The following is a 288,358-nucleotide window of genomic DNA, read 5'->3' on the forward strand; positions in this document are numbered from 1 at the left end:
TGCATTTCATTACAATGCGGTTGTTACAACGATGCATTGTTACATTGTAAACTATTGCAACACAAGTCATTACAACAACTTTCTGTAGGAGGCAGAAGGTGTTTGATTTGAAATCCAACACCTCCCCTACTGTTGCAAAGACTAGAGTTGGAATAGTAAATTCTACTATTGCAACATCCAGCCCCCCCTACAGCAAGTTGTTGTAACAAGTCATCCTTTACATAGGCTAAGTCCTCAATGTGTATGAACTGGATGTAGCATTTGATATGTCTCTCATTGTATGCAGGCCTGGGCGTAGTTCATGTAGTTTTGCTACGCAGAACTCCGCGATGCAACAAAAAAGCTCTGTGAAGTTCTGCAAGTGGTGGAGTGCAGTGCGAACTGCTGTTCACGCTGGGTTTTCTGCCACTCGGGTAGAACTTCTTCCCGAGCTGCAGCTCGCACTCGCAAACTTACCATTCGCAAGCGCGACCAGGGAATAAACTCAGCTGCACTATGTGGTGTGGAGTTTTCTGCACTCCGCGAGCCCCGCGGAGTGTGGAGTGCAGAAAACTCTGCAAACTCCGCGAACAGACCGTAGTCCACTGCCCAGGCCTAATTGTATGCCACAGTGCTTGTGGCACACCACTGACATATGTTAGAACATTCCACCAGATGCAGAAAGACTGGATTGGAAAGAACTTGTGCTTAGAAACTGTAGTACTTCCATGTTTTGGTTTATTTTTTCTAGTGATGTGGGGTACCTTTTGTGAGGTTGTGGCTCCTGCTGATGACATGAACCAATTGTCAGTTGCCTCTCCTATTTAGCATTGTCAGATGTGTCTCCTCCTACCATGTTTTTAAAGTATGCACATGACACTTGTGGTCACTGACACAGATGTTTTTCTTGTGTTGCTCTTTTTTTACATCATGACAGACTAATGATTGGGACTATGAAATAAAGTTGCCAGGAAACTGTACACTTGTATGTCTGTCTTGTGGTGGTGTGGTTCGAGTGAGTGTGTAGCATATTGTTGATAATACACATGTACATAATGACCTAAGCGGCTTAGACTTTCATATGAGGGATCACATGGTAATTAATACATAGGTTACCAGTTGTAAATAATATGACATATGCTAGTGTTGTTGTGAAAAGTGAATTTATTGCAAGGCATATGGTGAGAACAAGAAATGAAGCAAAATGAGACATAAAATTAACTGAATGGAGAGTAGTTGCTAGTGTTTGTGGATGAATCCATTGATGTAAGAACCACATTGCCTGGAGTCCAAAGTCAAACACATTCCTCCCATCAGAAGGGAGAAAGTGTACAGGAATTTTCAACAAAGTGACAGATAGACAGAATTTCTTCACTCAGTTGATAAAACAACCATAAAAGCGTACAGCACATAAAAACAGATAAAATGCGTCCAATATTATAAATAACTCCACACACGATAAAATCCGAACTGATACCCTATATACATAGCGCAAATAAAGTGCACAGTGTTTTATGTTTGAAATGACAGCCCATAAAAATCATTGCAACGCCCCATCATTTAAATACTCTCCGAATTGCCACATGAGCGAATAGCAGCACGTATAAAACAGGCTATAACAATGTAGGTTTCTTCATCTAAAATAAATACATTGAAGAGACAAGTAGGCCGAGGCAGTGTCTCAAATTTCTGGATCTCAGAAATGGCACCAAGAAGCATTTAGTGTACTATGCAGAAGATTTGCATTAAAAAAGGAAATGAGGGCCATATGTATCAAGGCGAATTGCGATCGCTAATGCTGAAAATCGCAGAATTTCAGCGTTTGCGAGTGCAATTTGGCCTAGTGCTATGTATGAAAGCACAACCATCTCGCAAATTAAGGAATCGCAAAATTTGTGATTCCTTATTTTGCGAATGCAATTAAGGAATCACAAATTTCGATTCCTTAAATGCAATGTATGAAGCACCCAAGTTGTGCAAATATGGCGTAAGGAATCGCAAGTTACCACCAACTACAGGTTGGTGGTAATTTGTGATTTCTTTCAAAAATGCACATTTTTGCATTTTTCAAAGTGGCATATGGCGCACACACATGCCCTTAGGGCATGTATGTGCGCCACATGTGCACTCATGCTCATTTCAGGGGTGCAAAAGGGTGTACTTTTGACACCCTGGCACACTTGAAATTGCATTCTTAATTTGTGATTCTCTATTTGGGAATCGCAAATTGAGAATGTCTTCCCATTCATTCCTATGGGCCACTAGGCCCATAGGAATGAATGGGGAGGTATTCCTTAATTGCGAATCGCAATTTGTGATTCGCAATTAAGGAATATGTAGGATTCGCAAAATGTATTGCAAACCCTACATACATAGCGTTTTGCGATTCTCAAATAGCGATTCTCAAAAATTCGCTATTTGAGAATCGCAAAACCTGACATTGATACATATGGTCCTGAATCATGGATCGGTTAGCGCCACTATTACACGCACAAGCAATCGCATCTAGGTTCGGCTGATGCCCCAGAGGGAAACAAAGCAGGTACTTCACTGTGTCAGCTCTAATCCTGAATAACAAAGAACACCCCCAGGCCCTAATAGATTTCCACAAATAACTATTAGAGGCAGCCTCCACACTTAGAAGCAAATACTTTCCAATAGTCACTTTCTGTGACTCAACTTCGAACCTTTCATTGTGCAAACGAGCTAACAGAAAGAAATGCGAACGTCTGACAAGTTTGTTTACATATGACAACCAAGGAATTGACATGCGCTTGTCACAGGCCTGGCAGTTGGTGATTATAGGCCTTGTCAATGAGGCTTCATCGTTTCGCCAAAGAGAAAGCCACAACAGAGAGGGTCTAATTCGAATATGATCACACAAATAAGTGAGACCCAATTCACTGTGATAAAATAAAATGGGAGGAGGATACTGGAACAGCCACAGCTCTTTACAAAAACTGTTGTCCCCCCTCTGAAGTGCCATCCAGTCAGAAATACCCCAAGGCCCGCCCCGTAAGTGGATATTGGAGAGCATTCTGAGTTATAAATGTGTATAACGGAGCCAGAGGCCACCCCATAGGGAGGTGTGGAAACTGAGGAGTGAACCCGCTGATTTTGCCAATTTTGCCCTGATTTGCAAAACGTGCAGAACCCAGGAACCTCTTGAACTAAATGTTATACCTAAATATGAAAAAGATTTTGGGGCTTATTTACAAGCCCCTTGCGCCACTTTAGCGTCATTTTTAACATGGGAAAAATGATGCAAAAGTGGCGCAAGGGGCTTTTAAATCTGCCCCTTTGTACTTTCGAATGTATTTGAGCCAAGTGTAATTCTGAGGATCGGGTATCTTTTGGCACCACATGTCATTATAAAAGATTTAGAAAAATTGGTTAAAAGATCATGGTTTTTGATAAAAGACACAAAAGTGTGAACTAACGTTCTCAAGGCTTTATGTGTACGGGCCATTAAAACTACGTTGTCAGCATATAGGATTGCGGGAAGCAAAGTACCATTTATATTTAAGACGTCTGGGATACTAGCTGCCGATTGCATATTTAAGTTGTTAATATAAATAATAAATAATAAGGGAGCAAGTACATACCCATGCCACACTCCTCGGTGAGTCCCACTAATGCCTGAAGGTTCGCCTTTTTGTCGAGACCACACCCTTGCTGAGGTGTTAGAGTGGAGTGCAGCTAATATATGGATTAGAGCACCATCTACTAAAAAATCGAAAAGGTGTTGCCAGAACCTGTTTCGGTTTACACAATCGAAAGCCATTGATAAGTCTATGAATCCTAAATACAGAAGAGACTGTTTGGCTACAGTATACTTATCAATTACCAAGTTCAAGTTGAGGCACTGCTGCACAGTGCCAATAGCAGCCAGCAAACCATAATGGCATAGATCCAGGATATTCTTTTCATGAACCCAATCCTGAATCCTGTTGTAAAGAACTCGACCAAACATATTGGCCGGTATGTCAATCAAAGAGATTGGACGATAGCAGTGGGTCTTTGCATGGTAGAAGATGTCATACTATTAAAGCAGGGAAGCCCATACATCCAGAATACATTTAATTACATTGATGGGGTCTCCATCAGGGCCTGGAGTTTTGCCCCCACACTGTTGAATTGCTGCTATGACTTCATCAAGAGTAAGATTTAACATTTTGGAAGGGGTAGCAGCCTGTTTTGATAGAACTGAAGGATTCACGGCCTTATCTGAATATATGTGACCAAGTGCTTCGCCCATGCGTCAGCCTCTATGTGACAGCAAATACCAGTGGATGTCTGACCAAGGGGACGCCTGTTGGTCACAGCTTTCCAGAACGCAGTACTAGCCTTTGACTGTGCTTAATCAAGATCCTTCATCTGGCCAGTGATGACCTCATGACCACAACGTTGTATTCATTCCATGTACGAACCACTTCAGCATGATCTCTGGGATTTTTACTCAGGGTTCTAGTAATGAATGATTCGCATGCGAACACGCGTGGTCAGACCGCCATGGACACTGTGCCCTAGGTCTGTGGAGCATACTAAGCGTCCATTTAATCTTTTTGCAGAAACCCACAAAAGCGCTGACTATCCCCCATGCTCTGCTAAACATCCCAACGCTAAATCAGTGTTCTCGGAAATAACCTTTCTTAAAAATTGCATAGCAGCAGACAATTTCCCACATAAATGGTCAGCCAATGGGCATATTGAGCTGACAACAGTTAAATGATCAGCCAATGGGCATATTGAGCTGAGGACAGTTAAATGGTCAGCCAATGGGCATATTGAGCTGAAGACAGTTAAATGATCAGCCAATGGGCATATTGACAGTTAAATGGTCAGCCAATGGGCATATTGAGCTGAGGACAGTTGCAAGTTTAATCGTCCTGTTAATAAGATACCAAAATCTACTACAACATGATTGCAATCCCCGAATTGAGTGAGAATAGTGGTGCCATACATTAATAGATTTATCAGATTATGGGAGACAAATACGTAACCTATAACCGTAGAACAATTTCTCCATCTGAACATCGGCAACCCTGCATTATCATTGCCAACTATCTCTAAAGCATTATGCATGTTGGCTGAGTTAAGTAGTTCCTCCGACACTTTGCCAATTGTATCCCTTCATGCATTGCCCTTAAACATCTGGCCAATACTTTTACATGGGAGATTGCCTCTAAAGTCTCCCGCCAAGCAAACAAAAGAGTTGAAGGCCCACGTTTACACTTTTTACCAATAAAGAAGACATTTAATTTAATACAGCTGGAAAATTCTTATTGGGAACAATATAAAAGTCGTTCGTTATAGGAGTTCAACAAGTTTAACTCTAGGGCCCCACGAAACACTACTGCTTGGAGGTTGTTTTCTTGAACATCTAAGGCCTCTGCTCTACATCCAGGTAACAAATTAATCCAAATTGAAAGCTTCCCGGATGGCACTGCAGGTAGAGAAAAGCACCCAAAACCCTCAAAAATGATCAGGGCAATGTCCCATGTTTCCTAAAACAGCAGAATATCATATGATCTTATAAGCGTTTGCCTCTCAGGAAGTATGATTTTAGGGGCATATCAACAAGGGCTTTATCTCTGCTTTTTTGGCTTTAAAAGCCAAAAAAGCAGAGATAAAACTAGCGCCCTATCAGCAACAGGGTGCTAACACGCAAATTTGCATGTTAGCACCCTTTTACTCATCGCTTCCCCCTTGCATCTCTAATGAGATGCAAAGGGGGCGTTCCAGCGTAAAATAATAGGAGAAATGTCGCTAAGCGACATATCTCCTATTATCAAGGATATCGCTAACCTTATTAGAGATAAAAAAAAGTAGCGCTAACCACGGTTAACGCTGCTTTTTTACGTCTGGTATTTTTCTGACTTAGCCATGATATCCTATGTAAGGTGGATATCATGGCTAAGTATGTCTATCCCTATCAGCAAGCTCTTGCCAAACCTTGTGGGACTATCGCTGTATTTCCAGCTATAATCTCACAATTGGCAGCTTGCGCTCTGAATTTTATCGCTTTGGAGATAAGCGTTGCTGATAGCACGCTATCTCTGCGATAAAATTCAGAGTTGGCCGGCGATAATTATCCTCACGCTAAGAGCGCTGAGCGATAATTATCTCCGGCCCTTGCTGATATGCCCCTTAGAGCGTTTACCAGCGATATTCCAACTCAAGACTGGTAATGGGCATGGGTAACGGGGGCAGGTGCAACATTAACAATCTCCTCTAAGCAAGGTGGTATTAGTGTTGAGATGGGGTTGATGCAAACCAGTTCTGCCTGTGTTACAAGGTCAAGAGGAGCCAACATATCCACGATCCCAAGACATGCTTCCAAGAAACCAGCTTAGCTGACCTGGGCGCACACTGTCAGTCGATCTCATTACAATCAGCCAGTGGGGAATATCTGTTGCTCTTTGGCAGTGCCCATAAAAGATCCAAGTGATAATAATCTTGGGGCGGGATGCAAGATAACAATTTGGGAGGTTTATAAAACGCAACAATAGATTAATTAACTAGTGTTCTTAAAATTGTTTACACAGCAAGTTCCCCACAATACAGGGCTGTCAAAATTTGACTACGATGCAATCGCCAGGAATGTCTTTTGGGACAGTCCCAATCCAGCTTATACGTCAGACCACTAAAACGACATTCCAATCTCACAGTTGAAAGTTTCTGTTGGCCCCAAGCCAGTGTGCCACCTTGTTATGTGTTTGTTCCCATGTCTCTATTTGACCATTCTTCAATGGGGGCACTCAGGCCATTGCGACACCATTGGGGAGGTCTCTGGAGGAAGATTTAAGATGGTGGTAGAGGGTTTGGCTTCCATTACACCCAACTTTGGGTTGATGTGTGTCATTCTAGTGGGTTGACTGGATGCTGTAGCACAATTTCTGCTACCGAGATCATGCTCCTCTTTCCCTGAGGTAACTGTGCTGGCCACAGTGCCACTCGAAGCGTTGCGTGACTGCAATGATGAAACTGTCCTTGTAGATTTTATAGGTGCGATGGGGTTGCCAGATCACTTACCACTACTCAGAGTATTCTTTGAAATAGCTGTGGGCAGAGGAAGATTGAGTACGGGACATGCTGCAGGTGGGTATAGCTGGGGGCGTCAGCAACAATTACAAGCACTTTTCTATGCCTGATAGGAGCTCTTTTATAAGGGTTAAGTGCTTTTCCAGGGATTCAACGAGTAAGCCCGACAATCTATCATAAAATGAATCAGTCTGCTGTGGCAACTCCAATCCTCTGCTGCCTATACTTTCCGTTGAATGTACCTTGGAGCGAGTTCTGCAGTTTGGCATTCTCTTTCTCCTAACGGCTGGTTTGGGGGTTGGTAAAGGGCTACTGATATCCACAGTGCTAATGGCTCCTTCAGGACTAACATGGGAGCCATAATTCTCAGTTGATCCAGAGTTAGACAATATTTTTCCTTGCCCCCACAAGGACATCCTAAAATCAGCTTCAGAGTTGGGCACAATATGCATTCCCCCATGCCACTACCTTGACTGAGGGCGATTTGAGTGCTTACCATTCCTATAGCTCCCTCTAGAATAGTGTCAATGTTTGTGGGTATATGGAGTGCCACATCAACGTGCCCATACCTTTCCCTTTTCCACACTGTGCTAAACTGCTACAGGGTGGATAAATAGTGGGAAAATCCACCCAAACTTTTTAGAATTACAACCAACAATAGCTCAAGGCACTTACGTCAGATAGGTTGCCCAGCCCACCCTCTTCTGACCACTGACAGGCACAGACAGGTCCGATCTTGGTCCGGTCTTTGCCTGAGCAACTCACGGCTGTGACCCGTGTGTGTCCCGCATTGGATACACCCAGGCTGCTTATGTGATGCCTCCAGGCGCAAGCTGCTGGCATTGGTGACTTCCCAGCTTCATTGTATAATGGCACTTGAAGTCTGCCCCTGCTCTGAAGCTCCTTGGTCTCCCCATGCTGCAGGACATGCGGGCTGCTTATGATTGCGCCACCGGACATGAACTGCTGGCGTCAGCGGCTTCCCAGCTGCATTGCATATTGGGGCTTGAAGCCCGCACCTGCTCTGAAGCTACTCGATCTCCCTATGCTGCAGGACACTCATGATGCTCATGATGTCACCTTTGGGCTCAAACGGCTGGCGTTGGAGGCTTCCCAGTCACGTTTTGTAATTGGGATTGAAGTCCGCCCTTGCTCTGAAGCTACTTGGTTTTACAAAGTGAACGGATTACACACAAAGGAGGAAATCAGGGAGACTCTTTCTTACTGGCAGTGGTGGGTGCCTTGCCATGCGACCCTCCTGGACATTTTCTTGGACATCCCACCCTACGTCGGGTAGGGGGATCCACAACTGCAGAGTCCAGTGTGTCTGAGGAGTCTTCCCCAGACACGACCGTTGGCTACCACAGATGTCGAAGGGACAGGTGTAGATGTGCCACAGGGAGGGGTAGGTGTTTGTGGAAAGACCCTTTAGGGAGCTGTATTAATGCCCCACAGCTCCCCAATGACCTGGTCCATTCGGACAATATGTCTATCTATTTGTGGTCTAAAGACCTCTGCAGTTGCTTAATCTCCCGGAGTATCTGAATTACCTGGCCCATTGCTTCCTGGTATTCTCACCCATGACTAGGGCAAGGATGGCCTGGCCATTAGTGCAATCAGAAGCCTCGCAGTGTTGGCCTACAATAGCCCTCCCAACACGCTCGCTCCCGCACGCATGTACCCTGGGCCCTGCCAGCCCCCTTCCACTGGCTCCTCCATCCTCAATGAGTGTGTTTTTTCCCTCACCTCCTGGTTTGGGAGGGGTGCACAAGAGATGTTACTGTCCATGCTCGAGTCTCTGGTTGTTGGCGGAGGGGTCGGCTGCGATGTTGAAGCTGGGGCTGCTTTTTCAAAGACCACCTCCAACCAGAGGCTCCATACAGACAGTGTGAGAGATTCAACTGTATCCATGCTCCATCCCCCATTGGGTGCCCTCACACCTTACTCCCAAATCCCTGGCAGAAAATGGAATGCACTCATTGTTGTTGTCCTTGTAGCATTTACCCCCCCCCCCCGATATGAAATAGCCATACACAAAATACCAAATGTTAAATTTTGGCAAACGCACCCACAAACCCAGTTTCCTCTCTAAATCCTCCTCACCTGAGCAAGGAGGAGACTGTAGTCACTCTACCAATCGCTCTCAGTAATAAATGAATGCTCTCAACTCAGTCAAAGTACATCTACATAGTGGACCTGTGCTGGTGTAGGTGTGTTGAGGATGAAACATGAATTTGGGCTGAGACTCAGGACATACACTCCTCTCTGGGTGGCCCTGACCACATTAACCAGTAAAGAGGATACAGTCCTGGTAAGAAGTCATTGGGCTGAGCCACAACACAGAGAGTTGGAATAAATGAGGAAAGCTCAGAACAGCCAAAGAGATGACAAACTAAGGAGTACTCGCTGGTGTAAAGGTAACTAAAGGCAAACCAGGTACTCCTCCTGAATGATTTCTCACCCAGACATTCAGAAAAATAAGTTCAGTTTAGCAACTTAGGTGTTCCTCATTAGTCAGTTTGCATTCAATAATTGTTCCAAGTCCCCTGATACTAATGGTTAGTGAAAACCCACCCTTTCCAATAGGAGCTACACACACAAGCAGTGTCCTCCTCAGAACAAGTTTCAGTCATCAAGACAGTCGAGCGTGGTAATTCAAGGTTAGATAAGGTGTCACATGAGACATCTAAAACCAGATTTAATACCAGACAGGCCACAAAAAGTAGGTCGCACGTTGTACACTGATGTTAGGCGACCTGTCTCTGATTTTGTGATGCAACCTGTCTCTGATTTTGTGATGCAAGCTAAGTACTAATAGGTCACATCAGAAATGTCTAGTCACAGAAGGTTGCAGCATGCATATTTAATTATTAATAATTAAGCAGTACACTATTTGTGGCTCCTGATTGGCTGCAAGCACAGGGATGGTGGCCTGCAAAGAACAGCAATATTTGCAAAATAACCTTTTTGTTTAAAAAAGCCACTGCCCCTTATAGGAATCAGTGTTGCTTTTAAAAACTGTTTCTTGTTTGGAAAGCTTTTGGGATGAAGACAGTGGTCCATGAACCACTACCTTTTCCTTCCTGCGTCACAGATACCATTTATAAAGTTTATAATTATATTGCCATTCAAGTACCATCTTCTTTGAGGTGTCAGTAACTTATCAGTGGCTTGCGACTGCAATTACAGTTGAAAACCATTGATAGATGCTGTACCAGATCACAATCAGGAGGAGACACTCATTTCATGCCCTTTTCTAACTGTGATTAAGTATGGGTTGCTAACCCTATTTTGCAGGTCAGAAAGGCTTTTCCTACTCACAAAATGGGTTGAATACACACCTGAAAGCCATTTTGTGGTCGCAATCCCAGAGGTTTTATGATTTGTAGAAGTTGAGATTTATTGCACAATCGCTTTTTATACATCTGGCCCCTATTTCTCAGACAGTGTCCACTTTTTTTTTCTTGGAAGCATCTGTGATCGATTACAAGGTCATATTAGTTACCTTTGGTTAATTTTGTTAAAGGTGATCCAGTGTGAAGTGATTTCATTGTCATAAATCCACTGTTTTTTCTTTGGAAACCTTTGAGAGGAGCAAATAGTGGTCCAAAATAATATAAGGCCAAGAGACAAAATTATGGCAACTTTTCCATTGTATGCCTTGACCGCATTTATGTTTTCAGTGGCATATTGCTTTCTTGGTGAACATAGATGTGACAATATGTTCCATTTTTATGTATGGTCTCACTAGAAGAGACTACTGTGGAGAAGGTATTCGGCACGGACACTTTGAGATGACTGTGATATCTTGTTTTTCCTTTGACCATTCAGAGGCTGCACTTGTGCAAAATGCTCGCCATGATCATCAAGGTGTAGAGTCTAGATGACAGCATGTTCTTCTTCATCACCATCACATCCTTGCACCACTTTTAATTCTACTGCAACTGTATCAGCAACACCAGGTTTAAGAGGTGTTGTTCCCAATCTGATTGCAATTTGTTTTCAAATGGGTGAATAGGCTCCCCATACCAAGATATTTACCTGGCTTAGCATGACACACTAGTTTGTGGAAAAGTAAGCAGTCTACAAGGAGTTTCTATCGGTAGGTTATCCAAAACAGAGAAGAAGGTCGACTTTACAGTATCAAACCCAGAGCATGTTTGGAACTGGAACTATATTGGGGGTGGCAGAGGGGTGTGTGATTTAGAGAACATGGTGGTAGGTAGTGGTGATACAGATGCACACTGCATTGAGAGGGGATTTGCACTACCTCAGTGCCACTCTTAACACAACCAATGACGAGTTCATGCTTTAACTGTCGACTATGCTTCTTGTAATTGTTCTTAGGTCTCATCTCTATTAGCAGGCTACAGTAGTCCATTCCATGTCACCAACATTTGAAGGAGGTTCACAGAATGTATGGAAGATGGGCTTTTTCTTGGAGAAGATGCTGGTTTTGAAGATGATGATGAGAGAAAATGTTTAACATATTGCTGTGATGCAAGAAAAATGTTCTGCTTTATAGCTAGCACAACCTCCTCTCTACTCCAGTCCATGCAACCTCTGGAGCAGTGGACATTTGACCCTGTTCCATTTGATAAGAATATTCTCCTTGTTGGAACAATTCTGGTATAATTATAATTCCAACTCACTGACAGCATGTATAACTGCTTTCACTGCAACATTGAGAGTAAAGGTCTTTGATTTTGATAGTGTGACCATGGATCCAGGAGTGCTTCTAACATCTTTCTAACCAGAAATGGATGCAGGAGTTGTCCTGTGTTATGCATCTTTTTGAACAATGGAAGCAGGTTTGCTGGCTGACAGTTGTAGGATGGAATAACAAATGCCTTAACCATGCATGACTTTACAACGCAAGCGCTGCAACAACCCTACCACTACAACGCAAGTCTTTACCACGCATGTCTCAACCATGCATATACATAGGGATACATTGCACGTATCTTTACCATGCATACCATTACCATGCATACCTTTATTACGCATATTGTTACAATGCAAATACTCGAACATCGTACAAATGTAATGTTTCACACAAAAATGTATGATTATTTATTTTTTTAATAACAATTTTAAATCAATTTAGCAGTACATTAATATTGCCACCACCATATTTCAAAACTCAACATTAACATTTAATCTTGCCAAATACACATTTTATTACATATATGGGTTTCAAGGTATCCCCTTTCCAGACTAGTCCTCCCTTTATTTTCAGGAGACATTACATGTACTCCCACTTTAAAATGGCTGACGGTCTATGGGTGGAATGTGAATAAACATCATTTTTTAAACCGATTAAAATAAATACACGTTCCGTCACAATCAAACACTTGCTGTAAAATGCTGTCCTAAATATATTTTCGTCTAAACTATGGAACACCACAAAAAAAATATATATAAACAGACATCCACTATGTTGTAGTTAGTAGTGCACCGAGTTCCTTCGTGACCATGCACAATGTTAGGAGTTGAGAACGAACAGCCACAGCCAGTTGAAAATACCACCCTCTAGCTACCCAAGTAGTATATAATATGAAACACTGTTCAATATTAACGCTAGAAAAATACCAAAACATGTATATAGTCCGTTTAAAAAAAATATTTTGCAGGACTTAGAAACAAAATTACTACAGTGGACTACTCGGGTTCCCTTCATTATTCCACATCTCCAGAAGGTAAAAGAACAAAAAATATTACTATACTACTCAATTTTATTTTTTTGTCTGCAATTTTTAACAAAATGTGCCCCCACAAATTAGTATCTGAGCAGGACTGTTGCTGGTCATTATTTTAGAGTTAAACTAACAATTGCAAGACACCCTGCAAAATACCTCAGGGCAATTATTGCACGCTGTCTGGAAGAAAAATACTAATGCAAGAGGGTTTACCTCAGGACAGGTGCTGGACAGTAACTAGGGGTATAATTACTTTTCTAACTATGCTGGGTACCTACCTCAGGGCAGGTGATGGACAGTAACCAGGGGGTTAACATTACTATTCTAACTCCACAGGGTACTTTCCTCAGGGCAGGTGTTGGACAGTGACTGGGGGTGTAAAATTACTATTCTAACTCCGCTGGGTACTTACATTAGTCGTTACATAAAGGGTAGACCCAATGGTACTGAGACCTGGGTATTGTACAGCACAGTATGGGATGGTCCCAGTAAGCACTATTTACACAGAAAAATAATATGAAGAAAAACTAACAACACATCAAAAGACAATACATACAAAAATTTACCTGAGTAGTGTTATTTAATCACACCCTCATTTTCAAAATGTTAATGCAGAATACACTTATTATTATTAACAATGTGCCCAGAAAGGAAGGACAGGGGTAGGGGGAAATGATGAATTATGTGGGGATATAGTGTTGTGGAAGGAGAAAAGAATTGGTGAAATTGAATGATTCATATTCAATATACAGGGTGGGCTTATTATTGAGCCACTGTAGCATAAGAGTTTACATAGCTAACATTGGCCAAGCTGTTTAGTAAAACACAGTACAAAAATATCCATTGTTTTAGAGCTGGCGTAAAGAGAAGTGTCGATGTTTGCGACCCCAAAGACGTGTAGGTAAATGTCCACCTTACAGGGGGGTCTTCCTCAGGACTGTGAGGGGGGATTTGGGCACCCTTAAAGACCAAATCATGGAGAAAACAGGCACTAGAAAGAATCAGGAAATAAATATGCCGTATGCGGCCCGACCGCTAAAAAGTTGGCTGTTCACCGGAGAACGGTCCGGTCGCATACGACATATTTATTTCCTGATTCATTCCAGACCACGAGGAGCGATTGAGTGCCCTCGTGGGACACGCGTTTTTGGGAGTAGACCAGATGCAGTTACCATGCACTCCGTTCAATGAGCCACAGTGCCTGTTTTCTCCATGATTTGGTCTTTTAGGGTACCCAAATCCCCCCACACAGTCCTGAGGAAGACCCTCCTGTAAGGTGGACATTTACCTACACATATTTGGGGTTGAAACATCAACACTTCTCTTTACGCCAGCTCTAAAACAATGGATATTTCTGTACTGTGTTTTACTAAACAGCTTGGCCAATGTTAACTATGTAATCTCTTATGCTACAGTGGCTCAATAATAAGCCCATCCCTTACTGTAGGGTACTTACATTAGGGCTGGAGTTGGACAGTGACAATGGGCACAATTACTATTCTAAGTCCACTGGGTACCTACCTCAAGGCAGGTGTTGGACACTGACTGGGGGACCAGATTACTATTCTTAGTCCGCCAGGTACTACCGCAGGGGAGGTACTGGACAGTAACTGGGGGCAAAATTTCTATTCTAATTCTGCTGGATACTTACCTCAGGGCAGGTGCTGGACACTGACTGGAGGCAAAATTACTATTCAACCTCCACCAGGGAACTTACCTTAGGGCAGGTGCTCTACACTGACTGTGGGGAAAATTTACTAACGCTGCTGAGTACTTATCACGAGGCAGGTGCTGGACAATGGCTGAAATATAAACTTGCCTTTGTTACACCACCGGATACTTACTTTAGGACAGGTGTTGGAGAGAGACGGTAGTTTTAAAAACCATTATGAAACAATACAGAATCTAAACATTTTTTCTTTTTCCAAAACAGAGATCACCCTCAAAAACACAATTGGAAAAGCATAGGAGAACATAACAGATTACACAGGGAATTTTCAAATTCAATGTAAGTATAGCAAAAAAACAAAGAGAATGAAAACAAAACCACTTCATATTGTCATATATGTTTCACCAAATATAATTGCATTTTTCTTTTTTTCACAGAAGTAAAGACTATACAAAAGTGGCAGTTTCATCCCAAAAGCGACAAACAACTCAGAGAAAAAAACTAACACTGCGTTCCATTAACAAACCATAAACCATTTCATCCCCAGGTAATAAAATACACTTTAGATATTCAAAAGCGTAACCCAGAAGGTTAGAAAACCACCAAAGCAAACAACGCACCTTACAATTTTTGAGTCCAGCATGCTTTTTTAACTGTCCCCTTTCTCCTCTACACAGGCTACAGCAATTAAGAGAGTTTTCTCTCTCTCTTACCAGGCAAAACACCACAAGCCAGAAAGGCAGAAAAGTAAAAAAAATCGTATTCTTTTATATTTTTCTTTTTCCCTTATTCAACAGATCTACGAGACATGGCTTCAGCTTGGCAACCAACATTTGTAAAGTTGCTTAGAGAACACAGGGGGATATTATCAAGGACAGCGTTAAAATTATCGCCAGTTTAGTGGCAGAAAACTGCCGCTAAAGCGGCGATAATGGGCTTGAAAATATGCCCTTGAGAATTCCAACAGAAGCCCATGTTCACACCAGAACATGGACTTCTATTGGAATTCTCAAGGGCATATTATCAAGCCCATTATCGCCGCTTTAGCGGCAGTTTTCTGCCGCTGAACCGGCGATAATTTTTAACGCTGTCCTTGATAATATGCCCCACAGTCTTTTAAAGTATGGTGGCTATCTCTGCTGTAAAGAGAGGTTGACTGAGGCCTAGAGTCATTGAGGGTGCATGTAAATATTTCTCTTCCTATTGCACAGGCGGAGCTGTTACTCTGGAAGACACCGTTGTTAGGAAGACTGAGCATAACCACCCTGCATCTGCAATAGAAATTGAAGTAAGTGAAAATGTACAGCAAATTAAACTATTAGCATGCAGCTCCAATAAGCCTTTTTGCTCAGTTTTGAGGGAGGTAGCCCAAAACATTCCATACATGTTGCTAGTTGCACACCACCCATATCCAACCCAGACCCCCAGACCAATGGAGATATTAGCATTCCCCCTCTGAAGAACCTTTTCTTCTGCATGACAATGAAAACCCTCAGAAAAAGAATCTTAATTTTTAGCACAACCCAAAACCTAGTTACCCTGGAGAATAGTCAAATTTGGATGATGGATGGAACATTTAAGTCAACACCACATCCATTCACCCAAATACACACTATTCATGCCAACATCAATAGCACAACTGTTCTGTTAGTGTATAGCTTTTTCGCTGACAAGCAATCCTCAACTTACACTGAGTTTTTAACAGTGATCAAATTCAAAACATTGAATTATAGTCCTAGAAAAGTGATAATTAATTTTGAGTGGACAATGATTAATACAGTCACAAAACTGTACCTGATACCCAAGTTCATGGATGTTTTTTCACTTTTTACATTCATATTGTGGAAAAATTAAAAAAAATCCTTAGTTGAGGATTACACGACAAGCTGTAAACTACAGCATGAGTTGAGAAAATAAATTGCGTTATGCTTTGTACCACCTAACAGTGTAGATGAGTTCTACACTTCAATTACGGAATCAGATTTTTTTATACAAAACAAAGAAAAATTTGCACCATTACTAAATTACTGTGAAGATACATGGATTGGCCGTCTAAGCAGGTTGGGTTGCATGAGGTAGCCAAAGATTCCCATTGAATGGTGGAACTGCTACACAGCCAGTTTATAGGGTGGTGCAAAAATTAACAATGCCATACAGGGTTGGCACAATTCCTTCAACAAATCAATTGGTAGACATCGCACAAACCTATATAATTTCTTGGAAAATTTGAAGAAGGAACACCCTTGTGTATTCAAAAAAAGTAAAGAAATGTCCGAAAGGCTATTGGGTAAAATGCAACAATTTTTGTTGATGGTGACTTCAGACTACCTAGGCATTCTTGCATACATATCACATTTCTAACCCCTGCAAACAACTACCTACATTACTTGCCAGTGTTAAAAACTCTCTACAGTTCAATTGATATTTTTGCAATTTTTCTTATCTGAATTAAAGGAATTTTGAGGTTACTACCTGTAGCTGTCTTCTTTCTTTCAACCCTAGGTGACTTCTAAAATCCTCCTGTCACTAAGAGTCTCCTTTACAGGAAAAATACCAACCAACAAAAAAACAAATCCCCCAAAATATGGCTAAACCACTGCTGCCATCTTCCTAAAGAAATGCAAGTCCTAAAACCATAGAACCTCAAAAAGTCTACCAGTTTGTGAAGCCAGACACCCATTTAAAAAAAAATCCTAAAAAAAAAGAACAATTAATGTTATTGTCTTTCCATTGGAAAGTCTGCGTTTCCCATAAGAAAAATATGTAAATCCTTTAAAAAAAAATTAAACACCATTTCCCAAACTGAAAGAACTGTAGAGCTATTTAATGTGTTGTTCCTCCCAAAAATTATCCAGTTGAATATGGTGTGCTGTTTTCCATTTCTCCAAAGTAGCTACGTTGTCTTCCTTTTCCATATAAAACTGAATGCATTTTGTAAAAAAAGCGATTAAAAAAAGATGAAAATGTTACTTACATTTGAAATAGGTTTACAAAAGTGATATACATTTCTTTGCCCACTTTTTGAAACATATTTTTGAACAAAAGCAACTGTCTCGACATGGGCATGCAAACACAACCTGTATGGGAATGAAAATGTGGTAAACACAACACAGACATTGGTTTTCCTATTACCTATAATCTAACTACCTCTCTTCTCTAGCCTTATATTAGACATAGCCACCTATATACTTAAAATCTAAATTACATCGTTCTTACCTGACCACAGCCCTTCCTTGCTACTGACCTAACTGAAAAAAGAAAAAAAAGGAAGATTTTGACCATTGAAAAAAATGTAAAAGTGTGAGAAACAACTTTATGCAATTTTTTTCAACATTTTATTAATTGAATTAAAATCTTGTTCTATTTAAAAAAACAATGTATAATATCATTTTTCTTAAATGATTCTTTTTTTACTATTTGCAAATACATCTTAAAATTAAAAAACCTTGTGTTTTTATTTGTGTCATACAACTTACACTAAAATGAATTGTCTATCATGGTGGCGTGGCTTGCAGGGCCAAGATGGAAGACGTGCCTTAATGGTACTCGGCCACCCATCTCCAGTATACGTTATTTATTGGGCCTTAGTGGTGGCATCCATAATTTACAGAGACCCTGTCGAGCTACTTTGATGGCCCCTTCTTGTAGACTGTTGGCTCGGGCTGGGGGCAGCCTGTGTACAGTTGTGGCAGACCTGTGCCTCAGCGTGGGTTGCACAAGGAGGCAGGGGAATTGGACAGCAGGGCTGGAAGTCACCGGCCAGCGGAACTGCTGTGTGCCTGCCAATCTGAAGTAGGATGAGATATGCTGGAGGCAGCCCGATGCTCACAAAATACCGATGGGAGGAACCAGATCGAGAGACCCAGAGTTGGGTCTTCAGACCACATCTACATGGGACTGTGGCCCTTCGCAACCTGTGAGAGGGCTTGCGAGGCCTACCACAGGTACGTGCCACCTACCTGCCCTCCCATTGCCCTTGCTGTGCCGCACACGTTGCAACACCTTGGATACTCATCGGTCCATCACCTATGCCTGCCTCCCGCCTGTGGCACATCAGTCTGCGGTATCTGCCAGGGGGGCTTCCAGCACCCAGAGATTCACCACTGGAGGCCTGAAGGCTCGTGATGGGGCCTGCCACATGAGCTGGGGAGTGAGAGAATGGGCCTCCACTCCCTTTGAGTGACTGCATGGGTTTCTCTCTGGACCAGAAGAGTGCTGTACTGTTTGCACTTGCTCCACTATCGCTGTGCAGTACTTTTTCAAACATGGTTACCAACCTATGGGCAAGAGACATCTTAGTCTATCAGGGATATACTAATATTCTCACGCGAGGAGAATGCTTTATATGGATCTGGTTGCCTGTTGTCCCCACTCTGAGATACCCTGCCTGCTGTTTACCACTTCCTTGTGGCCCTCTTGCTATCAGTGCTGGGGGAAACTAAGCTCTTCTTCTGGCAATGTGGCTGCAGATCGCCACTGTATCTCACCACAAGAACATGTTCCACCCTTACACCCCGGGTGTTCACTCTCTAATATTGCTGCTGTGAGATGGCCCGTCCTGGGCTGTGTGTGCTACGTTGCCCCACAATTCACTGGTGGGTATCTGAAAGCGGGCTCGTGACCTCAAATATCATACCATCTTCCCTTGCATCAGTGCTTCAATATTGATCTCATACTTCACTGTAGAGGGATGTGAAAGAGAGACGAGCGGCCATTTATTGAGCCTGCTCTTTGAGCTGCCTGCGCTGTGATGTTGGGACTTAAAATTTTATGCCAGCAAGTGGGCCCTCCCCAGACCTTGACTGTCTCCAATGCGGCGGCTCCCCTGATGTCGAAGGCCGATGAGGTGGGTTGCATACATAATGCTAATTCCAGGACATCATTGTGTTCCTCACCAGGTGGGTCCCACAGACCAACCTTCTCCTCCTGAAGACAGCTTAGATGTGGTGTTGGCAGCTATAGAGGAAACCAGTGTTTCACTAGAATCTAAAATTGACAATGGGGTGACAGACCTTACACTGCTGCATGCAGACCACATGAAACTGGTTGACCGTGTAATGGCCAAGGAACAATCTCTCTTAGAGATTCATCCCACCACCAAGCAGTTGTAGCAGCAATTGCAGGAGTATGGCCCTAGGATTCAGAATTTAAAATCAAGGGTGGAAGATGCAGAGGGTTGCTCTAGGCGAAACAATGTCCAGCTTATTGGCCTCCCTTGAGGGAGTGGAGGGCCATGATGTGGTCACTGAACAATTTCTCAGTGACTACTGCTGAATGCTCCTTATCATCTTAATTGAGAGGGTGCACCAGGTCCTGACATGCAGGCCTGCCCCTGTCCCAGGCCCCAGACCATTTATTCTTAAAGTACTACACTACAGGGACAGAGACTCAATACTGCGTGAAAGTAGGAGATTGCAGGATGTCAAGTTGGAGAAATCACGCGTGATGTTCTTCCCAGACTACACCCGGGGAGTGCAGCACCAACACAGCACTTTCCTGGCAGTGAAGCAACAATTTCAGGCATTAGACAAAAAGTACTCCCTGTTTTTCCCTGCACGGCTGTGCATGTTTCTGCTAACATGCCACAGGATGCTTGGGACTGGCTGGAGGCCTCTGGATGTTTTCCAGTCCCCAGAGAGGGAAGGGAGCAGTGGACTATGGAGGACCAGTCCAGGTCACGTACCTGGCACAGGAACTGCCGTCTCCCTGGCCCAGTGGCTGTCTAGAACCTGAAGCAGATCATATCCAAAAAACAACGGGTTAGCCAAGAAGCTACATGGAAGAGTGACACCGTAAATGGCTCTTACCAGGAAGCGAAGGAGTTTGACTGCATGCACTCATTTTTATCATCTTTTTTTCTGAAGTTTTTATTCCATTTACGATTGGATTGCGCGCTTGCCCGAAAAACGTGGTTTGCCCTATGCCACGTAGGTAATGATATCTATCAGAGGGTCACAAATGAGCACAGGTGTTAAAACACAGATTCAGGAAAGCACGCAGTAGAGGGAGGTTGGTGTTCGAACTGAGAGACGCGCACGGAAGTTGAATCAGCAGGTAATAGCTTGGGGTGCTTTCGCTGGTAGGCAATAACTTGCTGTTGAAGGGGTGGTTTGTAACTAGATTGAGATACATTGAAGGGCTTGTATGTGAGCATAGGGGAGAAGGCAGTGGGCATCAATGTAGGGGTAACTTCAGGGTTACTGTCAGCGGGAAAACGTTAATGCATATGCGGTTAAAAGCAGTACAAGCTAACGTAGATTTTGATGTGATGTATTGATTTAAGATACGTTCTGACACCATGATTTTAAATTGTAGAGTACCCCTGACGAAGGGCCGAACGGAGGCCCGAAATGCATTGGGTTATGTGGATTAATGAATGGGCAATACTTATGTACCGCGCTACAAAATAACGCCTGGATTGGTATGTTTGCAGTCGTTAAGGATTATTATACATAAGATGTCTCTCATGTGACAAGATGTACCAAGGACGACAAGGTTTAAGTTTGAAGAAATTTGAATAAAATGTGAAAATGGATACTATGGCATCAAAGTTATGCTTTGTGTATGCTGTGCGTCCGGTCGGGGTGAGACGTCTTACCAGGAAGCGCCATCTGTGTCATCATCAGGAGACGATGAATCCTCTACAGTGTGCCCATCAGACCCTAACTTGACGATGCTACCTGTCATCACTCCACAGATGTCAGATGACATCATATGAACTCTTACCTGCTTTAGTTTGCATAATGTCTCCCACTGTTTTTTTACCTTTACTATCCTGAACGTTACAGATCCTCATATTGCTAATTCCTCATCACCTGATTTTGTCTGGTACTCCCATGAAAATTATGAATCTCTGATTTGTTGGAGCCAGGCTTAGTGGGGCGGACGGGAGGCCCCTCATCCTTCTGCGATGGTTTGCCTCTGGGGAGGTCAGAGCCAGTTCAGCGGCAGGTGCCCTTGAGGTCCGCCTTTACATTACGTTATGCAATGGAATGATATTCTAAATGCTATGTGAAGCTTCATACCTCCTACCTACGTCTTTTTGCGTTCATTCTTTTTGACATAGTTTGCGTCTCAGTTTGGGCAGCCTTCCCCAGAGGTCTGCTCTTCTGGTATTGATGAAAAGTCATGTTGGTACTTGGTTCATGTTTCATGTTGTATTGGTTCTGCTGATCCCAGCCCCGCCCCCGTATATAGATAGGTATACACTCCTAGGTCAAATCACCTTAAACACTTCCATCCAGCTATAATATGACAAACTTCAATATTGTTACCTGGAATGTGCGGGTATGCATTCCCTGTCCTGTCGCTATGCAGTATACTCATCCCTCAAACATCATGCTGCACACATAGCTGTACTACAGGAGTCACATTTAACATTACCTGAAGTGATTATGCTGCAGCGCAGATGGAGCGGGCAGGTTTTTGCCACAAATTTCTCCTTCTGTGCCTGAGGGGTACTAACCTGGGTCTACCCACGGAACTTCTTTCCAGGCGGAAGAAGATTAGATAGATGATGAGGGCTGGTACATTTTTATTAGGGCAAGCTCGATGACCGCCTTATCTTGTTAGGCAATATTTATGCACTGAACACTGACCAAGGCTCTTATCTACTGTCTCTTTCTCAGACACTCTCCAAATGGTGTGGCAACTTCAACAGAGTCTTGGACGTAAGCTTGTACCACTCCTTTCCTCCTCTGCAGTGTGTGGTGGCTTCCACCAATGCCTCAGCATTACAGGAATGGTTATATCAATGGCCCGAGTGTATTCCTTTTATTCCCATCCACATAACCTGTGATAGACCCAATGTTATACATGCCAAATATACTGCTCTCTATTATGATTATCTGGGGTGTAATCACTCCGATTTATCTCTTTCAAAAAATGCTAATTAAACTGTGATAACTCCAAACCCATTACTTAATTTTAGTGACACTATTAAAATTAAATGTATTACAACACCTAGTAATTGATACCCAGGAATTAAACATCATATATGGGTATTAATACACTTCCCCACCCATTAACCCTATATCCCTTGCATCCCGTTTCTAAAGGTGAATGTAACCGATTTTTTTGAAATATTTAATTTTACTGACAATATTAAATGCAAATGTATTACAACACCTAGTAATTAATACCCAGGTATTAACATTAATACCCAGGGTATGAATACACTTCCCCAACAATTACCCCTATATCCCTTGCATCCTGTCCCTAAAAGTGAGTGTTACATAATATTTACCAAATATTTAAATTTAGTGACAATAATACATTTGAATGTATTACAACACCTGTCAATTAATACCTGGGTATTTAAATTAATACCTGGGTATTAATAGAATTCCTCATCCATTACCTCCATATTCCTTGCATCCCATCCCTAAAGGTGAGCCTAGCAAAATAAAAGAAAATATTTAAGTTTAGTGATAACATTACATTTACATGTATTTATAAACCTAGAAATTAATACTCAGGCATTACAATTATTACCTGGTTATTAACACAATTTCCCACCAATACCCCATGTAACCCTCACATCCTCTCCTACAAACATGGTTATATTGTAATTTTGAAAAAGTTGTTAACATACATTAAAATAAATAAATTAAACAGCAAATAAAAAGAAAAACATATTAACATCGCTTCATATGCTGGCCAACTTACTTACCTAAATACTTACATGATATATATGTGTTGTAAAGGCATGCGTGGAAATGCTCTAAACCTAAAATGCGTGGTGATGACTACATGGTAAAGTCAGCAAGTGATTAGGACTTGCTAGTAAAGGTTGTTTCCCATGGCAGACAGTGCAATGTTGATGCTCTACATTGTGCTGTCAGACCTCTTCTCACAAGATGCCTTCTTATATTAGTATTGATTTCTTGGATGCTATTTTCTTCTTGACTTGTTACTGTAGTCCACAGATTTAGCAAATTCACCACAAGTGAAGAAAGTTCTTGCAACCATCTATTTTTCAACTCTTGTGAACCTGCAGGCAAAAAAAAGAAAGTGGACATGGACACTGTAGTGAATGCAATGCATGCCATAATAAAATATAGGGCCTTTTTACGACTTTGGCGATCTTACAGCGGACGCTGCAATGCACTGTCCGCTGAATGACCACCAAAGCCGTGGCTCTGCCGCACCCCAGATTAGGAGTTAAATCCTGGTCTGGTGGGTGGTGCTGCAGCGTGTTAAGGTGGTGGTCTGTGAGCCTGACATGCAGACCACTGTTCTTAGAGCACCAACTGCACCTTCCTGCACGGTGTGTCATGTATGAGGGTGCAAAACCAGGGGGCACTACATGTGTCCACCACCATGCACCCCAGAGCCCAGGAGAGGCAGTTGTTGCCTCTCCGCCACCCTTTTCAAGGTGGGCTCACCACCATTAATAGGGCAGTGGACAGGAAACTCCTAATTTGTTTTGCAGTGTCTCACTATCAAAGCCAGCATATTAGTGCTTCTGACTACTGTGTGACTGCCGCTGGTTCCTTGATCCCCGTGGGCGAGGTGATCCCCACACTCATAATACTGTGGGCGGGCCTTCAGTGCGGCGGTGGTCAGACCACCATCATCACCACAGGTTCAGCAATCCTATGGGCCGCCAATCTCATAATAAGGTCCTTAACCATAATACCATGTTTACCGTAAACTGGTTGTTTGACTGGGCCCTCGGTTTGACCCCAATCCTACGTAGAAATGTTGATGTTGCTTAAAATATTGTTTTGGTCAATTCTAGAAAACTACTTGCATTAAGAACAATTGTTCTGGGGACCCACCCCACCCTGCCCATTGAAGCCTATAGTAATGACAAAAATATGAGATAGCTCAGTACAAGATCCAGTATGAAATGTGTGAATTTTGACAAAATAAAGACTCTTTTTGGAGCATAGCAGAGTACATACAGGCATTTAAAAAGAATTTATAAATTATGAGGCAAAAAAATACTACAGACTTTAAGTAAAATGAGATATAATATTTGGGGCCGTATCACAGTAAGTGCCCCGGGGGTGCGCAAAGTGACTGCTACACTTTTCACTGCGGACTCACTGCTATGAAAAGTGTGGAGGACTGGAAAGTCATAATATGCTTGGTAGTGCAGCAGCGGCACCACCAACATATTGCGGCCCCAGGCCACTGAGCCACCACTGTTGGATTGTAAATCCCCGTAAGTTGTGGCAGTCACATGGAGGTTCAGCCACCAAAGTTGTAATATGGCAGTCAGACCGCTGATGCGACGGTAGCTGCACCGCAACTGCTGCGCCACTGTGAGTTTGACAGTCCACAGACCGCCAAACTCATAATCAGGCCCTAAGTGGCAGAGAGAGACACGTATAAATAAATAAATAACTACCAGCATTTGTAAAGCATTGGGGGCTGTCTGGAAGATTAAGGGAGCTATTGCCCACAGTCACAAGGTGCTGTGCTAACCTGCTGCGGCGATCGGAATGTGAGCCCCCTTATTCCGGAGGCAGCCGCCCTGGCCGCTGCACCACACCTCTTCCCATATATCACATCAGAGAAGGGCAAACAATTGCTATCGTTCATGGGAGACACATACAGCCAGGACAACACAACCATAGGGAATGTGAATTGGAAAACTGGTGTTGCAATTAACATCAGAGAATACAACCATCTACAAATTTAACAGCGATAGAAGTGAGGCAGGTACCTCACAATTTAAAAGAAATAAGCACTAGTTTGTTTGAGCCCACTGATAAAATGTTCAAAGACATACTCCCTAAAGTACCTGAGCACATTACAGGTCAGTAACCAGAAATCTATACTTTAAAATGACTAAATTCACACACTAATAAAGCTGCCAGGCAAACGCCTTTTGCCTCTAAAAGATAGCAAGACATTCCATTTCCCAAACACCTAACCACCAAACATAACAAAGAACCCTTCCTCCTACACAACAACTGGAATAATGCCAGATGATTATTCATATTTTCAACTGATAAAAAACCTCCTAAGTGTACGTCATTCTGAAATGTGGATGATGGATCTTTTAAAAGGTGTAATCCACCATTCACACAGATGAACACCAAATATGGGCAATATTATAACACTAACATACAACTCATTTATGAATGCTGCCTAACAAACAATTAACTTTTAAACCATATCAAAGTAAACACTAACAGCTATTTTCCACACAAAATGATAATAGTTTTTGAACAGGCAATGATACAAATACACGGAAAACAACCGCCCGCCAGCACCGTGGAAAAACCGGCGGCCAAATTAGGATCATCTGCCAAAAAACACTGACCACAGCGGAACAGGGCCAAGAAAAACCGCCCATAGCGGGCGGAGATGGCCAAAATACATCCGCGGCGGTGGGAGTCGCAGCGGAAAAACACGAACCTGCCGCAAGTATAGCGGAGACACCGCACGGGAAATTAGGATATCCCCGACGGTCCCACGGTACGTACCGCTGTCTCTGACCGCCACGGTCGCACAATGTGATGAATGGGATAGCCAGCAGAAGAGCTGAAGCACAGCCACCGCTGCGGACGATCCGTAAAAAATATGACGGACGAAGCAATAAACCCACAATAAGGCCAAAAAGTGCACACAGAAAACTAGCCATGCCCCCCCAAATACACAAAGCACACCCCAATGACACAACCACATGGCAAAAAGAAACATACAAATCCCAGGACAACACACCTGACAGCAATACCCCAATTGGACACAATTATTTGCAATACTCCATGAGAGAAGGGACACACACTCCAGGTGACAGGAGAGGCAAAGGACACAACATCACTAGCCAAACCACACACAGCACCACTTCCACACCTGCACAACTATCCCCCTGCACAACAACACCATACACATCACAACCACAACCACCACACACACTCCTGCACCCACAACCACTTTGCACACCATGGTCAGTCATGGTAGATGAGATAGTCAGAGTGGAACCACAGCTTTTTGGTAGCCTGGTTAAACAGACACCATTAACCACAAGGACACAAATGTGGGCAAGGATAGTCCAAAGGGTCAATGCATTAGGGACCAGCCCAAGATAAAAAAATGAGATCATGAAGCGGTGGCATGATCTGAAGAGGGTGGTCAAGGAGAGGAGGAGCAAGAACCGTGAGCTGGCTCAGAAGACTGGCGGTGGCCCTCCCATTCCACAAAAACCATTCACACCATGGGAGGAGAAGGTGCTTGCCATACTGCATCCAGAGAGTCTCACAGCAGTAGCCGCGGGAGTGGAGGCTGGTAAGTACAAACAAATGTCTACCACCACTCTGCTATGTACAGTCCCGCACAACTACGAAGCTACACCACCTAGGACAAATTCCATCCATCTGCACCACACACTCACCAAAACATGTCTCACAGATCCCACATTCACCCACTCAAAATTCACCCTAAACGTAGCTACCAACATTACCATGGGGGCATGTGTACAGGCAGACAGCACTACAACTCCCACCAGGCCCCCTTGTCCCACAGCATCAGCAAGATGGAGTCCTCCACCCACCAAGAAGCATGTGTCAGCCATTACATTACCCTCATCAAACTCACAGGTAGGTAGACATCTTCCCTGGGAGGGTGTTTGGGGGTGGGAGGCCTGCACTACCACTCCTACCATGCCCCCTGCCCCCCAACTCAGCAGGATGGAGCCCTCCCCCACCCCACCCAGAGACAGATGGAAGCCATTGCAGTACACCAAACAAACTTACATGTAGGTAGCCATCTTCACAATGAGGGTGTTTGTGGGTGGGAGACCTGCACTGTCACTCCCACCATGCCCCCTGGCCCCCACCTCAGCAGGATGGAGCACTCCCCCCACCCCACCCAGAAGCAGTTGGAAGCCATTACATCAAACTAACAGGTAGGTAGCCATCTTCACAGTGAGGGTGTCTGGGAGGCCTGTACCACTACTCCCACCATGCACCCTGGCCCACACCTCAGCAGGAGAGAGCCCTCCCCCACCCCACCCAGAAGCAGTTGGAAGCCATTACATCACCCTCATCAAACTAACAGGTAGGCAGCCATCTTCACAGTGAGGGTGTCTGGGTGTGGGAGGCCTGTACCACTACTCCCACCATGCCCCCTGGCCCCCACCTCAGCAGGATGGAGCCCTCCCCCCACCCAGAAGCAGTTGGAAGCCATTGCAGTACACCAAACAAACCTACAGGTTGGTAGTCATCTTCACAATGAGGGTGTTTGGGGGTGGGAGGCCTGCACTACCACTCCCACCATGCCCCCTGCCCCCACCTCAGCAGGATGGAGCCCTCCCCCCACCCAGAAGCAGTTGGAAGCCATTGCAGTACACAAAATAAATTTACAGGTAGGTAGACATATGATTCTATCCTGTGACCCCACTGAGCAGGATGTAAACTGCCACCATGCACACACACATGTGTGACATAACAAACCTAAATATGGGCACATTACAGGTAAGTAGCCAGTACGTGCACCCACCCATTCATCACAAATTAAATGGTGCCATAGGACAACACCAGCCCTCTCATTGCACAAATAGGCACACCTACCACATTGCTAAGCACAGTGTGCACACAGGTAAGGTAAGGAAACTGTCACAGCTACCAAAGTGTGACACACCAATGCACAAGTAGAAAAAAGTCAGGGCACAATCATGCACAGCACCTATTTACATGTGCATTGCCATGTGGCAAGTGCAACATGAACCATTCAAAATATACGAAAGCATGTGTGGTGGATCAAATCAAGATATGCACATGACATGACAATGGTGTGCAGGAGATGACAATTGCTAGTCCACGTCCAGATGTGACGCCTGCCATGTCTGACAAATCTACAATAATTCCTCAATTTAAAACATGTTGAGCCAGGCCCTAAATGGCAACAAGTCCCTGTAATCATTAATTGTGCACGGGTCCATGGAATGCCTTGACACCTTACACCATGGACAAGTAATGCATGTACCACTGCATCATGGCAGGAAGCACAGTAGTGCACATAGAAAACAATGTGATGATCTGTCAATTGTGCAGTGTACAAAAAGTGAATGACACACAGCTAACACAAACATTGCCGGGTGCACTACAATGACCATTTCCCATCTGACCCACAGGTGACCAAGAACTCACTGCAGAGGACAACACCAGCAACCTGCAGAGGCAGTTATCCCCTGGTACATGGACTCTCGGATGTTGACTCCCAGGATTCCATGGACGATGAGCTTGAAGCCAGCCCATCTGGTGTGCCGGGGAGCTACAGGTCCCAGGACCCATCGTCCCCCCACCACATCTGCGGCATCAACAACTTCACAGCAGACCCCTGCTGTCACGGCCTGTGCGCCCACCGCCAATACCACCACCACCACCAGTGCTGCCTGCAACACCCTCTCTGTCCCAGAGGATGACCAGCACACACCACCGACGGAGGAGGGCAGGGAGAGGATGTGGGTGCCCACATAGGTGAGGCAACAGGTCTGTGGCAGCAGGGCAGGTGGGAGGGGCAGGGTCACCCACGCACACCAGGAGGCTGGGACCCAATCCCTGGAACACATCACCAGAGTCCTGGGCGCATACGAACAGGCTCAGGGACAAACAGGCCAGTCGGACGAACTGTTGCACGAGCTCATCCTGCTGATGAGGTCCATCGACACCCGCATGGGACAAATCGTGGACCTCTTGGGCCAACAAGTGACGGTACTGAGGGACAGGCATGCGCCACAAACAACACCTCCACCTCCCTCTGGTGGGCCGCAGGATGACAGTTCACCATCCTCCCCTGCGGCCACAGAGAGGGGTGAGTCCTCAGACCCCACTGGCCCTGAAGCAGGCCCCCCCTGCCAAACGATGTAGGGGCGTCCTAAGAAGACCCTGGGAGTATCTGGAGGCAAATCACCTGCCAGACGCCAGTCATGGAGCCAGCCATGATGGCAACCCTCTCCACCACTGCATTGACTTTTTGGACTGTCCTTCCCCACACTGCCTTGTGAATAACATCTGTCTGTTGGACTGGGTCACCACATCAATGTGGTGACTACTCGATTGTCTCATCTGCCACAACTCTCAAATCACTGCTCCACCTCCCATGGAAATGTACACCCATCCTCGCATCTTATCATTGCAAATAAAATATCCTTACACACATGTTGTTGTGCCTGCTCCCTCTTTATTGCAGGATGTACAGCCTTCAACATGATCACAATGTACCAGGAGCATGTGCTGCATGTAGGTAAGGAGAAGGTGAAGGCACCTAGGGAAACACAACAGAACTGTATTCACTGTTCTGGGTGTGGCATCACAGACATCACACAACCCCTAACATCAGGATAACCCAACATGCACACGTCACTAGGGGCAACAAGTGTCAACATACACGTCCTGTAGATGTTCCCAAATGACCTGTCCCAGAAACATTGCCAAACACTGCTGAGTCTACAACTGGCTGCTGTCACAATTCTCACATACCCCTTCACGACAACAGCAATATTAGCAGACAATGGGTATGTTGCACATTGTCACCCACCTTCAAGTGAAGTAGCGTGTGATGAGCTGTTGACGCAGGTCAACACCTTCCTCCTCTCCACTGTCCTCATCACTGGACACGGGTTGGTTTGCAGACTGGGGCCTTGGGTCCACACCATCATCCAGGAGGAGGGGATCTCCTTGCGAATGGCTAGGTTGTGGAGCATGCAGCATGCCACTACAATCTGACACACCTTCCCGGGCGAGTATGCCAGTGCACCTCCAATCTTGTCCAGGCAGCGGAAACGTGACTTGAGCAGACCAAAAGTACTCTCCACCACACAACGCGTCCTCCCATGTGCCTGGTCACATGTAGTGGACGTCAGCTGGGGTCCTGGGATTCCTCAGTGGGCTCAGCAACCAGGGACGGTTGGGATATGCAGAGTCACCTAGGTATGACAAACACAAATAGACATTGCAATGTCGCTGAGGCTCAGGGCAGCAGCACCCAGCACGCAATACGACTAGGCATACTCACCCACAATCCATGCACGCTCGAGTAGCAGATTAACGATCAGCTGGGGTACAATGCTGTTCCACAGTATGTAGGAGTCATGGGCCGAGCCTGGGAATTTGGCACACATGTGGGAGATGTCATATCTGCCAGGCACATCACCTGCACATTTATGGAGTGGTAATGCTTGCAATTCCTGAAAAGTTGCTCACTTGCCTGTGGTGGCACAAGCCCGACATGGGTGCAATCAATGGCACCACCAACAACATTGGGGATGTGTCCAAGGGGATAGAAGTCTCCCTTCACAGCTGGCAATTTGGCACCCCTAGGGAAATGGATGTATCTGTCCTTGTATATCATCATGGTGGAAAGTACATCACGCAGCACCATGCTGAACATCGGTTGTGACATCCCACCTGCGCTGGCCACTATCTCTTGGAACGATCCAATGGCAAAAAATGCAGGGCCGCCATCACCTTATAAGTAGGGGTGAAAGCTGTTGGATATGTCCGGCAAGGCTGCAGGTGGGGCTCCAACAGATCACAAAGGGTTTTCAGGGTGGCATTTCCATATGATCGCAACATCCTCCATGTCCTCCATGTCCTCCAGCACCGTCAAGTGACAAATCAAATTTGGCCTCCTCCTATTTGAGATGATAGTGGACACATGTCAATGCAATACATCATGAGATGTGCACAATATATCACATTCTGGATGACACAACAACAACAAGAACTGACATAAATATTGACTAACAGACCAGCTTACATGTAGGGACACCTTCAGCTACACAAAGGGCACACCTGTCAACTTACACAAGACAAGTACCTCAAACACCACCTTGGTCAATGTGAATGCACATAGGGAGATGGCCACATTTCACATGGGCACGCCTTGGAGTATAGCATCCAGCATATGTGCAACAAATCAAACCCACTGTCTCATACCTAGCTGCTGTACATGTCACACCTTAATGCGTCATTTCAACTTGGCACACATCCACCACACAATGACCACCGTCGGCGCAGGAATGACGAATGTGTGCATGAGTATGGATGAGAGGCAATGCAAAATGGATCATCATTCATTAAGAAAAGAATTGCTGTGATTGTCACTGCACCTCAACACATTGACATGTGTACACATTGTAGAGTCCAGAAAAACACTATCCTTCCCACCCAACCATAAAATCCAAATTGATATGTGAGTGAGTGCAGGCCAATCTACGAAATCACACACACAAACATGGCATGTGGAGCCATCAGTGGAGTAAATGGAATATTGGCATTGTGTGCACAACGATGTGCCACTGACCATGTGGGCACTGTGCACTGTTGATGTTTGCCAGATGGCCATTGCAATTGTATGGCACCCATATCGCGGTAGCTACCGCCTGGCCCAGGCAGTGTGTCACCAGCACCCCCATTCACACATGTGCAGTAGTGATAGGCATGGAGACATGGGGAGATGGCGGTTGACATGCTCCGCCGCCTGAATGGCGGTGCCTCGTGTCAATGTATGGCACCCATATTGTGGTAGCTACTGCCTGGCCCCGGCGGTGTGTCACCAGCACCCCCATTCACACATGTGCGGTAGTGATAGGCATGGAGACATGGGGAGATGGCGGTTGGCATGCTCCACCACCCATATCGTGCTAACGCACACCGGGCCCCTGTGGTGTTTCACTGCCATGGAGCTTGCCCTAGAGCCAATGGGAAGCTCGATAGCGGTGCCATGATTCAATTTAGAAAATCACGGTAGGCTTGCTCCGCCACCGTGGGGGCAGTAATTGGATGTATTTGAAAGAGGCAGACCTGGACCACCAATTGCTGCAGCTTGGCACCTTTGAAACAACCCAAGGGGGCTATATATGTGTGGAATTGAGCTTCGCATTTCCACTGCTCCCAGAGCTTGCTGCCAGAGACCCCTCACCTGCTGCTGCCTCCAGGGACTGCTGTCTGAGACCCCTCACCTGCTGCTGCCTCCAGGGACTGTTGCCTGAGACCCCTCACCTGCTGCTGCTTCCAGGGATTGCTGCCGGAGACCCCCCATCTACTGCTGCCTCCAGGGACTGCTGCCTGAGACCCCTCATCTGCTGCTGCCTCCAGGGACTGCTGCTTGAGACCCCTCACCACCCAATTCCGCCGTTGTTGTCTCATGTCCACAGTGATGGCCAGGACAGAGAAGATCCGTGCCAGTCCCTTCACGACGAGGAGCTGGAGGTCCTGGTGGATGAGGTGCTCACACAGTACCCAAGGCTATATGGTGCCCCAAATGTCGTGGTAAGTCATCAACGGGGGGGGGAAGTCAGGGGGGGCAACACATGTAGTTGGACTGATGCAGTATGTGCCTGGGAGTGTGGGGTCGTGTCATGCACTGCATGACATGCAGCCTCCAGGGGGACTGTGTGTGTACCCAATGCCACAGGTTTCCCTGCCTGCACATGTATGCATGAGTGACCTGTGTTGTGTTGTCAGCCATACAGTGACACAGAAGGTTGTTAATGCTGTAGTCAGGACAGTGATTGCTTGGCTGGATGGCTGTGTGTTCTCCTGTAGTCTATCTCAGTGTGAGCCCAGCTGGGCAGCACGTCCCCGTCTACTAAGACATGGACATATCACTTCGCTTACAGAGTATGACATCAGTCTTTTCACATTGTACTCCAGCTATGGGCCATCTCAGCACTGTAGATTGCACACAACCGCCCTTGTGAACGGCATTTCGAAGTTGTGAGATCATGTCCCTCAATGTGACATCCACGACACAGTTATCTATTCACAGGGCAGGGACATTGGGACTGCACAGTCTTGGACACAGTGGGTCACCCCCCAAACACAGGTTGATATGTGATGTATGTGTTGCTCAAACCAACAGTGGACTGGAGATGTGGGCAGGCTACATAGGGGTTTCAGTATTGGCATCCTTCATGTGTGTGAAATGTGCAGGGACTCTGCTCCCCCTCAAACCTGTATGCATTCACATCAGCTTTTCTCATGTAGATGTACCATGTGAGATGTACTCTAGTCTCTGATAGACATATTGTTGGATATGTGATGAGTTTGTATCTTGCCGCTATACTGATAGATGTCGGTACATAACACTGTGTCACTGATCATTTCCCCCTCTTGTCTCCCATGCCTGCAGCTCAAGGTACATCAACGTAAGGCTGTGTGGAGGGCCATTGCAGCGAAGGTTCGAGCTCTGGGGGTCTCAACCTGATGGCGCACCCACTGCCACAAGAGGTGGGACGACATCAGCCGGCTGGCAAAGAACGTGGCGGAGATGACCTTGGGGCTGCTTCCTCACACTGGGCTTTTGGCACTGCGCAGCATGACACCACTAATGGGCCACATCTTGGCGGTGACACAGCCTGAGCTGGATGCACGTTTGAAGGAGCATCAGCAGCAAGTCAGGGGTGAGCATTTGGGGAGGGTGACTTTGGCTGGGAGTGGCTGCATGTGTACAGAGCCTGTGCCAGCGCTGGCCTATGTGATGTTGGTAGTGTGATGCTGTTGCATGTAAGTGGCTGCTGGGCTGGGTGCCGGTGTCATGCATTTGCCCTACCTGTACTGACAACGGTGATTTGGATGCTGTGCATTCATATTACATTCTGAGTTGTGCTCTTCAGGTTTCTTCTGCATTGGGGTAGTCTTGGGAATCCTATGGGAGGGAACGGCATTGTGCCCAATCTGACTGTGCCTTCATCAATGCGTCCATTGCATGCACCCAGATTGGGGAGGCCTACACATCTGATAGCAATGTGCACCATTCTATTGTCCCCCAGTACAACATGGTGGGTGGCATGGGCTAATGTCCATTGTGTACTGTCATGTTGTAGTCTGGGTCTGTGTTGTCCCCTCCTGTTCCATCCAGATCTGTCATTGGCAACAAGTAGTGTGCCCCCATCATGTCCCTAGGTGTGCTCAGAGCTAGTTGTGTGTTTGGTTGATGAGAGCCACACGCAGATTGTTGTGCTGTGTGGTCATCACATGGCTCACTCATGCCAGAGTTTCCAGCTTCCACACACTGCATGAGTCAATATAGTGAGTTGGCACAATGTGATTGCACAGGGTGGTGTGCAACATGTAGATGTGGTCATCTTTTGTAATGCATTTCTTGCATATGTTTGTTCTGTTGCTGTCACCTACATCTCTCTCTTTCATGCAGCATCTCCTGTGGGCACGGAGGGACAGGGGACGGACACCAGTGGGGGGGAAACCAGCACAACAGCTGCACAGGAGCCCAGTGACACAGATGTCACCAGCACCTCAGAGGGGGACAGGAGTCTGCTGTAGGAATCCCAGCCTGAGACGCAAAGCACCACATCATCTGATGTCAGCGGGGATGCATCCATGTTGGAGGGCACAGGGAACGGGGACTCTGCATCGTCTTCCACCACACAGCGGCCAGTGCCAACCCTCCCAGCCACTTCCTCTGGTGCTGCCCTTGTCCGCCTCAGTAAGAGGGGAAGAGTGTCCTTCACCCCTGTCACCACTGCCCCTGCCTCTGTCTCCCCTGCTGCCATCAGTGCTGAGTCTGTGGACCTTTTGCGCCAGCTGTGTGTAGGCCAGACAGCTCTCCTCAATGCCTTCATTGACCACGCCAAAAAATTGGCCCAGGTGGTTGCTTTCATGGAGGGCATACATTCAGACATGGGTGGGCTGCACCAGACAGTCCAGGCTTTGTCATCGACAGTGACGTCTGCCCTTCAACAGGCACATTCTCACAGTCCAGCTCCGGTCCCTTTGTCCACCCCCTGGCAGTGGCCACGTCTGTCGATAGTGACCATGGTCCACATACATCAAAGTCATGATACAGCTCACAAAGCACACAGCATCAGCAACCCAAGCGGTCCCGGCCGCAGACACCATCCCCACAGAAGACCAAAGCCACCCCAGAGCACAGGGAGAAAAGCCCGTCAGGTGACACCTGTGGACAAAAAGCAAAGCAGCAGGCCTCAGGCACTCATAATCCAGAGGCATCCCCATCCAAGGACTCTCCTGCCCCTAAAGCATTGCGCAAAGAGAAGCATACTGTGTCTGTGCCCACCAAGGAGGTGGTGCATGCCAAGGGTACACCTAGGAAGGGCTCCAAGGCAGATTCCCCCACCACCTCGACTCCCATTCCAAGCCCAGTGAAGCAGGGGTCAGAGTGCACTGTAGGGGTAACACCTAGTAAACAGGGAAAGGGGGGGCAGAGGCGAAGCCAGGCAAAGCATTCCGCTGGGTCAGCACATCACCAGAGGGGGTGCCAGCGCCTACACCTGATGCAGCTTTGGTGGTGAGTGTGCCTGTTGTGCCCACACCACTTCCCATTTTTCCAGTCATACAAGCCATTTAGCATCCCCAAGAGGTGGAAAGGCACCCCTCCACAATCTGCAAGCCACACCGTGTCTCCCGTCTGCATGACTCCACCTCCATGTGCCACTAAACCACCTGGTCCAAGGAGCCCTCCGGCTTGCCAAGCCACTGATAGCTCTACCTCAGCTGTTCCGCTCTCTCACTGTTCAGGTGCCTCGATAGTCCCCAAGACACAGCCAGCTCCCAGTCCGCCTGACAACCAAGTCTGAGGGTTAGTTAACCTCACACACCTTTCTGTCACACAGGTGGGCCTGTACTGCACATTGTTACCCCCTGACTGTGTTGCTGACCCTGGAAAGGTACAGTCGCACACATTCCCTGTGCAGCTTCTCATGGACTCAGTCTGCACCTTGGACTGGCCACTGGCCTTGTGTTTTACCCCCTGCCTGTGCAGCTTATCATGGACATGCTCTGCACTTTGTCCTGCCCACTGGCTTTGTTGTTTACTGCTGTGTGCCCCCTGCCTGTGCAGCTTCTCATGGACTCACTCTGCACCTTGGCCTTGGCCACTGGCCTTGTGTTTTGCCCCCTGCCTGTACAGCTTCTCATGGACATGCTCTGCACTTTGTCCTGCCCACTGGCCTTGACGTTCACTGCTGTGTGCCCCCTGCCTGTGCAGCTTCTCATGGACTCACTCTGCACCTTGGACTGGCCACTGGCCTTGTGTTTTGCCCCCTGCCTGTGCAGCTTCTAATGGACATGCTCTGCACTTTGTCCTGCCCACTGGTCTTGTCGTTCACTGCTGTGTGCCCCCTGCCTGTGCAGCTTCTCATGGACTCACTCTGCACCTTGTACTGGCCACTGGCCTTGTGTTTTACCCCCTGCCTGTGCAGCTTCTCATGGACATGCTCTGCACTTTGTCCTGCCCACTGGCCTTGTCGTTCACTGCTGTGTGCCCCCTGCCTGTGCAGCTTCTCATGGACATGCTCTGCACTTTGTCCTGCCCACTGGCCTTTTCGTTCACTGCTGTGTGCCCCCTGCCTGTGCAGCTTCTCATGGACATGCTCTGCACTTTGTCCTGCCCACTGGCCTTGTTGTTCACTGCTGTGTGCCCCCTGCCTGTGAAGCTTCTCATTAACATGCTCTGCATTTTGTGCCTTGCTCTTCTCTTGTCATGGTGCCTATCTGTGCAATATGTGAATAAAGAGAGTTGTTCCTGTTGTCTATTTTGTCAGTGTCCTTACTGAATAAAGTTCTTTTGCTGTGTGTATATGGTTTACTGTGCCACATGCTCTGCGTACCACTTCAACATGGGCAATGTTTGGGCTAACTTACAAATCAGTTTTCTGGGGTGACAGGGTCTTCAGTTCTTCCTGAACCAGATACTTGTGGGGGGTAATTGTGTAATTTTACAATGTGCAGCAGTTGTCATTTACTTGATTAGTTCATGTTGGCTATATTGTACACATGACAGGTTGGGGGGTACTGCTGGCACAGAGTGGGTTGCTGCACACAGTTTTGCAGGCAGGCTGTCCAGGGCCATCATGTATGTGTGTTCTTCTTTTATGTGTGCCCAGTGGTGTATGTGTGTGGTCATCTTGTGATGGCCAGTCATCCTAGTCCCATGGCTTACTTTCCATGTGTGCTCTTGGATGTTCTGGTGGTGTGCAGTGTGAAGGGGGTGAGTTTGTGGGGAGTGTTGATGTGTGCATGCCCCTGCATTGTGAACCACACACATGTGTCACCCAGGAGTTGTATGCCTGTTGTTTTGATTGTTCAGCCCTGTGGACGTGGTTGTATGTATATGTGTGAGTTGTATGTAGTGCACTGTGCAGTGTGTTGGTGTGTCCTTGCAGTTCTGTCTGACTCCTACTTGTTGTTTTTGTCAATTGTGAGTATGCAGAGTATGTGACTGGTGAGTCAGTGTTGTGTTTTGTTGCACATCCATGTGTCTTGTGGCTGTTTTGGGGACTATGCAGATCTGCTGTTCCACACTGCCATTGTGTTTGTGTTTTCTCATGCTGTGCTGTCAAATGGTGCCTTCTTGCCTCCAGTGTGGCATGTTGTGTGTGTTGCCATGCCATCCCCTATCTGTGCTTCAGATGCCTACCCATTATGAGTCTGCACTCCCTTTCTTTGTGTATGGTACACTCCTGCAATGTCCCCTACTGGCATGCAGTACACTTCACTTTGGCTTCAGCTGTCCCCTTGGTTTCCATGTGTGTGTGCCTCCCCATGACTTCATTTGTGTCACTGTGCTTTGTGGTGCAGTTCTTTGTCCAGGGTCAATGTGTCACTCAGGGCATTTCCCCAATGGGTTGTGATTTGCTGGTGCTGTTTGGCAGTCATGGTTGCTCCTCTGCAGTCCAAATGTGTGTGCTGCCCAGTCCTCTGCTCAAGTTGTTTCCACCTTTGTGTCCCAGACTTGTGCATCTATTGTGTGTTGTGTTGGATGTATGAGTGTTGTTTGTGTTATTGCTTCACTTCCTGGGTGTGCTGTTGTCTTTGTGCTGTGCTGTATGGTGTTGTGTGGGTTGCTGTTCTGTCACTGATGTCTGTGTGTGGCTGGTATGCCTGGTGTGCACACACTCCTTTTTGTGCATGCAGTGCTGTGTGTGTCTGTTGCCTTGTCATTGCCTGGTGTGCATTCCCTGATGTCCTGCTGTGTTTGCTGTGTGATGGTTGTGCTTGTGCGTCTGTTGTTTGTTTGATGTGGCTGTGTTTTTCTGTGATGGTGCACTTCTTGTGTGTGTTGTGGTATGTTGTCTGTGCATTGATCCTGAGTGATGATGTTGTGCCCTCCTGTTGTGTATGTGTTCCCATCGCCTTTCCCCAGTTTAGCTGCACAGGGCATGTCTGTTCTTGTTGTGGTTCAGTGTGTGTTTCTGTTGGGTTATGTGTGTGTGTGTGTTGTTTTTGTGCATACATTTGTTGTGGCATCCCTGTGTGTGTGTGATGTTTGTGGCTACCCCCAGGGTGTGTGATTGTTTGTGTGTGTGTTGACTGGCAAGTATTGCCAGCCTTCAGTGTGTTTGGCACTGGTGTTGTGTGCTGCTGGTGTGAGGGGGTATGTGTGTAGATTCCTAATGGTGTTTGTCAGTCATAGCGTGTGTCAATGGTCCCTGTGTATAGTGCTGCTGGTGTACTCCTGTGAAGTACTTGTATAGATGTGTGGCTGTTCACAGTTTGACTTCAGGGCCTTCCTTTCATCCTTGTGCCTCTACATGGTTTGCCTTGCTATCTCCCTGTGTTGTTGCACTGTGATGTCTGTGGTTTGACCTCACTGACTGTACCAACCATGTGTGCTTTGATGGTGTAAGGGTGTTGTTCTCTGTTCCTTGTCTTGCATGTGATGTTCACATACTTGTGTGTCTCCTTGGCCTTCCTTTTGTGTGCATCCCACTTTGGTTTTCCTATTTGTTGTGCCCCATTGCTGTTGTCACGTGGGGTGTGTATGTGTCTGTGTGTCAGTCTGTAGTATGTCTGTGTGACTATGCAGGCTGTGTGTCCATTTGGATGTTTGTTCCTTGTATGTGTTAATTTGGTGCTTGTCCTTATTTTAGTTTCCCTGTGTGTGGTGGTGTCGTGGTGTGTACATGGGGGTGCACAGGAGGGGCACATGGCATGTGCCTTCATGGGGTGTGCTAGTGTGTGGTGGGAGGGAGTGTGGCCCTGTGGTCTTGGTGCCCTGCCCATGCCTGACACTGGCCGTGCCTTCTGCATTTTGTGCATGTATTTCCTTGTGTTCACTGCTGCGATGACGTGACCAGGACATTGCTGCATGGTCACGGAAGATGTGTGTTCAGGATGCAGAGGGGTGACTTGGTGGTAGGTGGGTGATGTGTGGGTGCCCTTTTGGATGTGTCCCTGTTCCACCAGGGTGTCTGATGTGGATTTGGACCCTGTGTCAGCCCATGTGTTGTGTGTTGTGTTATTGCGTACCTGCGGCGGCATCCGCGGCAGTCCATGAGTTCCTGGTGATGTAGCAGGTACAGCACGGAAAGACGTGTAGAGCTGGGTCCATGGCGGCCGTGACCGGGTGATGTGGACCGGGACTCTGGTTTCGCGCTCCGCTGTCGTGCTTCCGCCGTCTCTGGTTGGGCGGTTTTTCCACTGTGGTGCGTCTGCTTGTTTGGGTCATCCTAATTTTGTGGAGCGGGGCGGACGTCATTCCGCACGGCGGAGAGTCTCCATTGGCTCCCACCGCCGCGGTGACAGGCGCACTTTGATGGCGTTGAGCGTCGCACCGCGGCGGTCGGGAAATGGACTATGTTTGGCCATACTAATATGTCGGGCGTGAGGACCGCTGCTCGCAGGTGGAATAAAGCATTTTTCCGCACTGCCGGCACCGCGGTGGTGTCACCGCCTGACATACTAATGGGCCCCTTAAACTGTACACACACACACACACACCCAAACACACAGACACACACACACATACAAAGATGCTGTTATCACTTCAACCAAAGCATTTATAAAATCAACAGTAAGTGTAAACTATGAAACAAACAGCCAATTTGCCTTTGGCATTAAAAAGTTAATAGTTCTATCATATGTACCCGTGAGACGTAGCTAACCACTACAACATGCTTATACAATCCCCATGTTATCAAAGAAATGAAAAACCTAAGTACACTAATGGACTTGTCAATGACACTTGCGTTTGCAGACTGCACCACTCTAGAAACAGATACCAACCAAAACCAAATTCTGTGGTAGAATGTTTACGACAGCACCATGGCTCTACAAGCCAAAATGAACAGTACAGTGGAAGGTTGGCACAATGACTTCCAAGCCACCCTATGAAGAAATGAACCAATACTCTACACACTAATCATATCCCTCCAAACAGAACAAAGCTACCAACAACTTAGAACAGCCAGTAAACCAAATCAAACGTATAATAACTAAAGAAACCAGGGAAATGTACGTAATGTTACAATTCAAGTCAGACTCTTCGTAAATAATAAAGGAACACACTACCCAGAAATGATAGCTAAATCCCTATAATAAACATCGGACTACCACATATACTCACAACTAAAATACATTGAAACCTAACACCACTAACAGTTTTACATAAATATTAGAACAATTTTTATAAATCCGACTATAACAACATTATATTAAAAAAGTAGAAAACAAGACTGATAAAAACAAATATTTTATTTTAATATTTAATTTAAAATATTTACCAGAAAAACAAACTGAATTATAATGAAAAATGTACCAAACTTCTCAAAAATTAAAATGCACACACACAAAAAACACTTTTTCAGTTTCAGTAAAAGCAAAACACATATACATATTACAATGTAACATTTCCCACCATTTAAAAATAATAAAAAATATCATACTTACAGATGCGTAGCAGAAGTTCTTGATCCACCACTATCTTCCAAAAGTCTAGTCCACAAAAAAGTGAAAAATCAAAATGTAAGAAACTCCAAAAATGTCTAAATTAAATCCACCAAAGTATGCACAAATCATTACAAAACATCAAAAAGTAAACCTTTGGATAGAAAATGCTCTAGGAAATCCATAAAATAAAATAAATAAAAATAAAGTTGATTTAAATGAAACCAAATTAATTTCCTTTTTAAAAAATCATTAAAAGTAGCTTCAAATATTCCACTCTAACTTTGAAACATCCCAAATAAAATACAAGCATAAAATTACAAGTGTACACAACTATATGGGCAATGCCATACTACTACCAAGCAGTAGTTAGGCCTAATGCATTATACTACATACCAATGCAACACAAACTGCCACTAAACAACTTTACCAAATAAAACTAATACTATAAACCACACTAACTAGACTACCCATAGCCGACTAACACCAAGGGCCTTTGATTATGACCCTGGCGGTTTGGGAACCGCCATTGCTTTCTGGCAGTCCAACTACCTGCATACCTGGTGGTCCAACCACTGGATTATGATGTGGATGGGGAGACCACATCCAGATAGCCTCCAGATTATTCTCACTCAATTTTAAAACATTTTGGGGAAGGTGTTAGAACTAAAAGATGTTAAATTTACTCTTCCCACTACAATTTAAACCATTTTGGAGATGGTGTTAGACACTAAAGGGGTTGGATGTACTATTCCCACTCCAATCTAAATTATTTAGGGAAATTGGACAATCCAGAGGTTACATTTATTATTCCCTCACGCACCTAACCCATTTTGGGGAATGCGTTGACACCACAAGGGTAATATTTAATATTCCCAGAAGACAATACATATATTTTTCTGAATCATGAGCAGCAATAACAATAAAATATATACAACTTCCAACACATATTTACAATTTACATACATATTCCAAGAAGCATGTATAAAACAATAAAAAAACAACATATTAAACAAACATTTAACAATCATATAATTACATGTAAAATACTAAAATATAAGTAGAATATTTATGACAACAACATTTTAATTCTCTACTTACAATATCATTATCATAAATATTACAAACGAATAACTTATAAACTGAATTCATATATGTATAAACAAAATAAATTATACATTTTTTAAACATGAATTCAATTTTAAAATATCATAATTTAAATGGAAATGTGCACAATAAATACATAAAACAAATACACATATAAACAACATTTTAATATAACTTTAATAAAGAAAACAAACATTTTAAAATGATGTAGCATATATAACATGTTATAATCAATTTAACCTTTTAAATACAATTTTAACAATTAAAAATGCAATTATTCAAAATGTGGTATTTTTTCCCAAAGTTACAAATAGAGTACTAAAAAGGTAAAACATTAAATCAAATATAAATTTCAGAACAAATACTACAAAAATCTCTTCATCCCCTTCCCATATAAACCCAACATCTTTTCAATAAAATATAAATTATTTTAGGCAAACATTAAAAAAATTAAAAACACATAAAATTAAATTTTTGCTAATATATAATAAAGCCAAATTTTTTATTAACAATATAAATGTAAATAAAAAGGTGCATTTGTACTTTAACCCTTTCAGTGCTCATGACGGAGCGGTTCCTAGAGTTGGAATGGTGGAGGATGTGGCTAGATTGAAAGATCACCACTTTCCTAATCACATTCCTCCCACACCCTCAAAAGACTTTCCCAGTAGGAGATGTAGAGTCTGTTGGCGAAGAGGTACGCAGAAGGAGACTCGTATGTACTGCCCCGAGTGTCCTTCTAACCCTGGGCTGTGTGTGCCTGCTTGTTTTAGAATGTACCACACACAAAATAATTTTTGGCAGCATCCATGAGTGGTAAAGTGAAATGCCTAGTCTCTATTGTTTTATATTTTTCGTTCAATTTCAAGGTTGGGATTTGTGCAATGTATTTAGTTTCAGATTTTGTGTTAGTAAATTTGTATCTATTTGCAATTTGTTTGTGTTTTCTTTTTTGTATAAAAAAATCCTAAATATGATGGTGGTTTGTTTAGGCTGGCACTTGTCTTGTGGTGTGCGTGGACTGGTGCTTGACTGGCGGTGTGTTTGGGCTGGCACTTGGCTGGCAGTGTGCGTGGACTGGTGCTTGGCTGGCGGTGTGCTTGGACTGGCGCTTGGCTGGCAGTGTGTGTGGACTGGTGCTTGGCTGGCGGTATGTGTGGACTGGCGCTTGGCTGGCGGTGTGGGTGGACATGCGCTTGGCTGGCGGTGTGGGTGGACTTGCGCTTGGCTGGCGGTGTGCGTGGAATGGTGCTTTTGCAGTCAGTGTACGTGGACTGGCGCTTGGCTGGCAGTGTGCGTGGACTGGTGCTTGACTGGTGGTGTGCATAGACTGGCGCTTGGCTGGCGGTGTGTGTGGACTGGTGCTTGACTGGTGGTGTGTGTGGACTGGCACTTGGCTGGCGGTGTGGGTGGACTTGTGCTTGGCTGGCAGTGTGCGTGGACTGGCCCTTGGCTGGCGGTGTGCGTGAACTGGCGCTTGGCTGGTGGTGTGTGAGTAGTGACTAGCTGCTAGTCACTACACACACTGCTAGATAAATGCCACTCCACACAATCTGTGAGCTGATGTGGTTGCTGTGTGAGGAATGTGGGCATGTGAAAGTGATGGGGCCTTGAATGGCGCTGTCTGCTGGTGTGAGTGATGTAATGTGCTGGGCCCACAGCTGGCGGTGTGAATGATTTTGTGTTGCGGGCGTGTGAAAGTGATGGGCCCTTGAATGGCGATGTCTGCTGGTGTGAGTGTTGTAATGTGCTGGGCCCGCAGCTGGCGGGGTGAATGATTTTGTAAATGTCACACGTATGAAAGGTGTATGAATGGCCTGTAAAGAGGTCGTGCCTTGTCATGGCTTTCAGCTCATGAGCTGTGAGTCAATGGTTCAGTTTCTCGTCCTTTCAATTATTAACAGTTCATTTCATTTTTGTGAAATCTCTTGTCAATACAACTGTATATACTGAACCATCACTCACCCTCATGCCAAATCCAACCGGTATGTATGTGTGTTTGAGGAATAGGTGGTTGTGCAGAAATATTTGTCTTTTCTGTCTTACTCAAGCAGGGTGTACCTTGTCCCTTTTTGTGAATGTTGTAATGTGTTGGTTTTGTGCCGGTGGTGTGAATGGACTTTTGTGTATCACATATGAAAGGTGTGTTAATGGCCTCTAAAGTGGTTGGGGCCTTAACGTGGCTTTACAGCTCACGAGCTGCGAGTCACTGGTTCAGCTTTTTGACCTTTCAATTATTGACAGTGCATTTCATTTTTGTGAAATCTCTTGTTAATAAAATTTTATATACTGAACCATCACTTGCCCTCGTGCCAAATCCAACCAGTAAGTGTGTGCTTGAGGAATAGATGATTGTGCATTAATATTTGTCTTTTTTGTCTCTCTGCCAAGGTGTACATTTATCTAAGAAAAACCTACCAACTGTAGATATTGTCATAAACTAAACACCCATGGGAGTACATGGTGATCCCAACAAGTTATCTTACCCACAATGTCTTGCAAACCTCAAATTGTGACTGTCACATTTTCTGTGCAGTATTGTGCCAAACTTTTCACGCTTCAGAAACAGACAACAAATTTCCTTCCCCCCCCATTATTTCCCCAAGTATCCGAATAGAAATTGTACCTCACTTGTGTGGGTGGGCCAAGTACCCGCGGCAGGGAAGGGCCCAAAACCTATTGAGGCAACATCAAAGTTACCTATCACAAACCAACTTGGTTTTGCAAGGGGTCCCATAAGTTTTTGCCCCCGGGTTCGGCGGTCATCTGGGGAAACCTACCAAACCCACACATTTCTGAAAACTAGACAACCGGGGCATTTGAGCGACGTATGGCTTGCGCGGATCCCCCAACGTTTTCCTACCCAGAATCCCCTGCAAACCTCAAATTTAGCTGAGAAAATCACTTTTCTCTCAAATTTCTGTTTGGGAAAGTTCTGGAATCGGCGTTGATCCAAAAATGTCCTACCACCCAGCATTCCCCCAGGTCTCCCGATAATAATGGTACCTCACTCGTGTGGGTGGGTCAAGTAACCGCGACAGACAAGGGCCCAAAACCTATTGATGCAACATCAAAATTACTTATCACAAAACAACCTGGTTTTGCAATGGGGGTCCCATGAGTTTTTGGCCCCGGACTCGGCAGCCATCTAGGGAAATCTGCCAAACCCACACATTTCTGAAAACTAGACACCCGGGGCATTCCAGCGAGGTATGGCTTGCGCGGGTCCACCAACGTTTTCCTACCCAGAATCCCCTGCAAACCTCAGATTTAGCTGAAAAAATAACTTTTTTCTTGAATTTCTGTGTGGGAAAGTTCTGGAATCTGTGTGGATCCACAAATTTCCTACCACCCAGCATTTCCCCAAGTGTCCTGATAATAATGGTACCTCACTTGAGTGGGTAGACATAGTGGCTGCAAAAGGAAATGGCCCAAATCGTACTGTGGAGATTTTAAAAATACCTATAACAAAACTACTTGGTTTTGGTGGGGCAACTAGGGTTTTGACCCCAGGCTCGCTGCCATTTAGGGACACCTACCAAACCCACACATTTCTGAAAACTAGACACCCTGGGAAGTCCAATGAGGTATGGCTTGCGTGGATCCCCCAAAGTTTCCCTACCCAGAATCCCCTGCAAACCTCAAATTAAGCTGAAAAAAACACATTTCCCACATATTTTTGTGTGGAATCACTGTGCCGGCACAAATGTTCTACCCCGCTGGGTCTGGAGTAAAATGATACCTCACTTGCGTGGGTGACTAATGCAGAGTTGGCTAAAAACTTATTTTTAAAAAAATGTAGCGCTTAGAAATCTCAGTGCTATACCCTCAATCCCTATTTTTTGGGCTCTTCCCAGTCACAGGCCCTTGCCCCACCCACACAAGTAAGGTATCATTTTACTCGGGAGACTGAGGGGAACGCTGTGGGGTAGGACATTTGTGCCGGCACAGTGATTTCACCCAAAAATATGTGGAAAAAGTGTTTTTTCAGCTAAATTTGAGGTACCATTTTTATGGCTTAGGGTAACACAGAATTGTAGAGCAACTGTTATTACCTATTGACTTTCGGTGCATTTCTGCCTTCTAAATGAAAGACAATGTGTAAAATAGAAGTCATTTTGAAAAATGACCTATAATTTTAATGCTAGTTTGGGTGCTCCCAATTTCGAAAAAAAAAACTGTTTCTCAACTCTATATTTTGTTTCCATTTCAGAAATACATAGGTGTCTTTCATACCGATTTTTCCATGTATACATTTTCCCAGAATAATTGATATATACCCGGTACATAATAAAAAACCATTGCAAGACACTGCTCAGTTATTGGCTCTGGGTTCGTCGGGTTCTTGGTGAACCTACAAGTCCTATATATCCCCACAACCAGAAAGGTCCAGCGGATGTAACGGTATATTGCTTTCAAACAGCTGTCATAATTAGAAGAAGTTACAGGTGAAAACGTTGACACAAATGGCTGTTTTTTCAACTAATTTTCAATTTTTCCTATATTTAACTGTTAGTTTCTATAAATAAACCCTGACAGATCTACACAAATGACCCCTTGCTAAATTCAGAATTTTGTCCACTTTTCAAAAATGTATAGCTTTCCAGGATCCATTATTGCTTTCATACCCATTTCTACCATTAACTGGAAGGAGGTTAAAGCAGAAAAAATAGCAAAAAAAGGCTATGTCCCAGAAAAATGCCAAAACTGTGTAAAAAATGTTGGTTTTCTGACAAAAGTCTGCTTGTCCCTGAAAGCAGGAAGATGGTGATTTATGCACCACAAACCCTTTGTTGATACCATTTGTAGGGAAAAAAACCAGACGCTTTTGACTGTAGCCCTTTTTTCCCTTTTTTTCCCCAAAAACTAAAATGTTGCTGTATTTTGGCTAATTTTTGGGTCCCCTCCAGGGGAATCCACAAACCCTGGGTACCTTTAGGATCCCCATGATGTTGGGAGAAAAGGACGCAAATTTGGCATGGATACCTTCTGTGGTCAAAAGGTTACAGGGGCTTAAGCGCAAACTATCCCAAATAGCCAAAAAAAGGCTTAGCACAGGGGGGAAAAGGCCTAGCAGCGAAGGGGTTAAAAATGACTGTATTTATAATTTAAAATAAAACTTTAATACATATTTAAATAATACATTCATACAGTTTTTTAATATTTTTCTTTTATTTATCAAAAATAAAACATGAAAAGAAAATTACATAAACGATAACTACATTTGAAAAAGTTTAGATGTAAAAAATAAAATAGCAAATATATACATTGAATTGAAATACAATTATTAGAATGACAACAGCATGAACAACAAAAAAGAATTATTGTACAGATATATTCAAAGATTTCACATTTCAAAGTTTTAAAATTACTAAATGCAAATGTAAAAAATTACTTACAAAAAATATTAACACAAACATTCTTTCAAAATCTCCCCATCCTTCCCCTTAATACAATAAACAGTCCAACGTTTACAATACATTTACATAATATCAAACTATTTTGAAATTAAATGCATAAAATAATTTTCATTATTTAACAAAATTATCATCAAAAAACACATTGGGGCTGATTACGATGTTGGTGATCGGAACATAAACCAGCCAGTCATTCCGACAAGGTTCCGACCAATTCTCGGAGACTTTTGGCTGGTCGGAACCGCACCATAATAAGGCTGTTGGAAAGCGACTTTGGGAGTCCCTTGCAGGGCCCACTTGCCTCCGTGGTCTACGGTTGGTGGTCGAGGGGGTACCTAGGGCACCCCTGTAAAACTCTGCACTGTGTGGCAGGCACCATGGGGTGCCTGCCACAGAGTGCAGAGGTTTACACACACACCCATTTCTCTACAAGAGACTGTATTATGGCCAGTTTACATCTGTAACACAAGCTCCCATAGAGTAAAGTGAGTGTTTGACCGAACAGTGTTTTGTCGCATCGTAATCAGGTGCTTATTACGATGTTGGTCGGATTTATCTCCGTCTCGAACTCTGGGCCGACCGACCTCGGGTCGGCGGTTCCACTGCCTGATTATGATGTGACCGAACATTGTTTGGGCACATACTCCCTTTTCTCTATGGGAGCTCGTGTTATGGCTGTAAACGCCTTGGAATGACCGACCGGTTTGTGTTCGGACCACTGACATCATAATCGGGTGGTCGGACCGCAAATCAACGTGTTGGTCAGAAAGCCTCCGACCGTGGTTGGAAAGCTTCCAACTAGCTTTCTGACTGACATTGTAATCGGCCCCATTATGTGCAACACTATTTAAGTGCATTATATATTTTACAACCCCATTAAAAAAAAATGAAAACAATATACTTAACTTTAATATTTGTGACCATGATATTTTTGACATCATGATATTACTACCCAATATTTTTGTATCATGGTGAACCTTCATCAGTTTTCTGTCTTAAGTATTGTTAAATGTCCCTATGCAACAAAAGGCGATGGCAGAATAAAAAACACACACATTCAGACACAGAGTCAATCGCCACGAGCACATGGATTTTGTTTTGTATTTTATTTTATTTGAGAATTTGCCCAGAGTAATTTAAAACATTTGCTATTTTGAAATGAAAATAAGAAACGATATGATATTTAAGCTTCAAGATGCTCCTCAAATATACATCAAACTATTAAAAAATAAATATTTAAAATGAAATTAATTGAAAACATTTTTTACTGATACATCACTATTTAATCCACATCTTTTGGATTTCTGGGCGAAAATGTGCCATACATTTAAAAAAAAAAAAAACATGTGAAAAGCCACTTCCGTTTTAGTCGCTTGTTTGGAACATTAGTAAAACCATGTGTCTCTGCTGGCCTTAGTTCTTTGCAATCAATCACTGTTTGACATCTTTTGCAGAAGGACTCCTGCACTGCAGGATGTTTCATTGGGTCTTAATATTTACTGTCTGTAACATCGGCTTTTTATGGTGCCAGCTTTAGCATCCGTTGCAGCAGGTTCATCTACAACACCAGCAATGAAATCAGCAGGAGCTCTTGATAAGAGTGGCAGGATCAAGCTGTGTGCAGGCAGGGCTGTGCCCCCATTGCCTCTTGCTATTATTATATCAATGCTCAGGATGAACTCAAGCACTATACATGCACTCACGCCCTTTTGAATTTAGCTTCTTTTACCATAGTGAAGTATGGTTACTCTATGACTTGGACAAAAAGGATCCAATTTTAAGAGCAAAAATGTTTTCGCTCCACTGTTGACCTCTGCGAGGACTTCCAAGTTGCAAAATAATATTTTTTATATGTTTTACTAAGGCACATTAGGGTAATGGACATTTTGAATACTCTTACACAAATAATAAAGAAAGAAAAAAAACAAATGTTACAAGCCTGGTTCATTTGGATTGTTAGCGGTTGACTCACACAGGTTAAAAATTTATTCACAATCCATATGAAACCTTTTTTTATTCTAAATATATATGTTGTTTAACATATATGTCAAACTCTAGAATGGTGCCCCAAATTGTAGCAGTTTGCATTTTGACTAAGGTTGACATGGTTTTGCTTTTCAAGGGGAATATAAAAAACGAGGCAATAGATAATTATCGCCACTTCTGCGGCCGTTTTCGGCCAAAAAGCGGTGATTAATTTATCTCCTAATTAGCAAGGTCACGCTAACGCATGAAACCTTGCTTTAGCGTACGAAATCTTAACGCCCAGCTTTGCATCTCTAATGAGATGCAAAGTGGGCGTTCCTGACCTGACATGACAGGAGAAATGTCGCTAAGCGACATTTTTCCTATCATCAAGCCCCACGCCATGAAGCATAGCGGCAGGAAAAGTAGCGATAACCCCTGTTATTGCTACTTTCCTTACGCCTGCTTCAGGACTGACTTAGCCATGATATCCTATGGAAGGAGGATATCATGGCTAAGTTTGTGAGTCTCTATCAACAAGCTAATGCCACATTTCGTGAGATTATCTCTGGATTTCCAGCGATAATCTCACGTTAGGTAGTTAGCGCTAGGACTTTTATCGCTTTTGAGATAAGCGTTGCTAATAGCATGCTATCTCAGCGATAAAAATCCACGCTAGCCGGCGATAATTATTCTAGAGCTATGTGCGCTTAGCGATAATTATCGCCGGTTGTTGTTGATATGCCCCCAAGTAGGGCTTCCCAAAAGAAGTTGCTTTTTTTCTTTCACAGAACTATTGCTGCTTTTAACAGTGAGGGCCCAATTTCGATGCCAGGTGGAAAGCCATCCGACAGCTAGTCAGAGGTTTTCAACCCCACATTGATGGTTTCACTCCGACTGCAGTATTACATTACCAGTGGAAGAAGGGAAACCCGTGGGGGATTCCGCTGTGCTTCTGACAGGCGGGGTGTCAAAATGAAACATAATGAGGCAGATCCAGCCTCTGGTCCGCCGTTGGGATTATGATGCCACTTTCAACCTGCCTTTTCATGGCGGTCCGCCCACCATGAAAAGGCAGGCAGAAAGTGACTTTGAGGGCCCCTGGCACAGCCCCCCTACCCCTCTGGTACTTTATCAGGAGGTTGTTAGGACAAATCTTAATTATTCATTAATGTTTGTGTAGAAAAATTCCATGAAGAACGGTCTTGAGTCAGTATAAATTCTGTTTAATTGCAGTTGCATAGGATACTGATAATTTCTCAAGGTTGGGCAACAGCAAAGTACAGCCAACACGTGTTTCGCCCCATTACATGGCCTGCTGGCCTGGGGCTTCCTCAGGGTGTAAGGAGTTGTAGAGGGGCTCTGATAGTCCCATAAATAATGAGTAAAAACATCCGTGATCTATTTGTCAGACATTGAAAGGTGCGTCGACTTGGGGCAGTATCTCCTCCAGTCGGTCTGGCACTTTGCTATGGGGCCCCCTAAACATCCCTGCAACATGTAGCAGGCACCGCATGTTTAAAAATATCCATTTCACAATTGTGGCTTATGCTGCAGGCCATTTCCACCCGCTGCACAAGCTACAATTGCACAAGCTACAATTGTAAACTGGATGTTTCTGACTGCCGATAGGGCGGTCACATCCAAATTCTCAGGCGGAACCGCCGACCTATGGGCCTCATTATGACTTTGGAACAGTTGCGCTGGCTCTCTGCCGGCACTGCTGTGCCAAAGCCACGCAAGGACCACCTGCCTTATTATGAGTTGAGCTTGTGTAAGGCGGGTGGTCCTTTGCCTTTCCCATGGCGGTGCCAGAAAAAGAGGCACAGCAATAGGAACAGCAAACACGTTCCAGCATGGCATGGGTGATGATGTCCATGCCGTGCTGGAACTGGGGGTGAAAGCATACAGGGAGCCACATGTTGTGCCCCCCTGAATGCATCCCATGGCAGGGAGGGCATGGGGGCACCCTGTGTTTCTGCATCGCAAGCCTTTTCATGGCGGGGCTCCCACCATAAAATGGCTGGTGGGGTAGGAACTCGCAATATGCTCAGCAGGACTGCAGCCGTCCCACTGAGCATGCTACATTGTGGCGCAGCTCTGCCACAGGCAGGAAATGACTGTTCTCTGGCACAGGCGGCAGCCCACCACCAGTACGATTTTGAAAGTCGTAATCTGGCAGACGGTGGTCTGCCACTCCTACGTCACCATGAGTGCGACGGTTGGAAGACCACCACACTTGTAATCAGGCACTATGGTCAGGTGGTTCTAGTCTGCAATGGTATCAGCTGGACGCAAGTCCGACCGATATAGTAATTAGGCCCTAAGTGGCAATCAAGCACATGTAAAATAGCACATAATTCTGTATGCCAAAAAAAAGAAAACATATTTCTGGAAAGGTGTTACTTAGTCAACAATTTCAAAAATAAAAACTATACAGCAATTGTTATCAAATTGTATTTGCATTAATTCAAAAATATCTAGCTCATCCTTTGATGAAATTATATAAAGATGTCCAGTTCTGCAAAACACCATCTGTCACATCTGTTATTTGTTAAGGTATCAGTCTTTTGTAATAAACTATTAATGCAGTTTAAAAGCGAATACTGCAAACATAATATTCTCTTCTTTTTTCATGTTAGGCAGGTTTTTGCTTTAATTATGAATGAGAGAGGAGACAGGTGCCAGATCACAAAGCATTTGCTGTGCTTTGGTGACCTATCTTTACCTTGGCCTCTTTACTTTTTCTGGCATTCACTATCCTGCAATTACTTCATAGCATTTTTTTTGTCTGCTTTTACTGAAGTACACCATCGTTATGCCCAAATCTATCAGGGGTCGTATCAAGAGCAATATGCCAGTGGCGGCACCCTATTAGGGTGAAGGAGCATCACCACCGTGCTGGGGCCTCTCCCACAACTGCTATTGGCATAAATAACTAACTATACAGTTCAAATTAATTAATTGGGCCTCATTTACTTGGCCCTAGCAGCACTTTTTTTGCTGCTGGAGTGCAACTTCTTTTACCCACCCTTGGCAGGATATTTACAAAGCCATGCAAAGCCACTTTATGTGGCTTTTCATGGCCTTGTAAATATGTGCCCCTTACATGCAGAACACTGCGGGAAAGGGGGGTTCCATGGGTGTTGCTGTGGGGATTCCCACGCAACACCCATGGAATCTAAAGCATTCCCAGATTTATGAGTAATCGTAAACCTGGGAATACGTCAGATTCTAACGCCACCCCAGGGAGACGTAACAAGGAGAAATATTGTTATTTCTTCTAGTTTTTACATCTTTCAATGTACACATAGGAGGAAATTGCCTCCATTGATTGATTTTGATTGATTTTGTGCAGAAAGGTATCACTTCCTGCACAGAATCACCTGCTACATGGCGCAAGGATGCCTGCATTGGACCTAGGCTGCTTTTTTTAACGCCGTTGTAGGGGTCTGTACAGGAAGGCACCGTATTCTTGTAAATACAGCACATTCTTGCACTTTTAGAATGACGCAGCAAGGCACTGCAAAATTTCTTGGGGCACCGTGCTGTGCCATTCTTTTGTAAATGAGACACATTGGGGCTTATTTACTGACCCCTTGCTCCACCGGTCTTGTTTATTTAGTAAAAATAACTCTATTTTTCTAACTTGGTGTGGGATCCGTTTTGTATTTTTCACTTTAATATTGTTTGAAGTGCTGCAAACGTACTCTCGACAGTGTCTCCAGATTAAGCCTGCCTGCTCTGTGCCAAGCTACCAGCGGGCAGAGTACAGGTTCCGTTTAGGGTTGGCCTGTGCATCGCCCTCACAAGGACTGTGGTTGCTTCTTGACTAGGGCTCACACCCCATTTAGCCAACAAACCCAATTTCTAACACAATGTCACCCGGGGTGGGGGGCACAGGGCAGGTGAGGGCTACTAGGCACAGGGAACCCATCTCTCCTTCACTTTCAGGGTAGCGACAAAAAGCAGATAAATGCTTCTCTGGGAAGAAGGCAGTGTTTAATGTGTAGAAAAAGTATAAGTGCCAGGGACTAAGACATTTCTCTGGAGGCTATTGCAGCTTACATCTTCTACTGTCCCTGCCAGCACCGCCAAATACCAGTACCAACACAACGTGCTGACCACTGCACTTCAACAAATGTAACAATTTGGGCAATGCCTTGAGACCCAAAGTTATAAGGGTGGTCCTGGTATTATTTTTTCTTACTATATATTGAGGGCAGGTTTATGATAGTATTCCGTTACCCTTGCATCACGCATGGTGTCACGAGGGCAATGCAATACTAAAGTCAGATTTACTGAGCAAGACAAGGCTACCTTGCCAGGGCCTGTGTTGCTTGATAAATTTGGAGTAACGCGAGGCAGCCCAATTCACGGGGAAGGCGTTTGAGGGGTGGAGCGTGGGTGTTCTCATGCATCCACCCATGGAGTTTGACGCATTTACAGATTTACAAAGACTTGTAAGCCTGGGAATCCATCAAAATGCTATGCCGGCCCATGGGCGGCACGACAAGGAGAAATATAATTTTGTGCAGCTCACTTAGGAAGAGGAAAATGCTGTAGAGGACTGATTTTGTGCAGGAATGTGTCCCTTTCTGCACAAAACAATCCTGCCTGCAATGCAGGCACCCTTGCATTTTGGCGCAAGGTTGCCTGCACAGGCCCTGTACAGCAATTGTGCGCCAGCGGAGGCAGAAAGCAGGAATGCATCATTTATTGATAAATATAGTGCAAGCCTGCCCTCTCCATTTCTTGCAGCCTCAACTCATCAAGTTGACTTACTCTGTTGCCTGAAAGATTGATAAACCTGGCCGTGAATTGTTATACATTCTGCTTCACACTCTTTATAAACGAATCTGACAGCCTCACCATGTGGTGGTGGATCGTCATAAATAAGTGCCGGTGTTACGAAAAAAGTGCTGATGCCAAGCAATGAAAAACATAGCACAAATTAAGCCCTTAAAGTATAGTGAGGATAAAGACTCATAATCTAAGCAGTGAAACAGCAGATACGCTAATTCATGGTCCAGCAAAATGCTGTTCTTAGTAATAAGAGTACATTAATTTCACAGAAAAAGGGAATACTACATACATTTATTTGTGATTCAGGTACAGGATTCTACATAACACCATTACGAGGCTCTAGCAGTTCTACCAGAATCTCACACCAGACTGTAGAATTGTAGCAGCAAATACAAAGTTTAAAGACAGGAATTAGGCATTTAAATCAGGCACAGGTGTGAGCTCACAAAAGCTCAGTTCTAATCGTATCTTGATTAAAAAGAGTTTTCAATGAATGACTGAATGAATAAAGGTACTTTTTAAGCACAAAACTTACACCAACAAGGCATCTTGGTGCCAAACGTGTGAGTAAAAGAGAAAGGGGAAAAAGAACATTAACAGCCGATTACATACAGACTAATCCTACTGGCCGAATAATAAACTAATTTAACCAAAAAGACGGGTTTTTTATTTCCTCCAGTAAATTCTGTGGTCATAGACGGCAGGCAAACCACAAGGTAGTTGATTCCAGGCTTACTAGAGCGAAGCAGTAAAGGATTTCCTTTCAGAGGGAGCTTTTCCACAATATGTAACAAATGCCATGACTTGCGAACAACGTTGAGCACATGCAGAAGTAGAGTTACGGATGTAAGTTATGAGTGCAGTGGTACCAGAATGACTTATCATTGTGTGGAGCAGGTACACAGCTTTGAAACGAACTCTCTGTTCCACTGGTAACTGGTGCAATTTATGCCTGGCCTCAGCGACATGTTCAAATTCTCAGTAGTGGCTCGCATTGGCCGTGCTGCGGGCGGTGGGGCGGGGGGGGGGGGGGGGTAGCAAACATGGACATATGACGGAACGGAGGAACGGTATAATTACTTTCCTCGGTGCCGTCCTATGTCCGTGTTTCCTACCCCCCACCCTGCCCCTCCCCTCCCCACCTCACCCCACCACACCGCCCCGCAGCACGCCATATGCGAGCCGCTACTGTCAAATTTGCTCCATTCAAAAGCAAGCATCATAGTTGTGTTCAATTACAATCCATGCCAAAGGAGCGAATGATTTAAATAAGGGTCATATGTAGATTTAATACATGATCAGGGCAATGACTGGCACTGAGGGACTCCCCCCCTTGTGTGATTTACTTTTGACTTTAATTGTATCAAGCAGGGGCAGTGCCTGAAAGCCTGTGTCATCCAAATGGTTGGTCATAGTAGAATTATTGACCGTATCAAATTATTGGATGTTGTTAATCGCTAACTTGCAGAATGTTCTTCCTGAGCCCCAGACAGTCTCATAGTTCTAAATTCAGAACGTGTGCTGCCTGCACACTGGGGTGGAGTCCAGAGCGAGAGGTGGAGGCGCACCCTGCAAGGTCACACAGCCAGTGGCCGCGGGATCATGAGCAGCAGATATACACGCTGGAGGCACAACAGTACTGCAGTTGTCTTTGGCAGTCATGACCTCCATGTCAGTAGGGATCCCCGGCTTTGGTGGTGTAGTTGGGCTTCACAGAATGCACAGCACATGAAAGATAATGGCAGGACAGTTCCCACATGTCAAGTCTTAGTGATGATTTAATCCTTCCTGTAGTTTGACACATAAACCACGCAGGGAGGCTGGGAGACCTCTCATAGCTTGGACCGATTCTTGTTACACTGCTGTTAGCAAGTCCGCTCTTCTGAGTTCCCCACACCCAAGAAAAATGGTGGAACATCTTCATAGCCTTTCCTTCTGAACGACCAAGCATGCTCCTTCCCTCTGGGAGCAGGCAGGCTTCTGGGTAGACCCAGAGCTCCTCAGCAAATTGTACAGACTTCAGGTGATGTCCTCTCTCCTCTAGGAGACTGACTTTTGGACAGACCTCAAACCTGACAGGTCATTTAGTACTCCACAGAGCACAGCCTTCATTGGTTAAGAAGAACTTAGAACTGGAACAAAATGGAATGGTTTAGGTCCCAAACGTATGCTGATTTTCCAGACAGGGGATATTGATGCTCTACCCAAAGTCCAGGAACCAATCAGAGCGGTTCCTTTTCAAGTTTCATTTCTGACTGCAGCTGCAGATCCAGTCTTTGGGAATGGTGATGGCTCTCACAGCAGGTAGTTATTATGCTGGCTCTAAGCAAGAGTGCCCAAAACTTGAGAACAACGAAGTCCAAAACCTCCGAACCAGGTTAACATCATCTTTTTATGATGTATTACTCATTGAGGCATAAAAGGGGCAGGGAGGAGAGAAAGGGGTAGAGGGAAAATCCCCTCTGTTTAGCAACAGCAACTACTGACTCACCTCAATACCACCTACAACAAACTAAGTAAAAGGACGCATGAGTTTCTAACGAGCAATCCCTGCTAAAAGGGCCTTATAGAATTTCTAAAAGCAGCCACGTCTCCATTATTCAGTCTGTGGAGCTCCTTTTTTGCCTCAAGTATGCACGCAATGCACATCCACTGTCTGGAGAAACTATACTTCATCCTCCATCTTGTGACATGTAAAACCAGTTGCAAGCCAAAATGGATTCTACAGGTCTCAGCAGCCATACACGTTCCAATCCTACTACCATCCTTACTTAATAGACATGAAATTGACATGCGCTCTGGATGTGCCACAAGGGTGTGGTTGTCACATGTGTGTGATCTTTTCTGAATGAGGCCTGTTTGCACCATGCTGCGCTGAACCAGAGAAAAGGGTCAGTTCAGTACTATAATCTAAATATGATGTGCTCTCTCTATTTTATGTCAACAACCCAGGACATGGAAAGTAGTCCCATGTACAGTTAGAGTGTATGCTTCGTGATCCACTCCAGGTGAAAGAAGAGGATCTAGAATTCAAAATCATCATGGACAGGTCTCAGCACACGTCAGATTACTGTATTGGCTACCCCCCAAAAAAGTCAGGATACCAGTTTCACATGCATTTGGTTTGGGTCACTCAGGTCAGGGCTACACACTAGTTTATCAAGCAGGTGGATTTTCCACCCCAAGAGGCATCAAAACACTTTTCTGCTTCAAACAATTTACACTAGGGGTCTCATTGGTGTAGCGTTTAGTAGACCCCTGCTGCACACAACAGGTTCACAGGAAGAATTGGCAAGCCCAAATCCCAAAATGTATATCAAAGCTAAGGTTTACGACCATGATCAAAGATGCTGAAAAGATTAATAGAACCTCTGACCTTTTGAGCTGACAGAGGGCTGAATGAATTATCTGAGAGCTTAAGTGTTATCCACAGTGGAGCAGTTCAAATAAAAACCCTATTCTCTTGGGGTGATGTTATTGCAATTTACGTAAGAGGGCAAATGATTTAGCAGGTACTTTACAGAAAAGTGTCTCACCACTTCCACCTAGGCTATGGGGCAATACCAAGCCTGGGCGTCCAACAGACCTGCTTTATTTAATATGAGTTATCAGACTCCCGTTCCAGGGTGGAGGAACTCGATTGTTTCTTATGCACAATTTGCAGTTTTCTTTTAGTTAGCACTGAAGGACCGAGAGGCTCATACGCCGGAGATCTTAAAGACACTTATTAACCATTCCACTAGAATCAATTATGAGCTTATTACAAAAAGAAAAGGCAATGGAGATTCCAGAGGATCTCCATGATGTTGGACTCTTGTGACTGATAAAAATCAGAAACATTAGTTGGCTTGTTTATAGAAGGAGTCAAGTGGGAATGTTCGTTCCCTAATGACTTTGCAATGGCACCACAAATACTACAGAAATCTCTTCAAAATGGTGCATCATTTAAGGCATCCAGATTTTTGAGTTGTTAATGATTTGCACGGTCCTTCCTGATTTGTTGGATTTGAGACTTCAACAACTATAAAGCATTTGTAAATCTTTTTACCTTGGTTATCACATAGATATTATGACTTCCAGCATGGACGATTAACGAGGTTTGCGGAGTCCTACTCTCAGCCTACTCTATACCCAATGTTTATAGATTTCACTCTATCTTATTTTATCCAAATTAAGACACTGCATTTTCCAGCAAAACTATTCGACTAGTACAGTGATGTTAGTGACTGACTCCATTTAAATCTCATCTGCAGCCACACTCCATAAGGTCCTTCTAGAGGTGGTGCCAGGTGGGCATTAATAGGAACAGCACTAATGTTTAGGCAAAGCAAAGTATGATCACTTTCTCTATATTGACGCAACACTACAGCAGAACAATGATTCCAGTGTGCGCAACAACAAAAACATAGAGCCAATATTAGTGGCAGCAAATCCCTTTAATTGTGTCAACTTTCCTTGAATATCTGCAGATAACTGCCAATTTCCAAAAACAAGATTTATCTTGTGTGTATGTTGCAAACATAATTTCTGCCTCATTTACATACATACATTGTGGAGTGGAACTCATCATGCAACGTTATCGCAAAATATTAACTCGGGGTAACATACGCATTCAAATCAGCTGCCAGTAGGTGAGAAATTGCCAGGGTAGTCTTCCATTATTCCCTCCAAAAATGTAAATATGTCTGGAACTACATTCAATCTAGGAGTATTTGTGGAGGTACTTACACATTGGGAAAAGTAACCTTCAACACCTTTCCCCCATATTAGCCAGGAAAGTAAAACTATCCAAAAAGGCTGTGAATCAATTGTCAATAAAGTAAAATTCCCTCTCAGCCGAGAGAAGGAAGGCCTGATCAATCAACCTTAGCACATCCCTCGGTGGTTGCAAGCACTGATAAGGAGAGCACCATAAAATCAGGAGTCAGGAGGAACCAATGTTTGAATGACTGCTATTAGCTAGACAATCTGTAGTGGATTTAAATATCCGTTCTCGGCAAACAGTGCAAATCCTGCTACATTCCAAACTGCATGGTGGGGCTAGGACAGAGCAGGTATAGTTTGAGCCGGGTTAGTTAAGACTGCATTTACCCAACTTCAGTTCCACCGAAGCATACTGTTCAGCAGAGCAAGACAGGAAAGTGGGGCATATTGACAAGGAACAGGGAAAATTAACGCTAAGAGTGCTTAGCGTTAATTTTTTTTAACGCCCGCTATCGATGGATAATATCGCCTGGTTATCGCGTTATTAACAATGCTAACCGCCTAGGCGATAAAAAATCCAGCGATAGCGGCATTTTGGGAGGTTATCGCTGGTAATGCAGCGATAAAACTACAAGGATATGGATATCCTTGTTGATGGCCCATGGTGGACTTAGCCATGTAATACACCGCCCATTGGATTACATGGCTAAGTCTGGAAATTAGCAGACGTAAAAAAGCTGCGTTAACCGTGGATAGCACTGCTTTTTTTGTCTCTAACAGGGTTAGCGTGAAGCTTGATAATAGGAAAAATGTCGCTTAGTGACATTTCTCCTATTATTTTGCTCTGAAACGCCCACTTTGCATCTCATTAGAGATGCAAAGGGAAGCATAGTGAAAAAGGGTGCTAACATGCAATTTTGCATGTTAGAACCCTGTTGTTGATAGGGCGATATTTTTATCTCCGCTTCTTTGGCTTTTAAAGCCAAAAAAGCGGAGATAAAGCCCTTGTTAATATGCCCCATAGTTTCCTGACGCCACTTCTTTTAAGTTTAAAGAGACTTTTATTTGGTCAATAATGCAGTACATAATACAATAGCACAGGTAATAGTCAATAAGCATGTAGGAAGAATTGTTAAGACATAAAGGAGATCCTGACGACACTTCTAACAGACCCATAATCCTGTTTGAATTTCAGCATAGCAGCCTACCATGTAAGGGGAAGAGATAAATGAACATGTGACTTGATAGGCCCTCCCATATTCTCCTGTTCACACTCTGACAGAGATACCAACACACATTCCATCTTAAAGTATAGAGACTTGCGGTGCTGTGCTATATTGCTACAAGATCTATTTGGTATCGCATCACAGTCCACAGCTCTTAACCAGCTGGCTTGGCTCTCTCTCCTATGGAACAGACTGTACATGATTTATAGGCAACCAATGCACCTAAAAGAACAAACACTGTTACCATACTCATCTTTTACAAATTCATCTATGGAAATGCCTTCTGAAGCAATCATTCTCCCAGTAGGAATCACATCTAAGTTACACACAAAACTAGCTCGACTCAAGGAGACATAGCAAAAATATGTGGGAATAGATCTATGATAGATTGAGTAAATATTTAAGACAGAGTACAACTGTGAACATTATTCAATGAATCTTTCAAGCCCTCAACAATGTTCTCTAACACATTAGTAGAGGCTTCTTGGGCAGTTGCCGACAGACCAACCAAGTATAGAATACGTTGATGTAGGAATGAATGATGCAACAATGGGATTTAGAGTAGAAACTTCAGGTCGTGGTAGGGAAAGACCTGCAGGCAACTTGTTTGATTCTGAAAATATTAATTTCTAGATTCCTTTCTTCCTGAATCATCAAACCATTTAGGGGCATATCAGCAACAACCGGCGATAATTATCGCTAAGCGCACTTAGCGCTAGGATAATTATCGCCGGCTAGCGTGGATTTTTATCGCTGAGATAGCGTGCTATTAGCAACGCTTATCTCAAAAGCGATAAAAATCCTTGCGCTAACTGTCTAACGTGAGATTATCGCTGGAAACCCAGCGATAATCTCACGAAATGTGGCGTTAGCTTGTTGATAGGGCCTCACAAACTTAGCCATGATATCCACCTTCCATAGGATATCATGGCTAAGTCAGTCCTGAAGCAGGCGTAAGGAATGTAGCGATAACAGGGGTTATCGCTACTTTTCTTGCCGCTATGCTTCATGGCGTGGGGCTTGATGATAGGAGAAATGTCGCTTAGCGACATTTCTCCTGTTATGTCAGGTCAGGAACGCCAACTTTGCATCTCATTAGAGATGCAAAGCTGGGCGTTAGGAATCCCTGCGCTAAGGCAAGGTTTCACGTGTTAGCATGAGCTTGCTAATTAGACGATTAAATTATCGCCGCTTTTCGGACGAAAACGGCCGCAAAAGCGGCGATAATTTTCTATCGCCCGTTGTAGATATGCCCCTTAATATTTATTTCCACCCATCCTATTCCTTAAAAAGTAAGGAAGAATCCTTTTATAGTTAGAGTTATCAGAGCTGGAAATTGGTGTTGGAGCAGATTATGTCATCTATCACCCCTTTTGCATACCTGCTTTTGAACCTTGATTAGTTTTACAAGCTACGTTTTCACTAAAATCTGCGGCTCCCTGCTCTATACATCCCTATCCTGCTTTGAGGGATATAGAAAAACAGTTTATGGGTCACCTCTTTGATACTTTCTTGAATCTATCATCCTTCCCCATGGAGAATAACATAGTAACCTCTGGTTCAGCAAATAACCAACTCAAAGACCAGCGGCTATGTCCTTTAATGAAGCCAAATGGGTACTTGAACTTTAACCCTCACACAGTAATTTGCACTGTGCACCAGGAGCTGATTTTTTGGTTCTTTGTAATTGGGTCTCCAGGAAGATACTTCCATGGTCCCTTCCAGTGGAGAAACAATTGATGGGGTCACGATGCTTGTGGCTGAAAACATGGCTGGCACAGTTAGGCTGGTCTGGTTAGCAATTGCAGGGCCATGTGATCAACTGCAGACCACGACCCTGCAGTCATTGAGTAAAGACAACTTGTTAATGTACACTAAAATGATCACAAGTTACTGTTTACTTTGATAAAAATATGATAAACCCCAACAAAATGTATGCATCTTTGACATATGTATGGAGAGCATTCACACTTCCAAAGGAGTGAAGTACATTTATCTCAGGACTGCCAGTTGATTCCCTCCATCCTGAAAAAGTGTGTATGTTTGAAAGTAGATTAATCTAGAAGTGACACTTTTTCTACCGTTCCACTCCCCTCCATAGTGCCATAGGATTTCATGTCAAGTCTCCGAGCTGACGTTAATTGCTATATGACCAGATCTGGCAAAGTGAAACCACACTATCAAGGACTCTGTGAGAGTATATGCAGATTTTAGTTAGAGAAGAGCATCCAGGCTGTGGCTCTAGAACCATCTAGAACTACTCTACACAGTACAGAGAACTTAGAAGCAAAATAATCAGGAATAGTTGACTGCTTCTTTTATATATTTTAATCTTTCATATTTCACTTGGCCAGCTCCAAAAGAATTATATGCTGCCTTGCATTTCTCACTAAAGAGTTGTATTGCATGCATTCTTCAAAATACCTCCTCATCCTGAGAGATCAAAACATTACTAGGTGCTCGTGCTCTCTTCCCTGGGCCTCTTTGGCTTGTCGGTGCTGACGCTTTGAACATTGCAGACACTACCACTCTGTACCTTTTCACCCTTCACCAGCTAACTAGGTATCTGCCTCACCAGGATCACACTTGCCTAAAGGGAAATCATGTCGTTCTTAATCCCTAGTTTAAATGGTACTCAAGGATGGAGGGGAACGCCCTAATTGCAAGCAGCAGTAACTCAGAATTCTAAATCCATCCACCATCCAATCAGGTCACAGTTTTTAGCTGTCACTCCCAGCTGGTCCTTGCCTGCACGGTTTCCAAGATGGCCTCAAGTTGTGCTCAATTCCTGGGTTAAACTTTAAAGTTCTCCAGTGTGAGCGTGCGAAGAGCTTCCCAACAAACAAAAGTTCCAATACCATGTCATACTATAAAGTTATCCCGTTGCCTCACACTCCAATTCAGTCTGTTTGTGACACTGGCTGCCTTCAACTGTGCTCCGGCCCATTTTAGTATCTCGCAATTATCTACTGGAACCCACTCTGGTCAGATGAACCTTTTTACTTGTCCAATAGCATGGAGGGAAAAACACAATTATCAAAATTTCTGTCCGCAATTTGCCATAATCAAGGACTCGAGACTTAATCGCTTGGCTCTCTGGTTTTTATTATCAGCATAAAGATTTGGAGATACAAAGTCCTCAATACGAGGCACAACAAGTACATAGGCACTAACACAAAAGCTACTCTACGGAGAATCCGCATACGGCTAAAAATAACTAAAAGTACAATCTCTAAAAGCATGAGGTAGAACACCACCAAGCAAATGTCGATACTAGGGACACTGAACCATACCATCTCTGTCCCTACTCTGCACTAGATGACTTCCCTACTTAGCAATCCCTTGAGACCCTCATCGAATAAAGGTGTCAGAGTGAAACTTCCTAAGAAGACTTCACTTAGAGAGCTTGGTCTAAGTTGCCCCCTCTATCCCTTCGCCTAGCCTTCCTCTGCTCTGGGCTGCTCTGAACTGCCTCCACCCTCGGGGCGCTGTCCCTAATACAGAACCCCAAATCCCAGAACACGCCCTTTGCGCCTCCTCTTCTGCGGGGTCGTCTTTCAGTAAATTTCCACAGAGCGCTGTCCAGTTCCATCGTCCATCGCTTGGCCTTGAGTCCCAGACGCCATCCGCACTAGGAGTTACGATTGGCACATTCCAATACACTCCCATGTCTGGCTTTTACTACATAAGTCAATTTGTGAACAAAGAGCTTCTCTACTAACGAGCAACTGTCCTTGCACCTGGGGTGAGATCATGCAAAGCAGACATTCTTCACATCTTTTAAGTTGCAATTTACTACAGCCTAAAACCTCTACTGGAATAAATCCCTTCTTGGCCTATTGCCCTTGGCCAACATAAGAAAATACCAGGCCTTTCGCCTCAACGATATATGCGAATTCTGGCCACTACTTCGGTTACACAAGCATGTTTAAATCACAATATTGACATTTACGTCTTTCTTTCATGTGTGGTCAAACTAAACAGTCTACAGACACGAAGTCTAAGATACACATTTCTAACACCACATTACTTTTCATGTAGGCTAAACTCTATACATTTCTCTAATACCTTTACAATGTGCTTGTACATAGCTGGCACTTCTATTAAAATCGATATAGGTTATACAATTCGTAATACATTGCACATAAAATACCTGAGCACACATTTGATTATATGCGGGTGCCAACTAACAGTGAGTATAATGCACCCCTACAATTTTCAAACTTTTAAGCGCTACATCAACTGTTAGATTCACTCCTGTACTAATTTCTACTACACTCCAACTACTTACAACTCTGAAGATCAGCCCCGTTCTCCCCTCTGCCAATTCCTCTATTATCTTTGCAAGTTTATGTTTCGGAGCCTTTCCTCCTAGGATGTGCAGTATAAACCATGCCTGACTTTAGGTACTAGGCCTTAGTTGCGACCTCAAATATAATCTTACCCATTTGGACATATGTCAATAAAGACTTTTCAGTTTGAGTTGCATTTCACAACATGTGGAGGAGATTATTCACGCTGCCCAGGAGAACAGACCCTCCTTCTATCTGAGATTGATTGTGTCTATAAAAAAAGCAACTAAAACCATATCTTGAGGCAGGTGTTAAGTGCCTCATTTGGTGCAGATAAAAGAAAGCTATCCCTCTTCCTGCCTACTAATGGCAAACTTCTAAATTTCCACAAGTCTTGGCCTGAGTAGCTCAGTCATATCAGGATTTTATTTTGCACACTGGGACTTGTAGACCTGTTTATCCTGTTATAAAATCAAGATTACAGATCCCAGGTAGAAAAGCCAAAAGGTTGGATTAGATCAGCTACTCATGCAGTGACCTGGTGAACTTGAAGGCTCCTCAATTTGTGCATTTAGATCCCTCTGAGGCTGCAGTCATAACATCCAGGGGGCTTATTTATGAGAGCCCTGCTTCACTTTTGTGCCACATAAAGTGGTACATGTGTGCAGCAGGCCTCTCATTCCTATCTATAAAGCTTTGCAAAGCCACCCTGCATGAATTTGAGTGGCCTCATAAATCATGAGTACAGTGACACAGCGCTATCACTGCGTCACCTTACTCTGAGCCCAGCAGGCATTTCATGGGCTTTGCGGTGTGTTTTCCCATGCAACACCCATTGAATTTGACGCTGCTCCAGATTTACAAAAACATGTACACCTTGGGAAGCGCCAAATCAGATGCCTAACAAGGAGAAAAGTGTTAATTTCTCATTCTTTTTCCTCGTTCTTTGTGTGCTGCATTCTGCAGCACACATAGAACAAGGAAAACGCATCTAAGGATTGTTTTTGAGGAGGAAGGTGCCCCTTCCTGCAGAAAAACTTTCAATTCAATGCAATGGAGGCCCCCTTGCACCATTATGCAAGGGTACCTTTGATGGTGCTAGCCTGCCAAAATAGCGCAAGCACAGGGAGAAAGGACAGAAATGCACTATATCACTTAAATAGGATGTATTTCTATCCTTTCACTTTGGCGTAGGGCAGTGCAACAAGGTGCCTTGCTGCGCTGCCCTATTCCAAAATCCCATCAATAAGCCCCCAAGGTTCTCAGGTCCATGTGCAATTATCTGTTTCACTGCAGGTTTTGCTTAACATTCTAGGACCTGTAGTGGTGGTTCTATAATGCGAGAAACAAAACTAGAAGTCCCACTATACAGAGAAAAGACCTGCAGCTTGTAAAACACAGACCTGGCAAACTTGACAAACATATGGAGTTCTGAGCTCTGTTTGCATGTGTAAATAATGTTATGATAAGCTGTGGTGGTTCACCCACGGCACTCTGGTACATCTCCGAGGAGCTCACTTACACTGGGTTTCTCTTTGCATCCAGAAAAACAGCAAGACACTTTATGGTCAACATTTGTATAGCTCCAAACACAGCAACTTATGTAAGTAGTGAATTATATTGATTTGTTAATGCATTTATATAGTGCTTACTACCCGAAGCATTGATGCACTTTATGCCAAGGAGCATGCTGCTCTAAATCCCAAGGTTAGTGGTTAGTCCAATGGTTGTTGGTCATTGGGATTAGTCTTGTGCTATTAAGGAAAAACATTTTATATATTTGCTATAATTTCTTAGTGGTAGATTAAATTAATAGGCACTAAATGTGACAATTAGTAAGGGCGTTATAGATCATGCAGATTATTGGTAGTATTTATAGATGACCTAGAGCAGGTTAATTATTCTTAGATTACTAGGGTATGATTTTCAAAGAATGAGAGGTTGTGACCAAGTTCCCACTCTTCCAAATCCTAATCCAATCTTCTCCCACACATTCTCCTCCGTCAAATCCATAATCTCCTTGTGAATGGTCGTGATGTTGTCTATGTACTTCCCTATCTCCTTCGTATTGTCTGGAATATATGTGCAGCATTCCTGAACCTTCAATAATTTGCAGACTCCGCCTTCTTTTGCTAATAATACGTCTAAAGCAAGGCGATTCTGCATAACCATATTCCGTATCGACAACATCTCTCCAGCCACCAACAACAAAGATCTCGCCGTGTTCATAGACAACTCATCAACCACAGTCGCCAACCTCCTGATCTTCACATCATTCAACACCACACCCATACTAGGTATCATTGCTCCGTATATGTCTCCAATCACTGCACCGGCGTTCGTAGCCCTACGTTTCCTAGACTGTCGCTTCGTCTCTAACAACTCCAAGTCCTCTGTGTGATAAATCTTCGGGAATATGATAGCCAAATAGCATATGCCATACCAATTCGCAGGTAGCCTGACATAAGCATTCTTCCCACATACATAATATACTGTCGGAATTACCTCTATTGGACCTACCATAAAATTCTTAGCAGAAGCTTCCACTGTGAAGGTCTGAGAACAAGTGCTATGTCCGACTGCGACCTTATCCGTATCGGATTGAGGCCTTCCAATACACAAATTCCCTCTCTGTACCTCATCTAACGCTATTGGTCCATAACTTCCCTTGGATCTGTGAGCCCTCTCCTCATCTGTCCAATCTACTGGACTATCTCCGGTGTGTCGTGTCTGGGTCAACTGTCTGTATCTGTCCTCTACCTGGTCTATGAATTTCTTCTCTATCTCAGATAACGCACATGTCAGGTTATTCCTGTGAGCATGCGCCGTATCCAACTTCATAGTCGGTCTAAAATACTTTAGGAGTCTGTCCTCTTTCTTGCTAGAATCATATTTGTTCAAATGCTTGATTGCTGGAACTTCAGGAAGTACCGTGTCAAAATTTGAAAAGAAATACTCGAACTGTCTCCTGTCATAAAATAAACTGAGTAATAAACTACAAGAAATCCCATATGTCAATGGGAGATGATGGTACTTGATACCCTCATCCACTGAAGCAGGCAACTGCATACACACATAGCAATCCTTCACATCCATCGCATCAACATACTCATACAGCAACCTTGCATACGCATTAAGCTTAAAATCACCCCTCGATAAATCCATGTGGAGTCTGCGATCATCCCTCAACTTCGATATTTCCTGTTCTCTGATACTGACACCTCTCTGCCCTGGGGTAATAGGTGTGGGTGCTCCCTGAACCTTCCTCTCTTGCCTGTGAGCCACCATGTATGAACTTATCACTACCGCAAATATGGTGATTATCACAACTCCTACCAATGTGCCTATTATCAATTTAGCCCTACGATGTGGGTTTGCAGGATCTGCCATCTTCGGAATGTACTCAGTGTCCAATACAGTCTCTGAAAGGGTAAGTCTCCTTCTCATTAGTGTCTCTTTCGTGAACTTAGGCAAACCTCCCTAACTTTTCTTCGTTCTATAACGGAAAAATCCCTAATTTTGTTCTTCTTCCGCTCGAATCTAGGTTATCTTCTTCTCTGCTCGCAACCTTCTCAAATCAATCTAACATGAGCGCTGGTCCCAACAGTTCCAAGACTCCCTGCAATATTTCGAGCTTAAGAATGATCAGTTCTTGTGGGTCTGGCACAGTCGTGAACGTCGGGAACTCTAAATTGTCCAAAATCATACCTCGAATGACACTCAGGAATGGCGGACTCGGAATATGAATCGTCAAAATTCCTTCGATCTCCAATCCCGGAACCTTCAGCAACACTTCCACCCTCTGGAGCGGGACACTGTTGACCAATGTCATCGACCTCAACCTTCCCGTGCTCGGTAACCCTGGCATCAGTCACTTGATATGCCCACTCTGGTGAAGCGTACTTCCGACTTGGCACTCGAGTTCTCTTGGACCTTCTCACACCACCTTGAGGATTCTCCTCGTCTCCTGATTCTTCTTCTGGTTCCTCCGAAACTGGTGCAAGATCTGTGTCCGGAGCCAACCTCAGGTTTACCCGGTTCTGTCTTGCGGGCCAAACCCTTTCTGCTTCGGTAGCACCTCCGGTCTTCCCTTCGATACCCGGTGCACTGACCTCCTCTTCTTCGGCAGAACTTGATTCTGTACTACCCACTGCACCTCTTGCTCCTTCGCCGGTTTCTGGGTCAGTACTTCTTTCACGTTCTTCCCCAACTCGATTCAGTGCATCATCAGCCGCTTCAGCAACCCTTACAGCTTGACTGGCCCTCTCAGGAGGCTCTGTCGGTTCACTGGGATCTTTGTTCTCGAGAGGGGCTGTATCTCCCAAGGGTGCTGGAACTCTACGGGTATGAGAAGCATGCACCCAGTTCGGTAAACCTCCACACTTGACGGCTGTGTTCGTGACAAGAATCACTTGGAACGGGCCGCGCCACCTAGCATCCAAACAACTCTTCCTCACGTGCTTTCGGACTAGGACCCAATCGCCTGGGTCCAAGTCGTGGCACCGGTCACTCGCAGCTGGAACCGTTGCTGTCTGCACCTGCTGAGACACAGAACGGACCACGTCAGCAAGGCCTTTACAATAGTCCAGGATCATATCATCAGTGATATTTATCAGAGCAGTAGCAGGTATCGCAGGCAAACGCATCGCTCTTCCCATGAGGATTTCATGGGGAGACAACCCAGTCCTTCTATCAGGCACACTTCGGAGGCTCATAAGGACCAAAGGTAATGCGTCAGGCCATTTCAGAGACGTAGACGAACACACTTTCGCCATCCGAGCCTTCAGAGTTCCATTCACCTGCTCCACTATCCCTGAAGCTTCTGGTCTATAGCTACAGTGTAACTTCTGATCTATATTCAAAGCAGCACAAAGCAACTTCATAACTTCGCTGTGGAAATGAGTTCCTCTGTCCGATTCAAAGGACGTCGGGAACCCGTACCTTGGAATGAGTTCTCTCAATAATAGTTTTGCTACTGTGAGTGTGTCACATCTGCGTGTAGGGTACGCCTCCACCCACCTGGAAAAGACACATACTATCACTAATATGTACCTCAACCCATTACACTTCGGCATTTCGACAAAATCCAACTGCATCCTATTGAAAGGTCCCCCTGACCTCCCTATGTGGCTCAACGTCACAGCGGTTCTTTTCCCCACATTCATCTGTTGACAAGTGACACACCTCTGGCACACAGTTTCAGCCACTGCACGAAACTTCGGGTTGTACCAAGTCTGACGAAACACTCTCATCATGGCATCCCTACCCAGATGTACAGCACCATGTATCAACCTCGCCATGGGATTCAACAAACTTTCCGGCAATACCGCTCGTCCATCATTCGAAACCCATATATCCACATCTCCCTTCTCACATCCAGCTCGTATCCAGCTGTCACGTTCCTGATCCGAGACCCCTTCCTGAAGCTGTTTCAGTTCCTCCCATGAGTCGGCCATTGCTAACATCTGACCGTACACCACCTCCTCCCCAGTTTCCTCGACGTGGGTCTCAGTGAAGTTGCATCCTTGTTCTGCACAAAATCGGGCTACTTCATCGGCATAGTTGTTTCCCAACGAGACGAAATCATTTCCCTTTGTGTGTGCAGCACATTTAACAACAGCAATTTCATCCGGACCTTGCAATGCTTTTAACAGTTTCCGTACATGTTCACCATTTCTTATAGGAGAACCTGAAGACGTCATAAACCCTCTCTGGGACCATAGCTGTCCGAAGTCATGAACCACACCAAACCCATACTGGCTGTCCGTGTAAATAGTTACACGGATCTTGTCGGCCGCCAAACAGGCACGAGTCAAGGCAATGAGCTCAGCCACCTGCGCGGAGTGTACTCCTTCTAGACAAGCGGCTTCAACCACACCCGTGATGGTGCATACAGCAAACGCTGCTCTCAGTCGACCGACACTGTTTCTTAAACATGAACCGTCCACAAAGAAAATCTCATCTGAGACTGGGAGCGGTTCATCGACAATGTCAGGTCTCGGTTTGGTGCATAGTTCAGTCACATCGAGACAATCATGGTCCTCACAATCTTCGTTATCATCTATAATTGGAATAGGTAACAATGTAGCAGGATTTAAAACAGCACACCTCTTCAATGTCACGTTATCGGCTGCAAGGATAACTTGCTCATAACGAGTCAGCCTATTATTCGTGAGGTGCTGTGTTTTAGTCCTAGTCATCAACAATTCAACAGAGTGCGGCACATGTACAGTAAGAGGATGACCCATCACAATGCTCTCACATCTCTCGATGCTGACACCTGTTGCCGCAACGGATCTGAGACATCCGGGCAACGCAGAAGCTACTGGATCTAAAGTAGCTGAGAAATAAGCAACTGGTCTACGGACACCTCCATGATTCTGGGTTAACACTGCTAATGCGCAACCTTCTCTTTCGCAGCAGAATAATGCAAATGCCTTGTTGTAATCCGGCATTCCCAACGCAGGAGCGCTACATAAGGCTTCTCTCAGCCTCAGAAATGATTTCAAACAGTCGTCGTCCCATGGTACCGGATCACTTACATCCTTTCGCGTCAGCCGCTGTAAAGGCTTCGCTTCAAAGGAAAAGTTTGGGATCCACTGGCGGCAATAGCCCACCATTCCCAAAAACATTCTAACTTCCCTCTGCGTTGAGGGAACTGGCATTCTCAGAATCGCATCAATGCGATCTGGAGACACCTTCCTTTTACCCTTTTCAATTCTGTGCCCCAAATACTGGACCTCAGGTAAACAGTATTGCAGCTTGTTTGGAGACACCTTGTGACCATTCTCTCCCAGGAAATTCAACAGCGCAATGGTATCAACCCTGCAAGCGTCTTCTGTCTCTGACGCGACAAGCAGGTCGTCAATGTATTGCACCAAAACAGAGTTTTTCGGCAACACAAGACCTTCAAGATTCTTCTTTAAGAGCTGATTAAAAATTGACGGGCTCTCCGTATACCCCTGTGGGATACGACACCATGTTAATATCCGATTCTCTAGCCTAAATGCAAAAAGAAATCTACTCTCTTCATGTAGGGGAATCGAAAAGAATGCCTGACATAAGTCAATCACTGTGAACCATCCAGCTTCGCATGGGATCTGGAACAGTATCACAGATGGATTCGGTACCACTGGACAACATGGAACAACTATGTCGTTTATTTTCCGCAGGTCTTGCACTATCCTGAACTTCCCACTTGGTTTCTGCAATCCCATAATGGGTGAGTTACATGGACTGCCCATGATCTCCACCAGTATTCCCTGCCTAATCATAGACTCGATCACAGGTTTAATCCCTGCAATTGTTTCAGGCGACAGTTTATACTGGGGTGTTCTCGGGAATTCCGCGTTCGGCTTAACCTGTATTCTCACTGGTTCCACTCCCCTGACTAAGCCGATCTCCTCTCCGCTTAGATCCCACACATCGGTCGATACAGACTCCCTCAAATCCGGTGGAAGCTCCTCCACTGTCAAAGCCGGGTACATTTCCACGCACACCCGCTGATTTGCAACCTTAAAGGTCGCGTCATCATCCCTCGTCTGTACCTCTACTCCCTTCGGGGTACAGTAGATTGTACAATTGAGCTTACACAGCAAATCTCTTCCCAGCAAACAAACAGGGCTAGAATCGCACACCACGAACTGATGTCGATCCCTAAAGTTGCCTATCCTGACTGGAATCGGTTCCGTTAAGGGGCTCACTAGCCTCTTGTTCGCCACTCCAACCACTTGTATGCATTCCCCCGAAAGGGCTACCCCCGGAATTACTGCTGATCTTATAGTTGACCTGGTAGCCCCCGTATCTACCAAAAAGGTAGTAGGGTGTCCATCGAGTTCTGCTTCCACAAAGGGTCCTCTCTGATCTACCTCTAGAATAGCCCTAAGTATGCAATCATCATCCTGACCTAAACTTAGCTGCGCCAGCAAATCTGCATCCCTCTCCTCTCCCACTTCGAACATGGGCATCTGCAAATAAGTCCGAGCTCCCTGCTGTATGTTCTGCATCCGGGGTGGCTGGGGAACCTGCACCTGCGAGACGCCGGTCCCCCCTTGCATCATTCTCGGTACAGTCACCGTCTGTACCTGTTCCGCCCCAGGGACCTGACCCATTCCTCCCTCCATCTGCGGCTGATTATAGGGGTTCAAGGGACACTCGCGCCTCCAATGTCCCACCTGGTGACACTGGTGACAAGCAGTCGTCTTCTTCAAGATCGCTACATCTATGCCTGTCCTAGGGTCAACGGGCCTCGGCCTTCCCTGACCCTGCGCGTTCTGATTCCCTGTCTGATAGTTTCCCTGTCTCCGCACCACCGGAACCCCATTCGGCGGTCCCTGAGCAGCTTGCATCTGAATGAGCAATAAGTTATCCTTCATCTTCTTGTGCTTGGACTCAATCTCATCCGTGCAGTACCTGGCGTACCGCAAGATCTCATCTACAGGCTTATTCTGCCAACAAATCAAATGCTGCTGTATCATGAGACTGACCTCGGGCTTCAAACCCAGCACGAACTTAGACACAAACTGTCCCATGTCCTTCGTTTCCAGCTCATCTAAACCACTGTACTGCTTAAAAGCCTTCAAAAGTCTCTCATAAAATTCATGTACTGTCTCCTTTGGCTCCTGCACCGTCCTGTCTATCTTCACCCAATCGATGTCTTGGGGTGAAACCTTCGATTTCAACCAGGTAATTACCTTATCGTACAGCCTCATTACCACTGGCGACGGACCATTTGTAACCATGTTCCTATCAGGCTCATAGTCCGGCCAATCAACAGCAATTTTACATGCGTTCCACAGATCTCCCGGAACCACGATATCGAATAAGGTGTTCAGATCTATCCACAACACCTTCGAAATTTTAACGAAACGCTCAACTTGCTTGTACCACTCTGCAGGCTTCTCCCTGAGCCTGGGAAAATCATTCGTAAATGATGCCAAATCCCCCCTGCTCCATGGTACATGCACATATCCTCCATTCGCCACCTCTCTCAAGGGAAGGATCTTTACCTCCTGCAAATCTCCTTCAGAGCTCCCTCCTTTCGCTCCCCTAGAATTCTTTTTCCTAACCCATTTCTCTTGCCATTTGTCAAGCATCAGCCATATTCTCATAGCTACAATCAGTTCCTTAGTATGTGACCTTAGACCAACAACTCTTTTCTCTTCCAATTCCCGCTCAGTACAATGCATCCTATGGTTCCCTTGTAATGCTCTAGTCTTGGACAGATCCACCCCATATTCTCTAGCCAAACCCGCCAGTTTCTCATGTGCCGCTCGTGCTTTACGAGTCACATCTTTTGCTACAAAAAGCAATTCATCTGGAGTATATGTCACTACTCTCTCAAGAGGTAGATTCCCATATATTATTTCATCCGCCTCTGCTTTAAGTCTTACTACATCTATCATTCCTGCCTTCAAGGCCCCTTTCAACACCTGACAACTTGCTCCACGTCCCTCATCATACTCGCATTCCGGTTCCTGCTCTCTCCTTTCTTCTGGTGGTTCTATGGGAGCAGAATGGCTCGTAAAGGCAACTGGGGTTGTCCCCGCTTTGCCCATATTCCAGCTCATTTGCTTCTTTGGCGGTACCCATGACCCTAAATCTGATCTCGACTCCATCAGAGTCCTCGGCCTCACCGGTCTCTCGTCCTCTTCGCCCCTAGATGTGTCTGACACCGCTGCTAATGGTGTACTCCATTGTACAGGGCTTGGAGGTCGGGCCGTTGCCCCTTCCAACTCACTTTCCCCGCTTTCTCTCCTCGTTCTTTCTGCCACTCGTTCTGACCTCTCTCTTTCTTCTGATTCCGGACTGTATATCGACACAATCGGTCCAATGGTGACCGGTACCCTTAAGGCATCCGGTAACCTCATCTGTCTTTCAATCCTCCCACTAGCCTCAGACTGACCCTGTGAACTCGCGGTTTCAAACGAAACCAACCCCTCCACTCGGGTCTCAGGCTGGATTGTTACCCTCCTAGTTTCTCCCCTCTCACCCCACCTATCATCCGCTTCATCTGGATTATAAGGGGGTGGTCTCTCGTCTAGCAATCTTTGCAATACCCCATCATCAGAATCACTATCCTCTTCCTGTGCTTTCCCATGCCTTATCCCCGTCTCCTCCATTAGCGCGGGATACAATTTCGCTTCCTCAATTGTCTGCACTCTCCATCTTTTCTCCGCTGCGTCCCACTTGGCATCCTGAAATGCCCTAATCGACTTCCTCATCCTCTCCTGACTTCTTCCCTTTTCCTTATCATGCGCTGCTCTAATCCACGCATGTAATGCTTCGAACTGTGCTGGTCTTGGCAAAGGTCTTAAGGACCCCATCACCGTCTTCAGTTGGTACAGCACCGCTAGTCTAAATGAGCCATACCTCGGGAAAGCTAGTTCCCCTTCGCCTTGTGTCATCTTGTGCCAATTCTCAATCCAAACTATAGTATGTAACCCACATTCTGTGCCATGTAATGTGCCGGGGTATCCTCGGGAGGGGCTTCTTCTCCCCCACGAACAACCACATGCTTATCGCCTCTACACAACTCTCGCAAAGCCCTAAGGCACTTCATAATGAGCAAATTCGATCTCGCGCTCTATTTACTTCTTGTTCTCGAATCCTCCAATAACAGCGCGACTCACACCAACCGGCCTATCACAGCGCGACACCCTCTGACGTCACCTTCCTTCGCTCGCAGCAGTTCCCTTCTCCAAACTCGTTTCACGCTTACTCACGTCCCATTCACACACTGAAATAACCAATTAAGTTACTTCTCTGGCTGTCCGTCCACAGCCTCTGACTGTTCGTCCACAGTCTCTCGACCTTGTTGACCTCAATTGGCGCCCGTCTGCCCCCGTCCGGCCAGACAGATCGCCTCTGATAGGTTACTAACACTCTGATCCGCACACTACAACCCACGACCAGCGTTAGGTTGCCATACACACACACGTTCACTCCCCCTATCTCGGTCCAGGTGATCGATGGTACATCACGATCTCCTTTGGGTGGTCAACAAAATCTATCTCAGGTGTCTTCTACACCACAATTCCCGGGCTGCGCGCGCTCACAGCCTGATCTCACAATCACACGACATACACAACAACTCCGCAAGACATCACACAACAAATCAACACCGCAATCTACAACATCGCATTATGTTCATACTCACTCCTGGAACTGCTGCTTTCTGCCGCACCGCTACTCGCCGTCGATGCTCATCTGCTGCCGTCTGCTGCTCGCCATCTGATGATTCAGCATCACTTATCGTCTCTTGGGCCTCAAGGGTCACTTATCCTTATCTAATCTTCCCTCGCTATCAGAAAGAAACCATCCTCGTTTGCTACCAACTGCTCCGGCCCATTTTAGTATCTCGCAATTATCTACTGGAACCCACTCTGGTCAGATGAACCTTTTTACTTGTCCAATAGCATGGAGGGAAAAACACAATTATCAAAATTTCTGTCCGCAATTTGCCATAATCAAGGAATCGAGACTTAATCTCTTGGCTCTCTGGTTTTTATTATCAGCATAAAGATTTGGAGATACAAAGTCCTCAATACGAGGCACAACAAGTACATAGGCACTAACACAAAAGCTACTCTACGGAGAATCCGCATACGGCTAAAAATAACTAAAAGTACAATCTCTAAAAGCATGAGGTAGAACACCACCAAGCAAATGTCGATACTAGGGACACTGAACCATACCATCTCTGTCCCTACTCTGCACTAGATGACTTCCCTACTTAGCAATCCCTTGAGACCCTCATCGAATAAAGGTGTCAGAGTGAAACTTCCTAAGAAGACTTCACTTAGAGAGCTTGGTCTAAGTTGCCCCCTCTATCCCTTCGCCTAGCCTTCCTCTGCTCTGGGCTGCTCTGAACTGCCTCCACCCTCGGGGCGCTGTCCCTAATACAGAACCCCAAATCCCAGAACACGCCCTTTGCGCCTCCTCTTCTGCGGGGTCGTCTTTCAGTAAATTTCCACAGAGCGCTGTCCAGTTCCATCGTCCATCGCTTGGCCTTGAGTCCCAGACGCCATCCGCACTAGGAGTTACGATTGGCACATTCCAATACACTCCCATGTCTGGCTTTTACTACATAAGTCAATTTGTGAACAAAGAGCTTCTCTACTAACGAGCAACTGTCCTTGCACCTGGGGTGAGATCATGCAAAGCAGACATTCTTCACATCTTTTAAGTTGCAATTTACTACAGCCTAAAACCTCTACTGGAATAAATCCCTTCTTGGCCTATTGCCCTTGGCCAACATAAGAAAATACCAGGCCTTTCGCCTCAACGATATATGCGAATTCTGGCCACTACTTCGGTTACACAAGCATGTTTAAATCACAGTATTGACATTTACGTCTTTCTTTCATGTGTGGTCTAACTAAACAGTCTACAGACACGAAGTCTAAGATACACATTTCTAACACCACATTACTTTTCATGTAGGCTAAACTCTATACATTTCTCTAATACCTTTACAATGTGCTTGTACATAGCTGGCACTTCTATTAAAATCGATATAGGTTATACAATTCGTAATACATTGCACATAAAATACCTGAGCACACATTTGATTATATGCGGGTGCCAACTAACAGTGAGTATAATGCACCCCTACAATTTTCAAACTTTTAAGCGCTACATCAACTGTTAGATTCACTCCTGTACTAATTTCTACTACACTCCAACTACTTACAACTCTGAAGATCAGCCCCGTTCTCCCCTCTGCCAATTCCTCTATTATCTTTGCAAGTTTATGTTTCGGAGCCTTTCCTCCTAGGATGTGCAGTATAAACCATGCCTGACTTTAGGTACTAGGCCTTAGTTGCGACCTCAAATATAATCTTACCCATTTGGACATATGTCAATAAAGACTTTTCAGTTTGAGTTGCATTTCACAACATGTGGAGGAGATTATTCACGCTGCCCAGGAGAACAGACCCTCCTTCTATCTGAGATTGATTGTGTCTATAAAAAAAGCAACTAAAACCATATCTTGAGGCAGGTGTTAAGTGCCTCATTTGGTGCAGATAAAAGAAAGCTATCCCTCTTCCTGCCTACTAATGGCAAACTTCTAAATTTCCACAAGTCTTGGCCTGAGTAGCTCAGTCATATCAGGATTTTATTTTGCACACTGGGACTTGTAGACCTGTTTATCCTGTTATAAAATCAAGATTACAGATCCCAGGTAGAAAAGCCAAAAGGTTGGATTAGATCAGCTACTCATGCAGTGACCTGGTGAACTTGAAGGCTCCTCAATTTGTGCATTTAGATCCCTCTGAGGCTGCAGTCATAACATCCAGGGGGCTTATTTATGAGAGCCCTGCTTCACTTTTGTGCCACATAAAGTGGTACATGTGTGCAGCAGGCCTCTCATTCCTATCTATAAAGCTGTGTAAAGCCACCCTGCATGAATTTGAGTGGCCTCATAAATCATGAGTACAGTGACACAGCGCTATCACTGCGTCACCTTACTCTGAGCCCAGCAGGCATTTCATGGGCTTTGCGGTGTGTTTTCCCATGCAACACCCATTGAATTTGACGCTGCTCCAGATTTACAAAAACATGTACACCTTGGGAAGCGCCAAATCAGATGCCTAACAAGGAGAAAAGTGTTAATTACTCATTCTTTTTCCTCGTTCTTTGTGTGCTGCATTCTGCAGCACACATAGAACAAGGAAAACGCATCTAAGGATTGTTTTTGAGGAGGAAGGTGCCCCTTCCTGCAGAAAAACTTTAAATTCAATGCAATGGAGGCCCCCTTGCACCATTATGCAAGGGTACCTTTGATGGTGCTAGCCTGCCAAAATAGCGCAAGCACAGGGAGAAAGGACAGAAATGCACTATATCACTTAAATAGGATGTATTTCTATCCTTTCACTTTGGCGTAGGGCAGTGCAACAAGGTGCCTTGCTGCGCTGCCCTATTCCAAAATCCCATCAATAAGTCCCCAAGGTTCTCAGGTCCATGTGCAATTATCTGTTTCACTGCAGGTTTTGCTTAACATTCTAGGACCTGTAGTGGTGGTTCTATAATGCGAGAAACAAAACTAGAAGTCCCACTATACAAAGAAAAGACCTGCAGCTTGTAAAACACAGACCTGGCAAACTTGACAAACATATGGAGTTCTGAGCTCTGTTTGCATGTGTAAATAATGTTATGATAAGCTGTGGTGGTTCACCCACGGCACTCTGGTACATCTCCGAGGAGCTCACTTACACTGGGTTTCTCTTTGCATCCAGAAAAACAGCAAGACACTTTATGGTCAACATTTGTATAGCTCCAAACACAGCAACTTATGTAAGTAGTGAATTATATTGATTTGTTAATGCATTTATATAGTGCTTACTACCCGAAGCATTGATGCACTTTATGCCAAGGAGCATGCTGCTCTAAATCCCAAGGTTAGTGGTTAGTCCAATGGTTGTTGGTCATTGGGATTAGTCTTGTGCTATTAAGGAAAAACATTTTATATATTTGCTATAATTTCTTAGTGGTAGATTAAATTAATAGGCACTAAATGTGACAATTAGTAAGGGCGTTATAGATCATGCAGATTATTGGTAGTATTTATAGATGACCTAGAGCAGGTTAATTATTCTTAGATTACTAGGGTATGATTTTCAAAGAATGAGAGGTTGTGACCTTTGTAATGACACAGCATCTAGCAAAGGAAGCTCCTACTGCATGAACCATAATACCATTCTTTCCTATAGAATTAGTACTAAAATACTTTCGAACTAATATGTGAAGGATTATCTGTCTGGAGACCTCATTGCAAGATCCTTGAATTCCTGATTGTGCCACTAACAAAGTTTCTGACGCTATAGGGAATTGCAAGGTATCTGGGAAGACTGCGGTCCCATCATATGTTACCTGGAAAATGTTGCTGCAGACAGCAAAAGCTATCTCTCGATGAAACATCTGGGGGAAATGAGGAATTAAAGGAGTAATCAGAACCAGAATGACCAATTCTCCAGTCAAATCCTTACCTCTAAGGGTATTCAGAGGTCTCAGAGCTGCCATCATTTCTACATTGCCAGAGTGAACACACCTCCACTGGTGTTTGGCATGACATCTCCCACCCTTGAGCACTTATAAAGAGGCCTTAGGAGAGCAAGTCCTTCCTGACAATTCTCAACCATGTAAGACAAGGCCAGCCACCATGTCAAAAAGATTTTTTTTCGTCATGGACTTGGTGAATCAATAATCTATACATTGTCTACCTGTTCCAACCATATTTTAATCATCGGTGCCTTGACTTGTTTTCAATTTCTCTGAGTTGAATTGTCTTTTGTCTATTTCTATATTCCTCCATAGATCTTCCCATATTCTAAAGCTACACAAAGTGGTTACCCCCCTTTCAATATATATGCATTTATTGTCCTAAAGGGTATTGTTGTGAATTTACATATTGTTATGTCAGCATACAGAGTCCCACATGTGCTTACCAAGGTCACAAGGATGTTATCTATCACGCTCATTATGTCCTGATTATGTCATGCAGGACCCAATGTTACCATACTCATCTTTTACAAATTCATCTATGGAAATGCCTTCTGAAGCAATCATTCTCCCAGTAGGAATCACATCTAAGTTACACACAAAACTAGCTCGACTCAAGGAGACATAGCAAAAATATGTGGGAATAGATCTATGATAGATTGAGTAAATATTTAAGACAGAGTACAACTGTGAACATTATTCAATGAATCTTTCAAGCCCTCAACAATGTTCTCTAACACATTAGTAGAGGCTTCTTGGGCAGTTGCCGACAGACCAACCAAGTATAGAATACGTTGATGTAGGAATGAATGATGCAACAATGGGATTTAGAGTAGAAACTTCAGGTCGTGGTAGGGAAAGACCTGCAGGCAACTTGTTTGATTCTGAAAATATTAATTTCTAGATTCCTTTCTTCTTGAATCATCAAACCATTTAGGGGCATATCAGCAACAACCGGCGATAATTATCGCTAAGCGCACTTAGCGCTAGGATAATTATCGCCGGCTAGCGTGGATTTTTATCGCTGAGATAGCGTGCTATTAGCAACGCTTATCTCAAAAGCGATAAAAATCCTTGCGCTAACTGTCTAACGTGAGATTATCGCTGGAAACCCAGCGATAATCTCACGAAATGTGGCGTTAGCTTGTTGATAGGGCCTCACAAACTTAGCCATGATATCCACCTTCCATAGGATATCATGGCTAAGTCAGTCCTGAAGCAGGCGTAAGGAATGTAGCGATAACAGGGGTTATCGCTACTTTTCTTGCCGCTATGCTTCATGGCGTGGGGCTTGATGATAGGAGAAATGTCGCTTAGCGACATTTCTCCTGTTATGTCAGGTCAGGAACGCCCACTTTGCATCTCATTAGAGATGCAAAGCTGGGCGTTAGGAATCCCTGCGCTAAGGCAAGGTTTCACGTGTTAGCATGAGCTTGCTAATTAGACGATTAAATTATCGCCGCTTTTCGGACGAAAACGGCCACAAAAGCGGCGATAATTTTCTATCGCCCGTTGTAGATATGCCCCTTAATATTTATTTCCACCCATCCTATTCCTTAAAAAGTAAGGAAGAATCCTTTTATAGTTAGAGTTATCAGAGCTGGAAATTGGTGTTGGAGCAGATTATGTCATCTATCACCCCTTTTGCATACCTGCTTTTGAACCTTGATTAGTTTTACAAGCTACGTTTTCACTAAAATCTGCGGCTCCCTGCTCTATACATCCCTATCCTGCTTTGAGGGATATAGAAAAACAGTTTATGGGTCACCTCTTTGATACTTTCTTGAATCTATCATCCTTCCCCATGGAGAATAACATAGTAACCTCTGGTTCAGCAAATAACCAACTCAAAGACCAGCGGCTATGTCCTTTAATGAAGCCAAATGGGTACTTGAACTTTAACCCTCACACAGTAATTTGCACTGTGCACCAGGAGCTGATTTTTTGGTTCTTTGTAATTGGGTCTCCAGGAAGATTCTTCCATGGTCCCTTCCAGTGGAGAAACAATTGATGGGGTCACGATGCTTGTGGCTGAAAACATGGCTGGCACAGTTAGGCTGGTCTGGTTAGCAATTGCAGGGCCATGTGATCAACTGCAGACCACGACCCTGCAGTCATTGAGTAAAGACAACTTGTTAATGTACACTAAAATGATCACAAGTTACTGTTTACTTTGATAAAAATATGATAAACCCCAACAAAATGTATGCATCTTTGACATATGTATGGAGAGCATTCACACTTCCAAAGGAGTGAAGTACATTTATCTCAGGACTGCCAGTTGATTCCCTCCATCCTGAAAAAGTGTGTATGTTTGAAAGTAGATTAATCTAGAAGTGACACTTTTTCTACCGTTCCACTCCCCTCCATAGTGCCATAGGATTTCATGTCAAGTCTCCGAGCTGACGTTAATTGCTATATGACCAGATCTGGCAAAGTGAAACCACACTATCAAGGACTCTGTGAGAGTATATGCAGATTTTAGTTAGAGAAGAGCATCCAGGCTGTGGCTCTAGAACCATCTAGAACTACTATACACAGTACAGAGAACTTAGAAGCAAAATAATCAGGAATAGTTGACTGCTTCTTTTATATATTTTAATCTTTCATATCTCACTTGGCCAGCTCCAAAAGAATTATATGCTGCCTTGCATTTCTCACTAAAGAGTTGTATTGCATGCATTCTTCAAAATACCTCCTCATCCTGAGAGATCAAAACATTACTAGGTGCTCGTGCTCTCTTCCCTGGGCCTCTTTGGCTTGTCGGTGCTGACGCTTTGAACATTGCAGACACTACCACTCTGTACCTTTTCACCCTTCACCAGCTAACTAGGTATCTGCCTCACCAGGATCACACTTGCCTAAAGGGAAATCATGTCGTTCTTAATCCCTAGTTTAAATGGTACTCAAGGATGGAGGGGAACGCCCTAATTGCAAGCAGCAGTAACTCAGAATTCTAAATCCATCCACCAGCCAATCAGGTCACAGTTTTTAGCTGTCACTCCCAGCTGGTCCTTGCCTGCACGGTTTCCAAGATGGCCTCAAGTTGTGCTCAATTCCTGGGTTAAACTTTAAAGTTCTCCAGTGTGAGCGTGCGAAGAGCTTCCCAACAAACAAAAGTTCCAATACCATGTCATACTATAAAGTTATCCCGTAGCCTCACACTCCAATTCAGTCTGTTTGTGACACTGGCTGCCTTCAACTGTTAGATTCACTCCTGTACTAATTTCTACTACACTCCAACTACTTAAAACTCTGAAGATCAGCCCCGTTCTCCCCTCTGCCAATTCCTCTATTATCTTTGCAAGTTTATGTTTCGGAGCCTTTCCTCCTAGGACAGAGGTCTTCAAACTTTTGGATGCCGAGACCCCCTTGTCAACATTTTCAGGTGTGAGGACCCCCTCCTGACAAAAATTTCTAAACCTGTAGGCAGGGCTAATGGAATTATGAGGTAGATGAGGACCACATTACACGACAGGTTTGACTAAATTGTGTGGGAAGAAAATGTAAATAATATTATGTTATGCAGCGTATTTTGGGATAGCATTGCTTCATTATTTTGACATTTTTTACACACAGTAACACTGAGAAAAGATTTCACCACATCAGTACCAGTTTATAACCAAAATACAGCAATTAACATCAGAAAGATGTCTAGTCAACATTTGTGAAGGGCCTTCCACTCTGCAGAAATACGTGCTGCCACATTAGAAGGTCACCTGGCCCTGGCCATGAGCAGCAGGGGTCCCTTAAAACCCTGGCGGTCTTGTGCAGAGTTAAGCAGTTTACCCATGCTGCTTTCCTCTCACCCCCTCCCTTCCATCCCTCTCTTCTCTCTCGTCTCCCAACCCAGGATCCCTCTCTCACTTTGCAGGCCATTTTCTTTCACCCCTTTTTACAACTTCTGAACTCTCCCCATGCAACCTCTCACTTCACCTTTAATCACCGCTTGCCTTTCTGTATTTTCACTGTCCTCATCTCTAACAGACTCCCGCATTATCTCATCGCCTCTTTGGCCCCATCACCTCTTGTGCCCCTCAGCACTTCTCATTCACCTCAAGTCTCTCCATTCAAATTTGTGTCTATTTGTATTTTACAACTCTCCAGTCCCCCCATTAATCTTTCACATCTCCCCTTTGTTCTTCCACACCTTCTTGAACCAACGTCCCTCTCCCCTGTTACCTCAGCACCAGTGCCTAATTTGAGCAGGTGGTTTCTGGTGCTCTGCACTGGCACCTAACTGTGCGCACTGGCACTATGACAGACTTCCACATGGTGGCTCGGTCTATGTAATTTAGAGATGAGCATAACAGCTGTTTATTAATTCAATACACATTAAAAACGATAATCTCCTGACACCCATGCCATTCTTATAGCTTTGGGGCTTGAAATAGTCTGAGTAGTCACACTTGTACTAGTGTTATGGTTGGTATTTGCATAGGTATGGTCATTGGCCATGCAGGTCAGGCAATGGGTGGGTGGTTAAAGTTGCAGTGACCTACTGGTGAGGGCCCTGAAACATGTTTTATTACAAATGAATCACTGCTCAGCACCCACCCCAGTACTCCCTCTCTTCTCCTATCGCTGCTGTCCCTCACCCATGTCGCATCAAATAATCTTTTTAGGTCACAGATCATCTCTCAGCTTACTTCTCTCAAAGTTTAACAGTAGCCCTCACCTTTTGCTCACACTCACTTCTTGCGTGTCCGCACTTCCCTTCGGCACTTCACATTTCTCCTCATCCCTGACGTCTTCAATCGAATTCTCTCACTCCTTTGCCGTCCTCTCTCATCCTCTCATCTCTCCTCACGGAGCATACGGGTCGGACCGGTATGCTCCTCTCGGCCTGTACCACTCTGCTTATTGTTCCCTAATTCAGGAAGGCATGAATTGTCTGTCTCACTGTTTTGGTGCAGGCCGCACAGTTATGGAACTTGCACCCTCCTTTGCTTTGCTCCACCAAGAATCTACAACTAAATCTGCATATTCATCAAACTCCAGCTCTGGTCCAGGCAGCACAACAAGTTTTGGTCCCAGAGCAGGAGTGGGCAAAAAGCCTGGATTCTTGGCTCTGCCAATGCCGTAGGTTAACAAACGGTTCCCTAAGCCTACATACTCAGGGGCAGATTTACAAGCCCCTTGCCTGACTTTTGCGCTGCAGTTGAGTCACTTTTTTGACGCAACAGTGACGCAAACAATGCGGCCTATTTACAACGTGACGCATCTAGGGAGATGCTTCACGTTGTAAAGCCCTGCGTCACATTATACCTGCACCAGGTATAATGTATGCAGGGTGGGTGTTCCCACGCAGGAAGGCCTCGTAAAAGTGGCTCAGTGAAATCTACAAGATTTCACTGCACCACTTTTAGGACGCCACTGCATCAAAACCTTACGCCTGCTTCAAGCAGGCGTAAGTAGTGACGCAGTGTAGTAAGAATTGGCCTCAGCACGCATTGCTGGAGTTGCATCGTGCTTGCGACACGACTCCATCAATGTGTGACTGTTCCGCCAACAGATGCGCCAGAATTTCTGACGCATCGGTCAATCCTTGCGCCATAGTGCACCGTATTGTAAATACGGAGCATTTATTGTGGCGCAAGGGTTTCTAAGGGTGGCGCAGGGAAAGTGACGCATCTGTACAGATGCATCACTTTCTTGTAAATCTGACCCTCAGTGCTTTAAATTTTTTACAGCTTCAGCACATCCACAGGACCAAATTCTCACGAGTTGGATTGCTGAGATGCAATGGGACTTGTACATAATGTTTTTATAAGATAAATTATTCTTATAATAGAAATTGGCAAAAGTGCAAAACACTTTGTGTACAGAAAAAAACCTTTTAAAATATATGAAGCCCTGGGAATTAGATGAAAGGCGGAATATTGGTGCTTTACAAATGCACAGATAAACTGTTTCATTAAGGGACAACTTGCTTATGTGCTGTTTTCAGACAAGCAGTATCAATAAACCCCATGTAAAATAAGTGTTACTGCACACGATCCCTGCTAAAACGGCCCTCTTTAATGACCTCAGATAAAGGAAAGTTTGTGCAATCCCTCCGTGATTTGCTCACGAGACTTGAAGTCTGTATGAACATTTATTCACTTATTTGTACAGCGCTATCCCACCCTTCTGTCACTTCTGAGCGCTAGAGCGTTAAATGATTTTTCTTCTTGGTTAATTTCATTTGTTGTTGAACTGTGACATTATTAACTTCCTGGAGTTTTATTCACAGCTGAGTTTCGTAGAACTGTTTAAATGTAAGGAATAGGCACAGTGGGGCCCAGGGGGTACTGGAACAAGAAAAAAAAATAAGCCTCAGTAAGCTGTTTGCAAAGGCATGTAAATATACAAATGGTCTTTAACGACCTGTCAAAAACTCGGGCGTGTCGGAGATAAGACTCCAGACACTGCCCAGCCGAGCTGCAGCAGCCCCGGCTGAGACACACGACGGGAGGAGGGGGGCTGAAGCCCTTGTAGTTCCATGGGCCTGGGCAGAAGTGTGACTGGGAATGCGCGACCCCCTTTGTATCACTTCACGCCCCCCCTGGGGGTCGCGCCCCACAGTTTGAAGACCCCTGTCCTAGGATGTGCAGTATAAACCATGCCTGACTTTAGGTACTAGGCCTTAGTTGCGACCTCAAATATAATCTTACCCATTTGGACATATGTCAATAAAGACTTTTCAGTTTGAGTTGCATTTCACAACATGTGGAGGAGATTATTCACGCTGCCCAGGAGAACAGACCCTCCTTCTATCTGAGATTGATTGTGTCTATAAAAAAAGCAACTAAAACCATATCTTGAGGCAGGTGTTAAGTGCCTCATTTGGTGCAGATCAAAGAAAGATATCCCTCTTCCTGCCTCCTAATGGCAAACTTCTAAATTTCCACAAGTCTTGGCCTGAGTAGCTCAGTCATACCAGGATTTTATTTTGCACACTGGGACTTGTAGACCTGTTTATCCTGTTATAAAATCAAGATTACAGATCCCAGGTAGAAAAGCCAAAAGGTTGGATTAGATCAGCTACTCATGCAGTGACCTGGTGAACTTGAAGGCTCCTCAATTTGTGCATTTAGATCCCTCTGAGGCTGCAGTCATAACATCCAGGGGGCTTATTTATGAGAGCCCTGCTTCACTTTTGTGCCACATAAAGTGGTACATGTGTGCAGCAGGCCTCTCATTCCTATCTATAAAGCTGTGCAAAGCCACCCTGCATGAATTTGAGTGGCCTCATAAATCATGAGTACAGTGACACAGCGCTATCACTTCGTCACCTTACTCTGAGCCCAGCAGGCATTTCATGGGCTTTGCGGTGTGTTTTCCCATGCAACACCCATTGAATTTGACGCTGCTCCAGATTTACAAAAACATGTACACCTTGGGAAGCGCCAAATCAGATGCCTAACAAGGAGAAAAGTGTTAATTTCTCATTCTTTTTCCTCGTTCTTTGTGTGCTTCATTCTGCAGCACACATAGAACAAGGAAAACGCATCTAAGGATTGTTTTTGAGGAGGAAGGTGCCCCTTCCTGCAGAAAAACTTTCAATTCAATGCAATGGAGGCCCCCTTGCACCATTATGCAAGGGTACCTTTGATGGTGCTAGCCTGCCAAAATAGCGCAAGCACAGGGAGAAAGGACAGAAATGCACTATATCACTTAAATAGGATGTATTTTTATCCTTTCACTTTGGCGTAGGGCAGTGCAACAAGGTGCCTTGCTGCGCTGCCCTATTCCAAAATCCCATCAATAAGCCCCCAAGGTTCTCAGGTCCATGTGCAATTATCTGTTTCACTGCAGGTTTTGCTTAACATTCTAGGACCTGTAGTGGTGTTCTATAATGCGAGAAACAAAACTAGAAGTCCCACTATACAAAGAAAAGACCTGCAGCTTGTAAAACACAGACCTGGCAAACTTGACAAACATATGGAGTTCTGAGCTCTGTTTACATGTGTAAATTATGTTATGATAAGCTGTGGTGGTTCACCCACGGCACTCTGGTACATCTCCGAGGAGCTCACTTACACTGGGTTTCTCTTTGCATCCAGAAAAACAGCAAGACACTTTATGGTCAACATTTGTATAGCTCCAAACACAGCAACTTATGTAAGTAGTGAATTATATTGATTTGTTAATGCATTTATATAGTGCTTACTACCCGAAGCATTGATGCACTTTATGCCAAGGAGCATGCTGCTCTAAATCCCAAGGTTAGTGGTTAGTCCAATGGTTGTTGGTCATTGGGATTAGTCTTGTGCTATTAAGGAAAAACATTTTATATATTTGCTATAATTTCTTAGTGGTAGATTAAATTAATAGGCACTAAATGTGACAATTAGTAAGGGTGTTATAGATCATGCAGATTATTGGTAGTATTTATAGATGACCGAGAGCAGGTTAATTATTCTTAGATTACTAGGGTATGATTTTCAAAGAATGAGAGGTTGTGACCTTTGTAATGACACAGCATCTAGCAAAGGAAGCTCCTACTGCATGAGCCATAATACCATTCTTTCCTATAGAATTAGCACTAAAATACTTTCGAACTAATATGTGAAGGATTATCTGTCTGGAGACCTCATTGCAAGATCCTTGAATTCCTGATTGTGCCACTAACAAAGTTTCTGACGCTATAGGGAATTGCAAGGTATCTGGGAAGACTGCGGTCCCATCATATGTTACCTGGAAAATGTTGCTGCAGACAGCAAAAGCTATCTCTCGATGAAACATCTGGGGGAAATGAGGAATTAAAGGAGTAATCAGAACCAGAATGACCAATTCTCCAGTCAAATCCTTACCTCTAAGGGTATTCAGAGGTCTCAGAGCTGCCATCATTTCTACATTGCCAGAGTGAACACACCTCCACTGGTGTTTGGCATGACATCTCCCACCCTTGGGCACTTATAAAGAGGCCTTAGGAGAGCAAGTCCTTCCTGACAATTCTCAACCATGTAAGACAAGGCCAGCCACCATGTCAAAAAGATTTTTTTTCGTCATGGACTTGGTGAATCAATAATCTATAGATTGTCTACCTGTTCCAACCATATTTTAATCATCGGTGCCTTGACTTGTTTTCAATTTCTCTGAGTTGAATTGTCTTTTGTCTATTTCTATGTTTCTCCATAGATCTTCCCATATTCTAAAGCTACACAAAGTGGTTACCCCCCTTTTTTCTATATTTGCATTTATTGTCCTAAAGGGTATTGTTGTGAATTTACATATTGTTATGTCAGCATACAGAGTCCCACATGTGCTTACCAAGGTCACAAGGATGTTATCTATCACGCTCATTATGTCCTGATTATGTCATGCAGGACCCAATGTTTAATCAATTGATATTGACACATTTTAGTCTTTGTGATCCACATATTTGTCTCATAGTCATCAGGAGATCCAATTTTTCCAATGCTTCATTTGCCTGGAGACAATTCTGGATGGGGTTAAGGGGAAAGGAACAATTGCACGAAGCCTGGTTCTTGATATCAAGTCTCAACTGTTTAGTAAAGTATTCATAGTTAAACTATGGGAAGTGTTTTGTGGACTATTTCTTCCAGGACACAACACAATGTCCCACCGTGAGCATCAAGCCAACTCCCAATCCATAAGGTGCTAGTGCTTACTATACTCAAGTGAGAAACATACCCTTTTTGTCCTTAGATGGGACACCATGTATTACTGCAGTAGTCCCATACTAACTTTACATCCCAGTACCCTGTTCCCAATGCCAGAAAACAGAATTGTGGTAGTATGAAGGGTGCAACAAGATAATTTCTCAATATGTATTGGCAGGGCTTGGAGGACATGGCTCAGTCTGGGATGTACATTCATTTTTAATGCTTTTTACCCATCTCATTCATGAAATGTATAGATGATCAACCTATTGTTATTGCTCTTAATATCTAGCCACAATGCTTCAACATTGACACTAGTTTGCTGATCCAGATCTTAATTTGAGCAGGTGATTGCAGATGGGACATACTGACACTCATTTTTAGAACCCAGTACTTATTTTTCTCTTATCAGACATTTAACCATCAAGAGCTTAAAAAACACACAAGGGAGAAAGAAGGAGGAAGACAAGGATGGAAAGACATTACAAATGTATAGCAAGAACCTGCAGGAGTGAGATAAAGGGCAGGGTGTATCTGCTAATGGATTAAACATCCCTGAGGTGGAATGAGGACTATGCAGCCTTGGTGTTCAAAACATTGACCTTCAATAGTGCGACCGTAGGCTTCTGAGCAAAACCTTGGGCCCCGACAATGTTCTTTCAAAAATTAAGCACTGCCGCTAATCCGTCTGCTCAAGTGTATCCTAAGATATTTTACAGATTTGGTATCCACTATGAACGGTTTTACTGCACTCCAAGTTGTGCAAACCACTGGTTTAAAGGAAAGGGGGTAAGGACTGACCAAACAACAGTTACTTTGTATCCCAACCCCACACCAGAAATGCTATAAATTCAAACTGCGGAGTTGCTGGCCCGAGATCCACAGGTCCACCAGCGACAGCCTGACGTCATCTGTGAACTAAAAGATGGAATGTGTTTTATCTGCAAATTAACACCATTTACAAAATCCACTGATTTAATTGTCATGATTAAAGGTTGTACACAATACAGTGGGGGCATAAGCACCCTTGTCTTATGACCCTAGAGAGCATAATTGAGGGAAAATAATTCCAATTCACCATCAATCTTGCATAGGGCATTCATTTTTAAATTGAGATTCAATCAAAAGTACATATAAAATGAGTGCACATGTGCATTTCTTCAATTTTTGGTGATCAAAAGTTGGGCAATAAACAAAGCATAAAGTAGCAATCCCCCTTGTCATGTATCCAAAAAGTTAGATGGGAGTAATGAATCCTTAAATATTGTGCCATCATTTTCTTATTCAATTGGTTTTTGCATAGAAAGCTTTGTGTGCTTCTCCTTTGCTTGTCAGATCTGCCTCCAAGATGGACAATAAAAAGACACACAATTGATGGACGGAATGCTGAACAAATCAAAATATTCACCCCCAGTCAAGAGATCTGGGTTAAATCCATCATTCTTTTGGTCACCATGCCACCCCAGTTTAGACCTGGCCATATGCAAATCAGTCCTGACCCTGTGCCTCATGGAAACAGTCCAGCCCGAACTGCCAAGCCAGGTCCTCCCTGGACCGGAAACAAGCATCCTAGGACAGGTTTCGGACTTTCAGCCCTCATCAGCCAGGATAGCTTTATTCCAGTGGCACAGTGAGCCCGGGACCCATGTCTGTGCATACCTGGTGCACTTTTAGGGACAGAAAGCAAAAGGCACACAATTGATGGACGGAATGCTGAATGACTGAATGCAGCAGAACCATTCTTTATACAGGAGCACTTTTGGGTATTTGAAATACTTCTCTAACTGTGCATTTCACCCCTAGTTTGTATTCTAGGTTAATAATTTGGGAGATTGTGGTTGCAAATAAATGTGTGAATTCTATTACATGTAATTTTCCTTTTCGCGTTGTTTTAATCGCAGAAATGTCATGCTCACAGCAGTGGATGAATGCTTTGTCTTTATCTGCCAGCGTTTCCACAATTCCTCCCATCAATACACTCATTGGTTTCTTAAACCTATTCAGCCAATTTTGAGATATGTTGTGCTGTAATGTAGTTCCATCAGCAACATATCTCACATTTGGTGGGGCCGATATGGTGTAAGCAACCTCTTCAGGATGAGGGGTAAAATATAAAGTCCTGGGGCTGGAACTTGTCAGCCCAGACTACAGATAGGTTGTCTGTACTCCTCATTTTATAATCTACACTCCAGAGAACGTAGTTGCTTAAATCTCTTGCCTAGTATGCAGTTGCAACAATATCCATATTTTCACACCAGAGTTATAACATATGTACATATTTAATATTTTGAATACTTTTTTATTTGTAAAGTATATATTGTTTGATGTTAGTGTTGAATGATGTTGACCTCTGCCTTGGATTCGCCACTCATGTTTCTTCTTTCAAAGTGTTATTGCATAATTATTTTACTGGTTCACCTGGGTCAAAGCAAAACACCTTATTTCCCAGTGGTGTCTTCACTGGATGGGTCTGTAAGAGGCCTGTTTGACACAAATAACCCCCGCCCCCAGCAACGCCTATAAATCACTGTATTTCATGAGTCTGCCAAAGATCGTGATGCTACATCTGACAATCCCTAACTCCTGTAGTCGAAATCTGCCCAGGTCTAATTAGAGCTTTCCAGCAGATGCACTATGACCAAACAGAAACTTGGATAATGATTCAAGCAACAGACACACTCAAGTATTGGTGCTGTCCACTGCCATTGCTGCTCAGCAGTGGCATAACACAGGCCTCTGCAGCCCAACGTGTGCAGGAAGGATCCTACCCCTACAAAGGGTCCCCAACTGTTTTTGGGGGGCCCATGCAGTTCAAGACCAATGAATATCTAAGAGAGATGCAAGACTCATTGGCAACCTCATCCCATTCTGTTGGTGGGTCTTGTCATTTTGAGTCACATCATTGCTGCTCGGGTGAGCAGAGGTTTGGGTTTGAAGGATGGGCGGCATAATGTGGCATCTTGTTTATGTGTTCTTAACACAAATTAGTGGTGACTTCAAAGAGGAGGGTAGTGCAGTGCAATGATTAATGGAAAGTGTTAATTAGGACTGTATTGAAAAGACAAGCCATAAAGGGATGGATGAGTATTTTGGAATGGGTCGTGTAAAATTTCTGATGATTATTTCAGTGAGGCAGAAGTCCTTTGGAAGAGGCCTGGTATGGGAGTTCATGTAGAAAGTTCTATTGGACGATGGAATGATGGAATGATGGGATGTCTTTGGTGATTGGCTAGACTTGAGGTTCTGTCACCAGGTAGCCTTCCCGGGTTTACCCTAAAGGTATTGCTCAACAAAGAGTACCTTCAAACAGATCACTAATATCAGATTTAAAGTATATATTTATTTTAGGTAAGGCTAAAAAAAATACTTTCCCACCCACTGACTACATACAACCTAAACCCAACAAAACACTTCCACAACACATTCACACCACCAAATATAACCACCTCTACATACATCCAACAAATGTCACAGTAACAACAGCCCTTCTAAGGAAAACACTACCCTCACCAAACAAAATATGCCCACCATGAAAAAAAAAGAAACTACATTTTCCACCCACTTAATACTCCTGATAGCCCTTCCCAAATAGTAACCAATAAAAGGACCAAAGAAGAATGAAAATAAATTGTCTAAATTGAAAATCTATTTTTAATGTCTTCCTGGCCATTCGATAGGATTTCAAGTACCTTTTAAACTCTTGAGAGGAGACAGTTCGAGTGTTATGGGGAGGAGGGATATAACTGGCTGCAGTGTGAGTGGAGCATAGGAGGCTGCGTCAACGCTGGCTGTGGCTACAGTGATCGGTACCCTGGTAATTCCTTTCCACTGTTAGCTGATGTCCACTGGAGGTGAAAGGTACTGCTGCTCCTACCACTTCATCCTCCTTCTCCAACTTGCCCTGTTTGTGGAAAAACAATTCAATGGCATCAAGCCAAAGCCATGAAGCTATATTCTAATGGCTTGGAGCATTAGGTCTCAGTTTTCAGGCCTTTAATTAGATCAATTAGTCGCGAGTTACTAATGGAAGAAAAAAGAGAATGAATTACAGTAGCAACAGTGAGCACAGATGTTTGTATAGTCACACAAGTAGCAGGTTTTTCTACTCAGGGTCAGTGATATTGTACAATGCTGCATACATGGCATTTTAGATCATAATATCTATTTACTGAACTTGCAGCAAATAACTATAAATTAATCCACCACCTCCTGCATGACCAACAAAAAGCAAGCTACTAAAAAAGAGACTCACATGGGTGACAAGCAGTGGTGGTCACTTTGCAAGAGTTAAGTGGTAGACATTCAGGTGCTGCTGTATTTAGGTGCTGTTCAACTATTACCAAAAGATGAGGTGAAACATTTCACCAAAAGCATCAAGCCATGTTAGAAATACTACATTTACGAGTTATGCTACTTATCCTGCACAATTTATTTCACTTAAAGCCACACAAATATTTGAGTTTATCCGGATGCATTATTATGGTCTGTAAGAAATTAGATTAGCAATTGGGGTGGGTGACTGGCCACCTCAAAGAATAATCACAACCCTTGTCAGGGTGAACCCTCAAAGTCACTAAATTAACCTATGTTCAATCCCCTCATAGCTATGGCACAATTTATGGATTTGTGTTAAGTATGTATGCAGTACCAAAACAGTAATAACGCTAAAATGCACACAATAAAAGTCCTTTGAATTAGAAACAAAGAGTGAAACATAATAAGCGAAATGATACCAAAATGACAAAAATCCAATCAGGGGAACCAGAGATGCTAATTTCTAAGGTTTAAGTAGGAATAGCACCAAGAAGCACAAAGTGCCAATAATAGTTACCTTTTGATTTAGCTATTTCCCTCCAGGAAAATGATGATCAATAAATCTAAAACCTTTATTATGGTTTGTGGGCCCAGGTATAAACAATGTAGAATCTTCTTTATTGAAAATACTCCCATTACTAAAGGATACTCATTTTGGTATCTGGGTGTTTTATTTATGAGCAACGGTTCATGGGTACAACAGATTTTAAATACTAAAGCTAAAATGAGCAGAGTCACACAAGGGATTTTTAGATTTTCGTCTAAAAACACATTAGGGGAATGATTGATATTTATAAGGGTAGAGGAGTGACCACTGCTACATATGGGACTGGCCTTTGTAGTTATGCCTCTAGCACTGCCTTGCAAGTGGAGGAAAATAGTTTTTAAAACAGTTATGTTTACCGGCTTCAGCTTCAACTGCGATTGTTCACCAGGATGTTGGCCTGCAGCATCTAGAATACATACGTTTGATCAGACCTTTATTTCTATGGTCTTCTTTATGGGTAAAAGAGGAAACTAGTTTTACTTGAACAATTATTTTAGATTGTATTACGATGGATCAGGGGGCATGTTTCCCTTGGTTAGTGTATACTAATTAATCTTTCAGAATGTTGTTTAAACTGCCCATATGGCCAGATCCTGCACAGGTATCATCACTAACAAAGATGACCATTACAGAAACCTTTTTTCAGTATAGATCTGACCAGTGAATGGCAGTCAACATATCAAAATCGTCAGGAGCCCTATATATGTCACCTGGTGGGTGGAAATAATAATTTATCCTGTGTGACAAACATCCAGCTCCATTTTGTCTTGGTAAGACTGAGATTTGGTATTGTGCACCACTTGTTGGCTTTTCCAAACATAAAGCCTTGTCCTTCAGATATGATCCCTTGCCCATTCAATGCTCGCAGTAAACAAAGCATGATGCACTTTCTGTTGTTTTGTAATTCTTAACAGAATCTTAGACGTTTTTATCTTAAACCTATTTTTCTGTACAAAATATTAGATCTCATAAAGCTGCTATGAAATATTTGATTGCACTAAGTGAACCCTCTGTGTGTTATAATGTTGCCCTTTATATTCTAAAAGCCATCAATGTGAGGAAAGTATTTTGTCTTAGTGGAATGCTGATTTTAAATCATATATTTTAAGTATATCATGTAATGGATATTGTAATGGGTTTTAGTTGGATTCTTATACTAAGATGTATTTATAAATATTTTATGCACTTTTATGGCTGTTCTAACTATCTCAATAAAGTGTACTTAACCGAATCGATTTAGCCATTTAAGTCTTAATTCATGACAGAAGCACTCATTTAACCCCCACCTACTAGGACCACAGGGGAGACACTTACAGGCGCACATTGTGGGTGTCAGGTAGAGGCAAACAGCAGGGTCCAGGCCACTGGTCAGCTTTACTGATGAAGGAACGGCCTCTTGTAGTGTATTGTATCATCATTGCTTGAACAAGAGGTAATCATTATTACCCTTGAAGTTCACTTTTAGGTCCTGGGTACAAGAGGAGCAATTCCAGTCCTCAAAGTCTCCTCCCAGGTCACAGAAAACAGGTCCAATCCTCTTCCATTCTTCCTCAGGTCCACAGTGTTCTGAAGAGGGGGCCAGATGTGCCACATTTATGCCTAGCATTAGATAGTAGATGGGAATGACTTCTGGATATGCCCTAACCAACAGGATAATGGTTCTCGGGGAGAATCCTACCTACTTTGGGCATTTTCAAGATGGTAAAAGTCTTCGGCCACATTAAGCTTGGTCTTTGGCAGCTGGGGGGTGTACGGGGAGTATACTATGGTATTCTTAAAATTCTCCTTCACCTAACACCAAACACCAGTTTCAGGCAGCTATAGTACCCACAATAAACTCAGAGGCGGAAGTCTGGTTTAACAAAGCAGGTATCATCAGCATCCAGACAGTAGATATACAAGAATTGTCTTGCCATTCTGTTTTGTCCCTTTCAAGTGTCTCACAGTCTTACATTTAAAACCCTGAGACAGATGTCTGGTAGGATAAAGCAGGGTTGTGCAGCACCCAGGCAGTGGGTACACATCAATTGTCTTACTCAGGTGATGCAAGTGCTCATCTCTTGGAGGTCCTTTCTCAGTTCCATACGTCTGTAGGATGCCGAGCAATAGAATTTTATGTAAGGCTACATTTGGATAATGGGATCTCTTAAAACATATTTGGAGAGACTAGCCTTTCAGTAGCTTAGTAAGTATGTTCCACAATGAAACGTTGGAATTAGTTGATGCACCTTAAATGTGGTCCAGATTTGCAAATATTTTGTGCTGGATTTGCATAACTTGTGTAACGAAAACCTGGAACAGAGTATTTTGATTGTGTTTATTTATAGGATTTGTGTTGAACAGTTGGTCAAAGTTAAGCAAAGTAGCACCACTTTGTATTTTTTGCGTCAAGAGGGTGTTACATGGGTTATACTTGGGCATTTCCCTGCAACTGCCCATGGGTTCTGATGCAAATCCCTATCTATGAGCATTGGTAGATAGAGATATTGCATCAAAAACATTCCCCTCTTTGAGGCAGGGACAAATGTGGAGCAAGTTTCAAAACTCCGTACATTTATCCAACTTTGCTTGTCTGCTTCACTGTACAGCACCCAAACATACTGTGAAACGTATTAAAGCATAGTTTTGCACAAAGCCTGTGTTTGACAGAATGCACATTCCTTTTCACACAATGCAGCAACTTTGGTTGCTTTGCTGCATTGTGTGAAAAGTTAGTAAATGTGCCCCTTAGTGTTGTGATGTAAACATCTCAAGACTTGAAGCTTAAACTTACATATGTATATATGCATTGTGCCACTAGCTGTTATATTATTGCTAGACGCGGTTCTCAGTTTTCTATGACTTGTTTCTTTTTTCTTTTGATGTATGCAAAATCCATATGCTTATTAATGCTTCTGAATGCAAAGAGAGATGGGTCACTATTATGAAAACAATTCCCTTGCAGATATTTTTCTGTGTGTGGAGAGAACTTGTAATTAGGTTTATTTACAATGTTTAGTGGAACTAAGCAATGCTTTATGGTGTCGTGTCTGAGTAATTCGAAATGAGTTACACCATTTGGCTCTGTTCCCAGAGCAGAATGCCTCTTATCATGTTCTACCAATCTCAATGCTGCTCACACATTAAAATAATTTTTTATCATAGATTTCCACTGAGGTGGCCAGTGGACTGTAACTATGTAATTGCTTGACCCCATTCCCCTGAAGCAAGATGAGCGAGAATAACAGCATCTCATAAAATATTTAGATGCAGTATCAGACATGCAAGACTTGGTTTTGTCTGACATGCTTGAGCCGTGTGTGAGACAAGCAGCAACATTAATTGGATTTTCTTTGCTACCAACTCAGAGGTGCATAAGACTGGGTATTTGTTATTTTTATGGTGTGTTGTCCATAATAAAACTGTTTACGTTCTTGGTATATTTTTAAAAGATAGATTTGCAGCCAAAGCAGTTTTCATCACTAGTTACATGTTAAAGTCATTTTAAAAAGTGGAAACATTCACACAAAGCATTTCCTAGGCAGGAATTTGCAGCATAGGGTGTCAAGGGAGCCTGTTTGTTTGTGAATACCAACACGTCTATGTTTTGCATATTCACAACCTGTACTTCAATTAATTCACACCCTGAAACATGTCAGAGATTTACACCTCCCAGGGACTGTCCTTTAGAAGATTTAGAAATTGGGTTTCTGTTTGGCAGACGTATGCACCTTGTCCAAGCACAAACCACAATCCTAGTCAGGGTAAGTCAAATCCACACTAAAAGATAACCTGTGCTCACCCTCTGATAGCTTGGCACAGAGGAGTCAGGTTTATCTAAAGCAGCAATGTGTAAAGTATGTGTGCAACACATACATACAGTAAGACAATGTGAACACCACAAAAAGACTTCACACTGGTCTGGAAAAAAAGACAATAATTTTATAAAAAATCAAGAACAAAATGAGAAAAATACAAAAAGTAGAAGTTATGAATTTTTAAGAATGAAAAGAATTCTAGTGCTTAGAAGCAATAAGTGCCAATAGGGGGTTCTCTGGTCGCGCAGGACCAGGGAAAAGTCAACAGTTCAGGATGACCACGAAGGAGTGCAGGCTGGGGGAAAGAGCCACGCTGGCCGTGTGAAGAGAGTACCTTGATCCTGGACGAAACAGCATGATGTGGAGTGCAGATGAGTGATGCATCGATGTTGATCCGCAGTCGAGGTGATGCATCAATTTTCCCACGCTGTTAAAGCAGTGATGCGCAGTTCTGATGCATCGGGCTCAGGAGGCGATGTGTTGGTTCTGAGTATCTGGGACCACTTCCATTGAACCAAGCACAGGAGCAGGTCTAGAGACTTTGATGGCCCTGAGTCTCAAACAACAGGAAGCAAGCCCTTGGAGATCACTTTTGTTGTAACACAGAGTCCAGCTCTCCCTCAGCAAGGTCAAAGAGCACTAGGCAGCAGGATAGGACAGCAGAAAACCAGGTTTTCCACATCAACAGTTCAGCAGAGTGTCAGTCCTTGATGCAGCACAGTAGTTCTTCTGACAGGGTTTAGTTGTAGGTCCAGAAGTGCCTGATTTGTTGGGCTCATAGCTCCAATACTTATACCCATTTGTGGGGATGACTTCAAAGAAGGTTTTTTCAAGTGTACAGAAGTACTTTTTCCCCAGCCCTGACTTGAGACTAAATGTGGGGGTAAACAGCCCTTTGAACCAGGGCATTGCCTATTCAGGTGTATGGTGCAGCTCCTCCCTCCCTTCCTGCCCAGGAAGAGCAATCAGAATGCAGATGAGTACTCAGACACACATAACGTTCCTGTGTTTAGCTGTCTAGAGGGCATGCTCAAAGTCTTGCTGTCACCCACCCCAGACAGGTTTTGGCCCACAGAGCTAAAAGAGCAGAGAAATGTCAACATTTTAAAAGTGGCGTTACTAAAACAGTAATGTTAAATCCAACTTTACCAGTAAAGAGGATTTATAGTTACCCCTCAAAGATATAAACATGACACAGCTACTCCTTTCTAATCAGGAATAACAGCGTAAACGTGTTCTAAGGAATTCCCAATGTTAACCTATGAAAGGAGTAGGTCTCACAGTAGTGAAAAATGAATTTATATTGCTTTTTCACTACCGGGACATGAAAAACATACAAGTACTTGTCCTACATTTTACTCGCTGCCCCATGGGCTACCTTGACCTACCCATAGGAGTGACTTATGTGTAATAAAAGGTGAGCTTATCGCTTGGCAAAAGATTTAAATGCCAAGTCGAAGTGGCAGTGAAACTTCACACACGGGCTCTGCAGTGGCAGGCCTGAGCCAGGCTTTAAAGGCTACCTGTGTGGGAGGCACAATCAGTGCTGAAGGTCCACTAGTAGCATTTAATTTACAGGCACTGGGTATATATGGTATACCACTTTACAAGGGACATATAAGTAAACTAAATATTGAAATCATGTATAAACGAATGTTACCATGTTTGGGGGAGAAGCACAGGAACTTTAGCACTGGTCAGCAGTGGTAAAGTGCTCAAAGTCTTAAAATCAGCAAAAAGAGGAGGTAAGCAGGCAAACAGTTCGGGTAAGAACACCCTAAGGCAAGGTGTTGCAAAAGAGAGGTAAAGAAAAAAACTTATCAATAGCCCATGTGTTCGTTCATTGTGGTTTCCTGACTTTTCATTTTGAAATCAACTCCTTTCTTTTTTACACTTAAGATATTGGTTCTACAATCTACGTCAGCAGCACATGATTAGGAACACTGCAATTCAATAAGACCAATTCCCAATCATATTTTCATTTACATTTGGCTTGTAGAGGAAATAGTCTTTTATTCACATTAAAGTTTTGATGATCGATTTGGTGGTTCTTGATGCTGTTCTTTGGTGTCCTGGGCTGTGTGTATTTGGGCAGTGCATTCCATGCCAGTTTGTCTTTCTTCTTTTGGACACTAGAATCCAGACAAAATGCACATTTTTTGCATTCCTTCATAAGTGTCTGAGTTTGAGGCAATTGGGAAGGTACACCCTTTAGTATTGCAATTCAACCTGTGCAAAGCGGGCAAGATTTGCATGTCAAGCAGTCTTAACAATCATGTTTAGCAGCTCTGCTGGGTAATTGTTTAAGTCAAGTTATTGCTCCTCAAGAAAAGCAGGAGAGATATGTAAATCTGGGATTAGACTCATTTGCATCAAATAAGGGCAATGCAACAAACTGGCCTCAGGTAAGCAAAGCTTTACTTCGATTGATCCTGTTAGTTTGTATACCTTCATACATGACTAGAGTTTTAATGACAGTGTAAAAGTAGCTATGAAATATTTTTGAGAAAGGGGTTCTCATTTCATCTATCCTTGACCTTCCCTTCCTTTGCCCAGCTCAGCTCAGCTCAGGAATTTCAAAGGTGAATTCCTGTCTGAAAGCCTTGTACTAAATTAATCACTCAAATTAATAGGCCAGTTCTTCAGGATATTTAGGGAGTACAAGCTTGGGGACAACTATAGTCTTCTGAGGTAATAGCCTGATCACTGAAGAATCAGGAAGCAGCTTGCTCGAAGAGTGATCAGAGTTGACTGGGGGTACGGAAATAGCAGGTAATCTATTAACAGTTATATGTAGATGGTTTTTATGCTGACGGTGGCTTACCTTGAATGGACATTTGCTTCTAAAGGGTGCAGAAGTGGTGCTATGGGGCAACCGATAGGCAGCTCAGGAGTCTGAAACTTGTCTTAGAAACATTGTGTCACTAAGGTGGCATCTTGTGAACCAGTTCTGGAGGAACAAAACTACAAGACTATAATATGAAAAGAATGTTCTGTATATATTTGCACTTTTTGACTATTTTCAGCTACTAAGAACTGGCAGCAGCTCTCTGTGGATCCCTGGTATATATCCTGAAGCACTGCCTGCCTTCCAGTGACTGTTATCAGAGAACAGATCTTGGTGGGTGTAGGTGACGGGACAAAAGTGGAAGACATCCCATCTGGTAAACCAGTGGTTTCATGGCACTATTTAGATTTGGGTAAGTGCAATTTTTCCAACAGCAGCACCACCGCTGAGGCAGCTGGCAAATCCCTTTGACTGATGGCCCATATAACACTGAGCCATTGGTTACTGTAAGTCAGAATGTCCACTCTAACTATGGTGGTCTTTCCACAGTGTATTATTTTTTTAGAAGCTGCAAACAAAAGTATTGTGATCCTTAAGAGGAAATCAAAGAATTGAACCCATATGCTGGAAGAGCACTCACAGCATGGCAGGGACAGTTACTTTTAGATTTTTAGTTATAAGCTCCCAGTCTGGTAATTTGGCTTTGAAAACAAAAAGGTTTGTTGAGCAGGCACATGCATAGTAAGGCTTCAGTATAATGAGCAGAGCTGCCGCAAGGGTGGCTCTGCTGAAGTATTAAAGATATCTTCGTCGGGTACATGTCGAATTACAGTTGTTGTCTTCCACCAAGTCAGTGGAGGACATCCTTCTGCTGATCCACTTTAAATGAAGCTGCCAGACTTGACTGAGTTGTTATTAACAAAGGACTACTAAATGCACAATGATTTTCTGTGTGGTGTATTTGATTTCTGTACACGCCAAAGCACTTTTTTCTAGGATTTCTTGACTCTTTGATGTAATATCCAAAGGTGCTGATAATTAAACCTGTTTACGTCTAAGGGCTAACCTGTTGGAAAGTGGGGTAGCTCAGTCCTTATATCAAGACTTTTTATTAAGGGTTTGTGTTGGCATGCAAAGTGATGCAAAGTGGTGCAAACCCTTGCAAAACTAGTTACTTTTCTGAGCACAAGGTTTTATGTACTAAAAAGGTGCCCTTTTTCAACACAAATAGTGCTTGGGTTGTTACTTGGGTGTGGGGATTTCAGTAAAGGCACCCATATTTTTAAAGCAAAGCCCAATCTACTAAAAAAAATTAAACCAGGCATTTTTTCAAAAAATAACAATCTCATAAAGCAGGGGCTAACATGGAGAATTACTTTGTATCCCTCCAAACATTCCACACTTTGCATGTGTGCTGCACTGCATAGCACACTACCAATGTGCTTATTATTTCACAACTTTTCTACAACTAGGATTTTGAACTAGAAGAGCAGCCATCCAGAACAAACCATATGCTAAACACAATGCACAGCACTCTACCCCATGTTGTAGAGGTTGTGCATGGTGTTAGGTAGCCTGTTCGTGCCCCAGAGCAGCAGATGCTAGCAGCAGCAGACAGTTTTAAAAATGTGGCTCTGCAGTTCTTTCTTCTCTTGTGCAATGCAGTGCAGCGGTTTTAGTTCTAGCAGCAAGTGTTCACACAGATCTTAGAATTTTCTGTAAGAAAAAGTGGCATTCTGTGATTTTGGAAAATTGTAGATCCTGAGTCTGTTGCTAGAGATCATTTAGGCTATTTAGGAGGAGCCTGGTAGTACGGTCCATAATTACACAGCTGTGGAGATTTGAGTATAAATTAAATATATTGAATCAAGAAGATTGTTTCAATAAGAGAGCCGACCCAAGCAATAACTTCAAAGCATCTGGGGAAGCTATTGTGATGTGATTAGGCAGGATAATATTTTGAAGGTCTGTTCAAGAAGTTCATTTACTAAATGTAGAGCCTCAGTGAATAATTGAAGCAACTGCATCAACATCTTAACTACTATTGTGTGTTAAGAGAGCCTTTTTACAGTGTTTAGGATATTTATTAATCATACCTGAATAATCACCTTACTGATTTGAAAATGCTTAATGGATGTCTAGTTAAGATGGATATTTTGAAATGCATGCCTCTTTTTATTATTATTCCTGAAAAAGAATGAGCTACTGCATTTTAAAGATGCAAAACAATGTAACAGTTCTATATTGAAGATACTAATTTTCGCAGCAACCAATGGACCTGAGCAGCAAGCAAGTGTGCATACTGAAGATAAAGAAGACATTGTAGCCCATTATTGACAGATTCCACAATCACCAATGTTATTACTAGCATAAGGAATTCATAGTTTTGCTACAATTCTTATTCTCCTGCACCTCTAAACTGTAAATTGCATGCTGTAGGAGTTATATTGAACCCAATTAGTGCGGGCGTTGGTCAATGGCCAATGCGAGCGCTACCAACCCAGTGAGTTCATCGCCCATTGGCTGACCCTGGTGAGGAATTAAAAGCACTCTCTGGTCCTTGGACCAGAGGATTCCTATTTTAAAGAAAGGGTGGGTGTGAAGCAGAATCGCTTCTGCTTCAGACCCAGTCCACCCTTCTACCCATAGGTGATGTCAGCATGCGGCGAGGTGTGCCTATGTCACAGTTTTTTACCATATTGGATGTGGAGGAACCGGGAGGGGAGTGCTCTCTTCCTCTCAATTAGGGGTTTTTGGGCCCCTGATGCCTCCCTAGGTATAAGGGAGGCATTATTGGAAAGGGGAGAGTCTCTTGTTTCCACATTGCCTTTTTTAAACGGTTCCCTGGTTGTGGATTGCTGTCGCGCAGTGATCCACAACCAGGAACCTCACTAAGTCACCAGGGACATGTGCATTTTAGGGGTCGTCGCAAACACAAGATGATGGATGGAGTGCTGAAACCTTTCAACCACTCACCCCCAGTCAAGAGATCTGGGTTTAATCCATCATTCAAGGGTGGCATAGCGAGCAAAAGAATGATAGATTCAACCCAGGTATCTTTACTGGGGGTGAGTGGTTGAAAATGTTCAGCACTCCGTCCAACATCTTGTTGTGTTTGTGTTTGAAGTGAGTGCTATTTGATTGAACGGACTGACGCCCCGGGGGGAGCAACATTAAAAAAATGTGGTTTTCCTCTGGTGAGCATGATCTTGCCCCCAGGGGAAATATCCAACAAAAAAAAAAGGCAAGAGGTTTTTTAAATGTTTACGTTTGGGGAGTTGCACTTGTGTTGGACAGGCCAATCCCCACTGGTGGCCCAAAAGAGATTTTTAAAAAGATGATTTTTCTCAGGGGATAAAAAAAGGAAAGAAATTTGTCAGGGGGTCATCCCTCCTGGTATATTGGCCGATGACTTTTGGCCCAAATTATTGTTATGTGTGTTCTTCCACTGGGTGGCAAATCATACCCTTCAGGGGAATACACACATTTAAAATAAACCTTTGGGGTTAAATATATATCTTTCTTAATGGGTGTTTTCCCCTGGGGGACTGATTGTGCCCTCCAGAGAAAAACACACATTTAAAAAAAATCAAGGTAGGTGGTTTGTACAGAGCCATCTTTTACCTTAGGCCTGTTGTACATTCACATTATTCTTCAACCCTGTGCAGCATGGAGCAAACGTAAGGCAATAATCTATCTTTAATCTCAGGAGGCACACAATCACGTATCAGCCCTTGGAGGTGTGTGTGTAGGTGTGCTCCCTGTGAAACCTTACACTGCTATCACTCACTGTAAATGTAGCCAACAGGAGAAGTAGCCATTACTTCTGTCATTGGCAAACTTCACTGTGAGTGATAGCCCTGTGAATTTTCATAAGGAGTACACCTGCGTAAAAAGAAAGAGTCTTCGGTTACAGAGACTAGTATGTGAATGTATTCTTCTTGAGATCAAAGGTAGATTTTACCTTCATAGGACCTCGTTAACTATAGCGCCAAGAAACCGCTGGTAGACGTGCGCTCTACAAGTAATTTTAAATTCAAATTCATACATTCATTTCATACTGGCAATGGCCAAGCAGCTCCCCCAGTGGTAAGGCTTTGCTTAAGCCATGACAAAAGTATGCTCTAGTATTGAGTATGTGGCAGGTGAAGTAATACTTTGTCTTTTTTGTCATTTCTTAGTGTATTTGGAGAACCTGCAGCTTCATCAAATAAGCTAAGTTTTTTTTTTTGCTTATTTGCTGCTGTCCATTACTTACAGATGCACACAGCCAGCAACTAATTTAGAGCCATACTTGTGGCTTCTATGTAGGACAGTGTATTAGAAGGAACATTTTAGAAAGTTAGCAGGAATGACATATTAATGTATGACTGCTGCCCAGGCCCTAACTTGAGTTATGGAGGACAGTTCTGAGGCAGGATCAAAGATTGAGACAGCATCTGAGGGAGAGGAAACTGGAGCAGAATCTGGAATCGTTTCTTCAGTCGGTGGAGTTCTATCTGATGACTTGTCTTCCTTTGATTCCAGGGAACATGGTCATGGTAGTTGTGATGTCCATTTCAAGCACAGTCTTTGTAACAGCAAGCTCAGAGGTAGTGCTTTCTTGGCAGACCCCCAATTTAGGGCAGCTCAAATTTCCTGAATGCTGAATGTAAAGTCGATACATCGATAAATCAGCAGCATGGGCCTGGCTAAAGACGCGTCCTTGATTGCTTTGAAGCAAGCACTGCAGATGTTTAACCAACACATGAAAGGCATCCAATTATAATACCTACAACAGTACGCATCTCCATTTCAGCCCTTTCAAAGGCTTTAAATAGGACTGAACCTACATCTTTCTTTGATGGGAATATTAATAAATGGCCTGACTAGGCCTTGTTTCATCATGTGCAAGGATTCTTGGCCCTATCCAAAGTGATTACCCCTCCATAACCCCGGCCACTCCATTTGAGATTCTTTTTAATTTCTTGGTCCTGGGAAAGGTGGTCTAAATAAAGATCCACCAAAACTATGTGTTGACCATTATTATATGTGGAGAGTCCTTCTAGAGACAGATACATCAGAGGAATCTGATGGGTGTTACCTGTATCACCAAGAATTAATTAGTCTGTCTTAGCTAGACTGTTTTTCTGGATCTCCCACATGACTGAATCTCTTTTATGTATGAGTGTTAGTGTGAATGAGCAGGTATAATAGGTGAGAGAGAAGTGCTGATGGTGAGAGTGGGGTTATTTTTGTTTTCAGCAATTACAGTCTTAGTGTTTACCTAGTTTGTATATAAGGAACAGATGAAGTAATTCAAGTGTCAATACATGATTCCAGTGTTGATACGAAATGTGACTATTGAACATTCAAATATTTGAGGCTTTATAGAAATCTAGGTAACTACTTGTTCTAATTGTTTTACTGTTACATGTGTGTGTAGAGAATGACGAACTTGTCTTTTTAAGTATTGTACAGCAGCACAATGAAAAATTAGATCAAAAAAGTATCAAATATTTTTTGCACAAAGAAAAAATATTAAAAATATATATTTTTGTGATTAATTTGTTGTATGACATTGATATTGGGGTTGTGGTATTTATGAGCCTTAGATGGTCACACAAAAAGCAATAAAGGTCAGTTTAGAGGTTCCCCTTGCCTGTAAAGTGAAGGTTCCCCTTCACTTGAGGAGTTGATGACATGTTTGGGCTTTATGCTCAAAGTAGGATAGTGCACAAACCAAGATTGCAGTCATACTAGTCTACTTGCACGGTTTGGGAATCCCGCAGGTATCTATTTTTTAAAAATGCACAAGTTTGCTTGGTTTCCCTAGTTGCTGGCTGAACTCGGGGCCAAAATCCTCACCAACTGACATTGCAAAAAAGGATCAGTTTTTATTGAAAACATTTGAAGTATCTATGTTGTATTGTGGGCCGTTTCCTGTCAAGTCACTAGGCCTACCCACACAGGTGAGATACCATTTTTATCAGGAGACTTGGGAAAATGCTAGGTGGTAGGAATTTAGTGACTGCTCACAGAATCCAGAACTTTCTATGACAGAAATGTAAAGGGTATGGGCCCGATTCACAGAACAAACTTAAGACTAAATCCTAAACTTAGTACCATTCTGGTATTCACAGAATGCACCTAGTACTTCTGGTATTCACAGAATGAACTTACTACTTTTGCTATTCACAGAATGAACTTGGTACTTTTGCTATTCACAGAATGGATTTACGACTACTAAACTTACGTCCGCACTCGGGCCGGAAATTCCGGCCCGGAGGCGGAGCTTCCGGCCCGGAGGTGGGGATTCCGGCCGATTTAGCTAAGGCCGAAATCTCCGCCTCCGGGCCGGAAACTCCGCCTCCGGGCCGGAAGCTCCGCCTCCGGGCCGGAATTTCCGGCCCGAGTGCGGACGTAAGTTTAGTAGTCGTAAATCAATTCTGTGAATAGCAAAAGTACTAAGTTCATTCTGTGAATAGCAAAAGTAGTAAGTTCATTCTGTGAATACCAGAAGTACTAGGTGCATTCTGTGAATACCAGAATGGTACTAAGTTTAGGATTTAGTCTTAAGTTTGTTCTGTGAATCGGGCCCTATGCGTTTTCTTAGTCAAAGTTTGTAGTTTGCAAGGGCTTCTGGGTAATAAAAGCTGGTGAGATCTATGTAAGTAACCCACCCTTAATTTCTCTTGGTATTTAGTTTTAAAAAATGTACAGGTTTGTCAGGTTTCCCTAGGTGCTGGTTGAGCTAGGGCTTGAAATCCACAGATTCGCATATTGCATAAAAAGGGTCCAATTTCAGTGGAAAAATGTGGCGTCCATTTTTCGTTTTGGGCTGTTTCCTGTCACAGGCCCTAGGTCTACCCACGCAAGTGAGAAGCCATTTTTATCAGGGGACTTGGGGGAAATCTAGGTGGTAGGACTGTTGTGGCTCCCCACAGTTTTCTGAGCTTTCCATCACAGAAATGTGAGAAAACTGAGTATTTTGTATACAATTTGAGGTTTGAAAGGAATTCTGGGTAGGAAACCTTGTGAGACCTATGCAAATCACCCCACCCTGGATTTCCCTAGGTGTAAGATTTTACAAAAGGCCCAGGTTTGCTAGGTTTCCTCAGGTACCAGCTGAGCTAGGACCCAAAATTCACAGCTATTCACTTTACAAAAAAGGGTCAGTTTTCAGTAGGAATATGTGGTGTCCATTTTGCACTTTGGGCTGTTTACTGCTGCGGGCAGTCGGCCTATCTACACAAGTGAGGTATCAATTTATTGGAATACTGGGTGGTAGGAACTTTGTGGCTCAATGCAGATCCAAGAAGTTTCGGAACATAATGAAAAACAATTTTAAGGTGCAGCACAGTTGGCTCTAGGTACCTCAGATTCTTGGTCAACCTACAAACCCTACATATCCCCACAACCAAAAGGGTTTAGCAGATTTTTTTTTTTAAATAACATTTTTATTGAAATCAAAATCTACAACAATTCAGCAGTCATGACACGTAATGAACCCCTACACAGGCGGAATACATATTTGGGCATTGGAGACGACAAGTAGTACATCACGGCAATAAGCGCCGAAACAATTCAAGCATTGAAACATTACAAGGTGGTTCACTGTACATTTGAGGACTCCTGAGTCCCATCCCACCCAGTCGTTGCTAGGTGGCCTTAAGAGTTCAGGTCACCGCGATTGCCCCCAGTTTGTCCAGCATAGCCTGTCTCTCCCGTCGTAGTTCCACCGTTGGAGAAATACAAATGTCCCCCCGATATTTATTCCAGCGTCCCCACTTGCGGTCCCACTTCCTAGGGCAACCTCGACTCTTATAGACCGTTTTCTCTGCCACCATAGCTAGATCCATATCATTGGCCCAGACACGCAGCTGCGGCACGGCGGCCACCCCCCACTTCTGGGCAATATTCCTTTTAGCGATGGCCCAACCCAACGCAGCCCACTCCTGCTCCGCTTGGGTGAGGTCCGTAGCTTCCCACACATTTAAAAGGCAGAGTTGAGGAGAGGGGGCGACTGGTTTCCCTATGGACCTCGCCATCTGTCGGGTGACTGCTGTCCAATACTGCTGTACCAGGGGACAAGCCCACAGAATATGTATAAATGTACCTATCTGATGAAAGATTCACAGGCAGAGCTCCTCTGGACTCCTTCCCAATTTACACAACAGGGGTGCATCAAAATACACACGGTGCAGCACTTTGAGCTGAACCAGGCGGAGTCGCATTGGTATTGCCACTTCCCTAGGGGAAGCTAGCGCGTCTCTCCAATCCTCGTCAGCCATGTCACCCACATCCATCTCCCACCTGGCACGTGTTTTCTGCATTGTGTCGGCACGATTATTAATTAACTTTTTATATGTTAAAGAGATAGCCCTGCGGTCCATTGGATCCAGCACCAGCCTGTCTTCCAAGGGAGAGTAGTCTGGAAGGGGCGCCCCCACAGGCAGGGCGCTGTCGATAGCATGGCTAATTTGTAGGTATCGATCATGTTCTGAGGGCGCGAGCTGGTATTTAAGTTGAAGCTCAGCGAAGGAAGCCATCCTGCCTTTAACCCACACATCCCCCACCGTAGAGATACCAATAAGGTCCCATTTATCGAAACCCGCGCAAGTGCTCAGTCGTCCCAGACAATCAGGTTCCCAGAGTGGGGTGGCATTAGTCAGCCGCCCATACCACCCCATGCGTCGCTGGAGCAGGTGCCAGATTTCCACCGTTCGGGCCGTAGGCCAGTCAAGACTAGTTTTTTCGGGTTTGAGTACAATGCCCTGCTATAACCTCCCTTCCCCAAAAGCCAGCGGTCCATTCGGAAGCTAGGGTCATCATGAGACCCGAGCACCCACTGGTTGACTGCGATCAGTTGTGCTGACTGGTAGTAAAGGCGTAAGTCCGGCAGTCCTATCCCACCGTCGTACCAGCCCATAGTCAGTTTTGCATTGCGATACGCGGCGGCCTGGTATCCCATAACAGTCCACGTAGTGTTGCCTCAATCTTCAAAAAATAGGCTTCTGGAATCGGAATGGGCGTATTCTGAAGGGCATAGAGAAAATGGGGGAGGGCTAGCATCTTAAAAAGGGCTGCCCGGCCCAGGAGTGTAAGGGGCAATGTCTTCCAATGGACCACGTCGGAGCTGAACCGCTGCAGTGGGCCCACTAGGTTTCGCTCATAGAATAGGGATGAGTCCGAGGTTATGAAAATGCAGAGATATTGGAAACCCTGTAATGCCACCGGAATATTATATCCCCTAGGACTATGCGGCGGGTCACCCCAAAGGGGATACATCTGGGACTTGGACCAGTTGATCTGGTACCCAGAGTGGGCCCCAAATATATGAAAAATATGCAGTACCCGACGGACCGAACGCGCCGGGGAGGCCAGATACAACAAAATATCGTCCGCATATAAAGAGATACGGTCTTCATGATCTGCTGTCCATTTAAGGCCCCTGAGCTCCGGGTCGCTTCGAATCCAGACCGCAAGCGGCTCAAGTGCCAGAGCAAAAAGGAGCGGCGACAGTGGACAGCCCTGTCAGGTGCCACGGCCGAGGGAGAAGGAATTCGAACGGTGGTTGTTGACTGATACATGAGCCGTGGGCAAGTTATATAGCAGTCGGATCCACCCTATCAGCCGCGGACCCAGCCCCACCCGGGCCAGGACAGCGAAGAGATACTCCCATGCCACCGTATCGAACGCCATTTTGGCATCAAGCGCGAGTAATAGCGCTTCCTCTTGGAGTGTGGCAGCACGGCCCAGGGCCCAATGGACGCGGCGCAAATTACGTGCGGTATTACGGCCTGACATAAAACCCGACTGGTCCGGGTGGATTAAGGCAGTGAGATATGGAAGCAGCCGATTGGCCAGTAGCTTTGCCAGGATTTTGGCTTCTACTGTGATCAGGGAGATGGGTCGGTACGATGCACACTCATCCGCTGGTTTGCCGGGTTTGCGGATAACCACTATGGTAGCGGATATCGGCTGGGAGGACGCCAGTCTCATAGCACTCCTTATATAAATTTAGTAGGTGTGGTGCCAGTGTCAGAGCCATAGATTTCATGAATTCTATCGGTATTCCGTTGGGGCCCATGGCCTTTCCGGAACGCATATCTCGGATAGCTTTTTGAATCTCCTCAATTGAGATATCTGCCTCCAAAGCCTCCTTATCTTGCTGGGAGACAGATCGCATTTCAATAGTGGCAAGGAGGTCCGCCGCCCAACTCGCCTGCGAGTTCTGTGGCGGAGTATATATTTGCTCATAATTCTTTGTAAACGTTTCGGCAATGTGTTGAGGGTCAGTCATCAGCACTCCGTCCGGCCCTTTGACAGCACCCACCCATCGTGCAACCAATTCCTTACGTTCCAGCCATGCCAGCAATTTACCGGTGCGCTCCCCCAGTTCATAAATTCTGTGCCGAGTAGCGAGAGCGCGTCGATTGGCCTCTTCAAAGAGCAGTTGCTTATAATCCTGTCTCTTAACCTCGAGCAGGTGTTGGGTCTCGGTGGTAGGGGCATGTGAGACCCCCTGCTCGAGCTGTAGTATCTCTGTCTCCAACTCACTAACCCATCACCTACGTTCAGTCTTGTGTCCCACAAGCAGTGACAACGCCCGTCCCTTGATGACTGCTCCGTAAGCACCCCATAGTATTATCGCCGACGCCACCGACCCCACGTTTTCCTCAAAATAGTAATCCGTATCTTGCCTCAGGGAGTCTCTAATGTGCGGGATGTTCAGCAACCAGGGCTGAATCAGGATGGGACCAGGTTGCCGTACTATATTGGCCCCAACGAAAGATCTTACCGGGGAGTGGTCAGAAATCCCCTGCGCTAAGGTCAAGGAATCAGTGAAGTGTTGGATATGTTGCGCCTGTGTGAACAGGTAATCAAGCCGCGAGTGACTGCCGTGCACCCCAGATTGAAAAGTATAGCTCACATCTCGGGGGTGTGACCATCTCCAGACATCCACCAGGCCGAACGCGTCCGCAAAATTGCGCAGTCGCGAGCCCCACAGATCGTCCCGTCGGGGAGGAGTGCGATCTACAGTCCCATCCATCGTCAGGTTAAAGTCACCGCCCAGAACCATGGCTCCCTCCGGCAAGGTCATTAAGATTGTCCCTACATCTGCCAGGGTCTGGTGCTGAAGGCCCGTCGGCGCATACACTGAGAGCATATTGAGGACTTTCCCCTCCCAGCTACCGGAGCAAGCAACGTACCTACCCTGCGGCTCAGTCCGGGTGGTGTGAATCACGTAGGGGCAGCCCTTCCGCAGGAGGATCCCCACCCCTCTGGATCCCGAGGTAAAGCCTGAGTGCGCTACCATACAATACCACTTCCGGTCTAGGGCCTGACACGAGTTACCTATGAGATGCGTTTCTTGTAGCAACACCACATCAACGCGGTGTCGATGAATATATTGTTGCACTATACCCCGTTTAATTTTGTCGCCCAGCCCATTGACGTTCCAGGTCATTAGGCTAAGTCCTTGAGCCATAGCCATAAGATCTTAATAGCAACATGTATGATTTGTCGGAGTAACCGTTGCAGAGAGGTCTGTAGCCCTCACCCCTGAAAACAGCACCAGCCGCCACCACGCCCTTCCTGAAGACTAAGGAGAGGAGACCAGGAACCTGCAGGTGAATACTCCGTGTCACATATCGATAAAGTATGCCGTGCAGGACTGCTGCAAGAAAACAATAAAAAACCACCCCCCCAACAAACTGAATCAAAATATTGCAACACCCATGAAAATACCCCCCCTCCCTGCCTCCCTGCGAAACGGGACTAGAACAGCCCGCCTCCCCCAACATGCAGAGTGCCTGTCGCCCCCCCCCATAACCACTTTGAGGTAACGTGCGCCGCCCCACTCCCATCATAGCACTTGACATCTCATAAGATCCGTCCCCCTCCCCCAACCCTATTCCCGCCAGGCCCAAGGAGTCTGTTTTAGCACTGCTGGATTGCCGGAGCCCCACCACGCCAGTCCCAACTTGCCAGAATGAGACCCCCTCGAAGTGGGTTTAGCAGATTTAATAGCACATTGCTTTTGCAAATCGGCCAAAGTGACAAACAGTTACAGATGAAAAAGTTATTACAAATGGTTGTTTTTTGTATTGATTTTCAAAATATCTTTATTTCAACAGCTGGTTTCTTTGGGAAGACCTTGAGGGAACTACAGATATGACCCCTTGCTGAATTCAGAATTATTTTCTACTTTTCAGAAATCTACATCTTTCTTAGATCACCCATGGGCTTCTTGCAAAATTCCAACACAAACTCGAAATGTATTTAAAACACAAAAAAATAGGAAAAATGGGCTACATATGGGAAACATGCCACAACTGTGGTTTTCTTGAATGCTGGGAAGATTGTGACTTTAGCACAGAAATCAAAACAAATACTTTTTTTTCAAGCTACTTTTTCCTATCCCCCCTCTCAAAAAAAGCTATATTTTGCCTATTTCTCCATCCCATTCCTGCGAATCCCCAAACCCTGGGTACCTTTGCAATCTCCAGGATGCTAGAAAAAAAAGATGCAAATTTGACGTGGATAGCTTATGTGGAATAACTTATGGATGCCTAAGTGCAAACTACTCCAAATAGTCAAAACAAGGCTCACCACTGGGGGGAAGCCTTAGGAATTAAAGGGTTACAGACCAGCACTGGTATTTACAAAATTAATTCTGAAAAATCTGGTCAGTATCTTCATCATCTAATGAGTAGTGTTATAGATTCAGTTCATCTGAATGCAATTTCTTTCAGGTCCTTTACTAAATGCTTGATGTGGTGTGTCTTATCTAGTAGTCCAAATGATGTAATTAAATGGTATTGAGGATGTTTCTGCTATCATTGCAAAGGGCCCAGAAAGACCCTGCACACTTTTGGTATTTATGGTTCAAATATGTTTATTGTATTTATATCAGAATTCAACACATAGAGCAAACAATATACATGCCAGTGACAAGTGTTTCAGGGCCAAAAGGCCTGTGCTTAAAATGAAAGATGAATTACTGACAGAAGAGCAGGTAATAAATTAACAGAAATAAACCCATCTGACCCCACCTTCACCCCCCTCCCCCGTACTCACTTGAGGTTAAGCAAGGGCAAAAGTAGATGTGACGCAGATGGAAGAAATAAGGCAAGGTCACATATAGCATCCTTTGGTAATGGTTTATGTGACCGCATGTGTTGCACCTGCAGTAGGTGAATGTGACTCTGGGAGCAAGCACAGGGTCCTCAGGTATTTCAGGCATGTGAGTTTGTTAAACTCCGTAAGGAGGAGAGAAATAAGGGAGGCTCAGAGTCTCTGATACTCGTCCCAGCTGTGCTCCACTGCTCAAATTAGTTTCTCCATTCCAAGGATCTACCACAATATGTGAAGACAAGTTGACTGTGTTGGGACCATGGTGGCACCCCAGTGAGAAAGAAGCACCTCATGTATAGCCCTAAGAGTTAGGCAGATCTGATGCTCCCTTCTGGATTTTAGTGGATGGGGGAGAGGGTCAGGAAGGTCCAGGATTGTACAGGCTGGGAAGGGAGGCAGTTGTGTGTCCATGTGGGCATCAGTGTCCGCCAAAACATATTCTCAAAAACGGGCTCATTTGGGCAGGACGATAAGAGATGTATCAATGTTCCCAAGTCACTGCCGCCTTGCCAACAAGTCCTGCTGCATGTGGGGTTTATGCTAAGGAGTATGGCAGGGGTAAGAGACCAATAAGGGATAATATTGGTGTCCATATCTATGCTGGCTATATTACGTGCTGTTCAATGTGCTTGGCAATCATTCGCGCTCCATTTTTTGGTTGTCAGGGACATCCAAGTCTCTGCTCCCATCTCTGCAGGGCAAAGGTCTTCTCCCCCACGTGGCCCTGTGCGAGAAGGATGTAAAATTCAGTTATGAGGTGCTTGTCTCTCTCCATTTCTCGAAGGCGGTACTTCACCCCCTTTGCGCCCCTGGTAGACTGAGGGCTGCAGAACCCAGTGGCAGACCTGGAGATAGCGGAGGGGTTCTTAGTCTGGGAAACCATAGTCCTCCTTCAGGCGATCAAATGTAATTATCCCACCCTCATCAAAAGAGCTGTCCTATCAAAATGCATCCCACCTGTAGTCATATGACGTAGGTTGAGGAATGGAGGCCCAGGGTGAAGTCAGGGTTACCCTGAAATGGGGGTCATTGACGAGGGAAGGGTTGACAGGTCCCCCACAATGTTACAAAGTCCCAGGTCACAAAGCCCTTGGATGGTTGAGGAGTAAAGCCCCAGACCCTATGTTTGCATGAAAGCTTGGGGGGAGTTCCAAATGTGCACCCCTACTATCGCACAGTCAATAAACACCAATGTTTCTCTGACTTGGATCACTGACAGAATATCGACGGATAGAATATCGAGTCTACAATATCGATGGACAGAATATCGACAGCCTACCTCTACAATGGTAAGTACAAAAATATCGAAACCAACATATCGTTGTTTAAAATATCGGTGTTTAAAATATCGTTTTTTTTTAAATGTCTTAAAAACAATATAAAAATCGTTAAATTATAAATATAATTAATAAAAACATAGTTAAAATTATATAAAAATGTTAAAAACTGATAAATGTTAAATGTAATATAAAAAAATTGAACATACATATTTAATTTTTTATCGATTTATCACTCCAAAGCGCTTCCAGGCACCAAGCAGAGAGACGTACAACTGTGTTTTGCTGTTATGCTTGCCGAGATGGCGTTTTAATTTTTCAATCAGTGCAAATTTTTATATATATATTAACTTAATAATATTAATAAATAATTATTTTATTTAATTATAAAATGTCAGAAACATAAGAAAAGGTATAAATACATACATATATACATACACCTGTAATATAAATATACAAATAATATAAATATATAATAAATTAAAATATTAAAATTGATATTTATTTTAAAAAACATTTTTTACACAACTTTAACTCGATGAAGAGTCAGTGAGCCTGTCTGTCACACAATGAACTGCATCAGCAGCCTTGTTCTCTACGGTGCCCATGGGTGATGCACCGCTGTCTCCTGGAGGCCCCACCACCACCCAAGAGGGGTCTCTCCACCAGCAGGTGGGTCAACATGCATGAGGGAGCCCCCAGCTGGGTTGCTGTGGTGGGCTTCCCCGTGACATGGGGGGCCCACTGACTCCCGGCATTGCCTGCTCCATCACTGTGCCCCCTGTCTCAGTCTCACCAGAATCACAACTGCTGCCTCCTCGCCAGCCTGAGGCACCCCATTTGGTTCCAGCTTTTTTGGGGGGGCACTTCTGCTGCATCGCTCCATGCCTGCACACCCGCACAGTTACTCCACTCTACGTCCTAGGTCTTGAGCGACCACCATTGGTGCTGGGTCCTTTAATTTTTGGGACACCCAGTGGCAACAACGATGATCTTGACATGATACTGCCCACCTAAAGGCCCTTATACCCTGTCTGTCTGTAGAAGTGCCCCTACCATGCAGCATGACATGGTGTACCAGTCTGGCCTTTACAACCCTAGGACCCCTGGCAAGGCCACTCTGACTTTAAGGGACTCTCTTGCAGTACAGGATGCCTCTTCACACTGACAACAAAATGGCAGTGGGCCAGGGAAAGGAACGATGGAAACCTTAAGGACATACTTACCTTCCACACTGGCAAGCCAGCTGACAACAGCCAGCCAGCAATACAGGGCTCTACCACATGGTCTAGCAACAATGAAGAGGCACCCTGAACACAATCGTTTATGGAATTCTTTTTTTTCTCCCTCTGAGACGACCTCCAGGTAGTGAAATAAGGCCTTTTACATGACATATGGGAGGTCAGGCAAGAGCTGGAGGTCCCGGGTGATGCAAGATTCGTGCACTGTTCACTACAGGGGGCACGAGCTAGCACTCTTTCAGGATCACTCTGCGCCAGCACTGCAGAAGTGCAGGCTCTTTGACCGGTCATGGAATTTCTTAGAAGGAAAGGCGCGACATACAACTGGGGCCACCCATTTTGCATAATTTTCTTCTGGGACGACAAGCTCCATCAGATCTTGACATTAGAGGAGGCACAGTGCTCCTGAACATTCCTGATCTAACCATGGGCGCCAGGAAACTGCTAAATGAATTAAATCAAACAGTTTTTCTATTGCAGAACATGTGGTGGGTGACATATGAATCTAAAACCAGGTAATATAAATTTCACATAGCATTTTGGGGGCAGTTGAAATGCTGTAAGTATTAATTGAATAGACATAGAGGTGGGGGGTGGGCACAGGGACTGGCTCCAGGCCAAGCCTGTTACCAGCCATGCTACACATGGCTGAAGGCTGTGCACAATGTGTGCTGGCTGAAGGCAGAAAATAGAGGCAGGACCTGGCCACAGGCCATGTCCCAAACCGTTTCCCCACTGCACTTTGTCAAAGCACAGTGAGTGGTTGGAAATTAAGTACATTAAAAAAGTACAAGGAAATTCACTGACAAAAACAGTTCAATAAACTTGTAGTGTGTATTACACTTACCCTGACTAGGATTGTGGTTCCTGTGTGGACAGGGGGTATACCTCTGCCAACCAGAAACCACATTTCTAACAGAAACTCTATTCCCAGTCACGATAATACTCAAACCAGGAAATCCACAGGCCCACTCTCTCAGCACCCAGCATGAATATTGATCAACACACCCCAACCGTCTCAAGTAAAATCAGAGGCTTCTTGAACAGTTTCAGAACCTTGTATGAGGGGGAAATCCAGAAATCCATTCAAGGGAGAAGCCTGCCCCACATTTTAACAATCCCATTCCTTCCCACCTTCTGAAAGAGATCCACCAATCCATCACTCCCTTATTGACAAAAATCATAAATGCATTTCTCCATCAAGGATCTCTCCAAGATTGCTTGAAGATCAGCCAAGTATCTCGTTATTTAACAAAAAAATCGTTACTGACCAGAAAGACTTAATAATTTCTGACCAGTTTCTAGTCTGCCTTTCCCGGCAAAATTGATAGAAAAATGCACCCATGATCAGCTATGCAAACACATCAAGAATCCTGACCTATTAGACAAACATCAATTAGATTTCAGTCCTTGTCACAATATCAATGTCACAAATCTAAACATGCTAGATGATCTACAAACATCATTAGACCAAAACATATCCTGTCTCCAAATACTTCTACATCTGTCAGCGGCGTCCGATTCTGTCAAGCCGCAAACGCCTCAGAGAAACTCTTGAAGTCAGAATGGGCCTATCAGAAGCCATCCTTAACTTGTTCACCTCCTTGAGGTAGCCGGTATCAGCAGGGGCATTGAAGAAGGATCTACAATTTCACCTATGCTCTTCAATCTATACATTGAACCACTCACTAAAATTCTTACGCAATCAAAAGTTTCATACCACGCGTGTGTTGTTGATACTCAGTCTACATCAAACTCTCCTCTCCAGAGGATATGCACAAACTGGATCACACCCTGAGGAAAACACAGGACTAACTGGCCCACAACCATCTAAAACTACATCTCCTGAAAACCAAATTGAGTCTTTTCGCCCCACCACTTAGATCCCAACAACTGCAACTTTACTCTTTTAACATCAACTCCCTGAACATCAAAGGGCTAAACTACACCCCAACTATTTGTAAATGTAAATGTAAATGTATTTGTACTTATATAGCGCACTTCTACCCAGGGGTCTCGTAGCGCTGTATTCATACCGCTGTTGAACCCTTCCTGGTTTTCCTGTGAGATGTCCACTCCTGAACACCCCTAAGGTGAAGCCAGGTATCCTAGCGCTGTGGGGGCCGTTGTGCAGATTAAGCAAGCTATTGCCCAGAGTTGCACAGTGGGATCCATGATTAGAATAGGCACCGAGGCGAGAATTATCAGGTCCGGGGAATTGAATCCAAGAGCCGCCGAGGCGGGAATTGAACCCTGGTCCCGGGCCAGACCTCAACTGTAACTCTGCAAAATCATTAGGCATCACACTAGACTCAAATCTTAACATGAAAACTCACATTAAAGCTGCAACCAGAAGTGCCTTCCTACATCTGCACCTTCTAAAGAAACTAAAACCCTTCAAACTGCTAGGGGACCTCATAACAGCAGTGGGACCTCTAATGCTCTCAAGACTGGACTATGGGAATGCCACACTCATAGGGCTACCTAAAGCCAGCCAGTCCCAATGAAAGCTACAATAAATGCAGCAGGAAGGCTTTTAACAGGCACACAGCATTATGATTACATCTCCCCTTCACCCAGAGCACTCAACTGGCACCCAGTTGAAGCTAAGTTGCAACTGAAGGTTGCACGCATAAAACACAAAACCCTACAAAATTCGGACCTAGTACATGGCGAATAAGATCAAGCTTGCAGGAGGTGGGAGGGGTTCTAGAAGTGCTAAATCCTTCATACTAGTACTACCCAGATTCAACAAAAGGAAAACTCACAGCCGCACTTTCACCAGTTCCGTGCCAAACATTTTGAACTCCCTACTACCCTCAACGAGAGCAATTACCTCACTCAGGCTTTACAAGAAGGAAGTAAAAGCCATAGTACTAGAACTTGTTTCTTGAGAGAACTATTCTGAAACTGTTATCTCACCATAATTGATATTGCATTTTATTGTGTTACCTTGCTCTTCGAATTCTATGTACAACGTAGCTTAAGTGACAGCTTTTTTTACTGTACTGCAAACCTCGTCAGCTCTTTCGTTGTACAACGCTCTGATACCTTGATGATCATTTTTGTGCTTTATAAAACATAATAAATAAATAAAATAATTAAGCAAATACAAATTCACATTCTCTTACCTCTGTTGTTGCCTCTGATGGTCATCTGCATGTGTTCTATTCTCTCCATCATCATTGTCCTCAAGTATTAGTATGCATCATGCTATGGAGTAGGTTTGGTATATATCACCTTCATGTGTTCTGTTCCCTCCATCCTCAGTGTACCCAGGTATGAATCAGAATCAAGTTATGGAGTATCCCACAACATTGCAGCAAAGCTTTTCAGTTGTGTAATGTAGTGCACCTCCAGTATGAAACAGGCATCTAAACTTCATTTTTAAGGGGTCTACTGCATTCACAATTGCATTATTGAGCCTGCTGTGTCCTTGGTTATAAGCTTTCTCATACACATTTTTGGTATGCCCCAGTGGTGTCATGAGCCACAGCATGAGGGGGTGTCCAGTGTCAGCTGTAGGGAAGAAATACACTGGTACTTTTTCTGCAAGTGAGTAAGCACTCACACTCAAGGGTTAGCACCTGATTTAGACTTTAACAGATGGGTATTTCATCTGAAACATGACGGCTATCCTGGCAACCTTATTACAAGTTCATTAGTATATAATGTATCTGCCAAACAATAAATCAAGTCCTTAGTTTGTTTAGCTAATCTTTTGTAAGTGAAGTGTCACCATTGTATGACCCAGTATGCAACGCAACACCCATTGATTTTGACTGTGCCTTATTTACAAGGGTGGCATAAATATGGGGCAGGCCCAAAATTAAGATCATAAAAAAATCTGATCTTAACATGTCGACACCAGGAGAAATGTTTAATTTCTCCTCTTTTTTGCTGATTCTATGTCTGCTGCACTATGCAGTGCACATAGAAACAGAAAATCGCCATGAATTAATGTTTATGTGCAGGAAGGTGTGCCTTCCTGCATATAAATAATCATTAAAAAAATGACAATTTGCAACTTCTATGAGTGCTGTACAATGCAGCATACATAGGAATTACAAATCACCATTCTGAACTGTTTATGTGCAGGAAGGGATGCCTTCCTGCACAGAAACAATCATTACCCCAACTTAGGCACCCTTGACTATGGTGCAGGGGGTTCCCGAGTTGGCGCTAGACAGTTTAATTTAGGTGGGGCAGTGGGGCCGTGTAAGGGGGGATTTTGAGGGACAATGCAGAGGGAAAATTAATTATTTATTTAATTTTCCCTCTGCATTGTCCCTCTAAATCCCCCCTTACACGGCACGGACCGCGGCTGATCATACTTGTAATTATTAATTTCTATTTATCACGTGCTGTACATACCACTATTGGTAAATTCTGCACATGGTTTTCATCCCATACAGACCCTTGACAATCGATATTTACCACATGCGGTGAATATCACATGCAAATTTCACCTGTAATCAGCTGGGACGGCAATTCCGTATGATAATTACCAATACACAGGGTATATACCACTGTCATAATTGTGCCTGATTTTTTGCAATAAGACGAGGTACATAGAATGTCAATGCATAAGAGGACAGACAGTTTTACCCCAAATTCAACCGAGTGAAGTAACGTCTGTTTTATGAAATCTCTCCGCAATCCGAAGGACCAATCAACTTTTAATCGGCCTAGCACACAGTATTGCAACTCTCATTGCAAAGTGGTTGATCACAGGTTATCTAGCTGCTTTTGCCTTGCTCTGCATAAGAGGCACAGTTCAATGGGCTCGGTGATAACTTACATTAATGCTTCATTTACGATCCATGAACAAAAGTGAAAAGAACATTCTCGGGAAAGCCTGCTGTGTTTTATTGCATAATTCTGCAAGTGGCTGATAACATTTTTGAGCCAATAAAATATTTAGATGTCCTTGTCAGTTTTGTGCAATGCTAAAGATTACTTAGACGGATGTAGGGAATTTTTGCTTCCTCTTTATTGGGTTTATTACCATGCTGTTTTTATCCTTATTAAATTGTGCCTCGGGGAAAAAGGTGCATGATCAAATGCGAAATGGTGTGTCATTGACTGTATCATTGCGAACAGACACATTCTTCTGCAGAGATGCTTCTCTGTGGGAAGGAGACAAAAAGCCCTCTTTTGCTCAACAAAATGTGTTTTGGAATATCATTTTTTGTTACTTATAGGCACTTATTTTAGGCGCCAAGATCTAGGGCGCAAGTTTGGGGTAAAACTAAACTTTAAGATTGTGTTGAACCAGGGATGTGCATATTTATAACATGGGGACATTGGAATGCGTACGTCATCTTACATGCTCTGTAGCATGTTGTTTGTGTTCTGAGATGAAGAGTGTGTTCTCAGTGAAAACTGACAATGAGGGGCTTTGACACATTATCAACTTTGCCAAAAAATCTATTCAGTGGTGTGACAAGTGTATCATGGCCCTAATGCAGGGATGTACAATAGTCCTCGCCATGGGATGAGCAATAGTTTCATTATTGTTAAAAAAAAAATACACAAGTAATTATAATTAAATTAACTATATTTTAAAAATAAATATTCTTACATCCATTTTTGTTAATTACAGTCGTGAGTCCCGTGCTCTCCATACCACTGGAATCAAGCTATCCTGGCTGAAACCGGTCCTAGGATGTTTGTTTCCAGTCCAGGGAGGACCTGGCTTGGCAGTTAAGGCTGGACTGTTCCCATGAGGCACAGGGTCAAGACTGATTTGCATATGGCTGGGTTCAAACTGGAACGGCATGGTGAGCAAAAAAACGATGGATATAGGCCCAGATCTCTGTACTGGGGTGAATGTATGACATTGTTCTGCATTCTGTCCATCAACTGTTGTTTTTGCATTTGTCACCCCGAGTGGGATGGGTATGCTCAGATGTGAGTCCCGTGCTCTCCATGCCACTGGAATCAAGATATCCTGGCTGAAGAGCTGTGAAACCCTGAAACCGGTCCTAGGATGCTTGTTTCCAGTCCAGGGATGACCTGGCTTGGCAGTTTGGGCTGGACTGTTCCCATGAGGCACAGGATCAAGACTGATTTGCATATGGCTGTGTTCAAACTGGAATGGCATGGTGAGCAAAAAGACAATGGATTTAGTCCCGGATCTCTGTACTGGGGTGAATGTATGACATTGCTCTGCATTGTGTCCATCAACTGTTGTTTTTGCACTTTGTAAATCCCTGCGCCACATTAAACCTGCACCAGGTATAATGTATGCAGGCTGGCTTTTGACTGGCTTTTTGACGCAAGTAAGCCTCGTAGAAGTGACACATAGAAATCTATGAGATTTCACTGCGTCACTTCTAGGATGGAAATGTATCAACCAGGCGTAAGACTGACGCAGACACATTTGAAATGGGACTTGCCCATGTGAAATGACACACTCCAACAATGCGTCATTTTTGCGCCTACAGATACGTCAGGAATACTGACGTATCTGTAACTCCTTGCGACATGATGCGCTATACTGTAAATATGACGCATCCAGCATGTCGCAAGGAGGGCGCAATGAAAAGTGACGCATTGATGTTTTCACGCAGGGATGTGTCACTTTTCATAAATGAGGCCCTGATTTGGGAGAGACACAGGTAGATGGCTGGAAAAAGGGGCACATCTACAACAAAAGGGGAGGTGACTAGGGAGGAGCAGGGGGGGGGTAAGCAAGGACATCATTACACATGGCACACCATTGGCACTGGAGGAGGTGACTACTGAGGAGTATTGAGGTGTTAGCGAGGCCATCACCACACATGGCCACTCATTGGCACTGCAACAGCCTCCCACAGAAAACAATGAAGCTAGGGAATTAATGGGCTGATTACGAGTTTGTCAGACAGGGTTCCTGTGTCACAAACGTGATGGATATCCATCCACCAGATTACAATTCCTATGGAACTTTATGCTTCAATCTAACCCCCCTGTGGGCAAAGCAGGTAGTGGGATGGAAATGCTGTTTGCTTTATGAACCTCTCTCTACCAATAGCTATCACTTTCCCTTATTGACTTTCTTATTTTCCTTTCCCAACATTTAAGACACCTGTAATGCACAGAGGGAGTACACCATATTTTCCACTGTTTCTTTGTTACCCTACTATCCTTTTTCGCTTTTCTTTTCCAGACTTGACATTCTTCTTTCGCATGATAATATATTTATTTTGTTTATTAATGTTGACTCTACACTCTGCACTACTTTCATGCCCCTCATTCCTCGTGCAGATCTTGGAAAGCTGCACCAGATTCTCTTCTTGGCAGATAGCTAGTTACTTTGAAGAAAAAGTGTTATTGGGTAATGTGTCATATCCTATTGTTTCGGAATAGTTAATGGTATCAATTTGGCCAGTATGTTTAAAATCTTTACTTGGGGACACACACCCTAAAACCATCTGAGAGTAGGTTAGACTTTCTTGCTACATTTGTTTGCTTTGCAAGTTATGAGGTTGTAATACAATCGTTTGCAGAAAGGCATTTAGATCCTAATGCAAAAAGTGTGAATGCATGACACTTAAAAATGCTTGTCACTATTATTATTATTATTATTATTAGTTATACTTCACTGGTGGTGCTAGACCCAGTGTAGTTATGGTTAAGTCAGAACTTCTAAAGGAAAGGCATTTTGCATGTTCTACATAACTTTGACACCATTCAGCAAATCTGTTTGAAGCAACAGGAAAAAAAAGTAAAACCTGCCTTGGGTCTTCCTGGCAGGTTTCATTCAGATAGTCAAGAGGGGTCCAAGAAACAAAGGGGCTCCAGATACCCAAACTAGAAGCTAATGATGACACCCCAGTAAATACCTCACCCCGGGGACATTGTATTTACCTGATATTGTATTAAACCAAGCCTATTCGGTACCGTCTCTAGCCAGTTGACTTTTGGAATATACTTTCCATTTAAACCATGTTTTCTGATTTATAGTTCTTTTTTCAAGGCTGGCAGTATCACTGTAATCCCAACGACACACATGGCTGAGTAATTTGGTAACATTTTCCAGGTATTGAATAACTTGGTCGCCAGACAAATGTAATTTATTTAAGTGTTTCTTGGATCATTGTGTCCTAAAGGGTGTGATTTGTGGAGAACTAAGCAAACAAATACAAAGCAAACTATGGAACAGGAATCACATCTCTTATCGTTTTGGAAACCTGATGACAAAATGCTTGACTGTGTTCTGAGAGATATGTCATGCAATAAAGTGTCTTAATAGAAATCACAAAATCCTATTACTGAGGCTTGGTCCACAAGAGAGACATAAGAAGTCCATAAGACATACAACCTGTGCCACCATAATTGTGGTGGCACAGGTTGGCTTGCAGTTACAATTCATCCTATGCCACCACCAATGTCAGCATCAAGAGCAAGCAAAGACATGACTGTAATATCACCTGCTAAATCTGTAGAAAAGAGTTAGTTAATGCTAGCCAGATCCTTCTCAGCACAGCAGGACCCTGCCTTAAGGAAAGAATATGCATGTGGTATTTCTTTCTGTGGAATGACCAGGAGAAATAAGTTGACATATCTACTCCTTTGTGAAACACTGTCCCCGTAGGAAACCTGAAAGCCAACAACATGGATGCTCCATCTAGGAGGGCCTGTGAACAGTGATATGAATGAGAGGAGTTGCTACATTACCCCCACCCAAGGTACTCCAGAAGTGCATTATGGACCAAATCCTACTAACGGGATAGTTGTAAAATATCCCTGGGTAGGCTTTACCACATATAACATACAAACATACAACTATTTAAAACATTACAGGGAGAAAAAGAAATCTAAACCAATTGCATAAACAACATGACATGATTTCTGAGGCAGATTTACAAGAAACTGATGCATCTCTGTGTTAAAGCAGAGATGCGTCAGTTTCCTAGTGCCGGGCAAAGAAAAACCTTGAGCACCATGGATGTGTTTCATATTTACCACACGGCGCACCATGGCATAAGGAGTAACAGATGTGCCAGAAATTCTGATGGCGCAAAAGTAATGCATTGCTTGAGTTCTGTCACAAGCACAACGCAACTCCAGCAGTGCATGGAGAGGCCCATACCTAATACACAGTGTCACTACTTACGCCTGCTCCAAGCCGGCGTAAGGTTTTGACGTAGTGGCATTCTAAAAATGGCGCAGTGAAATATTGCTATATTGATTTTACTGCACCACTTCTATAAAGCTTTCCTGCGTGGGAATGCCCACCCTGCATACATTATACCTGACGCAGGTATAATGTGACGCAGAGCTTTAAAATGAGACGCATCTCTTTAGATGCATCACATTTTAAATGGGCCGCAAGGTGGCACATTGTTTGTGCCACCGCTGCATCACAAAAAGTGACGCAGCAACGGAGCAAAAGTGTCACAAGGGGCTTGTAAATCCGCCCTCTGTCTTCATTTCATATATGTAGGTTCTGCAATGTGGGTTGAACAGCTTAGTGAAAGCCAATGGAACAAATACATCAGAAGGACAAAAAATGTGGCAATTTGCAGTTAAAACCTGACCTATAGTGCAGTGTCTATCTTGGTTGCCCAGATAATTATTGTACTCAAAGATGAGAATTCCTTGAGAGGCCAAGACCCTTACAGGGTGCAAGCAACTATATTTAGGGCAGGTATATTTCTCTGGGTTCCTGATTTCATAACTTGTTCAATCATTGCAGTGTGAAAGATCATATTCCAGATAACGGTAATGGGATCTGTGTTGTCCCATTATACAGGAAGGGAGACAAGTCAAATGTGTCTTACCTAAATGTGGCCACATTGCTTTGCTGGATGCAGCAAGAAAAATATATGAAAATGGCTTAAGTAACATTTCCTATAAGCTAATTTACACACCCGTGTTGGATTGTCTCTGTGCAATGTGTGTCTGGTGCAAAGTGCTCTGACATCCTTTACTGGTATGAGTGCCGCTATATAACTAATTCAATGCATCTGAGAGAGAATGGTTATGGAGACTTTGTCGTCGTTCAAGGGTGCGAGTGAGGGAATCCAAGGTGGAGTGGTCATTGGGGGGGCGCCAACTAACATTGTCGCACTGGGCGCCACCAGCTCTAAAGCCGGCCCTGTTGATCATGTTATGTTGTGCAGTAAAATACGGAAAATAAACATTGCTGACTTTCTACTAAAGTCCGAAAGAAAATCATATTCAGTTAATTGGATACAACTTGATTTAGTTTCTAGTCATGAATTTAAAGGTGAAGCATCTGTTTTGAATGTTCTTCAACAGGACTGTGTTTTAGCCCCATGCATATTTTTATTTATTACTGATTTAAAAAAAAATAATAATAATGCATTTACTCAGAAAACAGGTGAAGTTCATTTGTCCTTTTTAATGTGTGCAGATGTCTTGGTTTTATTAGAATTACTGCTATTGAGTTGCAAAGGCAGATAACAGCCGTAGCAAAATGTCGATGTGATTGTATTTTATGTATAAATGAAAGCAAAACATAGGTCATAATTGTAGAAGCAAAAAGTTTAAATTCTCGTTGTCAGTGGTAAATATGTATTAAACAATATGCACGACTATACATTTCATTATAACCAAAATCTATATTTCAATAGTTTGAAATAATACCAAGGCTTGTAGTAATGTAATAATTAAAAAAAATGTGTAAACGTGAAAAAATCTAATGAAAATATCAGTCAGTCAGTGATAACTTTATTTCGGTCAAACGACCATAAAAGTGCACATGCGTACATCAACAATTACAAAGACATGATAAAACAATAAATATACATATAAAGTTAAAAAAGTTAAAAAGAATTAAACTTGAAGTTATCATACAGAGATAGTTAAGTTAAGAAAGTTTGTCTCCTACGCCACATACTGTGCAAATAGCGGGATACAGCAAAGACGATGTTGGGATGAGTATCATAGATTAATGACCTGCAAGCCTGCTTAAAGTGGCGAAATCCCAAATTCCTACAAATAGGAGTCAACCAACATTTCCTGATTGCGTAATAGGCTGGACAAAAGAGTAGTACATGTGCAACAGACTCTGTTTTATAATTACAAGCAGGACAGCTTTCCTGGTTTTGAGTCTGCCACTTAGACGAAAAGGACCGAACCGGTAAAGTACCAAATCTTAGTTGGATATACAATTTTCGTGCCAATGGGGGTTCTATTTGATCCATGAATTCCTCTAGTTTGGAATCTTGCTTAACCATGAGGAATTCTAAGGACAACCTACCCAAAGCTGAAGAGCTCGAAAAAGAAGAAAAATTCTTCATGGATATCAGGGCAAGCAGCTTTTTCCTTGTTATCCCAGGGCAACTTGCTTCCGGGTTTGCCCACAGATCCGGAAGTCCTAATTGGATACAACCTTCATTAATATGTGTGAGCCAGGGGATCTCTTTATATTTAAGAACAGGCCAAATCACTGCAAATTCTGACCTATAGGAGGTCAGTTCAGGCACTGACCACAGCCTCTTCCAATACAAAATTGGTCTCGCACTGATGATCTCCTCTATTGGGACTAGCCCAAGATCAAGCCTAAGGGGGATCAGCGGAGTGCTAGAAGGAAGCCCTAAAAGGGATCTCAGGAAGGACTGCTCAACCTTGAGGAGAGACACTGTCTGCTTATGCCCCCAAAGTTCAGCCCCATAAATTACGGCCACTCTTGCCTGTCGACAATAAATTTCAAGGGCAGGGGAAACAGGTTTAAAAATTGATTTTTTAAAAACTTTATTTAAACCCCCTGTCAATTGGGCAAGTTTGAGCGTGGACTTAGCAATTTGGGAATTCCAGCTAAAGTTCTCCGTTAACGTAACGCCCAGATAAACAAAAGTTTTGACCCTTTCAAGGGGAATGTCAAATAAAACTGGGTTTGGGCGCACCCGCTTAGGGGGGTTAAAAATCATATATTTTGTTTTCCCCAGATTAATTTCAAGTCCTCTTAGCTCACAAAACCTCGCAAAACCATTCAATATGTTTTGTATGCCCGATGACGTTTTTGACAATAACAGAGTATCGTCTGCAAACATCAATGCGGGCACACGACCTGACACCAATTTAGGAGCGTCATTGTCTACCACACGGTTTAGGTGGTCAACAAGACCATTAATATAAAGGCTGAATAATGTCGGGGCCAGGACACACCCTTGGCGGACGCCTTTTTGAACGGGGAAACGTTCAGTGAGCTCACCATGCTTACCACACCTTACTTGGGCAAAATTGTTGTTATGGAGCCTAATTAGGACGGCCAATAAGTAAGGTGGAAGGCCCAGTTCTGCCAATACTTGCCACAATTTAGTTCGTGGGACTAGATCGAATGCCGCCCGCAGGTCCACAAACACCAGGTAGAGGCTGCCACCCTCAACCAAAGCTGTTTTCCAATACAAGACCTGCAGGCGAAAAATCTGATCTAGAGTAGAAGTACCAGCCCTGAAGCCTCCCTGGAGTGTGGAAAGAATCCCATTCTCCTCAATCCATCCCAAGACCCTGTCCAAAAGAACCCTCCCCATTAATTTTTGCGAGGTGTCGATAAGGCTGATAGGCCTATAATTGGAGGGGGTTAATGGACAGCCCTTTTTAAAAACGGGTACTATTTCGGCCCCAAGCCAGGTGTAAGGTACTTCACCCCCCTGTAGGATACGATTAAACAGGACAGTCAAGTACGGTGCCCATATCTTTGGTTGAGCCCTAAATAAGTCCCCTGGCAATTTATCCAAGCCTGGAGCCTTATTTGGGAGCATTTTTCCGATTGCTGTTTCCACCTCAACCAAAGTGAAGAGTTCAGATGGGGCATAGCACCCTGGGACTAGTAAAAGATCTGGGGTATCAATAGACAGACTATCAAGATTGCTCGCGCCATAAAGATCACTAAAATGACGTTCCCAAATTGAAGCAGCTATGTTAGGGGCAGGGGTGTGGGAATGGCCACCAACTCCAGTTGCAACAATGGTCCAAAAGGATTTTATGTCCTTACAGCTAAGCGCACGTCCCAACTCTTCCCACAGCATCCCCTTCCTTCTTCGCTTCACTGATTGCCTTTTTATACAAAGAACGATTTGCTCTAATTTTCTCCCTGTCCTTAATTTTTATTGCAATCAGCAAATCCTTTTTGGCCGTGCGGCAGGTTTTATTAAACCACCTAGCTGTTAAGGCCCGGGACTGTTTAACCCTTTTAACTGGGTACAGGGTGTCCTTTAATGCAATAACCAGATTACCATGGATATCTGTAGGGCTACCAAGAGGCCCAACTCTCCCCATCTCTTCTATAAATGGTATTATTATTCCATACAGCTCCGCCAGCTTACTAGTGGACATTTGAAGTTCTGGCCACTTTACTCTCCTTCTACAATTTGTGATTGTCAATGGGTCAATCACAAAGTGATCACCCGGAGCAGGATTTTTAAGTCCAAAACTTCCTGGTTTAAGGGTCAGGGCTAGAGCATTGTGGTCACTATCAGACCTCTCAATGACCACAAATTCATGGAGCCTGTCCCAATGTCTGGCTTCAATGAAAATGTAGTCAATTGTTGAGGTATGATTTGCTCTATTAAACGTTACATTACCAGGTCTATCTGGCATCACCCTTCCATTGCATGCTCGCAGTGATGTAGCTAGGGAGAGTGACTGCAATTGCAGAACAAGGGGGGTCCATACCTTGACCAAAGGGGCCAGTGGGTCAGGAATATTCCATAAAGCATCTACTTCATCACGATCTCCCGTATTTGGGTCCAGAAGAGGCTCAAAGTGGCAGTTAAAATCCCCGCCCAGGATTAGCACAGTAGAGGAGTCAAGTGACTGTAAGAGTTTGGACATTACAGTAATAGCCTTTGATTCAAGGCCCCTCTTAATAGGCCTTGAATAGACATTTATCAGGGCAATGCTTGGGCCGTTCACTACATCCAATAATACAAGTTGTACATCCCGAGAATCAGTTGGAATATCCTTCGCCTTGATCCCCAAATGGGAGCCAACCCATATAGACAGCCCCCCCCGATGGCCTTCCCCTACCACTCTTACATGCTAGAATATCAAATATTGCAAAACCCGGGGCCGCACTCTCTTTAAGCATCCAGGTTTCTTGCAGCATGCAGATGTCAAAGGAGGAGACAAATGTAACCCACTCAGGGTTGGGGAGTTTATTTTTAAGGCCTGCCACATTCCATGAGATTATTTTAATCCCTTCAACGTTGGGGGTTTGCTTAGTTATTTGAGGTTCCAATAAGTTGGTAGAATAGCTCAAGGGTAAGGTACCAGCATCCACCCTCTGTTTGGTTACGCATTCTAGAGGGGGGCATGGAGTAGAGGGAGGGACAGGTAGTTCTGGGGTCATGATCCTCTTCAACAGGCTTTGTCGTTCAATTTGTCCGGGATTACCATTTTGAAGCAGCCCGAGATGTACAAGTGGATCAGACTGGGTAGCAACAAGGGGAAGTTTGGTCGTATGTCTCATCTGTCAATCGCAATCATCAAGATTCGAAAGAACCTCATATCGATTCGAGACATCCAGTGGTGTAAGAGGGATCAAATAGTCCTGCCTCCCAATACGATTCCCATAGCTCCATGGTAGTACAGTGTCCCACCCTGGAATGCTATCAAGGAACATTGGTTTGGGATTAGTTTCAAACCTTTTATACTCTTTTTTATGAAATAAGCAAGAGTTAGTCAAAGAAACAGAAGGAACCCCAAGGTATCTTGTTCTGCTCCCTTGGTTTCTGGGGTAAAAAAAGGTTAACTCCAAGGGAGTAATAGAAGTACCAAATGTCTCTGCAGGCCAATTAAGGATATGTCTTACAGCCGCAGGGTCCCTAAAGTTAATGAGAATTAAATCCCCCTTAATATCCTTCTTCCTGCTTCCCAACCAATCCAGTCGGCGGACGTGAAGAATTTCGCCATTGATGATATGGGGGAGTGGACGATTTTGGCTCAGCCAATGTACAGTCTTATTTTTGAGCTGAGCAAATCCCTCCCTCTTACCATCAGGCAGTTTAGGAACTCTCGCCAACACTACCACATAGGGGACTGCTTCAGGAGGTAATTCAACCTGGGGCTCCCTGAAATTTTTTCCCCTAGCAACACTGGGACTCACGCGCTCATTAGAGCCCACATTTTTTCCATCTCGTTTATCCCCAACCCTCTGGGTTTCATTTTGGGCTTGTACGTCCAAATGTCTTACAGATTTAGGGGTTAATTAGGACAGCTCTTTAGCGCTAGTAATCGTTACACTAGCTCCAGCTGGACCTTCTCCTGCGACAGGACATGGAGGTAGTTTGGTTTCGACGGGAGAATGGTCCAACATTACTATATCTCTAGTCTGTCCTATTTTGTAGTTGATGGCCGATTCTATATTCCCCAGTCTTTCCTCAACTCTCTTTAACCTCTCAATAATAGGTAAAATGAAGGACCTTATAAGGTGCTCAATACTTTCCAGGGGGTCATTAAGTTGTATTTCCTTAGGAGGACAATGTTGGGGGGTGCCTACCTCCACCAGGTTTAAAACAGTGTTCGCGGCAACCTTTGTGGTTTGTACAGGCAACGTGGGAGCTTTAGGATAGTAACAACAGGTTTGGTGATAATCATATCACTTCTCCCAAAGTCAGTGTGGCTAATTTTAGGTCTACATGCATCTCCGCCCTTCTTTCTCCTTTTTTTGGGTGGTGGGCCGGGAACTTTAGACTGCACTAAAGGTCTAGTCTTCCTTTTAGTAGGCTCTTTATATGGCAGGGAAGAGATTGGTAACACTTCTGTTCCCGACAAAGAGTCACGCGAGCAAGAGATAGTTATTACATGTGTAGAATCCAGGGAATTAGGTGGGGAAGATGGGGGAGATAACTCCCGAAGAAGTGCAGGGACACCATCTAGTGAGGTCAAGTCATCGTTAGACGGGTTTACAACCGTCTGGGTATCTTGTTGTAAAAAATCAGTAGGGGGCCTTTTCTTCAGACATTCAATTGACTGGCGGCGCTCAGCCCTTCGCTCAGCTAGTATGTCCTCCCTCTCTAGGTCCGTAGTGACCTTACTGAAATATCGGTCCAAAGTGCCCTTAGCCAAACCACCAGGCTTTATAGATGACGAAAACTCTTGATTCTCAGCCATAGTGTCTTGAATAAGCAAGCGACCACTACAAAAGAAGGGGAAAGGAGTAAGCGACCCCAAGCAAGGAATGTCACACACAGTAAGAGTCCAGGTAACTCCCAATCAAAGTCACTGGCCTACGACAGGCCTATCTCCAACCCAAAATAATCCACAGAAAATGACAAAGTGTATCCTGATAATCAGGTGCTACTAATATAGCCAGTCAAGGTAGGTCCAATGATACAAAGTAGAAAGGCAATATACAGATGAGTAAAATGGCAGGGAAAGCCAACACTTTCAACACTTACAGATTAGTAGAGATGTCAGAGGGTATGCCCAGCCCGGCCTCGAGCGGTCCTTGACGGGCTAGGGCGGGCCCGCCCTTGGCCCGGGCTTCGCCCGGGCGCTGCCCGCGCGCGTCCCGCGCTGCGGGAGGCGCACCGGCCTTAAAAAGGCTAACCCGCCTCAGCTGGCGATGTGGGCGTGTCCAACCCAGAGGGTCGCTGGGTATGGTAGTTCGATGCAAAACACGCCGTTCCCCTCACGGCTTGCTGACAAAGTGGAGGTGAGTGTAACCAACAGGAACACAGCCGTTCCCCTCACGGCAGGATTCAAACTGCTCCAAGCGCGTCCCGCGCTGCGGGAGGCGCACCGGCCTTAAAAAGGCTAACCCGCCTCAGCTGGCGATGTGGGCGTGTCCAACCCAGAGGGTCGCTGGGTATGGTAGTTCGATGCAAAACACGCCGTTCCCCTCACGGCTTGCTGACAAAGTGGAGGTGAGTGTAACCAACAGGAACACAGCCGTTCCCCTCACGGCAGGATTCAAACTGCTCCAAGCGCGTCCCGCGCTGCGGGAGGCGCACCGGCCTTAAAAAGGCTAACCCGCCTCAGCTGGCGATGTGGGCGTGTCCAACCCAGAGGGTCGCTGGGTATGGTAGTTCGATGCAAAACACGCCGTTCCCCTCACGGCTTGCTGACAAAGTGGAGGTGAGTGTAACCAACAGGAACACAGCCGTTCCCCTCACGACAGGATTCAAACTGCTCCAAGCGCGTCCCGCGCTGCGGGAGGCGCACCGGCCTTAAAAAGGCTAACCCGCCTCAGCTCGCGATGTGGGCGTGTCCAACCCAGAGGGTCGCTGGGTATGGTAGTTCGATGCAAAACACGCCGTTCCCCTCACGGCTTGCTGACAAAGTGGAGGTGAGTGTAACCAACAGGAACACAGCCGTTCCCCTCACGGCAGGATTCAAACTGCTCCAAGCGCGTCCCGCGCTGCGGGAGGCGCACCGGCCTTAAAAAGGCTAACCCGCCTCAGCTGGCGATGTGGGCGTGTCCAACCCAGAGGGTCGCTGGGTATGGTAGTTCGATGCAAAACACGCCGTTCCCCTCACGGCTTGCTGACAAAGTGGAGGTGAGTGTAACCAACAGGAACACAGCCGTTCCCCTCACGGCAGGATTCAAACTGCTCCAAGCGCGTCCAAATATCATATACACTCTGCTCAGTGTTTAACAAAATGCATTCTATTTTAATTATAGATCAGAAAATAAATAATCTTCAAATATAGGGTCAGTTCCTAATTAAAAACATGCTCCTTGTTCACCAAAACAAAAGCCCAAATGTAGTCAAAAGAAATACACTTGAAATTATCCTTCAGATGTTGGCTAAACAATGGACAGTTAAAAAGAATGTTTCGGTGGACATTCTCAACTTTTGCACCACTTACCTCAGGGCTACATTCATTTAAATGAATTCAAATGGATGTATTCCACAACAATATAGTCCGTCTAAAGCTGTTACTGCAGTTTGGAAATGGAGCCTGCATGCAGGGTTATTTAAACATCTTACTGTACAGTTCCCTTGCCTATGCTTCGCAGTTTTTGATTGGTCTTGCTCCTCTCGATGCTTATGACGGAGCGGTTCCGTCATGCGCGTCGGTCGCGCTGTGCGCATGATGGAACCGCTCCATCACGGCCCCGCCCGAGCAAGAACCCTTCAGAACAGCACGGTAATCCGCGCCGCGCTGAAGGGGTTAAGAGAGTTTTCACATTAGCTCTGAGCCAATAATATTAACAACTGTTCAACCTCAAGGCTTGTGCTGGTGTTTACTAACAAGAACAGTTCGAAAAGGTAGAGGAGCCATAACATTAGGCGCAGATCCCAATGTGACAATTTTCCTTAAGTGGATGTGAAGGTCCAGTCAAGATAATGCAAACCAATGCAGGACAGGGTCAGTGAAGTTGATGTGAGTTTTCAGCGCTGGATGGTTGTGTGTGTCGAAGGCTGTACAGAGGTTGAGCAAGTTAAGGATGCATGAATCATTATTGTTGTTGAAGAGAAGGGCACATTCAACCATTTGGAGCATGGCTGTTTCATTTTATGGCGTGGTCTAAACCCAGACAGGTAGCAGTTTGTTCTTGTTGATGTATCCCTACAGCTGTTTGGTAAGTGCCTTCTTATTGATGGTCACAACAAATGAATTATAGGGCAGAGTTCAAGGTGTTAGCTCAGTCTAGAGCAAGGGAGAATCTGCCTGGTGTGAGTATGTCTGAGAAGGTACCTTGACTTAGCAAGACAGTTAGAATATCCTGTATTCAGGTTTTTTTGTGGATTTCACAGTTTTTTTCTCTGTGTTTTCCAAACCTTTAGAAATCAATACTTGTCAGTGTTTGTTCAACTGTGTTACCCTTAAAACAGACATACAACTGTGTTTTTCCAGTGTTTACAAAGCATGTTTTTGCAGTGATTATTATAAAGCACATCATTGATTTAAAGGAGAAGTAATATAGGGTAAGTAGCGCCTCCCCATATGCAGTGTGTCCAATGGACGCATTTTATGCTGTTTTCAGAATTAAAATTCTGTGTAGTACACTCTCACTCACATTCATATCTCATTACCCTCTCTTACATCGCATTACCTTCCACAATCACGCTGTCAGGTCTCTTGTCTGGTCTACAGGGCTATTGTTGCAGTAAAAAACTAAGGGGGATATTCAGAACAAACGGCGATAATTATCGCTAAGCTCGGTTAATGTGACTTTTTTTATCGCTGTGTAACACCGGAAATTATCGTCTTGTTAGCGGCATATTCAAAATACGCCGCTAGCAGGATATAGTTTCCTGTACCCGGTCAAAAGTCAAGCGATAAGATCAGTTTTATGGCGATGAATATTCTCACGCTAACGCGAAAAATGTGGCGATGGTCCAATAGCGCCAGGCTTGTGTTTCCCAAGGTTGGCGGGAAAAATTGCTACAAAACCCCCGCTAAGCAGCCCAAACACCAAAAAAAGCCATGGAGGAAGGTGGACCAAGCACAGAGGCCAACAACAACCCCACAAACACCCAGGAGGACCAGCCAGAGACCATGGGGAAGTCCAAGGAGAAGAGGAAGAGGAAGACACGGTTCAGTCAGCAGGAAAACCAGGTCCTGATTGCGGAGGTGACCGAACACCAACAAGAACTTTTTGTCACCTCCACTGTGTCATTGGTACCAAAAATGCAATATGGCAGTCCATCGTGTCCAAGGTGAATGCTGTCAAAGAGGTGAGGAAGGCAGTGGACGATTGCAAGAAGTGCTGGCATGATGTCAAGAGCAAAACCAAGTTGAAACTTGCAGCCAACCTGAAAGCAGCAATGCAGACTGGAGGTGGGAGTCCAGCACCACAAGAGGAGCTGGAACCGTTGGAGGAACAGGTGACTGCTGTCATCAGTGAGGAGACTGTGATTGGCGTTCCGAGACAGGATACTGCTGAACAGGAGCAGTCACAACAGCTACAGGGTTAGTACCAACCAGGGACTGGGGGGATGGGGGATATGGGTCCAATGGCACCCATGCACAATTAAATACATTGCAGTGCACACCCACAATGAATGCAGAACTTGTCACAGATCCCCTTGGCCAAGATGGCATAGACACATAACACACTACTTAATCAATAAATTCCAAGACACACATATTGGTGGGCTCACAGACCTTGAAATGTGCTCTGAAAAGTCAAACAAATATAGTCCCAAGTATAATTTCACACCACACAATAAGGCCTACGTGAAAGAGCAAAGGCACACATTTATTTGAGATACGGCAGGCTGTCAAAAAGGCCCTCTCACCTCAACACAATGCATATGCATGTTCCCGTATGTTGGAGATGTGTGCAAGATTGTGCATGTGACTCAAGGATGACACAACTGCACATACACAATCTTACACACAACCCAGAAACACGTGCACAATGCTGCATGTCTGCTGACATTGGTGGTGGCATGCCCACTCATGCACATGATCAGTCACACACACACTACATCCCCATGTTTAGTATCAGAGAGATGTGGCCTTGTGCAGACGATATGTATATGTGTGCTGATGAGGCAAGGGGGCCATGTAGACATCCTGCCACATCTCCAGTAAATGTGTCTGCCTGCTTGTCCTGGAGATGCAGTTCTGTGTACAAAGTGACGGCTCGCAGTGGAGTGCTGCGGGGCAGTGGTGCGGGCAGTGGTGCGGGGCGGGGAGGGGCAAGATGGGGGGTAGTGGAGTAGGACACACGACGGGCTTCAGTTAGGTAAGTCCATAAATAAATCCAACTAATTAGCTTGCACTTGCTGCATTACCAACTCGGCAAGGTAACTACTTAAAATCATTTATTCACTAACCTAATTCCAGCCCTCATATGTCCAAATCCACTGCGCCCGATCCTACCACTTCCCCTACCTGCACCACTGCACCGCACCAATGCCTTGCAGCACTCCCACCGTGAGCCTTCACTGTGTGTACACCACGTAAGAAACCATCTATTGAGTCTGCATACCAGAAACACATGCAATGTCATGATAAAATGAGCAAGCAGCCTACTGGCTAAAAGGTGCATGTCCCACAATGGACACAAACAGCAGACTACACACAAAGCAGGATGTAATACAATGAGCAGGGCGGCAATGCCTACAACACCACAGTGCAGGGACAATGCCGATCAGGAATGTGTCAACAAAATATGCACTGCATGACTTGTCTGTGTGCCAGACTCACACAACTACAATTTACCTGACAACCAAAGTATGACATCAAGCAGGGATAGCAAAGTTAAACTAATAATGACATCTTGCCAAATGGCACACTCACCCCTTAGGCCAATTTGCACACCTATACTCTCAAGTGTACACATATGCCATACAGAAAACACCATTCAACATCAGTCCAGGGATTAGTTGCACATCACAACATAATGTGCATGTAAACCTATCTGTTTGTTAAGTCAACTGAGTCAGTGAACAAATATGCAGTCATGGTTGTTATCAACCGCACGCAAAGCCATGCATTGCCTATTCTGAGCCAGGACAGCATGTATCATCCAGGTGAACAGCTGTGTGGCACATACACGAACACACATCACCCTGTCATTTGCAACAGTTGGTAGGCTGATGGTTACAATGTCTGAGCACCACAAATACGCAACAGGCAACCACATCCACAAATCCAGGCCCAGTTACACACTGCACGTGTTGTCACAGTTGAGGGCAATGTGTGTTGACACTGCCTGTCCATCCAGCAACAACAATAGAAACTCATACAGCACAATACTCACAAAGGGTAAGCCCTCAGGAGTGCAGTAAGCAATGCATGCAAGACAAATCACAATAGACAAAGCGACCTGGATGCACAGGTGTACAGCATAGTGCAGCACACATTTAAACACCAAATACTCCTTACTAGCTAATGCGCATAAACGGGGCCATCCTCACCCATAACTAATCTCGCTACTAACACATGCACATGTGCACCACCCAGCAAAGGTGCGGGTCTGTGAGCACACTCAAAAGGCAAGTGACAGTGCATGATGTTTAGCATGCCCGCCCCCCAAACAATAACTGCACAAGCGTCCCAGCTCTGTCAAAGACACATATATACCCCAGGTTGCTACATCTCAGCATTGTAAATGCACAGAAATGAAGGCTCACTGCCTGCAAGGGATAAGGGGTATTAAAAATTCTGCTGAAAGTGCGAGTATCTCACAATGTAGCGCACACACATCTAAATCGGAGCTCGTCAACATTGACTACAATGTGTGCCAAATTGCATCAGTTCCTTAACTGAACAGAGGACACAAATGGTGCTGGTTGTGTGTGTAAACTTACGAATAACATTTGTCATAGCTGTAAAATGTTCAATGACAATGTACTAGTACAAGCTCCATTCCGTGACCTAGTAGAAAAAGTCTACAACCCGTAAAAAAGAGGCATCTCCTCCCAAACACTCATTATGTACATTGTCATGCATTCTGTTTGTAAACACATCCAATGCATGATCACACATGAAACACACAGTTAAAATGCATCTCCACTTTACATTGCAGAGGAAGATACAGCACCTCCTGACCAACAGCCTGTCCCACTCTTCACTGATGAGGAGGAGGAATCGGAATTTGCCAATCAGTGTAGGTAAGTTCCAGTTCAGACGGAGGCGAGGATTATGCTATTATCTCTCTTCACTTTATTACAATTGAAACATCCAGCAGCCAGAAAGATAAAGCAAACATTATAATCAACAACAACAAAAACTACAACTCCCTACAACCAGGGAGGTACGTAAGTCCACAGTCCTTCCACTATTTCCAGTATCCAGTAATCATTGTCCCCTGTTTGTCTCCTCTCCTCCTCTTTCTTCGCGCAAGTCACACCATATTATTACTGGTCCTACTTCGACCCATCAGTTCCTGGAAGGAAAAAACAAAAATCAGGGTAGCGGAGACCTCAACGAGTTTAAAGCATCACAAAACAACTGCATAGAAAAGAACAACATCTTAGGCAAAGCAAGAAGCACCAAAAGTGGTTACTTACTACTGTACGGGCGGGTTCGCACCATCGTGCTCCGGGCGGGATAATCCTCGTCTCCGTGTCCTTAATAGAATTGGAACTTACCCTCACTCTGCTTGGCAAATTCCGATTCTATGGCAGGACCGGAGGCTTCGGTTTATGCTAGTTCAAAGCTTACTTACCACTAAGTGAGCCACATCCAGGACTGGTTTAAAATAAAACCTTTTAAACGTAGAGTCCGAAGACCAATTCGCCGCACACATCAGATCCTCAAAGCGTGCTCCCAAAGCAAACACCTTAGAAGCCATGGCTCCTCTGGCCGAATGAGCACCAAACTGTTTCATATCAATGCCTGCTTCTTGCATGACCCAACGCACCCATCTGGCAATTGTAGGTGAAGACCCAGCTTTATGTGGCTTCCTGAGTGCTATCAAGAGTTGTTGTTCACCCGGAGGGCGAAATTTTAGGGTCAAGTCCTCATATGCCTTGAGGTAGTTCACTACACACAACTTAGGGGTATCCCGAAACGCTGGATATGACACTGTTCGGGTGTGGGACTAGGTACAACCCCTTTGGAAAAACTACCCCTTCAGGAGAAAAAGTTCGTGCCGAGATATTCAAAGCCTGGATATCCAAAACTCTCCTGCATGAGAGCAAACAAAGTAGCATAGCCAATTTAGAAGACAGTTCTTTCAATGACAGATATTTATTGGGCTGCCAAGATAGAAAGAGATTAAGCACCAAGCTAACGTCCCAAAGGACCGAATACCGAGGTTCCGGAGGCAAAGACAGCCAGATTCCCCGCAAGAGTCTGCAAACCAAAGGATGCTCACCGAGTGACTTTCTATCCAATGGAATATGACCTGCAGAAATTGCCAATCGAATCCCATTTATCGAGCGATACGAGAGTCCATCGGACACTAAATCCGTCAGGAAATTCAAGACATGAATGACATCAACCACCACGGGATCTAAATCCCTTCGAAAACACCAACGAACCCTTCTAGTCCAGGCGGACCTGTAACGTTTCGTGGTGCCATCTGCCCAAGCCTTAGACAAGACGGTTGCAGTCGGTTTCGAAAGGCCTGGCAGCGACCAGCGTTGCCAGAAAGCCGCCACACCATGAGATGGAGCCGCTCCTGTGTGACCAAATGGTGTGGCATCCCGTCCGGACTCCGAAGCAGATGAGGACACAGGGGGAGTAGGATTGGAAAATCCCAAGAAAGTTCCAGAAGAACCAGAAACCAGACTTGAGATCTCCAACACGGTGTTACCATGATCACTTCCACCCATTTACGGCGGATCTGGGCCACAGTTCTTGTTATCGTCGAAAATGGAGGAAACGCATACCCGCTCTCCTTGGTCCAGTCTTGAAGGAAGGCATCCATGGCCGCCGCCATCGGATCCGGCCTCCAACTGAAGTAACGGGGAATCTGATTGTCCAGACGCGAGGCAAAGAGGTCCACCGAGAAGGGACCCCATAACGACTGGAGTCATTGAAAGTCCCGGGGGTTCATTTTCCAAAGACTGGAATCGTACAGGTTCCGAGAATGCCAGTCCGCGACCTGATTGGTCCGGCCCAGAAGATACTCCGCTGTGACCGAAATGTGATGATCCAGACAGAAACTCCAAAAATCTTTTGCCAAATTCGCCAGTGCCCGAGATCGAGAACCCCCTAAGCGATTGATGTAACGGACCGCAGAGACGTTGACCATTTTCAGAAGAACACAGGACTGCACTCTGTCCTTGGTCCAACATCGAACTGCAGAGGACCCTGCCAAGAGTTCTAGACAATTGATGTGGAGAGTCTGCTCGTCTGCAGACCACAACCCTCTGGTGGAAAAGTCCCCGCACCTCGCGCCCCAGCCTGACTTGCTGGCATCGGACTCTATGACCAGATCTGGAACCGAACCGAAAATAGCTCGCCCGTTCCAGGCCACCATGTGGGACAACCACCACGTTATCTCTTCCTTGGCTTCCTCCGAGACGAGAACCACATGGTCGTAAGATCTCCCCTTTCTCAAATGAAACGCCTTGAGGCGCTGGAGCGCCCGGTAATGTAGGGGCCACTGAAAGATCGCCTGAATCGACGAAGAAAGAAGGCCTACTACCCGTGCTAGTTTCCGTAAGGAAATGTGAGGTTTGGAAATTGTTTGGCTCAGCTCGTGACGAATGTTCGCCATTTTCCGAGAGGGGAGACTCAAGGTTGCTTGGACGGAATCTATCACAAAACCAAGAAAGGTCACCTTTTGGGAAGGTTGGAGAATGGACTTGTCTTCGTTGATCACAAATCCTAAGCCCTGCAAAAGAGATACCGCCTACGGAAGCTGCGAGGTGAGGACCCGTGGGCACTGCGCCATGAGTAGTAGATCGTCCAAGTACACGATCATGCGAATGCCCTGAGCGCAGAGGAACTCCACCGCTGGATGGAGCACCTTGGTGAAACACCATGGTGCGGAAGACAGACCGAACGGAAGGGCGGTGAACTCGTACACCATATCCCTCCAGCAGAACTGCAGAAACCGACGATGTGGAGGATGGATAGGAACCACCAAATAGGCATCCTTCAAGTCCAGGCGCACCATCCAATCGGATGGCAGAAGGACGTCTCGGAGAAGATGGATTCCCTCCATCTTGATATGCCGATAAACCAACCAACCGTTGAAGTCCTTGAGGTTGATCACCGTACGACGGCCACCGTCGGCCTTGTTCACCAGAAATATGTTGCTCAGGAACCCACGGGGACGTAGCTTTGATCGGCAAACAGCCCCCTTGTCGAGCAGTGCGGAGAGCTCTTCGTCGATCAACTGAGCATCTAGGGCGCCGAAAGAAATCGGGCAAGGCGTAGTCTCCTGCTGAGGTTCCCCCTGAAACTCTATATGAAAGCCTCAAATGGTCTGGAGAACCCAAGCATCTGAAGTTATGTCCGCCCAAGCATCCTGAAAGGCCGCTAGTCAACCTCCAATGCGAACCTGAGATGCCAGAAGTACACTTACGGGTGGAATTGGCATCAGAGTTGGTCTTGAAGCCTCCGCGTCCTCGGAAGAGTTGCCCTCTCATCGGGTAGAAGTTGTTAAAGTTTGCGGAGGTATTATGAAAGTTGCCACAAACTTACCAAGCTGTTTAACAAAGGGGTCTCCAAAGAGAGCACCTTGTGCTACAGCACCCGCCTCCGAGCAGGCCAAATCACCTAGTCTGCGGTCTAGTTTAATCAGAAGCAAGCGACGGTGCTTGGTAAATAGAGCACAATTAGCATTGCCCATAAATATGATGGCACGCTGGGCCCAATTAAAAAGGATGTCAGGAGAGATGGGAGACACCGAGACCTTCGCCTCTTCCACCATATCTAGTATTTTTGTCATGGGGTCGATGGCATCCAGCAACTTATCCTGACAGGAACGCCAGGACCTGTCGATGCCTTTCCACGAATCCTTCACAAACTTAGCTAAAAAGGTGGCCATCTTAGGATCCAGCTCCGGCGTGAAAGCTATTTTGTTTTCCAATGAGGGCCTTGGGCATTCTGCACGAAGGCAACCCTGAGCCTCCTTTTCCAGGGGCTTCCGGAGCCTACTAGCCACAAACCTAGCCACCTTATCCCCAGGGACCCAAGCCGCCGAACGGGGGTGCATAATTTCATTGGGGTTAAGCATGTCTGAGTCTTCCGGAACCGCAGAAGTGGAGGTGGAAGGGGTCGCCGACGGGAGCCACGGCCGTGAAGACCCCGCCTCGTCATCGGTATCCCCTTGCGTGTCATTGTTGTCCGTCTCAGGGGAGGGAGGCTCTAAGGGCTCCTGCGGGACGTCCGCCAGTAAAGGTGGAGGAACAGATGGCCCCGCCAAATTGCCAAAAGCTGATCTGAGGCGTTCGAACGTGCCCACGTCTACCCCTTCAGTACAGTGCTTTTTAGGAGGTGGAGGTTTCTCCCTGGGCTGTTGGGTAGAATCGGCAGGGGGATCAGATCGCTGTGCCGCCAATTTTGTGCACTCTTGGACAATTTTCTGAGAAAGAAGCTGCTCCATGGGCCCCACGACCTCATTGACGACTCTATAAATGGAGGTGTCTACCGCCTCAAAGAAATTATCATCCCAGGGTGAAAAACCCTGGACCTCCTCTTCATAGTATTCAGCCTGGTCAGCCATATCCATAACAATAACACACACACAATCAAAGATCGTGCTGGGGCTCAGGATAAGGGCCCTGACAGGAGGGAAGTAACCCAGAGTTGAAAACACCGCAAATTGCACAGGGGAGGGAAACCCCAACAAGAGTAAGGCAGGCTGGAAGACTGCACAAAGTTTGGGCAACCAAAGGTCACAGTAGGAGCAGCACAGACTCCCTATGCGCGTAGCCCTCAATAACCTGACCAGGCTTGCTGCCTCCCTACGTGCGTACCGCCAAATGCGTGAGGTTTAGCAGGTGCGTGATCACATGCTCTAGTACAAGCAGGACTTGTGCTTAATACAACGCTTGAATGAGCGCGTCAGAATCCCAGGTGGAAAATCTTATTAAGGACCGCCACCGGGGTGTACAAAGTCAGAATATGCGGGAAAATACAACCCGATTAGACGGGCGTCCAGGTGAGGCAGGCAGGGGCAAGGCGTACCGCTCGCGTCTCTCACAGCGCGACTCCTCTGTGAGGAGCGCCGCCGTGAGAGCAACGAGAGGGCTGAGTCCCTCTAGCGGGCTTTTCAAGCACCGCACTTGCAGGGGTTAAGCCACGTAAAGAGTGTAACGAAACGCTCCCGCGGCCAGAGGGGAATCTGCAATGAAACTGCAATGTCAGCCTATACACATTAAAGAAGCCCCCAATATATTAGTAAAACACCAAATTGTAGCCACAATAAAGAATAAGAACAGGAGAGAACTTAACTGGCTGCGAAGCAGCAAAGAAAGAGCAGGAGAGGAGACAAACAGGGGACTATGATTACTGGATACTGGAAATAGTGGAAGGACTATGGACTTGCTTACCTCCCTGGTTGTAGGGAGCTGCAGTTTTTTGTTGTTGTTGATGATAATGTTTTCTTTAACTTTCTGGATGCTGGATGTTTCAATTTTAATAAAGCGAAGAGAGATAATAGCATAATCCGAAGCCTCCGATCCTGCCATAGAATTCACCACCATCAACACGGACACCCTCCAACAGCTGCTAGACTCCATCAGCACCTCATCTCCAGGAGCAGGGCGACCCAACTGCATTGTGCAAACCCCATCCACTGCACAAACCACAGAGCAGCAAGCACTTACCACCACAGCTGTCTCCCAGGACCCACAGCTGGCATTCCAACGCCGTGTGTTAGAGGTCCAGCAGGAGATGGCTCATCAGGTGCGGGTGGAGTTTGACAGCCTGGCGGCCAAACTTGATTCCGTAAGTGGGTGTCTGAGTTCCATCCGGGATCACCTCAAATACATCACGGACACCCACAGTCCACTCCAAGCTCTCCAACACTCCGTGGCTGACATCACTGGAGTCTTGACTCAGAGACAGTAACGCCTGTCTAGTCATAGTGCCTCCAGCAATGGCAGCCAGGAGTTAGCCTGCATGCGGAAGATAATGGAGAACATGGAGCGGATGCAGGGGGAACAAATGGCTGTCACGGCTGCACACCAGCGAGATGTAGCTGGCATTTTTCATGCCCTGCAGATTATCATCACTGCATTGCTGCAGCAAGGTCTGGCGCAGATGAATGCTGCTGCTGCTGCTTCTACATCCACATCTCCGCCCCCTGACATGTTAGTGCCTCACAGTTCTGCAGCCAGTATACCACCACCCACATGTGAGGCACATGACACATCAGAGGATGAAGATGTGGAGGAATCAGAAATTTTGCTAAGAAGGAAGCGGTAGCATTCATCCATGCCAAATGGCCAGTTTCAACTTGGTTCTGGGCTCAGCATCATGCCCACTAATATCACCTTCTACTGTCCCCCGAAACACTCTGTGACACTCACCTTGGACCTCGACATGGACAACCATAATATTTTCTGGTTACCAATGACACAGCAATCAGCCTGCTGACTGAACTCTTCCTCATCCTTTGGACTTCTCAACCCTAAAGGACTCTGTTTGGCCTTCCAATGGGCATCAGTGTAATGCGGGGATTGCATGGCCAAGTACTGGTCCAGTCTCCAACCATGTTGACGGACATTTGAACAAATATTTCAAAGTCAAAAAGTTGTCTGTTTTCCATGACCAATTCTGTATAGCAGTCTGTCAAAATGTAGGAGCAGCGAATCCAACTGAAAGTACACCCAGGGAAATGACACAAAAGTACACTTTTCACTGTGATCCAGAACGGCAGTGAGATGAACGGGTATGTGTGAACTAGCTGTGCCCTCACTGCTTCAATACAACAATCTATCAAGATCCTAACTTAGGCCAACATCCATGGAGGCAATAGGAATGTGTGTAAATGATTACTAGTTCAAATAGAATATTCATTGGCATATCTGTTCACACTCTACAGGGTGAACAAAACCTGTTGTGATGGTGCACATTGCATGTCACATCCCAAGATGATGCACACCATATACACATTGATGAAGACAACTAAGGGCAAATGTCTACCACCCACTAATTGAACCACAATGTCTGACTCAGTGAAGTAGAGTTAGCTATAAGGACTCACACCAAAATGTAAGGCGTCAGTTAGCCCCTTACTGTGGATGTACAATGCTTACTGACTTTTGAACACTCACTTGCCGTGACCACTGTGAACGGATAGGGCAATGAGACAATGGATGTATGTTGTATTGCACTGAGCATACAGTCTGTCAGAAGCAGAGGAACATTTTCAAGGGTGGCATCACCATGAGCCCATGCCAAAAGGTAACAGCTGGTAGAAGTGGCCATAACACTGGCACTACAGGGAGCAATGCAACATTTCCCCACCTGTGTGCAGCTGAACAGTCTGCACGTACAAAACATTTCACAGTGACTAAATCATGACCTCATAATGTTTGATATTCCTCAAAGGCATTTATGAGAAGTTTAGTCAGTACATCTAACTGCAGTACTCCTCTATGCCAGTTGTGAATACTTGAAAATGCTAACTCATTACTTACTCGCAGATGACTTAATCGAATATGCCCACTGGACTGCCATATGCACTTTTTAATTGACCCACATAAATACTCATACTGGCATGTCCTTGAGGATCAGCCTCCATGCACAGGAACATGTGAATAAAATGAATCTGACACACTTGCACTACGCAGCTAGTGTGCAAAGGTCTGTGCAATGTAGATGGGCTCTGTGCAAGGAGCATGTGAGATGCTGGGCAATGACGCAGTCTGTGGTACCCTGCACATACATCCATCTCCAGGTAGATAACAGTAGCTATCGCAATCTCCTCTCAATGACATGCCCCAACGTTGTGTTGTAAAAGGGAAGCAATGTGCTGGCCAACTCCGTGAGTCACCCTTAAGATGTAGTACTTCACAAACGACTGCCCCTAGACTAGGCCGTAATTCCTACTTGCCCCACTGTTATCCAATGGTAGTTTACTGTGCTCACATCTAAGGTATCCTGTCACAAACAATCCTGCTAACTAACATGTCTTGAAAACACTTACACATTCAACGGAGAGTCCAGTGATGAGATTACATGCATACAATCCAAAAATTAACACTCAACCATATCACCACTGACTTAAGTGCAAGCAGAATTGCTAAATCGTGAACATTTATTGTAATATTAACAAAATCATCTCTACTAAACTATCTATATTCATAACTACTACTAAGATGAAAGAAACCTGCTAGAATGAAGAGAAAATTTACCTAAACTATCTACCCTAACTAATCCTAAACATGCAAGACATAACAAAAACATCAACCCCCCTCCCACCCTTAAGGCACATCACGAAACAGGACAAAGGCATCTAAGCTATACACAAACTAACTACACATTTAACCTACAAAAAGACATATATTTTTATATAATGTTTTAAAATATCTTTTAGAAAAACATCAACCCCCCACCTAAAGAAAAAGAAAACTTATCCCCAAATACTATACTATAATTAAATCTAAAACGATCTTAAAATGTAACACTAACTATACTTAACCTAAATCTACACTATCTAACACTTAAAATACTTACCTAACACTAAATAAACTAAGAGATAAAACTTTGGGGTAAGGGAGAAGAGGGGGATGGTGCACAACGTGGCCAGACACTATGGTATTCCCAGGTGTTTTTTAATGTCTGAGAGTTGCCGTGTCTGCTCTGCCATTTCCCTCCTCAACTCTGCCAGCATCACGTTATTGTCTATGGTCAGTTTTTTTTCACGGAGGGTAAATGGCATCACCTGATCCGCTGGTGCAGGTGGGATTGTCCCTTGTGTGGGGGTAGTAGTAGGGGGATGGGACACAGAGGGTACAGGCAGGGATCCACCACTGATGCCGGAGGGGCCTGGGTTGGCCTGTGTGCCACTGGGTTGGCCACGTATTGAGACCCTCAGACAACGCTTGCCATGTACCAGCCGCACGTTCTTCCTCGTACCTACGTGCCATGTCACGGTACCCTTACTTTCTTGATGTGTTGGTACCACTCCTTCCTCACCTGGATGCGTGTAACTCCGCTGGCGTCATGTTGTCTGTAAAATATGAACAATGTGAAATTGTGAGTCATTCCTACTATGTCAATGTTCTCCATTCAAATATATAATACAAGATCACTTCACCATGGATGCCTACACTCTAAAGTGACTATGTGAAGTCAAAGAGTGAGCATGACAACAAAAAGTGGGATCCTGGATCACTGACTACATGCTGGGGAGACTGCATGGCATGGGACATGTACTGTCACAACCAATTTAGACTGACATGGGTATATTCACTAGGAAGTGGCAGAGAGAGCCATCATGCTTCTTGGCTTAATACCTCTCTTGACTACTTTGTAAATGCAAGGCTGCACCATATTCACAAGGATGTGTTGCAGCTTTGTGTTTCCCCCTGTGATAGCTCTAAGTGTCACAACGTAGGCAACAATGCAGCCACCCAGAGGAAACACGTTGGGTGGCTGAACACTGACTTGTACATGAGGTGCTGTACCTCTCCCCACCACTAATTCACAATAGGTGACGCACTGATGTTTGAAAGTGTGAAACATCCTGTACTCTAACTTGTCAGTCATTCATGTCCTTGATCCGCTAATATCACACCGTATTAAATCAAAATACTCAGGCACTTACAACATAAACTGTTACAATGCAATCACCATAGTGACGGCACCCTGGAGTCATGAGGTTTATAGTGTTGTTATGTGTAAAGTTTTCTCTTACAGATAGCGTTCAAGAGGCATGAATTGTGCAAATGTAATGGCACTGCAATAATCGCAGATCTAAAGAGAAATGCATATGGAGTAATGTCAAACATTGGGACAGATGAGCTTGTACACCTGATCCAGAGTCTGACATGGAATGACCCCAAGGAGATAGCTTGACAACACCATTGCAGAGGCCAAACATGGCAATGAGATTCAAAGGGCCTTTTTAGCTAGGTGTTTGGTGAACATGCCATTGATATGCTTGGTGCAAAGAACTGCACTGCCACTTATGTGAATCTGTCATGCAGCATAGCTACTAAATCAGAGTGCAGACTTGTGTCTGAGCACGCTCGGACTGCAAACCACTGCTTACATGTGCATGATCGTGCACACTTGCACTGTCATCTCACTCAAGGATGTACATGCATTCCATGTCTGATGATACTCATCTGCAACACCACTTACATGTCTCCTCTCCTATCAGTGCGCTCTTTAATCCACATGCATGTGCTGTTGTGACCGAAACCATAGACCCAATCACCATATGTATCACCGACTGGGCATGTGCAAAGTTACACCTGGGAGAGAAATGCATTGCTTCACCTTCACTTACCGATTTGTACACACTTCTATCATCCACAATACATCATAATATGTGTATTTGTGAAGCACACGTTCACACCAAAGAGTTATCTTGGAAATGAATAACAGATGTTTATTGTTACCCAACTCAATGCTTCTCATTTTATCAACCTCAGATGGATGAAAGGCTGAGTGGACCCGCCGGGAATTTAACTTGTGACCATGAGGTCGAACATAGGCCCCAGCAGTGGATTCTTTTGTCCACTGACCCACCAGACACAGCACTGTAGTGATGGTACATGTGATATACACCCATACTGCAAACTATAACGTTGGTCATTTGACCCAGACAGTCATCACACAGCAGTGTAACAATGTATGAAGTACAAACTCACCAGTGGCGTGTGAATCCTTGAATCTGTCTATGTCCCCCAATGTGATGATCAGTCGTCCAGCTGGTAGACAACAAAAGTAAAATGTGTTGGTATCAGACGCTGAATCACACAGGTCATGTTCATCATACAAGTCATCAACATAACATAAAAAGCTACATTACTGTAGGGTTGTACTTCATGTTGGCTATATGATTGTGTCTACTTTGCATGCCATTCAAGACAATAATCTTAGCAAGCCTGCACATACTAGTTGTGTGACACATTCACAAGGCCTCATTTCTACACACAACATGATGTAATACATGCTCTGTGTACAAATGCATGGCTGCAGATCGCACACAGCAGTTTCACAGATGCTGGTGGTGTCTGACAGTCTGGAGATGTCTTATTTACTTAGAGCATGTGTTCCTATCTAAAACATTGTCGCACAGATACTATGTTCAAGGGCAGCGTAGGTAACGCACAACAGTTAATGATGACATCAATTTTACACTTCCTCCAGGCCAGCACACATGTCACAGAACAATGCCTTTGGATTGCTCATGTACAGTCACCCTTCCTGTGCACAGACAATATTAATCCTGCACGCGTTTTTAAACATGGATAACAGTGTGTCCCACACTGCATATAAGTTTATTTCTTACAATATTCATGTATAAATGTATACTTTTAACTTACCACACTGTAGGCCACCCATGATTCCCACGTAGTCCAACAGGTCACCCTCTCAGGGCCATGGTATCCTGCCAGCGGTGCTTCCACTGGCAAACAGTGCAGTCTACTCTATATACACCTACGCTCCCACCTCTGCTTGCGCACACTGATGGGGCATCCGGCCAGGATACGTCCTCCCCTCTCCACCATCAAGGGCAAGAAAAACATGATCATCCAGAGGAAGCCACCCAAAGCCTGATCGGACATCCTGCCCTCCCTGCTCACACCCACCATCTCCCTGCACACAGCTAACCCCACTTGAAAAAAATGTAAATGGCCCTGGTTTATATCCCCTAAAACTACAAATAAAGTTATCTACCCCAAAACAAACACCCGACAAGTTTGAGACAAAAGACAATAAAACACGTAAATACAGGGATACAACACTTCACAGGGACACAATCGACAGGACACAGCAACACTCTCCAACTCTCAAAATTGCAGCACACACCACCATACACCTCCAACACTCTCCACAATCACCAGCAATGTGCTCAAAAGTGAAACAGAAAGTGCCCAGCACTCCTCAATGAGACAGGAAGCATGCTGACATCACTTCCTGTGTATTTGCGGCCAATTTCTGACTTAGCGATTAAATTCTTCATGCAAATAGGATTTTGGGTGACATTCCGTATTACCAAAGTGTTTTGCGATGTATTTTCCATCCTTTGCATGATCAAAATTATTGCATTGTCACTAATGCGTGTAGGTTTGCACCCTAAGTGCACCTTCTTACACGGATGAATCTTATTTAATGTAATAACATTGATAATTACACAAATTCTAACATGTTAATTATAATTTGAGCCCAAATGACACGCTAATATTCATAATTTACCCCCAATTGACACCCTAATGTTCATATATACCCCAAATGACACCATACTGTTCATAACTTACCCTAAATGACACCCTAATATTCATAATTCACACCAAATGACACCCTAATATTCATAATTTACCCCAAATGACACCCTACTGATCATGTTTTACCCCAAATGGCAGCCTAATATTAATTTTATACCACTAATGACACCCTAAAATTAAGAATTTACACAAAAGGACACCCTGATGAGCATAGTTAACAACTATTCAGATTCTAGATGTAATTATTATCCACATGTGACACTTAGTACATTAGATTTTCAAAAGACATTTGACACCCTAGCATGTTTAGTTTATGACTTCTGGCACAATGATCAGCATATCTGTTCAAAGGTGACAGGTCCACCATCATTTTCTATTTGAATGTTGGATGTACTAATGCAGATGATAAACATGCACACAGGGTATGTGTGTAGTATTTTATTATTTATATATACTGTGCTTTGATTCAATTTGAGGAGATATATGGTTGGCAAGGACAGTCAGTTTGTGACGAGCTCATGTGAAGAAATTGGCTATGATTCGTCTTATTCGGGCTGTTCCTGCTGCAGTAGATGTGGGGTGTGCTCCACCTGCCTCATCTTCCTCATCATCCGGAGCATCGTACAGTGCATTTGGCCCTTGGATCCATGGGGCATTGGTGCTTACACATATATTGTGCAATACACAACATGCTATGATCATCTTGCAGACAATTTCTGGGCTGTACAACAGTTTTCCACCTGTGATGTCAAGGCAACCGAAACGTGACATTAGCACGCCAAATGTGCACTCAACAATGCCCCTGGTGCGTACATGGCCCAAATTATACTGTATCTGGGCCTGGGTGTTGGTGGCTCGGAGGGGTGTCATCACCCATGGGGTGAGTGCACATTGCCTTGATCACCTGTAACATGAAATGGAGAGATATGTCCATTAGTAGTCATGCATGCTGTGTGGCCACGGTTAATGTTTTTGTGTGTGTGATTGTTGCTAGTTTATGATTAATCTTTGCCCTGTGTGGCTTCTGGACAATTGAATAGCATCAATGCAAATTACCTTGCCTACCAGATGCTCTTACCTCCCCCCGAGCATATTCATTTATATGTGCTGCAATGTTGCATTACTGCCACTCCAACAGTGCACCAATGTCAGGCCTGTATGCACATGTCCACAAGACTGACACATGCACAAGCAGGCTCCCTGGCTCTCATACCATCAGGCGCTGCCACACATCCGCACTACTCACAGTCAACACCAGGAGAACATTTAGATACCAATAGGCCACAACAGACACGGCTCACATTCTGTTGAGCTGCTGCCGCTGCCACTATACATTCCACAATGCACAAAACATGCTTTTTTAGGTACAGACATGCCACTAGGCAATAGCCTGTCACACCTTCATCTGCAGGGCACACAGAGGGTGTGAACACTTAGCATTCACCATCAACGTCATCACACACAACGTCATCTACTCCATGGGCTAAGTACTCATCCATGTTCATAGACTCCACCTCACATACCACAAGTACGCAGAATCCATTTAGCTCTGCCAGATGCTTGCTAACATCGAACTGAGACAACTCTTCTCTATACTGATCCACAAGGCAGGGCAAACCTTTGACACCATCTACACATGTGGAAACTGCGTCCAGTTAATCAACTCCACTCAATGCCCATGTTGTGACCAGCACAGCGTACAGTTCCTTGTTATGTAACACCATGACACACAAACACACAGCAGGTTACATGCAGACTTACAGGAGCTGGGTCAACAAGGATCTGTTACTTTCCACCATCAACAGCAACACCACTGCAGGCAACACCAAGAGCGCAGTCAAGATTTTGTAATATGTATAGACTAATGCACATACACACTTGCCTCAATATACAACTCAAACATACAGCGTGCTATGAATGCCACATCGTTAACATACAACATCAATGTTGAAAGATGCATCTGCAGACGCCTGGAGTAGAACTTTAGCTACAGGAAGGACAACTTTGGACATCACCACCTACAAGGACACCTAGCTCATACTCTGCCTCAAAAAGAGACCCCCACACACCAGACTGGTGTCGCAGGGATTATTGCTGCAAGTTGCTACATGGATCTTCAACAAATGGTAGGTGCTCTACAAAGAGGGGAAATTAGTCCTCTTCCTCCTGTCCACACCATCAGCATGTGGCAACACCTGGTGGGCCACCGTCTATGCCAGGCAAACCCACAGAACTCTAGATATATAGGCATAATACTTGACTCTTCCCTCTTCATGTACAAACAGGTCTACGCAGTGGCCTGCAGATGCTTCAACAGGCTCTGCATCTTCCATGCTGCCTTTCCATGCTTCACACCCAATGTCAGGTAGGACAGTCAACAACGCTGTCTTTGCCATCAGGCTGGACAATGGGAACACAATATACTCCCACTTGGGCATGTCTGTACTCTGCACATTCAAGACTATCCAGCAGTCCACTGCCACACTTGGCCTTGTGCACATTATTTCTTTGTAGGTCGATTGCCTACATTGCACATACTTGGTTGCCACCTCTCTCCACATGTGCTGATGTGTGGCAGAAGGGCTATGCCTTTGGGGATGGTTTGGCTACATGGCTGGTCCCAGTTTCCACAGTTACTTGTGTTGTCGTGTCTGTTAGGTGGGCATATTGATTGGCATGTTTGTGTGAGTTTTATACGTGTGCATTCTCACAGTTATGTGTACTATGATTGTGTAGTTGAGGTGTGTGTTCAGTTAGTATTTACCAACAAAAAGTGCATTTCCATATGTGCCACCCTCAAAGCGCTTATTGATTATGGACTGGCGGAATATGTAGGAATCATGCACACCTGGGAACTTGGCTACAACATTGGTGAACATGCCCCGGTGATCCACTATTGCCTTAAAAATTGATGGAATGTATGTGCTTTCTGTTGCGGTAGATGTGTGCAGTGTCAGCAGGAGGCACAAGTAGGAGATGTGTGCAGTCGATTGCCCCAACACATGCGGGAAGCCAGCTATGGCGAAGAAACCTTGCTTGATCTTCAACTGTTCCTGCGCAGTATTGGGAAAGTGAAGGTGTTGTGGTATCAGGCTGTTGATGCCATCCAAAACAGTTGTGAGGAACTTTATGGCTGTGAGACTCCTCCGACTCTGGCAGCTGTTGGTTGGAATGTACAAGAGCCCAACAGGTGCAGCACAGCCAGCAGCTTTTTTTCAGAAGGGATGTTGGTTATCCGCTGTATTGGTGTCGTCATCCTGTGGGCTATCGGTGTCAGGATGCGGAGGATGGCTGACCCTTTGAGCCTGTAGTGGGCTCTGACATCCTCTGGCGTTGGATCTGTGAGGCTGATGCGTCTGCGATTGACACGCTGTCTTATTCTGCGCAGCCTTGGCGGTGGTCCGTATGGGGTGGCAGTGGCGGTGGTTGTTGTGGCCTTCTTGGTACTCCAATCTGCATGATTAGTACATCCATGGCATCAGTGGGTGTTCAAATGAGGCTCTGGGATAGTTTCCCTTATATACGGCTGATTTTCACCCATGTTAAAACCTGATTTTTTCTGGTCTTAACAGTTTTTTTATTGCATCGTTGGTCAGGACCCTCATTGTGAATAGGGCGATGTGGTGTTAGCATGACTTTTAGCAAGTGAACACTTACGCGAAAAATATGTTGCTAATGGCTGTTTTCGGCAGCTTTTGAATATTGTAATAAAAATGTCGCCTCTTTATCGGCAAAAAAGTGCTGCTAAAGCGGCGATATCGGCTTGTGAATATGCCCCTAAAAGTGCTGTATTCGATTGTCTGACTCACAGGAAATTGTTACCTCACCTTGAATGTTTAAAGCCTATGGTGTTTAGCAGGTGGCTTGCTCACTAACCATGCTGGCTTGCTAGAAAACGGGTCTGATGTATCAAATTGTTTCACCCATTCTGTGTCTGAGGTGAAATGTGATTGTAGATATTGGCCAAGATTGTAATTAGGCAGCCGTTTCACCAATCAGTAAAAGAATTAAACACTGCTAGAAGATCAAATATGATTTTAATGTTGCCAGATTCTCCACAATGTACAAAATAAATAGACTTCATCCAAAAACATGCTCCAAACCTTGCACCATGAATACAAACACAGGAAACTGGAGGAAACAAAAAGGAAGAAGGAACTATATTTCTGTTATATTCCTAAACAACAAAACTCAAGCAGAACAATCTTAGACCAGTCTTTCGTCTGCTATATTGTAAAACAAAGCTACATTGTGTTGATCCCTTCAGAAGAAAATAAATAAAAATGACTCATGATTTCTCATTGTCCTTTCTTTAAATGGCATTTATTTTACTTTGTTAGTGTGCAGGTGTTTATCAGTTTCTATATGCTTAAACTGATAAGGGCTGTTTCCCTTTCAGTGGAATTTTATCAGTTGTTATAGGTTAACACTTAAAACAGAATAGCCTAGAGATACTGCTGAACGACATCCAATGAGTTATATGACAACTAGAGATAAGTGATGGTGGCAATGTTGATAGTGTGCTACCAATGTTAGATTTGATGTTGTCAATTCTTTCTGCCAAGAAGTTGATAGTGCTGTATTTGAAGGTTGATGAAGGGATTGTGGGTTCAGGAATGGGGTTGGCATATATTGTATACCCGCTTTGAAGTGGAAATTGCTTTTGTTGTTTGCTCCATTTATAGTAGGTTGTTTTTACTGTGGTGATGATGGATTGGTGATTGGAGAGGAGTGGTTTGAGAAGAGTTAGATCCTCCTGGAGTTTAGATTTTCAAATGATTTTCTCCTGTCTCAAATGGCACACTTTGTTTGGTATGTGCTAGAGTGTGCCAGGGTTTTGAAGGCTTAGGCTTTCAGCGTCAAGATTGAGGAGGGGCATGGGATACTGCATGGTTTCTCATAGCAGTACGTAGATACTGATACTGACATCTGTGTGGGCTTGAGGTGTTTGGGCAAGTTTATTATCTAATCTTGGAGATTATCCAGTTCGATGTCTTTGAAGGAGCTGAAGTTTATTCTTTCTTTATCTGTTGGCCTTATAGTAGGGGAGCAGTGAGCATGATGGAAAAGGATAAGCTAGATGATCTGTCAAGACAAATATTCCTTTACTGAGATTATGTCCTTCAACTCTGGGGGTCTTCTAGTTCTATACTGGACCAACAAAGCCTGCTCTCCCTGATTTTTCCTTTTATTATATATGCTTTTAAAATTGGGGGCATGAATGAGCTTGCTCATGATGAACCTCTTAAGTGAAATAGCTAGAAGGTTTTGCTCATTTGTGATCAGTCCTAGGACAGACAGCCAACTAATCTTCTTAAAATCCTCCTTTTGACCAAACCATTGCCCCTATCATGCCTACTATCCCTTTATCTGTCTCTCTCCTCTGGAGCTCTGTCTTGGTTTGGTTTTACAGAAAAAAACACCTAAAAGAAGTTCCCACACTTAACCTCCTGAGACCAGAAAGACCTAGGCTACCTAAAGCAGCCTGCTTTCACAGTTATTTTCTTTTATTTGGCATACTGTAAATGTTGAGAGCAGGAATGGATCCTCCTGTGATGAGGCTCTTAAGTGTTATATTTGGAAAGCCTTGCTGTCATTGAGCCCAAGGAAAGGAAGGAGTCCAATGCTCCATGCAACCCAGGTGATTCTCCTCCCCCTTTTTTCGCCCATCAGCCTCTATCTTCAATGGAGTGCCATCTTAGCTTGGTTATTTCTCCCCATTCCTTGTTCACTTCAGTCATTAAGTAGCCTCTCACTTGGGCATCTAGTCTATGACTCAGGATAAATGACGGAGAGGCTAAGAGAATTTTTCTTTGGTGTCTTTCCGGTTTGGAATTGGTAGGGCTTGCAAAGGCCAAGGATTAGGGCCAAAACACCTGTTCTTGCATCACAACTCATATTCGCCCCTTTTAGCACCTACTCTCCACTTCATTGGAACTACTAATTTTATTACTTCAATAGCATTGCCCTACTACCTATTCTATTTCTCCTGAGAGAAGCAAACATCCTCTATACTGCTCTCACTTGGCTGCTAACAAACTGACTGACCATTTTAGGAACTTATTATGGCTGTCTATATCCAAGCCTCTATTTTTCTGCTGTGTAACCAGTGAATGTCATATGCATAATTACTGAGCTGGCCTCTCCGCCTCTATCCAGAGCACACCTAGGGGTTGATTGCCTGTCACTCTTTTGTATATTGTCTGTAGTGCAATAATTTATACAGACTGCCTGTTGCCAGTATGTAGCCTAGGGTGCTCCTCTGTCATTTTGAAGTGGACCTTAGAATATAAAATATAAAATCTTCCTAGCACCACTAGTCATTGATGATAAAGAGATTAAGGTTTTTTGTACAAGTACATTGTGCAAAATGAGATTTTTCCAGGTAGGGAAGAGAAGTATATTGCTTAACAATAAGTAAGTGCTCCGTCAATCACACCCTGAACTCATTTATGATAATTTAACATTCATTCCCTATATCCATTACCTTTACCATTTTATTAAGGGCACAGAGCACAGTGTAATGCATTGAGTGGTCACTATGTGTTGTGCGATTAAAGTCCTCATTGAAAAAATACATATTAAAAAATACGAAGTCACTTAAATTATACTAACATATTTTAGCAGAGCAAACCATAATTCATTTCAGAAGAGTTTGTTCAATGCATACATGGGAAGGTTATTAACTTGGATGGATGAAGAGTTCCTAAATTTCATTCTAGGAAACCTATTTCTCCATTTTAGTCTGAAATTTCAAATCATGCCTTTTGTGCTAAAGCTGGCCATTTGGCCAGGTCGTCTTTTATTTGTGACTCATAGCAATGGCTGTCTTCTTTGGTATACATTTTCTCCTGTGGGTTTGCACATCCAACTATTATTTTGGGTCCTGGATTTCTGTAACATGTGCATGTCTGACATATGTCTTTGTATCCCCACCAGGGCATATTCAAAGAACAATTACCATGGCTAAAAGTCAACAGTGCAGGCCTGAAGGTTGCTCTTCACACTCAAGAAGGGTTTCTTAAGATCATTTAAGACGGCTGCTTGCATCAAGTGCATGTTGTGAGCTGCCACCCTGCCACTCCTTCATGAACCCCTTAGGACCTTTACATTGGCTTCTGGCAACGAGTGGATGGCCACAAGTCTCACTGTCCTTGCTCCTTATTAGATGCAATTGACCCTGCTTCTTTACTATAGGATACCTGTGGGTATTCCACTCTTTCCCTTGGGCAGCTCCTAAAGAACATTTTCCATGGCTGCGTTTTTCCTGTGCTTTCATTTAAGTTAGTCCTTGTCACTCCCAGAAGGACTTCATGGCATTTACTGTGGCAGGTTGCATACAGTGCATGCCTATAGGTAACTCACCGTTAACTTGGGGGTTTTACAGGGAGGATGTGCCATGACTGCCTGCATTTAGTGTATCCTTAATCATTTGTAACAATCAAGTAGATATTGCCACATGAATCAAACATGGTGTAGGAAGCTGAGAAAATAAACTTATTAACATTTGGGAGAAAAGGAACATAGATAGAGAGAGAGAGAGAGAGAGAGAGAGAGTAAGAGGGGAGCATGACTGAGAGAGATAGAAAAATGTGAAACTAGAAATATAGTGGGAATGAAAAAGGTGGCATAGAAAAAGTAAGTAGGGGATGGCAGAAACATGGGTCAATAGGCAAAAGCTGAGAGAAGGAAGGTAGGAAAGAAGAATGAAAGAAAAAAGTGCAAAAAGGAAGGGTGAAATGAAAGACAGAATGGTAAAGAAATGGTGAAAGGAATCAAGGGATGGTGAAATGAAGGAAGCAATGCAAAAGTATTGATGGATGGAAAGGTGAAAATATGGATACCTGGGGGAACTGAAGCATGGTTAGATGGACATGTGTAGAAATTCCTGAGCCAAATGTGTGTTTCTGAGCAGTAGCTGTATGGTGTGAAACTGTGGTAATGCAAGATAGAAAGGTGGAAGTATAGATGATGGCAGGATGGATGGGAAGTTTGATGATTAGATGGATGAAAGGCTGGAAGAGATGGAGCGGTGAACAGATGGGTGTATACATAAACACATTGATGAATAAATGAAATGATAAGTGGGTGGTTAAAAGGCTAGATTATTGGAATTATCGATAGAATGATGAGTCAATAGATGGATGTGTAAATCAGCGAAAGCATGAAATGGAAGAGTGGATGTTTAAAATAGTAAAAAGATGGAGAAGTAAATGAAGTAATGGCAGAATGTGTAAAAGATCAATGGGTGTACCCGTGGATAGATTGGTCTATGGAATAAAATGTTAGTGATAAAAGGATAGATAGATAAATTGCAAAAAGGGTAGAAGGATGGACGAGTGGATGGATGGATGGATAGATGGATAGATGGATGGAAGGATGAATGGACTGATAGAATTATAAAATGAAGGATGGATGGGATAATGAAAGAATGGATGGGAAAATGGTAATGGATTGATGGATGGGTAAGTGGATGGAAGGCTACATGGATAGAGGGATAGATGAATTGGGGTCTGAACAGGATTAATCGTTGAAGGGTGTGGCATGCTCACTTTTTTGCATGCTCTGTCAATATTTGTTCTACTTGTGCATGCCAGCAGTGAATCGATGCAGAAGATTTAAAGTTGAAAATTGTTCAAATCATGTAATTCCAGTGTCCAACTGGTCCAGTCTATGGTATATAACATACATTTTTTTGATAGGAGCTCAGATTGATTGATTTTGGGCTCAGCATTCAATTTGATATAGGTATTGAGTGTTATTTCGCAAGAGTGTTCTTTTGTTGTATGTTATTTGTTGAAAGATGTGGGTATATGAAATATGCGGTGCTTCCAAGATTTCTTCTCTACTGCCAGAAGAAACATGCTAGCCAAACGTTGGCATGATACAGAGTGTAATTAAATGGATTCCTATTTGGGGTGGGCAATACCCCCCCCCCCCCTCCCAACTCAGGAATAATATCACTTTTTGTCAGGATAAAACCTTAAAGTCACTAGATAGATCCTTAAAGTCACAAGATTAATATGAGAAGGTGGCCTGATATATGCTGTCCACTAGTTCTAGTGGGCACCTTGTACCAGTCCAAACAACCCCTTACGGTGATAGGTTAAAGACAACCTTTATTGAAAGCTATCCTAGTGGCAGCTCTGGAGAGCAGCATTCAGGCTAAGTCTTCAAGGAATGTAAAGCAGCTTGTTTTACCAGTCTATAATCTCTTGAATGATCAAATGACAGGACATTAACCACAACAAATATATGTATTTATGATAAAAACACACCCCTCTAGTCTCTTTATGAGACTTGAGTTCGAAGTACTTAAGTTACAAGATAGCAATCATCAGTAATAGCACAAATGCACGTTTGGGCCCTAGGGGCATACCAAACCATATACCAAAAAAGTGGTATAAGAACCACAACTGAACTAGACCCAAGGCCTAGAGCCTGTAGAATCGCTGGGACCCCAAGGAACCACCCAAGGTAGTGACACAGGGGACCCACGGGGACTGTATGCAGTGTGAGAACACAACCGCGGGTTCCCGTTATCTTCTATGGGCAATGTCGAAGTTGGAAATTTAAAGATTAGGGACACTTCTAATCGAGTCAGGACCAAAGAAGTTCCAGGGCTAGCACCCACGAGAGCACCGGAGTACTCGAGTTACCTCACCCAGGGAAGACAGGTGCATAGGTATCTTTTGGGTTCGGGTCACGTTGTCGATTTCAATGGGAGCCTGCAAAGAACTGCTGCTGTCCTGAAGAGGAGAAGTGTTCCGGAGAGATCCAAGCCTGGATCTGGGATGGAAGGAACCTGAAAACAGAGGGGACAGAGTCTGGGTTACTAGCCAGTGACCTAGGGCAGGATGGACCAATGCCCACAGATGTCGGGTGCTTCAGGTGAGTGGATGGGTGTCTTGACTGTTCAGCCACGAGGTCCAGGAGGCATTGACGAAGTCCATGAGCCGGATTCGAGCTGTCCCACAAAGTCTGTCGAGTGCAGCAGTGTCGGCGACCAGAATGGACCCAACAAGCCTTGGCAACGGCAAGTCACTGGAATTCAGAGAAAGGACTGTGGTGCAGACCAGCAAGGTCAGACCCGGGTCCATTTTGTGATGCCATTCCAAAGTTAGCATTTACCATGAGGTTATAATGCACTTAAGAGTATATGGTATGGCTGTATCACAGAACAGCCATACGGAAGTATTTCCGAAAGCCGCAGAGGGGCTCAGCTCATACTTGGGCACCCTCTCACATAAAACCAAGCACTCTGCCTTCAGGATTTTCAAGGCCTGCCATAGGAGTGCATGTATATATGTGTGGATATAGGTAGCCTATACCAATGTAAGGGGTGCAAGCACACCCTTACCCAGGCTGCAGTAGCAGACCTGTGGTGCCATTTTGGAGTGCTTCCCAGGGGTGGCATAATACATGCTGCAGCCCCTGGTAGGCCTCTGAGGTACCTATACCCTAGGTACATAGTATACCATATACTAGGGGCTTATAAGGCGCTCCAGAATCCAATAAGATATGTACATGCAAACCATTTTAGAGAGGAAGCAGCTAGGCTGTGGTCCTGATTAGCAGGGCCACAGCCAGACTAAGGTAAAAAAAACAGTGAAACACCAGCAAAAAGTGGGGGTACCCATGTGAAGCAGATCCTACTCTCCTACACAACCCCCTCAAACGCAGGGACATTAAACTAACCTTGACCAGTTGAGTATTCATGTTCTACGTGGAAATACCTAGAGAGTCCATCTGCATTGGCATGGTTACTCCCAGGTCTATGTTCCACTGTAAAGTCCATCCCCTGTAGGGAAATGGACCACCGAAGCAGTTTGGGGTTTTCACCCTTCATTTGTTTTAGCCATAAGAGGGGCTTATGGTCTGTCTGAACAAGGAAGTGAGTACCAAACAAGTATGGCCTCAACTTCTTCAGAGCCCAAACCACAGCAAAGGCCTCCCTCTCAATGGCTGACCAACGTTTCTCTCTAGGGGTCAGCCTTCTGCTTATGAACGCTACTGTCTGATCCTGACCTTCATCATTCAATTGTAACAGTACAGCCCCTAAACCCCAATTCAGATGCATCTGTTTGGACAATGAACTTCTTGGAGTAGTCAGGACTCTGCAGAATGGGAGCAGTGCACATGGCCTGCTTCAGGTCATGAAATGCCTTTTGACAGCTAGCTGTCCACTGAACCTTTTTGGGCATCTTTTTAGAAGTTAAGGCATTCAAGGGTGTCACTATTGATCCATACCCTTTGCCAAATCTCCTATAGTACTTAGTCAGGTCTAAGAAGGCTCTCAGCAGAGTCTGGGTAAATGGAGCAATCCATTCCATTATGGTTTGGATTTTGCTCTGCAATGGTTGAAGCTGGCCTCCACCTACAAGGTGGCCCAGGTACACAACCTGGCTCTGCCCTATCTGGCACTTAGTAGCCTTGATAGTGAGGCCAGCCCTTTGCAGGGCCTCCAAAACATTCATCAGGTGGGCCAGATGATCCTCCCAGGTGGAGCTAAAGACAGTATATCATCAAGATATGCTGTACTAAAGTCGTCCAGGCCTGTAAGGACTTGATTCACCAACCTTTGGAAAGTGGTAGGTGCATTCTTCAAACCAAAGGGCATTACCACAAATCGATAGTGCCCACTAGGGGTAGAAAATGCTGTCTTTGGCTTTGCATCATCAGCTAGTCTGATCTACCAGTAGCCAGCTGTTATGTAAAATGTGCTTAGAAACTTGGCTGAAGCCAAAGTATCTATTAGCTCATCTGCCCTAGGGATGGGATGGGCATCAGTCCTAGTGACTGCATTGAGACCCCTGTAGTCTACACAAAACCTCATCTCTCTTTTCCACCAATGGTATGTGGTTTAGGTACCAGGACTACTGGGCTAGCCCAAGGGCTAATGGAGGGTTCAATCACACCCAGATCCATCATCTTTTGGACTTCTGTCCTTATACATTCCCTGACATGGTCAGGTTGCCTGTAGATCTTGTTCTTCACAGGCAGACTGTCCCCAGTGTCCACTTCATGAGTGCACCAGGTGGTCTGACTTGGAGTCAGTGAAAGCATATGTCTAAACTGGCTGATAAGGTTTCTGCAGTCAGTTTGTTACTGAGCAGTGAGGTTGCCTGCCAAGGCTACACCATCTACTGACCCATCATCAGGGTTCTGAGAAAGCAGGTCAGGGAGTGGGTCACTCTCTTCCTCCTGTCCTTCATCAGTAGCCATGAGCAAGCCCATGTCTGCCCTGTCAACATATGGTTTTAGTCTGTTGAAATGAAGTACCCTATGGGGACTCCTAGGGGTTCCAAGGTCTACCAAGTAGGTAGACTCCCCTTTCTGTTCAACAATAGTGTGGGGTCCACTCCACTTGTCCTGCAGAGCTGCTGGGGCCAGAGGCTCCAACACCCACACTTTCTGTCCTAGCTGGTAAACAGTCAGTTTAGCCTTTTGGTCATGCCAGGCTTTTTGCAGTTCCTGGCTAGCCTCAAGGTTTTTGTTTGCCTTTTTCATGTACTCAGCCATCCTGGAGCGGAGACCAAGTACATCGTCCACTATGTCTTGCTTTGGGGGCTTGAGAGGTAACTTCCATCCTTCCTTCACCAAACACAATGGACCCCTGACAGGGTGTCCAAACAAAGGTTCAAATGGGCTGTAGCCAACCCCCTTTTGAGGCACCTCCCTGTATGCAAATAAAATGCAGGGCAAGAGCAGGTCCCATTTTCGCCTAAGCTTCTCTGGGAGTCCTTTGATCATGCCCCTTAAGGTTTTGTTGAATCTCTCAACTAAACCATTGCGTTGTGGGTGATAGAGTGTGGTGAACTTGTAGTTTACTCCACACTCCTTCCACATAGCAGTTAAGTAATTAGACATGAAGTGTGAATCCCTGTCAGATACTACCTCCTTAGGAAAGCCTACTCTTGAGAACATACTCAAGAGAGCTCTTGCCACTACAGGTGCTGTAGTGGTCCTTAGGGGAATTGCTTCTGGGTACCTGGTGGCATGATCCACCACCACCAGTATAAATCTGTGCCCAGATGCTGTTTGGGGATCCATGGGACCAACGATGTCAATCCCTACCCTTTCAAAGGGCACCCCCACCACAGGTAGTGGTATCAGGGGGGCCTTTGTAGTGCCACCTGCTTTGCCACTGGCTTGGCAGGTTACACAGGAGCGACAAAACTCCTTTGTGTCTTCATACATGTGGGGCCAGTGAAAGTGAGGAACAATTCTGTCCCATGTCTTGTTCTGGCCTAAGTGTCCTGCTAGGGGAATATCATGGGCTAGTGTCAATAGGAGACCCCTGAACGTCAGAGGTATAACCAACCTCCTGGATGCACCAGGCTTGGGGTCTCTGAGTATAGGAGTCCATCATCCCAATAAACTTTATGGGTGCCACTAGAATTCCCAGCAGCCTCATCAGCAGCTTGCTGTCTGAGGGTTTCAAGAGAGGGGCAGGTTTTCGGCTCCCTACTCAGATCAGACCTGGAAGGGCCCCCTGTCCTCAATAACTCAACCTGGTCAGGTTCAAGCTCATCTGGGACAGTTCCTTCTTCAGGCTCAAGATCATCTCCCTGAGGAGACTGATCAGTATCCTGAGACAGGTGGGAAGGCTCTGCCTTAACCCTACTGCTCCTCCTCTTGTGAGGCACCTGGTCCATTATTCCAGAATCCAGGGCCTGTCCAGTTTTAGACATTTTGCCTGTGACCTGGTCACAGCAAAGACATGTGCAGGGATCCCTAACATTTCTACATGTGTCCTGAGCTCTACTTCAGCCCAAGCTGAAGTCTCTAGATCATTGCCAAGCAAGCACTGTACTGGTAGGTCTGCACTTACCACAACCTTCTTAAGGCCAGTTACCCCTCCCCAGGAGAAGTTAACAACTGCCAGAGAATGGTCTGTTCTGACATTGCTAGCATTGGTCACTTGGTACATTTCACCAAGTATAATCTGCCCAGGATCCACAAGATCTTTTGTCACCATTGTGACACTTGCTCCTGTGTCCCTGAATGCCCAAGCTTCAACTCATTTATCAAAGGCTGCTGTCTGTATTTGCCCCGGTTACTGGGACTCACACAAGGGGACATATCCATCCCCCTATCACAGTCAAGCACAGCCTGAGTTGGTACTCTGACTAGGCCAGAGTCCATCTCAGAACCCAGGGTCAACCCTACTACACCCTTATTCTGTGTATTCCCACCACCAATTGTAACTGCACTAGGGGGAACAGGTGCCTTAGGGGCATTGGTGGGGGCTGGAGTATTTTCTTTGGCCTTGGTGCAGTCACTAGTCCAGTGAGTTTTCTGTTTACAGATTTTGCACCAAGGTTTCTTTTGGCCTTTACCTTTTCCTGACTGTGAATCCCCACCGGAAGAAGAATTTTGGGGCCCTTGAGAAGACTTCTGGTCTTTACCCTTGTCCCCACCCTTGTCAGAGTTTTTGGAATCTTGCTTCTTTTGGTCACCACCATGGTTCTGTGCCTTCTGCCTCACCCTGGTTCTGACCCATTTGTCTGCCTTCTTTCCCAATTCTTGGAGAGAGGTCAGATCAGAGTCTACCAGGTTCTAGTGCAACAGCTGATTTTGACGGTTATTAAGAATCTGCTCCCTCATTATCATATTGTACAATCTTTTGAAGTCACACACTTTACTGCCCAATAACCATCCTTCCAAAGCCTTAGCAGCACAGTCAACAAAGTCAACCCAGTCCTGATTTTGTGCTTTTTGGGTGTCTCTGAACTTTAACCTGTATTGTTCAGTGGTTAGGCCAAACCCATCTATTAGTGCACTTTTCAAGACTTTGTAGTCATCAGCATCCTCTTCTCTTACAGTGAGGAGCTTGTCTCTACCTTTGTCTGCAAAGGAGAGCCATAAGATTGCTGTCCACTGACCTTGAGGGACCTTCTGTACTTTACAGGCCCTCTCCAAAGGCAGTTATACATTTGTGGATGTCATCCCCACTCTGGTAGGGAGGGAAAATCTTACTTAGGTTTCTATGGTCATAAGACTTCTCCCTATCTCTAGGGAAATTGCTGCCCCCAAGTGACTCTAGTCCCTCCTTTCTATTAGCTCTGTAGAGCTCTAGGGCTTCCCTATCTAAGGCCATCCGCTGCTTGAGGTTGAACTTGTCTTGCTCATACTTCAGCAGTCTCTCTCTCCTCTCCCTCTGTGAGAAGAGACGGAGGTCCCTATAGAGGAGTTAGACTGGATAGATCCCCTTGACAGAGATCTATCCCTTCTAGCCCTATTGTCAGGTCTACCTGGAGGAATAAAGGCAGGAGCATTATTGTCATCCTCCTCATCCTCATCCAGGAGATCTGTGTTCACCAGAGTCTGATCTTTGTCACCAGTCTGGTCTGCATTAGAGGTAGGGTCAGGGGAGTTTCCACCCCTAGACCCACCCTCAGGTGCTGCCCCACCCACACTGTCTACATCATCAGGCCCACTAGGCCCTTTGATATCATCCAGCTTAAGTATCTTTATGAGATGCTGGGTGGATGGACTTTTGCCTGTCTTCAGCTTCCTAATGGAACATAAGGCCCTACGCTGAGCAAAGGAGAGATCCTAATATTTATAGGGAAGGAGCTCACTGGTTCCTGGTAGGTACCCACTGGTTCCTGGCTGGTTAGACATTACTAATGTGGTTTGGTGTATTGCACTACCTATACTAGTGTGGCCTACTAAACTCTCTTGAGTTGTAGAAAGGGTGTGCTATCCCTAAACACACAACTCTAAGTTCAGTAGAACTTACTGTAGCTAAACTTGATATTATATGTACCTCAGGTACCTTTAGTGGTTTTCAGTTGATCAATTCAATTGAGATTATCTGGTAAAACAATAGCAAGCTGGAATTCCACACGCTGCACACCAATGTGAGAAGGTGGCCTGATATATGCTGTCCACTAATTCTAGTGGGCACCTTGTATCAGTCCAAACAACCCCTTATGGTGATAGGTTAAAGACAACCTTTATTGAAAGCTATCCTAGTGGTAGCTATGGAGAGCAGCCTTCAGGTTAAGTCTTGAAGGAATGTAAAGCAGCTTGTTTTGCCAGTCTATAATCTCTTGAATGATCACACCACACCAGGTATATATTTAAAATATATGTATTTATGATAAAACACACCCCTCTAGTCTCTTTATGAGACTGGAGTTCGAAGTACTTAAGTTATAAGATAGCAATCATCGGTAATAGCACAAATACACGTTTCGGCCCTAGGGGCGTACCAAACCATATACCAAAAAAGTGATATAAGAACCATGACTGAACTAGACCCAAGGCCTAGAGCCTGTAGAATCACTTGGGACCCCAAGGAACCACCCAAGGTAGTGACACAGGGGACCCACGGGGACTGTATGCAGTGGGAGAACACAACCGCGGGTTCCCGTTATCTTCTCTGTGCAATATCGCGGTTGGAAATTTAAAGATTAGGGACACGTATAATTGAGTCAGGACCAACCCTTTTGGACTTAAGAAGTTCTACGGCTAGCACCCACGAGAGCACCGGAGAACTCGAGTTACCTCACCCAGGGAAGCCGGGTGCATAGGTGTCTTTTGGTGTCGGGTTGGGTCGTCGATTTCAATGGGAGCCTGCATAGAACTGCTGCTGCCGTGAAGAGGAGAAGTGTTCCGGAGAGATCCAAGCCTGGATCTGGGATGGAAGGAACCTGAAAGCAGAGGGGACAGAGTCTGGGTCACTAGCAAGTGACCAAGGGCAGGATGGACCAATGCCCACAGATGTCGGGTGCTTCAGGTGAGTGGATAGGTGTCTTGACTCTTCAGCCACGAGGTCCAGGAGGTGTAGACGAAGTCCATGAGCCGGATTCGATCTGTCCCACAAAGTCTTTCGAGTGCTGCGGTGTCGGCGACCAGAATGGACCCACCAAGCCTTGGCAACGGCAAGTCACTGGAATTCAGAGAAAGGACTGCAGTGCAGACCAGCAAGGTCTGAGGGACTCACCCAGCAAGGGTAAGTCAGGTCACATCTGGAGAAACCAGGAAAGCCCAAGCAGAAAAGGAGTTGCCTTCGTGGGGACCTGCTAGCCAACGGGCTAGTGATCGCGAAGGAGCCTCGAGTGGTCGCACTTGAAGCTAGCCCACGGATCACTTGTGGAGTGGAGGCCAACTATCTTTGGTGCAGGAGGTGCTCAAGGCTAGGGCTACTCAGAGCCCAAAGCACAAATTCAAGGAGGTCCAGGAAGATAGGGTTTCTGCAAAAGATCACGGTGTCCAGGGGTCACGGTTCCACATCACCCACGATAGCCACGGGCCTCAGCTTTGCTGTGGTCTCAGGGTAGCCTCGGGGAAGTCTGGAAATCCACCTCTGGTGATGCAAAGACTTCTGCGTCCGGCGGGAGCTTCAGCGATGCAGACCGGTCAGGAGCTTCTTTGATGCCTGCCAAGCAGGGGAGTCACTCCTTGACCCCAAGGGAGATTTCGTCAGTCTTCTAGTCAGGATAGAACGTCGAAGGTCCAGGATATATGTTGCAGAGTTTCGTCCAGGGTAATCTAAAGTCCTAGGTACTGGATTCCTATACTTATAGTAAGTTTAGGGGATGGACTAACTCTAAGACCCCACCTATGGGTGGGCTTGGAAAGAGGGGTGGTTACACCCATTTCCTTTGTCCAGTTTTGCGCCAGAGCAGGGGCAGGTAGCCCCTGCAACCGGTTTGAACTGGGCTATGCACAGGGACAGCAAACGTGCCCCCAGTGCAGGACTTCAAAGCACCAGAGAGTGCTCCCGCCCAGCCCCAATTCTCATCTGCCTGTCTGGGAAGGTGGTGACACTTCCCCTCGACAGGAAACCTATTGTCCAGGCCTCCCCTGCCGGAGTTTTGGTCAGCAGCAGGAGGTCAGACTCGTGTCTGTGGCAGAGGCATCCATTTTGTGATGCCAGGGCTCAGGAAAGTCCTACCGGGTTTAGCCAGTGTGAACATGTCTCTCCCTCTAGAAGGGTGGAATGCTACCCCCGCGGCCAGAATTGATGGGGGTAGTATTCCAAAGCGCTTGACACCAAACACGACATGTTTTGATGCAGCCATTCCAAAGTTAACATTTACCGCGAGGTTATAATGCACTTAAGAGTGTATGGTCTGGCTGTATCACAGAACAGCCATAAGGAAGTATTTTTGAAAGCTGCAGAGGGGCTTAGCTCATGCTTGGGCACCCTCTCACATAAAACCAAGCACTCTGCCTTCAGTATTGTCAATGCCTGTCATAGGAGTGGCTTATAGGTTTATATGTGTCTGTATATATGTGTGGATATAGGTAGCCTATACCACTGTAAGGGGTGCAAGCACACGCTTACCCAGGCTGCAGTAGCAGGCCTGTGGTACCATTTTGGAGTGCTTCCAAGGGGTGGCATAATACATGCTGCAGCCCCTGGTAGGCCTCTGAGGTACCTATGCCCTAGGTACATAGTATACCATATACTAGGGGCTTATAAGGCACTCCAGAATCCAATTAGATATGTACCTAATGTACATGCAAACCATTTTAGAGAGGACGCAGCTAGGCTGTGGTCCTGATTAGCAGGGCCACAGCCAGACTAAGGTCGAAAAACAGTGAAACACCAGCAACAAGTGGGGGTACCCCTGTGAAGCAGATCCTACTATCCTACAATTAATATAAGCTCAACCCCTTGTAGCTATTGCACAGAGCAGACAGGCTTAACCTAGGGCAACAAATAGAGTATTCATGTTGCACCAAAGCAGCAATAAAGTAAAAACACCAAGAAATATAAATCTCAAACCAATTTTAAAAATATAGAGTAAAATGTAATAAACAAAATGACACCAAAATGGCAAAATGGCAATATTGAGAAAAGTTTTACAGTAGAAATGGCACAAAAAGAACTAAGTGCCAATGATAGCTTATGGAGGTGGTAGACCAAGTGCTGGGCTCAATTGGGCTGACTACAATGGAGCCTAAGTTGAATACTCCAATTGGAGCCCAACTTTACAGATGAAAGTCTGAAAGGAAAAAAGTTTGAAAAAATGTTCCTAGGTTTTACTTCAGAGAGATGCTTTGCCACTTTTCTTTAGGAATCGCGTTGAGATTTTTTTCTACGTCACAATGGTGAATTGTCACTTTTTGAGATGAAAACCCCTCCCAGTGTGGAGTGTCATGAAACTGTAGCTCACATCTTGGAAGAGAAGGCGGGATACCTCAATCAGGCTGATCCCGTTGGTGTTTTGGGCATTTCTCACAGAAAGGTTCCAATATAGAATGGGACTCTAGTGCAAACTGTTTCAGAGGTGCAGAGTTTTTTGAGCAGGACAAATCCGAAATCCATTCAAATGTTTCAAAACTGCTAGTTGTTTACTTTTTCCAGCAGGTCCAGCTGAAGCTCTGGAGCTCTATAGAAAACGTTTTCAAAAGTTCCTGCCGGTACCCATGCATTTCCCTGTGTCATGCTGTCCTTGCTCATTGGTGCATCGTAAAGATCCTACGTCTTTCCATTTGGAAACCTGTAATTGCGAAATTTGGGGAAACCATGATGGTAATTTCCTGCACAATGTTACAAAGGTTTGCTAAAAAAAGGGGCCTCTGCAAGCCTAGAGGACCCTTCTTGCAAGATCAAACAAGTTTGTGTTTTTCCAACGAGTACAATCACTTAGCAAATAAGACTGGAGATGAGATTCCATGACAATAGTTGCTCTACTCTTCAAAATTGAACAGTGGTTATTGCAAGTGTTGTGGGCTTTCTGAAAATCGAACACGTTTATCTAATCGGAAAGTGTGGTGTAAATTAATACTCTCATATTTAGCAGCTTGTGCTAAAGTGCCTTTCATGGAATAAATAAGTACAATGAGACCATTGCTACATAAGTGGAAGGGGACTACCAAGCACAGGTGGATCTTTTGAAAACACATTCTGACCAGGATCATACTATTAGTCTCATGTTGGTAAATTATATTTTAGCTTTTGGAGATCCTCACAGTGGTTTCCCTCCCAGTAAATAGATTTAAATTGTGGAAATTAGAGAGTAGGGACATTTTGTCAACCATTGAGCAATTGGGCAATATGAAAAAATAAGTGAAAAAATAATGACTCATTTTACTCAAGTATAATGTACACAACACAAGACATTAGAAAGAAAGTATAATTAATGCAGATTTTCTGATAGGTAGCCATATGCCCAAATGTTGAGGATTTTTTTTTTGTCAAAGTCAAAAAATATAAAGGTTTTGGTGGTTTCCATATGATGACAGACCAATGTTTTGGTGGGATAACAATAGAACTGACAAAGGACAAAGGCTTAGAGGCCCATTAGGATGTAGGGCGGAAAAACACCCAGACCGCCATGGAAGCGGAAAACAACCGCCCTCCGGCCCCGTGGGAAAACCGTCTGCCAAATTAGCATGAACCGCCCAAAAAATCCATCTGCGGTGGTACGAGGCCAAGAATAACTGCCTGTAGTGGGCGGGGATGGCCAAAATCCATCCGTGGCATTCGGAATCGCAGCGGAAAAACAACAACCCGCCGCAAGTATAGCGGAGACACCGCCCCGGAAATTAGTATATCCCCGATGGTCCCGCGGTACGTACCGCCATCTCCGACTGCCACGGTCACACAATGGGATGAATGGGAGAGCCAGTGGAAGAGCTGAAACACAGCCACCGCGGCGGACGAACCGTCAAAAAATATGTCGGACGAAGCTAAAACCCCACAAGAAGGCCAAAAAGTGCACACATAAAACTAGTCATGCCTCCCAAATACACAAAACACACCCCAATGACACAACCACATGGCAAAATGAAGAAAACGAATCCCAGGACAACACACCTGTCAGCAACACCCCAATTGGACACACCCACATAGCTGAGAATAAAACCAGCCCCTTCCCTGACCACAATCCCTTGCAAAACTACAGGAGAGAAGGGACACATACCCCAGCTGACAAGAGAGGCAAAGGACACAGCATCACCAGCCACACCACACACAGCACCACCACCACTTCCATACCTGCACAAATAACCCCCTGCACAACACACACCATACACAGCACAACCACCACTCACACTCCTGCACCCACAATCACTTTGCACACCACACACCATGGCCACACAGAAAATGCCCAAATTCACTGAGAGTGAGTTGAAGGTCGTGGTAGATGAGATAGTCAGAGTGGAACCACAGCTTATTGTTACCCTGGTCCAACAGACACCATTAGTCACAAGGACACAAATGTGGGCTAGGATAGTGCAAAGGGTCAATGCAGGAGGGACCACCCCAAGATCAAAAAAGGAGATCATGAAGCGTTGGCATGATCTGAAGAGGGTGGTCAAGGAGAGGAGGAACAAGAACGGTGAGCTGGCTCAGAGGACTGGTGGTGGCCCTCCCATTCCACCAAAACCATTCACACAATGGGAGGAGAAGGTGCTTGCCATACTGCATCCAGAGATTCTCACAGGAGTAGCCGGGGGAGTGGAGGCTGGTAAGTACAAACAAATGACTACAGACACTCTGCTATGTACTGTCTTGCACAAATACAAAGCTACACCACCTAAGACACATACCATCCATCTGCACCACACACTCACAAAAACATGGCTCATAGACCCAACATTCACCCACTCCCATTTAACCCAAACATAGCTAACAACATAACCATGGGGGCATGTGTACAGACAGGCAGCACTACAACAACCCCCAGGCCCCCTGGCCCACACCTGAGCAGGATGGACCCCTACCCCACCCCACCCAGGAGCATGTGTCAGCCATTACACAACCCTCATCAAACTTACAGGTAGGTAGCCATCTTCCCTGGGATGGTGTTTGTGTCTGGGAGGGCTGCACTACTACTCCCAACATTCCCTCTGTCCCACAATTCAGCAAGATGTAGCCCTCCCCCACCCCACCCAGGAGCAGTTGGAAGCCATTGCAGTACACCAAACAAACTTACATGTAGGTAGCCATCTTCACAATGAGGGTGTCTGCGGGTGGGGGGCCTGTACCACCACTCCCACCATGCCCCCTCTCCCACACCAGAGCAGAATGGAGCCCTCCCCCACCCCACCCAGGAGCATGTGTCAGTCATTACACAACCCTCATCAAACTTACAGGTAGGTAGCCATCTTCCCTGGGATGGTGTTTGTGTCTGGGAGGGCTGAACTACTACCCCCAACATGCCCCCTGTCCCACACCTCAGCAGGATGGAGCCCTCCCACACCCCACCTAGGAGCAGTTGGAAGACATTGCAGTACACCAAAAAAACTCACAGGTAGGTAGCCAGTACGTGCACCCATCCATTTTTCACAAATGAAATGGTGCCATATGACAACACCATCCCTCTTATTGTACAAAGGGGCATACCTACCCCATTGCCAAGCACAGTGTGCACCCAGGTAAGCTAAGGAAACTGTCACAACCACCAAAGTGTGACACACCAATGCACAAGTAGAAGAAAGCCTGGGCACATTCATGCACAGCAACTAGTTACATGTGCATCACCATGGGGCAAGTGCAACAAGGACCATTCTTAAAATATGAAAGCATGTGTGGTGGCACAAATCAAGATATGCACATGACAGGACAAAGGGATGCAGGAGATGACAATGGCCAGTACATGGCCAGATGTGACGTCTGATAGCTCAGACAAATAAACTATGAGTCCACAATTAAACACATGTTGTGCCAGGGCCTAGATGGCAACAAGTCCCTGTAAACCTCTATTGTGCACGCTTCACATGGTATGCCTTGACACCTCGCACCATGGACAAGTAATGCTTGCACCACTGTATCACGTCAGGAAGCACAGTACTGCACATAGTCAACAATGCGATGAGATGTCAATTGTGCAGTGTACTAAAAAGTGAATGACACACAGCTAACACAAAGCTTGCCGGGTGCACTGCAATGACTGTTTCACATCTGACCCACAGGTGACCAAGAACTCACTGCAGAGGACAACACCAGCAACCTGCAGAGCCAGTCCCCCCCGGTACATGTACTCTTGGATGTTGACATGTTGACTCCCAGGATTCCGTGTACGATGAGCTCGAGGCCGGCCCATCTAGTGTGCCAGGGAGCAACAGGTCCCAGGACCCCAGTGTCCCCCGCACATCTGCGGCAACAACAACTCCACAGAAGACCCCTGCTGTCACAGCCTGTGCGGCCACCGCCACCACCACCACCACCACCACCAGTGCTGACTGCGACACCCTCCCTGTCCCAGAGGATGCCCAGCACACACCACCCATGGAGGAGGGCAGGGAGAGGATGCGGGTGCCCACAGTGCTGAGGCAACAGGTCTGCGGCAGCAGGGCAGGTGGGAGGGGCAGGGTCACCCAGGGACACCAGGAGATTGGGACCCACTCCCTGGAACACATCACCAGAGTCCTGGGTGCATACAAGCAGGCCCAGGGACGAACGGGCCGGTTGGACGATCTGTTGCACGAGCTCTTCCTGCTGATGAGGTCCATTGACAGCCGCATGGGACAAATCGTGGACCTCTTGGGCCAGCAAGTGGCGGTACTGAGGGACAGGCATGCGCCCCAGACAACACATCCGCCTCTCTCTGGTGGGCTGCACAATGACGGTTCACCATACTCCCCTGCGCCCACAGAGAGGGGTGAGTCCTCAGACCCCACTGGCCCTGCAGCAGGGCCCCCCTGCCAACTGACGAAGGGGCCGTCCCAAGAAGACCCTGGGAGTATCTGGAGGCCAAACACCTGCCAGACGCCAGTCACGGAGCCAGCCATGATGGCAACCCTCTCCACCACTGCATTGACTCTTTGGACTGTCCTTCCCCACACTGCCTTGTGGATGGCATCTGTCTGTTGGACTGGGTCACCACAGCAATGTGGTGACTACTCGACCATCTCATCTACCACGACTGTCAACTCACTGCTTCCCCCAATGGAAATGTACACTCCCCTCGCATCTCACCATAGTAAATAAAATAACCTCACACACATGTTCGTGTGTCTGCTCCGTCTTTATTGCAGGGTGTACAGTCTTCAACATGATCACAATGTACCATGAGCATGAGCTGTATGTAGGCAAGGAGAAGTCGAAGGCACCTGGGGAAACAAAACAGAACAACTGTCACTGGTCTGGGTGTTTAACCGACATTACACAAGCCCTAACACCAGGATAACCCAACATGCACATGTCACAATGGCCACCAAGTGTCAACATACACGTCCCGTTGATGATCCCAAATGACATGTCCTAGAAACATTTCCAACCGACACTGAGTCTACAACTGGCTGATGCTACAATTCTCACATGCCCCTTCAAGACAACAGCAATATGGATATGGTGCACATTGACACCCACCGTCAAGTGAAGTAGCGGTTGATGAGTTGTTCACGCAGGTCAACACCTTCCTCCTCTCCACTGTCCTCATCACTGGACTTGGTTTGCAGGCTGGGGCCTTGGGGCCTCACCATCATCGAGGAGCAGGGGAATCTCCTTGTGATTGGCTAGGTTGTGGAGCATGCAGCATGCCACAACAATCTGACACACCTTCCTGGGCGAGTATGCCAGTGCACCTCCGGTCTTGTCCAGGCACCGGAAACGTGACTTGAGCAGGCCAAAAGTACGCTCCACCACACAATGTGTCCTCCCATGGGCCTCATTGTAGCGGACTTCAGCCGGGGACCTGGGATTCCGCAGTGGGCTCAGCAACTAGGGATGGTTGGGATATGCAGAGTCACCTAGGTATGACAAACACAAATAGACATTGCAACATCGCAGAGGCACAGGGCAGCGGGTCACACACACAGCACGCCACACAACTAGGCATACTCACCACAATCCATGCACACTCTGGAAGAAGATTAGCCATCAGCTGGGGCACTATGCTGTTCCGCAGGATGTAGGAGTCGTGGGCCAAGCCTGGGATTTTGGCACACACCTGCGAGATGGTCATATCTGCCAGGCACACCACCTGCACATTGATGGAGTGGTAATGCTTGCGATTGTGGTAAATGTGCTCACTTGCCTGTGGTGGCACAAGAGAGACATGGGTGCAATCAATGGCCCCAACAATATTGGGGATGTGTCCAAGGGGATAAAAGTCTCCCTTCACAGCTGGCAATTCAGCACCCCCGGGGAAATATATGCATCTGTCCTTGTATAGCATCATGGCAGACAGTACATCACGCAGCACCATGCTGAACATCGGTTGTGACATCCCACTAGCGCTAGCCACAGTCTCCTAGAACGATGCCGTGGAAAAAAAAATGCAGGGCTGCCATTACCTTATAAGTAGGGGTGAAAGCTGTTGGATATGTCCTGCGTGGATGCAGGTGGGGCTCCAACAGATCACTAAGGGTTTTCAGGGTGGCTCTGTCCAGGCGGCATTTCCATATGATCGCAACATCCTTCATGTTCTCCAGCACCGTCAAGTGACGAGTCAAATTTGGCCTCCATCTATTGGAGATGATAGTGGACACATGTCAATGCAATACATCATGAGATGTGCACAGCATATCACGTTCTGGATGACACAACCACAACCATGACTGACATCTATAGTGACTAACAGACCAGCTTACATGGAGGGACACCTTCAGCTACACAAAGGGCACACGTGTCAACTTACACAAGACAAGTACCTCAATTACCACCTTTGGCAATGTCAATGCACATAGGGATATGGCCACAGTACACATGTGCACGCCTGGAAGTCTAGCATCCAGCATATGTGTAACTAATCAAAACCACTGTCTCATACCTAGCTGCTGTAGCGGTCACACCTTAATGCGTCATTACAACCTGGCACACATTCACCACACAATGACCACAGTCAGTGCTGGAATAATGAATGTGTTCATGAGCAGACATGAGAGGCAATGCTAAATAGATCAACATTCATTGAGACGAGCATTTCTGTGATTGTCACTGGACCTCAACACATTGACATGTGTACACATTGTACAGTCCAGGACTACACTGTCCTGCCTACACCAACATCAAATCATTAAGTGACATGTGAGTGGGTACAGGAAAATCTACGTTGCACACACACAAACATGCCATGTGTAGCCATCAATGCAGTAAATTGAACATTGGCATCGTGTGCACAATGATATGCCATTGAACATGTTGGCCCTGTGCACTGTTGACGTTTGACAGATGGCCATCACCATTTTATGGCACCCATATCACGGTAGCTACCGCCTGGCCCTGGCGGTGTGTCACCAGCACCCCCATTCACACAAGTGCGGTAGTCATAGTCATGGAGACATGTGGAAATGCTGTTGGCATTTCCCGCTGCCAGAATGGCGGTGCCTCATGTCATTGCATGGCACCCATATCGCGGTAGCTACTGCCTGGCACCGGCGGTGTGTCACCAGCACCCCCATTCACACAAGTGCGGTAGTCAAAGGCATGGAGACATGTGGGAATTGCGGTTGGCATGCTCCGCCGTCAGAATGGCGGTGCCTTGTGTCAATGCATGGCACCCAAATCGCGGTAGCTACTGCCTGGCACCGGCGGTGTGTTACCAGCAGCCCAATTCACACAAGTGCGGTAGTCAAAGGCATGGAGACATGTGAAAATGGCAGTTGGCATGCCCTGCCACTAAAATCACGGTAGCACACACCGGGCCTCTGCGGTGTCACACCGCCATGGATCTCGCCCTGGAGCCAATGCCAAGCTCGATAGCGTGGCTTGATGCAATTTTGAAGATCGTGGTAGGCGTGCTCCGCCACCGCGGAGGCAGTCATTGGATGCATTTGAAAGATGCACCGTCGCGGTAGTGCACCCCAGGCCCCAGCGTTGTATCATCGTCATGGAGCATGCCCTTACAGCCAATGGGAGCCATGATTGTGGTGACATAATGCAATTTTGAAGATCGCGGTAGGCGTGCTCCACCACCGCGGAGGCGGTTATTGGATGCATTTGAAAGAGGCAGACCTGGACCACCAATTGCTGCAGCTTGGCACCTTTGAAACGACCCAGGGGGCTATATATGTGAGAGTGAGCCTCACATTGCCACTGCTCACAGAGCCTACTGCCTGAGATCTCTCACCTGCTGCTGCCTCCAGGGACTGCTGCCTGAGACTCCTCACCTGCTGCTGCCTTTTCCTGACAAATTCGCATGCGCGGACGCCCGCGCATTTCTTGCGAGAAATGCGCATGCGCGGGCGTCCACGCATGCGCATTTGTCAGGAAAATTGAAAAACAGGAAGAGGGAGCCCCGGGAGACGCCGCGCGTCAGGTAAGTGCCTAATTTGCTTTATTACAAATTTATTTTAGCTTTTAAAAGTACGGCGGGCGGGAGGCGGGTGGTGGGCGGCAGGCAGCTACGCTTCGCCCACGTAGTGTACGTAGGCGCTGCCTGCTTTGCCTACTTCGAAAACTGCGAAGCAGGCAGCGCTACGTACACTATGTGGGCGAAGCGTAGTGTCGCGCCCAGGGTTAGTGCTCACACAATACCCAAGGCTATATGGTGCCCCAAATTTTGTGGTGAGTCTTCAACAGTGGAGTGGTAGGGCAGGGGGGCCACACATGTAGTTGACTGATGCAGTATGTGCCTGGGAGAGTGTGGTAGTGTCTTGCACTGCCTGACATGCTGTCTCCAGTGGGAGGGTGTGTGTACACAATGCCACAGCTTTCCCTTCCTGCACATGTATGTATGAGTGACCTGTGTTGTGTTGTCAGCCATACAGTGACACAGAAGGTTGTTCATGCTGTAGTCAAGACAGTGATTGCTTGGCTGGATGTCTGTGTGTGCTCCTGTAGTCCATCTCAGTGTGAGCTATAGTACAGAGCATAGGAAGGAATACAATAGAACCTTGGAGGAGTATAAAATGGCAATAAAACAGGCCAAGGCAGTGTATTTCACTAAATAAATTCAAGAGGCCACCAATTCCCCCAAGGAACTATTTAAGACAGTATCAATTCTAAGTAAGTGCCCACATGACACAACGTTTGTCCCAGATCAAAACTTTGTTGACAAACTGGCTCTGTTTTTTCAGCAAAAGGTCCAAACAGTTTATAATGAACTCCAGAACCTGGCGGAAAAAGATAAAAGAGAACTAACTGAGACCTCTCCCATTTCGAATTGTCTGTCCCAATTTTCTTTCCTCAATGTAAAACAGGTTATTAACCTGTTAACTAAGTCAGGTTCACCCCTTGACCCTTGCCCCCCCCTACATCCTCCATCTGGCCCCTGAAGAGATAAGTGCTTTCCTGACTCCTCTCCTCAACGAGACTATAAGATCTGGAATCTTTCCTCAGAGATGGAAAAAGGCCTGTATAAGACCTGTTTTGAAAAAGACTCACTAGACCCTCTGGATACTAAGTGCTATCGTCATATATCTTGTCTCCCCTTGCCGTCTAAAATTTTAGAGAAAGCAATGAATCAGGAGCTAATGGAGTTTGTGGATCTTAACAATATTCTGGACACCTCTCAGCACGGCTTTAGATCACGACATTCTACAGAATCTGCCCTAATAATGGCAACAGAGGAAATTCGCAGGGCCATGGATGAAGGTGGCAGAGCTGTCCTAGTTCTGCTTAATTTAACGGCAGCTTTTGACACCGTAAATCATGTGGTCCTAGTCCAAAGGCTTAAAGCTGTGAGTATTAAGGATAAGGCTCTAACTCTGCTTAGGTCCTTTCTGGACTCCGGAGTACAACAAATCTATTGGGATCGAATTCAGTCTGGAGAGTTCTTTCTCCCATGTGGAGTTCCCCAAGGATCAGCGTTATCCCCCACACTGTTTAACTTGTATGTGACCCCACTGGCAAAATTTATAAAAGATCAAGGTCTGAAATTGGTGTCATATGCTGATGACACACAGCTAGTGGTGTCACTTACACAGAGTGTCGAAATCACAGCTGAACGATTCCGAAACTGCCTTACAAGTGTTATGAGCTGGATGAACACTAATGTTCTAAAGCTCAACACAGAGAAAACGGAGGTGATAGAGTTTGGCCAAAAACCTTCAATCTGGAATCATCTATGGTGACCCCCAGAAGCTGGTATCTGTCCTGTCCCGGCACAAAAGGCTAAGAACCTAGGCTTCTTCATTGACAAAGATTTAAAACTTACTTCTCAAGTCAATCAGGTTACTTCGGCCTGTTTTTTTACAATTAAGGTCCTCCGAAAAATACTGCCTTTTATACCTTTTGCATTAAGGAAGACAGTAGTGGGAGCCTTGGTTTTATCACGTATTGACTATTGTAACACACTATATGTTGGAATTGGAGAAAGACAGCTCTCCAAACTACAGTCATTGCAGAATGCTGCTGCAAGAGTGCTGCTGGACATTCCCAAATACCACCCGACGTCAAATGGCATAAGGCACCTACATTAGTTGCCTGTTCGACGAAGGGTGCAGTTCAAGGCTTTGTGCCTAGTGCACAAAGCTGTAAATGGAGAAAGTGCTGCGGACATGAAATCTCTTTTTCCCCACTATGCACCCTCCCGTACACTAAGATCTGTCAGTTTAGGTCTGATTTGCCTTCCTAAGATAAAGAGAGTCCAATGGGGTGGAAAGGCCTTTTCTTTTCAGGCGGCAAAGCTATGGAATTCCTTGCCTGCAGAGCTACGCTTGCAAACAAATAAGATCTTGTTCAGAAAGGCATTAAAAACCTGGCTATTCACCAATTCTTAGACTGGAAGCTGCCAACCCTAACCCTTACTCAGCGCCAAGACGCCTCGGCAATAGTGTGCTTAATACATAATTCAGTCAGTCAGTCAGTCAGCCCAGCTGGCCTGCACAGTCCCCGCCTACAAAGGCAAGGACCACTCACTGAACGTACAGAGTATGACATCAGTCTTGTCACATATCACTCTAGGTAAGGTCCATCTCAGCACTGTGGTTTGCACACAATTGCCCTTGGGATTGACATATTGGATTTGTGATCTCATGTCCATCCATGTGACCACTATGACACATTCAAATATTCACAAGACAGGGACATTGATGGCTGCGCAGTCTTTGACACAGTGAGTCCACCCACAAACACAGGTTGACATGTGATGTATGTGTTGCTCAAGCAAACAATGGACTGGAGATGTGGGCGGGCTATATGGGTGTTTCAGTGCTGGCATCCTGCATGTGTGTGAGATGTGCAGGTACTGTGTTCCCCCTCACACCTGCATGCTTCAACATCAGCTTTTCCCATACAGGGGTCCCATGTGGGCTGTACTATAGTCTCTGATTGACCTATCGTTGGATATGTGATGATGTTGTATCTTGCTGCCATACTGATAGATGTCTGTACATGGCACTGTGTCCCTGATCATTTCTCCCTCTTGTCTCCCATGCCTGCAGCTCAAGGTACACCAGCGTAAGGCCGTGTGGAGGGCCATTGCAGCGAAGGTGCGAGCCCTGGGGGTCTCAAACCGACGGCGCACCCACTGCCACAAGAGATGGGACGACATCAGCCGTTTTGCAAATAGATGTGGCAGAGATGACCCTGGGGCTACTTCCTCGCACTGGGCGTCTGGCACGGCGCAGCATGACACCACTAATGAGGCGCATCTTGGCGGTGACACAGCCTGTGCTGGATGCACGTTTGAAGAAGCATCAGCAACAAGCCAGGGGTGAGCATTTGGGGAGTCTGACTTTGGAGGGGAGTGGCTGAATGTGTACAGATCCTGTGCCAGCACTGGCCTCTATGATGTTGGTAGTGTGATGCTGTGGCATGTAAGTGGCTGCTGGTCTGGGTGTCTGTGGCATGCATTTGCCCTACCTGTACTTGCAAAGTAGATTTGGATGCTCTGCCTTCACATTACATTCTGAGTTGTGCTCTTCAGGTTTCTTCTGCATTGGTGTAGTCTTGGGAATCCTATGGGAGTGAACGGCAGTGTGCCCAATCTGACTGTGCGTCCATCAATGCGTCCATTGCATGCACACATATTGGGGAGGGCTAGACATCTTACAGCACTGTGCAACATTCTATTGTCCCCAAGGTATGACATGGTGGGTGTCATGGGTTAATGTCCATTGTGGACTGTCATGTTGTAGTCTGGGTCTGTGTTGTCCCCTCCTGTTCCATCCAGTTCTGTCATTGTGCCCCCATCATGTCCCTAGATGTGCTCAGAACTAGTTGTGTGTCTGTTTGAACAGAGCCACAAGCAGGGTGTTGTGCTGTGTGGTCATCACATGGCTCACTCATGCCTGAGTTTTCAGTTTCCATGCACTGGTTGAGTCTATGTAGTGAGTTGGCACAATGTGATTGCACAGGGTGGTGTGCAACATGTAGATTTGGTCTACCTTTTGTCATGCATTGCTTGCATATGTTTGTTCTGTTTTTGCGACTGACCTGACCCTACATCTTTCTCTCCCATGCAGCAACAGCTGTGGTTACGGAGGGACAGGAGACAGACACCACTGGGGGTGAAACTACCACCACAGCTGCCCAGGAGCCCAGTAACACAGATGTCACCAGCGCATCAGAGGGGGACAGGAGTCTGCTGGAGGAGTTCCAGCCTGAGACTCAAAGCACCACATCATCCGATGCCAGCGGGGATGCGTCCATGTTGGAGGGCACAGGGAGCGGGGACTCTGCATCGACTTCCACCACACAGCAGCCATTGCCCACCCTCCCAGCCACTTCCTCTGGTGCTGCCCGTGTCCGCCTCAGTAAGAGGGGAAGAGTGTCCTTCACCCCTGGCACTGCTGCCCCTGCCCCGTCCCCCCTGCTGCCATCAGTGCTGAGTCTGTGGACCTTTTGCGCCTGCTGTGTGTAGGCCAGACAGCTTTCCTCAATGCCTTCATTGACCACGACAAGAAATTGGCCCAGGTGGTTGCTTTCATGGAGGGCATACATTCTGAAGTGGGTGGGCTGCACCGGACACTGCAGGCTTTGTCATCAACAGTGACTTCTGCCTTGCAACAGGCACATTCTCACAGTCCAGCTCCAGTCCCTTTGTCCCCCCCCAGGCAGTGGCCACGTCTGACGATAGTGACCACGGTCCACATACATCAAAGTCACGATACAGTACGTGGAGCACACAGCAGCAGCAACCCAAGCGGTCCAGTGCGCAGACACAATCCCCACAGAAGACCAAAGGCACCCCAGAGCACAGGGAGAAAAGCCCGTCAGGCGACACCAGTGGAAAATTAGCAAAGCAGCAGACCTCAGGCACACTTGCCTCAGTGGCATACCCATCCAATGATTCTCCTGCCCCTAAAGCATCGTGCAAAGATAATCGTACAGTGTCTGTGCCCACCAAGGAGGTTGTGCATGCCAAGGGTACACCTAGGAAGGGCTCAAAGGCAGTATCACCAACCACCTCGACTCCCATTTCAAGCCCAGTGAAGCAGGGGCTGGAGGGCACTGTAGGGGTAACACCTAGTAAACAGGGGAAGGTGGGCATGGGCGAAGCAAGGCAAAGCGTTCCGCTGGGTCCAGCACATCACCAGAGGTGCTGCCAGCGCCTGCACCTGCTGCAGCAGTGGTGGTGTGTGTGCCTGTTGTGCCCACACCAATTCCCATTGAACCCAAGTCAGGCAAGCCATTTAGGATCCCCAAGAAGTGGACGACACCCCTCCACAATCTCCCAGCCACACCATGACTCCTGTATGCATGACTCCACCTCCACGTGCCACTACACCACCTGGTCCAAACAGCCCTCCAGCTTGCCAAACCACTGATAGCTCTACCTTAGCTGTTCCGCTCTCTCCCCCTTTCAGTGCCCCGACAGTCCCCGAGACACAGCCAGCTCCCAGTCTGCCTGACAGCCAGGTCTGAGTGTTAGTCACCCTCACACACCTGTGTCTCACACAGGTGGGCCTGTACTGCACATTGTTGACCCCTGACTTTGTGGCTGAACATGGAAAGGTACAGCTTCTCATGGACTCAGTCTGCACTTTGTCATGCCCACTGGCCTTGCCGTTCAATGCGGTTTTGCCCTTGCCTGTGCAGCTTCTCATGGACTCAGTCTGCACTCTGCCCTGGCCACTGGCCTTGCCGTTCACTGCTGTTTTGCCCCCTTGCCTGTGCGGCTTCTCATGGACATGCTCTGCACTCTGCCCTGGCCACTGGCCTTGCCATTCACTGCTGTTTTGCCCTTGCCTGTGCAGCTTCTCATGGACTCAGTCTGCACTCTACCCTGGCCACTGGCCTTGCCTGTCACTGCTGTTTTGCCCCCTTGCCTGTGTAGCTCATCATAAACATGCTCTGCATTCTGGCCTGGCCACTGGCCTTGCCGTTCACTGCTGTTTTGCCCTTGCCTGTGCAGCTTCTCATGGACTCAGTCTGCACTCTGCCCTGGCCACTGGCCATGCCGTTCACTGCTGTTTTGCCCCCTTGCCTGTGCAGCTTTTCATGGACATGCTCTGCACTCTGCCCTGGCCATTGGCCTTGCTGTTCACTGCTGTTTTGCCCTTGCCTGTGCAGCTTCTCATGGACTCAGTCTGCACTCTGCCCTGGCCACTGGCCATGCCGTTCACTGCTGTTTTTCCCCCTTGCCTGTGCAGCTTCTCATGGACATGCTCTGCACTCTGCCCTGGCCACTGGCCCTGCCGTTCACTGCTGTTTTGCCCTTGCCTGTGCAGCCTCTCATGGACATGCTCTACATTTTGTGCCTTACTCTTCTCTTCTCATGGTGCCTATCTGTGCAATTTGTGAATAAAGACAGTTGCTCCAGTTGTCTATTTTGTTAGTGTCCTTACTGAATAAAGTTCTTTTGTTGTGTGTAAATGGTTTACTGTGCCACATGGTCTGTGTGGTACTTCAACATGGTCTATGTTTGGGCTCACTCTGTTTTTCGGGGTTGACAGGGTCTTCAGTTCTTCTTGGCCCAGATGCTTGTGGTGGCAAGGGTGTCAATTTCGAATGGTTTGCAGTTGTCATTTACTTGATTAGTTCATGTTTGCTCTATTGTGCACATGTCAGGTTGGGGGGCACTGTCAGAACAGGGTGGGTTTCTGCACACAGTATTGCAGGCAGGATGTCAAGGGTCATCATGTGTGTGTTCTTCCTATATGTGTGCCCAGTGGTGTATGTGTGTGGTCATCGTGTGATGGCCAGTCACCCTAGTCCAATGGCTTACTTTTCATGTGTGCTCTTGGATGGCCAGGTAGTGTGCAGTGTGAAGGGGGTGAGTTTGTGGGGAGTGTTGATGTGTGCATGCCTATGCAATGTCAACTACACACATGTGTCACCCAGGTGTTGTGAGCCTGTTGTTTTGATTGTTCATCCCTGTGGATGTGGTTGTATGTCCATGTGTGAGTTGTATGTTGTGCACTGTGCAGTGTGTTGGTATGTCCTTGCAGTTCTGTCTGACTCCTACTTGTTTTTGTCAGTTGTGAGTATGCAGAGGCTGTTACTGGCAATTCATTGTTGTGTTTTGTTGCACATCCATGTGTCTGGTGGCTGTTTGTGGGGTCTGTGCAGACCTGTTGCTTCACACTGCCATTGTGGTTGTGTTTTTTCATGCCTTGCTGTCCCATGGTGCCTTCTTGCCTACAGTGTGGCATGTTGTGTGTGTTGTCATGCCATCCCCTATCTGTGCTTCAGCTGCCTACCCATTGTGGGTCTGCACTCCCTCTCTTTGTGTATGGTACACTCCTGCCATGTCCCCTACTGACATGCAGTACACTTCACTTTGGTGTGAGCTTTCCCCTTGGTTTGTATGTGTGGGTGTGCCTCCCTATGACTTCATATGTGTCACTGTGCTTTGTGGTGCAGTTCTTTGTCCAGGGTCAATGTGTCATTCAGTACATTTCCCCAATGGGTCATGTGTGATGTTCTTGTGCTGTTTGTCAGTCATGGTTGCTGCTATGCAGTTCAACTGTGTGTGCTGCCCAGTCCTGTGGCCAAGATGTTTCCACCTTTGTGTCCCAGACTTGTGCATCTATTGGGTGTTGTGTTGGATGTATGTGTGTTGTTTGTGTTATTGCTTCACTTCATGGGTGTGCTGTTGTGATTGTGCTGTGCTGTATGGTGTTGTGTGGGTTGCTGTTCTGTCACTGATGTCTGTGTGTGTCTGGTATGCTTGGTGTGCACACACAGCTTGTTGTGCATGCAGTGCTGTGTGTGTATGTTGCCTTGTGATTGGCTGGTGTGCATCCCCTGATGTCGTGCTATGTTTGCTATGTGATTGTTCTGCCAGTGCATCTGTTGTTTGTTTGCTGTGGCTGTGTTGTTCTGTGATGGTGCACTTCTTGTGTGTGTTGTGGTATGTTGTCTGTGCATTGTTCCTGAGTGATGAGGTTGTGCACTCCTGTTGTGTCTGTGCTCCCATTGCCTTTCCCCAGTTTAGCTGCACAGGACACGACTGTTGTTGTTGTGGCTCTGTGTGTGTTTCAGTTGGGTTATGTGTTTGTCTGTTGTATTTGCTTCCACATTTGTGGTGGCATCCCTCTGTGTGTCTGTGATGTTTGTGGCTGAGCCCAGGATGTGTGGTTGTTTGTGTGTGTATTGCCTGTCAAGTATTGCCAGCTTTCAGTGTGATTGGCACTGGTGTTGTGTGCTGCTGGTGTGAGGGGGTATGTGTGTAGATTCTTACTGGTGTTGTCAGTCCTGAGGTGCATAGATTGTCCCTGTGTGTAGTGCTGCTGGTGTACTCCTGTGAAGTAGTTGTATGGATGTGTGGCTGTTTCCAGTTTGACTTCAGGGCCTTCCTGTCATCCTTTCATCCGTATGCCTATACATGGTTTGCCTTGCTGTTTCCCTGTGTGGTTGCACTGAGCTGTCTGCGGTTTGATTTCACTGACTGTCCCAGCCATATGTGCTTTGATGGTGTGAGGGTGTTGTGCTCTGTTCCTTGTGTTGATGTGGTGTACACATGCTTGTTGTGTGTCTCCATGGCCTTCCATTTGTCTGCAACCCACTTTGGTTTCCCAATTTGTTGTGCTCCATTGCTGTTGGCATGTGGGGTGTGTATGTGTGTGTGTCAGTCTGTGGTATGTATGTGTGACTGTGCAAGCTGTGTGTCCATTTGGATGTTGATTCCTTGTGTGTGTTCATTTGTTGCTTGTCCTCATTGCTTTTTCCCTGAGTGTGGTGTAGTGTGTGTTCCCCTGGCCCTATGCTACTGTGCTGTGTGTTGTTTGTTCCTGTGCAGCCACTCCTGCATTGTGTGTCTCCATGATTGTTTGTTGTGTGGTGCAGGGTATGTATTGCCCTGGCTTGTTGTTGTGTATGGTGTGCACAGGGGGGGCACATGTCATGTGCCTTCATGGGGTGTGCTAGTGTGTGGTGGGAGTGGGTGTGGCCCTGTAGTCTTTGTGCCCTGTCCATGCCTGCAACTGGCCCTGCCTTCTGCATTGAGTGCATGTATTTGCTTGTGTTCGCCGCTGCGGTGACGTGACCGGGACATTGCTGCATGGTGGTGGTAGCTGTGTGTCCAGGATGCAGCGGGCTGACTTTGTGGCAGGTTGGTGATGTGTGGGTGCCCTTGTGGATGTGTCCCTGTCCCCCCTGGAGAGTCTGATGTGGATTTGGATCCTGTGTCAGGCCTTGGGCTGTGTGTTGTGTTATTGCGTACCTGCGGCTGTGTTGTGTTATTGCGTACCTGCGGCGGAGTCCGCGGCGGTCCATGAGTTCCTGGTGATGTAGCAGGTACAGCACCGGAAAGACGTGTAGGGCTGGGTCCATTGCAGTCGTGTTCGGGTGGAGTGGACCGGGACTCTGGTTTCGCGCTCCTCTGTCGAGTTTCTGCCGTCTCTGGTTGGGTGGTGGGTCCGCTGCGGTGCGTCTACTTGCTTGAGTCATCCTAATTTGTGGACCAGGGCGGACGTCATTCTGCACGGCAGAGGGTCTCCATTAGCTCCCACCGCCGTGGTGACGGGCACACTTTGATGGCGGTGCGCGGCAGTCAGAAATTGGCCTATGTTTGACCATACTAATATGGCGGCCTTGATGTCCGCTGCAAGCGGGCGGAAAGAGGCATTTTTCCGCACCGCCAGCGCAGCGGTTGTCTCACCGCCCTACATCCTAATGGACCCCTTAGTGTTTGAAATCTGCAGAGGTCAGGATATATTGGTGCCAATACTATGAGTATATATATATACTGTTGTGCAGACGTAAAGTTTGTAGTCGTAAATCCATTCTGTGAATACCAAAAGTAGTAAGTGCAGTCTGTGAATACCAAAAGTAGTAAGTGCATTCTGTGAATACCACAAAGCAGTAAGTTTAGGATTTAGTCTTAAGTTCATTCTGTGAATCGGGCCCGAAGCCTGTGCAAAGTGCTAGAAACAATGAACATATTTTCCATACTCCTTCATTCTATAGACCTGGACCTTTTATGATCAGCAAGTAGGTTAAGTAATGTAGCTAACACGACAAGACCAAAAGTTGTGCAATCCAGAAGAAAATGTTAATACATCTGTATGATTTGCCAATATAGATATTTTTTAACATGATTTGTCCAATAAATAGCATAATGCACCATTTTAATTTTATGATACCATCAAAAATGCTCAGAGCTAGTGAGGCGGTGTTATTTGAATCAACCATGGCCCTTGCAGCTCAATATCAAGGAGACTTGTCATCAGAGTTTCCATTGCACCTCATGTCATTCAAAGCTGTATTGAAAGAACTAAGGGCCTGATTACGAGTTAGGCGGTCTTACCGCCATACCGCCTTGGTGGCAGTCCCAAGTATTCCACAGCGGTCTCCTGCCCATCGTATTATGATGTCACCGCTGGGCCAGTGGTGGTGTTTCTGATGACAGGAAATATTTTTTCATATGTGTCAATGCAGATGTGTATATTTTGACTACACAAGTGTTAAATGTACACATATGCATGACATGTGAAAAAATACCAACTACAAATACTTTCCCGTTGCTGGAGTCCAGACCAAATGTGCCCAGACCAGTCAATGGGTAAATAGTTCAAAACGGACTTACCAGGATGTCGGCACATCTTCAAAGCAAGATGCTGTTGTAAAGGGGGGCCCAGGAGGAAGGGATCCACGTGGAGGGCAGGAAAGGAAATCAGTGAGTATGCCCCCAACTTCTTCGATTCCACCGACTCGAAGCAGACAGTCTTCCCACAATGGTTGGTTTGACAGAAAGCCAACTCGTAATTCGGACAGTAGTGAACCTGACTATACCACCCTCTTACAGCTTCTTTCCCCATATCGCCATTGTGGCAGTTGGCGAATGGCTGGAGATGGTGGTGCTCTGGCGGTCTTTTGTCCTGCAAACCGTCAATATCACAATACGGCGGGTGGGCCACCAACTATTTGGTGGGGTTTCAGATGGTGTTTCAACAGTGGTTCCCTTTCAGCCAAACTCGTAATCAGGCCCACAGAATAAAGTAAAATTATCGCAGACAGCACAATAAAAAATATTTCAGTTTTTTTATTTTTAAAAAAATAATTCACTGCTGGCAGCTGTTTTGAGTGCTGCAACAGCCCTTAAACCTCTTCTCACCATTTGAGTTATTGTAGTCAGTGTAAAAACATTGTTTTCAGAGTTACAATTGAAAAATACTATCTACAAATTTCAATAACAGATGAAAGGGTGACAGAGCGTTCCTCCTTAGACATTGAGAGTGATTGAGCAAAACAATTAGGTGTCAAAACTTTAACAGAAGAGTTTGCATGAGGGATGACAAGGAGGCAATTGTTTTTTGGTCAAGTTCATCTGTCTCATTCAGTGAACCAAGTAATACTATTCAGCCTCCAATCGTATCCTTCATTCACCCTCCCTAGCATGAGCAGGCTTCAGCCTTGTGTCCCCTTTTTAGATATTGCTTCCTTCAGCAAGCAGCATTCAAATTGTACAGTTCTTCAATCTCACTACCAGAAAGCATTGTTGTTCACAGCCAGGGGGTCAGTTTTGAGGCTACCTAGCCATTAAATCCTCCAAACAAGTAACAGTTAGTATGGTATCATACTATAGGATTCTATTTTAAATACTGCGCAGCAGTAATATTGTAGTCAAAATATTAGCTACCACACTTTTCCAAAGCAGTGAATAGATTGCAATTAATTTACTATACCTCAAACCATATACATGTACCTTGACGAGGTATATTAATATTTATCCTAAAGGCACGTTGATGAAAAGTTTTGAATATTTATTCTTCTCTATAGCTACTTTTTTTCCCCATACTCTGGTAGTCAATATTTTGGCTATAATGATTTTATAGCACAATATTGTTGTACATGATATTTTAACATATAATCGATTAAGACTAAATATGTTCGATCATATACTTTGTCCCAAATTGGGACATTGATTCCCTTGAACTAGCAAATAATGGTAATTCAAGCTATAATTTTTACATTTCTGGGTAATTCTTTGAGAAAACTGTGCATGCGCCCACACCTGCGCATGCGTATTTTTTGTAAGAAATTACCCAGACAATGAGGAAGAGGAGGAGGGCAGCCCGGGGATGCCGCATGCCAGGTAAGTGGTTTTAATTACATTTTAAGTCATGTAGAATTAATTGTTAATATGGGGGGTGGAGGCGGGTGGCGTAGCGGAGTTTGTTGGCAACTCCGTGGACCTCCGTGTAGCCACGCTACGCCCACTACGGCCGGGGTTACTTAGCATATGTCTCATGGGCTGCAAGTGATCTAAAATCACACTATTTGATTTATGTTTGGTTCGCAAAAATATGACCATATAACTAAGTGGAATTTTATTACAGGGCTGGCAAACAGTAAAACATAAGCAAGAGTTTTGTGTTTAATGGGGAAAGTAGTTTACAACTGAGTCCCAGTGTGCCTCTCCAATTTATAGAAATTAAGCAACATGTTATGATTTTGCTCTAGAATTCCTAAGTGTAAGACAAGAAAGTGAAACGATACAAGTTGCTGGATCTGTGCATTAAATTCAGCTATCTCATCAATTTCAAACAGCTCTAAACATATAGGGGCATATTATCAAGGGGCGACGATAATATTATCGCTTTAGAGCCCGTTTTCGGGCGCAAAGCGGCGATAATATTATCGCATTATCATCAAGTGATTCCTTGATGTATCGCCCCTTTTTCACACACCTCGCCTCGCATCGACAATGAGATGCAAAAGAGACATGGCTGTGAAAAGCAACATGGGATAATATCGCGAAGGAAGCTTCGCGATATTATCAAGGAGGGTTAGCGATAAATAAAATCGCGTTAAGTATGCCTTAACTCAGGAATTTAACGTCTGTTAAATTCCTGACCAAGGCATACCTAACATGGGGGGTGGATTGTGTGGCTAAGACCACAGGCCCTATTATCTAGGATATCGCCGTTTTCCACCATGGAAAACGGCAATATCCCACCTATCTCTGGAATTTTATTGCCTCAGCGATGCGCGTTGTTGATAACGCGCTAACCGGCCGATAAATTCCAGAGATAGCCGGCGATAAATATGCAAGCGCTAAGTGCACTCCGCGATATTTATCGCCGGCCCTTGTTAATATGCCCCATAGTGCTTCAATCCCAAACAACAAGAGATTTTTTACTAAAGTAGCTTGATGGTTGCCTACTGCTGTAAAGGTGATTGGTCTATTACTCACTTTGATAGCATTTGCAACTTTTTTGCCTTTACTCCTGCACTTGCTGCATTTAGCACAGGCTCATAATAGATTAGATAGTAACTGATATAGTTTGTTTTATTTTGAACAGTTGTGTTGTTTTCTTTTACCCTTTTATCATTTTAGCTTTCTTTGCACGTGTCTGCAATGCTCCCTTCTGCTTGGTGTCTCTGGCATTGTTTGTACTACAAAAACAATAAACAAATAAAAACTGACAAACAGCAAGAATATTTCGATTCTCCAGTCTGCTCCAGTATCCTTAAGCACCCCTGGCAGTTTTCATCTTTCCCCTAGTTTCTTTTGCATTTTCTTGTCCTGCTGACAGTTGAATAGAAATTGAAGCTGCTTCTTCGGTTCATTTTAAGTACCCCAGAGTAGGAGAATATCAGGCACAGCATCTGACAGTGGAGAGTGTGCAGCATGCAGATAATGTCAGTTTATTTCTTCTGGAGCTGGCATTACAAATCGCTATAGTATGTATACTCCCAAATCCTAATGACACTCATTAGAAACTATTTTCTATTGACCACAGATAATTTAAAAAGAAAACTGCCGATTATCTTGCTTATTATCAGTCCAGGCTGTGCAATTCCAGGCAGGCTTCTGTGTATGTCTTTCACTTTATTTTCTCACCAATCCCTATTCTTATTCCCTTCCTAGGATGCATGAGTTGCTCTTCAAGTACAAGACAGTTCCTAATGCAACAGGACTGCTTTTGGACTTGATCTCTTTGGTGCCTCAGTGGGACGGATCTGCTCTTGATCAGATAGTTAATGGCATATTTTATATGCTAAATAAGGGGCATATTATCAAGCTAGGCGATAAAATGATCGCCGCTTTAGCAGCAGAAAACTGACACTAAAACGGCGATAATGGGCTTGATAATATGCTCTATGGAATTCCAATTGAAGCCCATGTTAGATGTGAAGGACGTCTAACATGAGCTTCTATTGGAATTCCATAGAGCATATTATCAAGCCCATTATCGCCGTTTTAGCGGCAGTTTTCTGCTGCTAAAGCGGCGCTAATTTTATCGTCTGGCTTGATAATATGCCCTATAGTTTGTTACTTTGTCATTAGAATTTCGAAGGTTTATAATTTCTTTGCTTGTCCATGAATAGAACAAGAAAATATGTAGGTATTTTATTAATTGTCAGAGTTTTCGAAATATCCAGGATTTTTAGCAGAGGGAGAAAGTGTTTGGTGGGAGCTCCCCTCTATGTAGTTCGCAGGGGTATCTCCTCAGTATTCGTTATGATCCTATTTCAGTCCATATGTAATGGGAGTCAATAGAATTAAGGGTCCTTTTCAGGCTGTATATGCGTTTGCTATTCCATCTACTGCTTCTCATGGTGTGTGGTTTTGAATTATTCTTTCTAATTGTTCCATTGTACTTAATATTGCTATTTGAAGTCAAGTCACTGTAGTTGTTTTGCAAATGTCCCTCAACTGTGTCTTATTTTCGGTAACAGCATACACATGAGTGTAGTTCCATGTGAGAAGGGTGACTTGTTATTTTGAGTTGCTTATTTTTTCAACTGGAAAGAACACATTGAGAAATATGTAATTTATTCTTCTGTCTACAGGGTAGTATTCATGTGTTGCAAGCCAAGGTCAGAGTTACAAAGAGTTCATGCAGCGCAGAAATTAAAGTTCCTGTGCTACCTACAATACCACAATTCTGCTCTCTCCCTGCACTGGTAAACTTTTACCAGCCATGCACCCATGCAGGCAATCTTGCAACATAGTGCAAGGGCGTCTCCGTTGTGGTCAGCATAGTTGATGTGCAGGAAAGGATCTCTTCCTGTGCCAAAACTATGATTGAAGGCATTTCCCTCTTATAGTGTGCTATAGATTGCAACACACATGCAAAGAAGAAAAAAAATAGGTAAAATGAAAACATTCCTCCTTTTTACACCTGCCTCGAGGAGGCACAGGATTTGTGTGCAAATATTTGAGATTTTCGTGAACATTCCTTGCAATTCATCTTGAATTACATGAAAGATGAGCGTTTGCTCCATGTGGTGTAGCATGTTTCTGACCTCTAGAGTTGCTTTTTCAATAGACGCCAATCTAAATCCACAGAGACTATTAAAACAAGAACAACCTGTGGGGCCTATTATCAAGACAGGAGATAAAATTATCGCCTCTTTAGCCGTAGAAAACTGCAGCTAAAATGGCGATAATGGGCTTAATATTATGCTCTATGGAATTCCAATTGAAACTCAGGTTAGATGTCCTTCACCGGTCTTGATAATATGCCCCTGTGTGCACCTTCGCCTTTCGCCTGTTGGTTTTTTTTTTTCAATTCCAAACTATCTATGAAGGTATGTGCTGCTTCTTTCCACTACATGCCATTCCCATAGTGGAGTGGCACTGATTTGTGCTTTTAGTAAATGTTCTTCATTTTTATGTGAATTTCATGAATGGCTATAGTAGAGCATCGCAGTGTTATTTGAGATAGGAAGGCAGTTTGAGGTAGTTCTATGAAAACATGTCGTTCTGAAACAAAATAAGTTTATTCAAGGTGTTGAGTAAATGTATTGCTATGAATGGGTTTTGCAGCAGCTTTTTCTCTGGTACTTTTGCAAACATTCAGTTTTCTCGTTGTGTCAATGACTACAGAGCCAATTTTAGATAAAAGGTTACTCTTGCTCAAAAGGTATTTGAACAATTGACATATTTCATTCTTTTTGTATTTTGGGTAAGCAAACTCTGAAATAGCTTGTGGGAGTATTTTGAATTCCAAGTGTTTAAATATTGGCCAGCTGAGCACTATACAGATCCCAAGAAACACATCCTTAATGGAAAACAAATAATTAATACTGAATAATTTAAAATGGGTTTCCTTTGGAAACTGTAAAATGTTGTTCCTAATGAAACATTCATATGAGCAGGAATTTGCACACAGGAACTAACCCCATAAAATAATATTTAAACTTTGACATTTTTAGCTCGCTGTTAATAATTATTTTCAAATAGAACGCTGCATTACCGCTTCATTGTCATGCACCAACCAAAACAGAATAGTGCATGTATAATTTTTGGAAATATAAAAGGACTCAGAAATTAAATGTTAGAATACAATGAAGAATTGAAATATTGGAATATAATTCACATGTCTGCATAAGAGGGACACAGGTTGATATTTTAATATCGAAATTAATTTAATGGAAATATTGGTGACAGCAGAATGTGCATTTCCTGATTGGGTGGCAGTAAGAATTCAGAATCATTCACAATTTTCCAGCGATTCACTCAGATCTGGTATTTCCGTACCCAGTATTCTCAGATGTGATATTACTGGACCCAGTATACCATATGTGGTACTACAAGGAGACGAAGTTACTGTGAGAAAGTGCCCTCTTTCTTGCATGGTATGCCCCCACTTTTTGCTGAACTGCTGATGTTCTTTGAGTGAGTGTGCCCTGAGCGCCTGCTAATCAGGTACCCAGGGCCTATGTTCCTTCCCTAAAACTGCATTGAAGCCTAAACCCAATTGGCATCTCTGGCCACATGCCAGTCCCTGGTAAATAGTACCACAGGTACCCAGGGCACTGTGACCAGAGAAGGCCTCTAAGGGCTGCAGCACTTATCATGTCACCCTTAGAGGTCCTGTACCCTGACACTCACACACTGCATTTGCAGGCTGCGTGTCTTGGTGCAAAACAAAACAAAGAGTCGACATGGCACACATCCCAGTGTGCCCTGCCCACAAACCACTGCCCTGGCATACATCAGTCACCACTCTAGTGTAGAGAAGGCAGCGATTTAGACACATACATTGCTATGTAAGCATAAGCGCGTTAGATGTTAGAAAGCCATCTTGCCACTTTTTGCTGCTTTTGCACACGACACTGCAGATACATGTTATTATTTGAAAACTGCTTGCTTGCCTTTTCTTCACATGAGAACTGTCTGTTGTTCACATCCCTAGACGTGCACTGCGACCTTGGTCTGAACATTGTGTGAAGAAACAGTCTGGGTCGCCAGACAATGCATGTCTTTGAGTTCAGGTTGATCGGCCCACTCTCTAGCCATAACACGCACACAGCTGCAAATACCTGAAAGTCGAGAGCCTTTAATATTGCAGGCTGCTTGCTTTACACACACATTCTGGATAAGAACATTTCCAGGCGCAGAGCAAAGCTGATCCTGTGATGTGATTCACCTAAGCTGATCTTTACGGTATGGTGTTCCCCATTCAAACCTAGAGACCTTCTATTAGTCTGATAATATTAGCGTACTAGCGAAGGGAAGGTGGCTATATTCCCCTGTCATTTATAATATGATTTCTCCCTTCATTTTTTATGGTATTGTAACAATGCTGATGGTTTTAATCTTAATCATTTGTCTGCTTATGTTAGCCAAAGTACTGCATCTTAGGACACGTAGTTTATAAAATAAACATTTTAAACTTTACCGTGTCTCTGATTACTCTTGTTGTGGACTGATATGAGAATAATAACAAACAGGTATTTCTGATTCACACCATTCCTGAGAGTACTCTAAGTCGCTTGTTCTGGGTTGTCTATACATTGGGACCTCCGAGAGAATACGGATAACGAATGGGACACTGATGCTGGTCAGATAGGGGTTCTGGGTACTGAGGTGAGTTTTTGGTACACCACAATTCACTAATGTCCTGGTTTCCTGCGCATAGTTCTGTGCATGAGCAGAATCCCTGCAACACTAGCTGGGTGCCCTATGCCAGTGGTGAGGTTACAGGTGCCTGAGCTCTGTGCCCCTACAGTGCCCAAGTCCATTCCTGGGCACTGTAAGTGCAGTGTTGCCATTAAAAGTATATGGTGCTGGGAGTTAGTCATTATGAACTTCACAGCAACATAATAGCTACACTGAAGATTGAGAAGTTTGGTATCAAACTTCTCAGCACATTAAACCTGCATTGATGCCAGTGTGGGATTTAATATAAAATGCATGACAGAGGGCATCTTAGAGATGCCCCCTGAAATTCGACCAACTTCTAGTGACCTGACTGAGTGGCTGCCTAGGCTGCCACCACCAGACATGTTTCTGGACCCTTGGGTCAAGAGCCTGCCGCTTTCGGGGGCCTGAAACAATGCACATCCTGGGATCAGGTGCCAAGCCTCCTCCCCCAGGATGGGCAGGGTTCACAAAGGAGAAACTTCAAAGTCATGCTGCCTTTGGGAGCCTCTCCAGACCAATTGCTGCTTTCAGCAACTGGTCCCCACTGGTTCTACCCCCCACTTTGGGCGGGAGAACTGGTGGGAAAAATAAGTGAGGAAGGGAGGTGTGACCATCTTTGCCAACTCCACCCCTCAGGTGGGGAGGCGAGGTGAAGAACAACCTCGAGCCCCCGCCATCTTGAGGATGGGGGGACCTAGTCAACCAGGGACAGGCTCCTGCCCCCTCCCACAGAAGAGTGGCAGAATAGGGGGTGTACCCACCCCAGGGAGGTAACCCATTGGTCCCTGCCATTTACCTACCTGTAATGCCCCTAAATGTAGTATTTAGGGGCACCCTGAACCTTGCTTCCTCAGATTAAGAAACCACAAGAAAAGAAGATAAGAAGAAGGACTGAAGAGCTGTGCAGAGCTCACAAGAGGATGACACCCACTGACTTGGCCCCAGCCCTACAGGCCTCTCTCCCCTCGAACCTGCTCCTGAGAAACCCCGACGTGTCCTGCAGCCAGCAACCTCAAGAACCCCGGAGGACCTGCCTGCCTTCACTTCAAGGACTGAATCTCCTGTGAACAACTGACTTGTTCAAACTGCAGCTTCTGGCTCCGGCCGGACACCGCAAATTCAGCACACTCTGCACCTGAGGACCCCGGCGTGAGCTCGAGTGAAACAACACCCCGAGGAGGTCACCCTGGCGACCCTGACCCGAGATCCAGCGACTCCTGACCTGCCTCAAGCCGCCAGGAGACGCCTGCAGCCTCAATCCAGAGGACCCCCCCACCGCAACCAGAGCGGGTAAGAAAATCCGACCCTAAAAGGCACCACTGCACCCGACGCCCCACGGCCTTGTGTGCCCCAACCAACAATGCCTAACCAAGCCAAGACATCCCAACTTAACCCTTGAAGTGGTGGTCGCACCCAAAGGAACCTCGTGCCCGAGCCTCCAGCGTTTCTTCCAACCGGAGGTTCCCCATAGAAAACAACAGGGCGCCCGACGTCGAAAGAGCACTCTGCACCCAGCCGCCCCAGTGCCGCTGAGGGTGCTCCTTTTGTGCCTACTTGTTTCCCCCTTTTCCCTGACCTAAACCCTAGGAGCTTTGCTCCCACAGCCGTGTGGACTGCTAGCCATTCGCCACCAACCAGAGGCCCCCTATCCTCCATAGTATAACATTGGGCCTCAACATTCTGCACCCGGCCGCCCTAGTGCCGTTGAGGGTGCAACAACAGTGCATCACTGACCCTGGGGGACCCCTGAGTCTAACCCCAGAACCTTAACTTACACAGTTGTTTACTTACCTGCAAACCGATAACCTGTTTTCCCTCCATAGGATAAGATTGGCAATTTTCCCTCCAGAAAACGACTTAGTGTGGAGTTTCGAAAACTAAAGATATTCTTTAAAAATCGTGCGAATAACAAAAATGTATTTACTCAAATGTTTTCAGGAAATGTCCCAGTGCTGGTTCTAGGCACGCAGCAGTGAGTTAGAAAAAGTAAAGTAAAAGTAAATTACCTGCAATTTGTTGAAAAAGTCTATTCATTCCAATGTATTATACCTACTAAGTGTTGCAATCTATTACATTATCTGTAAATCAAAGCCAGTACAATTTCTACTGCATTTCCGAACTGTATTCAATCAAGTAACTTATTACTGCAAAGTATTTTGATACTTACCTGTCCCAGGCTTGCTTGGATCTAGAATTAAACAACAGTATAATTTTATACAAACACAATTGGCCTAGTGTTCGGTTCTTGGGTGTGTGAATTCATTTGCTGGCGGAGTTTGTACATCAAATGCTTAACACTGTCCTCTGATACTGACTTACTGCTCGACCAAGCTACCACTATTACAGAGTAAGGTTCTATCTAACTTGCCTACCTATGGGGACTCTATACACACTGTACCTCACTTTGGTGCAGTATATTTAAAGCCAGTTTCTTACAGTTACTGCACTTGAAGATAGAAGTGCAAGGACTGCGAGAGAAGTGGTTTCTAGATGGCAAAGACAACTGTCAGGTCTCAGTTTTAGATAACACATTATTTGGGTAAATCGGATGAGCAGCAAAAAATGCCGAACTTGCTTCAACATCAAATTGCATTTTTGATCACACATCAAAGTTAAAATCTTGAGAAACTGCCAGGCAAACAATTTAAACTTCATACACATACACAACCCCACACAACACAGGATCAGAATACCCGAATAGCTGCATACCTTTTTACTAACCCACGAGTCAGTTATGTTCTGCCTAACTCTCAGTTGCACACACTCCCCACATCAACAAAAGCAAAACAGGATGTCGCACATTCTCCTACATGGACCAACCTCCTTCAACACATCAGAGCCTCCTCCTCATTTTTCGAGTTCCACAAGAAGCTGAAGACCTGGCTTTTTTCATAAACACCTACACACCTGCCCAAGCACCTGGGTACTGTCTCAGGTGAGTAATGTGCTGTGCAACTTGACATAACATAACATAACAACACAACATAATAACATAACATAGCATAACATAACACAACAGAAAGGGTATACTGGTTATGGCCTATTAACTAGTGAATGAGCTTGCAGACAAGTTCTGCACCTATTATTAAAATACAATACAGGTGCTCATATCATGTCATAGCAGTAAAAGCAAAGAAAATGATGTATGGATTATTGTGATCCAGACACACTGAGAAAACGCTTCACTCTGAAACATATGGAGTACATTTTTTAAGACCTGGCTCTTTGGATACGCTTCTACACACCCGCCCAAGTGCCTGGGTTCCCTCTCGTGTGATTGGTGTACTGTACAATTTGTCATAACATAACACAGCACAACACAACACAATACAACATAACATAATAATATAAAACAAAATACCACAACACCACAGAAAGGCTCTAATGTTTATAATGTCTGATGTGGACGGGCTCAAAAGAGTGCACTTAAGTCCAGCGCTGCTGATGACCAAAACCAATTTAAAACCCTGACAATTTTGTATCCTTCCAGGACAGGCAGGAGTAAAGATATTCCCAAATGCACTCCTTTAACATCTCTGGCAAATGAGTCCTTTTGTGATATTACCAATACAAAGGAAGAGGCCTGGCTGTGTCTTTAGTTTGGATGTAATTTGATAATAGTCTGGTCAAGGGAACAAGAACAAATATACGGCCTGATTCACAAAGGAAAACTTACAGAGGTGGAAACTAGAATTTCTAATATTGAGGATGAGCTGGTCAAGCAGAAATCGATAACGGAAACTTTAAGCGCCAACAAGGAGGATCTACTATGGAAAATGGCTGATTTTGAAAACCGTGCTCGTCGCAATAATTTAAGACTGATGCAGATTCCTGAAGGAAAAGAAGGCCAAGATCCGAGCAAATATATAGTGGAACTTTTTCAATTGGCTTTTCCGACTTTGAAAAAATGGGATTGGGAACGAGAAATTGATCGTGCTCATAGGTTTCCTTTTAATCTTCGGCCCGATCAGAATCCAACTAAAACTAAACCAAGACCTTTCATTGTAGCTTTTAATAGTTTTCGCGCCAGAGAAGATGTATATATGAGCACCCAACCTAATAGGAAATCTATGGCGGAGGAATTGTCCTTTTTTGCCACACCTGACTATTCCAAATATACAATGGATAATCGTTGGCAATTGCGACAGCTGGTGCATTTATATCAAACAAGGCGCCCAAGCCTATATTATGAATCCAGCAAAACTTAAGGTGATTTATAAGGAGAAAACTCGTTTTTTTACAAATGTTGGTGAAGCAAAAGAATATCTACAGTCTTTGAAGGACTCTTAATTTTTTCCTTTTCAGATTTATGAAATTGGAAATTTGGTCAAAATTCTATGTGTATTTTGGGAAGTACCAGAGTTAGTTTAAAAGCATTACTGTTTTGAAATTCTCTGATTTTGGCATTCTGATATGCAGTCTGGATAGTAACATTTTTTTTGTCCTGTGGTGAAGGCAGGGGGAGTATTCAGTCCGGAACCATCGATAGGACCATAAGTCCTGAAGCCTCGTTAAGGGGGGGGTACGAGGGGGTTGTTTTTTGAGGGAGGGGAAGAGGGGAGGTTTTGGGAGGGATGGAGGTGGTGGTGGGCACAAGGGGTAGTAAGGGTAAAGAGGGGAAAAACCATGGTAATCTCTTATGGCAATTGTCAAAAGGAAATATATGGTGGCTGGAACATTAGTTTATGTAGATTAAAGAATTCATTACTTATTATGAGTTGGTATGATTTGAGAACTTTGAAATCAACACTGTATGGCGCGAAATACTAAAATATGCTCATTTAATGTATCTGGGCTTAATCAATTTAACAAAAGAAGGAGAATTGCAGCCGAAATTCGTATTATCCAACCCGATATCCTTTGCTTGCAAGAAACTCATCTGGCATGGGATAAAAGAAAACTTATAGCCGATTTAGGTTATGCTTTAATCTCGGCCACTCAACAAACCAATAACACTAGAGGGGTAATGATTTTGTCAAAACCTGGTTATTGTGAGGTAGTTCACAGTCTAACAGATAAATGGGGTAGATGTGCGATTTCAGAATTAAAATTGGGAAATGGATTTTTTACTTTATGTTCAGTTTATGGATCTAATATTGATGAAGCTGAGGTTCTGGAAAACTTGAATACAGAGCTTGCTAAATGGAGATCTCCCTTAATTATCTGCGGTGACCTTAATATTAATTTAAATAATGTGGAACTTGCTGCTGGTTCAGAAAATTATAGAGGTCGTAAACCACGAGTTTTCAAAGCTTTACACAACTTGGTCACCGATCATGGTCTGGTGGATGTGTGGAGCAAAAATTACCCGATGTCCCCAGGGTATACCTACTACTCTGCTCCACATAAGAAATTTGTCCGTTTGGACTATTTTTTTATGTCTACATCCATTCATAGAGGGACTAAGATACAGATATTCCCAAGAGTCACGTCTGATCATTCTCCTATATTAATCGAGATTCTAACCTCAAAAGAGATATACAGAGAAAGAAATTTTTCATATGATAGAAAATTGTGTCTTGATGAACATTATAGAATTTATATGAGTAAGTGGATATCAGACTTTTTAATATTAATATCGGGTCGGGTAATATTCTAAGTGTGTCGGATACTTTTAAGGCCTGCTTCAGAGGAGAGACGATAAGCTACGGTTTGTATAATCAAAACAAACTACGATCTCACATGCGAGAACTATATAACAATTTAAGGATCGCGGAGGTAGAACTGATTAATGAAATTGGGAAGGAGAATAATTTACCCATTATACACGAGGCAGAAGCCAAAATAGCACGATGTCGTACAAGTATAACGGGAATTTGGACCCAAGAGATTGCACAGAAATATTTAGTTCATAAACGTCACATTTATGAATATGGAGAAACTATAGGCCGGTCCCTGGCTTTACGCTTAAAAATGAACTCCACTTCTCGATCAATTCTTAAATTACAGGATCAGAATGGGGTGACTCATGAGGAACCGGGGGAAATATTAAAAATATTTCAACAGTTTTATACCGATTTATATACTCATCAACCTAATTTAGTTGAAGATCAAGATTGGGAGGAGGGGATGTTTAACAAGTTAAATAATACTGATTCGCAATTTTTGGATACCCCCTTCTCTATGGAAGAATTAGAGGAAGCAGTCAAGAGTATACCCTCCGGAAAAGCGGCAGGCCCTGATTTTATTCCAGGAGAAGTGTATAAATGTTTTTTTAAATCATTAAAGAAGGTTATGTTAGATATCTTTAGAATGGCGCAAAAAGGAACAGCTCCAAATACATGGAATGATGCCTCAATTGTGGTATTCAGTAAAAAAGGGAAACCACCAGAGCTACCTGGGTCGTATAGGCCAATATCACTACTTAACTGTGATAGTAAGATCTACTCAAAGATGATTGCAAATCGCCTATCTAAGATTATAACTCCGCTTGTATCGATAAACCAACATGGCTTTATTCCGAAAAGAGGCACAGTTACCCATATAAATAGGGTCATTACTTTATTTGATATTGCAGAGGGGGAAAACAGGGATTTAGCGCTAGTATTACTTGACGCTGAGAAAGCTTTTGATCGGGTGGAGTGGTCATATTTATGGGAAATTATGTCAAGGATGGGTTTTGGGAAAGCAATCTTAACTTCAATTCAAGTCTTATATAAAACACCCAATGCTAGAATAACTGCAATGGGTTTAAAATCTGAAAAGATTATTATAACTAGAGGGACACGGCAAGGATATCCGTGCTCTCCTCTGCTTTTTGCTTTATTTATTAATCCTTTTATTATTAGTCTTCAGAAATCGTCCCATATCAAACCATTTATAGTAAAGGAGATAGCTTATTCAGTTTTCGCATATGCGGATGACATCGCAGTAGTAACGACTCACCCAGGTGAGGCAATTACTGAGATTGAACATTTAGCCAGAGATTTTGGTGGAAGGTCTAGGTATAAATTAAATTCAGAAAAAACTCAAATATTATGTACACAAAATATTCAGTTTAAGGATCCACGGGTTACCAATGTAGTTACATATTTAGGTATAAAAATCACATCCCATATGCAAGAGATAGTAGATATTAATTGGCAAGAGACAATATCTCAAATTAGGCAATCACTGGTTAGATGGAGACGACTGCAAATATCAATAATTGGTAAAGGAAACATTATTAAGATGAAGGTTCTTGCAAAATATTATATTTATTTCGGAGTATCCCATTGCAGTTTTCTCCTAAATATATATCACAACTTCAGATTGTTTGTGGGGAATTTTTGTGGGCTCCAGGAAAAGTACGTCGAGCTATGAAATGGCTGACGCTACCTGAAGAAAGGGGTGGACGTGGGTTACCGGATTTCTTACTTTATTATTATGTGTGTTTTTTACAAAGAATGAGATAAATGCTGACTGGCGAACCTATGGAGGATGAAGCGGAAGCACCTTTGATATTTTTTTTGTTACTGGGTGAGCAAGCAAAAGGATGTTTATTAAAAGAACTTGAGGGTAATTATTACAAGCATACTCGTTTTAAGGTGTTGATTTCAGCTTTTCAAGTTTGGAGAAGTGTTAGGAAATTAATAAATCTGGGTAGAATTACCTTTTATACTCCCTTCAGTGCGGATAAAATTCTCCCTTCCGTATTCTGGGACAATGTTGCTAAGAGTTGGGTAAGAAAGGGTTTATGTAGAATTGGAGATCTATATAATGGAAATGGTACATTTGTTACATTTACAGAATTATTAGTTAAATATCAATTGCCTCAACATTCCTTTTTTAAGTATCTCCAAGTGAGAAACTTCTGTTTAAAAAAAAAAAAACTTGTCCCCTTGTCTAATAATTTAGTGGAGGGGATTCGGAGTAAACTAAGGATTGGATCACTTTATTTGATTCTGATGGAGTTCAGAAAGGATGATATGCAAAAATATAATATTTACTGGCAAAATCAGCTAGGAATCACGGAATTGGATATTCAGGATACTTTATTCATCGCTAAAGAGATATGTTTAGCTGCAAACCTGAAAGCTCAAGTTTATAAAACAGTTTTTCGTTTATATTATACTCCCAAACGGATGGCAAGTTGGGGTAGTAAATGTGATGGGAAATGTTTTAGATGCGGGGATTCTGATGCTGATATGCTGCACATATTTTTTCAATGTAATAAATGATCGCCTTTTTTGATTAATATTGAAAAATTTATGTCAGCGGTATTACATCATCCGTTTAGGATATCCTCTGTATTGTTGTTATTGGGAGTGGATACAAATTTAAATGATCTTTCTGCCCTAAGTGAGCATAAATATTTTATTTTTTTAGCTATGACTGTGGTCCGTTTATGTATTGCAACTGATTGGCTTTCCCCTGATACCCCGAAATTTGAAATGTGGAGAAACAAATTTTACAGTATCTATGAATTAGAATGGAGTTTATATGCATTGAAGGGGGCTAGAAAAAAACGTATTGGATTATTAACTTGGGGTGTTTTGTCAGATTACCTTGCGTTATGAAACACTTTATGGTATTCGTTATTAATGTATTAATAAGTTTCAAATCTAAATTGCCAGAGGTTGATCATAATATCTATGTATAATATGGAGTGATGTTATAAAATTTGTATTGTCGCCAGAATTACTGTGGAAATAAAGAAATAAAAAAAAAAAAAAAGGTAAACTTACACTATTGTGTAAGTTTACTATTTGTGTAGCGTTCACAAACGGCAAGTTTAATTTTAACCAATAGCAACTTTACGACTGCTGAGACTCCACACATAAAAAGATATGACAGGCCTATCTTTTTCTGTGTAGTCTCCTCAGTTGTTAAATTACTATTACTGTTAGTAAAACTAAACTCAGTTTGTGAATACCTGCCAAATAGTAAACACACGTTTAGGTGTGTGTTTATCTCTGTGTATCAAGACTTAACTTACCAAATATTCTCACTGGGTGTATTATCATTAGAGGGTAGTATGATCTAGATATGTATGTGTGCAGAGAGAACACAACAAAATATCTGAGCATGAATTCAAAATAATATCCAGCTGCCCACCTCATTATTAAAAAGAGAGTAACAAAGAAAAAGGGAACCCTGTGTGTCAAGAGGGACTGAGGATAAACAGTATACTACAAGAGACATAGGTCCCTACCAAAGAACATAAGAGTATAGGCACAGAACTACCAAATGGAAAGGATTGTATTTATTTAAACATACAGTAAAGAGGAACAAATTCATTAACAATCCAGTGGATAATGTGGTGGAGTATAGAAATCAACAGATTTCCAGACCTCAGGCATTCGCTTCAAGAAGTGACATTAACAATACATGTTTAGAACGGCCACAATATGAAAAAACAGCTTGTGCTCCACATAAATCATCATACGATCAGAGTCACGGTGTGGGTGTCAGTGACTTTTTGATCCCATCTTGAAATGGGGGGATCCTCATCAGGACTAGAGGTTTTAAATGCCTGAGAGGGCTTGAATTGAGGCAAGGAAAGAAGGAGGGAAAAGGCAAAAGAAGCAGGGTTAGAAAAGGGGTGGTTGGGTAGTCACAATATAGAGTTAAAAACATGCCTCTGTCGGTGAAGAACCAAAGATGGGTGCTGTGGTGAACACGAACAAGAAAATGAAAAATTAAAATGCTGAAGTTCAGGTGGAATAAAAGTGCTTATGACCGGTGCAGTGGTAGGGCAAGGCACTCTACTGCCTGCAAAGTAGCCCAGTGGTGAAACTAGGGGGAACTGACCTGAGTCTGATAAACCGGAAAGTGGAAATGGCATCCGTGTTAATTAATCCTGGGGGGGAGTTCAATCTAAAAAATGACCCGATGGTTAGACTGGTGAAGCGATAATTGTACAAAACCAAGGTAGGTGAAATTAAGCCACGACCAACCAATGGGTCTTGGGGTCTGAATTGCTGAGGTGAGGTCAGGAAACAAAGCCCTGCCTGTAGAACCCTGTGGTCCATGTACAGTAAAGCAGCTGAGAGGTCACCTGGGGAGAAAAGGGAGGCGATGGATGAGTGCGTCACAATATTTACATCTCTGCCACACCGCCTGAAGGGACAGTCACCTGTAGGTAGCTGAGAATGCTCCTGACCGTGATCCGGAATACGGGAGTCGTGACCAGGGGAGAACGCCGAATACGTGTGCCGGTGAGTTCAATGTGAGAGGCACATAAAAGTGATGCATGCATGACCAAGAACAGTGTCTAAAGGACGAGTGGTGCGTAAACCCACAGGTGCCATATTGAGTGAGGAGAAAGAAAGTAGAGTGTGGGGGAGAAAGACAAGAGGGGCGGCTTTGCAAGAAAGTGCCCAAAATTAGAAAATTACGATATTAAAAGACACAAATAAGAAATTCAATGTGTACATAAGGGCTAAGCCATGATGTATATTGCCCAAACAAAAAAACACACACAAAAACAAAAAAAACACAGTGCACAGTGGGGACATGATGCCAATTGAGTCAGTATATTGGCCAACGTCCGGGTCACATATCAGGTTAAGTACATACAGGTTGTAGAACAAATTGGACAGAGAATGTAAAGGCTGCCAGCAACAGTGGGTACTATCAACATGGCCATGGTAGAGGGCATTTGTATAAACAACAGTAATAAATAACAGTCTTAATATGCATGCAGGGATAAAAAGTTACTGCACATATTGGCTTCAGGTGTCACAGAGCAGAAGACAGGAATAGCCCAAGTTATACAGACTATGGGGCAGATCTACAAGGAAGTGCAGCAGCATGGCAATGCACACCCTTTGGCTGCGCCATGCTGCGGCACTTCCGAAGCACAGGAATGTGACATATTTACAATAATATTTTGCATCTCTGTGCACTCCCCTGGCACACAAACTGCAGCCATGCGCCGGCGCAGGCACCCTTGCACCGTGATGTAAGGATGCCTGCCTCATGGGGAGATTGTTTGTGTGCAGGAAGGGGCACCTTCCTGCACAAAAACAATCACTACAGGCATTTTCCTTTTTCCATGCGTTCTATAGAATGCAACACGCATTAAAAGAGGAAAAAACGAGGAGAAATGAAAACATTTCTCCTCATTGTGCCTCACTAAAACTCCCCTGGGAAGGCGTAGCATTGACACGCAGTTCCAGATTCACGATTACTCGGTAATCTAGAAATGTGTCTCCTTCCATGGGTGTTGCGTGGGAACACCCACAGCAACACCCATGGAACACCCCTTCCATGCAAAGTGCAGCGTGTGAAGGGCCATATTTACAAGGAGAGGAAAAGTCAAGCAGGGTGGCTTTTCCTCTCCTTGTAAATATGGAGAAGTGAAATGCGCCTCCAGTACGTCACAAAGAGTGACGCACTGGTGGCACAGGGGGCTCGTAAATCTGCCCCTTCATAGTTAATTCTGATGTATAGCATAAGTGCATGGTAAAGTGCCCAGAATCTGGGTTGGAAGATGATTACAAAGGACCATATAGTCCAGACACAAGGGAAGGTCATAAAAATAATGGTTTCAAATATGGATTAGATCAGGTTGGTCCAATCCTCCATGCGGTTCAGACCAGTATGTAGGCTGTTGGTGCGCAGAATCCGCTTTAGTTCCGCTTTGTTGAGAATTCCGTTGAGTAACAATATAGAGCTGAGTTAGTGTATCCAAATGGAAAGGATTGTATTTATTTAAACATACAGCAAAAAGGAACACATTCATTAGACAATCCAGTGGGTAACGTGGTGGGGAATGGAAATCAACAGATTTCCAGACCTCAGGCATTCGCTTCAAGAAGTGACATTAATGATACATGTTTAGAAGAGCCACAATGCTTCTGCTCCAAACAAATCCTCATACATGTTATAGTTATCAAACCTGTGGATAAGGGTGGAGGGATTGTTCTTCAAGATACCGACACTTACAAAGCCGAAATTCTCAGACAACTTTCTAACACAGTTCACTATAAAAAACTTACTTCGGACCCCACAAAAGAAATACAAACACTTATCCGCAACATTACAGAGGCAGGAAAGGCAGAAGGGTTTCTAAGCCAGAACGATTATCTATACCTTAACACCAAATCACCGAGTACTCCGTGATTTATACTCTTCCCAAGGTACACAAAAACATAGATGCCCTGCCAGGGTGCCCTATTCTATCAGGATGTGGGTCCATTTTAGAACCCCTTGGATGTTTTGTAGATTACTTTATCAGAGATTTTGTTACACGCACATGTTATTATTTTAAGGATACCATGAACATGATCAATTCAGTTGAAGATCTTCCATTCAACTCCACAGTTTTCTGTGTTACCTGGATGTCGAATCATTATAAACTAACATTCTGCAGGATGAGGGACTTGATGATATCCAAAACATTGTTGAATCGAGGACCCATCCTCACTCAGTCCCCTCTTCCTTTATTCTGTACCTGCTTACGATTTGCTTATCTCGCAGTTTCTTCTCATTCGATGGTATATTCTACCAACAAGTCAAAGGGTCATCAATGGGAGCAGTTTTCGCTCTGAATTTTGCCATTCTATACTTGGACCGGCTTGAAGCTAATACCATTTTGGCCATGGCTAATCCCTTTGTATCCAAAGTTTTAGAATGGAAAATATATATTGATGATATCTTCCTGATTTGGAAGGCTATGAGATCTCTTTGATTGATTTCCTTGAATGGCTTAGTGCCCATTGTAATGGTCTTAAATTCAAATTGACACATAGCAAAACATAGATTACCTTTCTTGACCTTCTTATAGTACCCCATGAAGAAAAGTTATATACTACCCTCTACCGCAAACCTACTGAGAGGAATACCTTACTCTCAAACAACAGCCAGCACCCTCTTGCACTGCAAGACTCCCTACCTTTTTCACAATTAATACACAACAGAAGGGACTGCTCTCTGAAGCAGGACTACTGTCATGAAGCGCAAACTTTATGTAACAAACTCAGTAGAGACTATTCCCACAAACTTGTTAAAAAATCTCTCAAGCGTGCATGGTACTGCCCTTGTGAAGTACTTTTGACCACCAAGTCTAAGACTAAAAATGACCGCATGGTGTGTGTCACCACTTTCTCCCCATTGTCCAATCAAGTGAGAAAATGTATCATAAAACACTGGCCTATACTGAATGCAGGCAACATAGAATTAGAAAGTCCCCTCTTTGCATTCAGAAAAAACAAAAACATCAGAGACCATCTGGTTAGAGCAGCATTACCTTACAACAAGTTTTCCCAGGCCCTTACTGAGATGTGGGGCATACTACCAGTACTAGGTCATTTTAAATGTGGAGGTTTCGGTGTGTGTCACCTAACCATTGAAAGTAAAAAAGTTGTCTATGGCACCATTGACGTAACCTTGAATAACTTCTCCAACTGTAATACCAACAATGTTGTTTATACTATTGTATGCCCATGTAATCAGATCTATAAAGGTCAAACAACTCAAAAAGTTAGGATTCAAATTTGCCAGCATCGGAGCCGACTAAGATGTCAAAAACCTAATGCACCTCTGGTGGAACACTTTACAAGTCATGGGCATACAGAGAATGATCTGCAATGGCAAGTTATCAACATGACTCAAGCACCTCCACGCAGCACAGACATCAACAGAATTCTCAATAAAGAGGAACTAAAGTGGATCCTATGCACCAACAGCATACATATTTTTCTGAACCGCATGTAGGATTGGACCAACCTGATCTAATCCATGTTCAAACCATTGTTGTTATGGCCTTCCCTTGTATCCAGACTGTATGGTCCTTTGTGATCCCCTTCCAACCCAGATTCGGGGTACTTCACCACGCACTTATGCTGTACATCAGAATTAACTATACGGTCCCTATCACTTTGGCAATTCCTGTCTTCTGATTTGTGACACCTAAGGCCAACATGTGTGGTAATTTTTTATTCTTACATGCATATGGAGAGTGTTATTCCTTACTGTTGTTTATACAAATGCCCGCTATCATGGCCATGTTGATCGTCCCCACTGTTGCTGGCAGTCTTTACATTCTCTGTATAATTTGTTCTACAACCTGTATGTACTTAACCTAATATGTGACCCGGACGTTGGCCAATATACTGACTCAATTTGGGTTATGTCCCCTCTGTGCACTGTGTTTTTTTGTGTGTTTTTTTGTTTTGCCATATACATCGTGGCTTAGCCCTTAAGTACACATTGAATTGCTTATTTGTATCTTTTATTATTGTAATTTTCTAATTTTGGGCACTTTCTTGCAAAGCTGCCACTCTTGTATCTATCCTCTGTTCTCGGTCACGCATGTGTGTCTCTTAGCTGCCTCTAACATTGAACTCACCGGCACAGGCATTCGGCGTTCCCCCCGGGTCATGACTCCCGTATTCCGGATCCCGGTCAGGAGCATTCTTGTCTACCTACAGGTGAGCGTCCCTTCAGGCGGTGTGGCAGAGATGAAACTATTGTGTCTCGCTCAGCCACCTCCACTTTTTTCTCCCCAGGTGCCCTCTTAGCCACTTCACTGTACGTGGTCTACAGGCAGGACTTTGTTTCCTGACCTCTCCTCTGCAATTCAGATCCCACGAACCCATCAGTTGGTCGTAAGTGGTTTAATTTCACCTACCTTGGTTTTGTACAATTATCGCTTCACCAGTCTAACCTTTGGGTCCTTTTTTAGATTGGACTCCCCCAGAGGATTAATTAACAGGGATACCATTCCCACTCCGGTTTATCAGACTCAAGACAGTTCCCACTAGTTCCACCACCGAGCTACTTCGCACACCTTGCCCTACCACTGCACCGGTCATAAGCACTTTTATTGTACCTGGACTTCAGTATTTTTTATTTTATTTTCTTGTTCGTGTTCACCACAGCACCTATCTATTCAGCACGTGTAAATCACTGCAGTACCACTGTTTAACTGGCCGTTTATTGCACACAGACCACTCTAGTCATTTGGTTATTCTTCCATCACCCACAGAGGCATGTTTTAACTCTATGTTGTAACTACCCTTTCCTAACCCTGCTTCTTTTACCTTTTCCCCTCCTTTTTTACCTCCTTCTTTCCTAGCCTCAAATCAGGCTCTCTCGGGCATTTAAAACCTCTAGTCCTGATGATTATCCCCCCATTTTAAGCTGGGATTGAAATGTCGTCGACATCCACATCGTGAGTCCTACTGTATGATGATTTATGTGGAGCACAAGCTGTTTTTCTGCGATAATCTCACATTTGGCAGTTAGCGCTGGGAATTTTATTGCTTTTGAGATAAGCGTTGCTAATAGCATGCTATCTCAGCGATAAAATTCCACATTACCCGGCGATAATTATCCTAGCGCTAAGTGCGCTTAGTGATAATTATCACCGGTCCTTGATGATATGCCCCAATGTCTCTTGTAATACACCTCATTAATAAGGCATACATCTAGTGTCAATATAAAGCATCACAAAAAAAGTCATGGCTTTCTCTGGCCTTGGAGTAAAGACAAAATTTCTCCTGCATACTAAATGCAGTAAAAGGCACAGGAAAGACATAGGCATCAGAGAATTGCATGAAAAGATTTGTATGAAGCCTTTGCCATCATGCTGTTCTTTTCAAAGCCTTTGATGTAAAATAGAAATGATTCTAATGTGAGAGGTGGTAATTTGGTAAACAGAGAAAGCAATAGAATGCATAGCTAAATTTGAAAAACTAGTTAGGAGAGGAGTCATATATACAGCTAGGGGAACCTCAAAAGGAGTTTGGAAGCAGATATGGTACATTCGTTAATTAAGTAAAGGGTCAGAACTTTTTCGTTACATTCCTGAAGGAAAATGCATCTTTTGATGATGAAATAAAAAAAACAGAAATTGGAGGATCACTGCTGGCAGGAATTCGTCACTGCCTATTTCAAGTCGAATTAGAAAAACAAATCCCTGTTGATGGCATGCAGCAGAGGTCCAGACAACCCTAATACCTGAGATATAGTCAATATGCCTTTAAGTGACTCATTTAATATTTAATTTGAAGATAAGGTATGGTGTGAAGAGAAAAACAGAGAGACAAACATTCTGGAAGTCATTCAATCTATTACTGGAAGGAAATTTTCCATTTCAATGGGCTTGCTTAAACTAATTTTACAGAGTTGATCTTCTCAGTTAAAAGGGGATTGATTATTCATGGCAATTAGAAGTAACACCTTACCACCTACATGAGAGAAAGCATAGATGGAGGGACCATGTGCATCCATCTCGTTTGCATTTGGGCTACAAGTGGAGGAGCGCCTCACACACTCGTTATTAGTTTCCACCCCTTCAGTATAATGAGAAACAGAAGAATAAATCAACCAATGAGTCGGACACAAGAGGTTACAAATTAGTTATATCATGATTTAGAAGCAGCGGAAAAATAGTTGGCTCGGAATTGAGAGCTAGTCTCAGTGGCACACAAATTGAGCCACACAACGTAACATCACGCCTGAGGCACACAATGCGGATTAGACTGGTATTCAAAAAGTCCACCTTCACAGGTGGCCAATATGATCTTGTGATTACGGAAATGCATCCCTATTTTATTAAGACCGTTGAAGGTATAATTGTTTGCTTGATAGATTTAATGCTTTATCTTCCTGCTCACAAGTTGTATAAAACAGGCATATCTAATTCACTGATAAGGCATGTGTTTACTTGGGCAAGGAAGATATGAATAAGCCATACTTTTCCTATTTTTAAGAATGTTCTTACTTTTTTACTAATGATGTTTTGTGGATACTTTTTGCTCTATTGCAAGTTGTATCATAAACTGCTCTATACAAAAAGTTCTAATAGATCTGATCTTGAAATTGATGGTGGGGTATGTTAGAGTTAGAAAGATTAGTAGAATGATTGGGACATATTGTTTGATGGGGGAACCTGAGGGCAGATGGGTAAGACTTTATGTGTTGTCTAATATAAGCAATAATCGTAAATAGCATTTTATCTTTTTGTCAATGCATTGTCACCATCTCTGTGCTTTGGGCTGTAGCTGTGATCTTCCCATGGTTGAATCATGGTCATCAAAACACACAAGATGATGAACGGAATGTTGCACATTGGCAAAACATTCACCCCCAGTCACAGATCTGGGTTTAATCCATCGTTATTTTGCTCACCACGCCACCCCAGTTCAGACATGGCCATATGCAAATCAGTCTTGACCCTGTGCCTCATGGTAACAGTCCAGCCCAAACTGCCAAACAAGTGCCAAGCGACCCCGAAACCGGTCCTAGGATGCTTGTTTCCAGTCCAGTGAGGACCTGGCATGGTGAGCAAAAAAACGATGGATTTAGGCCCAGATCTCTGTACTGGGGTGACTGAATGACATTGTTCTATATTATGTCCATCAACTGTTGTTTTTGCATGAATCATGGTCATGTCATCTTTTACACTGGGTAAGCACATGCATCAGCCCTTGGCAATTTTGTGCCACTTCACAATCAGAATAACTATTAAGTAGATTTGCAGGTGTTGATTTCAGGGCACCAATGATGTTATACAAATGTGGACTTTAACTTTAAACTCCAGATGCTTCAGCATTCAGCTGCCAGGTTGCTTACCGGAACCTCGAGATCTATCCCGATTTCCGGCGCAATAAGAAAATTCCACTGGCTGCCTGTAAAAAAGCAAATCCTTTTCAAAGCCCTTTGTTTAGTTTTCCGCGCCTTGCAGAATACAGGCTCTCTCCATCTTAGACAACAATTTCGCTGGAACGTTCCGGCAAGAACTTTGCGCTCCTTGGTAGCAAAACTTATCGTCCCCCTTATTATAAGGAATTCCAGATGGGGCGGGAGAAGTTTTGTAGCAGGTGCAGCTAGCTCCTGGAATGAACTTCCTTTTGATTTTAGGAATTCGAAGGATCTTCTTTCCTTTAGGAAAGCGCTCAAAACATGGCTGTTTTGATTCTCCTGCTGCCGGGCATTGGGAGAACTACAGCAAGCGCCGGGACACCCTAGGGTAGCTGCGCTCTATAAAAGTTCCACTAACATAACATAACATAACACTCTTCAATGTCACTCCATCTAAAAAATAGCTGTAACTCTGCCATTTTTGCATAATTACTTCTTCGACTCGGCTTAGTGGTAAACGTTATGAATGGTATCAAAGTCACCTATGATTTAGAAAAGACGCTCACAAATATATCTGCTGTGCACATGTATAGGTTTGCCTCCTGTTGTGCTGCAGTGTTTGTGAAATCATGTTTGGTTAAGTCTCTTTTAACATTATTTACCAGGATGTACATGTATCTCCTAGAGATAAACCACTCTATAACAGTGAATTTAAATTCTGGACCATACACATGGGTCAAATTCTTTGACCATGGTGTCTCTTTATCATCTCGGAGGTGCTGCTGTTCCAAAGTACTAATGAATTGTGTTCACATTCTTGAAACCGAGCATGCACGAGCATGTGTGAATAGAAGGTGTATATGAATGAGAATGTATTTTCTTCATTTTCTGTAGATAAACTCACCACCTATAAGTGGTGGCAGACACGTATCTGTGTAGTCTTTTAAATCAATTACAATTTGAAAATGTTTAAAGCACAAAAATGCAAAACATAGAACATACATCAAGAAAAAGAACATAAGAAAATGTCAGCAGCGAGCAGATGCCAAAAAGTGTATGACCGAAGTGTTTGAAATGACCATGTTTTGTGTGGTATTCCCTCGGATTGTTGGCTTCTTTTTCTTAACTCGTAGTTGCTGGCTATCGGATTATATGCACCTTACTCCTACTAACTGGTGTCAAAGTGCCTGTGCATGATATAAATGGCATGCCCCTAACTGGCAGCTAGAAATTACTTGCAAATGCCTAGTCTATGGTACTAAGTGTACCCAGAGCCAGTAAATTAGATTCTACTAGAGGGCTGTAGCTCTCACTTGCCAACCCACTAAAGTTGCACAGTGAAGCATGACTTTTGCCTGCCAACGCAACTTGGATGAGAAGTTTTAATCTGCCATTTCAGATTTTCAAAATAAACCTTTTGTGAGGCCTAAACCATTATTTAAAATAATTATAATTCACACCTTAGTAAGGACCTAAATACCCACAAGCCTGGCTTCATGGTAATTAAAATGTAGGGCATCTAAATTTAATGATTTACATGGCCTGCCAGTGAAAAACCTCCAAAGTTGTTTTTCACTGAGGCAAGGCTGGCTCTCCCATAGGAAAATACTGGGTTATTACATTGTAACAACTTATGTTTAATTCCAGTTATGGAACAGCAAGAAAAAGGATTCTAGGACTCACTTTAATAGTAATCTAAAATCCAACTTAATGGTCGAGTCAAATTTTACATTACCATTTTGGAATTTACACTTTTAGAAAGTTATCATTTTCTTTCAGAAAACCAAAAGGCTTTCCAACCAGTATCCAGCTTTCACCAGACCTCTGATGGCAACCCGTGATAAGATGTGTTTTGCTATCATACAGTGGATAAAGGGGCTCTGGGTGTGGGCAGAAGAACTCCTCATTTGATAATATGGCTACACTGGACACAAGGCTGTTCAACACCTGACCGACACCAACAGTCTTTGTCGATGGCCGACACAGAGAAGCCTCCGATCGACTCAGAGACCTTGTGCAGCAGCTTCCTGCTGTTGTCAGACCATTCCTCAGACACAGCTTACAGCTTGCTCCATCGATGACTCCTTAATTACCACTTTTTTTCCATTTAAGGGGCATATTATCAAGCACGGCGTTAAAATTATCGCCGTTTTAGCGGCAGAAAACGGCCGCTAAAGCGGCGATAATGGGCTCGATAATATGCCACAGAGATTTCCCATTGAAGCCCATGTTGACACCAGAACATGGGCTTCTATGGGAATTCCATAGAGCATACTATCAAGCCCATTATCGCCGCTTTAGCGGCAGTTTTCTGCCGCTAAAGGGCCGAGAATTTTAACGCAGTTTCTTGATAATATGCCCCAAAGTTCTTAAGTCAGAAGGTAAACTTCCCACCAGAGCAAACTTAGGGGCATATTATCAAGAGCAGCGTTAAAAATTATCGCCGGTTTAGTGGCAGAAAACTGCCGCTAAAGCAGCGATAATGGGCTTGATAATATCCTCTGGAGAATTCCAATAGAAGCCCATGTTCTGTTTTGAACATGGGCTTCTATTGGAATTCTCCAGGCCATATTATCAAGCCCATTATAGCCGGTTTAGTGGCAGTTTTCTGCCGCTAAACCGGCGATAATTTTAAGGCCGTCCTTGATAATATACTCCTTGGTTCCTGTATCGCAGTCTGTCTTGACTTATGACTTTCAAATAGAGTAGCAAGACAAAATACTCGGGGATGGTGCTTTGCACTTTTTGGCACTATTTTTTGTTTACATTTTAAAAATGTATATCTCCAGTTCTACTTATTTGATTTTGGTAGTGTTGGTACCATTTTCTTTATTAAATAATCCTTATTTTTCTAAGTTGGTCAGGAATTTTTCTTGTGTTGTGTTTTTACTTTATTACCGTTTAAGAGCCTCATAAATAATTTTCACATTGCCTCTAAATTAAGCCTAGCATGTTTTTGTGCCAAACTTCCAGAAGATAAATTATGGGTGGCTTTCGTGGCTCACCCTGACAGGGATTCTGATTATTATTTGAGCTGGGTTCTCACCTTCCTCATCTAATACTCCAATGTCTTACATGGAGCAACGAAACGAAAGTGCTTATTTAGGCTATAGCAAGAGGCACTTGATCAGTCTATTCTTTCAATCTTCAAAGCAGACTGAAAAATATGTTACTAATTGGCTGCCTCACATTACTTATTGGTGTATCATGCAAGCCACGTCGCATACTGTGATGTAAGTCCAAGCGTTTTGTACATGAGTGCTCACCCCGTGCTTATTCCTTGTGGATGTTTAGACAGTTGAAACGTACAAGTGGAAACTATACTGAATACATATGCAGGCTTTTAAATGTTGAAAGGACGGAGTTAGTGATTAAAATCTGAATTTTGCCGAGAAAACCCACCAATGCAAAACCACATTACCATCACACACTTTACATAGTTGTGGTGTTAAATCTGCAAATTCAAACACCTGAATCCCAATAAGAAGTCAAGGTAACACATCATGTAGCATGATGAATCGAGTGTCACCCAATCATCCTGCTGGCCACTTTGCCAGTATTTTTTTTTAGCTTAATCCTTTAATTCTTGTTGGATGCAACGGGCGGCAAGGCTGAATGTAAATAAAGTATGCAAGACTAGTTTTGACCAGTGCTTGAAGAGGGCAGATGCTATCTGTGTTTCTTTAATTCGAAAGGGAAAGTGCCTTCGATTCACAGCACTAGTGGAATACTTTCAATAGGAGAGTACTGGCACTTCACAGTAGAGATGAGGCTCTCTAGGATAGCCTACATGGCAATACTCCTATTTATCGCGAAAACTCCATATTTTAAAGCAAAACAATTCTGTTATTTTACATTTGTCACACTTAAAATGCCTTCCTCTACAATGCACGCTAGAAGACAAATTCCTTTCTCCTGATTCTGTTAAGGAAACTCCCTCCTGGGAGTTTCCACATGTCATGTACGCGAAAGTGGGCATCTCCAAGTTGCAGGGTTTGGTGGCTCAGTGGACTAAGGGATCCACTGCAGGGGCCTATGTTCAACCTCATGGTCACAGGTTCAAATCCGGGCGTGTCCGCTCAGCCTTTCATCCATCTGATGTCGATAAAATGCATACCGTTGGGTAACAATACACATCTGTTATTCAGGTCAAGATACCTTCGGGTGAACGGGCGCTTTACAAATGCACGTTAGGCAGTTCTATGATCCACTCAATCAGTGGTATTGCCAACATAGCAACATTGGTCTTACTCGCACCATCTTCATAATATTTTCTACAGTTATTAATATATTCACCACCCTTACTCAAAGCCCTTATCTATTCACCTTAAAAAAGAAAAGAAAAAAATAACTCTCCTAGTCGTACTTTCCAACAGGAAATGTAATTAGTATAGTAGTCGTTTAAATGGATAGTTGCGAGTGCAATTTTTTTTTTTTTTTTTTAAATATGTATTTTATTGTAATGCTTCTTTCTAAATAAAGTATAGGTTTCTAAATCTATATGTCGTCGTCTAGGAATGAGTCCCCAACGTCTGCACACGTAAATGAGCGTGTTGAATGTTGCCTGAGTTATAATTTTCATAATCACAGACCTGCTCTTATGGCTGTCACAGGGAATGGAACAATATCGGCAGGAATATACGTGAACCAGACTACAGTACGCCATCTGGATTCATCACAGAAGCTAATTATTGTGATAAAATTGCCTTTTTAATGGCCTGTATAAAAATAGTCACACCGTAATTACTTTGTTTAAAATATTTGAATGGAAAAACAGTTTCCGTCTGGAAGAATTGTGTCGTTCCATTGTATGTTGCATTGTCGAAAATGCATGCATTTTTCAGAGAGATACTGGACTTTTTCATTATTCGAATAATGTAGCTAGTTAAAAACCGAAAGATACTGCACGGCCCTTTCTGTGTGGTTGAACATATTTCACACACGCCTGCACGTTATCATCTCCTAAACTTAGTTCACATCTTGCCTCTTGTTCAGTATTGAGATTCTAATTAAACGTGCTCATTCTGTGAATAACATACCCGTTGTGCTTTTATAACAAGCAAGTATTTTGAACGCAGGGGAAAAAGATGAGTTGTTTTTCCAGCAATAGTTTTGAAATGAGGAATTGGAAAACTGAGAAAGTGTTTATGACATTTTAAGGCTAGGCGCCTACTCAGTGTCTGAGAGGTATTTCAACTAAACCCAAGGGCATTTTCTCAAATGAAGAATCTGGCACCAATGAATACACTCACTTTCTGGCTAAAGCCAATGATTCGTGCCGTTTATTATAATAAACTTTCCTAATCAACCTGGAGGCAAAATGTTGTGACCTGTTACATGAAAGTATTCACTGCGAGTACCAAATTATATGAAGGACCTAGAGAATGGGAAAGTGGACTAAGGAAATAAAAAACGAGCATGAAATCATAAAGGAAGCCATGTTGTGTCTCATCTTGGGATAATGGTTTGAAAATCTTCTCCGCTCCATCCTTCTCCAGAGCGTGAATAGAGCAGATGCTGCAGAGGACAACATCGCTGGCAACGGACAACGGGACAGACCAAATGCACAATATTAACTGCTTTAGCCCTGAAATTGAGACAAGAGATCTGGAGAAAAATGGATGAGGAGGTCCCCTGAAATTTGAATCAGGATGACAACCACACAAGCCTTAAGAATGCAGACCTAGGTGTTTTTATTTGAAACAACCTTTGGCAAAGTCGATTGGTCATGGCTTAATCTATTGTAATGTAATGTAATGTAACACGGACTTCTAAAGAGCAAACTAATCACCCGCAAGGGTATCCAGACACTCAGTAAGTGTATTTGAAAAGCCAGGTGTTCAGTTTGTTGTGGAAATTGATGATTGTGGTGGCTGCTCTGATGTCCGGGGGGAAAGGTGTTCCAGGTCTTTGCTGCTAGGTAGAACATGCGACCTCCAGTCCTGCTTCTGCAAATCTTGGATGTGTGTGAGTGCAAGGGAGGACGATAAGAGGTTCTGGGTTGATTGGTGGAAATGGAGGTATGCTGGGCCTGTCTTGTATTGTGCCTTGTACGTGTGGTTGAGTATCTTGAACTGGCAGTTTTTCTGGATGGGAGCCATTGGAGTTCACAGAGTGTGGCGAGATGTGGGTGCTGCGTGGGAGGTTGAGTACCAATCTTGAAGCAATGTTTTGGATGATTTGGAGCTTGTGTGTGAGGTGGGAGGAGATGCCGAAATAGAGGGCATTGCTATAGTTCAGTCTGCTCATGACCAGGGCCTGTTTGACTGTCTTTCTGTTGTCCACAGGAAGCCATTTGAAGATTTTCTTGAGCATGCGGAACATGGTGAAACAGGCGGAGGTGACGTTGTTGATTTGGGGTTTCATGGTTAGTTCGGTGTCCAGGATTATGCCCAGGTTTCTTGCCTGGTCGGTGGGTGTGGGGATGGGCCCCAACTCAGCGGGTCACCAGGTGATGTCCCAGGGAGAGTAGTTGCATCTAACGACAAGGACTTCTGTTTTCTTGGCATTGAGCTTTAGGCAGGTGGTACATATCCAGGCAGCTACCTACATCATGCACTTTTTAAAGTTGTTTTTGGTGTTGTTGGGGAATTCAGAGAGGGGCAGGATGAGTTGAGTGTCGTCGGCATATGAGATGACACTGAGACCGTGGGAACAGACGATTTTTGCCAGAGGGCTATGTAGGTGTTAAAGAGGTTGTGGCCTTGAGGGACACCGCAGATGACATCGTTGGGTTCGAAGGTGAAGGGAGGCAGCCTGACCCATTACACTCTTCCTGTCAGAAAGGAGGACAACCATTGGAGGGCTGGGCCTTAAATTCCTGTGTTGTGCGGTCTGGTGATGAATGTATAGTGGGGGACTATGTCGAAGGTGGTGGAGAGGTCGAGAAGAAAAAGGGCAGCGGAGCGTCCTTGGTCCATTATGTTGCAAATATTGTCCATTGCTGCAATGAGGTTGGTGCTCTGATTGCTTTGAAACCTGATTTATATTTGTCGATGAGTTCATGATGTTTGGTGCATCAAGAGAACAGGATGTTGATAGTCTTTTCCATGATTTTTATAGGGAAAGGAAGCATATATATTGGTCAGTAGTTGGTGAGGATGTCTGGGTACCTTGTAGGTTTTTTGAGGAGTAGGGTGACATTGGTGTGGCTGTGGAGATGGAAGAGTTAATGATGGTCTGGTGTGCTGCAGTAATTGTTGGACTTCCAAGATGGAACAAGTGGAAAGGCAGGGATCCGTGGGGATGCCTGAGTGGGTTGATGCAATAGTTGCTGTGTTTTCTTCTGTGGTCGCTGTTGCCCACTTGGTAAGAGGGGGTCTCCTGTGGTGGGAGCCAGCGGTGGTGATGTTTTGTGAGGAGAGGTTGAGGCCCAAATTTCTTGTAGATGTTGGTAATCTTGCTGTGGAAGAAATTTGAGAGTTGGTTGCTTTGTCATAGGGTGATGGTGTTGGATGTACCGAGAGGATGGCTGAATTCCCTGATGAATGCAAATAGTTTTTGGGGGGTTTGTTGTTGCTGGCTTCGATCTTCTGCGACAGGGCCTTTTTCTTAGACTCTTTAAATTGTGGTGGTATGATCTGAGTGATTTCTTGTAGGCGCTCATGTCAGTGGGATCTGCTGAGGATTGCCACTGCCTCTCCAGCTGCTGTCAGTGTCTCTTGGCTTTCCTGAGGGTGTCTGTGTACCAGCTTGCATGTTTAGTGGCTCGACTGGAGTTTTTGGTTTTGAGGGGTACCAGGCTGCTTGCAAAGGTGATTAGCCAGTTGTTGAGGCTCTGGATATTTCTGTCAGAGAAAGTGGATGGATGTAGCTTGAGGGTGCTGACCCAGGCTTGTTGGGTGATGTTTCCAGTTGTAGCCCTGGGTGGGGCCAGTTGTTGAGGCTCTGGATATTTCTGTCAGAGAAAGTGGATGGTTGTAGCTTGAGGGTTGTTGGGTGATTTTTCCAGTTGTGCCCCTGGGTGGGGCAGCTACAGGTGCATGCTTGGGGATGTGTAGATGTTGAAGTGAATGAGGAAGTGGTCCATCCAGGGGAGCGGGAGGGTCTGGCAGACCTTGACTGTGTTGCTGGTGGCAAAGATCGGGACATGGGTTTGGCCTGCTGTGTGCATGGAGCCTGCCATGAGCTGCGTGAGTCTGGCATTGTAGAGACTGTCAGGTAGGCTGGTGGTGTTGGAGGCTGTGAGGCAGTTGAGATGTTAGTTGAGGTCACCTAGTAAAAGAAAGTGTTTTGAACTGAGGGCGATGGTGGTGATGAGGTAGGTGATGAGATTGCTGAATTTTTGCCAGGGGCACGGTGGTCAGTAGGTGAGGATCCCTTTTGGTAATAGACCTACAGTCTGTCTGGATTTGGAAGTGGAAGTGCACCAAAATGATGGTATCCAGCTCATTGGTGCTAGTGCACTTTATGTGCTCTTTGTCAATTATTGCAACACCTCCTCCGGGTTTTGAAGTTGTAGGATCTTTTAGCCTTCTGGGAGGGCATCGGAGATGTCCAGGGCTGATGATGGTTTAGAGCGTAATGGTCAGCAGGGATGGTGTGAGTGAAGTGGCAAAGAGAGCATACTAAATGACATACCGTGGTATCTGTCATGGCGAGGGAACAGTGGCCGTCTGAACGTCCGGGGTTCAGGTGATGGAGTTCCATTGTGGAGTAGCTGTGGGTGGCAGGGTTCCTGGCACTGGGCATGGTCCAGGCATGGATGGGTGCAGATGGGCCTGCCTTTGGCACACCTTCAGCACACCAGCAGTGTGTCTGCTGCACGATCGCGCTGAAGCCGCCATTAAGTAATGTAGTAGAGTAGGATCTGCACTTATGTTGCCCACACTTTTTTTTCTGATGTTAACACTGGTTTCTGGCTATAGTCTGGCTGGGTCCCTGCTAATCAGGGCCCCAGTCTCTCTGTTCTCTCTAAACAACTTGGAGTGCATATTAGATGCACTAGTGATTGGATACTGTGGTACCTTATGAGCCCCTAGTATTAGGTACCAAGGGCATAGGTACTTCACAGGCCTACCAGGGGCTGAAGCATGTATTATGCCACCCCTGGGAAGTAGACTAAATCTGACACCACAGGCCTGCTACTGCAGCCTGGGTGAGGTAGTGTTAGCACTCCTCGCTGAGGTATAGGTTCCTATATCTCACCTTACACACACATATAAACCTATCAGTCACCCCTAAGGCAGGCCCTATCAATCCTGCGGGCAGGGTGCTTGGTTCACAATGTGAGGGGGTGCCTCTGCCTGAGCAGGGCCCCTCTACAGCTGGCAGAGTCTATTCTCTGTGGCAGTTTGTGGATGCGGTTAAACCATATACTCTTAAGTGCATTATAACCTACTGGTAAATGCTAACTTTGGAATGACAGCATCAAAACATGTCATCTTTGGTGTCAAACAACTTGGAATCATACCCCCACACCAGTAACTGGTGTGGGAGTATGAGCCCACCCTTCTAGAGGAGACGACATGTACCTACTGTGGAAACACAGTAGAAATCTGAAAGAGCCCTGGCATCACAAAATGGATGCCACCAGCACAGACACTGGGCTACCCTCCTGCTGCTGACTGAAACTCGCAGTGGAGGAGGCCCAACAATAAGCATCCTGTCATAGGGAGGTGTCACCAACTTCCAGACAGGATTTAGTGTATTGGGGCTGTGTGGGTGCACTCCTAGAGTGCTTTGAAGTCCTGCACTGGGGGAGCAGTAGGCTCCTCTGTGCAAATGCCAGCTCAAACCGGTTCAGGGGCTACCTGCCCCTGCTCTGGCGTGAAACTGGACAAAGGGAAGTGGGTGTAACCACCCACTCCCCTGACACATCCAGAGGAGTGGTCATAGAGCTAGTCCCTCCCTTTCTTTTAGTATAAGTTAGGGAACCCTTGACATTGCAAGTTAGATATCCCTGGACGACGCTTTACAAGAAGAATCCTGGCCCTTCGACGTTCCACTACCTTTGGAAGATGGAAGAATCTCCTTTGGAGTCAAGGAGTGACTCCCCTGCTTGGCAGGCAGCAGAAACGTGAATCAACAGTCACAAACTTTCCCGCTCCCGCTAGAGTCCGAAGTTCCTGCAGCCCCATAAGGGGATTTCCTGACTCCTCAACAGCCATTGTGAATCCCCAGCAAAGCTGTGGCGAGTGGACCTCACAAGTGATTAGGAACAGCAATACCCGGGTACCGTGCACTATTGTCAAGTTCAACCCCTTTCACAACATTCTACAAACTTTTGCTTTGGACCATTTATGGCCCAAGCCTCCAGCAGGTTGTGCACCAAAAATCAGAGGCCTATCCCATCCTGAGTTACCGTGGGCTCCTGTAAAGCATTTCCACACGAGGCATCTTTCCGATCCCTTGCCCATTGGCTTGTGGGTCTCCTGAAGACTTTCGTATCAAACCAAAGGACTTCCCTGATTGCTCCATGCCTGCCTTCACTCACCTTTGCTGGGTGAGTCCCTCAGGCCTTGCTGGTCTGCACCATTGACTTTATTCACTTTCCACGAGACTTGCTGTTGCCATGGCTTGTTGGCTCCAATCTGGTTTCCGACACCTCAGTCAGCTGCAGACGTTATGGTACACTCCGAATCCAGCTGCTGGTCATTGTCAATCCCTCCTGGACCTCTTGGGCGAAGAGTCAAAACACCCTTGATCACCTGAAATCACCCGACATCCGTGAGCATCCATCTTCCTGGCCCCGGGTCACTGGCAAGTGACTGTGAACAATGTCCCTTCTCCTTTCAGGTCTTCTTCATCTTGAATCCAGCCTTGGATTCCACCGGAGACTTCTCCAGTCTTCACAAGCAGCAAATCTTCTTTGGCTTCCATAGAAAACAGCGACGCGACCCGACACCAAAAGACACCTATGCACCCAACTTCCCTGGGTGAGGTAACTCGTGCATTCCAGTGCCCTAGTGTGTGTTGGCCCTCGAATTACTTACCTTGTAAGTGGCTTGCTTGTAGACTTCCTCGAAGTACCCTAAAACTTTAAAAATCCAACCACGACTTGCTCCATTGAAATCAATAGTGAACCCGCGGCTGTGTTTTCACACTGCACGCGTCTGCCGTGGGTCCTTTACTTACCTGCCTTGGGTGGATTAGTGAAGCCCCATCGATTCTACAGGCCCTAGGCCTTGTCCCCTTGCAAGTCGACTTTCCTAAACCTCTTTTTTAGTATATGGTCTGGCACGCCCCTAGGGCCCCAGCCATATTTGTGCTTAACTTATTGTGAAACGTTGATATTTGAATGTGTTCCTGGGTTCTAATCTCATAAAGAGATTAGTAGAGTGTGTCTAGAAATAAATACATATATATTTGATATATATACCTGTGTGGTGTCCTTTCATTTGGTAATTCTGTGGTAAATAAAATTCCTTTACCTGGACTTAATTTGATACAGAAACATAATAAAATAGCTCAGTAAAATGAGAGGCAGAATCCGTGGTATTAGAGGTTCGGAATGGGCTTTATTCCAATAATCGATTATAATCGGTTGCTCCAAGTTCCATCACCACGGAGGTTCAGGAAGTGAAGTACATACATTATTGACATGAAATGACTTTTATAGATCATACATTACAATGAAGCGAATGCAATAGGCGTAACAATTGATAAGGAAAATGACGATTTATCTGCGTAACCAAAAATGGGTGTAATAAAGAGTAAAAAGGAACATAATTGGTTATGATGTCACATATAGGTGGATCTATTCTATAAGATAATACTTGGCATAGATGCGCGCGCAGCAACATGACGTGTAATTGACGTGTAACTAGGGGGTGAAGGGGACTTGACATTTAGCTCTACATGTGGAGACAAGAAGTCTGGGGGGTCAAGTCAACCTAATCCCAAATCATATCTAACATCCTATGTTTAAAGAACTATGTTATCCACAAAAGAAGGACTCTCGGACAGAATCTATTCTATACTGACTGTGCGTGCGTGTACAAGCGTCTAAGTGTCTACACTAAATGCGAGGGGGTAGAAATATTCCATGGTAACAGGGCTATGAGTTACTTGCATGAGGACAGAGAAGCCGGGCCTTTTGCTTGGTAACTGGAAGAATGTTTACTTAAACTACTAGGCAGGAATGCATCGGCTGAGGGGGAAGCAGATAATTCGAAGGTGAAATACAGTTCTTGGCAGAGAATAGGCTGATGTCAGGCTTCGTGAGCCGCGCAGAGAATGAGACAAAGTTCATGGTCACAGATGCAGGCTCAGACTGGAGTTTTCAGAGGCAGAAGGCAAGAGGAGTTTGATGACAGAATCAGGGCCTACTTGCCTGGACTGAAAAATGGAGTAACTGAGCCATATAAAGCCGGTGGCCTTTCATATTTAGGAATGGAATATCCGGCCTATTCATGGCGGATCTGACAGAGGACATGTTGACGGTGGACGCACATGTATTTGCGTCTTCATAACTGGAACTGGAGGGAACATACATGTACTTGTAACATGCACATAGAACCGTTGGGGTCCAAGATAGGGGACATAACTGACCAGAAAAATCCATATTTCCACATTCCCTCCTTGTCCCCTACTTGCCCGTTAAGAGATATCAATCTTCATCAATCCATTGATCTGTTCATATAACATCATTTGTTCTTCTTTCTTCTTCCGTGACGAATGAAATCTTGGTGGTGGAATACACGATGTGGCACACAGACCACAAATCGCTGGTCCACATTGTAGACATAGACAGCAACTGAATAGTATGAGAAGGCCAATACCTAGGAAGGATAGAACTCTCCATCCCCAGGCTGATATCACACTCCAAAACCAACTGGACCAAGTCCAAGTGCCTGGGTTCTGGTGTATCTGGTTTACAATCTTATGAAGGCGAGTTATGGCTTTATATACTGATGGCGAACTTTCTGGTATGAATACGCAGCAGCTTGATCCGATGACCCTACAAGCTCCGCCCCTATCAGCCAGGATGACGTCAAGGACAAGACGATTTTGAAGCACAACAATCCGCATAGCAGACTGCTCTTCTGTTAAATTGCCTAGGGCGGAAATAGTTACATTCACTACTGCTTCAAGGTTTCTAGTTAATCTACGTATCAGTTTACTATTAGTAACAGTACCTATATAAGGAAAGATGCCTTTATTGAAATCTGTGTATTTTTCCCATGCTGTTTCAGTGTAATCGACAATTGGGAGATCTCTCCGCTCTCTATTGTGTACTAAATGAATATTTCTGTAATAATCAGGAGGAGCTAGGAAAACAGGTGGCAAAAGGAATGCAATGTAGCAGGTACCATCCCAATCCAGAGGTAGACGCATATATGCAGTCTGACCACATATAAAGTAGGAGTGGCGAGAAGCTCTAAATGAAGATTTGCCTTGATCACTGAATTCTACTATAGTAGTGCATTTACTATGGCCCATATGTATGGAACCAACCTTTCTTACACACAATTCACCCTTCGCTGGGAATACTGACATGGTGGGTAAGACTAGTTCAACTTCGGATACGACATTTAGAATCATGAGATTAGGTGTAAAATTACCTAATCCATATACTTCATTTTCTAGATCAGTTCCTGTTCTTTTGGGGCGACCCTCCTTGTCAGGGTAGCAGACCTTGAGTAAAACTAAGTTCAGGTTTCCCCATACCCAATGATCTTGGTAAACTGCTGTGTCTGAGTCTATGGAATTGATTAAACTAAACCATGCTCCACAGGAGCCATTATGTGTAAATGGGTGTGGAAAGAATGGCAGGACTCCTTCATAATTCTGATAGGGAGGGAGCCGACCACACACCCAACAATTGGTGGCATTACTAGTCTGATGGGAATGATGTAACATACTAATGAAAGTGTTATTGCGCAGCGCCAGTCTATAAGACAATTCATGCGGCGGTAGGTCACTAAAAGAATGTTCAGCGGTAACATTGTAAACGTTTCTGGCAATAGGGTAATATATGTGCAACAATATACTTGCAGTAATTATTAAAAGACTTAAGAAAAACAAGATTAATAATGTCACTATGCAATGGCTACGCAGTGATTTACAATACGCCTGTCGTTTCAACATTTTCCGCGACTGTCCATGATTCAGGTCTAGAGGATACATGTCAGAGACAAATTCAACCGCTTCACCTTGGAGAGGACTTAAACAATCAAATTGTCTGACGTTCTAGGCCTCAATTTTACTTTATAGAGTTCGGTTTCAGTCTTTTCAACCAAAGGAAGTTTTGAATCAGTCTGTGAGGGAGTGCAGGGCACAATGTCTATATCCGAGGATAGTCCATGAAATTTCTTGATATGACTTGAATGAATCCAGCCCTTGCGGCCCTCGATCTTCACGGCTGTCCTTGTGGTCAGCAGAACCAACTTGGGTGTCTTCCACCTGGGCTCCAGCTGAGTCTTTCGGTCGAAATTTCTCACAAATACGAGATCACCCGGAACTACGTCATGGGGTTTCACCTCAGTTTTGTCGGGAAAGGCTGCAGCTACCTGTGAACGACAAGATTGTAGTGCGGACATCAAGGAAGCCAAGTAATCTGTCAGCATATTACAGTCAACATCAGTTATTTTGCGTGGTATAGGCGTCCCCCACATATTTGGTGGTCTGCCAAAGATCACCTCATACGGGGATAGCCCTGTTCGAGAGTGTGCTACCATTCTCATGTAAAAGAGTGCAACTGGTAACGCTACTATCCAGTCGACACCTTTCTCTCTGCATATTTTGGACAATCTGATTTTCAGTATCTGATTATGTCTTTCTACGAGACCTGCTGCTTCGGGGTGTCGGACACAGTGGAATTTCCACTGATATCCTAACAGAAGTGAAACATGTTTCATTAATTCGGATGAGAACGGCTGGCCGTTATCTGAGTAGACAACACGTGGTAAACCGTATCATGGGAAGAATTCTCGAACCAACTGTTTGGCAGTAGTCGGGGCAGTGTAATCTGAAACCGGGTATGCCTCCGTCCAACGGGACAGAGCGCAGACAACTACGAGAACATATTTGAATCCTCGACATCGTTCCATCTGGATATAATCCATCTGGAGCACTTCAAAAGGGTGATCAGGAGGATGAAATCCACCCTGTTCTTCGGGAACGCTTTTTCCTGGGTTAAACTGACAACAGATCATACAGGTACGGACCTTTTGTTTGGCTGCTGCTCGCAAATGTTTATTGAACCAAATGTGTTGAATACTGTCTAGCATAGCTTTTTCTCCGAGATGTGCTGGACTATGTGTAGTGTTAATTATAACTTGGACCATTGAATCAGGAAGGAACCACACAGACTTTTCCTTCATCATCCATCCTTGGTCCGTTTGGATCCCTCCTAATTCAGTCCATTTCTTTATTTCGTCTGGTGTAGCATGTGTCTGTATGTCAATTACGTCAAGAGTAGGATCTTTAACTGTCATACAATGTGTCGGCATCGGGACTATTGTCTTTGTCATGTCGGGGGTTTGAGTTTGAGCAGTCTGTTTAGCTGTTCTGTCGGCTAGATCATTGCCTTGGGAAATGATATCAGTAACCTTCGTATGAGCCTTACATTTCATAATTGATATTGCAGTGGGTAGATGTATTGCATCTAATAAGGCATGAATGAGGGGTCCGTGCTGAATGTGGGCACCGTGGGAAGTTAAATAACCTCTCTCTCGCCACAGCACGCCGAAGTCATGTACAACTCCGAATGCATAACGTGAATCAGTGTATATGTTGACTTTTTTATTCGTGGCTTGAATACAGGCTTGTGTCAGAGCGATGAGCTCTGCGGCTTGAGCTGACAAAGTATTTATACGATTAGTTTCAATGACTTCAGTATCTGTTGTGACTGCGTAAGCGGCCACTAACTCTCCTGTACTTGTTCTCATACATGAACCATCTACATACAATGTCAGGTCTGGATCTGACAATGGGACATCGGTTAAGTCTTGTCTGGGTTTTGTCGTTATAGTAACAACTTCAATACAGTCATGAGCTAGTGGGTCTGTTCCGGTTACTGGCAAAAGTGTGGCAGGATTCAATGTGTTACAGCGTCTGATTTCTATATGTGGCTGAAACAATGTAAGTTCGTACCCTGTAAGTCGCGCTATAGTCAAGTGTTGTGTTTGCGTTCTATTTACAAGAACCTCTACTGCATGTGGTACTTGAACTGTCAATTGATGTCCTAACACTATGGCATCGCTTTGTCTGATTGCTAAAGCTGTCGCTGCCACTGATTTCAGGCATGCAGGCAAAGCTTGAGCTACGGGGTCTAATGTACTAGAAAAATAAGCACATGGTTTGTGTGCTCCTGCTTGTTCCTGTGTGAGTACTGACAAGGCAGTACCTTCGCATTCTGTAACAAAGAGTGTAAACTGTTTTCTGTAACATGGCGTTGCTAAAACAGGTGCTTGACATAAAACTTTCTTTAGGCTTTCAAAAGCTTGTGTATGTTCCTGAGTCCAAGGGAGAACAGTCGATGTGGCTGCCTCCTGGGTTGTCAACTGAATGAGTGGTTTTGCTAGAAATGCGTACTGAGGGATCCACTGCCTACAATATGAAGTGAGGCCTATGAAAGCCCGCACCTCCTTTTGCGTCTTGGGTATTGGCATGTTAGCTATTAACTGAATGCGGTCGGGTGTAAGCTGCCTTCCCTCCTTGGACAGCGAGTGTCCAAGATAAATAACTCGCTGGACACAGAATTGCAGCTTAGAAGGGGACACCTTGTGCCCCTTTTCGGCTAGAAATTGTAAAACTGTCAGTGATGCTTTTTCACATTCCGGTTCGCTTCTCGCGGTGATCAGCAGATCATCGACATATTGAAGCAGAGCAGTGTTAACTGGCATGTGGATACTATCTAGTTCTCGTTTCAGTGCTTGGCTATAGATGCTGGGGCTTTCTGTAAATCCTTGAGGTGCGCGTGAGAATTTAAAGCTACGTCCATTTAAGCTAAATCCGAACAAATATTGGCTTTCCGGATCTATTGGGACGCTGAAAAAGGCATTCTTGAGATCAATTACAGTAAAGAATGTTGCTTCGGGATCAATAGCTGTCAGTAATGACGAGATATCTGGGACCACAGGGAATTGTGGCACAATGCATTTGTTTAACTCGCGCAGATCAATAACCAATCGATAGACTGGCGGGGCCTTTGGATCTGTTCGTTTAAGGATCGGAATTATCGGTGAATTACATACATTGGAGTCGGTTTCCACAACCACTCCTTGGGTAATGAGCTCGTCAATGATTTGTAGTAAAGCCACTACAGCATCTGGTGGTAACTTGTATTGTCGCATTCGTGGTAGCACCACTCCTGCCTTTAATGTGACTCGATATGGTGTAATATTCATGCAACCAACATCAGTAGGGCCTTGTGCCCATAGATGTGTAGGTAAAGTCTGCAGTCGGGGATCCATGTCTCTAGACACATAGTGACCTTTAAAATCACGTAAAAACAACCTTACTCCTTCCGGAGAACAACATATTATGGCTCCTAGAGTTTTCAATGTTTTTATTCCTAGCAAGTTTTCTGGACATGATTTAGTAAGCAATAAATCTGTAGTTCGGGTCAGAGGTCCTATCGTAAGTGGAAGAGGCTGTGATACTTCATTAACAATAGGTTTTCCTGAAAAACCAAGGGAAATATTCTGTGAGCCTGAGAGGGGTGCCCCTGGAACTTCACTACGTTTTATAGTTGTTCGACTTGCCCCTGTATCGAGTAAAAATTTTCTATCTTGGCCTAATAATTCACTATGTACATAAGGTCCTTCTTGATCTACAGGGATCTCGATAAGGGGTAAGTCAACTTCCCTCTCTAGGCTAGTTCATGCGTAACGCTGATACTCAGGATATTCATACTGGGCGGTCTGATACATTTGTCGTGTTGTTGTCTGTGCGGCAGCAACAGGCAACGGTGGTGCAGCTGGCACAAACTGTATTGGCTGTTGTGCGGCTGGCATGGCCTGGGCATGCTGCGGAGCTCCTTGTTCATTCTGGTCTTGTCTGAGTGGCCGTGATCTTTCTTGTGTTTTACCTATGGCGATATTATGTTTTAAAACTGGACAATCGTGTACGTAATGACCTGGCTTTTTACAATAATTACATGTCCCTTTTACAGGTCCTGCTGAATCGGAATGTGTCATACCCTTTTTATGTCCTTCAGCTGGAACTGTCTGGGAAACTAGCATTTTCATTTTCGTGTCTTTCATGCGTCTGTGTTCATGTTCTTGTTCCTCTCTAATTCTATTGTGATGGTACTGTAACATTTGTAACATTTGTGATGGAGTGTTACCTTGCCAGGTACTCTCGAATTTTAATACTCTATTCTTTACTGGGGGCAGGGCATTTTCTACTAATTTTGTTACAAACAGATGTGGGTATGATTCGCTACTTGCTTTTATGCCACTATTTATACCAAAACATTTTTCAAATCGGGCATAGTAATCACTAGTGTCTTCATCTTGCTTCTGTTTACAGGCTGAAATTGTACCCCAATCTTCCTTTTTCGTAGTTAATAAACGTGGCAATACCTGTACTAATAAACCTGGTAGTGCTTTAGTTTTATCCCCAAGTCCTGCTCCTGCAGTTCGGGCCTTTTCTTCCGCTTCTAACACTGACCATTCTATCTTTTGGTCTCCTACCTCCCACTCTTTTTCCTTGAGTTTCTCATAAATACCAGCAGGCATCAATACCTTTAATATTGTCATAATGTCGGGATAGGTATACTCTCCCATGAGTAACATGTCTTTAATTTCTCGATGAAAACCCGCTGGATCTTTGTCATGACTGGGTACCACTTTCTTCATTTGTAACAATTCTATTTTTGATATGGGCGTATATACAAATACGCGCTTAAACTCGTTGTCCTCGCCTTTTATTGGGTGCACTTCTCGTAAGGGATTCTGTCTATCCATGTGATACGTAGTTCTTTCCTTGACGGGCAATGAGACATGCTCTGCGCATACAAAAAGAATATACTGCTTTCTTGATTCTAGAATTTCTTTAATTAATTTAGTACCTGCACCTCTCCATTTATTCATAAGCAATTCAGTCAATATGTTAGGTAAGGGACCAGGGTCCGAATGCTGACTCCGATATAGTATAATAAGTTGTTGAATCATATAAATCCCAGCTAACCTCTGTTCATCTGGGGTGAGATTCAAAAATGTGCGTACTACTGTATCATCACTATATTTTCCGGGACTGTCCACCCAATGGACAGCTGCCCTGGCTAAATCTTGTTCATCCATAGAATCGAGAAAATGATAACCCCTTCGTTCTCGGAGTAGTTTGTCGGCGGTTTGGAACGAATGCTCGTTAGACCTTATATTAATTATAGGTATTTGGAAATTCCTGTTATTATCTGGACATATCGGACGTATCGAGTCAGTAAGACATCTATTACTATTACAAGATCTTCCTCTACCTACATAGGCTATGGTGTCCGACTGTCTCGCGGGCAGTCCTGACCCTTCTTCCTCGCTTTGTTCGAACTCGTCTACCTCTAATCTTTCTTCGTGTAGGCGTTCTATTTCTTTACGGATCTTTCGGCACATGGCTATTATACAATTTTTCTTATCATGTCTACCTTCTGATATATTCTGGCTCCATCTGGTAAGAATTTGCATTGCTTCCGGGTCTACCCCCGGTCGGTCTTGATTTCTGATCACACAATTTATGAGGAAACGTAACAGTTCCCCCTGTATCTCTACTTTCTGGTATTCCATAGCTCTGTTAATACATTCTGGATCTCGCCCTGTTTGGACAAAATGATATATTTTATCTAGATGCGCAGTCATTCCTGGTAACTTCCCTAAATACACTGCGGCTCGTCTGATACGCAATGATGCCAGGGTCATTTCGTCCTCTTTGCCGGGCACAGGGTCATATCTGCAATCTGTAAGAAGTTCCTTAAGCGTACGGGCATTTATGAGTTTGGGGGTACGTGAATGTGCTGACTCTTGAAAAGTAAGTTTATTTATTCTGGGTGGCGTAGAAAAAATATTACTAGCACCTCCCGTAGCCCCATCTGGGGTGTCGGGTGTGAAAGGATTTGTTGAACGTGACACGGCAACTATAGGTGTGGACACAGCTATAGAAGTAGCTGTAGGAACAGATGCAGAAACAGATGTGCTTGCCGGAACTTGTGACACGATCTGTTGCTGTAGGGATATGGGCACTGGATCTTGGCGTTGGATCTCCCTGGTATGCGGTCTATGTGGGGCGGAATTAGCATACTCGGGAGCTGCGTCATCTAAATATGAAGAAAGAAAAACATCTTCTGCGGTTCTAGGATGCCCCTTAGGATGTACCTTTATTGGAAATAATGGGGGCGGCAAGTCTTTCGGTTTTTCTGGAGTAGCTTTAGGTAATCCTTCGGCCAGAAGGGGATACATACCATTCATAAGGGCATTTCTTTGTCTGTCTACTTGTTCTGATTTCACTCGGATCCCTTCCTCAATTAATAGGTTTTCTCGAACTTTATTGGAATTCTCTTTACTCTTCTCTTCCTGTCTACGTGCTTTTTCTGTGCGTCTATGAGATTCTTTACGCCATAACTCAACGGCGTCTTTCTGTGACTGTCTGACCTTCCTCTTCCATAACTCTTCCTCGACTTTCATGATGCACTCTGCATCCCAGGTTCCCGCTGCGGGCCACCTCTGACTTTCTGGTAATCCCTTGGTGTAGTCTACCCATAAATCAAGAAATAATATAGCGTCTAAGCCATGTTTGTGATACATGAAGTGCCCTGGAGTATCCCTAGGAGGAATAGGAACGGCTTCTTCAAGTACCCCTTTTCTTGTAGTGATCTGTCTTAGTTTCGAAAAGAACGGCATATTGGCAACTGATCCGATACTTAATCTTGAACACACTTAATACAAAAGCACAATAATGAACAACCATTCATACCACAATATGCAGGACGTTTTTAAACATATTAAACATTAAACATTAAACCTTTAACTGAAACAACAATGATGATCGTCTGCATAACTAATCACCAAGCATAATTCTTGACAATAACTAGATACTTCGGAATACTTGATATACTGCTAAACAGTACATATACACTGCTAAAACAGTGCAGACCGGATTTGTGTACCCAAACCCGTCTTGACCGGCACAACCTATGTGCACGTCAGAAATGCCTCCCCAGTAATGGTACTCACCGGGTAGCTTCGGAAACGGAAGGCCTCGGAAACCGGACTTGGACCGGACTGGACTCGACTCGACTCGTCGGAAACTGGACTCGACTTCGAACTGGTGGGCCTCTGTATACCTCGGATCTTGCTCTCTCAGCTAGGCTCTGGTCGGGATACTTCGCACTTCTCACCGCCTCGTCTGGGTGTTGATCGCAGCCTCAGTCGCCCCCGCTTGACCGGAGGGAGATACAGGAAATCCTGCTGGTACGCGTTATTGTCCGTCCAGCTGTGGCAGGAGACCGGGCCTGCAACTCACCGCCGGCGCGTGAGATGAGAAAGTGTCCCTATTCGGGCGCCATTCATGTGGTAAATAAAATTCCTTTACCTGGACTTAATTTGATACAGAAACATAATAAAATAGCTCAGTAAAATGAGAGGCAGAATCCGTGGTATTAGAGGTTCGGAATGGGCTTTATTCCAATAATCGATTATAATCGGTTGCTCCAAGTTCCATCACCACGGAGGTTCAGGAAGTGAAGTACATACATTATTGACATGAAATGACTTTTATAGATCATACATTACAATGAAGCGAATGCAATAGGCGTAACAATTGATAAGGAAAATGACGATTTATCTGCGTAACCAAAAATGGGTGTAATAAAGAGTAAAAAGGAACATAATTGGTTATGATGTCACATATAGGTGGATCTATAAGATAATACTTGGCATAGATGCGCGCGCAGCAACATGACGTGTAATTGACGTGTAACTAGGGGGTGAAGGGGACTTGACATTTAGCTCTACATGTGGAGACAAGAAGTCTGGGGGGTCAAGTCAACCTAATCCCAAATCATATCTAACATCCTATGTTTAAAGAACTATGTTATCCACAAAAGAAGGACTCTCAGACAGAATCTATTCTATACTGACTGTGCGTGCGTGTACAAGCGTCTAAGTGTCTACACTAAATGCGAGGGGGTAGAAATATTCCATGGTAACAGGGCTATGAGTTACTTGCATGAGGACAGAGAAGCCGGGCCTTTTGCTTGGTAACTGGAAGAATGTTTACTTAAACTACTAGGCAGGAATGCATCGGCTGAGGGGGAAGCAGATAATTCGAAGGTGAAATACAGTTCTTGGCAGAGAATAGGCTGATGTCAGGCTTCGTGAGCCGCGCAGAGAATGAGACAAAGTTCATGGTCACAGATGCAGGCTCAGACTGGAGTTTTCAGAGGCAGAAGGCAAGAGGAGTTTGATGACAGAATCAGGGCCTACTTGCCTGGACTGAAAAATGGAGTAACTGAGCCATATAAAGCCGGTGGCCTTTCATATTTAGGAATGGAATATCCGGCCTATTCATGGCGGATCTGACAGAGGACATGTTGACGGTGGACGCACATGTATTTGCGTCTTCATAACTGGAACTGGAGGGAACATACATGTACTTGTAACATGCACATAGAACCGTTGGGGTCCAAGATAGGGGACATAACTGACCAGAAAAATCCATATTTCCACAATTCAAGAGATTATAAGGTAAAACAAGCTGCTTTACATTCCCCTGAGACCTAGCCTGAAAGCTGCTCTCCACAGCTACCACTAGGATAGCTTTCCTTAAAAGGTTGTCTTAAACCTATCTACCATAAAAGTCGAATTGGACTGGTGCAAGGTGGCCACTATAACTAGTGACAAGCATATGCCAGGCCAACATCTCACAAGTAGGTCCTCAGGAGGGCAGAGCTAGGGAGGTGGAGCAGCAAAACCGTCAGGAAGTGCCATTTCTTGCACCACTAGTTAATTGCCTCGAGGGCTTCTCACCATGACTTGAAGCACTAGGTCTCACCTCACACCGTAGACAATGCTGGGCATTGCCACCATGGGTGGTTCGTTCTTTTGTTCCCCACCAGAACCCTGCAGGGCACAATTTAATTCACACCAGCACTTCGCATACTCCTTTATTATTACTACGCCACCTGGCTTCTTGCTGTTTAACGCAGAGCATCATGATGTGCCAATCAGGGCCAATCCAGCCTCCTTGTTCTGTGCCTCGAGACTCACAAAGGCTTGAAGTTTTGTTGTGATCACAGTCCTAGAGGGTTTGGGAAGGAGTGTGTGTGCAGGGACAATGCAGCAATGCAATAGATCCAAAACACCAGGAGTTTGAAGGCATCTCATGGCCACCCATGGGCATAACCACAAACTCCGACAGTTTTAGAGACAAATGTGAAATTAATCAAATGATACCCATACCACCACAATAGACGTGAGACTAGGTATGGAACACACCACATGCACCCACTCAGCCCTAACAAAGGACTCTGCTTAAACAAAAGGTGACAACCATTTCCTAGACCAAAGAGCATAACAAACCACGCAGTGCAGGCTGGACCTTAAACTGTGCATTTAATTCAACGTGCTTACAACTTTTGGAGGGACCTCAAACTAACACTATTATAATCACAATAGGCGTGTTATGTGCTCAACATTGAAATTTTATGTTATCCTCCTTAGTCACTGGCAAGATCTACGAGTGTAGGATAAATCGGTAATATAGCCCACAGTTGTCTAAAAAAGAAAACACTCAACATAGCCTTTTTTTTCTCCGAGGAATGGGAGCCCACTATACACGGACACAATGCAATAATTACTATTCCGAACTGCAACTGCGCAAAGACATCCAAACTGTCCTGTGAATAAAATGACATATATAAGTTTTCTTTTGTCACACTTCTTATTTCGATGGTTAGCTGGGGGGGTGGGGTGGTGTTCTCACTCTCTCTTCTTTCCCTTACCCACTACACTTGTTACTGCTCCCTGGCCCACGCCAAAGGGAGCTCGAAGGTGCCTGCAAAAGAGCATGGAGCAGCCTGCTGTCCACCCGAGCATGCGCTGTGCAGCTTGAACAGTCCACTTGTACAAGGCAGTAATGCAGCACAAGAACTTGGAGGCAAACGTTTAGAGGCAGCGACAAAGAGGTAGGTTCAAAGTTTGGTCTGCCTTCGAGAGTCTATAGAGCATTTGTGCAATGGTACATATGTGCTTTGCCTAGCGGCCATGTAACTTTAGATAATCTATTTATTTCAGTCTTCAGGCTATCAACAGAGAAGCATTAAGGTAATCCTTTAATTTTATACAGCAGTCCATACCATAGTTGTAATGCCTCTATGTCCTCTAAATAACAGGTGTTACTAGTACACACTTCAATGGTAATTAATTTGGTGACTTCTTCACTTCAGGGTCTTAAACTGCAGCTCTAGTAGATGTCACCAGGGAACACTCTGAGCCTTCTTGTGGGCAAAGACACATCAAATATTTATAAGTAGGGGCTCTACACCATTTGTGGAATGTCGTTTAATCATATCTGAAATCGAAGGCAGGAATTCCCTGTATTTGAAGAGAGCATGCTGTGAGAGGGAGTTCATACGACAGCCTTTCGACCAATGGAGATGTTTTTTTCATTAGAAGCATCAATAAGTCTTGCGGAAAAGCATCGAAGAGCCTGGAAAGCAGGCAAGTTGCACAGTCACTGCCTTGAAACTAGCGATGGATGCCGGTAAACTCTGCCTCGTGGAGGAGCAAGGAGTTTTTGCTGGACTCTGTGCTCCAAGCGGAGCGTGGAGTGGTAAAACTCGGTGAACTCTTCTGGTGGAGTGGAGTTTACTGCCCAGCCCTAATTATTTGAGAGATGAATGCTAAACTAGAATGAGCTAAATTGTGGTTGACAAATCATAATCTAATGGCTGAAAGAGTCTGCTCGAAGAAAGGCAATATTAAAAGTAGGTGACTTAAAGACTACTCTATAGCCCCTATTCAAGTAGATGTAGTCACATTCAAATTTATCACTGCATCTGTTAGTGACTTTCAACTTTTGGCTGTTCACCATTTCCGAGTTTAAAGCTACCAGTAGGTACAGAGTTACATGTCTCTACCGAAAACAAGGGATGGACCCCGCTAAAACTGTATTTACAAGGGTAAACTTACTACTGGTAACCTTTCACTTATAGGTGGAGGACTCAGCTACCAAGCAGAGATCTCCCTATGGTAAGGTAGAGGGAAATAACGAAGATCCTTAATAGTTAAAAAAAAATATTTACACATTTCAGTGTAAAAGAAAAATGTAAATTAATCAAAAAATATTAATATTAATGTAGAACTAAAAATAAATTAGATGTTTAAGCCTAATAACTTTTCATAAATATTTAATGCATAGATAACTAAATAATATATATTGTTTTAACTTACAAATATTATTATTTCAAATTATTTTAAAAAATCCACACTCAGTTTCAATTTTATATGTAATTATTATTTGATATGAAAACGTATGGATCAAAATATTTTTTAATAATTTGTATTTTTAATAAATGTTTAAGGTTCCTTCCACATTTATTACAAAAATGTAAACCTACTTGAATGTAAATCAGGTGCAGACCCGGCCTTTGCAGATGCTTAAATAAAAAAGCAAAATTCAGCATATCTTTAAAAAATTAATTACCACACACATTTCAATGTTTCACTGACAAGCAATTATTCTGAGCACTCCATGCACCGAGTAGATGGGACGTAATGTGGAAACTTTCACTTTTCAGTACCTCTCTGGCTATAACACAAATGCCTAGAACATGTGTCGCTAAAAAATAAAAAAAATAAAACCATACTGCTCCTCAAGGACAAACCTTGATTTGCTTCTTTACTGAACCCTACTTTTTGCATCCCACACTCTGCAACCGTCTCTTAAAAGACAGAGTGAAGTGGTCTTGAGGGAAAATGATCAGATAAAGCTAACTGATGCCTACCTCAAATCGATTTGCTTCTCTTAACAAACAGCCCTGTTCAAAACAACAGTCACAGACAATCGCTTACAAAATGCCTTTTAAAATATTTTTGGGATTATTTAGTTAATAAGTCTATTTCTATATTAGTAAAAGAAAGCTACAAAAAACAGTATTTTTAAACATCCTTTTCAGCCTTTGGTACTTAATAAGATTCTCTTATTCTTAATATTATTTTATATCAGGCGACACAGGTCACAAATGCTAATGAAAAATATAAAACTGTGTCATAAAAGTGGTTTAGCAAAGAGCAAAGCCTCAGTTGAAGTAACTTTGTTGTATTAATGCATTTTACATGATGATGTTACTCACTGACATGCAGTAAATGGCACATAATACAAATTAAACTCGTTTTCAATCTTTATCACACAGTATAAGGAGATATTCCTGTGACAATTAAAAGTAATCTGATTGAGGGAAAAGGGAGCGTTCTGTTAATATACAGTCCCTGGTTGATCATGGGTTTAATTCACAAATAATTATTTGAATTCTAAGAATCTATGAAATATATAAACACACATATGATTTGCTTACTTTTGTTAGTTACTGGGAATTTGTACAAATCCTAAAATCTTACAAGTCCATTCTCCTCTAGACTTACTCCTTATTACAGGGTGACAATCTACTCAAGTAAATGTGTTTCTATGCATACTCCCTTTGTTTTTTAAGTTATCTGACAATGGTTTAGTACTGGTGGCCAGGAATACTACAAGAATAAGTCACATCTACTCATAATCCCATCTTTGTAAATCAGGAACCCTATGTTCATTCTTAGTGCTTTTAACATGATTACCAGAACCACTCATTAAAGGCTATGGGGCCAAATTTATTATTGGATGACATTGCCTTTGCATCATGCATGGTGGTACAAGGGCAACTCAATCCCTAAGTCAGATTTACCAAGCAACGCATGGCCACCAGAAAGTCACTGCCTTGCGTTACTCTGTGCAGGGTAGGCGTTACGTGGCTGGGGCATGCATTTTGGAGCTTTTACAGATTTACCAGGACTGGTAAACCTGGGAATGCATGAAAATTGTACGCATTCCTGATAGATGCACATCAAAGGGAAATGTATTTATTTCTCCTTATTGTTTACTCTTTCTAAGTGTGCTGAGTTCTGCAGCACAATTAGAAAGAGAAAAACACCTCTAAGGATTGTTTTTGTGCTGGAAGGTGTCCCTTGCATGTTTGCTCCCATCTTGCAGGAGATTTAGAAATGCTCCCACTGGGCAAGTGCAAACACGTTTTCTTGCTAATGCTATTGCAGGCAGGGAAACTACTGTGTCATGGGGTGGGCAGGTAACTATGTCTGCTTAGTCTTAATGGTTTTGAATGAGTGAATTATGAGTCTAACTATAACCTCCTTGATTCTTTTGTTTTTTAAGTGAATTTCTATGTTTTTTTAACCTCTAGATGCATTTACAGAGTGGTGGAGAAAGGGGCCAGGGCCTCCGACCAGCTCTCAGCAATCCTGCTGTGTGGGACTTACTGCTGGTAATAGAAGTGTTTCTTGGCCCCCAAGGACCCTCAGCATCCAAAGGAATTTCATCCCCCAACAATTAGTGTGCCAGGAGGCGTGATTGCAGAGTGGTGGAGAAAGGGAGCAGGGCCTCCAATGATTTCTAAGGGATCCGGCTGTGTGGGACTCACTGGAGGTAACAGAAGGGGTTCATGGCCCTTCTAGGACTCTCAGGATCTAAGGTGACTTCATCCCCAAACCAGTGGTGTGCCAGGAGGTGCATTTGCCGAGAGGTGGAAAAAGGGGTTGAGGCTTCTGATGAGCTCTCACCAATCCCTCTGTGTGGGACTCACTGGAGGTAACAGGAGGAATTGTTGGGCCCCAAAGTCCCTAGACATCCAAGGGGACTTCATCCCCCAACCAGTAATGCACCAGAAGGTGCATTTGCAGAGTGGTGGAGACAGTGGGCAGGGCTTCGGATGAGCTCTCAGCAATCCTGCTGTGTGGGACTTAATGGAGGTAACAGGAGGGATTGTTGGTCCCAAAGGACCCTCAGCATTTCAAGCACCAGTAATGTGCCAGGAGGCGCTTTTGCAGAGTGGTAGAGAAAGTGGGCATGGCCTTGGATTACTTCTCAGCAAACCTGCCATGTGGGATTTACTGAAGTCAACAGGCGCGGTTGTTGCCCCCCCCAGGACCATCAGCCGCCATGGGGACTTCATCCCCCAACAAGTTGTGCACCAGGAGTCCCCTTTGCAGAGTGCTTGAGAAAGAGGGCGAGCCTCCAGCGACTTTCGCGAGCCAGCCTTTTTAATTTTATTCATATTTATTAGGGGGGGCATGCAGTCCCCCCTCCCCAGGCCCATCTTGGCCATGGGAATCATTATGCCCGGCGCCCAGCCTTTTTTGCAATGGTGAGGGGGGCCACTGTCAGCTTCCACCAAGCAAAAGCAAACAGCTACCTCCTGAGGGTGGGCACCCCGGGACGAGCAGGAGATGGCCCAGCTGTTGGTAGTCCCAGGGCTATAAATGGCACCACAAATCGGGCCCAATCTATCCTAAATCTTTGCCCTGGTGAGATAGTGGTCCCTGGGGTTGTGGGTAGGCCTGGGCGAAAATTTCGTTCCGTTTGCGGAAATTGCGATAATTTGACATTTTTGCGTTCCGCGGAGAGCGCGAAAATGTCAAAAATTCCGGTTTCCGCAGCTTGGCGATAATTTGTTTCTTGCTCGCGCTGTAAAATAATACATTCTCGCGCGCGCGCGATCGCCTTACCTGAATCCCTGCGTTCGCCGACAAGTTTTCTTGATCCGGTCGCGTTCTCCATGAGATGTTGTATTGTTTTTAGCCATTTGCGCTGTCTCGCGACAGTTCGCGCCCGCAGTGACGTCATGCGTCGCGCGATCACGTCTTTCTTCTCGCGATCATGCACCGCGAGAACAACTCAAAACAAGATGGCCGCGCCCGCAAGCAACCACATGGGTAAGTTGGCGACCCGCAACCATGCAGAAAATCTCGCGAACATGCCGGAAAAAAACTTCCGCATCTTCGCGATATTTCTGCTTGTTTGCGATAATTTTAAACATTTTCGCGATAATTTGCGAAGGTTAATTCCGCAAATTCCGCCCACCCCTAGTTGTGGGTCTGTGACAGACCCCCACATTAATTTTTTCAGCCCTGGGGAAGTGTCAGTCCCCAGGGTGTGAGGGGAAAGTACATCCCTGTAAATCCAATAAATAGCACCACATTGATTTTAGTTTTTGCCTCAGGGAGGTGGCGGTCCCTGGGGCTGCAGGGGCGGGCGTGCCAGCTCCCCACATTAACTTAAGCTCACTTGGTCCGGGGAGGTAGCTTTTCCCTTGGTACAGGGGGGCCCGACAGGCCTGCCCACAAACATATTTGAAAGTGCCCTGGGAGGTGGTGGTCCCTGGGGCTTTTGACAGGTCATAGGAGAGAGGCCCCATGCAACCCCTCCTCATATATGTGCTCATGCCCCCTGGACCTGGCCCACCCTAGGGCCTATTAGTAAAGATGTGTTGGAACCCATGCTTTTTATTTAGAATGTATTTTTTTGCCCTGGTGGGGTCCTTCTAGAACTCTCCCAAGAGGCCTAGGGCGTCAGAGTGTTTCTACCCTGCCCATTCTTTTTTTTAACCATTTTTTGTTGGGACTCTGCTGAAGCTGAGATGGCCAACTCGTCCTAGTTTGAAGTTTTTACAACCAATCAGATTCGAGCACGGGAATGTCAGATCCTTGGGGTTTCCCTGTCTTGATATATACCAATTTGAAATTCTTTTAATAAAAAAGGCACTTTCCTGACTGAGATAAGGGGTTCCCTAAACATGTTTTTTTATATTAATTCCCATAAAGAATATAGAGACGACTACATCCCAAACCGCTAAACATAATTACCCCAAATTTGGCAATAAGCTAGATCTTGGTCCAGAAAGAGTGTTTTTTGTAATTTGGTGTAAATCTGTTTAATACTTTGGAGTTAATAAAGTAAACAGTTTCATGTATATCTAGAGACATGGATCTACCACTGATCCACTGCAGAGGATCCATGGATCCACACACCAATAGCAATGCCGTGATTGGGCCGCAACCTGAGAGAAAAGTTGCAGCAGCCATTTTGTGCATCGGTACGCCGCTTCCAGAGGGGAAAATAACATTTAAAAGTGATAGAAGGGGGTCAGGGTATAGGTACCTTGACCCCACAGGACTGATAGATAGGTCTGTGACTCCTTATGGGAAAGAAATTGCCCAAACATGTTATTCTTGTTTTTTGCATGTGAGGGTCCCCGAATCCACTGCAGTGCTCAGAGTGACCACCTGTGTGCTTCACGGTAAATGCACAGATTAAGATCCCAGTTTAAAAAATATATACAACCCCTCACAGACCCACACACCTACTCACATACTTACTCACACACTCATACACCTACTTACACACCCACACACCACTTACACACAAATACAGTCACTCACACACCTACTCACAGACCCACAAAACCACTCACATACCCACTGACATACCCACACAGCCACTGACACACCCACTCACAAATCCACTCACATACTCACCCACCAACTTACACACTCACACAAACACACCATCAAACACACACTCACATACCCATGCAGCCACTCATACACCCACTCACAGACCCATAACACTACTCACAAACCCACACATCTACTCACATACCTACTCACACACCCATACAGCCACTCCCAGACCCACTTACACACCCACATAGCCTACTGTGCAACGGTAAAGAAAGTGTTGGATTGCAGAGGGGTAAAATGTACTATTCCCACTCCAGGCTGTACCACTGTAGAGAGAGAGTAGTGACCTTCAAAGAAATAAAATATGATAACAACCACATTAAATACCCATAAATTGAAATATTCAAAAATGAAATATATATAAATCTAAAAAAAGTACATATTTATTAAATACTTTAAATGTCAACAAATATTATTAATATAATTAAAATGCCACACTATGGCCCTTATTACAATATCGGGCAGTCGGACCGCCGACTGCTATGGTGGTGGTCAGGAGACTGCTCAACAAGCCATCAGCAGTCCGATCGCCCAATTATGATATGACCACCTATGTGGTCAATAAATGCTCTTTAACACTTCAGCTTGTGCTGTGGCCCAGAAAAAGAGCCACAGCACAAGCCATGTGGTGCATGTCACACAGTGCATGGATGTACGTGGGGGCACTACATATGGCCCCAGAGCCACTTTGCATTGGCCCACAAGGGACAGGAGCTCTGTTTGGGGCCCTAAAAGTCCTTTTTTCCTACAGACTTTTCAAGGTGGTGGGACCAACATGATAAAGCTGTCGGTAATGCACCTCGTAATCCTGACTGTGGTGCCCGCCTCAGCAGCACTGTCATTGGGGATTGCAATTCCAACCACCACCTTGTCAACCACTTGGCGATGCATTTCATTTTCCCTCGTCGTCATCTGTCGACTGCTCCCAGCCCCATCATCTTACCTGTAGTGGCTGCAGCTGAGCTATACGTCAGGCCTCTTCTTGACACAATGCAGCATTTTTAAGATCCATGCATCATTACAGCAATGAACACGTAAGAGAAAGTGAGGGTATTATAAATGTTAAATGGAGCATTTCTCTGTTATTGACCGCTAAGAATTGTCTAACCCCCCTCCAAACATCAATGAATTGACTAGTGCTAAAGTAATGCCTTTTGTCATTATGTGCTTTTTTCCCTTCTGCAATGTTTCATAACGTGTTGCACATGTTGCAGGTAGATCTGTACTAGATTTTTAATGAAACAGAAGCCTAGGTCTTCAACTCCATTTGCCCTTTAGTCCCCAAAACAACGTATGTGTGGGGAGATTTGTTGAACAGTAGACAATGCTTACCTCCTTAGCCCGCATCAGCCATAGTGATGCCTGTGTAATTAGCTACCATGCAAGTGTGGAAGGTTTCCTGTTATCGCTCCATGCCGATAGGTGTTTAGGGTGTGGACTTGGTGACCATCATCTAAGGCATCTTTACTAGACACTTCTTAACCTGTAGTCCTAGTTCCCTATATTCTTCCATAATCTGTACCACTGTGTGTTACCTGGAAGGAGAAAAGTTTGATCCATGGTGCGGATGCATTTTGATGTCTTGTACTTTTGGCCTCCTAAAAAATTATGTCCTTCAGTGGACAGCTTCACAGTTGCCGTCATAACATGATTGTGTCATGTTCCAGGTTTGAGAGGTATTGGCATGAAGTTCAACTCAGTTTAGCATTCACTTGTCACACAATGGGTTTGGAATTACCTCAGATATGCTTTCTATTTGTGTGTCATAGACTTCTGATTAGGCCTTGATTTACAGCTTGTGTGTGTGTCGCCATCATTTTGTGAAGGTCAGCTGTAGCAAAGTCTGAAAACATGTTTCCGTTTAATAGCATGCTTCTCCTCAAATGTCTGAAAACATGGTGTTGATTAAAACACGTTTTTCACATCTTTACCATTTCATATGCCGACTTGAATTAAGTGTGCATTTAGAAGTGCAAAAAATGTTGAGAACGACATGATCCATGTTTCAGAATATTTATTAAATAATGGCTTTTTGATGTTCACATGGTAGTAGACGTTTACTCTCAGCAGACGATTTCACCTTGCTTATTTCTTTCTCTTTATATGTTGCCATATTTCCATTGTATCAAACAACTCACTTGTTTTGATTTGTTGACTTTTATTCTTCCATGCATTCTGTTTTATGTTATGCCTCATATTTTTTTCACTTAACGCAATACCGGGATTCAAAAGTAAAATATTTTTATCTTTCACTGTATATTTGTTTCAGGCATCAAGAAAACAATGAAAGGAGTCAGAAGTACTGCTCTTCTGAAGGATCGAGGACAGCGTGATTGTCTGTTATTAATGCCTTATTTTAAGACTACCTAATCATCTGGAAGGCTTCTGGCACTGTTTGCAGGATCTGGCACAAGACTAAAGTACAACAGGTGTCTGTTATTGACATCTCCATGACATTTTGCTAATGATTCAACGAATATGCCATTTGGGCTTCTATCTTTATTCTCTATGCCACAAAACAGCTCATTTGTTAGACGTGATAGAAATGCATCCCGGTTTTCAGGTGTGCTGGCTACATGTGGTATAGATGATTGCCTAAGACAGCCAGAACTAAAAGTTCTCCAGCAGAGTATAATGAATGGAAAAACGCAAAATAAAAGAAAACAAAACAGTAGACATAATTATCGAAGCGAGCATGTAGGTGCCATCTGGGAAAATGGAGCAAAGCTGCATACAAAGGGATAGCAAACACGTGTTGTAAGAAACACGCAACATGCAATCACGCACGCCTGTATAAGTTAATACTTAGGATGCCTATTTAAATGCCATCCTATGGCTTCTTGGCCACTTCAGGGTGCTAATCCATTAGATGTAAAGCTTAGCTACAGTCCTCTGTTTTTAAGTGATAGTGCTTGTTCTGCTGTTGGTAAGCTCAGTTTCTCAATGAGGCAGGGGTTGAGTATGTGTGTGTGTATGTATGTTGTATTTATATAGAGCAGACCTAGCCAAAAGGCAGAGAAATGCTGTGTAGGGTCAAAGGCAAGCATAGACTTAACGAGTGATAGGATAGGTAACTGGATTATGGCAGCATGAGTGTACATTTAGGGGCATATTCACAAGGATCTATCACCGAGTTATTGGCACTTTATCGCAGCCAAATTTGCGATAAACTTATCGACCCAATCACAATCTGGTGTTAACATCCCACAGCACCAGTTTACCTGCGATAGCAGCCGCAAAAAACATCGCCACAGATGACCCCAGCAACCATCGCTAATGAGATGCAGAGTAGGCGTTCCCGTGCCAAAAGCCGCGACAACACCACTCCACAACATTCACAACGACCAGCCAGAATTGCGATAAGAATAAAAAACAGGCGATAAGGCGCGTTAGCAGCAAGAAAATAACACCTGATCTGACCTGGTGCAAAGACGGACCACAGCTTGCACCACAAAAGGGAGCCCAGCCCACAGCCACATTGGAAGGGCAACAGATGCCATGGAGCCACTAGTCATGCAGCCCGGACACCCAAGAGGGCCACAACACCCACCGCCACCCACCGCCACCAACCCAGGACCCCAACCCCCACCTGGAACCCCCCCGCAACACCTGACAATGTCATTGCCTATTACAGGCTCAAAAGGACAACCATCGTACGCATCCTGAACAACATCGCCCAACAGGCCGACGGCACCAACACAGCAGACAACCAACATCCCACCCCACACAAAGCTGCTGGCAGTGCTGCACCTGTTGGCCCCTGGTGTCCCCCAACCAACACCGGCCAGAGTCGGAGGAGTCCCACAGACAGCCACATCCAAGTCCCTCACACCTGTCCTGGACATCACCATCAGCCTGGTACCCCAGCCCCTATATGTTCAACACAATGCGCAGGATCCGCTGGAGACAAAGCAAGGACAATACGCCATAGCGGGATGCACGCACTTGTTGGGGGCAATCCACAGCACACATGTCCTACCTGTGTCCCCTGGTGACACAGCACACAATCATTGCAACAGAAAGCACACGTCTCACATCAATGTACAGGCAACAACCGAACACCGCCAGTGTGCATGATTCCTTCATCCTCCGACAGTCCATCAGCAACCAGCGTTCCCAATATGGCACCAAGGGAAATGCACAGCCACTTGGCAAGTTCCAAATGAACACCGCACTCACCTCAACTCCACAACCATGCAACTCACAACTCTGGCAATGCACACGTCGCAAAATCACAACCAACATGCAAAACAACATGCCCACCCACCAGACACGACAAAACAACTCACAATGGTAACCTGAGCAAGCCGAGAACATGAGCCATCAACGGCATGGCACCTCAGCCACACACTAGCTAAATGTGGGGAGAGGTGGTAACCAGGCATGTGTGAAGGATGCAGGAGAACCATGATTCGGAAAGTACACAATGCCAAGAGTGGCGGAGATGTGCTGGACAGACCACAGTATGCAGAACACACCCATATCCATTGCGACATACACCCCTGGCGTATGGAGTGTAGTGGACAGTGGACACAACCATGTCACTCCAGCCAGTGGGAGAGTTCACTGAAATGTTGCCTGTTCCGTTCCCCCCATAAGCGTGAGCGGAGTAGGATGGCCCAGTGTAGGCCAGGCCAGGGTAGGGGTGTGAATAAAAAGCACGTAGCCCTGCGCGTGGTCCTCTTCTGGAAAGCCCAACGTCTCTGCTACGGCGGTGCCTCTCACCACTCCACAAGGCCGACGCCGTCCACGTGAGTGGAGTTGCCTGCGATCCTGTGCGCCTGCCGTACCCCGGCCCGCTGGACCCCGAACCCGTAAGGCCCACCCCTGCACAGTCAGTCCACACTGATCACCTTCCGACACCGGTGTGTGTCAAGGAGGGGCCACCCCGTGCCTGCACAAACTCCAAGCCAGAGGCCCGCGACCAGGCTCCTCAAACCATCACGGCCTCTACGACACAGGCCGCTTTAGTCCTTTCTCATTGAGGTACCCTACTGCCGCCTCCGGCCTACACCACGGTCAAGCAGGTCACACATTTGGAACTGAGTCTTGATACACCATGGCAGTGAACATTATTTAAGGCAGAGTTCATGTCACTATTCTTCCTTCGATGTGGTGCCACTAAGTCTGTGCATAGCATTACAACCACAAGTGTCTGTGGGCCTACGCGGACTACTGCCCTTGGCCTACGCTGCGCACGAGTAGGTCACAGAATTGGAACTGAACATCGATTATTCAAAGGCAGAGTACATATCATCGCACGCAAGAAGAGTCTTAAGAGGATGACGCGTTGCCATCCAGAGGGAATAGGATCATCGTTACGGAGGTGATCGAACACTACTGACAACTGCCCTGGTGTAACTATGTGCATCGCGAGCCAACGACAGGTGGGTGTGGTCCCCTGCTGACTACTGCCTTCGGCCCACACTACGGACAAGTAGGACACACATTTGAACTGAGTTTTGATCATCCATTCTCCGTGTACGCACAAAAAGGAAGATTCTACTTCACTGTACACCCTTTGGTCAGGTGGCAGCAACCATGTGCATAGCATCCCAACGCCACGTGGCTGTGGGCCCTTGCTGACTACTGCCTCTGGCCTACACTGTGGTCGAATAGGTCACACAGACCTTCGAATTCAGCCTTGGTTTATTTATGGCCGACCTGATGTCATTGTACAGGACTCATTGCAGACTGCATCCCCTTTCAGCCCCGGTGCCACTATGTCTATTCCCCGAGACCCATGGACACTTTCTTGTTGGACTTTGGTGGCAACTGAGTCCATGGACTTGGGGTTGTCGTTGCCATCATGGCGGTGATACTGACTTTGTGCCCTTGAGGACACCTTCCACTGTCCCCTGCAACCCTCAGCAACATACACCTCGGATATTCATGAGGACCCGCTCAGGTCGCATGGCCCATCTGACTGCACCGCAAGTCATCGTCCTGTGGCTGGGTGCCTGTGCCAGCCGCAGTGCATCCCGGGCCACTAACTCTGTGCTGGTCATGTCCGGGACCCCTTCTTCTGGGATATTGGATGGCCTCTGAGGCGATGGCCTTCGGCTCATCATTGTCATGTGTCTGTGGCCCTGCGCTGTCCGCAGCCTCCCGCCTCAACTGCGGTCCACCAGGGCTCACACAACAAATCGAGTTCTGACCGGCCCGGATGTCGCATCACCGCAGGAGGCACATGCCACCACCGCCAGGACCACCTCCAACCGCCATCTGCCAGAGTCGAAACAGTGGTCCTGACAGACTTACGGAGTTGCTCACACCTGTCGTGGATGCCATCAGCAGACTTATACCCTGCTAGGCACTCCAGGTGCCACAGACTCAGTGCACCACAAGCCATCATCCGTTACTGATTGAGTTTTTTGCTGTAGAGAAGTTGCGCAGCCATGTCACCTCAAGCAGTGTGGGAGACCTGGGACGTTGATGAGGAAGATGATGCAGGTGTAACACACCCCACTGCCTCTGCATCAGGAATATCTCGAAGGGAAAAAATCCGAGACTTTTTCTTCACATGGGCGCGCTCAGCTGTAGTGCCCCAACCTTAGTGCACTGCAACTCACAGACACTTCTGTTTGCTCATTGTGTGCCCTCTGGACTTGTTCAGGCTACCTCCGCAGTTGTCCCTGTGATGCTGGTGTTGTCTGTTTACGTATTCATTGTGTTAACTGTTGTATTTGTTGCCAGCACCAACAACTCCCTGAGGGCTGGCTTGCACCCACCCCACACACATCCAGCACAGGCGTTACTGTACATGTGGCCCTGCCAATAAAGGGGCTGGGCGCACGTGTCCATAGCCAGTTTAACATAATATTTGCGTGTGTCCCTGTGGTCTTGTTGTATGCATGAGGGCCCAGGGCCCTACGACATTACATTGTGCTGTGTACAGCGTATGCTGACATGTCACTGGAGGCATCGGGTTTGAGCTTGGACATGTAGCTTTGTCATCACCCACTCAATTCATAAGGGGAGTGGCCTGGGCCATCGTTCGCAGGGCCAACGTGGGTGTGTGACTGATATGTGCGGGCCCCTGGGCGTGGTTGTGTACTGGGAATGTGCATCTGCATGTGTCTCTATGGCAGTGTGGGTCTCCTTTGTGGGGTGTAGGTGGTCCCTGAAGGGTAATAGACACCAACGTGTGTGATCTAGTTTGCCTTTCATGGGTTCGGGCCCCACCAACACCTGTTCGACCACCTCCTTTTGGTGTGCTGACACATCCATTGGGGTGCCATGGGTGGGTGGGTGAAGTGTCGTGAGCCAACTGTGCTTGCGGGTGCTTCCTGCTGTGTGGTCTGTTGCAGGCTCTGTGTTCTCCTCTAAGTTGCTTGGCTGCCTGGGTCCTAGTGGTGAGTTGCATGGGATGTCCATGGGCTGTTGTAGGGCATCGGTGTCGAAGGTGTGGTGGTCCTCTCCGGTATCACAGATGTGTTGTCTTCTGTGCTCTGCTGGAGGTGTTGTGTGCCCCTCTGCAATGTGAAGGGGAGATGCCTGTTGACATTGTGTTGACATGTATGTTGGCGCATTGTTCTGGTTTACATGCAGACTGTATGACAATGTACATTGTGACTGTTTGGGAGGTGCTGGATTCTTCTGCGCGACAGTGTACATTTGGACTACATGACGGATGTCAGGTCGTATGTGTACATTTCCATTTCACAGTTTCCTGCTCTGTCAGATGTAGTAGGCATGTTTCTCTGCATGTGCGGAGCCAGTTGTGTCCTCTGTTCTGCAGTGTCGGCTATGCGCATTGTATCACGTTGTTGTCAATGTGGGTGTGCTGTTCTTGCTATGTGTGTGTGCTGCAGTGTGCCAAGGGGATCAGGGACATGATCCTGGGTAATTGTGGGTGTGCAGTGTGCTACACCTCGTTGTGCATGTGTGCCATTAAGCTCATCTCCCCCGTGCCCCCAGTCCCTGTTCGTTACTCTCCCTGTTTATGTTGTGTCAGGTCCTCCTGAGCTGTGTCCGCACTCACTACTCCTTGCACCGCCTCCACACTGATGACTGTCTGTGGCCTCGGTTTCCTCCAGCTCCTCCTGCGGCCCAGGACTGCCACCTCCTGTTGCCGTTGCTGCCTTCCTGTTGGCAGCGGGTTTGTGCCTGGTTTAGGTTGTCACGTCATGCCGGCACCTTTTGGCGTCCTCGATTGGCCTCCTTGGCACTCCGACTGCATTACAGGTGTTCTGCTTGTGGGTCAGTTGCTGATAGTGTTCTGTCACCTCCGTGACGCTGGTCTTGTATTCCTGAGGTCTGCACCCCGTCTTCCTCTCCCTCTTCTCCTTGGTCTTCCCCGATCCCGTTATTCCTTGCTGGTGGTCTGTGGGGGTTGTGAGGTTCGCATTGGCCTCTGCGCTGGGTCAGGGTGCATCCATGTTGCTACGTACTTTGGCTTGTTTCTAGTTTGTTGTTTCTGTGGTTTTTATAGCGCATTTTCTCACCAGACACCTGGGATTTGCAGGCCTGTGGCTGGTTTTTGCTACTTTTTCTACCGCGATTGGCCTCATTGCATGATTTTTTGCGTTTCACATTTTTGCGGCATGGCGTCAGATTTTGCGCGTCCATTTCATGCGTTATCTGGTGACTATCGCATGCTACCGCCGCGTTGTGAATACTTGGTTGGCACGGCGTAATTTTCTTGCGATAGGCTGCGATGTTGAGAGTTGTGTTAATTTACTCTTGCGGTAGTTAGCACACATTCTTGTGAATATACCCATTAGTGTATTTTGATGTAGTGTTCTTTACAGAGATGTGTCTTTAACATTTTCCTAAATAGGATCTGCTTTGAGTCTGTCCTGATGGGTGTGGGCATGTTGTTCCAGATCCTGGGTGCTATCTTGCTGACTTATTTTTTCTTCCTTATCCTTCTTTTTCTCTAGCCTAAATGTATCTTAACTGCAGGTGTCTGAGAGCCATCGGACATGCAAGGAAAAAAAAGTGGCGCTGGTCATGATGGCTTTGAAAATGATGCAGTTGGTTGTGAAGATGATGCAGACCAGCAAGTTCTATCAGGATGGGGGTCATGTGATCATATCTCTTCATACTCTGGAGGGGACAGGCTCTGGCTTGTAGGATGCTTTTTAAGAGGGGCCAACAAGGAGACATGGAGCAGGGTGTTTTAACCATTCAGATTCAAGAATATGAGGTCTTGAGAAGCAGTTCTGAAGTCACATTCTGGAAGAAATAGTTTCACTTTCCGTACAAGAGAGAGCAGTCAAGGTCAACATCGTTTTTGGCAATGTGTTCCTTGAATGTGAGGATGGTGTCAGGGAGAATCAAAGTGACTTAACATTTGGTGAAGGTTGGGGTTCAAAGCCATCAAGGTTTATGTAATTTAACCAGGTCTGTAGTTCATGCTAGTTATTCTTACTAAATAACAGTAATCCTGCTTTCTGTGTGTGGGGGGGGCAGGGGCTTTAGGTAGGTGCTGGACACCAAGGTCTGGATTACATGCAGACAGTCTTTGAGGCACTGGGTGGTGTTGAGAGTAGAGGAGATATTTAGGTAGAGTTGTGTATTGCCGGCAAATTTTCAAGCTGTTACCTGTGTGTGATGCTGCAATGTCCAGTATCTGTAGTAGATCAGAGAATATTTATGACGTTATTATTTTGCCCTATATATCATCTAATAGAATATCACCCTACTGGAGTTAGGAAATCTTCAACCAATGGGATCATATTTAAGCTATTTTAAGACATGATCTAACTTTAGGCAATGTATCTGTATACAATATGCAGGTATCCAACCTATGCATTTCGGGGTCAATGATTTAAAAAAAATATATCTTTTTAACTTCATCTAAATAGGCAGATGGGCTTTGTGGTTCACTTTGTCAGTATAAACAGAGAGCTCCACCGACTATATCTCAAACCCATAAACACACACACATAGTAGAATACCTTTATAAAATACATTACAATCATTACTACCATATTCTCCAAGATGAGAATCTATCCACTTCATGCACTCGTCAAGGTTTGGCATGGAAAATGAAGGATGCGGGACACCTAAAATGAAGGAAAACAAATCTGACCCAGAATCCATTCTTGTCTCGATGCAATGCCGCTACAGACTAATGAAAATGCCTAAAGAGTCCATTTAAAAGCCAAATTGATATGAAAGACATATCCTGGTTACTTAAGTTACCACCCATTACTGTTAACCAAAATACCATGTTTGCACCTGCCAGTCACACACAGTTTACTCCATACCAGCCGCATACTACATCTGCTCTTGATGCAGAACCCTACTTCACCACCCATACATGTTCAGCTTGTATGAAGATAAACTAGCCATGGATTCTAAAAGCACCTGTGCTTAGGACCAACCCAAAGAGCATGCTGGGAAACACAGACATTTCTGTGAGCAGATCTGACCCTGATTCAGGTAGCCAAGAACATTAAAAAAATCACCCTTCTCCTCATTGACCAGAGCACCAAAAGTGTGCCTTGTGAAACCTTCACACAATGTGATTAGGCATGGTCTTGCACTACACAGCCTTTGGGAATGCACCAGTTAGACTCTATGAATATGAAAATCATCACCAATGACACAAACTCCATCACTAGCGACAGATACCAGACACAACTCTTCACTAATCTGTAGATTTGAATTTTGCTGCAATAACGATGTGGAGCACACCAGTCTCCTTCTTCGCCAACAGTGCAAAATATTTTCAAGACTGCACTAAGCACTAATGGCAAAGGAGGAAGGGAAATAGGGTTGTGAAAAAAGAATACAAGAGAAGTTGTTGGTGTGTAGTTACACAGAACCCAAGGCTCTTGTTACTGTTTGCTCCTGCAACAGCGTCAAATGCACACAGTTTGACCATTTACAATGAATTTGCATAAATGGTAATATTCTGCAGGAAATAAACACATAAGTATTACTGAAACATTATAGTAAATATGCAATCTATCAATGGCGCAGTTTGTTTGTCTTGTTAAAGTGATACAAACATGTAATTGGACTGGTGTTATTCTGATGTCCAATATCAACTGATATGAACTAGAGTTCATACAGAACTCATTTCAAGGGGACTCATTTTTAATTTTTCAGATTCTATCAGGGGGTGATTGGTCCCCTTGGATTGGAATACATTCCTTTTCCCCAAACCGGTATTAATTGCTGGCTATGACTGGGTTGTGAACACCCTCAATATGGACTAACCACAACCACACCACATTCATGATATGAGTAAGGAACCTTTGGGTTCACTTTTTCTTTCTTATTTTGAATGATTACAACTTTGATATAGAAATCTAAAATGCACCTTCCTCTTTACAGACTGCCAAACCCTGGGAGCTGTGATCAGGGCTATTACCCTATAGGCACCCACCGTAGGTTAGTAACCAAGGCACCTTCTGGTTCTTCTCATCACCCACAGGAACTACATGGTTTTTAAATTTGATTTCATGATGCCTCCTATAGGTTGCCTCCTGCGCTTTCCCTGTCCTGAGGAAGACCCGTAAGCTGAGGATAGAATTACCCTCCATGCATTAAGTCGGGTCATAACGTCAACATTCCTCCCCCTAGTGGGCCTGTACCTTATGCCACCGTTATCCAGTCCAAACGAACAGATGATACCTCTCTACATTTTATAGAAATTATCAAGATTAACTATACGAATGTTCAATGAAGGGCAGGCCATACCTACTGGTTTTTATGTTACTTGTAATAAATTCTGTTTTGAAATATTGCAATTATTCTTTACTGAAATATATATCTTCACTCTGTGATTTTTCCCGCTCCCTCTCTTCACTTATATCTATTGTCACACATGAGCACTACTCCTTCACCCCCCCTTCTTTGGAGCAACCTCTCTACAACTATTGTATAACGTGGTAAATTATCTACATGATTAATATGATTCGGTGAATAAAACAGTCTTGAAATTTCAGTGGCTGATTTAGCTTTTCCTTCTGCTTGTTTTTGCTTTTCCTTGAAGGTGCACGTTTTCAAGTAAACTTTGTATTTAGTACCTTAGGCTGATTTCTTACATGCCAAAATTGTGTTACAAATCGTAAAGGTCTTTTGACTTACGTGTGCGCTAAATAAGTCTAGGACCACTTGTTCTCTAAACTACATGAGTCTGAATGAGCCCTGTCTAATGACAGGCCCTGCTCTCCGCAGTTGATGATCAAGATATCACATGAACACTTCCTTTCCTCAACTTTTACAATACAAAGGTCACCATGTGCCCATGTAGCAAGTGAACACAAGGCTGTGTGCTACTCTGAAGGGGTCTGGGAGTCACTGGTTGCAACTAATCTACATTTTGGAGGGCCCTGATCTAGGCTGGGTAATTTGTGGGATAATTCACATTGTTAGCATAATTTTCAATTGTATTTTTACACAGTACATTCATGTCACCAGGTTTAAAGACTATATCATGTGTTTACCATTTACCATGATACTATTTGGTAACTTATCACAAGTACATCAAACATACAGACCAATTTGAATCTAGAACTTTAAACACACAACACTTGTTGATGGTGTTGAATATTTGGCATTGTAGAGTGCATACAAATCCCTAACATCTTTGTACTATGGAAGAAGCACATTATGTGACACTTAACATCAATCGCTACACTTCAGTCTGGACCTTCAAGGGACATTGTAGCCTGTGTAAATGGAAAATAGCCAGTTAGACAGATTCACATATTTATGCCAGACATGTACCTGTTCCTCTGGTAAGCCATAGAGCTGGCCATACAGGGAAGGGACCTCCTTTGCCAGCAACTCCAGCTCTTCTGGCATGAAGACAGCGGCCCCTTCACCTGTTGGGCCTGGCATGGTTGTTCCCAGAGGTGAGAAACCGCAGCAAAAGCGGCGGAGGTCTTGATAGCAGCAGTGTTAGGAGGCAAGTGAGCTTTTTCTCCAACTGCCACATACATGTACGCGAGGTACGCAATTTTCAGTGGAGACAGATACAGTCATTGGCTTTCTACCATTATGTTCGCCAACATTATCCTATGGCAATGTTTGTCATGAAGTTTACAGCTCACTGCCCGGTCGACTTTCTCCGCTGCCGTCTTATTCCAAATGTCCTATCAGCGAGATCAGGCACCCACCTTTTTAGGATTTCAAACTAGTGTGTTAGTGACTGTTAGTGACTGTTAAGTGCGTCACCACAATTCCAAATGGGGGCTAGTTTGATCCAATAATCGCACTTTGGTTGACACTTGGGGCCTCATTTATGAAAAGTGACGCATCACTGCGTGAAAACAGTGATGCGCCACTTTTCACTGCGCCCTCCCTGCGACTCCAGTGATGCGTCATATTTACAGTATGACGCATCATGTCGCAAGGAGTCACAGATACGTCAGTATTTCTGACGTATCTGTAGGCGCAAAAGTGACGCATCGCTGGAGTGTGTCACAAAAGTGACGCAACTCCAGCAATGTGTCCTTTCACATGGGGCAAGCCCCATGTGAAAGGGCCTGCGTCAGTCTTACGCCTGCCTTGAGGCAGGCGCAAGAAATTGACGCATTTGCACCCTAGAAGTGGCGCAGTGAAATCTCGTAGATTTCACTGCGTCACTTCTACGACCCTTTGCTGCGTCAAAACGCCCCCCTTGCATACATTATACCTGGCGCAGGTATAATGTGGCGCAGGGGTTTACAAAGTGACGCATCTACCTAGATGCGTCACTTTGTAAATATGGCGCAACATGGCACATGTTTTACGCCACTGGTGCGTCACAAAAAGTGACGCACCGGCGGCGCAAAAGTGACGCAGGGGCTCATAAATGAGCCCCTTAGTTTTTAAAAGTAAACATTTATGTGTAGTGCGTTACTATGCTGAACCGCAATATTAGGGTGGTGTTGGGTACACTTCCATTGACGGTATTTTTGGAGGAAAAAAGATTAAATTATTTTTAAATAAATAATACATTTGAAATGGATTATTGACACATTTATTTTTCAGAATCATATTAAGGCCATGAATGCCATTTTTGATGGTTATAGGACAAGAGACAAATGCTAATTAAAAATATTTATTAACCCATATATATTTTGTTAAAATATAAGAAGTTTGTTTTACTCATCTAAAATTATGCTGTGGATCATGTGAAAAATGTTCACGTTTTTCCAAATCAGACATTTATTTTTTTTATTGAAAAAATTTAAGCGCATCATCAATTTCATTTCAAAATACATAGTTCATTCTTCTGAATCATACAAATTATTCCTAAAACAGCTTAATTATTCACCCCATTAATAATTCATGTTGATATTGCTTCTGAATAAATAAAAAGATAATACCATATTTCATACAAAACGATTATCGACTGTCAACATGACCAAGGGGCTGATTACGATGGCGGTCGGAAAAGCATTCCGACCGCCGTGGTAGCGGAAAATTACCATCCGCAGGTACCGCGGCATAACCAGCGGTCAGATTAGGATGCACTGCCTGAAACATCCTAACGCGATGGTCGGATTCCAGGATACACAGCCGGAAAAGCTGAAAATCTGTCCGAGGCAGTCAGAATTGCTGCGGAAAGACCCAGAACCGCCATTTGCCCAGCCGTCAGGAACGCATGGAGGTGTCCGGGATTCCATTTTTGCTATCCACAGTAGTGCTTCTGCCATACTTGAATGGCCGGATTGTTCACTGCGGTGTGATGGGCTGTTTGAGGCATCGTGATTTGTCCAGTGGTCGTAACCGCATTCCGCACGGTGGATCCTCTCTATTGGCTCCGTCCGCTACCGGTGTGGAAGGAGATTTCTGGCGGATCCCGAGACTTCGGAGCGGACAGAAAATGGGCTATCTTTGCCCATTGTAATACGGCGGACGCGAGGACGGCCGACGGAGTGCGGAAAAGGACATTTTCCGCCATTGGGAAGGGATTTAATAGTTTGTTGCACTTCTAATAAAGTAATAGTCGCATTGATTGAGTCTGCCTGGGCTTCTGTAAGGGTTAGGATTTCTATGTCTATCAGCCATCGTTCTATTATCTCCTGTGAACTCCCTAGCCCTTGTATAAATTTTAACATAATGTTGATAAAAGACCTGAGCTACTCCTGACGGGATAGTTTTAATAATCTGCATGGAATATTTTATTCTTTTAATAACATTGGAATTATTTTTAGATTTTAGAGACCAAGCCAGAAACCTACCCACCAATTCAATTTCTTCATATCTTTGCTGAAAATATGAAGCATGATTTAAGGTTTCCTTTGAAAAAAATAACTCCTGCAGGTTCTGCTTGGATTCTCTCATTAATGTCATCATTCTTTCGGATTGAGAGAAATTATGAGCCAATGTAGCCTTATCTACCGCTTTGCTCAAAATATCCCTTTGAGATTTCTCCTTCCGTCTAACAGCAGCTGAAAAAGCAATTGCTAGCCCCCTAAAAAATGCTTTCAGTGCTTCCCAATCCACAAAGTCTGTTGTCGAATCTATGTTAAACTTTAGAAATTCCTCGATATTGTGTTTCACTCATTCCACCCAGTTTTTTCTGCTAATAATGTCTTATTAAAGCTCCACCTGGCGCTGAAAGACCCTGATGGCGCTAAAGGAATTAATAGACTTATCAATGCATGATATGAAAATACATTATTAACAATACTTGCCCCCTCAGAAACTAAATTATATGTCAGAAAATAATCTATGTGAGATGCACTACCGTAGCATTTTGAGTAACATATATATTCTCGTAAGGCATCGTTTTGTGTGCACCAGGGATTTATAAGAGCAAAATCTTGGGTTAAACTCTGCAGTGCTCTTATAGATTTAGGTGTGTTTTGTAACTTATTCTGGCGTGTGGTATCCTTTGCTAAATTTTGAAATAAATTAAAATCCCTACCTATTACAATATGACCTGCCTCTTTTTTCAAAAGTAAATGTAATTCCTGTAGAGCTTCCAGAGAATCTTCAACAGCACCATAGTAACTTATCAAATTATACATTTCCATTTTATTTGCAATGTAACCAAAATCTCCCTGGCAAGTGGATCTTGAACTACTTTCAGCACTTCTGCTTGAAAGGACCGCATTATCCATATAGGCATCGCTCTGACTGATGCCTGTGTTGAAGCAAAAAATGCATATTGAATGAGTGAGGGAAGCCGAGGTTGTATACCCTGGTTTTTTAAATGTGTCTCCTGTAACATTATTGTATCTGACTAAAGATCTAAACCAGGCTAACATTCCCTGGGTCTTTGATCTATTATTTAGCCCTTTGATGTTACATGAAATAATTTTCAACCTATTGCATGACATTATGTTTCCTACCTCTCATTAATTGTTGTTTTTCTTCCATGTTTTCCTTCCTACCTACCCCACAACCATGTGCCCTCCAACCCCCCTCTCCCACCTTCCCCTTCCCCTGTCCCGTGAGCCCAACTCGCCATAAGCTCCTTCAAATACCACCCCCCAATCCTCCAGCCCCCGATCATCCTTAACGCTAAAGTGGCGCCTTGACATGGCACCTGAAGAGCGAGTGTGGCAACTCTAGGCACCGAGAATATTAAATCAATTTGAAAAAAATAAATAGGCAGTTTTACAGTGCCCCTCCTCCCACTTTCTATTATGACTGACGAATTGACTGCAAAAAAGTGTGTGCCTGTTGTACAGAATGGAAGATTTAAACCAGCTTGATGAAAATGAATTTATTTAAACTCTTAAATTCCTTTCTTCAATGGGCTGACATTGCAGACATATCGGGATAAAAAACTAAAGGTAAAAGCGCCTGGGATCTGGAGAGCCTTATTCTTAATGGCATTTGTAAGTATCTGCTCCTTAATCCAATAGTCTCCAAAGTTCACAATTACGGTCCGGGCATACTAGACACCAGAAGGTTGAATGGCCAGTACATGATGAGCTCTTGTAATGGTCAAATCCTGATCATGAGGCGTGGCTTCTGGATACACACATTTTCTTACAAGTTCAGAAATGAGGCTGACCATAGATTGGCCATTTTCCCGTCCTTCAGGAACCCCAGTGAACCTTAGGTTTGTTCGACGTGACCGATTTTCAGCGTCATCAATTTTTACTTGTAATTCTCTCAACTTGGTCTGAAGTTTAGAAATCGGAGAATCCTGTCCAGGTCTGGCATCTTCTATATCAGAAACCCGCTGTTCAGCCTCGGAAAATCTTGTGGTTAGATTCAGCATGTTCTGATTTATTGAATTTAGCTGTAGCTCTGTCTTCTTACTTGCTTCAGCCTGGGAGACCTTTATTAGTTTGAGTTCATTTAGGATTCGATGTAAGAGTAACTTGGTGTGGGCAACAGCCACGTTTGGAGCTCCTGTCGTGCTCCGTGGCTGACACGGCTGGCGGCACTCTATGGCAGTCGAGCGGATGTGCTGCAGTTTTCATTTGGGATTGCGCCTGGGAGACCGGTGATGAAAAAATCTGCGCAGTAAGCGGATTTGAGCTACCCCTTTGATTTTGGCTGCAGGGGTTAATGGGTGGCTGCAGAGCCTGACCAAGGGGTTTTTGATGGCTTGGAGGCTTAATCTCTGCAGAGTGTGGTTCTGGATACCGGTTTGAGCAGCTGAGCTGACTAGATCAGACAGGGCTTGATTAACTGCTCTCAGGAGAAGGGGATTCATCTTGCTTCCTTTCTCTATTTTTCCTCGTGGGGTAGCGGTGAGTGAGCAACCGTTAAGGGGCCCTGGGAGCTGTTTTCATAAGTACAGCAGGAGGTAAACAGTACAGTTGCAACTGAAGGTGCGTTTGAACTGCTTTAAATTATCCTGAACTGCCTTACCAGAACTGCCTTGAATTATTGTAAACTGTCTTACTAGTCCTCAGTGGGGGTACTGGTCAACTGTGGACTCTGTGAATTTGTTTAGAGGATTTTTTAAGGGGCAGAATGGATGGCTGGGGCTGCAGAAACGTCCCATGTAGCTATGGGTGTGGATTGCGGCCGGTAAATTTACTCCTTAAATTTGATTGGTAGGTGTATACGGATAATTAAACATATTTCCAGGGACTCCACAAGTAAGCCTCGCTTTGTTAAAGCCTCGGCAAAAACAACTCGCAAGCAGCATACAGATCAAGAGAACATGACAGCCGCAACACCTTTCTCTCCATTGTCGGATCCCCTTATACTTTTGAGCTTGGAACAGATGGTTGGAGACAGCTCAATCACACCACATGGAATTGAAAATGACAAGGGTATGGCACCCCTCTTGTCAGCATCGAAGCTGGTCAGCACGATGCTGGACTCAGCAGTTAAAGCAGCAGATGCAGGTACATCAATAGAGGCAAGGGGGAAGAAAGTTGCATACATAGTACTGGGGGGCATGAAATCACAGTCCTACGCTCTCTTTTCAGTTTCTGGATTGAAAGGCTGAATAGGCAAACTTTACTGGCTTTATGTCATCAACTGGAGCCAGATCTACAACCTCACAACAGAAAGCCCACATCTATTACACCAATTGTCAGAATAATGTCTGTACTTAATGTTGTGTATCCGAAAAAGAGGGAGGGGGGGACCAGGAGCAGGTTAGTGGTCCAGTGCCTGTGCTCCGAAAAGTCAATTGGGTAATTACTGTAAGGCACTGTTCCAGGGTCGGTCTGATTGAGAATCAACCCAGACCGTACCTCAACAGAGAGAAAGTAAAGAGAAGGATCTATATGATAGAGGTCTAGGGTGGGGTACTTAGGATGGGGGGAGACAGCATGAGTGTCTCGTGTTGCCCTCACACATCCCGAGGGATGTCATGCTTCATCATCGGGCGGTGCTCCTCGTCGGGCCGGCGGTGCAATGCCCTACGGGTCCCCCGAAGGGTCTCTTTAGCGGAGATCTTTTAAGAGCGCTGCCGTTTGGTGCATGCGGGTATGTGGAGGGGAAGTACCAAGGTCAGTGGTGCTAGTGGTGTGTGCAGGAATAAAAATACCTAAGGGTTACCAGGGAAGCTAGTTTAATAAGAAGGTACCCTTGGTACATTAAAATACGTGGCAAAAGTGTTACTAATTAAAACGTGATGTGTTTAGTAGTAACTAAAGGTACAGGTCAATTGGTCGACATGTTTCGCGCCTAGTGGTGGTCAAAATGATCCGGGGCGCTTCATCAGGACCAGTAGAGGTGAATAGTGTGGGGAGAGGTGCCCAGACTATGTGTAGTGGCGGGGGGTAAAATATCGCCCTCCCACTCGGCAATAAAGGGGGGGGTTTAGTGTCTCCTAAACAGGTGGTGTCTGCAGGGAGAGGTAAGTTATGCCCCCTTTGAATTAGACCTAGATCAAAGGGAAGATAAAAGAAGGAGAAATGCAGAAGTTAAAACATATGCGGACTGGCCTTGTCGGTCCGCATAAGTACATAGTGATCCTGAGAGATCACACTTTTACAATGAGACAGTCATAATGTCGTGCACCCTGAAGCCCAGGCTAGTCTCAGATTTCTATAGGAGCGAGGAGACGTGGGTGTGGTCCCATGCCAGTCACGATGTGGTTGGTCCCGGGCCCCGGTGGCGGTCACAGAACCCAGCTAGAGGTTCGATAGGTAAACTGCTGTACCCCGCGGGGCCCAGACACCTCCAACCTGGCTGTGCAACGGGCTCACCCGGCGTGTCATCCACTGGGAGCGTCAAGTAGACACGTGTGTTGTATGTCCTACTCGAATCGTAGTCTCAACACAGAAAGGTGCATTTAGGGTAATCTTACCTAAAGTAGGAGCTGGAGTCGCTCCTTGAGTTTAAAAAGCGGCGTAGGAGGCCCACACCATCTAGGGCTGTAAGTTGGAAAGAAAGCATAACAGCAGGAAATACCCAAAGGGTAAAAGGAACAAAAGTGAGGCGTTAGATTTAACTTACATCATAGCCGTTTGTAGAGCAGGAGATTTTGCTTACGTAGTGATCTGGGTAGTCTCGAGTCATACTCACGGGTTGCTCAGGTGACGGCACTGGAAACCTGCCCGGTCCTGACGCCTACTCGAAGGTGAATGTTGTTTGCCTTCCCCATTGTATTTAAAGACTGAGACCCGTGATCGAAGGAGGTGCCTGTTTCCGGTTCTGACGGCACGGAAGGTCATGAGAGGCCGGAGCTGCGCATGCGCGGTGAAGTAAGATGTTTCCAGTGTTCTCTTGTGCATGCGTGAGGAGGTGCTTATGGCGCATGCGTGGTGTGTGTTAGTTACTAGCGCATGCAGGCCTTGTTTACGAAATGTAAAGCCAGGAGCCAAAAACCAGATCACAAAAAAGTGGCAAAACATGGGTGTGACAGTGTCTGCCCATCCTGTAAGATTGCCCGGGTCGAGGAGGTGGTGGTATTTGGGCGGGGGCATATGTGAACTAGCTCACGGGTGTTAAAGGTGTAAAAGTTCACATCCGTTGCAGGCTAATGTTTTCAATTGAGCAATGCAGCTAAAAGCTAACGTGACACATTAATTATTCAGTTATGTTGCTTCAGGCTGGTGTTGAACGGTTTACACATAGTACATGCACACAACAGTGTCAATGTTAGAGCTCAGTCCATGGGATATCGTCATTAAGCCCCTGGGTGTCTGTGTGCAGACGGTGCACCCAGCGTTGTTCACGCCTAAAGAGCGACTCACTACTCCAGTTATTGTTGGATTCCAGAATGGTCCACTGGATCGCTTCGCACGGGTGTCCTTTTTCCAGAAAGTGGTTCGTCAGTTTTGTGGCTGCGCGCGCTCGTCTGATGGTACTTTTGTGTTCGCTGATCCTAGTTTTGATGGGTCTGGTGGTCATGCCTACATAGTAAAGTTCGCAGGGACACGAGATCAAGTATACACAATTTGTGGTGTTACAATTCGTGTGCTTCCTTTGTTCCCACTTCAGCTCGCCAATTTCTAAGACTTTCGTGTGTCGTGTCGTGGTGCAAGCACTGCATGAGCCACACGGGTAGTGCCCCTTAACTGCTGGCAAATCCCAGAGAGTGTTCTCTATTCTCGCTGGTTTCTGGCGTGGCCGTGTATTGATCAGTTGGTCTCTCAAATTGCTGGTTCTTTTGAAGGCAAACCGAGGTGCTGGGATGTTAAGTGTATCACTATTGATGATTTTCCAGTTGCGGTTGATGATTTTTTTAATTTTGTTGGAGAGGGGGGTAAAGGTTGTGACGCAGGTGATCACGTTGTTGGTCTCGGGCTCTCTTGTTTCCAGGAGGCCCTCACGAGTGTTGTTTCTAGCCCGTTTTTTAGCTTGGTTAATTATTTTTGCTGGATAGTGCCTCTTCGCCAGATTGTCAGATAGGGTGTAGGCTTGTCTCTCAAAATCCTGTAGTTTGCTGCAATTTCGCCTGATCCTGAGAAATTGGCCATAGGGTAAATTCTCCCGTAGAGCTTTAGGGTGGTGGCTCTTAAAGCTCAGGAGGCTGTTGCAGTCAGTCTCTTTTTTGTACGTGCTGGTGTGAAGTGTCCCATTTTCTAGTTGGATCAATAAGTCCAGGAAGGGGATTTTCTCATCACTGGAAGTCATGGTGAAGCGTAAATGGGGGTCCAGATTGTTGATCCACTCGAAGAATTTCATTGTCTTAGATGCCTGTCCTCTCCATAGGATCAGCACATCATCTATATACCGTTTCCAAGTGACCATATGTCGATGAAATGGGTTGGCGTCTGTGAAGATGTGGTTGGCCTCAAAATGTGACATGTACAGTCCCGCCAAGCTCGGCGCAAAGGTGCTCCCCATGCTGGTCCCTTGTACCTGGTGGTAGATGGTGGTTTTGTACATAAAATAGTTGTTAGTGAGAGCAAGGGTAATGAGGGCCGAGATGAAGCTTGCTGGTGTCGAAGTTGGAAGTTCTGAGTTATGTAACAGACTGCTTACCACTTCGATGGTTGCTTCCTGCGGGATATTCGTATACAGTGCTTCCACGTCCAATGTGAGCAGTAAGTTGATTTCCTCAGTGTTTTCATCATTGATGGTTTGGATGAGGTTGAGCACATCTCTGGTGTCTTTGAGGTAAGCTGGAGTGGCCTGGACCAAAGGGCGCAAAAAGAAGTCACTGAACTGACTCAAGGGTTCCAGAAGGGAGCCTATCCCTGACACGATCGGACGGCCGGGGCAAGGGGTAACCCCCTTATGAATTTTAGGTAGAAGGTAGAAGTAGGGCATCCTAGGGGACGAATTCACCAGAAAAGCTGCTTCTTTAGAGGTGATCCATCCCTCTGTGGCTGCTTCGTTGACCATGGTCCTGATTTGATTCAGTAGCCTTGAAGTAGGATCGGTCTCTAGGATCTCGTAGTACTCAGTGTTGTTGAGTTGGCGCAAACACTCCTTCTCATAATCTTGTATGTCGAGGATCACAGTGGCTCCCCCTTTGTCCGCAGGTTTTATTATGATGGAATCATCATTCTGAAGGGTGGTCACCGCCCTCCGTAGTTTTTTGGGGAAGTTGTTGAAGGCGTTAGGAGGTTCTAGTCGGTTAACCTCCTTGAGGACAGCTTTTTCGAAAGTGAGGACCTCGTGTGGGACCATACCAGCGCTGGGGGTGAATTTCGACGGAGGTCTCAAGCCAGTGTCGTCCTCGGTCTGTGTTTGGTTATCTTTGAAAAAGGCCCTCAGTCTCACTTTACGAAACAGTTGATGCAGTTCCTCGTTGGTTCTGAAGTTATCCTCCTGTGGGGTGGGCACAAACCCAAGTCCTAGTTCCAAGGCTGTGGTCTCGTCGGTGCTCAGAGGTCTCGAAGACAGGTTGACGATCAGTTTTTTTGTTGGTGTTGTGCCATGCTTCTCGTTGTTCTCTGTTGGTTGTCCGGATCTTGCCAATGTACCTGTTTGTTCCCTCTTCTTCTTCCTCTGCCTCTGCCCCTGCCTCTGTTCTGAAAAGGTGGAGGAGGGTTATGGAGGAACGGTTGCTGAAAACCCTGTTGTAGTGGGTTGTATGGTGGGTACCACATGGGTCCGTGTTGTGGGAATGGTTGGGGCGGAAAACCATAAAAAGGTGGTGGCCCTAGTGGTGGTGGTAATAGACCCTGTGGGTTGGAACGACGACCCCAGCTATTGTTACTCGAGTTGCTACCCGAAGAATGACCTGAACGGTTGGACGTGGATGATCCATCGTCAGAGATTGTGTCGGTCTCTGTGGGTTGGAAATCCTCTTTTGTATAGGGATAGATTTTCTCCCTATCGAATCTCTTCAGGTCCTTTTGTAGTTTGTTTATCTTCTGGTTAAGCAGGTAATCTCGATGGTCAGAGATTTCTGAGTTTATTTCTGCTAAGCGAGTTTTATATGCAGAAAGGCTGATACTGGTTTTTAGGCCGTTCTCAGCTATATTAATCTTGACAATCAAGGCATCCGACAAGCGTTTTGCGGTACTGATGATCAAAATGATCCAATCTCGAGTGCATTTCCATGCAATTTGGCTCCATTCGCGTCTGAATATAAGGTCTTCCAAAAAGATCCTTGGTGCCGTGCGGACCAACAATCCGTTAGGTGCTGAGTTTGCTCTGAGGTATTCGGTCATAATAGAGCCGTGAAGAGCGGTCTTAACCTGAAGTTTTTTGAGAGAAGTAAGGGTATTCCAGTCGCCTTGTGCGCTGGTCCCTGCTGTGTTGCCATCACCATCTAAGAGTGATGGAGTTCTCAGGATTTCAGCCACAATGTCCTCACCGTAGCTGAGGCCTAGATTCTCCCCCAGGGTTGAAAAAGACATGTCTCGGGGAGAGTAAGGTTCAGGGAGTGGAAAAAGGGGAGTGGGAGAGGAAGAAGAAAGAAAGGAGAGGAAGAAGAAAAAAAAAAAAAAAAAAAAAAAAAAAAAAAGGGGAAAGACAGGTGAAAGAGAGGGTCCCTCGGCTGATCCGCCGTGCTAAATACTGTATCCGAAAAAGAGGTACGGTCTGGGTTGATTCTCAATCAGACCGACCCTGGAACAGTGCTGTACTTAATGTTGTGGCATCGGGATCCTTCAAATACACTGTGGCAGTATCTGGTTGTATGTCACAACCAACTTTCAGTGGTTTGCTACAAGAAGTTATTTTTTCAATGATGAGACACCTCTACAGCTTCATCCAGTTTCCACGGCAGTAGGATTTAGCCAATGTGATGGTTGACTTCTATGGTTTGGGTCACCTACGACATGTGGTTGGAGCAATTGATGGTACACATATTGCCTTAGTGCTGCCACAGACCAGAGAACAGGTCTACCCGAATCAAAAGAACTTCCATTCAATCCACATGCATGTTGTCTTCTTACTGAATTTGTACATCACAAGCATCTGTGCCTGCTTCCTCGGCACTGCCCAGGATTCCTTTGGACTATGGAAACATGCTATTCCTCTGCAAATGTCTCAACTTGGACCTGAGAGGGCCTGGCTTGATTGTCTGTACCATCTTTCATGATATTGTTTGAGGTATTGCCTATTGCATCATCTGGAATTGTGTTACATTATTTGGGTTCTTTTTGTGTCTTCCATCTAGGAAACACAGCTTATAACACCAACCATGGTTGTTGGCACCGCTGAGGATTTCAGCAATACCAGGGGAAGTCTGCTTCAATGAGGCCTATAGACGAACACAGCAGCCAGTGGAACAGGATTTTGGGATCCTATAGGCCAGGTTTTGCTGTCTGGATAAAACTAGTGGAGCCCTCCTTTATTCACCCGCTATGGTGTGCCAACTCACTGTGGCCTGCTGCATGCTCCACAACATCGTCCTGCGACGGAACATTCCTTACATCGCAGAAGATGGAGGCCATGAAGAGGCTCCATCTGAGGATCCTGATATGTCAAATGAGGATGATAGTGGTGAAGAAGAAGGGGTTGACTTATATCCAGATGTGATTGACAACTTCTTATAAGTCTAAGTATATCTTTACATGTCATGTCTTTCACCGTTACACCAACTAATGATGTGGTGATGACAGAAGTATGGGATGGTACTTTGTTGGAAAGTGCAAGTTCAGGGAAAATCAGTTGCATTGGTTATTCCTGATTGTTTTGTGAAAAACTCCAAAAGTTGACTTTGTAATGTTGCAATCATGTTCTGTGTGATTGGTAATGTTTTTGTTTTGATCTGCTTTAGGTTTCTTCACCATGTCATCTTCATTTGGACATTTCAGAGTTATGACATTTGTAGGTATATGATACTGTTTCCAAGTACAAAAGAAGCCTGGATTGATCCTGGGAAAGACAGACACAGACTTTGGATGTACAAATCTTGCACCAAGACATCTTGCAATGTGGTTGAATATAAGATTTGAAGATTACATAGGACTTGTTCTCTGTCATGAATTTGCTCTAAAGCAATGTGTGTGACATAATGTGCTAGGAACACATATAGTAGTGGACCCAAGTCATGATACTCTTCCTTCACATTGGTAAAATCGTCATCGTGTGTAAAGTGCATGTGGGTGTTGATTGTGGGACGTACTTCCTGTGGCGCACCACTGAAACCTGGTTGTGACATTCCACCAGATACTGGAACAGTGGTTTGCAATGATCCTGTGTCTACAAAATGTAGTGCTACCATGGTTTTGTGTCTTAGTGTTATTCATATGGGATTCCTTATGTGAGCCGGAAGATCTGGCTACAGCTGATGACATGAATCAATGATAAAGTTCCTATACTATCTTATAGTTTTGGACATATCCCCTTCTTCCATGATGGCAAGGACTTGAACTGGAAATATGCAAACTGGCAGTGAGTGTAATGTATGGATTGTTATGTTGACAGACAAGTATTGGTCAAATGGGATAAACATAGTAGTTCATGGCTGAATGGTATGACATATTTTGGGAGTCATGTTAGAGAACTTGAAATAAACAATATCTACTTGCAAATCATCCTTGTTGCTGATGTAGATGGCTCAGGTGTTGTGAGACCACAGCAAGGGGTGGATAGTGCTGGGAAAGCCCTGCACATGTGGGTGTAAATGTCCTGCAGCACCCCAATCAGGCAACCCATATTAGAGTTATGGGCCTCCATCAAGTGGTTGTGCTCCCTCTGCAGCTGCTTCATCTCCGGGAGCTCGGTGCCTTGAGACTGATGGCAGGCTCCTGAAGACTTGGTCGATGGTGGTCTGGTCTGGGTGTCGGTGACCCAAGTAACCTCAGTATGCTGGCCCATAAACACCTTCCCATGACCCCTAATCCCACTACCCTCTGCGGTTGCCCCAGTGTGCCCCTTCTGACTGGGTCCTTGGTGAGCAGGAGGTGGTATGGTCTCAACATCACCCGGGACTAGGGGCCCACAGTTGGTGTCACAGTGAGAGGAACACAGGAAGTGAAGTTGCTGGGGTGTCACAGCTGTGGTTGGAAGTGTCAGTGTGGGCACAGGGAGTGCAACTCGAGCCATCTGCCCAGACAGACCAGATTTACCAGGCTTCTCAAGCTCCTTCATATCAACAGGAGTGCTGTCCTCACTGAAGGCTTGATCCTGGGCCGGAGTGGAGGTTCCTTCAGTGGTTGGACTGTGCACATGTGCACAGCCAGTTTCACCTGCTGAGAAATCGAGAACATTCTTGTTAGCAAAAGTGTTTATTGTACATCCAATGCATTAGTGACAAATAACGTAGATACCTAGAAGACAAACTAGGTAGAGATTATTGTGATAATAGCTTTCAGTGATATTGAACATTTTACACTAACTTTTTATCAATTTTAAACAGTACAACTTCAAATCAGTAGTTAATGAGACATTCTGAAATGTTCATGAAGTAATTAGGGAGAATATCTGACATCTCCCAACCATTCAGCCCAAGACATTGGAGAGGTGAAATGTCTAATTGACAATTCCAAGGCCTAGCTGGCTGCAAAACAGACATTTCAACTACTTGGATGGATGTTTGGCATTAGTCATCATGTGAACAGTGCAGTGTCAGTTTTTGCAAGTACCACTTATATTCAGAATAGTCATTTGCATACCTGACAACTTTTTTGTAAACACAGTTTGATTAATGAAACTCATGACATCAATACAGTTGATTGAGCGGAACACAACAACATTCAGAAAACAACAAGAATCATTTTCTGGAGAAAGCATTGCATAGGGATTGATCACTGCAAGACACTTTACCATGTGTTGAAATCTGTTAGGAAAGAGAGAAAGAGCAACATGACATAGCAATACTCTTTAAAGAAACAGAAACAGGGCATTGTGGTAGTTGTAGTCATTTCAAAGACGACTCCCAACCCTTGTAAAATGGTTAGTGGAATTGTGGAAAATATGAGGTAGAAACAGGCCAGACACTTACATTGTGACACACATATGGGTAGTGGGTTACTTGGTGGTGTAACGCGTTTAGGCACTATACCATCATGTGACATGTAATGGAGATTTACACTGGTAATCTTACATGCAACACAATACATTCACAGAAACAATAATAATAATTTATTTGAGGCCTTGCATTGTGCATAACATTTCAGAAAAGAAAATAATTAACCACAAGGTACTAAAAGAAAGTGGCCAAAGGGACATGATACAGGGAAAATGACAAACAAAAATCTCACTTCACTGGTAAAGCCTCTGGGATCAAAGGTTGTGGTGGAAATGGAATGACAAAGGATTACGTTCTGAAATGGGGTGTGTTTTATAGTGCAGTATGTTGGTGTTTTCATTTCGCCAATTGGCATCAGGTGTGTTGTGCCAGCATCCATCCAATGGCCACGGTGATGGTGCATTGTGGAGCGCGTGCCGTGACTGACTCACTCTGTCTCGGAACTGCTGCTAGAAGACTACCAGCACAAATGTGGAATCTAAATCAATTCAGTGGGAGTAGTATTCATCAGCAATGGAGTCCACCACTTTGTCGTGGGTAATCCATTGCGACTGCGGGAAGTACTCTGTTGACACAGACGGCAAGGCAGCCTTCATGCATCTAAATACGGTGAGCGAGTAACAATCAACCTGGCAGAGTACTAGGGAGGGCCACCACGGGTGGAAGAGGGTGAGACCGCCAAGATCAAAATCAGGCACAGAGTCCCTAAAGTACCTTAACACATCACAGGACAGTTGCCACTTTACTTTAAAATGCTTAATAGCATGAACAATCAAAGCCTCCAGTGATACTTCTTCTGCCCCTAGAAGATACAAAGACATCCAAATTCCTGAAAACCTACCCACCACACATAATGATGAGCCCTTCCTCCTACACGACAACCGTAATATTGACAAACAAATTATTACAGTAGACAGTGTATTATGACCAAGCCAGTGTCAAATATTAAACATTCAATATGTTCTCTAAGCCATTCACTCAGATATACACCATATATTCTGAATATCAAACCACTAATATACCCCTCTTATATGCCTTGCTATCTAATAAGCAAAGTAGCACTTACTAAAGCACATTAAAATTAAAACAAACAACTACTCCCCACATAAATGGATCAACTTTCAACAAGCCAGGATGCAAACAATTCTTAAACTTTACCCACATGCAACCAATCAAATCAGTTTCTACCATATTAAATAAAGCATTTGGAGACATGTCCGACAAGATGCAGGTGTAGAATATGCAAAAAACAGCCAGTATGCCTTTCAAAACCCCCCCAAAAAATGCAGTACTCTATGTCTCTGTAATGGCGGTTGCTAACCACTACAAATTAGTTATAGAAAGTGCGTTTTACCAAAACACAAACACACTGAGCCCCCTAAAGTGCTACTTTGAAGACACTTGGGCTGGCAGACTGCACCGCTCTGGAGAGAAATGGCAATCCAAATTCCAAATACCATGGTGAACTATCTATGACAGCTTCATGGTTCAAGAATCCAAAACCAACAACCAGTAGAAGTATGGCACAATGCTTTCCAAACCACACTTGTGAGAACCCAACCGGCATTCTACAAATTTATAAAAGCCCTGCAAAACCAAACAAAGAACAATTAAGAATTGGGGAATCAGCAACCCACTTTAAACTAAAAATAAGTAAACAAACCAGTAGAATATATAACATGCTACAATGTAAAGTTAAAATATGTATTTGCAACAAAAGAGTGCAATACATAGCATCAATAGAAACATCACAATTATTAAACACAGCTACTTACACACTAATTCTCAAACCATAACAAAGTAAAAACCATCACAACTTAAACATTTTTAAATAAATATTAAACACTTTATTTTTAAACATCAGTCAAAGAACATAAAAATAACAGAAAGAAGAAGACTGATAAATACATTTAATATTTTTAATAATTAGTTAAAGATCATCACATCAAGCACATCAGCAACCACAATACTCACATTAGAAATAAACACAAAATTGAACCAAGCAAGTCCAACTCATAAACATTTAAAATGCACTTTGCAATTCCATCAAATATACATAGATAACAACATATAACACTTCCCACCAACAAATAAACACCTACACAAAACTTACAGCTCTGTAGCTGTAGATATTCATTCATGTCCAAGTTGTCAAAATGTAATACACCACAAAGTAAAAATTAAAGTCCCCCCAATATATGCAAAGATGAAACAGTCTAAGGTAAATTCATCAAAGTTATCCAAAGTCATAAGGAACCATAAAAACCTACAAATTGAAAAAGAAGAACCAATCCAGGAAGCCTGAAAAAAAGATTTGTTTTCTACAAATCAGATAAACTTCCTTAAACAAAATAATCAAAAACCACAGGTCCATTGGATGACTTTCCATTAATAAATCTGTAAATATTCATACAATACCCACGCCCACAAAACAATATTTTCAAATGCAGCATAATCATGAGGTCACACCTTGATTGGATTAGATCAGGTTATTTCGCCTAGTCCTCTTGGGGTCTGGTAGTCCAAACATATTCTTGGTCCCAGGTTTTCAGAAGTGTAAGATATCTCTTTAGACACCCAAGAGTCTCACAACCTCACAAACAGCTAGACTCACACCAGTAGAGGTCACCACCAGGGTCGAGACCAGGACCAGTTTGAATTGTTCATCTTTGAGAACTTAAGAAAGCAGCCTCTTGCAGGTTTTAGTTTCCCTTGTGCCCCAGAGGAGGTCAGCCAAATGATCTTGGACTCCATTTCTTTGTTCTGGGTACAAGGGAAGCAGGTCCAGTCCTTCAGGGCTCCTCAGGGGTCACAGACAGCAGGTCCATTCCTCTTCTTTTCTCCATAGATCCAGAACGTGTTCTAAATGAGAATTCCTAGAGATGTCACATTTATGGCTGACATAAACTAGTGGATGATGGCAACTTCTGCTCTCTTCCTAATCAGTAGGGTTAAGGTTCGAAGGGGTAACCTTCCCCACTTTTGCAGTAGATCCTTTTAGCCCTTCTGCAAAACATTCCACAGTGTCCATCACTCTCAAAATCCAAGATGTAGAAACCCTTATCCTCTTGTGCAAAGCCAAGCTAATGAACAGTGCACTCCTTCTTGTTCACTTCAAACCAGTTTTCGGGGAAGATTTCCTCTACTGGGTTTGCTGTCTGTCTGAATTGGAGAAAAAATGATTGGGTCTTTCCAGGTCCTTCTTAACAGTTGCTCGTGACAGGGAAGGTCCTTTTGATGTAAATTAAGTTTCTGGGTACACCCCAACTAGCTTTCCTGCTAGGGAAATGAAAAATACCTCCCCAAACCCAAGCCTTTGTCTCTGCTCTGGAGGCAGGTGTCATACCTCATCAGGTGCTAATAACTAGCTGGGGTACAGTTGGAGAACTAATGCAAATGAACACACTTGAGCTTCAGGTAAGGGAAAGGTTACTTTTCCCTAATGTTTCTTAATATTTATTAAAAATGCTACTTTACTCTTATGTTGGGGTTCTATGAATTGTTAAGAGAATAGTTTAATCATGGTTCTAACTGGTTCCAATCCAGAGATTGAGAATTAATATTTCCCCTTGTTTCTCTCTAGGCGAGCGAGCATTTCTATAGTAAGTAGTTTGGGTGTAAGGACATTTTAACTAGGTGGGCGGAATTTGCGAAAGCGACTTTCGCAAATTATCGCGAAAATGTTTAAAATCACGAAGAAATATCGCGAAGATGCGGAAGTTTTTTTCACGCCCGTTCGCTGTATTTTCTGCGTGTTCGCGGCTCGCCAACTTACCCATGCGGTTGCTTGCGGGCGCGGCCAGCTTGTTTTCACTCTTCTCGCGGTGCTTGATCGCGAGAAGAAAGACGTGATCACGCGACGCATGACGTTACTGCGGGCGCGAACTGTCGCGAGACAGCGCAAATGGCTACCAACAATCCAAAATTTCGTGGAGAACGCGACCGGATCGGGAAAACTTGTCGGCGAACGCGGGGATTCAGGTAAGGTGATCGCGCGCGCACGAGAATGTATTATTTTACAGCGCGAGCAAGAACCAAATTATCGCCAAGCTGCGGAATGCGGAAATTTTGACATTTTCGCGCTCTCCGCGGAACGCAAAAATGTCAAATTATCGCAATTTCCGCGAGCGGAACGGAAATTTAGCCCAGGCCTAATTTTAACTTTAATTTACTACATGTTCTTCCTTTAAATACCATGCACCCTGCCTTGTCATGTGCACCTTTTCTCTTCCCCTTAGGGAGATACCTGGCAGGAGATGCCTTTGGTGCCTCCATTGTTCTGAATCCTTTCCCTCCCAGAATATTCTAGTGAGGATTTCTTAGTTAAAAGTATAACCAATTCTAAGATGGCTGCCATGCTGTTATTTCCTACAAGGATTTCCCGGTCAAGCATAGCGGCACCATTTCCTTTGAGGTAATTCCCTGTTTTGGTTAATAAATGGAAATAATTACTTTGTGATGCAATGCTTAATTCAGTCCTGTTGCTGTGTTTCCTCACTTTAAGTGTCCCGGGTCTAGTTAGTTTCCCTGTTGAAGCTATTCATTGGTCCTCCTAGTTTTTGCTTCACCTCCTCCAAGCCTTGGGAGAGTCTTCCTAGATCCTGCTGAGTGGTCGCCTGCTCATCTCACCTAGATCCGTTCTGCCATCTAGGAGGTTTTTCCCTTTGAGCTTTTTCCTCCATTTGGCTCCTTCTGGAAGGTACTTTCTTCTTAGGCATTGCCAAGTGTCAGTGGCATTGTGGCTACTGAAAGGGGTCTCCCTTTCTTCTGGTAGACCAAGACAGTTAAGACCTGGGCCTTCTTTTCTGCAGTGGTCAAGCAACAGATTACAAGTGCATCAACTCACACACACATTGCCTCTAAGTTAAGCCTAACTGCTTTGTGACAAGTTACCAGAGGGTTAAGCACAGGTTTATTTAGCGATATTTGTGGTTCACTATGACAAGGATTATGATTATTATTTAAAGTGGTTTCTCACCCCCTTCAATCAATTACGTACAATGGGGATGATTATGGATGATTTGCCTCATTTTCGTAATGCAAAAGGCATGTTCACGTCATGTTTATGCAAGCGAGGCCGGGAGGTGTATTTTACATAAATTTTCATTATGTTTTGAAAATTTCATGGAATTTCCCTAACTGTAATTATCTGGCAACCAGAAGGTAGAGCAATCGTAATATAAAGCTGCTAATAAATAATGATATATGCCGGTATTGATGGTGATAATGTAGATGATTCTATTTATCATGCATATGTCTCGTAAATTTGTGTTATGTGTTGCTTCAAATATTCCTTTGTTTAGAGTTTTTGTCTATTGTGCTTGATTTGCTCTGAATGAAAACTACTGGTTGGTACATATTTATATATTTTCATTATTTTCCACTGAGAATACCAGTGGGAAACTCCAGGTTGGGTGCAGTCCAATTACTTAACATGTCTGTGGGTGATTAAGGCTTTAGAGTTGTCATTGTGAATGTGTGATTATGTGGTTTATGAGTTTGTGAAATGTGTACTATTTCTTTTCTATCAATTGAACTCATTCTTTAATGAGGTGGGTGTATTATGCAGAAAGATTAGAAAATATCAGATTTGGACTCATAGACGTTAATGTGGAAAATGACCTAGAAACCGTTCATCTTAATATCCCACCCCTCGAGCCATGAATGTATATCACAGCCGATCATGCATGGATGAATGTTGCTCTCAGGCTATCATGCCACCTTGTGAAAATGAGCTTCACATTGACTACTACTTGGGCATTCAAAGAATGCTTTACATCCATGTGTCGGTTAAAATGGCACTCCATCTACATGGGTACATGTGACCCACAGGCTTGAACTTAAAGCACATGCTCCAGCTTACTACAATCTGTACAGTGTTACTATTTAACTGGAAAATAACCAACTACTCTTCCTCCTTAGCTCTCTAGTTACATTTTGCACTTCAATTCAATGCGTTCTTCACCCATAATATTCGGGTTTGCGAATGTGAAGGTGCATTGTGTGGATTTTTTTTTTATACGTTCCACCAAGCAGTGACTTTTCGTCATTTCGAGAACATGTGATAAATTTGTGTGCATGTGTGTAGGGGGGCATGTTTTTTTTTTAGCACGGGTAATGCGAAAACTATTTGCTAACTAGTCACATCACTATGATGAATTATCAAACGTTCCCATAGAATTCCATCCTTCTAAAGCAAAGCTTCACTCTTTAAATCAATCAATCAATCAATCAATAAATCAATCAATCAGGGGTTTGTAAAGTGCACTACCCACCCATGAGGGTCTCAAGGTGCTGGGGGAGTGATGAGCTCTGTTGGGGTCATTCGAAGAGAGAGGTCTTGAGGTCCTTCCGGCAATGGTGCAGTGACGGCCTCCGTTGCAGGTGAACGGGAAGTTTGTTCCAGGTCTTGGCTGCAAGGTAGGAGAAGGATCTTCCACCTGCTCTGGTCCTGTGAAAACGTGGGACGTGGCTAGGGTGAGGTCGGCTGAGCAGAGGTTTCTCTTGGTGGCGTGGACGGAGATTCGGTCGTTGAGGCATTGGGGTCTGGTATTGTGGAGGGCTTTGTGGGCATCTGTGAGCAGTTTGAAGGTTATTCTTCTTTCGACGGGGAGCCAGTGGAGGTCACAGAGGTGTTGGGTGATGTGGTTGTGTCGTGGGATATCGAGGATAAGTCTGGCTGTGGTGTTCTGGATGGTCTGGAGTTTGTGGAGGAGTTTTTTGTTGATTGCGGCATGGAGGGCGTTGCCGTAGTCCAGTTTGCTGGTTATAAGTGCATGAGTGATGCTTTTCCTGGATCCACTTGAATGTCTTGCGAAGTATGCAGAGGGTGTTTAAGCAAGCGGAGGATACAGCATTGATCTGGTGATTCATGGTGAGTAATGTGTCACATATGATGCCGAGGTTGCATGCATGGTCCATTGGGGTGGGTGGGTTTCTGAGGGAGGGGACCCATCAGGTGTTGTCCCAAGTAGAGTGGTTTGAGTCGAGGATGAGGACTTCTGTTTTCTCTGAGTTGAGCTTCAGGCAGTTGTTTCTCATCCAGGTCACGACGGCTCTCAACCTTCTTGGAAGTTGTGCCTGGTGATGTCAGGTTCCTTGGTGAGGGAGAGGATGAGCTAGTTGTCTTCGGCGTAGGAGTTGATGTTGAGCCTATGGTCTCAGACGATGGTTGCGTGGGGGGTCATGTAGATGTTGAAGAGTGTGGGGCTGAGGGAAGGATCCTTGGGTACTCCATGTCTGATCTCTGTCGGTTCCGAGAGAAAGGGTGGGTATCTTATTCTCTGTGTTCTGTCTAAGAGGAAAGATCGTATCCAGTCTAAGGTATTTCCTTGGATGCCAGCATCGTGGAGCCTGGTGGCTAGTGTGCAGTGGGAGACAGTGTTGAAGGCTGCTGATAGGTACAGGAGGATGAGAGTTGCTGTATGGCCTTGGTCAAGGAGGGCACAGATGTCATCGGTGGCGGCGAGGAGGGCGGTCTTGGTGCTGTGGTTGCTGCGGAATCTGGATTTAAAGGTGTCTAGGATGTTGTTGGTTTCTATGAAGTGTTCTAGCTGGGTCTTTTCGATGACTTTGGCAGCAAAAGGAAGCAGTGAGATGGGCCTGTAGTTCTTAAGGTCCCTCGGGTTTGCAGAGGGCTTCTTTAAGAGGGGGTTGACTTTGGCGCACTTCCAGTTATCTGGGAATATGGCTGTCTTGAGGGAGCAGTTGATAGTTTGGCATAGCTCGGATGCAATGGCATTGGTGGCTCTGTGGAAGATATGTGGCAGGCAGGGGTCAAAAGGTGCTCCTGAGTGGATGCTTTTCAATGTCTTTAAGGTGTCTTCTGTGGTGAGAGGGGACCAGGCGAGAAGGGTCTGTTGGGTGGCGTCATTGGGGTGGGGGTTGGAGCGGTGCAGTGGTCTTGGCCATCAAAGTTGCTGTAGAGCATCTTGATGTTGATGTGAAAGAAGGAGCTGAGTTTGTTGCAGCGGTCTTGGGAGGGAGGGACATCAGTTTTTGTGCTGTTGGATTTGGTAAATTCCTGTATGATGGCAAAGAGTTCCTTGGAGTTGTGGACATTGCAGAGGATTTTGTCATGGATGAAGTTTTTTTTATTGATTTGAAGAGTTGGTGGTGTGCTCTGATGGCTGTTTTGTAGGCGGGGTGTGCTTCAGAGGTTTTGCAGTTTCTTCACATCTTCTCCAGTCATCGTCTGAAGCGCTTGGATTCTCAGAGATCCATGGTGAACCAGTTGGCTTTCTTGTTGTGTTATCTCATGGTGTTCTGGAGGGGGGCATGAGTGTTGGTGCAGTTGGCGATCCAATTGGTGGAGGTTGCTTGCCGCTGTGTTGGCATCTGTCGCAATAGGGGTGGAGTGTAGGTGAGGGTGGAGGTGAAGTATTCTTGAGAGACTTTGATCCAGCTTCTGTGTGGATGGTGGCATGTGTGCTTGTGTGCAATGGGTTTAGTAAAGGAGAAATGGATGTAATGGTGGTCGGTCCAGAGCAGTTCTGTGGTGTGGCTCAAGCAAATGTTGTTTCTTTCGGCGAAGATGGGGTCGAGTGTGTCCCCTGCTGTGTGAGTGGGGTTGGAGACAAGTTGCTAACAGTCCTATGTTGGTGAGATTCTCCAGGAGGGCGGTGGTGTTGGGGTCGCTGTGGTTGTTCAGGTGGAAATTCAGGTCTCCGAGTAGGATGTAGTCTGTAGAGGGCATGGGGTGCGATGTGGTTGGCGATGACTTTGGTGAAGGGGATGTGAAGTCCAGGAGGTCTGTAGGCAAGTGTTCCGTAGAGTGTCGTAGGGTTTTGTTTGATCTGAAAGTGGATGTGTTCCAAGGGGAGTGAAGCGTCATCTGAGTTGGTAGCTTTTGTGGATGATGGCGAGGCCTCCTCCTGGGCGGTTGGGGCAGACTTTTCTTAGGATCTTGTATTCGTCGGCGATGGTGGTTCCGATGTCAGGTGCGGAGCTGGCGTTGGTCCAGGTCTCTGTGAGGAAGGTGTTATTGGGCGTGTGAGCGTTTCAGATACAATATATTTCCATGATCACAGTATATGTTTTACCGCGCTGGCAGCATAATAATTAATTGCTAGGCCTGTTCTCATTTTAAAGTTATATGGGATGCAAGAGAAGAGCGGACACTTTCCTCTATCCCTCTATTCATGTGATTGTTCTAGATATAATGCATGATGACCTAATTAGTAAAAAAACAGATGGCAAGGTAAGGAAAACTTTTTTAAATACTTCTCTGGCGTCTAAGCCAGCAAACTAGGAGAAAAATATTTCCACTAACACTTCTGAATAAAATTATTTATGAACATTGAACATTGTGAACTGCTTACAGAATAAATCGGTCCTTATAGTGCCCCATCCTCATTTAGAGGCAAGGAGCTACTATTTTGTCAAAAGGGTCAAAAAACATAGAAATGAGGGCCGATATGCCACAGATCTTGTAAACAAACATCAAAAGTCAGACCATATTCAGTTTGGGCCTTCCAGAAATAATTTCTCCCGGCTGGGAACACCATGCTTCCCATGCTTTGCATGAAGGTTTCAGGCAGAACAGACAAAACTGTTCCAGGGACTGTATTATAGAATACGGTGCACTCTACATGTGAGTGCCAAGTGCACCTTTCAAAGGGTACACTCAGTGAAAAGTGTGCCGTATTATGTTGAATGTGCTGCCCTTGGTGCAGCCGCGAAGTCGTGCTGCCCTGGGGGCAGCACATTCAAGTAAAATATGGAGTGGCTTAGAAGCAGCCGCTCCAGGTTTCACTGTGCAGGTAGCAACCCTTCTGCACTCTTAAGTGGGATTAAAGATCCCCTTGCTGGGGGGTGTAGTGAATGCCTGCACCCACCTGCAAGGCGATGTGTGAGGGTTCATAAGACTCCCTTTGCCCCTTCTAAAGGGATTCCATCAGGGGTGCTATCATGGGTGCAGAGGCAAATGGATTCTCTCATTTGCACGGAGCCGCCCCGATGCAAACGAGGGAACACCCTCTGGTTATAGAGCTGGTGCTGTATGTTGCCAGCGCTATTTGTATTAGAGAAAGGGCCACACAAGTGTCTGAGGCCCTTTCTGTAATAGGAAAGTGCCCCGGGGGCACGCAAAGCAGGCATACATGCCTGTTGCACCCCCGGGCATTTTGTATAATATGGCCCTGATGCGCAAAGGGAAACGTGGGGACCTATTTTAGAATACGTCACACTCTACTTGTCAGCGTATTATCTTGAATGAGCTGCCACCAGGGTAGCTGCAAAGGCATGATGCCCGTAGGGGAATGTATTTACATGAAATATGAAAGAGCTTTAAAGCAGCCAGTCCGTGTTTCACTGGGCAGGTGGCATTCATCTGCACTTTTAAGAGAGAATGAAGATCCCCTTGCAGGCGGGTACAGTGAGTGGATGTCTGGGGGGTCCATAGGAACCCTTTCCCTCCTACAGAGGGCTGCCATCAGGGGGCGCACTGACAGTGGAGCAACTTTTAGGTGGCGTACTGTCTGTGTGCCTCCTGAGAACTTCTTTGTCTCTGCACCTGTGTCCATAATATGGTGCGAGTGCAGAGGCATAGGGATTCCCTCATTTGCTATGGGCCACGCCCCCATGCAAATGAGGGAACACCCTCTGGTGATAGTGCTGGCACTATATGTGGCCAGCACTATCTGTATTAGACCAGCGGCCACACAAGCTTCTGAGGCCCTCTCTGTAATACCAAAGTGCCCCGGGGTCATACGACGCGGGCACACATTCCCGTTGTGCCCACGGGCAATGTGTATAATACAGCCACAGCTGTAAAAAAAATCTGTTTTACAGAGACATCCCACAATTCGGGGCATTCTTTCTTAAAAAAATAACACATTCTAATTGATCTGCTATGACATGGTAGCTGTACGACTTTTACATTTTTGACGAAAGTGCTTGACAAATAGGCAAGAACACTTTTCTTGTCAAAACAACAGGAATATATATTCTTGGGGGACAGTCTTTCACAAGGGTGGCATAGGCAAGGATCTTTGCCACATCATTGGGCTGGCAGACTGTACCCTCTTAAGACTCTGCCACTGTGTTTTAAAATAACTATAAAATATCTGAACAAATTGTAAAGTCACCTCACTATTCTGCAGATCCAATTTAAAATTATCGAACGATTCATCAATTGCCACATGAAAATTATTAATTCTTAAGAGGACTGTTTCATAGTGAAAGAGGATAAGGTGCTCATGGGCAAAGAACGTTTGTGCATGTCAACATCTCTTGCGCCTTTTCTTAGAACTGCAATCTCATAGCCAAGCAATCAACCTAAACCAATCAGCACACGTTTAGTGAAAGGTTAAATCTCTGGTGGAAGACTGGCTAACCCACAAACATATAGGCTATATTCAACTGATGCAGTATTTGAAACGGCTTGCAATTGGTTTACCCTGCTGCTGGACACCACTGACCAGTAGAACGTAGATCCCACCTAAGGTGGAGCGATCACAGCCAGTCCTACCTGCTCAGGTTTTTAACTGTTCCAGGGAATATGGGCTTGTGAAAGGTTTTGTTACAAAGCTCCCTCTTCTAGTGTTTTTTCCATTGGTAGAGTTCAGCTACTAAAACTTTGTCACTCAACCAAGCTTGAGGGAGCAGCTGCCTGTTACTTAAAGCCATGAGTTAACGCAGCCAGGAAACGCCAAACCTTCAATGTGGGAGTAAAAGGACCCCGTTAATTATCCAGAAAACGTCAATTCACCGCATGCAGCCATTATTTCTATATCGATGAGGTTGCGTCTTCAGTATCTGCCTACAATAAAACATAAGGTGGCAGCATAATGGTCTCCCTGTGAGGGCAAAACAGATCACCTCCAAATGAAGCTTGAGTTTTGTTCTGTCAAAGCAGCTCCTCAATATCATCCAGAGGCAAGGCGCTTGTTGATATGCCTGGAAATGCCATTAAGAGCATCAAAGCAAAGGTTTGCTTTAAACAGTTACTGATGTAAAGCTGCTGCACGTGTGTGCAATTGAGGTTGTTACACGCTTGTAGATGCTATTATAATCTTTTTTTGTTTTTGTTTGTAAAACATTTTCATTGCAGTTTTTACTCAGTCTGCAAAATAACAGTGTTTGACTACTAATTGTCATTTAAGGCACTACTAAACGTGAAACAAAACTTTTGGTTCAACAATTATCGTTGTTAAGCTTCTGCTCCTTCTGTTTAAAAAACATAAAGGCCAATTCGACCTGAAATGTGTAGTATGCTTTGGCACCACAACTATGAGCTATACAATTTAAACCTCAAGTAAAAGACGCTGAATTTGTTCCAGTAAAAGTAACATTTTTCACTGAGCCATTAGAAGGTCGCAAACGCAGCCTGTTGTTATTGTACTGTCTTTTTTAATTGCTATTGCCAAATGTCTCTGTATCAAAATAATCACTCATAAGGAACTGTGAATTGCTTAAGGTTGTTGTGGATGTGCTCACAGTCACCTGGTTTAAATATTGTGGTACAGCAAACAGGCGTTTGGTCTAAATGTGAATGGTTAAAGGTAACAGACTACTGCTTCCGGGTAACCCGCGCAGTATTATTTCCTTGAAAGGTCTTCTTTGGCAGAGATTTGAAAATGCTGTTTCCATTGTAAATATGGCTACTGCTTGGCATACTGTGTCTGAGAATTAATGAGTACTGTCAAGTGCGCTGTCTTTTGTTAAAAGGTAAGTCACTGAGCACAAAGTAGAAAGGTGAACCCACAGCCCCCCTTGATGGGGGAGACATGGAGTGCTTTGCTGAGAGGGCTTTGAGAGTAAAGTCTGAAAAGGTGTGTTTGATTTTCAATTTGGGGTGTCACTCAACTAATAAATCCCAGCCCCAGTGTTCAGAATGAAACAGTTCCTTGTATTTTGAAGATTAATTTGCTCGTCTTCCTCATAAATGCGGACACCGACTGAATTTTTGCAGACTAATACGTCAACCGCCGTGAAGGTGAACTGCAAATCTGCCGTATGTCATGTATTGAGCCGAATGGCATGGTCACTTTAAATCTGTGTGTGGTTAAGATTTATGGGCCTGATTCACAAAAGTAATCTGAGACATAATCCCAACTTTACTATTTTCGGTATTGACAAAAGGCATTTGAGAGTAGTAAACTTAGGAATCCTAACTTTACCACTCCTAAATGCCTTTTGTGAACACCGAAAGTCATAAAGTTAGGATTTTGTCTCAGTTTAGGAGTAGTAAAGTTAGGACTCCTAACTTTACTACTTCTAAATACCTTTTGTGAATACCAAAAGTCGTAAAGTTAGGATTTTGTCTCAGTTTAGGAGTAGTAAAGTTAGGACTCCTAACTTTACTAATGCCTTTTGTGAATACCGAAAATCGTAAAGTTAGTATTTTGTCTCAGATTACTTTTGTGAATCGGGCCCTACCTGCCCCCAATCTATACATTAGGGGTGTTAAAAATCAGTATAGTTTCGTTTGGCTTATTTACTTGAGAATATCATACAATTACACGTAATTACTCAAAATGCACCTCCGGCACCATGCTTAAAAAAATAAAAAGATGCAGGCGATGGGTGTCTTTTGCTCCCAAAAACAGTGTGATGAGCTGTCAATGTGGTGCAAGTACGCTGCATTTTTGTTTTATTCCAGCCTGATCCTGCCTTGGTATGTCTTGTGTTTCCAGCTCCATAAGCCCATTGCATCTCCTTCCACTCCCTTCTGGCCTACTTCTCCCCTTTCTTCAATTACAATTTCACTTTTTGATTGTTTTTTACTGCCCTGCATGCTTACATTTGCATATTTTGCTCCCTTTTTTGTAGCCACCACCATTTCACTGTTCCCAACTATGGCTGAGGCAGTCAGCCCAGTGTCTCTGAGTCCTGCAACCCCTGTTGTTGATGGTGACATTACCAAGTAACTCTCCCCCCAAACATTTTCAGTCAGGCTGAAGTGGAAGCTCTTAAATTTTGTTCAGTGCCACCTCTCCCACATGCTAGCAGCAGGTAGAAGGGTGTTGGTTTAGGAGCTGACAGCTGCCACCATGGCCTTAGGGCTTCCCACAGTTGCAACATTAAAACAAGCCTTTGCAATGCAATCGGTCTCGCATTTTTGACAGTCTAAGCTATGGGCATTGTAAATGACAATGCCTTTTATTTATCTGTTTTGATAATTAACACATAAATAAAAGGCATTGTCATTTACAATACCAATAGATCAAACTCTTGTAAATGCGAGACCCATTTGATTTCAAAGAGGCGGCCACCATTGTCCCAGGCTGCTTGAAAAGTGAATGCGCGCAAGGTGCGCTGAATGTTGCAGGAAAGCATGTTGTGCCTGCAGTAGAAGAAACTCATTAAAGAAAATAGTGCTTACAGACTAAATAAGACATACAGTGTAACAACAGAAGTAAAGGGGCCAGTCCTCATCGGAGGTTATGAATGAGGACAAGGCGGTACTAAGGGGGGACCTATAAGCCCATTAATGAATCAGAAGCCAGCTTTTAGGAAGGCCAATGACACTAGCCAATGACAAATATGGGCAGTGAGTGGGCAGAATCTAAAGTCCATACTCAAATACAGCATGCTTTGCAGAGAAACACATGCGCTGCCCAGGCTCGACCTAAAAAGTAGGGGAATGGTATTTCATAAATCAAAAAAGTATGGGCACGTCGAGCCCCTCCAATCCCGCCCACTTCATTTACCTGGTAAATACAAGCGTTTTTAAAGCAATGATCGAAGTGACATTTTGCTTTTCCCTCCATTACCATTACTCCTATCAAGGCTTAGTTATGACAACATTTCTCTAGACCCTCCAGCCTAACTTACGAAAAGACGATATTTCAGCCAGAATGGAAACAGAGACAGACAGCTATTAGAAGTGAGCAGTAACTGATCATGTGCATCTGAAACTGTGCTCTCCAAGGTGCAGGGACTCCACTTCATGGGCGCTGATAAGGCCTATTTGCCAGCCTGTCTTCAGATTGTATTATTCTACAACATTAGAAAACATTTTTGACAGAAAGCTCAAAACCAGGATGTGAAGATCCTCAAAAACAGTAGTGCTGCAAGACCATACTAATGGAATACAGCGCTATACAAAATCTGTTAACATAGCTTAAACAAACGAAAGAACCAAATCTAATTTCTGTAGTTGTTCTTTGGAGAAGTGGTCTCTTAGTTATAGGATAGTGGCAAAAGGCTGAAAGTTATTAGTCATATCAAAAGAGGGGGGGGCCAAGGAGCTAATAAAGGTCCAGTGTCCATGCTCCAAATGCTTAAGTTTCGTTAACACAAGGGGCACTGTTCCTGTTTGCGGGGTGCAAAAGTCACTCACGCATGAGGGTGCAATTAGTCACCCGTGCAATGAAAAAAAGGGGTGAAGGGATAAAAGAAAGAAATTAAAGGTATCCTAGGTAAAAATGGGGGCCCATTCATGAAGTGGAACAACCACTTGTACTCTGTTGCCCTCACACACCCCAAGGGGTGTCATGCTTCATCATCGGGCTGTTGCTCCTCATGGGGCCGGCGCTGCAATTCCCCACGGGTCCCCCGAAGGGTCTCTTTTTCGGAGATCTTTTTAGGCCTGCCGGATGGTGCATGTGGGTGTGTGGGGTATGGGTCCAATTGAGGGTGAAAGTGGTGCGTGCAAAATGGTGCGATATTTAATAAAGGGTAAACATGCAGCGAATGTATGGATAGTAAACCCTTGGCAGATTGCCTGCCGATTAAAAAACTTGCCCCGGAAACACTCTATGTCCGGGTGTCAAAAGGTCATAGGTCGACATGTTTCGCGCCTGTGTCGCCTTAAGGGTCGTTGGCGCTTCTTCAGGACCAGAGCAATGATATATAAAGTGCACGTGATAGAAATTCCAAAACCCTCTAAATCATTGCACGGGTGACCAATTGCACCCTCATGCGTGAGTGACTTTTGCACCCCGCAAACAGGAACAGTGCCCCTTGTGTTAATGAAAGTTATTAGTGCCATGTATAAATCATATGTATTAATTTAGATGGGCAGGAATGGATAGAGCATGTGTTGGATGAGAAGAGCTGGAATGAAATGGCAAAATTAACAGAAAAGAAGACAGGAAGTATGAAGTTGAAAGGAAGATGGAAAGACAAAAAGCAGCGCAAAGAGCACGTTCAATTGAAAATGATGAAAGGAATACAGTGTAGGCTGCATTATAGATCGGAGAGTGTTTCTAGGCATAATATAGTTACTGTAGAATCGTGGAGCTTGGGAGGGCCTAAGGGCATGCACATAGACACGGGACACACAGTATGGTTCTAGGGTGATCCTGGACTGATCCCCGCCCAGAGCCCTGGGCACTTTATTAATTACATCACGTGGTCTCCGCAGGGGCGAGACCATTCAGCCTGCTTCCCGTGACGGGGGTCTCTTTTGCTGGCACTCCCCTGCTCACAGCGATAGGTGTGGGCTGGCCCACGTCCTATCGCGACATTACATTCCTCCACAACCCAATAGCAAACAACACAACTGGATAACTTTTACAAAACAGTCACTTCTAGTCCTCCGTGACCAACACTCTCGGCAGTCTCTCATGGCCCGGGTCATTAGCTCCAAACCCCATACCCAATAAACTGAAACAGTCTTACTTGTTCTGCGGCTCCCGGCCACCAGTTCCGGCTGCGACTCGACCTCCAGTCGCCGACTAGCCACTGGTGACGTAGTCCCTGTACTTCTGGGACGGCTGAGGGCAGGGGCGGAGATGATACCGGCTTTGGCTGTCCCTTGGCTCTCGGGCTGACGGCAGTGGCTCCTGCAGGCAGGGTGACAGGAGGCCGGGGCCTGGTGACTCTTGGCCTGTCGCGCTGGTTCCTGGGTCTGCTGGCAGGCTGCCGGGTGTAGTTCTCTGGACTGGCGCGCTGGAAGGCGTGGCCGGTTCCGTGGGGAAAACCTTCTTGAATAACGACACATTCCTGGTGACGATCTCCGAACCTTTCCGGGCAGTGACCATGGTACCTTTGACCGCCGTGACAGTCCATGAGTCCTTTTCAAAGGGTGTCCGGAACTTGCTCGCGGGGTGTCGGTCTTGAACTAGGACTTGGTCACCGACTGCGATGGTCGGTTCTAGGGCACCTCTTCTCTGGGATGCTGCAGCATTGGTCTGGGCGCGCCTCCGATCTGACGGGTTTGCTGGGTTTTCCTCCCGTTCCCACAGGGAGTGGTGGGGAATGGTATCCGTCACAGTCCGACCGAAACATAGGCGGCTCGGTGATATCCCTGTAGTGCAGTGAGGGGTGAGCCGGTACTCTCTCAAGAACTGATAGATCGACTGTTCTACGCTACGTGACTCTGACATTGCAATTTGAATA

The sequence above is a fragment of the Triturus cristatus genome, chromosome 2_2, assembly GCF_964204655.1.
Source record: "Triturus cristatus chromosome 2_2, aTriCri1.1, whole genome shotgun sequence".
Classification (NCBI taxonomy): domain Eukaryota; kingdom Metazoa; phylum Chordata; class Amphibia; order Caudata; family Salamandridae; genus Triturus; species Triturus cristatus.